The sequence below is a fragment of the Peromyscus eremicus genome, chromosome 10, assembly GCF_949786415.1.
Source record: "Peromyscus eremicus chromosome 10, PerEre_H2_v1, whole genome shotgun sequence".
In the NCBI taxonomy this organism is placed as follows: Eukaryota; Metazoa; Chordata; class Mammalia; order Rodentia; family Cricetidae; genus Peromyscus; species Peromyscus eremicus.
Genome location: NC_081426.1, coordinates 80,973,819 through 81,262,176, shown reverse-complemented (window position 1 = coordinate 81,262,176; position 288,358 = coordinate 80,973,819). Strand labels below are relative to the sequence as shown.

Sequence of the window (288,358 nt, the reverse complement as noted above, 5' to 3'; positions counted from 1 at the left end):
TGTTTGTGGCCCCTCACCAGATACATGCAGTTATTCCTTAATCAGTAAAATTAAAATGACAGTTACAACACTCTACACCAGCCCAGAGATGGCTCTTTGGCTCATGCTCAGTGTCACTTAAAACTATAAATACTCATGGGAAACATCACATTAGAAGTGTGACTGCAAGAATAGGGAAGAGAGATATCGTTGACAATCCTTTTACTAAATAGGAAAACTTTCATAGTCATATCTTTACATGTTTACTCATTAAATCATAATGCACATGTTTCAAATGTAGCTGTTTCTAATGTCCTTTGTTATCTACACACTATGAAATGACTATCAACTTACTCTTGTGTTGGAAGATGTTCTGCTTATAACCTAAAGTTTCTGGATTATGTTGTGTATTTTGTTAACTCAAACATATTTCTTAATCATAGCACTGAAATCTCTATCCACCTTGAATTATCTTCCACATGATCCTTACTGCCAAAAGTACTTATAATAGCATAACAACATTCCAATTCTAACTTCCTTTAAGACAGTTTTCACACAATCATGGACTCATGTGTTGTGAAAGTAGTTTTTAGTTAGGTAAAATGAATAGAATAGAATTGAATTAAATTGATAAAACATTTTGAGGATAGAGCATAGTCATAGATTACATACAAGGCCCTGAGTTCCATCCCCGTCATTACACACACACACGAGAGAGAGAGAGAGAGAGAGAGAGAGAGAGAGAGAGAGAGAGAGAGAGAGACAGAGACAGAGACAGAGACAGAGAGAGACAGAGAGAGAGAGAGAGAGAAAAGGAAAGAAACTAACTAAAATCCATTGCAGATAGGAGCATTGGTGCCATCTCTGAAAACTTTATTCTACTTGTCCATATTTGCTCATCACATAAAACCTTTTTTCTTGCTAATAGTCACTGTTAAAAATAAAATGGAGAGTCATCCCTTCTCGTGAAACCCACTTGACGTGAGCACAGAATGGCAGTGTATTCAGAACCAGCTGTTTACCATTCCCTCACACTCATCTAATTTTCTCTAAATTTACCTTTAGAAATATTTTATTTATCTAGGCAGTTGTGGCACATGCTTTTAATCCCAGCACCAGGGAGGCAGAGGCGGGTGGATCTCTGTGAGTTTGAGACCACCCTGGTCTACAGAGCGAGTTCCAAGACAGCCAGGTCTACAGAGAGAAATGCTGTCTCAGAAAAAAAAATTCATATTCACACATACATATAATGTGTTTTAATTCCCCATTCCCTCCCCTGCCCTTTCTTCTCTATCCCATCCCACTTCTCTCTCTGAACTTCATGTGTTTTCTCTCTCTCCCTCCCTCCCTTAAATACCGACTGAGTTCACTTAGTGCTTCCTATACGTGCATAGGTGTGGGACTATCTCCTGGAGCACGGAGAGCCTTTCGGCACCTGCATGCCCAAGCCTCCCTCCCTCAGCAGCTATCAGTTGCCAATAGATCTTCAGGTAGGGGTGAGGCTTCATGAGCCCTCCCCCACACATGTTGTCTTGACCTTGTGCAAGCCTTTGCATGCCGTCCCGTGAGTTCCCGTGTGCAGCTGCAGTCAAATCTGCTAAAGTCTACTCCCTCTGGCGCTTAGGCTCTTTCTGGCCCATCTTTCAAAGTGATCCCTGAGCATTGGGGGGGTGTTGGGGCACAAGGGGGGAAGAGGTATTTGGCTTATGATACCATAATTCTCCATGCCACCCATCTTCATAGCTTTGGAGTAACTTAATCTAAATATTTTGATCCATCGTATTCTTTCTAGTTAAATGGTGTTGATCCAACCTCTCACTTATCTTTATGCCCAGCACACTGGCCCTGCTGATTTAAGCTCTCACTTCCAAGTTCTCTCCATCGGTTCAGAAACAATGTCCACACCTCTAGTCCTCATCTACTCTGAAAAACTCCAAAAAAAAAATGCCACTTTTTAAATATGCTTGGATGATTCCCCATTACCCATGAAGTAAATGCCAAGGCTCTGTGCTTGGTACTCACAATGTCTGTGATCTGATTCCACTAATTGATGAAGTCCTAGAAAGCAGAGCTCTCTGTTCCTTGCTGCAGCACCCTGGTGGCTAGCACAGGGCTGACACATCGTGGATACTCAAAATGCCTATTGAATTGATGAGTACGTGGATGAAAAACAAATGAAGGAATGAGTTCTCTGGCATCATCCTTTATTTCTCTCACACATATAAATTCCATCATTAATCATAACTTTTTTTTGCAAGCCAACAAGATTATAAAATACCATATTAGGTAAGCAACATACAAGGTACACTAAGGTCGCCTCCCTTTCCCCCAGCTGGCATGTTCATTTCCAGACCACAAGCTCTGCTTATAGGACTACCTTCCCAAGTAGTCTATGTAAATCCTCTCATCTTTGAAGAGCATCTTTAGTTCTTCTTTCCTCTAGCCCTATATTATTATATTGTTATTATATTTATTATTTTCTTTTCATCCTTAGTTATGGCTCCTCAAGTTAAATGGTTTACTAAATTGTAACTATTTTGTACTTGTAAATATTGTCCTGTTCATACTATTAGTTTTGCATTTGGAAGAGGGCAAATGCCAACATTTCAGGTGCCTTCACATTCCGTGGGAAGCACAGTAACTCCACAGAACACTGAGTATGTATGGAGGGAAAAGATGCCAGGGATTGTCATGTATTTAACAAAAATTAATAAAATGTCTGACTGTGGCAGCTCTTGGTGGTATTTATGCATATTAGTGCACTTGTTCTCCCCTGAGGATTTTATTTCAGGACATCATTGTTGTCTTGTTTTATAAAACTCAGGTTAAAATAGAATGATAAAGATTAAATAACATGTCTAAGACCAAAACCAATGAACAGAGCAGATTATAAATTAGGGGACTGGAGTATATAGTTCAAGGGTAGAACATTTGTCTCTCATGCACGAGGCCCTAAATTCAACTCCTAGTATAGAAAAATCAACAGTATGGCTGCTCTCTGATAGACCTTCAAAACTATAGTACTGGCAAAGTTACATCCGTGGTTGTTGATGGTGAAGATTTCAGAGGAAAGGCCATGTGTTTCTTCTTCTGAAGTGGTGTGAAGATGAACTTTGTGCCTGGTGATTTGTTTATTCTTTGTCCTTGAAGTCTCTCTCATGGATGCTTTGCACCTTCTCAGTAAGAATCCCAGCAATAAAACAGGCAGCTGGTAGAGGACACAACACAATCTGAAGGAGGGAGAAAAAGACACTGGCTAGAGCCCAGAAAGCCAAGCAATAGTGGATCCACGGCTCTAAGGAACAGTGTTCAGCCAAAGAATGAAATCTTGTCTTTTGAGAAACCATGGGAGGGACGAGGGGTTTTGACGTTGAGGAAAATGAACCAGGCACAGGCAGACAAGTGCTCCATGACCTGTTCATGTGTGGATTCTGGAAACGTTGATCTCATAGAATAGAAAAGTGGTTATAGGAGATGGGGAGAGTTACAGAAAGGCAAGAACCAGGAAAGACAGATCAATGGCTGTTATGTTAAAGTTGGATAGGAGTGGGAAGTTCTGCTGTGCGATAACAAAGCACATTGACGTTAAAGAACAATAACATTGACAGACTTTTTTATTCAATTAAAATATAATTAGATCATTTCTTCATCCCGCCTCCTACCCATTCCATGTCCTCCAAACACCTAAATTCACAGCCCCTTCTTCTTGAACTATTGTTGTTATTTATACATATAAACAAATAAACAAATAAATACAATCTGCTTAGGAAAGATTTTTTTAAGATAAAAGAGGATTTTTAAAGTTTTCACCATAATAAAATGAAAAACATTTGAAGAAATGGATATATTTTAACTCAACTTCAACATTATACAATGTGTGGGGCTGGAGAGATGGCTCAGCAGTTAAGAGTATAAACTGCTCTTGCAGAGGGGCCAAATTTGGTTCCTAACACCAACATAGTCAGCTCACATAACTCCAGCTCCAGTGGGATCTAAACTTCTGGCCTTCATGGGCATCTGTCCTCACAGCACATACCCATATAAATACAAAAAATCTTAAATAATAAAAATATCAAATAAATAAAAAATGTGATTTTAAAATTATACAGTGTATACTCATATCAACATACCAGATGCTATCCGATTAATAAATATAATTGTTCTTTGCTATTTTGCTGTGCTGGGAATTGAACCCAGGGACTTGTGAATGCTATAAAAATGTTTGACCACTGAGCTACACCTTTAGTACAATTTCTATGTGTTTGAGTGTTAGGCAATAATGAATTTAATTTCTGTAAAGTTGCCATGGCTATTTTTTTTTTTTTTTTTGGTCTCACTGTGGATCCAAAATGGAATCTACTAGTTTTTATTACTCTACTCTTTCTAGAACAGTCGTAGGGAGATGGAGATAGCTCCATGGGTAAAGATGCCTGCTGCAAAGCCTAACAACCTGCACTCAACCCCTGGACTTACCTGACAGAGGGGAGAATTGACTCCCCACATTGTCCGGCAGCCTCCCATGGCACACATACTGGCACAAACACACACATGCACACATAGGTGCACATGAAATACTGTTTATTTTAGTTTTTAAAAAGAACCGTCGTAGGATACTTTGTGGTAAGTGTTTAATGTATTTTTTTCCTTTGTCGCATTGACATTGCTAATAGAGATACAGAAAGAATAAGCTTTCAAAATTGTAACCCCAGACGCCAAGCCCACGCACACTTGCTACACAAGCAGATTGAGTCTGAGCTTGTGTGAGCGCTAGTTGTACCGATGATTACCCTTCAAACTAAGCAAGCCAAGTGAAACATCTGTGGAATGTCTGAAGAGGGTGGCTGCTCAGATAGAGAACTACTGCCTCCCGCAGAAGCAGAGTGGCCTTGAATGGTAAATGCAATTCAAATCCCATGAAGGGAACGAGCAGGAGAAAAACAGGATGCCCAGCGCTGGGAGGTTGGGCTTCCATTCAGTAGTGATTGAGAGACTTCCTGGAGCAGGTGCAAGGCCACCCCACAGAGCTGCTGGGCACATTCTGTCTTTATTCACCCAGTTCATTCAAGTGGTGGTGCAAAACAACATTCACCGTACTTCCCACATATTCCCTTCCCTGTCGTCAATTCTGCCTGAGAACTCTTACTCATTTGTTAAGCACAGAGTTCACAAATGGAAAGGACTTCCCAAATCCAAACGCCAGCTCCACCACTCACTCACTATGTGGGAATCAGTAAATTGCTCTGTCACTGTGCTTTGGCTCTCTCCTGATTATTAGGGACAATTCTAATGGAATGTCTACAAGAATTCACTAGGTAATGATGCACATTGAGTGTGACGAATATCAGCATATGCTGATGCGAAAAGTTTTAAAAATAAAATATGTGCATATGAATGTAATACATATGTGTGTTATATGCACACATGTGTGTGTAGGTATGCATATCTGTGCATGCACTGCAGAGGCCCAGGAGCACACCAGATGGCCTGCTCTGTCATTCTTGACCTCATTCCCTTGAAACAGAGACTCTCACTAAACCTAGAGCTAGGCTGGCAGCCTGCAAACCTCAGTGATCCTCCCTTCTACCCCATCCCCAGTGCCGGGGATTTGAACTCAGGTTTTCATTCTTGCACAGCAAGGGATGTTACCTAAGATGCCATCTCCCCAGACTAAATACTGAGTACGTTTTAACCAATGCCATTATCACTGCCATTTCAAAAAGCAGACTAACACCAGTGTAGGGTCTTATTTCAAAAGTGTTCAGAGGAAATGTCAGTTGGGTATCTGTAACAAAGTAAGGCAGTACCTGACTGGCCACACTGTCTTACGGGTTATCCACACAGGGTATGAAGTTCTGAGGCTCTAAGTGATCAGAGACATGCTTCATCAAGGTCTCAGAAACTGAGTACAATTTTGACATTTTATTATTCTCATTATTCAGACCAATCCACATTTAAGAGAAGAGAGCAGAATTTTCCATTAGAAAACTCTTTAGAGATAATTGGCTTTGTGTCCTTTGTCCTTACAATGAAGTTATAAAACCAACACTTTTTGAAGATGTTTCAGCTTCTATGTGGGTGCTAGAAATTCAACATTGAGTAAAACTTGCATATTCTGTTACCCGACAGAGCTTGAGTAAGTAAATCAATAAACAACCAGTGACTTTCAGATGCTGAGTTGAAGACAGTAAAAATCAGCTGTTGGGTATGAGGGACTGCTGTGTTGGTTTCGGAAGCTTGTCTGAGGAAGAGACACTCCAGCTGAGGCCTGAGTGACAACAAGAGGACAGCCATGATGAGATTGAGAGTGGGGTGAATGATTGGGTTTCTCAGAGACACAGTAAATGACAACGCTCCAGGAGAGGGTTAGGAGGAAGTCAGAGCAGCTGTAGTGAAGTGCGGTGAGGTGAACAATGGGAGAGCAAGGGAGCTGAGGGCCAGGAAGAGGCAGAAGATGGAGTATGTAGGCTGCGGCAAGGAGGCCCAACTTTATGCTGGTATCTATGTCAAGATATAAGTCAATTCTTAAGCAGCATGAGAAGCTGTGACTGAAGCCTTGGGAAGGTCACTGTCTGGATGTAGAGGACTGCAGTGGGCTACACGGAATCCGGGAAACCAGCAGGCTGTGGCCCTGTCCCAGGCAGAAGACAATGATGGACCAGTCTAGGATGCCAGCAACAGAAATGGTTACTGGTGGTCAGATTCTGACTACAATTAGGGAGTAGAGCTGTCGTCAGTTACTGACAAACTATAAAACATAAGGAGCAAAACTGGACTCAATAATGGCTGTTAGGTGTTGCCCCATAGAACCAACAGTGGGAGAAGGGAATTAGGTACATGGGATAGGTGGCGAGATATATGCTATATTTAAGGAAGGCAATTAATATTTCTGCTTGGCCTGGTTATAAGAATATAACAATCCAGAATTCAGAGAAGTCTTCACTGTGGTGTTTTTTGTTTGTTTTGTTTTTTACTAATTAGTGTTTAAAGTCAAGAATTTAAATGAGATCATCTGATCACTCAGGAAAAGTGTACACACACTGAAGAGTCAAGTGCTGATGATAGAACCCTCAGTACCACGAGTTGGAGGACGTGGGGTGGAGGACATGCCTGCAGAACCCAAAGAAAAGAAGCCACTGTGAGATAATAAGAAAACTGCAAGAATGTGGGATGCAGATGGCGGGGAACGAAGATTGGATCCGTGTGTCATGAACTTGCTATGCAAAACAGATTAAGACCTCTATTATCTTATGTGGACCTTGAAGACATTAGAGGTTTTACATTATTTTATCACTTAAAGTACTCAATGGAGCCAACTATATTGAAACATTATGAGAACTCACTAAGGAATAATTAATTGGTTATACCTATTGTTCACACAATGAAAACCAAATTAACCCAGACAGGAAATCCTATTAGCTTCTTTTGTAGATCTTATGAGTTGCCAGAAGATAAATCTGCATATTATCAATCAATTACCCTAGCTAACAATTATTGGCAAGTCACTTCACACTAACCAAAAACATGATAACATATAGTATTTTTCATGACATGAAATCTATCTTGGTGACTGTGCCTACATAAATTGACCCTAGAAAGTAAACATCATGTGCAAAGAATAAGATTGATAGCTACAGTTGTTTGATTTGGGCAAAGAGTTAATCCAAAAACTGTTCTCCAGTTTGTGCTGTATAGAAACAGTTTTAAGCCTCTATGAAACACAACAATATATATAATGTTACATTAACTCATTTGAGGATTTTATCATTTAAAAGCAAAGATGAAGGAGAAAAAACATATACATACACACAGAACCTATAATGCAAGACAGGAGGAAATGAGTGCCAGTTACAAGCAATATACACTTCCATTCATTCAGTGTACTTCTAAGTTTTGATATTGTATAAAAATAGTCAACACTCTACACTTAAGAGTTATCTCTAATGGTTGTAAATGCCTCTAATGCATTAGAAGTTTCCAGTAGAAATCATTTGATGTATTAAAGAATGAATTCATTCAGACATTCTCAACACCAGCTTATTTACTGCCAAAGGCCACTGACCTGATAATTGCACTGTAATCCTTTACCACAGAAATTTGCAAAGTCCAAGCAGATGGCAAATACCCCCCCCCCCACAGCGCTCATTGACAAAGAGTGAACTATGTCCGCTGAAAAGTATACTTTGGGCAAATGAATTACAGAAAGTCCACACATGCGAATGCCTTCCAAGGACTAGCCTGGATTAGAGAGACCTGCTGAGTCCAGCAGTTGTGTATCAACTAGGAGATTGCACCTGGGGAGAGTCAACAATGAGTCCCCATCATTCTATAACGTGGGTGACAGTTTGTAGCTCTGGAAAGCTGCAATGATAATCTCAATAAAACAATCACTCACAAATACAAGACAGTGATAAATTTGGAGAATTAAGTATCAACTTCTGTATTAAGACAGAGAAGTGATCAGTGCTTGGGATGCAGTGTGATCTTCCTTCAACTATGAATGAGCTTTTGTCATTGGACAAGGCAACTTCTTTGTGCCCCAACTTCCTCAGCTATAAATTGAGGATATCACTTTCTTTGGTACATCTAAAAGTACTGAAAACATAGTAGGCATGTAACAAGATGAAACATCTCTATTCCAACAGGTTCAAAATAGAAATGAATATGTGTTATTAAAAAAAAAAATAAAGAACATGTTCAGAAACTAGACTGTTGATGTTCCTTTCATTATTATACTGGAAACCTAGCTCATACAATAAGAAAGGGGGAATGGAGTACAAATTGGAAAATAAATTAAAATATTTTTGTTTTCTTGGGAAATCTGAAAGAGTCAAAGAAAAAAATCTCTTCACACAATAAGCAATTACAGAAGGTTTTCACGATATAAGGTTAATATATAAGAATTCATTACTTTCCTACACGTCAACAGACAATAGAATTTAAAATTAAAGAGATAATATCATTTATATTAGCCTCCCCTCCAAAAAAGATATCTGTAGAAACAAATCTATAATAAGAATTTTTGCTTTAACTGGGCATGGTGGCACATTCCTTTAATTCCAGCACTTGGGAGGAAGAGGAAGGCAGATCTCTGTGACTTCAAGGCCAGTCTGGTCTACATAGTGAGTTCTAGGACAGCCAGTACTATACAATAAGACCTTAATAAGATGAGAGAGAGAGAGAGAGAGAGACAGAGACAGAGACAGAGACAGAGACAGACAGACAGACAGACAGGAAAGATTTTTTTTTAATTTTTTTGAGAACTTCATAAATGAACACTGCATCTACATCACTCACACTTCTCCCTCCATCCTCTCACCCCTCCTGTGCCTCCTCCCAAATTCATGGCCTCTTCTTCATTATTGGTGTGTGTGTGTGTGTGTGTGTGTGTGTGTGTGTGTGTGTGTGTACACCTACTGAGTTCATTTAGCATTGTCTGTATGTACATACATTCAGTGACTGAACAACCTGTGTGGGAATTTGTCCCTGGAGGAGACCGATTCTTTCTGAGCAGCCATTGGCTACCTATAGCTCTCCATTGAGGTGTGGGACCTTGTAGAATTTCTTCCGTTCCCATTATCATGTCAACTGGTGTTGTCATACTGATCTTATTCAGGCAACTGTGTTGTTGAGATGCCATACGTGCATACTCCATGTTATCTCTAGGGAATACTGCCTAGCAACAGGCATCCTGGTCCTCTGGCTCTTAAAGTCTTTTCTCTCCCCTCCATGATTTTTCCTGGGCCTTAGGCGTAAGGATGTACTGAATAAGAACCTTAACAAGAAATTTTCTATAACATTTATATAAGGAAAATTATAATATTTATTAAAGAAATCAGAAAGCTAACCAAATCCACAGATATTCCATGTTCATCCATAGAAAAACTTGGCATTGTCTTGATTTGGTTCTTTTCAAGGTGGTTAATAGAGTCAGGACAGTCATGAAAGATATTCGACCAAGTCATTTTGCAACAGTTGACAAGCTGACTCCAAAGTTTATGTGAAGAGGCAAAAGATCCACAATAACTAAAGGATACTGGACGAAGTCAGAGAACTGACACCACCCAACTCTAAGACTGACTAAAAGCTGCAGTGACTGGAACTGTGAAGCACAGCTGAAGAATATGCAGGTAGAGAAAAGTAACAGAACAGAGGCCTAAAGACAAAAAGCAACACAAAGAAGAAAAGGTGGTATTTTCAACACATTAACAAAAAATGAGTCTAGACAAAAACTACAAATTAACTTTAAGTGTATCCTAGATACGAATTGAAACACAAAACTATAGGACGCCTATTGGATAATATAACAGAAAAAAATCTAGATGTCTCCAGTTTGGTGATGACATTTTAGATATGACACAAAAGGCACAATCTAAAATAGAAGAAATTACGGGCTGAGTTTCAGGAAAAATCAACTTCTGGTCCTGAAAAGACACTGCCGAGAAAATAAAAGAACATGCCATATATTTGGAGAAGAAAAAAAGAAGAAACATAGAATTACTACTAAAACCAAGCAATCAGCCAGACATGGTGGTACATGCCTTTAATTCCAGCACTCAGGAGGCAGAAGTAGATGGATCTCTGTCAGTTTGAGACCATCCTAGTCTACATAATGAGTCCCAGGACAGCCAGGACTACGTTGCGAGACATTGCCCAGTAAAATAAACAACCAAAAATTGTGTAGCTGACTCTTAAGATTTAACAATAAGGAAACACCAACTTTATAAAATATAGGATGACAACCTTAACAGATACCTCATCAAAGATGTAATGATGACAAATAAGGAAGGAAAGAAGTCCCACATCACATGTAACCAAAGGCTAAAAGACCTTACCATATGGTCTGTAAGTCCCACCCCATGCTTATTACCCAAAAGAGACAGAAACTGAGTTCTATCCAAAAACCTTGTACAGATATTATAAAATATTTAGTCCTAAATGTCAAGCCTGAAAACAACTAAGATACTATTTGTTTATTTATGTAGTCTCACTCCCGTAGACTAGGAAAGTCAAACTCATAGCAATCTTCCAGCCTCTGTCTCCCAAATGCTGAGATTATATGCCCAGATCCAAGATGTCTTTTATTTTATTTTGTTTTTTTGTTTTTTTTTTTTTGGTTTTTTTTTTTTTGAGACAGGGTTTCTCTGTGTAGCTTTGCGCCTTTCCTGGGACTCACTTGGTAGTCCAGGCTGGCCTCGAACTCACAGAGATCCGCCTGGCTCTGCCTCCTGAGTGCTGGGATTAAAGGCGTGCGCCACCACCGCCCGGCAAGATGTCTTTTAATAGGAATATGGAAAAAAACTATAAAATATCCATGTCAGCACTAGAAACAGATGAGTTGTCATTCTATGAAAAGATGTGAAGAAAATTTAAATGCATATTATTAATCCTAAGAAGCCAATATGAAAAGGTTACATACAGCATAACACTCAGGAAAGGGAAAACATTATGGAGACAAAAACATCAACATTTGCCAGGGGTTAGGAAGGAAAGAAAAATAAACAGACAAAATTGACGGTTGTCAATACAATTTAGCTACTTCATATATCATAATGATGGATGCACATCATAAATCTACCCAAGCATATAGAATGTACAGTACTTAAGATGAACTCTTCTGGGCTTGGTGTTCAAGCCTGTAACTCAAACTGCTTGTAGGCTGAGACAGGAAGATCATGAGTTCCAGCCTTGCCAGGGATATAGAGTTAAAATACCAATATGGGGAACTTAGTAAGAGCCTGGATCTCACTTTGTTTGTGCTTGAATTCAAGTATGTGGGGGCATTTCAGGGTAATTATAGTGAATAAAAAATGTAAAGGGTAAGAAAATCACTCAAAGCCCTAAACTGATTTCCCAGTACTGAATAAAAGGGTATTGTACAAGTACAGGCAGGGGAACAGAGAAAATGTGGGAACCAGTTGTATTATGAACCTGAAATTCTCTCTTTAAAAAAAAGTCTATGACTAGAAAGGCAGAAAAGTAATAGAACTCTTGCCTTGTATGCACAAGACTTTATGTTTAATCACTGACAGCTCCAAATTTTATTTTTTTAATTTATTTTTTATATTCATTGTACATACCAACCACAGTTCCTCCCTCCTCCCACCCCCATCCACTCTTTAGAACCACCCCATCCATTCCTCAGAAAGGGTAAGGCCTCCCATGGGGAGTCAACAATGCCTGCAGTACCAAATTTTCTACCACTCAAATAATCAGAGAATGAGGCAAAGTCAAGATACCATATCATATCTAATTGGCTAGGACTAATCACAACAACCTTATTAGATATCATTTTAAAGATTAATATACACAAGATAATATACAGTGGGCCTTTAAAAAGTGACCGTTTGAACTCTGACAATTTAACTCTAAATTACTATGGTAACAAGTTAGTAGGATAAGCTAAAAAAAAAAAAAAAAAAAACAGAAGCCCCAAAATCAAAGTTGAAGCATATCAGAGGCTGAATACTCCTGCTAAGTAGTGAGCTCCTGGATAGTGAAGGTACAGCAAATATTTGACCAATGAAAAAAGAATGAGATATTAACTCGAATCCCATGCCAACATCCTCAATACGCCTCACAGACACTTATAAATTTGCATATGCAGAGATCATTACAGCTGCCAGGAATTACTTTTTCTTTATGTCTTTGTCTCTGAAACAGATCTTTGTCTGCCATTGCAAATATGTCCTTAAACAGGACAGTGACAAGGTACAATTATTGTCTAAAGATCAATAAGGAAATCAACCCCAACCCCAACAACAATAAAACCTAAGAAGTAACAAGAGCTTTATAGAAGAAAAATTGTTAATGTATTTATAAATATTTTCCCTAGAAATAAGTTTTCTTTACTTCAATATATGTATTAAAGTGTGTATGTATGTATGTAGATAGATAGATAGATAGATAGATAGATAGATAGATAGATAGATAGATAGATAGGTGCATATCTATAATATATATAGTCTTACTACAAATGTCTCCTCCAGAATGGTGGGCATGAGTTTTATCATGGTAAATTCAAAACAAGAAACTTGAGTTTTGCTTAAGCAAGGTTTTTCTTATCCCCTTTTGTAGCCTGGCTAAAGTCAAAGCTGTTGGATCCCAACTCATCTTGGTAAATTTTATAGTTAATCCAGTGTGGTTCAAACAATCCAGAGAGCCCACATAATCAAAAGTATTAAGCTAGACTGGATTTTCCTTCCCAATGCAGGATTGTCTAAAGTGATATTAGACAAGTACTTCAATTGTTTTTAACAAACCAATGAGTTCATTTGGTTAATATACAAAGCATGAGAGCAGATTACTTAGAGCAGTGATCCTCAACCCGTGAGTTTTGAATCCTTTAGGGATTGCTTATCAGATATCCTGCATATCAGGTATATACATTATAATTCATAACAATAACAAAATCACAGTTATGAAGGAGCACCAAAAATAATTTCGTGATTGGGGTCACCACAACATGAGGAACTGTATTAAACGGTCAGAGCATTAGGAAGGTTGAGAACCACTGACTTAGAGGAACATAGGGTACCCTAAAGGAGCTACAGCACCATCCCGTCATGAGTGACATCATGGAAGCTGCATCTTGGAGTACTACTTCCATTTAATTTTCTATATCTTTGTATGTTTTTGTTAGCATATTAATTATACATAATAATGGACTCCATTATGACATTTTCATGTGGATGTGATAAATATATTATAATATAGATGTAACTCAACTTTCTAGGGTCTTGATTTTCTCCTTGATCAAAGAAAGATCCTGGGCCAGATGATTCATCCAGTCTTCTCTATAATTTTGATTTCTATAAAATATTATAAAGTATAAATATTTTCCCCAGTGTCTAAACACTACCTAGTTCCTTAGAATTGGAACTGGGTGGAATATGGTGAGTGAAAAAAGCCTTTGCTTTAAAAAAAAAAAAAAGACCCTATATGGTATTTACTGGGACCTTGTCTAAGCACTTTACACATAGGCATATGTTTGAGCCTTATAATCAAAGTAGGCACTATTATTTTATTATGTACATTTAACCTGTGAGGAGCCTCAAGCACTGGATGAAGTGTTTAGTTAAAGGGTCCATAACTAGCAAGTAGTGGGGTTGCATATAAACTGACAATTTTTCTTCAAAATCAGCACTCTAAGCTGTTCCACTCTGCTGTGTGTCTAAGAGTCACACACCCTCTACCCTTATGACAAACACTGATTGTTTCAGCTTCCCTACATGTTAACCAAGAATGCAAGAGTCAGGCTGAATAAATGTGTGGTGTCAGAGGTGATTCAGGAAATGAGACAAACTCTTGACATTCATTTTGATTGACTTTGTGATTAAAATGTCACTGAAAAAATATTATAACCAAGAAATCCCATTGAACACTAAGATCATATTGTTGTATTTAGAAAATGAAAATCTCATAAATAATCAACATTCTTGGCCATTATTGCTACAGTCTAAATGTTCATCCTGCTTTTCAAAGGTCTCCAATGTACCTAACTGAAGATATTTCTTAATACTGGGATATTTCTCATGTTAGACTGCAGTCTTTGAAGATTAATACTTTACTTATCTTGATTCTAACTCTATTGCTATTGAGTAAATTATTAGGTATTTAATAAGTATTTGTTAAATGAATGAGACTGCTTGCTGAATTGACATAATTTTTTAAAGTTTCCTCTTCATAAAGCAATAAATTTTCTCCTCTTTTCTCTTCTTGTAACAAAATAAATACATTTAACAGACAACAATGTTATCGTAGAATTTTAGAAATCAACTTACTGATTTCAGAGTGAAATAGTATGTGACCCTTCTGTGTGAAAAATTGTTACCTGAATTTTCTGACCCACACTGATTTTTATTTAGTTTTACTCTTCAATATTTAGTTAAAAGTATGTTTAAGGATAGGGCATAACTCAGAGGTAGAACACTTGCCTAGCATGTAGAAAACTTTGAGTTCCATCCCAAGCATTGTGAGGGAAAAAAAAGAACTTAATTAAATATGACTCAATGTTATAGAGTTTAAAACTTCTCCTTTAAGTTCTCAAAGAAAAAGGAAATCAACTGTTTGAATGAGTATTAATTTTTGTTCAAAATGTGGTCATTATTAAATTAAATCAGTATTGACTAATCTTTTATTTCAAGATCTTTTAAAGATTTTGTAATAATGACATGTGGCTATATAACAAAATGACTTGTAGATTGCCAAGTAAAATTATTTTAACAGCACCGAAGTCCATGAGGAAAGCTTGAAAAGAACAAATATTTCCAAAATTAAAATATGGCTGAGTGGTTGTTTATGAAGTAGAAGTCTAGTGACCTTCCACTATCCTAGTATTCATTTGAAATCCTTAATAAGAAGGGGTATGATTGGAGAAAGAAGGAAGTAAGAGAGGATAATGGAGGAGAATATAATCAATGTACAAGGAATTGTAAAATAATATTTTGAAAATAAAATACTTAGATAATCTATGGACAAGCATGAAGATTTGCCAACTACTGCCCATACCTCCTAAAAATACACAGGCTGAGCATAGATGCCAAATAATTTATTTTTATGATATGTGGAAGGTAGAACACTTGCCTAGCATGTAGAGGGTGATGCTAGGCATCAGAGATGACAACAATTGGGATTACATGTTATAAAGTGGAAATGCAAATTGATCTTTCAGAAACCATAGAAGAATTCTGAGGGTTCATCACTGGAGAGGCCTGAAGGTGCTTCTTGAATATGTTCTTGCCCATCAGACACCTATTGAATGAATTGTGATGGGTTCAGCCTCAGCTGTCTCTCACGCTTTCTTGGGAACATAATTCTTTGATGACTAATTAATAATGAAGCATCTAGTTTACGTGATAAAATCAAGATCTATTTCTATTCCAGCAACTAAGAAATCAACCGAGAAGAGGCCTAACCTCAAGTTAAGCAATCATAGACCTAGACCTGTTTACAAAACCACTGATGATTCCTACCTATTGTTTTAGTCCATCTTATACCAAGTTGAATACGATAAATAAAATTAAGCTCTAAGAAAAAAAATTGATGGAGCATCAAGAAAAATCACACACCAGATCATCAGACAAAAAAAGCCAGCTTTACGAACCAAAGTAACCTGAAGTGGAATTGCATTACCTCCAGGCAAACATTGCTGCTAAAAACATGGAATGTGGGTCTCAGACTAATACACCTGTAATCCTGTTCAAGAGAGTCAAGGTTATCGCTGCTTCTCTAAGCAAACCCTGAAGCCCACGCATAGTGACACTTTAACAGATCATCACCAGAGCTGTGCTGATTGCTTCAGTTTACATACCACTGGTCAGGGAACTTTGAACCAGCCATCTTTGTTTAGAAAACTTGTAAGATGTTGGATCTCTTTAAGTTAAACAAACCCTTGGACGTACACATCTGCTGTTTGATGGACCTTGTGTTCTAACATGGAAGGTTTCGCAAGTGAGGGACTGAATGGAAAAGTACAGCCCACACCTAAGACCCCCAGGTTGCAAAGACTCTGCATCGCCAGTCTTCCCTGTCACCTACATTCCATACAAAAGGCATTTCTACCTTTCTGTTTTAACCTTCAAGAGAATGCTCCTATGTGATCTTGAGTCACAACTTTGTTAAATTTTGCTAATGCATAAAATTAAATATCACAAACTTCTGTTTCTTTGTTTGACAAGACCCTTACTGAAATGCAGCAGATATATTCCTAAACACCTTTCTCATAGCATAATTTTGTGTTCTATTGAATTGTTTTAACATACCATAGGTTTAAAAAAAAAACTGTAATTTGTTTGTTTGAGACAGGTCTTCAGGACCAGAAAACCCTGGCTGGCTGACCTCAAACTCTCTGGAATCCTCCTGCCTCCTGAGTGCCAGGATTAGAGATGTGTCCCATCATGTCCAGCAAAAATACAACTTCTTTATAAGTTAAGGTGACACAAATCTATAGTAGAAAAAGTTTAAATCACTTAAATGAATAAATTAAATTAATTATCCATAAATGTTGCTGATGATCTTCAGAATATTAAAATATTACTAGGCTGTGATCACTGTTTATCTTGGAATAAAGATACTAAACATATTCCAGAGGAAGTGAGCAGCCATATTAAATTCTAACAGTGTTTAGTGACTTCCTCCTTTAGGGAACACTGAAATGCACTGTTTTTACTTTGTGTTCTGGTTTGTTCTGCTGCTTCAGACTAGGTTAACACTCGGGAGAGCTTATAATAAAATAATAGTAACCATGCAAAAATAGCCTTTTGCAAAGTAGTAGGTAACAGAGCAGCCAGTAATAGTGACGATTCAAATGAATTAATATTGTCACTTTTCAGTTTCCTAATCTAGCTCAATCATGAACAGATGTGACATAAAACATCAAGTGTACCCCACCAATATGTTTGATATAGGCCAAGATATATGATGCAAGTTAAGACAAGGAAAGAGGAAATGCAGAAGGCCCCTTCCTGTAGCTTTCTATTTAAAACCCAGGAAGCAGAGGCAGATAGATCTCTGTGAGATCCAGGCCAGCCAGAGCTGCATAGTGAGACACTATATACAAAAGGAGAAGAGGAGAAAGAAGGGGAAGAGGAGGGGAGGAGGAGGAGCAAGACTTAAAAGAGAAGGGGGAGGAATTCTAATCTGCCTACCATTCAGTGAATCATGCATGCACTACCCGGGTCACCACAGAACCTTGCTCTCCTCAGTCCTACGGAGTTTCTAACTTCTATGGTAAACCGACATAGAGCCTAACCGAGCAGTAACAGCTTTGGGGAAATCTGTCACAACGAAGGGAAAGCTAGAACACAGGCACAACCATTCAGGAGAGTGTCATGAATTCTGGAGGTCAAACCTCACTGCTGCGCTGATAATGGAGTTGAGAACACCAGCTGAGAAAGTCCCCCAAAAGGGTGGCACGACACTGAGAGATGAGGTCCTGCGGCCTTCCTTTCCCTGCAAAGCACAAGAGAATCAACTTAAAGCTTGGTTCAGAACAAGAACTTCCAGCTCATCTTATACTGAGTTCCTTCCTAACTAAAAGTCTATTAGAACCGCAGCTCCAGCAGGCACAGCTGTCCATGTCCTTCTTCAGCTCCCCTCATCTAAGTACTAGCCCTACCATCGCTGAAGGGCCCCATTTCAAGTCACTGTACTCAGCCCCAACAAGAAAGAATTTGCTCCCTTTTACATGTCTATGAAAGGACACAGTCAGTGACATGTGATTGGCCTCTCCCATGTTGACCTCAATGAAATTATGTTATGCTTGCTGCCAATCATCTTCGTGAATCAATAGTTTACTTTCTTATTTGCTGACAACCTTTTTTATTTTAAAAAATTTCATATATTTTGTATGTTTTTCCCTACCTCAATTCCTCCCAGATCTTCCCTGCCTACCCAACTTTATGTGTTTTTTTCTCTCTTTCTCTTTAAAACAAAATAATAAAACAAAACCAAGAAACATACACACAAACCACAAAAAAACAGAAATCAAAATAAACAAGTAAAAGATTAATAAGACAAAAAATGCTCAAAGAAAAATGAGACCAAAAATCTACAAAAATACCATTGAGTTTGTTTTGTGTTGGCCAGCTATTCCTGGGCATGAGGACTACCCTGAAATGTGGCTAATATATCCAATGAAACTCCATTGGAGGAAACTGATACTGTTTTGCCAATGGGTATCAGTTGCTTAGAGCTTCTTGGTTAGGTGTGGGAGCCTGTGTCCATTTCCCCTCTCAGTGCTGAGGCCCCATCAGGCTTCAGTTCTTGCAATCTTTCTGTGTGCTGCCACGGTCTCCATGAATCACATGTGCATCAATCCTGTAGTCTCCTCAGACTCATTCATTCCCTCTGGATCTTACCGTCCCTCGGCCTCCTCTTCTGCACAGATTTCTGATAGCCACAGGCAGTGGTTGTCAGCCTGTGGGTCTTGACCCTGTTATAGAATATACAACACTTTCACAGGGGTCACCTAAGACCATCAGCAAACACAGACATTTACATTCACAACAGCAGAAAAATTACAAAGTAGCAACGAAAATACTTTTATTGTTGGGGTCACCACAACATGAGGAAGTGTGTTAAAGGGTCACAGTATTAGGAAGGTTGAGAACCACTGCTTTAGGGGAGGGCGTTTATGAAGACAATTCACCTAGGACTACGTGTTCCACTTTCTAACTCTGCACATTGGCCACCGAAAAAACCAAGCAGATGCCATAACAGGCTGCCTAGTCTTCTCTCAGAGATCAGGCCTCAATTTCAGTTTCCTGAGTCTTGAGCAAGCAGTTTCTGGAAGGGCTGTGAACAAAAGACATAGTCCTTGCAGTAGCTCCCTTTCTGCACGTACACATACTCTGACCGCTCAAGGTTCAGTCAATTGTTTACTGTCTGGGTCCCCTCACCAACTTAGCCACGTGCATGAGTCAAGGACAGAGCCTGGGCCACCCAGTCAGCCCCCACGGTCAGTACGTGCTAGGCTAGCCAGTCTCCATGACAGCTCAAGGACAGAGCCTGAGACTTGTCCAGGCCTGCCCAAAAATGATAACTGTAACCCCCAAGCAGTAAATTCAAAGGTTATATACCCTTACCCAATCATATGATGCAAAGGCTTATACCACCCTGCTTGTGGTTTTTCCCTTAAAAACCCCTCACCCTGAGAGCTCAGGGCCATCCTCCTCCACCCTCTGTGGTAGAGTGCTGGACACAGACCAAGCCTGGGCTTGCTTGTTATCAATTAACCCCTGTGTGTTTTGCATGGGCTATCAGCTCTGTGGTGGACTTGCTCAGGGGGTCTCGTGACACAGGCATAACAGCTACAGACTTTTTTAATCTTTTGACCAAGGAGTTCTTTGCTCCTTTTTAAATCAGTCATTTCAGTTTTAATTATTTCAACCTCTTTGTACTTTTTCCTCATCCTCTCTTTCTTCTGTTTTGTTATATTAATACATAAAGCATACATACATCAAATAAAGCCCCAATAGTAAACCCCCAATTTTTTCTGGAATACCGTGTATATTTGTTATATATGTTTATATTCACTAGGTATATTAATGACACTTCAGGGGAGTCCTCAGGCCTGGGAATAGTTGGCCAACACAAAGTAAACTCAATGGTATTTTTTGTCCCACTTAGCTTTGTTACCCTTCCTCCACTCAAAAATTAATAATGTCACAAAGATTGCACGTAGCCCAAGACCAGTCTGCAATCTGGTCTACACTGCAAGTTCCAGGCCAAACTGGATTACAGAACAAAATCATTTTTCAAATAATAATAATACACTATTTCCTGTAAAATAAATTCCAAATGCTTATAATATACTAGGCTCTTCAATAAAGGCCCTCAAAATCTGAATCAAATTCCTTCAGTTTGTGGATAACAAATGAGAACTTTTCTAAGTCAGTGAAAAGCTAAAAAATAATGGAACACAAAGTGTTAAAGAGAGGAGGTCTGTATAATTGGTGTTTAATAATGTTCATCAATGATCAAGAGAGCTAAGCTTTTAATTTTTTTTTTTTTTTTTTTTTTTTTTTTTTTTTTTTTTTGGAGACAGGGTTTCTCTGTGTAGTTTTGGTGCCTGTCCTGGCCACCTGGCTCTGCTTCCCGAGTGCTGAGATTAAAGGCATGCACCACCACCACCCAGCATGAGAGTCAGGTTTTTATTAGGCAAGGAGATATGTGAAAAAGAAGGAGGGGGGAGGAGGGAGGCAAAGAGCTGAGACAGGAAGAGGAGGAAGAGGAACAGAAAGAAGAAATAGGCATGGTATGGCATAGAAAGACTGAGGACCATCCATGCATTGGCAAATAGGAGGAAATGATTGTTTAGAGGTTGCATGAGCTGGATGAAGGTGAAGAACTAGACAGCAGGAAATTGGCGAGGGCGTTAGTGTGATCCCCAAGGATCTCCCGCTAGAGGAAGGGAGAGAGCATGAAGAGAGAGCACGTGGGTTTCTGCAGCACATGGCCCAGCCTCCAGCCAACTCACTGAAGACAGGAAGGAGAAGGAAGAGGCAGATAAACAGACATAGGCATAAACACACATGCACACCTTTAACAAGGACATCTTTGAAGTTTTTCTTTTTGAATTTCTTTTGCATTGACGTCTCCTTATTCAATGCTTTAAGGAAATTTTAAATTTTTACAGAAGGGATGCAAAAAGACAGAAATGTTAATACCCATCTATCATCATTACAGCGTTTCCAAGTGACACAATGGCTTTGACAGTTTGGCTGGAAAACATTTTACTGTTTCATCTTATTCATCTACCTACCGAAAGCAAAATTGGAATGCTCTCAATCTCTACTGCCTTTGACTTCTTTTCCAATCCTTAGATGTGGAAATTCTGATGTTTAATAAGGGACATTACATTCTACTTGAAAACAAAATGGAAATAATTTTCAGAGGTAGGAGAGGAGAAGGGCATGAGGAATGAGAATAGGATGAATACACTCTTAATGTCACTCAGACATATCAGCCACTAAAAGAAAAGCAAGAAGATGGGGATTCAGATAAACTGAAGAGAAAGCCCAAAGCAGTTTTCAATGCTTCTCACTTGAAACTCTTTGAAAATGATTCCATTAGGTCAAAATGGAGAGACCCTTGTATAACTCAAGTGATCACAATTATATAGCGTTGAGAAACTGGTATTGTTTCAGCAGACTCCTGAAGTTTAGTCCTTTACCTTCATTTAGTCCCTGTACCCTCTAAATCAATTGCTCCTCTTTGTTTGCCAATTAACATAATGTTAACATAATGTTAATTAACAATTAACATTGAATCTTCTCTGTGTGGGGGTGGCATATGCGTGTGTGTGTGTGTGTGTGTGTGTGTGTGTGTGTGTGTGTGTACAGGTACACATGAGAGAGAGGAAGACAGTGAGATATAGATAGAGCATGTGGAGGCCAGAAGACAACCAGAATGTCATCACTTTGGTTCCATATACTTTTCCACCTTTTGTTTGGAGAAACAGTCCTCACTAGCCTTGAGCTCACCAAGTAGCTAGGCTGACTGACCAGCTCTGCCTCCCCAGCGCTGAGATAACAAGTGTGAGCCATCAATACCAGATTTTTTGACGTGAATTCTAGGGGTCAAACTCAGATCCTTGTGCTTGCAAAAAGCAAGCACTGTACTAATGGAGCCATCTCCCAAGCCCCAATACTGAATCATAATTTTTCAGTTATGTCTGAAATGAATGAAAAAGAGGCCTGCACACTAAGTCCATGGACCTATGGATGGGCCTGAAGTAGTTGTTTTATAACTATGGTGATGTTGATTCATCTGTTATGACGTGTGAGGATAGCCAAATATGGTCCCTGCAAAGCTTTACCTTTGGTGTTAAGTGAAGAAGGCTAAACTACAGCATTTTCAGCTACAAAGGCTTTCAGATATCCTCAAAGGGTAATACACAGTCATAGATAGGATAGACCCTGATGGGACAGGGTCCTGTGGAATAGTAGAACTGCATTCAAGAACACTAAAGAAAAGACTTCAGTACTCTAGTGAAGTATATGATCTTCAGTATTTGGCAGATTTGGTAAGTTAAATCCTAATCATCCTTTATGTGAAGCCCTGGCCAATGCCGTCATCTTCATCATCATTAACTCATCGTGGTAACACTACCTTGAGATAAGAACATGGTGTTCAGAGCAGATCTCAGGCAGAATGGCACAACCATTTTAGAAGATAACAGTCCCCTTGGCAAGAGTTTATCAGTAAGTCCAATGTCAAATGGAAAACTCATCTAGAACATTCACAACATGTCTTATCCTGGAGAACCCACCCACGCATGTTTATCTACTGTGTGTTCTTCTACAAACCCAACCAGTTCTCTGCAAATTTGTTGACTCTGGCCATGAAATTCTAACCACAGGAATTAGAGGTCACTTAACACCAAATTAGAGCTCACACCACCCTAGAAGACAGGCAGGGAATGCGTCCCTTCCTTCTGCCTGTTTCCATTCTTGTCAATATTTTAGTATCATTTTCAATAACATCCCCATGTTGCCCTTATTTAAATAAACAAACAAAAAAATATCTGGCATTTATCACCAGCACAAGAGTTACCAACTTCCCTTCCCTTGTATGACTCTCCGTTTCTGGAGAGAATTTCTTTGATTGTCTGTTCACCTTCTCCTCACTTTCCTATTCAATCCAGTGGAATTTGGAACTATCTGGCTTTACAGAAGGGAATATAAAGGAGAAATAATCAGAAGTATTTGCCATTCCAAAGTCATTCTGATGAATGTGCTCCAAACGCACTCATGACTTCATTACTTGGAGAAAAATGTTTTAGCCTCTCGTGTATCCCAAGACATCAGCAGAGTAACAGGACAACCTTTAGTAAAGCATATTCTTCAATGCATCCCACACTGTTAATGATTTAATCTTAATTTTATTTTTATTTATTTATTGGTCTTTCGAGGCAGGATTTCACTGTGTAGCCTTGGCTGTCCTGGAACTCATTCTGTAGACCAGGCTGGCCTCAGACTCATAGAGATCTGCCTTAATGCTGGAATTAAAACAGTGCACCACCATGGCCCAGTTTATTAATCTTAATTTTAAAATGAGCTTCCAACTGCCTAAATGCCCTGAAAAGTGTGCCAACTCAAAAAAAATTTCTCTATATATAGAGAAAAAGAAAATGGCTTATGAATGTGTAAGACCTCTATAGACACAGAGGAGAGCCTATTACTCCCATTTTCCTAAATTAATATATTTTCTAACTATATTCTAAAGACGTATCCTTATACCCAACAAGAGATATGCTCTCATCATTCATTAAAGAAGTTTCAACTAACAGCAAATGAATGCTACACCATCTACTACATAGAGGCTACTCCATGATGTGTCTAAGAGATAAACTCTGGTTAAAATGCAGGGAATAAGTGATTGTGGAGTACCTAGCCCAAATGGATACATCTTCAATGCAACTCCAACACCTAAAGCTCAGGGAACAGCCCAGAGTAAGGGTACAGAAAGGTTGTAAGAGCCAGAGAACCAAGATGCCTGCTATGAGATAGTATCTTCTAGGCATGGTAGGAATGCTACATCCATGAAATCTAAAATCAAAAAATCATTGCATAAATAAGATCTTTCATAATGATAACACCAGTCAATGTGCCAGAATAGGGGAAATTTCACAAGGCCCTACCCTAAGGAAGAGCATAATTAATAAATGACTGAGGCAGGAGCACTCAGTTTTCTGAAGGGTCTGGTCTCCTGATGGGCTGTCAAATCCCAAGTGGTCAACCCTAAACACATGTACAAATGGAAAACACTGTAGCTGCTTTTGAAAAAAAAGAAAAAGGGGAAGTGCTGGGATGTCTTTCTGTATGCTGTGAATGTATTGCTCTGATTGATAGATAAATAAAACACCAGTAGCCAGGCAGGAAGTATAGTATAGGCAGGATAAGCAGAGAGGAGAATTCTGGGAACAGGAAGGCAGAGTCAGGAGTCACCAGCCAGAGACAGAAGAAGCATGATGTAAAAGTACCAGTAAGCCACAAGCCACGTGGCAACTTATAGATTGATAGAAATGGCTTAATTTAAGATATAAGAACTGGATAGCAAGGAGCCTGCCATGGCCAAACAGTTTATAAGTAATATAAGTCTCTGTGTGTTTACTTGGATCTGAGCAGCTACAGGCCTGGGTTGGATTTGAGAAAACTCCAGCTACACAGCACTAAATATATTCAGGGTGTATATGTAACAATAATAAAGAAGAAGAGGCATAAACTTGATAGGGAGGTACAAGAGTTATGTGATGAGGGGGACTGGAAATAACATAAATATAGTATTCATGTATGTAATTCTCAAAAATTAACAATTTTTTAAATGTCCTCTAAAGTATTTCATTGGGGATGGAGTTGTAGCTCAGTAGTAGAGTGTTTGCTCCATGCACACAATGCATTGAAAAGAGAGGTGAAGTAAGAACAGAGTATATAAGATGTCATACTATCACTTAGGGTAACAAAGAGTGTATATTGACGGGAATATATAATTTTTTTTAATAGTTGGATTTATTTATCTGTTCTATAATGTGATTATTTTATCTGCATGTGTATACGTGCACCATGTGCATGCTCGGTGCCTGCAGAGGTCAGAAGAAGGCATAGGATCTCCTGGAACTGGAGTTACTGATATTTGTGAGGCACCATATGAATGCTGGGGTTCAAACCTGATCTTCTGCAAGAGCAACAAGTGCTCTAAGCCATTGAGTCACCATCTCTCCAGTCCCATATAAACTCTTGATTAATTCATAATAAAACAATTTCTAGAAGGGTACACAAGAAAACGTAAGGATTAACTTAGCAGGGGAGTTGAAAGACTACAGAGCAGTTATGGGATGTATATAGGCACTGAATTTTCATGTATGCCTTTGTAAAATAGATAATGTTACTGCATTATCCACTCAAATAGTAATTGAGACTGTGACAATTGCCTAAGATCTACAGTAGTTATTTCTGACTCTAATGTCTGGTAAAGTTTAATCTACCATCATATCAGTCAGAAGAACGTACCTTAACTTTAGGAAAAAATGATACCATTACTTATGTCAGACACCATCTTATATAGTTGATGGGAAAACAGCCCAGTCTTCTGAAAAACACTGCTCTTGGACTTGACCCATTCTCTGACCAGTCTTGAGTGACACTGGTCATACTGAAAGGCTGCAAAGAGAAGCTTCCTCACCATTCCAAGAAATTATTTCTATATTTGAGCTTTTGAAATTCAACATTAAATTTCAACCTTTTGCATGACATTCTTTTGTAGTGAGATATTTGTACGCTGTGTGAAAATACATTGCTGTGATTGGTTTAATAAAGAGCTGAGTCAATGGTCAATAGCCAGGTAAGAGGTATAGGAGGGACTTCCGATCAGAGAGAGGAAGTAGGAGAAGATAATCAAGGTACAGAGGAGATGCCAAGACATGGAGGGAGTCGGACATAAAGATTGAAAGAAAGGTAAAAAGCCACATGGTAAAAATGTAGATTAATAGAAATAGGTTAATTTAAGTTATAGGAGCTAGTTAGGAACAAGCCTAAGCTATAGGCCAAGCTTTCATAATTAATAATAAGTCTGTGTCATTATTTGGAAGCTGGCTGGTGGGATAGAGAAAGACTCGTTACATATGGTGTCCAATGTGGAGGCTCGAATATCCAAATATAGGGCCTGAGAAACCTAAGAAAAATTCTGCACAAGGAGCGGGTGTGGATTCCTGCAGTCTCTTAAGCAAGCTACAGCCTACAGGGATGAGGCTCCTGGCCACTGCAAGCTGGAGCCTGCCACCAGGGCCATGCACTAAATTGTGCCACAAGGCAGCTAACATAGCAGTTTAAGATTTGTCTTATGTGGTCAGAGAACACTGTAGGAGCTTAGTAAAGCCAGATCCAGACACAGAAAACATCTAAAAAGGTATAGTATGTTTTAAAATGTGCTTAGATGCTAAAGAAAGAAAAGAAAATGGGTATAGACAGTTATAGAACAAAATAAATAGTTTAAAATAATAAAGTTTTTAAAGAGAGAGTAAAGTAATATAAAAAATAAGCCATGTAAAGATGAAAAAGACACAGGGTGTCTGTATTCTGTATGGTGCTTTGTTGACTTTGAATTTCTTAAATGCTAATGTACAAAAGACAGTAGCTGCAGAGAGACATTGGATTATGAAAACTGCTAAATTAATTCAACCTATAAATTTTAAGAATGTCTTAACTTCAAAATGGAAATCAGAAAATGTCTTGGAGGAAAGATTTATGCCTTTGTTTCCACAGGAAACAAAAAGTTATGGCTCTCTTCAAAATTAATAATGATCAGATTTGATTTAGGAAGACCTGAAAATCTTGGCTACAGACATGAAAAAAGAAACCAAGAAATACTACAGGATGAGGCAAATATATGCTGATCCCTCTACTGTAGGAATAGCTCTGAGACTGGATGAGACATGATAAATCTTGTTGATTACAGAATCCTCATGACATATTATTATGTGCCATCCTTTCTTAGGGATGGATAGAGATCACAACTTGGTTATGCAGTCCAAACAGACTCATACAATTGACAGATGCCTTCTACCTGCTCAAACATAGAACAAAAAAATCATCCTTGACTGACTTGTGCACACTGCATATTCCATGCTTGTGTTAACCTCTATGTGTGTGTGTGTGTGTGTGTTACCTTTAAAAGTTTGTATTTTCAAAGAAAAAAAAAGGACCAGACACCAATAAAGACAAGTAGCCCAAGTGATCCAGACTCTCAGAATGCTTCTAGAGCAGTTTCCTCAAAATTCTGCATTCAGAACAAGTTGAAAATTACTAGCTGAGATGGTCCAGCCTCACAGACTATCCAGTCAAGACTTCAGATAAGCTCTATACCTTCCAATAACACAGAGACTAAACAAAAAATAATACAGCTAGCTCTTCTAGGACTTGACTATTATCCCAATTTTCTCAGGGCCCCCTAAAGATCCCATCACCCCCAGAGAACAGGAAACAGTCTAGAGAATACAACACCCACATTTCCAAGATGTAGGATGGGTGGTATTTCGGCATTTGATGGGTTATGAATGTTTGTCATTGTTTAAGGTGGTTGGTTACAAATTGTTAACTGGTCATGGTAAGGGAAGAAACTGAGCAAGGGAAGTTGTATTCAGGATATCTTTCTGAAAAGAAAAAGGGGATATAGGAATGATAGAATAAAAGAGTAGATTATTATATCTACTTTTAACTAAAAAGCCAACTATCAATCTCAAATATTTTACACTGGTGTGGATTTTTGTACACTGATACAAACTTAAAGTTATTTTTGTTAAAACACACTCTATATGTTCCTACTCTTATTTAAGATATTTTTGTGTATGGATACAAATTTAAGGTTATTTTTGTTATACTGTATATATGTTTCTATTCTTGTTTAAGGTATTGTACCTATGCACCTCATTTTAAGATGTAATGTAAAGTTTTAGTCCTTAAAAACTATTTAGGATAATAAAAGAAATAAAGGTTAGTAGTTAATCATCTATAACAATCAAACTTGTACTCATGTTAGATATGTTTTCGAGGATAAACAGAGATATATTTTAAATAGATAGATGGTCTTCAAACACTTCAAAGACCTGCAAAATTTGGTATTTAAAATGGTTTTTTGTGGTTTTTTTTTTTTTTTTTCGAGACAGGGTTTCTCTGTGTAGCTTTGCGTCTTTCTTGGGACTCACTTGGTAGCCCAGGCTGGCCTTGAACTCACAGAGATCCACCTGGCTCTGCCTCCCAAGTGCTGGGATTAAAGGCGTGCGCCACCACCGCCCAGCAAATGTTTTAATAACATAAGACTTTTCATGATAGTGAGATGTGTCTGCTCCTGGCAGCACCAACTTACTTCAAAAAAGGATGATGGACAAAGAACCTTCACATGGAGTTTGCTTTCTTTGTGACAAAGCTAGTCATCTGGGTAAGAAACTGCCCTTACCTCTACTGCTAACAGTAAGCTGTCAAAACTGGACAAGCAGGACACAAAAGAAAGCCACTGTCAAACTTTGCCAAGACAAGGTAAACAGTTCTTTAAAATTCCTGCTTCACAGAAAAGTGTGTCAGATAGTCTAGGCCTCTAGGCCAAAGATAAGATACCCCAATGTTGCAGAGGAACCTTGGGTGACTGTCCAGGCAGCCAGCTGTTTCTGCCATTTCTATAATTTTGGAAGTTGCTTGCTTTGCACTTCTTGTTTACTCAGGTAACTGCTGTGGGATGGTCTGTATGTCAAGTGTGTTGCTGATTGGTCAGTAAATAAATCACTGATTGGCCATTGGCTAGGCAGAAAGTATAGGCGGGACAAGGAGGAGAATTCTGGGAAGTGGAAGGCTGAGTCAGGAGACACTGCCAGCCGCCATCAGGACAAGGAAGATGTAAAGTACCGGTAAGCCACAAGCCATATGGCAAGGTGTAGATTAATGGAAATGGATTAATTTAAGATATAAGAACAGTTAGCAAGAAGCCTGCCACGGCCATACAGTTTGTAACCAATATAAGTCTCTGTGTTTACTTGGTCGGGTCTGAGAAGCTGTGGGACTGGCGGGTGAGAGAGATTTGCCCTGACTGTGGGCCAGGCAGGAAAACTCAAGCTACAGGTAACATTACATCTTTCTTGGATCTCTAATGGAGTTGAAAATGAGATAGTTATAGTTACAGTTTTCCTTGTTACCAAATTGCAAAAATATAAAAACTCACAAAAAAGATATAAAGTGTATAAGGTTTTGAAAAGTGAAAATGTTTTCAGGGCCAAAAAGATAGTTTTAGGATGGTAATACAAGTTATAATAAAAAAATTCTTTAGGTATAAAACCTTAAATTCATCAAAATAAGATAGATAATATTTTTTTCAAATATGCCAAATACAAATGGACTGCACACTGTGAATGTAATTTTTTTTGAGACGGGGTTTCTCTATGTAGCTTTTAGAGTCTGTCCTGGAAAATCACTTTGTAGACCAGGCTGGCCTTGAACTCACAGAGATTCACCTGCCTCTGCCTCTTGAGTGCTAGGATTAAAGGCATGCACCACCACTGCACGGCATGAATATAATTCTTACCTGATAATTGTTCTTATGGTATATAGTTTTACCACAGAGTTAAAACCTTTCCTTTTTATTTAAACACAAAGGGGAAATGTTGTGGGATATTTGTACACTGTGTAAAGATATTTTGCTGTGATTGGTTTAATAAAGAGCTGAATGGCCAATAGCTATGCAGGAGGTATAGGTGGGACTTCCAGGCAGAGAGTGGAAGTAGGAGGAGATAATTGATGGGCAGGGGAGACACCAACAAGACATGGAAGGAGTCAGGCATACAAAATAAAAGAAAGTTAAAAAGTCATGGTAAAATGTAGATTAATAGAAATGGGCTAATTAAGTTATAAGAGCTAATTAGGAACAAGCCTAAGCTATAGGCTGAGCTTTCGTTATTAATAATAAGCCTCCATGTCATTATTTGGGAGCTGGCTGACAGGACAAAGAAATACTGGTTACAGTTTTTCATTCTTTTTTTAAACTTTTTCATTTATTTACTTTGTGCATGTGAATGTTTTGTCCACTTGCATGTACGTTCAACATGTATGCCTATTGTGTCCCCAGTAGGAATTGGGGTTACAGATGATTGTGATGGTTGTTACAGATGGCCATCATGTGGGTGCTGGGAGTTCAACCCAGTCCTTTGCAAGAGCAACAAGTGCTCTTCCCACTGAGCCACCTCTCCAGCCCCCAACATTTTCATGGAGAAAAGATGGTAGACATGACATTAACAGAGCAAGAAAAACAAAACAGAAATGTATTGTTTGCAGAAACAGTCATTTTACCAAAGTTGAAAACTACTCAGTAATCTTTATGGTTGTGCATTTTATTGAACAATTCCTCTAAGGTTGGTTCTGTGACTTTCTAGGGCCAACATTCATCCCCACCCCTAATATCCAGTACCTAGAACAGTATTTCTCAAATGATATCTATGGAACCCTGGGGTGCCCACAAACATCAGCAAATATTTTATTTACTTCTTTTAAATAAAAACAGTTTAAGCTCTGTGTTCCTTATATATGTGCATATACACATACGCATATATATCCATCACATGTACTATAAACTCTGAAAATGTATACATTACATATTTAATATAATGTGATATATCCAAATAGAAAAGTTGAGAAACAATAAATACAATAACTTCTATGGTGATAACAGTTTATTTTTATACAGAACTAGAATAATTCTCTGTACAGACATTTGAAGTTCCTGGAAATGGCAGTGTTTAGGAAAATTAAGCCTTTTTGTATTTGTGTTCTTCTAAAATTCAGAGCATGACATATCCAACTGTGTCAAATTCTCCTTAAAAGAATTCTGGTTCTAATATTCTGTTGCCCCAGCTGGGTAGGAAATTTCAGAATAATTGTATCTGCATGGGACACAGTGGCACATAACTGCAATCCCAACACCTAGGAGGCAAAAACAGGCAGATTTTTTTGTTTTGGTCTTTAGAGTGAGTTCCAAGCTAGCTTGGGCTACCACTACTATCAGTCTCAGATAGATAGATAGATAGATAGATAGATAGATAGATAGATAGATAGATAGATAGATAGATAGATAGATAGATAGATAGATGATAGATAGATAAAGCTTTTACTTATTTCCCAAGTTTTCAATATGTTATGTTATCCTTTCTTCCTCCTGAGCCAGAGTTCCTGATTCAATAACTTTATTAAATAAATCTTTAGTCTCTTTCAGTAGTCAGGGGAGGGTAGTTAACTTGGGTGCACAGAGAGCTTGAAGGGATATCTGAAGAACTAATCTGTATTCTAATTTCACTTAACCCTTTGGTTATTCATTCTTCTTTCATCTCTATCTTCAAAGTTACAGATTTCTCCTTTTATGCTTATATCTTAAGTTACATGGCATTTATCAATTACATTTTTGTTTCTGTATGCCATGCTAGTTTGCTAGGTATGCAATAGATGACTTAAAATAACTGACATTGACTCTTACGGTCTGGGGAAGTCAGAGTCTACAGTCAACATGCCAGTAAGGCAATTCTCTCTCCAAAGGTGTTCAGGAAGGATATGTTCCCCTGGATTCCAGCTTCTGGTGGCACTAATGTTTCTGTGCTTGGAGATACATTACTCCAACCCTTCGCCATCACATGGTTCCCATCATCTCCTCTTGGGGCATGCCTATCTCCATGTATAAACACACCCTTTCTATGAAGATACCAGTGAAATTAGATTAAAATCCATCCTAACAACCTCATCCAAATTTGGTTAAATCTGTGAGTATCCTATTTCTAAATTAAGCTATCTTCTGGCATGCTGGGAACTAGACTCTCAATGTATTTTAGCGTATCTTCTTTGGGAGATTGTATTGTTGTTCTTAATTTGTTTTCTTTTCCTTAAAAATAAAAAACAGCCGGGCGGTGGTGGCGCACGCCTTTAATCCCAGCACTCGGGAGGCAGAGCCAGGTGGATCTCTGTGAGTTCGAGGCCAGCCTGGTCTACAAAGTGAGTTCCAGGAAAGGCGCAAAACTACACAGAGAAACCCTGTCTCGAAAAAAACCAAAAAATAAAAATAAAAAATAAAAATAAAAAACAAAAACAAAAAACATGTGCTCAATGTGCTCACTAGATTGCCTAGACTGTCTTCCTGCCTTAGCCTCCCAGGTAGCTGAATGATATGAGTGTGTGTGTGTGTGTGTGTATGTGTGTGTGTGTGTGTGTGTGTGTGTGTGTGTGTGTGTGTGTGTGTGAGAGAGAGAGAGAGAGAGAGAGAGAGAGAGAGAGAGAGAGAGAGAGAGAAGGAGAGATGGAGGAACAGAGAGAGGGAGGGGGAATCTTAAGTGTGTAAAGTCATGAGCTGTGTAACATTGATATTCTGTCAATGACAGGTCACATCTCGCATATGAAAGTATTACACAGGGCCAGGTAGATGGTTTAGTGGCAAAGGAACTTGCCATCCTACAATGCAAACCTAATTACCCTAATTCAATTCCTATAACCCATATAATGTCAAAAGGAGAGAAATAACTCCACAAAGTTGTCCTCTGATCTTAACATATGGTACATGCAACCACACACATCATACACACACAACAAATAACATTTAAAGTACAGCACATAAATTCAAAACTGAATGATGACACTGAATAGTTATACTTCTTTATGCATTCACTGTGCTATCATTTGATCATTAAAAGTCAGGGGGAAATGGGCTTTTCCATTTTAAAGAATTAGCCCAGAGAAGGAACTCATTGTCATTTTTATTCACACCACTGTCTAAAAAGTCATTTCATAGGGAAATGTAATACCAAGAAGGCTTGGAAATGCAATTATTGACTCTGTGCCCAGCAAAAACTTGAGGCCTTTTATTAAAGAACATAGAAAGGGTGTTGGTGGGCAAACAATAGTCTTGTAAGATGAATAGTAGTTTCCAGGGAGGTAGGATACAACCCAAAAGGTGCCAGTTACAGAATCTTTTGCTGATTTGGTAAGCCAATTGTACTGTTTGTACTAATTACCCTATACATATATTAATGGAATAGTATTAAAAATGTATTCTCACTACGTTCAGATATACAGTTAAAATAGTCTCTCTTTTTTTTCCATAGCTAGTCACACATCTTCTCCCTACTGAGTAGTAAAGACAGGGATAAAAATTAATTTTTGAAATTAATTTTTCTGTTCTCCTAGTCTATTTGGGAACTCAATCTATGTTTTGTTTAGTTTCTTTAATTACTTCCACTCAGTCCTGCTACAGTAACTCTCCCTGTGTGGCCTGAAGCAATGTGAAAGGAGAGGACTCATGTGCTCTCCAGGTCTTGGGGAAATTGGGAGGACAACCCCAGATCTTACCTCTACATGTGCACTGATCCTGAATTCCAACTGGTAAAGAGCCATGGTTGATATTTTGTCATCTGTTCCCGGTTCTCCGGGAGGAGAATGACTGGGAGTGAAAATATCTCAGCCCGTTCACCTGATGTCACCCATTCTGCTCCATACCAGAACAAGACCTCTTCTCAGAATTGTTAATACCCCCCACAGCTATGAGGTGTGTGCCAACCCACACCTGTACACACACACACACACACACACACACATACACACACCAATGCCCCTCTACCCCCATCTCTTCTCCCTAAATGTGTACTCACCAGATGGGATGGAGAGTTTTAATAAACTATTTTGTTTGATTGGAATGATTGCCAAATACGCATACTTCTTATGGATGTAACATTAAAATATGTTCTTGTGTAGCTATGCATTCAACTGGCCTGATAATCACTTCTCCCCTCCAAGTCTTCAGCCTAGAGGGGAAGGTCCAGACTGAGAATAAGTGCCTTCTCGCTCTCCCCTTCAGTTTCCTGGGGATATACTACACAGATTCAATCTTTCTTCTTTCTTCAAGTCCAACATATCTTGGGAGTAGCTGGTGTCACGGTCTAGCCACAAAGCTGTAAAATTTAAAAGTTAGGAAGAAACTCGTTAATATAAGTTTAACAGACTGCTTCTTGATACGTTTAGGGGAGGCATATAATTCAGAAAATGTTGTTGTTGTTGTTGTTGTTGTTGTTGAATTTATCTGTGAAGCCTAGATTTCAAGACTTTGATAACAAACTTCTTTTTGGTTGTACCACTCTCTTCTTTATTAAAGAATTTCAAATTTACACATCAGTAGAGCAAGGAAGAAAGTGTATGTATCAAATTCAGAAATTGTCAACACTTAGCCATGTTGCTTCATCTACACACTTCCTCCTTCCGCTTAACTCTCAAAATCAGTTTCAGCAATAGAGGATTGTAGCCTAGCATGCACAGAGCCCTGAGAAGAAATCCCAGCACCACGCAAACAGAGCCTTGTGATACATGTCCAGCCCCCAGCACACAAGAAGTAGAGGCACTTCAGGGTCATCTGCAGCTACAATCTAGGAGAAAAGAAACCATGTCTCAAAAATAAATGAATAGATCAATTTCAGATGTCGTATTTTTCTCTCTTTTTGTATTTAAAACTGAATCCTACATAGAAATTGCTCAAAAAAAAAAAAGACAAAAAAAACCTAGTAGCTTAATTGGCAGCTTAAGCTGACTAGAAAAAAAGCCTGAGGATGGAGTTGCATAAGAGAAAAAAAAAAAACTTCCCTGGCAAACTGGTGAAATGTAAAATAAAAAAATCCATAGTAAACATAGTAAATACTATTGTATGTTTTTCACTTTAATCTGACAACTTACACTTTAGTCTTTTGTACTTAAAACATTGTCATTCTTTCTGTGACTAAGATTTATTGTTGACTCATAATAAAACAACATTAGAAATTTAACTGTTCCATTTGAATGTTCTTACTTTAAAGTTTAATGCCTATTTTCTTATTACAGTAAATAAAAGAAAGCCAGAATGGAAATTATATATTCACTGTGAATATAATCATGTTTCTAAAACATGGATTTTGGAGGGGAAGCATAAACCATAGGCATGCAATTGTAGAAAATTTGTAGAAGTTTCCCCCATTGAAGTTTCCAACTATTCTGTAACTCATTCACTTCTGTGGGAGAAAATTACATTTTAAAAACAGAAAAACTACAAATTCTTAGGATTTTCTTGATGTAATTTTATGATCTCTGGCTTTTTCTGGTTTCTTGGTTTTGAATTTTTTTTCACTCCAGTGTTCTTCTGAAACTGCAAATTATTTCCAATGTTTATCCAGTTATACAATATATACTGAGACTTCCAGATGGCTTCTTATAACGAAGTTAGAGCAATCTTGTTTCTATTAAACACACTCCATGAAAAATTTCCAAAGATAAATGATGCAAATACATTATGGCAGGGAGACCAAACACTTCAGAATGCATTAAGGTCTTCTTTTACTCTGGGGCACATAGAAAGTCTCTGTGATACTATTTAAACGCAGAGTACTCTGCTGAGCTTACAGGTGTCGGACACGGGAAAATGAGTCTCAGTTCTAATCTCTCTTCTGCTCTAACGTGCTCTGCTGTTTGATAACTCTAATTCATTTGAGCCTGTTGTCATATGCAAACAAGACAGAATATCATTCTCTCTCTCTTTCTTGCTCACTTGCTCACTCACTGTGTGTGTGAGAGAGAGAGAGAGAGAGTGTGTGTGTGTGTGTGTGTGTGTGTGTGAGAGAGAGAGAGAGAGAGAGAGAGAGATGGAGAGACAGAGAGACAGAGAGACAGAGAGAGACAGAGACAGAAAGAGTCATAGACCATGCAGGCAAGCACAGTTAAAGAGCACATTAATGTTATTTTAACATTACTGGCTTTGAATCTGTATCTAATGATCCAAAGAGAACTAGACAGTGATTATAGAAAGTGTCTTATTAGGGCAATATTAAAAAGCCTAATTGAATTCCATAAGCTTAATGGAAACCAGAGTTTGGAAGAAACACAGTGTGTTCAGAAACAAAGCAATAAAGGGGAGACTATAGGCTGAAAAAAAAATACCAGAGACTACACACACACACACACACACACACACACACACCACACACACACACACACACACACACAAAAGATGCTGTTTCAGAAACCTTAGCTTTAATAAATCAAAAAAGTTGGTAAATGATGCCAGTAAATCATGTGGTAAAATAAGCTTGCCTAGATAAACACCCAATAATTTACAATCTAAATTGCTAATTAGAATTTATGTATTCAAGGAACTCATCTTTTATAAAAGTTGTAATAATAATGCTTCAATTTTTTTCTTAGAATATCAGAGTACTATGAAAATTAAAATGTGTTGCTCTATAACCAGATTAGGAATAAGCTGTTTTTGGAGCCTAAACAGGCTTGTACATTATACTATAATTATTTTTATGATGTGTCAACACTAATAGTTACTTAAATGGATGTTCTGTGTTATCTTTCAAAGTAACATGAACATACAATCTCTTTTGTTTATGGACACCATCCTGTTAGACTCTAGGTGCTCAGATCATATTTGTGGAACCGAATTTAACTAACTAGACAGATTTTTTTGACTGCTATTGATCATTACAGGCTTCTTCAAAGAAAGCTACTCAAGCCTGATAGGGGCCAAGAGCCCCAGAAAACTGTCTCTGCTTCTTGCAGATGACCGTTTAAATACCCAGTGCACTTTTACTGGTCCATAAAGTATAAGGTAAGAAATGGCTCAGTACATGAAAGACAAATCAACTCACTCTGGAAAAGTCATTTCCTGTCTCTTCTAGAAATCAGCAATATGTTGGAGTGAGTAACATGTACATATACTTTATAAAAGTATATAATTTTCTTGATTCACGGAAGCCTCAAGAGAACTTGAGGATGAACACACTACACATGTAAAGAGAAGCTTCCTCGTTACCTTTGTGCACCATTAAGCAATCCAAATTATTCTTGTCAAACTGCCAGCATTTCAGCCAACTCTGGTTTTCTTGGTGTTCATCCAAATGTTTGTTTTTTCATGTCATGTTCAGTCCATGGCCATGGCCATTTTAAACATCAAGTTCTTCTACCTTTGGACTTAAGACCAATAGTAGGTGACAGGCATTTCAATGATGTTTTAGTTAAGTGGGGAAACATTCAATAGATGGAGAACATGCTAAAACATAGCATTTGTTAAACACTTACTATGTGTCAAGTAGGGGATTTTACAGGGTTTTCTTTTCCCAGGATAAGTCTCACAGGAAATGGGAAATTGATTTTCAGATAAGTTAGGTAACTTATTCAAGGCCAGAGAGCAAGTTAGAAAATAAGCCACAATTCCAACCCAAATCGGACTTAACCACTTAGTATTGATTATGTTGTTAATAGAAAAGCAAATCATTAAACTTAACAGCACATCCAGTATCCCAGGAACACAAGCCAGGGCACAGTGGCCATGCCTATAATCCCAGCACAAAGGAGCCTGAAGCAGGAGAATTGCCATGAATAAGAGGCCAGCCTTGGCTAAATACTGAAACCCTGTCTCAAAAACAAGGATGGAGAATGAAACCTTATCAGTTTTTCTATATCTGAAACCATTAATTTTTTTCTGTTCCTGAAGCCACAATTTAAGAAGGAAAAAGTGACAAAATAATTTATCTTTTAAAATATTAGTAAGTTTTTCACTCCTAATGATATTCTGCTATACTCAAAGATCAGTGCCTTATTCAGGCACCATTAGAGAAGCTTTCTCCTGCAGCAGATAGGAATAAATGAAGCGTTAATCTAATTAATCTTATCAATAAAAAATTGGGAGTCAGATATTGGGGTAAAAACCTAAAAGATCAGAGAGGCAGGGGAGCAGCCACATTGGCTTCCTCCCTCTCCTGTCTGACAAAGAAGTCTAAAGTGTATAAGGTTGGGAGACATCAAAAGATAGTATTTGGTTGGTAATACAAGTTAGGACAGAAAGTGAATTAGGTACAACACTTTGGACTCACCAAATTAGGATAGATAATGGAGCATTTTCTCTGAATTTGTTGAACGCAAATTGACTAGACACCATTAATGTAATTCTTGCCTGTATATATGTATGTATACATTTGTATATAGTTATTGTACTTACTGTATATAGTTTTTCTATGTTAGTTAAAACCTTCCCTTTTTATTTAGACAAAAAGAGGAAAATGGTGTGTGATATTTTGATTGTGTTCTGACAAATAAAGCTTGTTTGGAGTCAGAGGGTGGAGCCAGCCACTAGCTGATCAAAATTAACCATAGAGGTTTGGAGGACTGTAGACAGAGAGGAGACAGGAAGTGGTAAGGTGGAGCTGAGAGAGGATCTTGGCCTTTTTGGATGAAGGAACGGGAGAGGTAGGAAGTGACTGTGGCTGCTCCCCTGCTTCCCTGATCTTTCAGGTCTTTACTCGGATATCTGACTCCTAATTTTTCTATTGATAAGATTAATTAGAGCAACTCTTCAAACAAATATAGAGATTTGCAGCCATTCATTACACAGAGAGAGAGAGAGAGAGACCTTGAAACACTCAGCCCTAAATAGGATGTCTCCATAAAATCCCTACACAATAGGCTCAGGGAACTCCATGAAAGAGCAGGTAGAAAGAGTGTCAGAGTCAGAGGGAATGAAGGATGGACACACACACACACACACACACACACACACACACACACACACACACACACCATGAGCAAACCCCACATGAACTCAATAGAGACAGCAGCATGCATAAGACCTGCACAATCTGCACCAGGACCTCTGTGTTTATATTTTGTCTTCCAGATTCGAGTTTTTATGGCATTTCTGAGTGTGTGAATGAGTGGGTCTCTGGTTCTTGTGCCTTCTTTGGGGCTCCTTTCCTTCTTTTGGTTTGCCTTGTCCAATTTCAAAGTGATAGTTTTTGTTCTATCTTGCACTTTATTTTGTTATGTTTTATTATTATCTCTTAGAAGCCTTTTCTTTTCTAATGAGAGACAAAAAGGGAGTAGATCCAGATGGAAGGGGAAGTAGTGAGGAGCTGAGAGGAGTAGAGGGAGGGGGAAATGTTACCAGGATATATTATGTCAGAAAAGAATCTATTTCTAATAAAAGGGAGGAAATAAAAATAAAAATTTCTCAGCATTCTAAATAAAGTATGTATTGCCCATACACAAAGAATATTATGACTCTTTAAACTGTTTGGTGTAATTGATCAGGAAAAGAGGAAGAAAGCACAAAAACTCAAATTGAAAAAATACGTGATAGGATGACAATGGAGGTGGTAAAAATAGCAGATGTTTCTGCTTTCAGGGATGGGAGGCAGTGTGACCTAGCCGACCACCCAACACTTCTCACGTCCATGGGAAAGGATGAAAAACAAAGGAAAAACAGGGGTTTCTGCGTATATGACTCACAAACCTCTTAAAGATACAAAAATAGGATAAAGGAATGAGTTGTGAAGGTAGCCAGGGCTTGCTCATTCTTTCTTCAACAGAAGGATTTGGAGACATGTCCCCAAACTTATTCTCAGAGGGTCATGATGGGATTACATTCAACTGAATGTACTACTGTGTGCTGTGCAGTCTGAGTTTCCTTTCCTCTTGATGTGACCAAGAAATTGACCCTTGGTGTCGTGTCACTTACCCAAGAGTGGGTGTGGCTTGTTTAGAAGAGCTCTGATCTCTGATCTGGTCTCTTAAATAAAAGCTATCCTATATATTGAATGGCACAATTATTATGTCGTCAAAAAGAATGAGGAAATTTTGTCATAATCTTTTACAAGGGAGAAAATTAGGCTTGGGTTCTATTGACACAGAAAAGCCACATAGCCAGAATTAAATGTTATCAGTCTATATCCACAGGATGAGTTCAACGTTTTTCTTGTACGGGGACATTATTTTCAGTGCCTTGCTGTTTTCGGCAACTAGTTTCAGGTCTAGACACCACATCTTATGTACACATTGTCTGAGTCAGGGGCATGAATGAGTAACAAAGGAAAAATAAGGCACATGGTACAAGGAGGGACGCTAAAGCGTAGTAAGATTGATAACACTGTTTTTCTTTAAGGTCAATGAATTCTGAGCATGTTGAGTACATAGTGTGTTGGCAGAATGAGCACATAAGTAGTCTCAAAGCATATTCTTATTAACTTGATTACAGGTCAGGTGACAGTCTGATTTGTGAAGGTAAACTTAAACTAGAATTTCTCAGAAAATTAATTTCCTCACCACCCTGACTTCTTGAGTATTTATTTGCACAACCAACCATTTCTGTATAGAATATCTTTATCCTAGGTCCTAGTTAGTGAATTTCTAGCAACAAAGAAAGCATAGTAAGAATTTAAACAATGAAGTTGGAAACACGGAAAAAAAAAATTCAGACCATATAATCTACAATAGATATCTGAAAGGTTAAACAGAAGATTGATGGTTTTGAAAATAAAGAACTAATAAACTTCAAGAGGATTATGCTCCAGAAGGCCTTCCCAGAACACCTCTGAAGAAGTGCTGGAGAGGTGTCTCAGAGGTTAAGAGCACTGGATGCTCTTTCAGAAGACCTGAGCTCAATTTCCAGCTCACAATTACCTGTAATTCCAATTCCATGGAATCTCATGCCCCCTTCTGGCCTCCACTGACACTGCACTTAACATGGTGCACAGACATATAATGAGAGACAAGATTTTCATACCAAGAAACCTACCTGGCAGTGTTCTTAACCGCTGAGCCATCTCTCCAGCCCATAGCTGAGGAGCCCCCGTGGAACTGGACCAGGCCCTCTGGATAAGTGAGATAGTTGATTAGCTTGAACTGTTTAGGAGGCCCCCAGGCAGTGGAACCAGGACCTGTCCTTGGTGCATGAACTGGCTTTTTGGAACCTAGGGCCTATGCTGAGACACTTTGCTCAGCCTCGGTGTAGGTAGGAGGGGTCTGAACCTGCCTCAACTAAATCCACCAGGCTGGGCTGACTCCCCAGGGGAGACCTTGCCTTGGAGGAGGTGGGAATGGGGGGTGGATTGGGGGAGAGACCTGGGGGGAAGGGAGGAGGGAGGATAGGGGAATCTGTGGCTGATATGTAAAACTAAATAAATTATAAAATAAAAATATTTAAAATAAACTAAAAAAAGAATTAAGAAAAAGAAAAAAAACCTACCTAAGTCCCATATCCATAGATCCAATCACAAATACACATTCATGAATAATCAAAACAATACATCTTTGCCAAAATCAATACTCTTGTGTGATTGTCCACCAAGAGAAGTGTCTTAGATGATATCCAGAGCAATGGTTTCTTAACAGCAATGATAAATATGATCAAAGAACTCAGAGTATATGAGTAAATGTTGGAATGAAACCCAAGAAAAACACAAATAAAAAGTTAAATGAAACAACTCAATATATTAAAATGGAATTTAATAAGGAAACTCTCTAAAGAAAAATAAAACTTGAAATATAAAATTCAAGAATTCAAACAAAAAATACAGAGGAAAAAGGAAAGACTCACCAACATATTGGATCAAGTGGAGGGAGAATATAAGGTCTTGAAGAGAAACTGAGTGACTCAAAAATATATCAAATGAAAAAATTCCAATAATGGAGTGCACAGGAACTCTGGGACACTATTTGAAAAAAAAAAAAAAGACCATAACTACAAATAATAGGTATAGAAGGAGAAGATACATGAGTCAAAGGAACATTAAATATTTTCAATAAAATCATAGAAAACTTTCCTAATCTAAGAAGGATACCTATGAAAGTCTAAGAGGCATACAGGACATAAAATACACAAGACCAGAAAAGAAACTCCCTGCATCTTATAATAGTCAAAACACTAAATGTACAACATAAAGAAAAGATACTGAAAGAGACAAGGGAGAAAGATCAAGTTAAATTCAAAGGCAGACCCATGAGCATAAGAACAGATTTTTCAGTGGAGACTATGAACGCTAGAAAAATACTGAAGCAATGTTCTGTAAACCATGGAAGACCACAAAGGCCAGCCAAGACTACAATAGCCATAAAAACTATCAGTTGACATTGAGGGAGAAAGGAAAAATTTTCCACAACAAAAACAAATTTAAGGAATTTATGACTACTAAATCCCCTACAGAGGATACTTCATACTCTAGTCTGAAGAGGCAGTTTAAAAAAAAAAAAAATGCTTGCCGGGCAGTAGTGGCACATGCCTTTAATCCCAGCACTCGGGAGGCAGAGGCAGGCGGATCTCTGTGAGTTCGAGGCCAGCCTGGGCTACCAAGTGAGTTCCAGGAGAGGCGCAAAGCTACACAGAGAAACCCTGTCTCGAAAAACCAAAAAAAAAAAAAAAATGCTTGAAAAGGCAAAATAAACAAGCAATTTCAGAACACTGAATCGAAGGAGGACTAATAAAGCACCACAAAACAACAAAACCACAGGAATTAATATACAGTATTCTGGAATAACTCTGAATATTAATGGTCTCAACTCACCAATGAAGAGGCACAGACTAATAGACTGGATCAGAAAATAGGGTTCATTTATTTTCTGCTTTCAAGAAATACACCTCACCACCAATGACAGATGGCACCACCTTAGGGTTGAAGGAGGGAAAAAGGTCTTCAACACAAACAGAACCAAGAAACAAGCAGGAGTAGCTATTCTAATATTTGACAAAACAGACTTCAAAGCAAAACTAGTCAGAAAAGATAAAGAGGGACTCTCTGTACCCCTCAAAGGAAGAATCCAGCAGCAGGATATTACAATCCTAACAATTTATTTATCAAACAAAGGAGCACCCAATTTTATAAAGGAAACACTATTATGTTGAAAGCCACAGAGTAATACCAACACAGTGACAGTGGGCAATTTCAGTACCTCACTTTCACTTTCAATATCTAGACAGGTAATCTGAGGGGGAAAAAACTGAATAGAGAAGCTCTGGAGTTAAATGGCATCATAAACTACATGGACCCAACAGATATCTGTAGAACATTCTACCCAAACACTAGATGATCTTCTCAGCAGCAGGTGGGTCTTTCTCCAAAACAGACCATATATTAGGTCAGAAAATAAATCTCAACAAATGTAGAAAATTGAAATCACATTCTTCATTCTTTCATTCTATCTGATCACCATGAACTAAAGCTGGATATCAACAACAACAACAAATGACAGAAAGTACACAAATTAATGGAAACTAAGCAATACATTCATGAACCAAAAATAAATGATGGAATAATCAAGAAGAAAAAAATTAAACTCCTAAAACCAAATGAAAATGAAAACACAACACACCAAAATCTATAGTACAGAATGAAAGAGGAAAATTTATAACACTATGTGCCTATGTCAGAAAATTAAAGGGATCTCAAATTAATAACTTAATGTTGCACCAGAAGACCTTAGTAAGCAATAACCCCAAAAGGTAGGAATAAAAAGAGAGAAAATCGGGTCTGAAATTAATGAAATCAAAAATTAAAAGAAAAATACAAAGACTCACTGAAATGAAGAATTGGTTCTTTGAAAAGATTAGTGAGATTGACAAACATCATTACCAAACTAACCAAAATAAAGACATAGAGAAAGGATCCAAATCAATAAAATTAGAGATAAAAAAGGAGACATTACAACTGACACCGAGGAAATTCAGGGAATCATAAAAGCATACTTTTCAAAAATCAAAATCCCATCAAATTATAATATCTAAAAGAAATGGATGCATTTCTTTTATATATATATAAATATATAGCCTACCAAAATTAAATCAAGATGAAGTAAATAATTCAAAAAGACCCATAACATCTATTGAGATAGAAAAAGTAATTAAAAATCTAGTGAACAAAAAGGTCAGATGGATTCAGCACAGAATTCTACAAGAGCTTCCAAGAACTAATACTAATATTCCTCAAATTATTCCACAAAATAGAAAAAGAGGAACCTTTTCAAATTCTTTTTATGAAGCTAGTATTATCCTGATACCAAACCAGACAAAGATTAGACTAAAAAAGAAAATTTTATGCTAATGCATTTGATGGACATGTACATAACACTTCTCAATGAAGTACTTGAAAATTGAATTCAAGAACACATAGAAAAGATGATTCATCATAATCAACTTGGTTTTATGCCAGAGAATGAGGGATCATTCAGCATACATAAGTCAGTAAGTTGAATCCACCAAACAAATAGACTAAAGGATAGAAAGCACATGATCATCTTGTTAGATGAAGAAAAGGCCTTTGACAGAATCCAATATCCTTCATGATAAAAATCCTAGAAAAAATATAGACTCAGGGGCCATATCTCAATATACTAAAGATAGTACATTTATAACAAGCCTACAATCAATATCATTCTAAATGGTGATAAATTCAAAGCATTTATACTGAAATCAGAAACAAGACAAGGATGTCCACCATCCCCACTCCTGTTCAACATTACTTTACATCTTAGAGCAATTAAAAAAACAAAAACAAAGGATATGAAGGGGATACAAATAGAAAGAAACCAAACTATATTTAATTTTCAGATATGATTCTATATGTAAAAGACACTAAAGTCTATAGCAGAAAACTCCTACAGCTGATAATGCATTCAGCAAATAGCAAAGTACAAAAGTAATCCACAAAAATCAGTAACCTTCTTATATACAAATGTCAAACACATTGAAAAGTAAACAATACCATTCAAAATAGCCTAAAAATTGTGGAATAAATTAACTAAGAAAGTTAAAGCCTTGTATAATGAAAACTTTATGACACTGAAAAAAGAAATTGAAGATACCTCACAAGCTTATAGATTGGCAGGATGCTATTATGAAAACCATTCTACTACAGAATGCAATTCTCTCCAAAATTCCAATGCAATTGTTCACAAAAATTAGAAAAAGCAATGTTACTTTTTCCCATGAAAATACAAAACAGCCAGGATAGTCAAAACAGTCCTGAACAACAAAACTGCTTAAGGTATCACCATCCAAGATCTCAAGTTATGCTTTAGAGCTATAGTAATTAAAACAACATGGGACTGACAAAAAGCAGACTTATTGATTAATGGAACAGAATTAAGGACCCAAATGTTAGCCCACACTCTTATAATTGGATGATTTTTGACAAAGAAGCCAACAATATACATTGGGGGTGGGGATGACACTATCAATAGTATTGGTTAAACTGGAAATCTACATGCAGAAGAATGAAACTTGATCCTTATCTCTCACCCTTCACAAAACTCTACTCCAAATAGACCACAGACATCAACATATGCCTGAAGCCCTAAATCTGATAGAAGGTGAATTAGGAAATAACTTGAATTCATTGGCACAGGAAAGAAGTTTATGAACAGGGCCCCAGTAATGCAAGCATTAAGACCAACAATTAATAGATGGGACTTCATGAAACTATTCTGTAGAATTTCTGTAGAAAGAGCATCATCATTTGATTGAAGAGGCAGCCCATGACTGGGGAAAATGTTATTCAGCTATATATCTGACAAAGGGTTAGTATCTTGAATATAGTTAAAAATATTAAGCATTAAGAAACCAAACAATTCAATTTTTTTTTTAAATTTTTATTTTGCAATACAATTAAGTTCTACATACAGGCACAGATTCCCTTGTTCTCCCCCCTCCCGCCCCCCTCACCTTCCCCCCAGCCCGCCCCCCATTCCAATCTCCTCCAGGGCAAAGCCTTCCCCACAGACTGAGATCAACCTGGTGGACTCAGTCCAGGTAGGTCCAGTCCCCTCCTCCCAGGCCGAGCCAAGCGACCCTGCATAGGCCCCAGGTTTCAAACAGCCAACTCATGCAATGAGCACAGGACCCAGTGCCACTGCCTGGATGCCTCCCAAACAGATCAGGCCAATCAACTGTCTCACCCACTCAGAGGGCCTGATCCAGTTGGTGACCCCTCAGCCATTGGTTCATATTTCATGTGTTTCCATTTGTTTGGCTATTTGTCCCTGTGCTTTATCCAACCTTGGTCTCAACAATTCTCTCTCATATAAACCCTCCTCATTCTCGCTAATTGGACTCCCAGAGATCCACCTGGGGCCTAGTCATGGATCTCTGCATCCAGATCCCTCAGTAGTGGGATGAGGTTTCTAGCACGACAATTAGGGTGTTTGGCCATCCCATCACCAGAGTAGGTCAATTCGGACTGTCTCTCGACCATTGCCAGCAGTCTGTTGTGGGGGTATCTTTGTGGATTTCTGTGGGCCTCTCTAGCACTTTGTTTCTTCCTATTCTCATGTGGTCTTCATTTACCATGGTCTCCTATTCCTTGTTCTCCCTCTCTGTTGTTGATCCAGCTGGGATCTCCCACTCACTCAAGCTCTCTTTCCCTCCACCCTCGCCCTTCACTACCCCCACTCATGTCCAGGCTGTTCATGTAGATCTCATTCCATTTCTCTGTCATTGGGCGATCCCTGTGTCTTTCTTGGGGTCCTGGTTTCCAGGTAGCCTACCTGGTGATGTGAGTAGCAGTCCAGTCATCCTTGTTCCACATCTAGTATCCTGTTATGAGTGAGTACATACCATGTGTGTCTTTCTGAGTCTGGGATACCTCACTCAGGATGATTTTTTTCTAGATCCATCCATTTGTCTGCAAACCTCATGATGTCATTGTTTTTCTCTGCTGAGTAGTATTCCATTGTGTATATGTACCACATTTTGTTTATCCATTCTTCAGTTGAAGGGCATCTAGGTTGTTTCCATGTTCTGGCTATTACAAACAATGCTGATATGAACATAGCTGAACAAGTGCTCTTGTGGTGTGGTTGAGCATTCCTTGGGTATATGCCCAAGAGTGGTATAGCTGGATCTTGGGGGAGATGGATTCCCAATTTTCTAAGAAAGCGCCATATTGATTTCCAAAGTGGTTGTACAAGCTTGCATTCCCACCAGCAGTGGAGGAGAGATCCCCTAGCTCCACATCCTCTCCAGCATAAGGTGTCTTCAGTGTTTTTGATCTTAGCCATTCTGACAGGCGTAAGGTGGTATCTCAGAGTTGTTTTGATTTGCATTTCCCTGATGATTAGGGATGTTGAGCAATTCCTTAAATGTCTTTCAGCCATTTGAGTTTCCTCTGTTGAGAATTCTCTGTTTAGTTCTATAGCCCATTTCTTAATTGGACTGTTGGGCATTTTGATATCTAATTTCTTGAGTTCCTTATATATTCTGGATATCAGTCCTCTGTCAGATGTGGGATTGGTGAATATCTTTTCCCATTCTGTAGGCTGTCGCTTTGCTTTGTTGACCGTATCCTTTGCCCTACAAAAGCTTCTCAGTTTCAAGAGGTCCCATTGATTGATTGTTTCTCTCAGTGTCTGTGCTACTGGTGTTCTATTTAGAAAGTGGTCTCCTATGCCAATGTGTTCAAGACTACTTCCTACTTTCTCTTCTAGCAGGTTCAGAGTAGCTGGGTTTATGTTGAGGTCCTTGATCCACTTGGACTTAAGTTTTGTGCACGGTGATAGATATGGATCTATTTGTAGCCTTCTACATGTTGATATCCAGTTTTGCCAGCACCATTTGTTGAAGATGCTTTCTTTTTTCCATTGTGCACTTTTGGCTTCTTTGTCAAAAATTATTTGTTCATAGGTGTGCGGATTAATGTCAGGGTCTTCAATTCGATTCCATTGGTCCACATGTCGGTTTTTATGCCAGTACCAAGCTGTTTTTATTACTGTAGCTCTATAGTACAGCTTGAACTCAGGGATCGTGATGCCTCCAGAGTTTGTTTTATTGTACAGGATTCTTTTGGCTATCCTGGGTTTTTTGTTTTTCCATATGAAGTTGAGTATTATTCTTTCCAGGTCTGTGAAGAATTGTGTTGGTATTTTGATGGGGATTGCATTGAATCTGTAGATTGCTTTTGGTAAGATTGCCATTTTTACTATGTTAGTTCTGCCTATCCATGAGCATGGGAGATCTTTCCATTTTCTGACATCTTCTTCAATTTCTTTTTTCAGGGACTTAAAGTTCTTGTCATATAGATCCTTCACTTGCTTGGTTAGTGTTACCCCAAGGTATTTTATGTCATTTGTGGCTATAGTAAAGGGTGATGTATCTCTGATTTCCTTCTCCGCTTTTTTGTCCATTGTATATAGGAGGGCTACTGATTTTTTTGAGTTGATCTTGTATCCTGCTATGTTGCTGAAGGTGTTTATAAGTTGTATCAGTTCCTTGGTGGAATCTTTGGGGTTGCTCAAGTATACTATCATGTCATCTGCAAATAGGGAAAGCTTGACTTCTTCCTTTCCAATTTGTATCCCCTTAATCTCCTTATGTTGTCTTATTGCTCTGGCTAGAACTTCAAGTACTATATTGAATAAGTATGGGGAGAGCGGACAGCCTTGCCTCGTACCTGATTTTAGTGGAATTGCTTTGAGTTTCTCTCCATTTAATTTGATGTTGGCTGTTGGCTTGCTGTAAATTGCCTTTATTATGTTTAGGTATGTTCCCTGTATTCCTGATCGCTCCAAGACCTTTATCATGAAGGGGTGTTGGATTTTGTCAAATGCCTTTTCAGCATCTAGTGAGATGATCATGTGGTTTTTTTCTTTGAGTTTGTTTATATGGTGTATCACATTGACAGACTTTCGTATGTTGAACCATCCTTGCATCCCTGGAATGAATCCTACTTGATCATGGTGGATAATTGTTTTGATGTGGTCTTGGAGTCTGTTTGCCAGTATTTTATTGAGTATTTTTGCATCAATGTTCATGAGGGAGATCGGTCTGTAGTTCTCTTTCTTTGTTGTATCCTTGTTTGGTTTGGGAATCAGGGTAATTGTAGCCTCATAGAAGGAGTTTGGTAATGTTCCTTCTGTTTCTATTGTATGGAACAATTTAGAGAGTATTGGTATTAACTCTTCTTTGAAGATCTGGTAGAATTCTGCACTGAAACCATCTGGTCCTGGGCTTTTTTTGGTTGGGAGACTTTTAATGACTGTTTCTATTTCGTTAGGGGTTATTGGACTATTTAAATAGTTTATCTGGTCTTGATTTAATTTAGGTATGTGGTACCTATCCAGAAAATTATCCATTTCTTTTAGGTTTTCCAGTTTTGTGGAATAGAGGTTTTTGAAGTATGACCTGATGATTCTCTGGATTTCCTCAATGTCTGTTGTTATGTCCCCCTTTTCATTTCTGATTTTGTTGATTTGGATGCTCTCTCTCTGTCTTTTGGTTAGTTTGGATAAGGGCTTGTCTATCTTGTTGATTTTCTCAAAGAACCAACTCTTTGTTTCATTAATTTTTTGTATTGTTCTCTTTGTTTCTATTTTATTGATTTCAGCTCTCACTTTGATAATTTCCTGGCATCTATTTTTCCTGGGAGACTTTGCTTCTTCCTGTTCTAGAACTTTCAGGTGTGCTGTTAAGTCACTAGTGTGAGATTTCTCCAGCTTATTTATGTGGGCGTTTAGTGCTATGAATTTCCCTCTTAGTACTGCTTTCATAGTGTCCCATAGGTTTGGATAAGTGGTGTCTTCATTTTCGTTGATCTCTAGGAAGTCTTTAATTTCTTTCTTTATTTCTTCCTTAACCCATTGGTGATTCAGGTGGGTATTGTTCAGTTTCCATGAGATTGTAGGTTTTCTGTAATTTTTGTTGTTGTTGAAATCCAACTTTAGACCATAGTGGTCTGATAGAACACAGGAGGTTATTCCAATTGTTTTGTATCTGTTTAGATTTGTTTTGTGACCAAGTATGTGGTCGATTTTAGAGAAGGTTCCATGGGGTGCTGAGAAGAAGGTATATTCTTTTTTGTTAGGATGGAATGTTCTGTAGATATCGATTAAGTCCATTTGAGTCATGACATCAGTTAAGTCCTTTATTTCTCTGTTAAGTTTCGATTTGGGGGATCTGTCCAGTGGTGAAAGTGGGGTGTTGAGGTCTCCCACTATTAATGTGTGGGGTTTTATATGTGATTTAAGCTTTAATAATGTTTCTTTTACATATGTGGGTGCCCTTGTGTTTGGGGCATAAATGTTCAGAATTGAGACTTCATCTTGGTGGATCTTTCCTGTGATGAGTATGTAATGCCCTTCTTGATCTCTTTTGATTGATTTTAGTTTGAAGTCTATTTTGCTGGATATCAGGATGGCTACACCCGCTTGTTTCTTAAGACGGTTTGATTGGAAAGTCTTTTCCCAGCCTTTTATTTTTAGGTAGTGTCTATCTTTGAATTTGAGATGTGTTTCTTGTATGCAGCAGAAAGATGGGTCCTGCTTTCGTATCCATTCTGTAAGCCTATGTCTTTTTATAGGTGAATTAAGTCCATTGATATTGAGGGATATTAATGTCCAGTGATTGTTCATTCCTGTTATTTTTTGGTGGTGATGTGTGTGTACTTTTCTTCGTTGGGGTTTACTGCTGTGGCTTTATCTATTGCCTGCGTTTTCGAGGGTGTATCTGACTTCCTTAGGTTGGAATTTTCCTTCTAGTGCTTTCTGTAGGGCTGGGTTTGTGGATAAATATTGTTTAAATCTGGCTTTGTCATGGAATGTCTTGTTCACTCCATCTATGATGATTGAAAGTTTTGCTGGGTATATTAGTCTAGGCTGACATCCATGGTCTCTTAGTGTCTGCATTACATCTGTCCAGGACCTTCTGGCTTTCAAAGTCTCCATTGAGAAATCGGGTGTTATTCTGATAGGTTTGCCTTTATATGTCACTTGGCCTTTTTCCTTTGCTGCTCTTAATATTCTTTCTTTATTCTGTACGTTTAATTGTTTAATTATTATGTGGCGAGGGGACTTTTTTTGGGGGTCTAGTCTGTTTGGTGTTCTATAGGCTTCCTGTATCTTCATAGGCATTTCCTTCTTTAAGTTGGGAAAGTTTTCTTCTATGATCTTGTTGAATATATTTTCTGTGCCCTTGAGTTGGTATTCTTCTCCTTCTTCTACCCCTATTATTCGTAGGTTTGGTCTTTTCATGGTGTCCCAAATTTCTTGGACATTTTGGTTCATGACTTTGTTGACTTTAGTGTTTTCTTTGACTGATGAATCTATTTCTTCTATTGTATCTTCAACGCTAGAGATTCTCTCTTCCATCTCTTGCATTCTGTTGATTATACTTGCATCTGAAGTTCCCAATTGTTTTCTCAGATTTTCTATTTCCAGCATTCCCTCTGTTTGTGTCTTCTTCATTTTTTCTATTTCCCTTTTCAGGTCTTGGACTGTTTCCTTCATTTGTTTCATTGATTTTTCTTGATTTTCTTTCAGTATTTTATTGTTCTCTTCCAGGACTTTTTTGATTTCTTCTAATTTGTTTGCCCTTTCCTCTAGTTGTTTACAGCGTTCTTCACATTTTTTTGTCTTTTCCTCTACACGAGCCTCTAGCTTCTTCATGATGACATTCATAAGGCTATTTTCTTCTGCTTCTTCCAATTTCTGATGTTCAGGTCTAGGTGTTGGAGGAGGGCTAGGGCCTGGTGATGGTGTATTGCTATTCATTTTGTTGTATGTGTTTCTGCCTTGACGTCTGCCCATCTCCTTGTGGTTCGTTCTTGGCCTTATCTGCACACTTGGTTCAGACAGAGCTGACAGATTCAGGAAGTCTCTCTCTCTTGTCCAGATGGGAGCTCTCTGTGCTGTGCTGTGCTTCAGAAGGGAAGTCCGGGGCAAGATGGGAGCTGTGCTTCAGAAGGGAAGTCCGGGGCAAGATGGGAGCTGGGAGCTCCAAACAATTCAATTTTAAAATGGGGTCCAAAACTAAAGAGAGAGTTCTCAAAGGATGAAATATGAGCAGCTGAGAAATGTTTTTTTTAAATACTAAATATCCTTAGTCACCAGAGAAAAGCAAATTAAAACTACTTTGAGATTTCATTCCGAACCTAGTCAGAATAACAAAGGTCAACAAAACAAAATAAGACAAATTCTGTTGTGGATATAGGGAAAGTGGGACACTTATTCACTACTGGTGGGAGTGCACACTGTTGCAGCCACTGTGGAAGTCAGTGTGGAGTTCCACTAGAGGCTATAAATAGATCTAGCATGTGATTCACTTGTATCACTCTAGGGAATATATCCAAAGGATGCTATATTGTAGATGTAACAGTTTTATTAAATAAGAAACACAGAGCCGGGCGGTGGTGGCGCACGCCTTTAATCCCAGCACTCGGGAGGCAGAGCCAGGTGGATCGCTGTGAGTTCAAGGCCAGCCTGGGCTACCAAGTGAGTTCCAGGGAAGGCGCAAAGCTACACAGAGAAACCCTGTCTCGGAAAAAAAAAAAAAAAAAAAAAGAAACACAGTGCCAAATGCAGAGTTAAAAGCCCAAGAGGTCAGAGCAGTAGCTAAGAGCTGATACTTGTGGGGCATTTACCCACCAACCCCACAGTTCCCCAGAGTTTTCTTGAGTGCAAGCAGCAGGAAATATTAGATAGAAGGATTTATATTGTGGAGATAAACAGATAGAAAATAAAGGTTAGCTTCGAGAGGGCCTGGAACCTTTTCCAACAGGCCCCAACTGTCTCTGCCCCAGGGTATTTATAGAGACACCAAGGGGGTGGAGCAAAAGACCTCACCCCCAGCACAGCCAAGTGCAGACCATTTCAGACACCTGCACTCAGGCCCATGGCCCTAATCATCCTCTATGCGGACCTGCTGGGTAAAGCCACAGGGAACCTGAAAACGAGCTCCCACAGATACTAAAAACCCTTTCTTACCCTTTGCTGCCGTCCTTCCCCTCAGAAAGAGGCCTACTTCCTGTGTGTTTGTCTTTTTTGTAGACTTTCTGTTCTGCCTTCTCATTGGTTGTAAACCCAACCACATGACCTTCTCATCACTGCCTGTCTACACAGACCTCTTGGTCTCTATGGTTGGTATTGAGATTAAAGGTGTGTGTCTCCATGCTAGCTGTATCCTTGAACACACAGAGATCAGCCTCCCAAGTGCTGGAATTAAAGGCGTGTGCCACCACTGCCCAGCTTCTGCTATGGCTTGCTATTAGCTCTGACCTCCAGTCAACTTTATTTATTAACATACAAATAAAATCACATTTCAGCACAAATATCACTGTACCATATCCTACTCTAAAGATACCTGCTTACCTATGTTCATTGCTGCTCTATTCACAATAGCCAAGAAATGGAAACAGCCTAGATGTTCATCAGCAGATAATGGATAGTAAAAAGGTAGTATATTTACATAAATGGAATACTATTCATACTATTCAACTATTAAGAGAAATTATTAAATTTGTAAATAAATGGGTGGAACTGAAAACAATCATTCTGAGTGAAATAACCCAGACCCCAAAACACAAATGTGTGTTTTCTTTCATCTGTGAATGTTGGCTCTGAATCTTCATATATGTGTGTTTCATTTGGAATACCCACAAAGGTCAAGAAATTACTAAGAGGGACAGAAAGAGGCTTGCAAAGGAAGGGAAATAAAATGCACTAGTATAAAAGGTCAAACAGAAATAATGGAACAAGAAGGGTTAAAATGAGGTGTAGGGAGGGCAAGGTAGTGGAGAGACTTCCCATGTGGAAAAACTCTTGAAAAGTCATATGGAAACCTGCTAATGTAGAAGCTTCATAAAATGTGTGTGTATACATATATATACACACATACATAAAAGGAGTTAATATGTAGCTACTCAATAACAGGTCAATGAATGATGCCCATACTTGACACTACAGGCCAACAAATCAAAAGCCCAGTGCTAGGAATGGGTTATTTCTTGTGGAATCATTGGCCAGTGAAGTCTGAAATTTTCAAACATTACAGTCTATTGTAATTGCTTTCAGTTACCCTCCAGAACTCAATCATAAGACTTTATTGTTGGAGACACCACATTCTTGCGTCATAGAACATACAGAAATCAAGCTGGTACTGACCTAAAAGCTTCATCTCTACTGGCTAGTTTTCATAATGCCAGAAGGAGCTATGCACGCTATCAGAGAAGAAAAGAAAGCTTATGTCATACCCGGCTGTGAACCCTGAAAGCTACAGTAATAATTAGCCTGCAAGACATGGCCACTGATGTAAAAGGGACACAGATGCTGTGGGAGTAAACAACCACTTTCTGGTTGAATTTATATCTTACTTTGCATGATATCTCACCTGGCACCATTATCAGTCCAAGAACCTACGAGTAGACAAGACATGGGCCTTAGGGAAGAGCCTACTACTATTAGGCTGCTAAATGAACCTAGTATTTAACTGATTCCTAATGATTTACAGTTAAACACATCGATCCCTCAACCCTTAGCTGACAATTTTCTATTGCAGTGGATGGTGATTGACACAAAGATCCACAGCACTCTCGGAGAATAAGAGAATACAGAATGCAGAATGCTCATCCCTGAAATGGAACATATATATACCACACCTCTTCTCAAGGCTTGCTTGAGGATCACTGGAGAACAGAGGGCAAAAAGAGTGTAAAAGCCAAGCAAGGTGCATAACTACGAGGAAAGTGTCTTCTGGGTACAGCAGGGCATATGAACTTTCAGGGGCTGTGACAGAAAGCACAAAATCTGTTTAAGCCCACACCAAACCAAATCTCAGCATGGAGATAGGAGTTGAACACAAAATTCCACCCCTATTCATGGAGTTATTGGGAATTGTTAGCTGTTGGGAAAGGGATAGTTTTCTCTAAGAGTGTATCCTCTATAAGTCAACCATACTCCAGTGGAAGACTACAACCCAAGAATACTTGTCTTGATGGGTTATACAAAATTAGGTAGGTAGGGAAGAAGAGTGGGATCTAGAAAGATTTGAAGGAGTAAATATGTTTAGAACACTTTGTATGAAATTCTCAAAGAATTAATAAAAATATCAATGAATTGTTGTGGGAGAAAATCTTTCTGTACACTGTGAAGATGTGTCTCACCTTCTGATTGGTTTAATAAAGAGCTGAATGGCCAATAGCTAGGCAGAAGAGGATAGGCAGGACTTCCAGGAAGGAACTCTGGGAGGAAGAGAGGTGGAATTCGCCAGTTGGACTCAAAGAGTGTCTGACGTACGGTGTGGAGGAGAGGAAATGAGACACACGGCAGAACATAGATTAGTATACATGAGTTAATTTAAGGTTTAAGAGTTAGTTGAGAACAAGCCTAAGCTAAGGCCAAGCATCCACAATTAATAAGAGGTCTCTGAGTCATTATTCAGAAGCTGGTGGTCCAGAGAAAGTCTGACTACAATGGATTGAGTAAGTCAGATTGCTCTCCCTAATAAGAGCACTCTTCATCCAGTCAGTTGAAACCCCACATAGGACTAAAGACCACCCCTCTATTCCATAAGAAGGAATAATTCCTTCATGACTGCTTTGGGCTCTGATGTCAGTTTTGTCTTACTTTTGGACCCAAGCTGAAATGAGAAAAATTCCAAGTGTTGAGCTCACAGCCTTCAGCCTGGAGTGACACACTCAGCTCTCCTGCATGTCCAGTTCACTAATTACTGATCATAAGTCTTGTCAGCCTCTGTAATGACATGAACCAGTTACTTATGATCAATCTCTCTCTGTGCCTAAATATATTTTAATGGTTCTGTTTCTCTGGGTGCCCTTAACTTATCCAGGCCGTCACCCAGCATTTGGGGTGTGGCTGTCTGTACAGTGCTAGGCATGAGTTAAGTGTTACCACACATTTCTCAGGTCATCTAACAGCTCCTAGTGTTGGATGTCATCAGTAAGAAACTAAAGCTCAGAGAAGTAGGGATCTTTCCCAAGGCCACATGAATGAAAAGACATCGCTGAGATTTATAGGTTTTCTCTTGAATCAAACAATCAGGTTCATATTGGAGAAGGCTGGGAAAGCACATCTTTCTTTTTTAATTGGAATCCTAAGACACCACCCAGGTTAGGGTAACCCTATAGTTGTTCTTAATCACTCTAAAAGCTGAGTAATTTACAAAGGCATTTCTTTGGCAAAGCCAGAGGTTATTTGCAGCATTTCCAGTCAAATACAGTCAATTAATTTTTAACTCCACATGAGACTCTTCTCTTGTCCTCACCTTTCTCTTCCTCTCTCTCTCTCCTCTCTCTCTCTCTCTCTCTCTCTCTCTCTCTCTCTCTCTCTCTCTCTCTCTCTGTTTTAGTCTTAAACTTGCCCACTTTATTATTTCTGCTCATGAAGACAGTTTTAACTTCATGAAACTAATGAGTTTTATGTACCCACGTTCCTTTATTGGACTGATGATAGATCCTGTAAACTGAAATGGAATCAGGTCAGGAGTGAAAACAATCTGGGACTTTCTTACAGTCGTGGAGTTATGTGCATTTGTGAGTGACTTGCAGTGATACACTACCTGAAGTCTGGGACCATGAGACTTAAAAAGGGGAGCCAAGTGCCTCCAGGCTGAATCTACAAGACATACACAAATAAATACAAGAATGGAATGTTTATAGACTAAAATTATTGGACTTATATGAAAACAATAGATACCGTTTATTAGGTACCCATATGTACCACCTTCAAGTCTTACATACCTGCCTCTGGAAGTTGTCCACAGAGGCTTCTACAAGGTGATATCTTTTTGAGCCAGAAAGAATGAGCAGGAATCATCCATGAATATAAAAGACTACAGTTCTGGGTAGAATGTGTCCATCTGCACAATTACAGAGGCAAGGGAGAGGATGCAATGCAGAAACCATACACACTTCAGGACCGAATGAAGGCTAAAAGTTTTCTGAAGACAAATCAGGATCTTATTGGGAAGACCAAAGGAGACACCATTTGAACATAGAATTACCATCACATAATATTGTTCTGAGTGGAGCAGCAGCGTAAAGTTAACTGTGAATTACAAAGACAAAAATAAAGGTACATGATGGTGTACAACAAATCATAGTTCAGACGTCAGTTCTTGCTGTACATTACTACTGTGCCTTAGTAAGAAAAGGCCACTTATGTCTGAGTCTGTCTATTGAAGGAGCCTCAGACATGTTTGTGAATTACATCTTTGAAACTTCCAAGTCCTGTTTTTAATGCTGCACCAATCTCCACAGTGCTCCCTGGGACAAGACTGCCACCTCGTGTTTTATCCCTGGCTGTTCACAATCCTAGCTTGCTTCCTCTGCACTTGTGTTTAAGTCCCTTGAAGCTCTTTCCCATGAGTGATACGAGAGAGAACACTTTTGGCAGTGCTTTTTCCAGCTGCAACAGAAAGGAATCTGGACCTTCTGTCAGTGGAATATTAGTAGTAATGCCTGGGGTTAGCAGCTTGGCTGCGGTGTGCTGGAAAATGCTTGGCCTTTGTCTTATGAACTCCTGTAATTGCTGGGATAGACAGACAGACAGACAGACAGATAGACAGATAGATAAATTACAACTGTAATTATAATCTAGGAGCTGAAGTGGGTAAGCATAAACCTCCCTTGCTCTTTGTTGATTAATACTAAGTTCTTAGAAAGGCTTCCAGATTTTTTGAAAGTACATTCCTTGATGTCTGCAAAGGAGGCCGCAAGCCATTGCAGGCAGACCAACTATTTAAACTATTTTTTAAGAATAATGAAGAAAGCTATTTCTGTAAATTCTTAGAGAGGGCTATGCTTGGATTCTTCCTGCCTCCTGCTTCCCCATGACTCTGCAGGCTGGTGTTTTGTTTTGTTTTGTTTCTTTCCACCTTCTTTTGCCTTCGTTGTCCCAGTCACGTATGTTGGAGTGGGGTGGGCACAAGAAAACTTCCAAAGACATGACTACTTTCTTCACCAAAATAGAAGCCAGTCTTCTGTCATACTACACATCTAAAACTACCCCTGGACACTCATGATGAGTTTATAGTACAAACTGATATGACTCCCCCACCCCTTGCCCTGCAAAAAAAGGCATGGATAAACTTTTAAAACTTTGTGTTAGGGAAAGCAACTAATCACAAAGACCACATGCATGATTCCCATCTGCAATTTTTAAGAATGGGAACAAAAGAGAAAATAATTTTGCTTGGGGCAAGATGGCTAAGGGATGGATATAAAGTTTCTATATGGATAATAAAAAGTTCTAAAATTGTAGTGATGAAAGCATATGAATGTATCAAAAGCTCTTGAGTTGAACATTTAAATGGTGAATTACATGTGAATTCTATCTCAGTAATACTATTTGAAATATTAGTTATATATATAAAACAATCACTCAAAAATATTTTGCTTTATACAGAGCAGCCAACAGTTAGAGGGTGATATGTTGCAGAATATTTGACTACACTGTGAACCCCAAGATTGCATTATTTATTGAAAAACCTGTTTCTAGTTGTGATGTGGCTCAGCCTTAGCACACACCTTCAGACTAAGAGCATTCTGCTTGAATATTGCAAACAGGATTAAATAAAGTCAGTCATAGCTCAAGAGGCAGAACAAGCAACCAGCTGACAGAAAGTAAACATAAGATAATCCAGAAAAAAACAAAGAGAGTAAGAGGGAGTCAGGAGGACAGATAGAGAGACCCACAGGAAGTAAAAGAAAGAGACACTGAGTTTGAAGGTTTTGTTTGAGATGGCATAGGAGGAAAGGGACTTCAGTGATGTCAGTAGAACAGGAAGGTCAGCTGGGTGCTTTCTCTGCCTCTCTGAGCTAGCAGGCTTTCACCCCAGCATCTGGCTCCCTGGTCTTTATTTTGGTAAAATCGAATGATTGAGATTTTGTTAAAAACAACAGTGATACACTACCACAAGACAGACATGAATGTGGGTCTAGAGAGATGGTTCAGTAATTAAGAATGCTCAAAAAGGACCCAAGTTCTGTTTCCAGCACCCATGTTATGGCTCACAACCTCAGTGACTCCCATTCCATAGTATCTGGCACACATTTCTGGCTTCTATGGGCACCAGGCATGAGGTACACATACATACATGCACATAAAACACTCATATGGATAAAATGAAATAAGTCTTGGGAGAATAGAGTCTGTCCAGCCCACAGAAGGCAAAGGTAAGTGCATCCACCAGAGGCCCCCTGCTGTACAAAGAAGGTAAATGGCTAAAGGTGAAGACTGCCCTAGCAGACTGATGCATCTCCTATATACAGGCTCAGCAATAGCAAAGAGAAGGACAAGTTCAGCGGACACCCACCCCATGCAGGGAACAGATAGTCTTCAGTTCTTGCAAACCCCGAAAGAAACTGTCACAGTGTTTATTTGCCACATTGTGAATCCTTTTTTCTTTTCTACAGATTTAGCAGCACTTTTACTTCATTGTAGTTTATTTATTTTGTTATTATTTCTTATTCTCCATCAAACTCACCTGATTTTTTTTCTATGCATTCTTTTTCCATCTGGTGGTAATATTTTTAATTTCTTTCTTTTTTCACAGTTGTATCCCCCCTTCCTCATAGCTAGTAGTGCTGTGACTTTGCCTTACTGGTTCTTTTTCTTTAATGTTGTTACATTATTATTATTATTATTATTATTATTATTATTATTATTATCCTTCTTACATTCTGAATTTCTGTAGTTTTGTATTAGCTTTATCTAATTTTTATTTTTTCTAATCATTCGTCCTTTTACCTTCCCCTCCATAACGTATTTATTTATTCCCCTTCTTCCCTTTATTTAACTCTATTGCTCCTGTTCCTCTGAACCCTCCATCTCACTCACTTATTCTTTCTATGCTCGCCTTAAAGAGTTTTTAGCTCCACGGTACATCCCACAGTAGTTCTGCCTTCTCCCACATTACTGTCATTGGCAATGTACTAAATGTAGTTCTGTATCTTGAATGATGTGGTTATTGCTAATATAGCAGCCTTTCTTCTCATGGAGTGGTAGTAGGGACTGAGGCTTCAAAAGCAGGCTGCCTGGGACTGGGCAGCGATGGCGCATGCCTTCAATTCCAGCACTCGGGAGGCAGAGGCAGGCAGATCTCTGAGTTCCAGGCCAGCCTGGGCTACAAAGCGAGCTCCAGGACAGCCAGGGATATGCAGAGAAACGCTGTCTCAAAAAAAGAAAGGAAGAGTAAGCTGTCCAATAAGAGGATTCACCACCACCACCACCGGTGTAAAAAAAAAAAGTGTTTCTGAACCAACATCATACAAATCACCACACAAAAAACAGAAATGCATGAAAATGAAAACAACAAGACTCCTTTAAAGGTCATAACTCCTAAGCTACTGAATTCAAAGGTGTTGAAATAGGGAAAATAGCAGGAGAGAATTTCAAAAGTTTTCTGGTAAAAGAAATTATGGATGAGGTCAAAGAGGACACAAACAGGCAGGTGAACCTGACCCAGAACTTAGAAAATTAGCAACATGGAGGAGACAACTAAATGGACTAGAAAATCAGCAAGGTAGATGAAAAAGTCATCCACGTGGGATATGGAAGGAAAAGTCACAAGAAAATGAAGTTCATAGGACTATTATCAAATGTTTTATTTATTTATTATTTTATAGGCATGGGTGTTTTGAATGCTTGCATGTCTACATATATACATACATGCAGTACGCTACCTAGGTACTGTGCCCACAGACGGTATCAGATCCTCTGGAACTGAAGTAACATATGGTTGTAAGCTGCCACAGGGGTGCTTGGAGTCAACCCAGGTACTCTTAACCACTGAGCCATCTCTCCCACTCTGGAGCTAAAGTGTTTTATTGTTGTTGCTGTGGTTGTTTTTAATCAAAATATTAGAAGAAAAACTCAATAAATCAAAAGGCAACAGCAACAAAAAGTTCCCCACACATTACACTGGAAAGCATCACCAATACTTAACCAAGCAGAAGAAATATCAGTAAAGACTCCACCAAAAAACTCTTAGGCCCAATAAATATTTTCATAAAAATAAAATAAATTAATGAAATGGAGACAAAAAGTACATATCATCAAAGAAAATATTTTTGAAAAATATTCATCTTTACTTCAAAATAGAAATTACAAAGTAATATTTAATGTAAGTTCTACACCTATATTTTATTCTTAAGGTTGCTTTATAACTTATTTCTATACGTTATACAGTGTCCTAGTTAGGGTTTCTATTGCTGTGGTGAAACACCATGACCAAAAAGCAAGCTGGAGAAGAAAGGATTTATTTGGCTTAAGCCAAAGAAGTTCATTACTGAAGAAAGTCAGGACAGGACCTCAAAACAGGCCAAGAAAGTGGAGACAGGAGCTGATGCACAGACCATGGAGGGGTGCCATTTTACTGCTCCTCATAGCTTGCTCAGCCTGCTTTCCTATAGAACCCAGGACCACCAGCCCAGAGACGACACCACCCACAACGACTGGGCTCTCCCCCATCAATCACTAATTAAGAAAATGTCCTACATCTGGATCTTATGGAGGCATTTTCTCAACTGAGGCCTCCTTGTAGATAACTCTAGTTTGTGTGTCAAGTTAACATAAGACTAACCAGAACACAGGCTGGAAAAATAGCTAAGAGGTTAAAGACCACTGGCTGTTCTCCCAGATGGGCCTGGGGTTCAATTCCCAGCACCTACATGGCAGCTCACAACTGTCTGTTCATTCCAGTTCCAGAGGAGCCAACACCCTCACACAGACATACATGCAGGCAAAACACCAATGCACATTAAATTTAAAAAATAAATAAATTTTAAAAAGAAACTAAATACATTCTTTTAAAAACTAGCCAGAACATATAGAATATTTGTAGTTATATTTTCATATCCAAAAAAGATCTTTTTTTCCTTTGAGACAGTCTCTCTATGTAGTAGCCTAGCTTCAAACTCATCTGGCGTCCAACGTGGTGGCAAGAGTTTCCACCTAAAAACTGAGAAAAAAACATTCTAAAATGGAGCTAAAAACAGCTTCCTAATTGTCTCTCTCAAATGAGCGGCAGCTGTCGGTTTGAGCTACTGGAGGGTTCCTAGCGTGCTCGATCGACCTGCTGTATGGCGGGAATGAGGCCTCTGCAAGTGGCACATTAAGCTGTGTGGTGGATTTAGCCTTTTTAGTATAAAACCAAAAAAAAAGATGTTTCTGGGCTACATGCTGCTTGGATAAAAGCATAGACCCACGATAGCTCCCAGAGCCGGTGGTAAAGTACCACAGCCATGTTGGGAAGCTGAGGTGGGCGGAGCCAGCAGCCACAGCTGCTGCAGTTTAAGGCAAGAGATTCACAATAAGACAGATTCAGATGTAATAGTTTACAATGTGTGTAAAAGATACGTAGGCTTGAAAGAGACAAAAAAGGTGATATATAGAGTTATAGAAACAAATACATAGTTTAAAAAAATAAAGTCTTTAAAGAGACAGTAAAATTAATATAAAAAATAAGCCACATAAAGATGAATATTACACAGAGAATCTGGATTGTGTTGTCTTTGGGATTTTTAACTGCAGAAAAACATTTGATTGTAAAAGCTGTTGAGTTATGCCAAAATGTATATTTTAAAGATACCTTGACTTCAAAATTTGGATATAAGGATATGTTGCTTTGGAAAAGAGTCTCTTTTGTTTCCACAGAAAGCCAGAGGCTATGGATTTGTTCAAGATTAAGATACATCAGGTTTGACCAGCCAAGACCCTCTGAAAGGTCTCCAATGACACCACGGCCCAGATGATCCAACATCCAGAACGATTTGAAGGCAACTGACTCAGAGGATACACCCTCATGGACTATTCCATAATTCTAAAATTTTCTTTGTTTCCCCATGAGATACAGTGCCCCCCTCCAGCAGGAAGTAGTAAGAGAAGCTACGCCCAAATTCCCAAATTATATGTAATTTTACTTTGTTAAGGTTAAAACCTTCCTTTTTGAAAAAAAAAAAAGGGGGGGGGGAGTGCTGTGGGATGTTCTGTATGGCAAATGCGTTGCTAATTAGTCAATAAATAAAACACTGATTGGCCATTGGCTAGGCAAGAAGTGTAGGCGGGACAAGGAAGAGAATAAAGCTGGGAAGTGGAAGGCTGAGTCAGAGAGACACTGCCAGCCGCCACGATGACAAACAGCATGTGAAGATGCCGGTAAGCCATGAGCCAGGTGGCAAGGTATAGATTAATGGAAATGGATTAATTTAAGCTGTAAGAACAGTTAGCAAGAAGCCTGCCACACAACAGCCCACAGCAACAACAATTCGACGTGGACAATAATAACATCATTAAGCTGACAAACATCATCTACAGATCAGCTTTGAACTACAAAGTGCTCAGAGCAATTTTGAGAGAGCTAGCTGAGATGATCCAGTCTCAAAGACTACTTGAATAAGGATTTGAGATAAACTCTGAACTTTGGCAAGCAATTTCAAGAATACGACGCCCACATTCCTAAAGAGGTGGTGTGGGGCGGTTGGTTTTTTTGGTCTTTTAGGTCTTTTAATGGGTTTTGGGTCTGGGATAATTTTCATTGATTAGAAGGGTTGGTTACAAGTTGTTGTCAAGGGTGAGGAAAAGGGCTAAGCAAAGGAGATTAGATTTAAGGTTCTTATTTAAAAAAAAAAAAGAAAAGAAAGAAAGAAAGAAAAGAAAAATGTAAATACTTTACATTGGATTGGATTGTTTTATATTGTATACAAATTATATATATTGAAATTGATATTGTTAGAAAATGCTATATGTATATTTCTAATTGTACCGTTCATTTAACAATGTAATGCAATTTTCTAATCCTTGAATGTTGTTATTACCAACTATTAGGATATAAAGAAATGAAAGTTAGTAGTTAGACATTATAATAGAACTTGTAGTTATATTAGGTATGTTTTCAAGATTGAGTAGATATATTTTAGATAGACAGGTTATCTTCAAACCCTTCAGAGATCTACAGAATATGGCATTTAAAATGTTTTAATAACTTAGAAAATTTTTCTTTTTTGTTATGAGTATGAGACATGTCGACTCCTGACAGTACCAATCTACTTCAGAGAAAATATGGGCATTGAAAAAAATTGCAATTGGAGTTAACTTTCATTGTAGCAAAAGTTAGCCACTGGACAACAAAGTATCCTCGAATCAACTGCTGACAAACAGGACAGACAGGACACGAAACAAAGGACTACTGATTCTTGTCAAAACAAGTGTGGTTATGGCTTTATCAAAAGACATCTTCTGAGGCCAGGACAATATAGCACCATCCCTGAAGTGGCCTTCGCAATCCGGGAAAGGTACAATGCCCTTTTCTTTGAAGGCAGCTGAACAGGCAGTGGGCCGATGGCTTCTGATGTGCAATGGGGAGGTAGCTGAAACAGTTATTCTTGAAGAGTAATTAAGCTCACACTTCTCAACAGAAGAATGGCATTTAATAGAGGGATGTGGAGAAGAACGGGATGCTAAAATGAAGCCACATACACACATAGCCAAGAAGAATGGACAACTGAATTCAAAAAACATCAACAATTTCCAGAATTTAAAATCCTGAATCATGACATGACACTAGTGGAATTCAGGTATTTCTGGAATGTGAGGTTGAACTGTTGACCTTGTGTACATTCTACTTCACAAATGAGTCTGTCAGATACGCTAAGCCTATAGGCTGAAGATGATGCCCCAACACTGCGGAGAAACCTCAGATGATTGTCCAGGCAGCTGGCTGTTTCTGTCAACTCACAATTTTTTGGAAGTTGCTTGCATATACTTCCTGTTTTTATTTTATTTTTTTTTTTGTTAGTTAATACTATTTCCTTCTTGGGTCTCTGGGGGAGTTGAAGATTAGTTAGTTATAGTTGATGATTAATTAGGATAGAAAGTAAATTAGATACAATAGAATAGATAATGGAATTATTTTCTCTGAATTTGTCAAATACAAATGAACTAGACATTGTTTAGGTATTTATTACTTGTATATATTGTATATAGTTATTATACTTTTGTATATAGTTTTTCTTATGTTAGTTATAAGCTTTTTCTTTTTTCCTTTTTATTAAAATAGAAAAGGGGAAATATAGTGATATTTTATTTGTATTAAAATGTTGCCGGGCATTGGTGGCGCACGCCTTTAATCCCAGCACTCGGGAGGCAGAGCCAGGCGGATCTCTGTGAGTTCGAGGCCAGCCTGGGCTACCAAGTGAGTTCCAGGAAAAGGCGCAAAGCTACACAGAGAAACCCTGTCTCGAAAAAACCAAAACCAAAAAAAAAAAAAAAAAAATGTTATTTATATGTTAATAAATAAAGTTGCCTGGGGGTCAGAGCTATTAGCAAGCCATAGGAAAGCAGGGCAGTGGTGGTGTACACTTGTAATCCCAGCACTTGGTAGGCAGAGCTGGGTAAGTCTCTGTGTGTTCAGGGATACAGCCATTATTGGACACACATGCCTTTAATCTCAATACCAAGCAAGGAAAACCTGGAGGCCTATACAGACAGGCCGTGACGAGGCGGTCATGTGGTTGGGTTTACAACCAATGAGAAGGCAGAACAGGAACACTATATAAAGACTTTAACACAGGGGTAGTTAGTTCGGAGAGGTAGGACCACTGCAGGAGGAAGGGTAAGGTTTTAGCTCTTAGCTCTGACCTCTTGGCTTTCTTCTTTGCATTGGTTCTGTGTTTCTTATTTAATAAGAAGGTTGGTTACATCTACACTCATCACCCTCCTACACCAAATTTATACTAAATTGGAATTAGAAGTTAGTGCTTTAAATTTTGAAACATAAATTGATATTCAAATGTTGATTATAGATAATATTTTTGATAGCTTATGATACTGTAACAAAAGCCTTTTCTCTCAGGGAATTATAACAGCAGGCATGTTAGGTTTGGGGGGATTATCTCTGTGCTCCACTCTCTCTTCTCTTTACAATGAAGAAAGCAGTATCTTTGGGGAGCTCTGCCCCTGTTGCAGCACAGTAAAGGCGAAGGTTACTTGACTTTCAATGCTTCCAGCAGGAATGACACACCAGAGCTGTCATGATTACACACTTCAGGAGATTCCACAGGTCTCCCTGACTGTCCTGTTACTAAATTCTTACCCTTTGTACGTGCTTAAGTATGAGTGAGTGGTTGAAACTCAAATTAGCAAAACAATTAACCCAGATGCTCTCCAGCAGATGCTCATCAACAAATGGGGGCGATATGAAATAAGATATATATTTCACACTTCATATATGTGTGTATCATTCAGCCATAAAAATGAAAGAAATCCCATCATTCACAACAACATGTAGGAAATAGAATAGCAGATCATCACGTTAAACCAGACACAGAAAGACAAATGTCATACATTCACCCACTTGCTGAACTTATAAGTTAACCTTATGGAAGAACCGGATGGGACAGTGGTCACTACAGGCTAGGAAGGAAAGCACAAAGATAAGGCCATCAGGGCAACCAAAACACAGAGATGGCAAAATGACGTGTATTTCAAAATGACTTCAAGGGCTGAGGATACAATTCACTGGGTAAAGATGCCTGCCCCTGAGCCTGAGACCCTGAGATCAATCTCTGAGACCTACATGGTAGAAGCAGAGAGCTGGCTCCCACAGTTGTTTTCTGACTTCCACACGTGTGCATGCACACACACACACACACACACACACACACACACACACACACACACAACTATAATAAACAATTTTTATTTTCCCAACACATAATAATCGCCAATGGTGCCCTAATTTGGTTATATACACACGGTCTATGGGCTGAATTGCTGTAATGTATCTATAAGGAGGTGCAGATACTGTTGCAATTTACAAATTCAATTCAAATTGGCTTTATATTAAATTTAATCAAATGGCAAATAATTGAAAATGGATTTTCAGATTTTTCAAGAGTGTCAGGATAGAGAAGAAAGCGAGAAGCAGCAGAAGGGGAGGCCACAGAGAGCGGGGTCTTGGGAGAAGACAAAACTCATAGCCTTTGCGTCTCTGACCTGGAAACAAACTGTGGACTGAGATGCTTTGTGCCATAACTGCAGACATCACTCAGGTTTCGCGAAGTCTTTGCTGTCGTTGTTGCTTTGCACCGTTTTTTTAAAGCTGAGGATGTTTCCTAGAAATGTAATCATGTTGCCAAAGCGAATAGATAGATTTTAATTTTTTATTTCCAAATGAGAATCAGGTGCCTATTACTTTATTTCATAGTGTGGTGCATGGAAATAAGATATCACAATGTCTACAGTTTATTGTCTTTTCAGAATTAACTTACATAAATAACAGAATTCTTTAACTTCTTAAAACGAGCAATAAAAGTGACCCTGAGAGTTTCAACGAGAAAAAAAGTAAAGCGTAATATGCTGAAAACTGTGCTGTGAACTCAGAAGAAATCAGCAGGGAAATTAAAAGCTATCAGTGTATTTAAGGGGAGTTAGAGGAGGAAGGGAAAAATGAAATATGTCAAGTATACAAAGCAAAAGAGAGGACCAAAAGCCCAGCAAAGTTACCAAGAAGCTGCATCCAGAAAAAGAAGAAATAGCAAGAAAATGATAGATAATTTGAAAGCTGATTACTTAAAAAGATTCATAAAATAGTAAGAAGGAAAAAGAAAAAAAGAAGTCATAAAAACAAGCAATATTGCTGTGGAATCTAGCTCTAAATGTGTGTGTATAATGTGTTGTGGTGTGTGTGCATGTGTCTGTGTGTGTATATATGTTATATGTGTGTGTTGTATATAGTGTGGTGTGGTGTGTGTGTGTGTATGTGGTGTGTGTGTGGTGTATGTGGATTGTGTGCTGTGTTGTGTATGTATATGTGTGTGGTGTGTGTTTGTGATGTTTGTGTTTTGTGTATTGTTTTGTGGTGTATGTGTATGTGTGTATGTGTGGTGTATGTGATGTGTGTGGTATATGTGGATTGTGTGGTGTGTGTGGCGTAGTGTATATGTATGTGTGTGAGTGCGTGGTGTGTGTGTATAGTGTTTAGTATGTGTGTGTGGTGTTTAGTGTGTGAGTGTGTGTGTGTATGTGTGGTGTTTGTGTGTGTGTGTGTGTTGTTAGTGTGTGTGTGTGGTGTTTAGTGTGTGTGTGTGTGTTGTTAGTGTGTGTGTGGTGTTTAGTATGTGTGTGTGTGTGTATGTGTGGTGTCAGTGTGTGTGTGTAGTGTTTAGTGTGTGTGGTATTTAGTGTTTGTGTGTGTGTGTGTGTGTAGTGTGGTGTGTGTGTATAGTGTTTGGTGTGTGTGTGGTATTGTGTGTGTGTGGTGTTTAGTGTGTGTGTGTGGTGTTTAGTGTGTGTATGTGTGGTATTAGTGTATGTGTGTGTGGTGTTTAGTGTGTGTGTGTGGTATTTAGCATGTGTGTGTGTAGTGTTGTGTGTGTGTGTAGTGTTGTGTGTGTAGTGTTTGGTGTATGTGTGGTATTGTGTGTGTGTGGTATTTAGTGTGTGTATTTGTGTGTGTGTGGTGTTAGTGTGTGTATGTGTGTATGTGTGTGTGGTGTTTAGTGTGTGTGTGGTGTTTAGTGTGTGTGTATGTGTGTGTGTATAGTGTTTGGTGTGTGTGTATAGTGTTTGGTGTGTGTGTGTAGTGTTTGGTGTGTGTGTGTGTGTGGTGTGTGTGTGTATGTGTGTGTGGTGTTTAGTGTATGTGTGGTGTTTAGTGTGTGTGTGTGTATAGTGTTTGGTGTGTGTGTGTGTGTGTGTGTGTATGTGTGTGTGGTGTTAGTGTGTGTATGTGTGTGTGGTGTTTAGTGTATGTGTGGTGTTTAGTGTGTGTGTGTATAGTGTTTGGTGTGTGTGTGTGTGTGTGTGTGTGTAGGTGAATGTGCACTGATATGTGTAGGACAGGAACAGAGCAAGAACGTACGAGAGGAGGAAGTGTTCTAACAGGAGGGAAGAAGACAGAGGGTTAGTGAAGGTAGGTATCGTGAAACTGGGAGGTGGAGGGAGGGGTGACCAGGAAGAGCAACAGAGAAATTAAGGAGGAGAGTGTGGAGGGTGAATAATATCCAGTTATAATGATATATTTTGAAACTGTCATAATGAAATCAATTTATTTGTATGCTAACTAAAAATTTAATTAACAAATAATAATAAAAGTGGCACACAGCTTTAATCTCAGCACTTGGAAGGCAGATGCAGGCATTATCTGTAAGTTCCAGGTCAGCCAGGGCTACACAGGGAGATTCTGTCTCAAAACAACAACGACAATAATAAATGTATATATTAAACACATACCAGCAGTATTGAGAATGAAGAGTGGAGACTACGTATGAATAAGAAGAAAATTCTTTTTTGTCATTGATGGCTTTTTGGGTTTTGGTTTGGTTTGTTTTTTTGTTTTTTGTTTTTTGGGGTTTTTTTTTTTGGAGACAGGGCTTCTCTGTGTAGCCCTGGCTGTCCTGGAACTCACTCTGTAGATCAGGCTGGACTTGAACTCAAGGATCTGCCTGCCTCTGCCTCCCGAGTGATCAGATTAAAGGGTGTATCACCACATCTGGTAGAAAACTCTTAAAATAACAAAATAATAGTTTAAGTTTTGACTATACTCATGTTTTTGCATATTACATTTTTAAATTTTTAATACATAGTACGTATGTGTGGTTCTAAATTCAAAAATCTTCAAGTGTATATTGAAAAAAGTGTCTGTCCCACCAAGTCTCTCCACTGCCCAATGTCTCTCTAGTCTTTTCATTTACCTGTGACCGTTCCCACAAACATGTATCTTCAAGATAATACAAGTACGACTTACCTTATACCTTTTCTCGCACATAAGTGAAAATTAACTTAAAGAATTTTCCTAGAAGAAAAATGGCAAGCATGCTTCACAAATCCTTTGAGGAGCATAATCCTCTTTTACACATGCTTTGGATGTTAGAAAATGAGGGAGGATTGTCCCTAGCTTCCAGAGAGAACCGGCTCACACAGCTCTTGTCACGCTCTGTATAGCAGACAGTCATTTAAAACCTTGCATTTCCCAGACTCTCTTGCCCCAACACCAGATGTCACTTGGGCTCTACTGTTCAACTTCACTCCTGGAACTTTGATTTGGAAGCAACTCACAGGGAAGTGGACAAAGGGTCGAGCAGCCATGCTGCTGCAGTTAAACGTGACAAACTTCTTAAGATCCTGAGAAGCCGGGAGCTGAGGACAGTGTCCTGACTGTGGGCAGCTTCCTGGTGAGCCGAGGTGATAGGTTCTGAGCCTGCGCATCATTGAAGCCTCTATGTCTGACGGGCAGATCACGTGCTGACGTCGTGGCTTCCTGGTCATGACAGAACCACCAGTGCCATAATTTTCAAATGTTACATTGTGGCTCCCACTACGTCATTTTGGATGACCCGGTTTTGCAATAAGGATTTGGTCATAGTTCCTGGAACTCAAGTGAAAATGTCTTTTTTTTTTTTTTTTTTAAGCCCTTGAATTCTAAGTAATCCACTTACCAACTGTCAAGAGGCATTCAGAATATAGCTTCTTGAGGAGGCCATGCTTAGCATGTGTAAGCCCCTGGGCTCTAGCCCCAACACCATGTGCGCATAAAAATAATCCTATGGGAGCAGGGCATGGTAGAGCATGCTGTAATCCCAGTACTTGGAATATGGAGGCAGAAAAAGCAGGAATTCAGGATTATCTGTGCTGCATAGCATGCTCATGACCAGCCTGGTCTACATACATGACTCCATAGAAAAAATGTTGGCAAGATGACTCAGTGGGCAGGATGGCAAGGCTGACGACCTGAGTTCAATCCATGGGATCACATGAAGGTAAAAGGAAAGAACCACCTCCACAGAGTTCTCTGGCCTCTTCGTGTATGCTGTGGCTCAATTTTTTAAAATAGGGCTGGCAAGATGGGTCAGCAGGTAAGGACACTTGCTGCCGAGCTTAAGGACCTAAGTTGAATTTCCAGGATGCTAGAAAACTGACTCCTGTAGCTAGAGTTTTCCTGCCTGGCCCACAGTCAGGACAAATCTCTCTCACCTGCCAGTCCCACAGCCGCTCAGACCCAACCAAGTAAACACAGAGACTTATATTGCTTACAAACTGTATGGCCGTGGCAGGCTTCTTGCTGACTGTTCTTACAGCTTAAATTAATCCATTTCTATTAATCTATACCTTGCCACAAGTCTCATGGCTTACTGGCATCTTCACATGCTGTTTGTCATCGTGGCGGCTGGTAGTGTCTCTCTTCCACCTTCTTGTTCTCTCAATTCTCCTGTTAGTCCCGCCTATACTTCCTGCCTGGCCACTGGCCAATCAGTGATTTATTTATTGACCAATCAGCAACACATTTGACATACAGACCATACCACAGCAAATAGTTGTAAAAAATAAAATAAAAATAAATGAAACAAAAAATGAAGTAGAGACAGGGCTGGGGAGATGGCTCAGCCAGTAAAAGCACCTGCTTCCAGAGGATCTGGTTTTATTCCCAGCACCTACACAGTGGTTTACAACTCTAACTCCAGTTCCAGGCAATCTACTGCCCTCTTCTGGCCTTTATGGGCACTGCACACATATGATACACTTGCATCTATGCAGGCAAATATCCATACATACAAAATACTAAAATAAAATATAAGGATGATGGCAGTAAAGGGGAGGGGCTGGAGATGTGGCTCGCTGGTTAAGAGCACTTGCTATGCGGTCATGAGGACTTGCCGGGGATGGGATCCCAGCAGGTACATAGAGGCCAGGGATTGGTGTCAGGGATCTTCTTTGGTTGCTATCCACCTGATCTTTTGGGCAATAGTCACTCTCCAGACTCTGAACTCACCAACTGGACAGACTACCTGGCCAAGAAGCTCTGGGAATCTTTTTGTTCCTGCCTGCCTCCCATGCTAGGGATTCATACAGAATCCTGGATCTAAACTCAAGCTTGTACAACAGGCACTTTACAGTCTACACTGTCTCCCCAGCCATGGCAGTATCTGTTGTCATACAATTTAACATTGTGTCACCTAATGTAAACAGGTAATGTCCTCTAGGTACTAAATGATGTCTTTCAGATATTTACTTTTTTAAATTTCTATTTATTTATTTATTTATTTATTTTACGTATCCAGGTGTTCTGCCTGTGTGTGTGTCTGTGCAACATGTGCATGAAGTGACTTCAGTCCAGACCCTTGAACTGGAGTTACAGGCAGTTGTAGCTACCATGTGGGTGCTGGGAATTGAACCCAGGTCCTCTGGAAGAACAACCAGTACTCTTAACCACTGAGCTATCTCTCCAGCCCCAGATATTTACTTTTTAAGTATTCATATTTCTCAGATTAGACAACAAAATCAGCATTCTAAATATAAGATATTAAATGTAATATTAGATGTAATTTTGTGAACTACAACTTATGGTTATTTGCCTCCCAAATCTATGCGTTCTGATAATCAATAAAAACAGCCATAAAAACAGCCCTATAGCCTAGTTTCTGTCTCAGACCACAAAAATCTATTAGGAAGGACACGACCCTGATCTCCCAAGATAAGAGTTCCCTCTTGACACTGTGTTAGTCCTCAAGAGAACATGCTGACAATCTATGACCAAGTGATGAAGGGATCAATTGTAAAATCAATTGTTGGAGACAAAGCTTTGTAGGATATAATGACTATGAATATGATGCTTAGAAATTCCAAGAGATAGTGATGCTAGAAAAAGCATGGCTGGCAGAGAAATCCTCAATCATTTTTAGCTACATGTGCTTTACTTGCCAAATTTCATTTTATAGTTTTGTAGCAAAATGACTCTATGTATGGCTCTCCTAATCTGTCCTCATACTCTTTTATAATCTTCCCATATATGTCGTTAGGATCTATGACTTACTTCAAACCAACTGACTATGACAAAGATAATGGGATATCTCTCTTGTGATTATAGTATATGAGAATAGTGATAGACGGCAGACTTGTGATTACATGTTATTTTGTTTGCTTGCTTGTTTATTTGTTTGTTTGTTTTTGAGACAGTGTTTCTCTGTTTAGCCCTGGCCATCCTGGACCAGGCTGGCCTCTGCCTCCCAAGTGCTGGGATTAAAGGCATGCTTTACCACTGCCCAGCATGACATGTTATTTTTTTAAGTCTCTATCATAGACCAAAACTAGAAACCTTCCTTGAAGATAGGATTGGCTCCATATTTTGTAAAATCCAATATAAAAACAGCATACAAAGCCCTTTGTCCAAATGTTATTAGGAAATTAAAAACAAGCCAGGCATGGTGGTGCATGCCTTTGATCCCAGCACTCTGGAGGCAGAGGCAGAGACAGCAGAAGCAGAAGGATCTCTGTGAGTTTAAAGCCAGCCTGGTCTACATACCAAGGTCCAGGCTGGCCAGAGCTATATAGTGAGACCCTATCTTAAAACAAGAACAAAAAGAAATTTAAAACCACTGTGGTAAAACATAAAACCAAGCATAGGGCCTTCTAAGTGCAGAGCCTTTTGCTACAGCATAGATGCATGCCCATGAAGACAGCTCTGCTTGTGGGTATGGAGCATAAGTGGCCCATGTTCAAGAAGGCTATATGCCAAGACACCAGCCTTCAGAGAAGAGCTAACCTAAAAGAAGATCCCTCAGTCATCCAACTGACAATGTGACCAAGTTTAAAATTAGATTTGTCCCTAAGGGAGCCTTCAAGTGGTGTGGCAGTTGAATGAGAAATGCCCCCATAGTTCTGGGCACTTGGTCTCTGTTTGGTGGCACTTTGGGGAGGTATGGCCTTGCTGGAGGAAGTGTGTGATGAGGGGCCAACACTGAGAGTAAAACCCCACCCACGTCCAGTCGGCACTGTCGGCTTTGTGCTTGTGTTCAAAATGTTAATTCTCAGCTCCTTCTTCCTGCTGACATTTCTGCCACCTGCCGCCATGCTGTACCCACCATTAGGACTCTAGCACCCTGGAACCGTAAGCCAAAATAAACCTTTTCTTCTGTAAGTTGTCTTGGGAATGATGTTTTATCACAGTAACAGAAAAGTAACTAATATAGGAGAGAATACAATAATCAGACCAAAAGCTTGATAACAACCAATGAAACTCTAAGTACATGGTGAAAACATATACAGGCTTGTGATGAATGGAAACTCTGAGCCCTACTATAAAGTTCACCAAGCAGCAGTTGGTCTACAAAGGATGTTGAGAAAAACAAGTGTTTGATGTTTTGACTGTTTGCTAGGGGAAACCAAGTCTCTATATCATTCCTAACCTGCACTGTCTCTAGACCAATAATATGGGCCAAACCCTTGCTTAAATTTGTAGGAGGAAGGTGAAATTACAACCTCAGCTTTGGACTGATAAAAGCTTCTCATGTACACACTCATGGGAAGTTCGAAAAGCAGAGGAAGTCAAACTAGTTAATGAGCATCCAGACTAAATGGCACTTGTCATTCATTTTAAAACTGTATACCTTCTAATTCATAATTACTATCTTTAAAATGTCTAAAGACATCCTCACATAGGCACAAGACAGAAGCAAGGGCCTTTTAAAGCATTGAGTGATAGCAGATTCATGAAAGGAAGTCAAATGCTTTGGTAAAGGGTCAGATAGACAGGTAGGTAACATAATTCTCTACCCAGGCATTGAGAAGCCGTGGCGTCAGACATAATGCTAAGAACTATAGATTGTGACTACAGAGGACTGTAGAGAAGGTTCTATGTGTTATTCTGTAAAAGACTGCTTTGAAGTATCCCCAAAAGAGCAAACTTATATTAGACACGTGCATCACTAGGCATGTGTCATACAGCAAAGGATCAAAGGGACCATGTATGTAGTGTTAAGATGGGGCAGTTAAGATACTAACTGCCTACATTAGTGGGAGAGAGGCCAAAGAGAAAAAAAAAAGTCGTATATAGAAGTTAGGACTCACTGGGAAGGAGTGGCACATTCCAGACAGTACAAATTTTATTTGTAATTCCTAAAGCCTGTCATGACACAACATATTTCTGAAAAGTGCTGTTAACGTGTTTGCCATGCTTGATATTAAGCAAACAAGAAGTGCTTTGTAGCATAACTATGGCATGTGGGAAAATCTCCAGGAAGAAACTGAAAGTTTCGTAGAAACTCATCTTCAACCCCAAACTAAAGTCAGACAGAAGCCAAAGCAGCACCTACCACTCCAGGCTTGGTCCCACTAAAAATCTCAGCAGTTCTGGAAAAATCACCTATAAATAAAGCAATGTTAATCTAATCAATGAAAGATAAATAAATCACTCATAGAACACCAATCAATAATAAAATTTGTACCTTAATTTTAGAAATGTTGCTATCTAGTGGCTTTTCATTAAAAAAAAAAAAACAACTAATTAGTGATTCATTCAAACATGCCTTAGAAAATGTCCCCTTTGCAGTTCTCAACTATATAAATAGTACATATACATCTGTTTTGAGAGAAAACATCTGGATTTGGACTAAGGTATTTTGAAGTTTTGCTTCATCCTGCATTGTTTGGTTGTCCAGCAGAAAGGTGTTACTGTCTTTAACTCACATGCTCACTATTCAAAGTCAATAGGAAGTACCAAGAACATCCATATAAGGTTATTTAGAATAGCCTGGAGTCTATAGCATATACAGAAAGGTGACAAAAATTCTATGACTTAGTAAGGAAAGAGACGGAAAATAGCCTGGGCTCTCAATGGCACTGAAGTCGGAGTGAGACACCCCTTGACATGATGGCAGGTTTACCAGTAGTTCCAGTTTGACCACTGTGTTTTTAGGAATTTGTAGAGATAGCACAGAGGTACATGAGTGCTATTTAGATGACGCAGGTAATAAGTAGCATTTTCTAACTCTGAAAGTGTCTTGAATCAAACTGATTGTGATTTACCAGAACAATATTTATAAAGCCCAGTTAATACCTGGTTTGGTCTCTTATTTTCTACAAACAATATAAATCATTCTATGAAAACTTAAATGAAATGGTGGCGGTGGGTGGGGAGAGACTGCAATGCATTCCCTCATCCCTGAAACCATCTGTCATGAAGATATGGCGCTCTCCCTCTCTATTTAGAGCATCATTTAAGATGTAATGTTGCTATGTCACATTCGCTCTTCAAGATTGTCCTTGGGGCTTAGTTTAAATTGATTTCCCCCACCCGATGAGATAAAATGAGATGATTTTTAAAGTATGTTTGACAAGTGTCTCCTAAGATCTGCAAGGATAGGATGATAAAATGATATATGATACTCTGATGGGGAATTTACAGCTAGGCAATGATTAGTCAGTAGACTAGAGTCATCTGGGGGAACAGGGAGCATGCAACAAGATGGTCATAAATACCTTTCTTCATGGAATTTCTGGATGGAACAATGTTGTAGGTATCATTTAAGATGGCTCCAGTTACTCCTGGAGTTATTGACACTGTTCTGACATCCATATCTTTGTACAGCCTCCTCCCTTTGTGTGTGAAATGGAATGAGGAACTTGCTCTTAATCACTAGAGTGCAGCAAAAGTGAAGGGTCACTTGTGACATTGGGTTACAAAAAAAAAAAAAAACCCAGTGACTTCCATCCTACAAATTCTTTCTCACTAAATTGCTGTGAGGAAAGAGTGCAATCACCATGCTGTGAACTGTCCCACGGGACAAAGGACTGAGGGCAAGCCCTGATCAAACAGCTGGTGAAAAACTAAAGCCCTCAGTGCAACAGCCCAGTAGGAATCGAATCCCGCCAAGTCCCACCTGAGAATCTCTGAAGCACATCCTCCACCAAGCAGACCCCTGGAGGCTTTGATCTCACGGAAGATAACCCAAGGAAAGCAAGCTCTGGATTCTTGACTCACCGCGACTCTGAGGTGGCAAGTTTCCCAACTGAGAAATGGATTTGTGCAGCAGTAACTAATGTGGTTAGTGAGGTGGTTAAACTGCACGCTGTGGGCCATGTCTGGTATAAGGAGTTAAGACTTGCTTTTCACCACCACAAGTTTCTTTTTTAAATGGACTATTATTTATTCTTTGAGACTTACACATGCATACATACATTTTAATCATGTCGACGTCCTACTCTCCCTCCAACTCCTCCTTGCCACCTCCCCTCTCAAGTTCATAAACAAGAGCTTCTTAAGATTTATTTTATTCATGTATTTATGTATATGAGTGCTCTATTTGCATGTATACATGCATGACAGAAGAGGACATCAGGAGAGGGCATCAGATCCCATTATAGATAGTTGTGAGCCATCGTGTGGGTGCTGGGAATTGAACTCAGGACCTCTGAAAGGGCAGCCAGCACTCTTAACTGCTGAGCCATCTCTCCAGCCCAAGAATCTCTTTTAATGAAAAACACAACGAAAGTATATTTTTATTCCTTTATATTTACTTCAGATGTATTCTCAAATGGATACGGAGAAAGGAAAGGCAACTAAGAATATGCATATGTCTAAGTATGGAGGTGCAACATAATGTCTTTAAATAGCGTGTCCTATGTAGCTTCTTTAATAAGAATATGCATATGTCTAAGTATGGAGGTGCAACATAATGTCTTTAAGCAGTGTGTCCTATGTAGCTTCTTTAATCTCCTGAAAGTAGGTTGATCGATCTATGCATATGATATGCGCATTTGTATATCTACGATGTATGTAAGTGATATATGCCTACAATGTGTTCTAGATCTTTGAGGTAAAAGTCACTGCAAAATAAAAATGCAACTAAACAAACAAAAAGGGCTGAGGAGATGCTCCATCAGTTAAGTGTTTGTCACACAAGCACGAGGGCCTGAGTTCAGATGCCCAGACCCACGTGATACATGACTGGAGTCCCAGGGCTAAGAAGGCGGAGACAGAGAGGATAATCTGGGGCTTGCTGACAAGTTAGTCTGGCCCCACCATTGAAATCCAGGTTCATTATGACCCTGTGTCAAAAAAAGTAAGGTGGGGAGTGACTGAGGAATATATATCTGACATTGACCTTTGCCTCCATGTGCATATACATACACAATCATGTATGCACACATATACTACACACACATACACACGCATACATACACATACATACACACACATAGACACACACATACATACATACAGGTATACACACATGCACGTACAAAAATACACACACATACACACACATACATACACACATACAGGTATACACACATACATACACACATATGTGCATGCACACACACACACATACATACAGCAGATACTTTTGATTACCTCTAAGTTTGTATTTTTTCATGTTATGAGTGAGGCTTATAGAGACTACCCAAATATACTACACTTTATTTGGATTTAAGGTGTTTTGAGGACTGACATCAGATGATCACGTACCTGCAGACAAAATGAACTCTGTTCATTCCTTAATAGTCCAATCCACTCTCTCTTCATTTTCCCCAGAGGTACTTCAGCTTGTTTGAATTTTATGGGCCATGATTCCATGTTTTTGTTTCAGTCCCTGAGAAATTGTTCTAACTATGGCAACCAGTGACTGGTAAATTCACGCCAGTCAGAGGAAGACAAACAAGGCAATCCAGCAGGAAAGCCTTTGGTGACGAGCCTTAAGCTGTAGAACTGTGGAGACTGACAAAATCCCCGTGCAAAGACTATTTCTGCTTCCAAATGAGTGGAGAGTGACAGTGTCCATACTCTAGAGGGAGATGTAGACTTTCACTGAGCTGATCCAGTATGGGAAAAGGCAATAGAGCTGAGTCCATGAGGGGCCAGGACTGGAGTGAGCACACTTCCGTTAATACTTAAAACTCTGTTTGAAGACTACTAAATACTTCTTCTATTTTTGAGACAACGTCTCACTACATATTCTAGGCTGACCTTGAACTTGCTGTGTAGCCCAAGCTGACCTCAAATTGTGATTCTGCCTCAGTCTTCCAGACTCTTGGATTTCATATGTCACCACACCTTACTGATATTAAATACTTAAGGTTAAAATCTCAATCATCCTTCATTGTCATTATATCACTATATCACTCTCAGGATACCAAAATCTGTGGATATCCATTAGGTCCCCTAAATGAAACAGCATGGTACCTGCATGAAGCCTATGGACATCCTCCTGTGGACCTTACACCATCTCCCAATTATTTATAATACTCAGTGCAATGTGGATATTGTATAGCTTTTATTCTACAGTTTGTTATACAAACTGAACAGTAGTAAGTTTCAACAATGAACTCCACTGTGTATTAGTCAGACATCACAATCCTCTCTAAAAGCCTTTAACTGATGAAGACACACATAGAAGTCCCCATGGTGTTCTTTATGAGTGTCTGCATATAAAGACTATTTCTAACCAAGTTGAGTCTTGCTGCTCACTGCTAGTGACTTTAACAACTAAGTGAAAATGAGAGAAAAGCATCATGCCTGTAGATTGATCTGGTTATTAGAAAGGAAAAATCCAAAACTACATAGTTAGCTTTTGTATCTATTTGTGGCCAAGTAATTTATCAGGTGTTTGTTTGTTTGTTTGTTTGTTTGTTTGTTTGTAGCTAGGGTTTCTCTGTGTAGTCCTGCCTGTCCAGGAACTTGCTCTGTAAACAAGACTGGCCTCAAACTCAGAGATCCATGCTGTAGGATGATCCTTCTGTATGCTGTGACTATGCATTATCACTGGTTAATAATAAAAGCTGTTTGGCATAGAGCAAGGCAGGATAAAGTTAGGCAGGACAATCAAACTGAGAACTGGGATAAAGAAAGGCGGAGTTGAGAGAGATGCAAGTGAGCCACCCGAGAAGCAAGATGCCAGAGGAACAGTAGAGCCAAGGGGAGGGCCATGTGGCAATATATAGAGAAATAGAAATGGATTAATTTAAAAGAGCTAGTTGATAATAAGCTTGAGCTACTGGCTGAGTATTTTGTAATTAATATAAGCTTTTGTGTGTTGGTTTGGCACTGGGTGTCAGGACAGAAAAACTCTGCCTCCATTTACAGATCCACCTGCCTTTGCCTCCTAAGTACTGGAATTAAAGGCATGAGCCACCACCACCCAGTAATTTATCAGATCTTATTTGGAGTCATCGACACAGTTAAAAGATAGCTTTAAATGTTCAATATGTTTCCACTTTTCCAAAAATCAGAAAGTTTCATGTCTGAAAAATATTCATTGGGCTATGAGGTATATAGGTATGTGAGTGTTTCACTTTTTTTTGTTGCTGATTTGTTTGGTTTGGTTTTTGAGATAGGATCTTATAACATTGGCTGGCCTGGAACTCACAATACAAAGCAGGATGGCCTTGAACTTGAGATAATCCTCCTGCCTCAGCCTCCTGAATGCTGGCATTATAGGTGTGTAACACCAAGTCCAGCTTGTATTTTCATTTTGGATGTGAGTTTTCTTGGTTGCCATGTATAGATAAGATTGCTGGACCAATTAGAGATGAACATTTCTAAACACTATTACTTAATATATTTTAACATCTAATTAATAGTATTAGATATGCTATTTTATATTATTTTATATTAATAAATATATTTTAAGATGATAATTTTTAATGTTCTTAATTGAAATAGAATTATAACATTTTCCTCCTCCTTTCCTCTCTCAGACTCTCAGTGTCATTATTTTTATTTATTATTATTACATACATGCATATATATTTACATATGTATATATGTGAATGTACACACACACACACACACACACATATATAAATAAAGCCTACTAAGTCTATTTTTGTTGCTTGCGTACTTACGGTTTCAGGGCTGAATACTCTGCATTGGACAAAAAAGGAGGCTCATCTCTGGGAAAGACTAATTCTCCTCCCAGAAGCATTAGTTGCCTGTAGTTCTTTGTCTAGGAGTGGGACCCCATGAAATTTCCCCCTTCACACATTAATACGCCCATTAATATTGCCATTACTCTAGTCTTGTTTATGCAACCATTTCTAGGAGAGACTGTTTCACAGCAGACTTTCTGGTATCCCGGCTTTTAGAATCTCTCTGCCCCCTCTTCCATGAGGTTTCATAGATGCAGATGCTATATACCTTATTTGGAAACTTCAGATGCAAAACTTGCTTTTATTCTCCTTATTTTTATGAAGTAAACAAAAATTTGATAGAAACAGAAATATGATTGGCATGTCTGCCCCTCAATTGGTTGCTTCTTCTTTTTCCATGTCCCTTATTACTGTGTCCATATTTGTGTATATGTTAAAGTATATTTCATGGTGGACAAGGTATTATTTTTTAACCTTTTCATTAAAATAACATGAAAATGTTTTCATACTTACTACATGAATTCATAATTATCATCTCTAAACACAAAGATTTCATACAAGAGAAAGGATGTCACAGTTGGGAAACCAGAAAACTCTGGTTGACAACCAGAAGTCAACTGCCTCTGATTTTGGTCAGTTCTTTACCATTCCTTTATTTTTACAGCCTGGCATATAATTTGGTCTCTAGCCCTGAACTGACTGAATTCCAGGATGTCACTTCCTTCTAGTGAACCTCAAAAGGATGGACATATGGTGAAACTCCAACAATTCATTGATTTGCATTGAAAAGAATTACCATCAAGTTTACCTTTTCATGTTTGTTTTGCCCTATCACAGCCTCTGCTTCTATATAAGATATGTGAGGTGTCTGATGACAGGGGCATGGCTGGATTAATGCAGCCAGCTAACAAAAGCCATCCCATAATGTCAAGTACTTCTAGTGAGGTAAAATGGGATAATAGTGCTGAATGAGTGCAAATGCTTTGTCTTTGAGATTCCTCCCCATGCCACTTTTGTTTGCGTGTTTCTATTTTTGAGCAACCTTACTCTCAACTAATATATCCCTTCATTAAATGAACCAGTAATTCATTCCGGTTACACTTACATCTTTTAGACCTAAGAGTCATTCTCTATCTTCATTCCTGAATCATGATGCTTTGATTTTACTGCCTCACTCATAAATATATGTGTGCATGTGTGTGTATGTATATATATAGAGAGAAGATATGCATATGTGTATACATATATGTATACATATATGTATACATATATACATACATTTATACCTATACGTATAGTTGGTTGTTTTTCACGCTTTGACTTTTTGACTCTTTGGGGGCCCACCACCCAGCTCCCAAATAAATCACATGGAGTCTTAATATTACTTATAAACGCCCAGCCTTTGCTTGGCTTGTTTCTAGCCAGCTTTTCTTAACTTAAATTATCCCATTTATTTTTGCCACTGGGCTTTTTCTTTCTCTTTTTCTAAATACCTTTCTTTACTTCTTATTCCATGACTTGCTGTGTAGCTGGGTGGGTGGCCCCTTGCGTCCTCCTCTCCTCCTTTTCTCATTCCTTGATACTTCTTTCCCAAGATTTCTCTTCTTATTTATTCTCTCTGCCTGCCAACCCTGCCTATTCTTTCTCCTGCCTTGCTACTGGGTGTTCAGGTCTTTATTAGACCATCAGGCAAAGTAATACAGCTTCAGAGTTAAACAAATACAACATAAAAGAATGCAACACATCTTTGCATCATTAAACAAATGTTCCACAACATAAACAAATGTAACACATCTTAAAATAATATTCTACAGCATATATGTATGTATGTATGTATATATATATATATGTATGTATATATATACATACATACATATATATATATACACACACACACTTTTCCTTAATTTTAATTATTGGTTTCTTATGATTCCCAAATACCCCCTACAAATAGCAGGACAACAGTATTTCACTGAGTAATTACACCACAACGTATCTTCCAATCCTTGTATTCCTAAATATTATAAACAAGAACGTGCACTTTGGAGTTATGCTGCTCAGAGCAACAAAGAGAACCTTTCAGCTATGTGAAGGCAAGTCTTGTCCTGTTAGTCTTGACTTTTCTATGTCACTGAAACTCCTCTGCTTGTCTCTATGTTGCTACAATAATATAACACATATGAAGTATTTTATGGCAGTCTTTGGGAGGTTAGAGCAAGAGGATCATGGGTTTGGGCCCAAACTTGGCTACTTAGCAAGGCCTTGTCTCAAAAATCAAAACAAAACAAAAGATCTCAAACACATAAAATCTTAACAGTCAATTCCTTAATTTACCTGAAAATATATACTTTCTGCTTTTTAAAAATGTATATGTTCTTCCATTTAAAAATAACAAAAAACCCTAACCTTAAATTTTATGTATTAAGAGATCCTGTCTCAAAAATAAAATAAATTTTATGCATTAAATACATTATCTATTGAATATTTTAAGTGTTTAATGAATTATGATCTATATTTAGATATAATTTTTATGTGTGCCTTCTCAAAACTTCAAATAGTAAAATTTAATACCTATTATGAGATATTAAGAGAGTAGAAACCATCCAACAATGCTGTTTGGAGGTGCCATGTTTACTTTTTCCTATCAATGACCAAAGTACCTTACAGACAGTTCATGTGAAGAAAGATTCATTTTGGCTCACAGTGTCAGAGGATTCGACACATGGGAATCAGGACAGAACGTTCCAGTGGCAGGAACATGTGGCAGAAGAGCTTCTTCACCTTGTGTTGGACATACAGAGAGCATAAGAGTAATGCCAGAGGCAAGATACTCCCAACACTGTGTTCTCCAGTGATCCACATCCTAAAATGTTCACAACTTCCCCCAATAGTGCCATTATCTGGGGACCAATCATTCATAATGAGTGTGAGGAGGAAGGCTTTTCATATGTGAACCATAACAGGAGGTAAGGAGTATGTAAAGTCATTTTAGTGTGAACCCATGGTGGAATCCTGATGGCATTGTAAGGAGGGATGCTGTGAAAGACATGCTCATACATTCCTGTCTCTCACCACCCATGCCTTGGTATTCTGTCAACAAGAAGTTCATCATACGTGCAAGCTGTAAGCCTTTCACTTCCAGAAGCATGAGCCAAAACAGACCTGCTCTCTTTTTAATCCACCAATTCCATGGTATTGGGTTACTGGCATCAGAGAATGTAATGACATATGTGTATGTGTATATGCCTGTGACATGAAGGTTTAGAAAGAAGAAAAAGAGACTGAGGACAGAACAGGATAATGAGTGCAACTCTGGCCCAAGTATCTAATGTAATTGAATGAAAATATCATTATAAAATCCATTTCTTTGTACAACTGATATAAGCTAATAATTATTTTTAGTACCATAAAAGTAAGATGGACACAATGGTTATCAGGTCTATCATCTTAGCAGTCTGGAAGGCTGAGGCCTGGGAATTGCTGTGAGTTTGGGGCTATCCTGGGCTATACAGTAAGAACTTGTCTCCAAAACCACAGACAAAAAAAATCAACATCAAGCAAACAAACCACCACCCAAACCCCTCCCAAAGTCTGAAAGTAGAAGGGTGCCCACTGGGAGGCAGTGAGAAGTGCAAAAGTAGCAGAAGGTGAGACCCAGAGACTTCTTACTTTTCAAGAATAATAGATGATTATAGCCTGGCATAATGGCACATCCCTTTAATCACAGCACTTGGGAAGCAGATACAAATGGATTGCAAGGCCAGCTTTGTTTTCTTAGTGAGTTCTAGGTCAGCTGGGGACACACAGTAAAACCCTATCTCAAAAAAAGGAAGAGGAGAAAGAGGAGGAAAAGGAAGAGGAGGAGGAGGAAATAGAAGAGGAGGAAGAAGAAGAGGAGGAAAAGCAGCTGCCACAATAGGAGTGCCAGGGATATAGCTCAGTGACAGAGAGCTCCTGTTCATGGACAGACAGAATTAACATTGTGTAAATGGCCACATTACTCAAAGTGAGCTATAGGTTCAATATTACTCCATTAAAATTCTGATGGCATTTATCACTTTAAAGTATCATAAAAACACACGGGAGCATAAATGACTCTGAATAGCCAAAGCAATCCTGAACTAAAGAGTAATGCTGGAGGAATTGTAAAACGTGATTTAAAATTATACTGCAGAGCCATAATAAGAAAAACAGCATGATAAAGGGTACAAAATCAGACATGTAGACCAACGGAGTAGAAGTGGCCTAGAAACATGACTAATAACTACAGTCATTTGATTCTCAACAAAGACATCAAGCACATTGGGGAAAAAATGCATCCCCATTAACAAATAGGCCTGCAAAAACTGGATGTCCACATACGGGAGCAGAAGCTAGGTGCCCATGTCTCACTCTTTACAGAAACCAATTCAAAAGTATGTTAATGTAAGACCCAAAACTTTGAAATTATCAGAGTTAATTATTGGGGGGGGGACTTCAAAATATGTAATCAGAGGTGGCACTTTTCTGTCCCGACCACCTGGTCCCAAATAGCACACAGAAGCTTTTATTAATTACAGATACTTGGCCAATGGCTCAGGCTTATTATTAACTAACTCTTACATTTAACCCATTTCTTACATTAATCCATTTCTATTAATCTGTGTATTGCCACACGGCTGTGGCTTTACCGGTCCTCTGGCATCTTGCCTCTTGGGCAGCCGCCTCATGTCTCCCCTCGACTTTGCCCTTTTTCTCCCCAGTCCTCAGCTTGATTGTTCTGCCTAGCCTTATCCTGCCTTGCCATAGGTCGAAACAGCTTTATTATCAACCAGTGCGAGCAGCATACACTCACAGCGTATGGAGGGACCATCCCACAGCAAAAATATATGCATGGGCAGAGACCTTTAAAAGAATCATATGTGCACATATGTGCCAGGGTGAAGATCACATGTGAAGATGTAAAGACAACCTCAAGCTTCAATCTCCATCTTCCACCTTGTTTCAGACAGCGTCACTTGTTATTATTGGCCACTGTGTAATCCTGGCTGACTAGACAAGTTTCTGCCACAGAAGCACTGAAATGATGGATATTCACTACCATGGCTTTATGCAGGTCTGGGATCCAAATTCAGTTTCTTCCAGTTGCAGAAGTACTTCACCCACTAAGCCATCTCAACTCTAAGCGAAGACTTTCTGAATACGTCTCCAGCTGCTCAGGAAATAAGAGCAAGAATCAATGGATGAGACTACATCAAATTAAAACGCTTCTGTACAGCAAAGGCAACAATTAGCAAGGTAAGGGAGAAAGCCTGCTCGTGCAAGGAAATCTTTGTCAGCTACTGATCCGATGGGAGAGTAACATTCAGAACATACAAAGAACTAAAAATTTTAAATAGCAAAATAAATTTTTAATCAATAAATAGACCAATGAAGTGAGCAGGTAGTTCTCATAAAAAGAAATACAGCGAGCAATAAACACACGTGGGGGAAAGTTCAACATTGCATTTAGCTATCAGGCAAATGCAAATCGTAACTCTGCTGAGGTCCTATCTCATACCAACCAGAACACTCTCAACAAAAAATACAACAGATGCTGACAGTGATGAAGGACCTTCATGTATTGGTGGGAAATGTAACTGACTCCAGCTGCTGTGGGAATCAGCACAGAATTTGCTCAAAAGTAAAAGCAAAACTTCTAAATGCTCCAGCTATACATTTGTGAGTGTGTAGCTGACGGAACTGAAGTCAGCATGCCAACAGAGATAACCTGCATGCCCACATTAGCCAAGCTATGAAGTCAGCCTAGGAACCCACCAACAGATAAGTGAATAAAGAAGTGTAATGCTCATATGTAATGGAGTTTTCTTCAGCCATGAGACAGAACAAATCATATTATCTCAGGAAAATAGGTTGGACTGGAAATCTTCCTGTTAAGCCAAATAAGCCCGTGGAATCTAGACCTTGAAGGGGGAAAACACACACACACACACACACACACACACACACACACACACACACACACACAAAAGTAGAGGGGGAAGGGGAACTATTTGGAAAGAAGGGGACCATTGGGAAGGACAAGAGGGACACAGAGGATACTAAAAGAGGTTAATGTGGCCAATATACATATTATACATTTATGAAAATGTCACAATGAAACCCATTTTTTTGGTCAGGCCATGGAGATGGCTCAGCAGGTAAAGGCACTTGCCACCAAGCCTATTGACCTGAGTTCAATCTCCGAGACCCACGGGGTGGAAGGAAATAACTCCTGTCCTCTGACATCCACATGTGTAACATGGCACATACTGACACAATCAATCAATAACTGTAAAAAATTGTATGTTATGTATACATATATATGTGACATTTGTTTTATGCATTTATCTGTTGACAGACATCGAAACCTGTTCAATTTATTGGCTATTGTGAATTGAATAGTAATGAACATGACCCTGTGAGTATCTCTGTGGTGTGCTAATTTAGAGCCCTTTGGATGTACACCCAAGAGTGGCAAAGCTGGATCATATGGTAATTCTATTTTCATTCTCTCTCTCTCTCTCTCTCTCTCTCTCTCTCTCTCTCTCTCTCTCTCTCTCTCTCTCTCTCTCTCCCTGTTTGGAATTTCCCTACTGATTCCCATAGTGGCTGCATGAGTTGATATTATTCCCACCAGCAAAACGATAAATAATAATAATGATGATGATGATGATTCTTTGTCACCACATCCTTGCCAGTATTTGTTGTTATTTACTTTCTAAATGATACACATGCTAATTGGAATGCCATAGAATCTCAAAGCTGTTTTAATTTGCATTTTGCTGATGGCAAAGGATGTTGAACACTTTGTCAAGTATTTATTAGCCATTTGTGTTTCTTCTTTTAAGAACTCCAGTTTATTAGCATAATTATTGATTGCATAATACAGGAGGGTAATACTTAACTTCTATAGTTATTTTATATATCCTTGATATTAATCCCATGTTGGCAAAGACTGTTCTATTCTGCAAACTGTCTCTTCACTTGGCTGATTTTTTTCTGTATAAAGTCTTCTTTATTTAATGCAATCCCATCTGTTGGGGCTTGAGATTATTTCCGTGCTGGCGGATCCTTTTTCAGAAACTTCTTACTTATGCCTTTGTCTTGAAATGTTCTACCTTTGTTTTCCACTAGAAGTGTACAAGTTGTGGCTCTTACATTAGTCTTCTATCCACTGAGCTGACTTTGTGCAGAATTAGACATAGGTTTAGTGTCATTCATTCTTCTACGTGTTGAAGACCCAACCTGATCACTCATGTTTCCATCCCCACTTGCCTTCAGTCCACTCAGGAAATCTCTACCCCTTCCCAGGGAGGTCTGGATGTCCCCCCATCAACTCTCTTTGTTACCCTTTTTTCAGGAAATATAGATGAGATGACATTCCCATTGGTTATCCTCATGCACAGCACACCACTACCTTTACTCTAAGTCAAATCCTGGAGGAGATCCAAAATAACCCAAAGTAGACATGGACATCTCTTGATAAAAAGCGTCTACAGTTTTCATAACTGCCACCATCAGGTACCACACAAGTCTCCAATTTCTCTAGCAGCACGTGTAAACCTTCTACTACAGGAACAGCTGGTTTTTCTATCTATCCACAGGTCTAATCATTACCTCCTACTATCTGCTTTCCCTTAAAAATTTTTTTCCTGTGCTTTTCACCTATCTTGCCTTTGTATGACGAATTATATGCCATCTACCCCTCCTTATCACTCTCTTTCATTTCCTTCCTGCAGATCAACAGACCCCTCCTCTGTCTTTCAGACTTTAGTAAAGAGCTCAGAATGGCAGCCAAGTCTTTGGCAGACATTTCCCGTATACCTTTAGAAACCTGCCTGGGCTTGTCCCCTGTTCCTTCTTTAACTGTAGTCTCTCTCCCTTGAAAACACAACCTCCCCCCAGTCCCTTTTAAGTGCACATTTGTTGGCAGGTAATTAGGAAGTTGTTCTCTGATGACTTTCATTTTCTTAGCAAAGTTTGAGAGGAGATCATTTTTTTTTTTTAAACAGTGACTGGCTAGTTGGAACATCCATAATTAGAGCAGTGGCTTATTGTATTTCTAACCTATCCGCAAGCCTTATTAACTTCAACGTTGTACTTGAATCCCACCACTTGTAGTGACCTCCCCGGCTTACACAATGGTCTAAGACAGCATAGAATCTTTCTTGGATCTACTAAATCAGCCTCTGGCTGATTGCCATGCATCCTTTGGGTCACTTCCACAAGACAACTAATAAGATTTTCCAAAGCACAGCTCATAGTACACTCTGTAATAGACTTTATTACCTGTCTGCCTTTCTTTGAATCAAGACAGAAATCCTTATAATAACCCTCTATGGCTGTCTTTCTTTTAATTTATTTTAGGGTGTGTGTGTGTGTGTGTGTGTGTGTGTGTGTGTGTGTGTGTGTGTTGTACAAGCACGCATGTGCCCATGGAAGCCAGAAGAGGATGTTGGATTGCTTGGCGTTGTAGTTATAGGGGTTTATGAACCACATGACATAGGTCCTGGGATCTGAACTGTGTGATCCTCCGGCAGAACAATAAGTGCTCTAACTACTGAGCCATTCCTCGGGGCCCTGTGATTAGCTTTTTCTTGCTTCTTAGACCCATCTGGCAACATCCTTCCATAACTCTCTGAGGGAGTGGTGACAAGAACTCTTTTTCATCTGTTTGAAACCAGCATTATTTAAACTTGGTAATATCAGCGTCCACGTCTGATGTATTCACTGTTGTATCAAGTTCTAGTCCCATACTCAGTACAGACATGGTAGGTTCTCAATAAATGTGTTAAATAAATGAAAGTTTAGGGCACTAATCTTGAACATGAGGGAGATGATCCAGAGTAGACTCCATAACTCCACTCACACAAGCTACAGAGCATTCAGTACTATTTCTTAATCTAGACAATAATAAGTTTCTCGATCCATGAGACAGAAACCTTTCACTTTGAAGTTTATCATCTATATACCCAGACTTATTGGAATAGATCCTTGTGATCGTGGCTCTAGGTCTCCACGCAGAACCCAGTGCCTTTGCAACTCGCTCCAGTTGCTGGAGAGAAGAAGCCAAAATACACAGTAGGCAGTGATCTGGACTTTGCCATTGCAGCTTGCACGTCATCTGTGAGGATGATATTAGTAAAGTAACACGATATAAATAACCACTGATGTGAATCTTTCACGTGAGGTCCAGTGATGCTGGGTGAGTCAGTGGCTCATGAGCAGAAGTGGGTGCTGGGTCCTTGCAGAATAGTAAAAATAAAGTGCTTTGAAGTGAGAGTGGCCATTAGTACCTTTTTCTGAGCAAGCCAAGAATCAGAACTAGGAAAACAAATACAGCAGAGTCTAGTACAAAGGACAAGAGCACAACTATAAACTGGGACTGGAGCCAGAGTCAGAATTCAGATTGTTCAATGAGTGCAGATGTGAAACCGATAATCATTGTTGTGAGCAGCTCATAGTAGGCAGTGCCTGGGGACATGCCAGTTTGGGCTAATTTAAGGCACACAGGTGGAACACAAATTCCTCTTTCTGATTTCCTTTCTCATATATATTTTCTGGATATGAGAAAAAATATAATTTTTTATTTTTTCTGAATTATACATTCCCTATCTATTTAGACCTCTCTCTCTCTCTCTCTCTCTCTCTCTCTCAATTGTTTAAACTTTTTATTGATTCTTTGTGGGTTTCACATCACGCATCCTGATCCCATTCATCTCCCTTTATAATTGCCCTTTGCCCTTACAACACTCCCCCTTGACTTCTTCTTCTCTTCAACCCCTCCTAACATTTACAGATATTCAAGCCTAGACTCTGAATATTAGTAGAAAAGTGGGATTTGTCTTTCTGAGTTTAGCTTATTTTGCTTAGCATGATGATCTCTAGTTCTATACATTTTCCTAGAAAAGACGTAATTTCATCTTTATCTACTGAATAAATTTCCATTGTGTATATATACCTCATTTTCTTTATCCATTTATCTGTTGAAAGACGTCTAAAGACATCTAGGCTTATTTCATAACTTAGCTATTGTGACTAATGCAAAAATAAACAAATGTGTAACAGGAGAGAGATATATATTTTTTTCCCAAAGAGACTGTAAGATTGCCCTTGGAAAATCTAATTGTGTGGGGTCACAGGAAATTTTTTCTAGCCAGTTCCCTATAATTTGACCTCCCTCACATAGTCATCACATGATTTATGTGTAATTGTGGAGACCTTCTGGCCATCCAGCCTCCTCACTTGTAGAGCATTAAGTGCTCTGGACTGTTTATGGTCTTGTCCCTTGTCCTCATTACATGCTTGTATTGACTCAACACATGACTTCCCATTGTCTCCTGGCCTTTTCTCCAACACTGGCTCCTTGCATCTACAACGGCTCAGTTCCAACCATTTAATCTCTGTACTTTTTCTCCAGTCAATCATTTGTGACTAATTTTTCTTGTAGTTGTTCCAGATAATCAATTAACCTACCCTATTAATTACCTCCGGGTCCAGTAAACCTCATTGTCTGATATACTACCTAACTTGTCCCAAACCGTCCCATAGTAGCAAGAATGGAACTATAGAATACACAACTTGCAAGAATCTCAGAAATTATTCACTATACTCTATCATCTCAATATTAGTATTGATTTTAAAGTTTTTTTTGTTTTTTTTTGTTTTTTTTTTTTTTGGTTTTTCGAGACAGTCTATCTCTTTGTAGCTTTGCGCCTTTTCCTGGAACTCACTTGGTAGCCCAGGCTGGCCTCGAACTCACAGAGATCCGCCTGGCTCTGCTTCCCGAGTGCTGGGATTAAAGGCGTGTGCCACCACCGCCCGGCTTGATTTCAAAGTTTAGGGACAATTATAAAATCATCATGCTATGCTTTGGATATTGTTTGTGCTTGTCTGGAAAACGTTCATGTCTTGAGATACTGGTCTTAGTACCGCAATATTGGGAGGTGTGATTGTAAGGGGTGAGACCCAGGGAGAGATTCTTGGGTTAGTCCAAAGTCCTCAGAAAAGGCTGTGAGACCCCAGGCTCCTCTATGGCTTCTAGTTCTGTGATAGGATGTCTTGTTCCCACATGTGCTCCCACTATGATGCAATCAGCTATGATGTGTTATGGCCAAGAGGGCTCTCGTCGTAGGTTAAACTGTCTGGATAGTGGGGTTGTCTGCTCTTCCAAAGCTGTGAGCAATAAACCTCCTTCCTTTGAAAATTTAGCCTTCAGCCGGGCGGTGGTGGCCCACGCCTTTAATCCCAGCACTCGGGAGGCAGAGGCAGGCGGATCTCTGTGAGTTCGAGGCCAGCCTGGTATCCAAAGTGAGTTCCAGGAAAGGCGCAAAGCTACACAGAGAAACCCTGTCTCAAAAAAACCAAAAAAAAAAGAAAAGAAAAGAAAAAAGAAAATTTAGCCTTCATCAGGCATTCATCATAATAATGAAGTCTAACTCATATACACAATTTACTGGGGGAAATGATACTCAGGCAAACACTGAAGAATATAGATAAGGAACCATGTAAAAGGTAGAGGAGAGATGGAAGTGCCTGTTGAGTCTGAACAAATAAAAGGTGGCTGGTTTGACGGACGTAAAGAAAATGTGGCATGAGATAAGCAAGAAATCATTTGTTTTGATGACTTTCCTAAGAAATATGGACTCTATCCTAAGAACAGTGAGAAACGTTTTATGAGAAGCATAATATGGACTAGAGAGATGGCTCAGCCGTTAAAGATTAGGCACATAACCAAAAATATAAAAGAGGCATATTATAAGAAAATGTGTCCACTTTAATAACTCAATTGGACTTTTGCTTCTAGTCAAAACAAGTAAAAGGGGACTAGATTTGCTGTTCTTCCTGAAACAGCTGGAGGAAAACAGACCAAAGTTCAGAACAGTGACTTTCAGGACAAGGGGTATCAGACAGTGAAGGACAGTGATGCCCATCAGAAGAAGGAGGAGGAGAGGGAGAATACTGTGGATATCACTCTGTATAAATAAAATGCTGATTGGCCAGTAGCCAGGCAGAAAGTATAAGCCAGACAAGCAGAGAAGAGAATTCTGGGAACAGGAAGGCTGAGTCAGGAGACCCTGCCAGCCACTGCCATGAGTACCAACATGTAAGGTACTGGTAAACCAGGAGCCATGTGGCAAGGCATAGATTTATAGAAATGGGTTAATTTAAGATATAAGAACTAGATAGCTAAAAGCCTGAGCCATTAGGCCAAACAGTTATAAGTGTCTGTGTGTTTATTTGGTTGGGTCTGAGCAGCTGCGGGACTGGTGGGTGAGAGAAATTTGTCCTGACCGTGGGCCAGGCAGGACCAAGAAAACTCCAGCTACAGGAGAAGGAGGAGGAGGAGGAGGAGGAGGAGGAGGAGGGAGGAGGAGGAGGAGGAGGGGGAAGAGGAGGAGGAGAAGGAGGAGGAGGAGGGGGGAGGGGGAGGAGGAGGAGGAGGAGGAGGAGGAGGAGGAGAAGAAGAAGAAGAAGAAGAAGAAGAAGAAGAAGAAGAAGAAGAAGAAGAAGAAGAAGGAAAGAAAGAAAGAAAGAAAGAAAGAAAGAAAGAAAGAAAGAAAGAAAGAAAAGAAGTGAGACAAGCTACACTATCATGCCAACAAAGTATCTGCAATTTTTTCTCTAGAACATAGGGAAGAGAAATTGTGAGCGAGAAGTGACTGGGAGTCTAGGCAAGTTAGGAAGCCCAGAGTTGTTGGGGAAGCACCCCAGAAAAAGAAACTGCAGAGAAGAGCCTGCAAGATCTCAAGAGAATGGGCTCTCGAATGTCCAGGTGAATACTGTTGCTGTAAGGGCAGTATCCACAGGCATGAGGGACGAGTCATGAGGATTAGAGCAAACAACATTTGTAGGACTCATAAGGACTGGCTGAACACCTGCTCTCAGCAGCCAGAGGGAAAAGACTCAGCTTAGAGTCTAAACTTTAGAAGGTGACAGGGGCAACAGAGAAATCTTGCCTCAGCGGTAAGCTTTACCCCCAGAATAAGTATTGGTTTGGTCCTGTATAGTATTGCTTAACAGCAAAATTTCACTGAAATAGTGATAAAAAGAAAATTATATGCCACTCAAAGGAAAAAAAAGGTGTTTGATGTAAAGAACAAAGATGAGAATCAATTTATCAGAAGCAATTCAAGTTAGAGGACAATAATAATATAGTAAAAGTACTATAAATAATACCCCATCAATCTCAAATACTTTATTCATTGGAAATAGCCTTCAAAAGAAAAAGTGAAATGAAGACTTTTTCAGACATCCTTTAAAAGATCAAAGAACTCATCTTTCATGAATTCACCAGCAGACAATACACTAAAAGATATGATGGAGGAAGTCTTTTGGCAAAATTAACAATAATTAATAGTAATAATGCTAAATAGAATCCAAAATTGATATAAAGAAATGTAGAGCACCAGAAATGGCCATCACATGGATAAGTATGAAGATGTCTTTATTCAACTGTCTTTAAAGGGTAATAAAGATAATTACCTTTTTTTGAGGCAGTGTCTTTTTGGGAGGAGAGTGATTGGTAAATGCGTGTGTGTGTGTGTGTGTGTGTGTGTGTGTGTGTGTGTGTGTGTGTGTGCTTGCCATGTAGTTCGGCAGGTAAATAAGACACTTGCTGCCAAGCCTGACAACCTGAGTTTAATCCCCAAGACTCACATAGTGGACAGGAGAACTGACTCCTGCAAGTAAGTTGTCCTCTGATCTCTACACACAAGCCATGGCATGCATGCACACAAAAATAAATAATAAATAAATATAAATAAATGCAATTTAAAATTTTAATAAAATTATTATTCCAAATGAAAAGAAAGAAAAAGGGAAAATAAATGGGAACAAAGAATAACATTACATAATTAAGCCAATTATTCATAATTACATTAAATAGAAATGGTTTAATCTCTGTCATTTGAAATCCTCAAAATAAAGAATTCAATATAAAATCCAAAGATGGGAGAGATGGTTCACTGGTTAAGAACACGTACTGGTCTTCCTGAAGATCCTAGTTGACTCCTAGTTGACTCCACTTCAGGGTGACTCATAACTGCCTATAACTCCGGCTCCAGGTGATCTGATACCTCTGTCATCTGAGGCACCCATGGCTCATGTATACATACCCATACACCTAATAAAGATTTAATAGATGTGGTGGTTTGAAAGAAAATGGCCCCTGAAAGGTAGTGGCACTATTAGTAGGTGTGGCTTTGCTGGAGGAAGTGTGTCACTGTGGGGGCAGGCTTTGAGGTCTCATATATGCTCAACCATGCCCAATGTCTCAGACCGCTTTCTGTTGCCTGTGAGTCAAGATGTAGAACTCTCAGATCCTTCTCCAGCACCATGTCTGCGATCCTTCTCCAGCACCATGTCTGCTTGCATGCATCATGTTGCACCACAATGATGATGGACTAAACCTCTGAAAATGTAAGCCACCTCAATAAATGTTTTTCATTTATAAGAGTTTGCCATGGGGGGTTGGGATTTAGCTCAGTGGTAGAGTTCTTGCTAGCAAGCGCAAGGCCCTGGGTTCGGTCTGCAGCTCCGGGGGGGGGGGGGGGGGGGGGGGGTTGCCATGGTCATGGTGTCTCTTCACAGCAATAGAAACTCTAAGACAATAGATATGGTAAATTCTTAAAGAAAACAGAGCAATAATAATCAAAAGAAAGTTGGTATATTACATTACAATAAAATAATACATATTTCAAAGCATAATGATAGTATCAGAGATAAAAGACTTATACTAGATAAACTCCTTGAAAGACAACAATTACTTAAGCTTACTATAAAGTTAAGAGTAACATATGTAATTCCTTAGTTACTGAAGAATTTGAACTTATAATAAAAATTTCCCACAAAGAAAACTTTAGGTCCATACAGATTCACTGACGAGTTCAACAAAACAATGAAACAAGAAACAACACCAGTTCTACACAGCTTTCTAAAAATGGCTGAGAAAGAAGTTTTCTGGTTCATTCTTTAAGGACAGAATTAATACCCAAATCAAGCAATGACCTTATAAGAAAACTACAGACCAATAAATCTCATGAACACACATGCATGGATTCCTAACAAAATTTTAGCAAATTAAATGATAATATACAAATTGATGATACATCATGATTAAAAGGTATTTATCTCAGGAGTATAAACTTGATATCCAAATGTCAATCAATGTGATTTATCAGACTAAGAAAGAAAAATCATAAGATTATCTCAATAAATACAAAAAAATTATTAAAGACACAAAATTTCTGTTAGAAGGTCCCAGAAAACCAGGAACAAAAGGGAACATCGTCCTCTTTAGGACTATCATACTCTGCACATCATTTTCAGCTATGATTATTTAGGACCTAAAGGTGGAATAGTTGCTTTTTAGCCTTATTTTTAAAGAAACTCCTTAAATTTCTCTTCTTGCCTACAGATTCAGGGATTTCAATTTAAAATACTGAGTTTGTAGTGATCTTTATTTAAGCACCCATCCCTCCCTCCATGCTTCCTACTGTCCCTCCGTCCTCCCTCCCTCTTTCTCCCTTCCCTTTCTCTCTCCCTTCCTCCCCTCCCACTCTCTCTGGTACAGCCAAAAACAGTCCATCCCAAAAATCTGCATTCCCCATTCTCATTGTTGCTATGTGGTTTGCCCAAACCTTGTATTCAGTAGCCATCTCAGTCTTGACAGCCACAGTGATCATTTAAATAAAGATTTTTCACTGATGTTACAAGGATTTTTGCTTCCATGAATGCACAGAAATCAGATAAGCAATCACAGCTCCTAATTTTGATTTTATGTCTTTATTTATCAGATATGTGTGTGCTTATGCATTATCTCATGTAGGTCAGAGCACCACTTTCAGGAGTCTGTTCTCTCTCTGCCCACCATTTGAGTCCCGTGGACTGAACTCAGGTTGTCAGGCTTGGTGGCAAGTACCTTTACCTACTGGGCCATCACCCTGAGACTCCCGTCTCCTTGAGAGGTAGTTGTCAGTAGCCACGTGTAGTACACTCCATTGGGGAGGGTTAGGCCACAGGGAGAAGAAAGCATGCAAGTCTGAACAGAAAGGTATTATAAGATATTAAATGGTTGTAGGATTCCTGTGCTGGATAGATGGAATGGATTTCAGAGAATCTTCCAAAATTAAAAACTGAATCTCCACCTTAGAAGAGAACTACCAAGGGAGCACTGTCTGTGCCAAGATCAGGAAGGTGCTGCTAAATTTAGGCCATCTCCAAAGTGTGTCCGTAAGCTCTTCTACTTCCATTGCTAGAACTGTTGGGAAAGCAAACAAAAATTCAGGAAGCTTCCTGTCAAATCTAAGGTTCTTTGCCTTTTATGCCATGTCACTTTGCTGAAAGGTGACCATGGTATACTGAGTCAAAGGAACTATAGACATGCCATGGGAGGTGGGAGGAGCCATCTACAGTCTTGTGACCAAGTCTCTGGCTGTTGTTAGTGAGCCTGTAGCCAGACACTGTGAACTCTCACCATTTTATCCTAAATAACCCCTAGGCAGATATTTATTTCCCTCTACCATTCGAGGCAACTGGAGTTGTTTGCGTTAATGAAACCCAGCAAGTTAAGTCATTTCTCCTGAGGGCAGGACTCTGGTTTACCAGAATGCTCTGATGTGTTTCCAAAGTATGCCCCTCCCCAACCCCCAACAAGAAAAAAGGATTTTTTTCTCTCTGCTATCCTACATAGAAATGGGACTTGGTAGTGTTTAGAGAGGGCAAGTGTGCACCCTCTCCCCAGTGACTGTTCCCCTGGAGTATCCCCTGGAGTGTCTCCAGCAAGCTCACGGGTTACAGCTGGTTTTCCTAACCAAGCACTGGGTCCCACAGATATCTCTTCACTTAGAGTTCTCTGCATCTACCAGTCCATCTTGCCAATCTTGGGGCAATAGTTCTCCCTGAACTCATTCTTCTGGCCAATCTAAAAATAGCTGTTTTGTTTGGCCAGGCCTTTTCCTTGTTACCAGCATAAAGTGGCATCGTCTAAGCTTAATGTGTGCTATAGAAACTCTGCCTGCCTTTTAAAACTACTGTTATGTGTGAAGATGCAAAGGCTTGTATTTTATTTTCTTGGTTAAGTGGTATGATCTAAATGCTTGCTTATTTGGGGTTCCAGGAAGATATCTGGTTGGTTTCTTGTGTGAATTTCAGTGGGTGGACTCTTCCCTTAAAATTCCCTAGATTCTGGGACCAGAGAGATGGTTCAGAGGTTGAATCCACACTGCTCTTGCAGAGGATATAAGTTTGGTTCCCGGCACTCAATGCTTGGTGACTCACAGCTGCCTGCAATTCCAGCGCCAGCAGCCCTGAAGGCACCTGGACCCACACACACTCACACAACGCACATAAATTACACCCTCCAAATTCCCTAATTCTTCCCATCTCTACCACACTTCCCAAGTTTCCAATGGGCTTGTCTTGAGAAAGATACAAATTCACAATTGTTCCTCTGATAATTTTGTTAATATTCTGACTTGTTCTGAATCTCCACCCTGAAAACGTTTCTCTTGACATTCAGTTCAAAAGTTACAGCCGGGCGGTGGTGGAACACGCCTTTAATCCCAGCACTTGGGAGGTAGAGCCAGGCGGATCTCTGTGAGTTCAAGGCCAGCCTGGGCTACCGAGTGAGTTCCAGGAAAGGAACAAAGTTACATAGAGAGACCCTGTCTCAAAAAACCAAAAAAAAACAAGTTACGAAATTCAGGAACACATACCTCACTGGACAGAAGTCTATGCAATATCCACTTTAAGTCTTGCAAAGGACAGGCGTTGCTAACCCAACATAAAATGGAACACAAAATTTAACTGTAGGTAGCTCATTTACATAGTAAGCAAAACTTAATGCAGATTATTTTGTTGTTCATTATCCTTGGGATAGTTTCCTTTTCTTTCTGGATTATCCACTAATCTCAGCTTTTCCATCCCTTTATCTTTCCTTTATCCAACACAGGAGGACATGTAGAAAAGCAATACTGATTTTAATTTCAGTCTAAATAAAAATTTGTGTAAAAGAAAATTTAGCCTAAAATAATTTCGATACTAGATCTGAGCATGGTGGCATGTGCCTACCATCTCAACACTTGAGGAACTGAGGTCAGAGGATTGAGAGTTTGAGGCCAGCCTGGGCTACATAACAAATAACACTTATTATTTATGTAGCAATTCTACTATTCTAAAGTGCTCAGTAGTTAATCATGATTGTATTCTAGAACTAGACTGTCATTCCCTAGACCACAGCTTAAGGAATTTCACTTGTCAGCAGTTCTAGAACAGTGAACTAAGAAAATCATTACTTTTACAAAACAATGACCACTGGGGAAAAGGGGAGCACATAACCATGTCACATAAAGCATGAGTGACAAAAGAGAAGGATGCCATTTAAGAAAAAGATCACAGTCATTGATCAGTAAATTGGAGAGAGAAAGGAGAGGGAGAGTCCAGCTCCACACATAAGTTAAGATCCTTAGCACAAGGCCTGTATGACCTGTCTTCTCGCATCTTTCCAGACTCATCTTGTGAACAGTTTTCACTCACCTTCCATGCTTCTGACCTTCTGATATAGCTTAATATCAGTTATCTATCTATCTATCTATCTATCTATCTATCTATCTATCTATCTATCTATCAGCTCTGGTGCTAGAGTTCAATTTCAGTGCTTCTTGCATCTAGGTAAATACTTTACCACAGAGCCACACCCCCAAGCCAATACATCCTTTTCTCAATAAGTTTTTAATTAATGAGTGAATTTTGTGTGTGTGTGTGTGTGTGTGTGTGTGTGTGTGTGTGTGCCTGTGCATGCACACATGCTTGCTCACGCATGCATGGGAAGATACATGCCACAGCACATGGATACTGGTCAGGGACAACTTGTAGGAGTCAGTTCTCTCCTCTGTCTTGAGGATCCTTGAGATCGAACTCAAGTCTTCAGGGTTGGTGGTAACCAACTTGATGTTCACTGGCCCCATGCCTCCTTTTCAAAGAGATTTTTGCATAATGCTCCTTTGTCTAAATATATTCTTTGCACTCTCCTTCTCCCTCTTTCTCTCTCCTAAGTACTTCCTATGACAGATCTCTATTCAAAGCAGGATCTATTGCTGCATCTTGCAATCTCTTCAACCATCAAAGTTTGTGTGTCTGTTTTCCCTCTGTCCTGCCTCATCAAGTCCCACTTCCCCAAGAAGTTCCCAGGTCAGATTTTCAGTGTTTCATGCATGCCTCTCTCACGTCACCAGTACTTTCTTCAAGGTGTGAGGACTATGTCTGGTTTGCTAACCATTTTCTCATCTAATACAGTGCCTGGTACAAAGAGGGTATACTAAAAAAAAAAAAAAAATCCGTTATGTTGGGTAAAATATTCATTTCTAGCTCAGATGCTGTGGTAGTTTGCATGTAATTGGCTTCATAATCTCATAGAGAATGGCACTATTAGGAGGTGTGGCCTTGTTCAAGTAGGTGTAGTCTTGTTGGAGGAAGTGTGTCACTGTGGGGGCCAGGCTTTGAGGTCTCTTTTGCTCAAGCTTCCCTCAGTGTGACTTCTAGACAATTTCCTGTTGCCTGAAAGACGTAGAACTCTCAGCTATTTCTCCAGCACCATGTCTGCCATGCTCCCTGCCATGATGATAATGGACTGAACCTCTGAACTGTAATGGAGCCACTCCAATTAAACGTGTTCCTTTATAAGAGTTGCTGTGGTCATGATGTGTCTTCACAGCAATAGAAACTCGAAGACCACTGTCAAAATTTAAACAAAATTCACACACACACACACACCAAAAACAAAAAACAAAAACAAACAAACAAAAAACCCAACAAAGAACCAAAACAGTTGACATAAAGAAGTGAAAAAGACTAGATTAAACTGTGAGGACTTTATAAAGCATGCCTGTATAAAAAGCATCTAACAACCTTGAAATATCATCATGACAACATAGCATGGTCATCTGCCTGATCTGGCTATAAAGCAAAATTTGTCTGAAATAAACTGACATATGTATCACACATTCATTATATATTATAGATGACAGTTCCATAAAATGATTAAAAAATAGTTACATTCATTGTTGTTTTGGAATCCCACTAAATACAGCAGTGGACTTCATTGTTGTTCTTGTTGTTAAAAAACAGAAAAAAAAAACTATGCAAAGGCCTTTATGAAAATGTCAACAGTGGCTATATCTGATTGATATTCTTGTGTGCATGCCTTTTGTATTTTGTTTGTTTGGTTAGTTTGTTTTGTTTTTTGAGACAGGGTTTCTCTGTATAGCCCTGGCTGTCCTGGAACTCAGAGTCACCTGCCTCTGCCTCCCAAGTCCTGAGATTAAAGGCATGCACCACCACTACATGGCCACCTTTTATATTTCTTAACGTTCTATAATGAATATATGTTGTTTTTTTGTTGTTGTTCAGATTTGAATCATCCTTGCAAGGATGAGTCAGGTGGCAGTATGGAGGATACAGTGGAGTAGCACGGGCATTAGAAGCAGGAAGATTTGACAATGCTACAGTATAGGTGAAAAAGGAGGTAAAAAGTAGCCAAATTAAAGCAGTGGCTATAAGAAGAAAAAGGGTAATTAAATACAGGGTCTTGGTGGTCTTAGTTAAGATTACTATTGTTGTGTTGAAACACCACGACTGAAGAAACTTGGGGAGGAAAGCGTTTATTTGGCTTACACTGTCACAGCAAGATTCATCACTGAGGAAGTCAGGACAGGAACTCAGGCAGGGCAGAACCTGGAGGCAGGAACTGATGCAGAAGCCATGAAGGGCTGCTACTTACTGGCTTGCTTCCATAGCTTGCTCAGCCTGCTTTCTTAGAGAATCCAAGACCACTAGCTCAGGGATGATCCTACCCACCATGGGTTTGGCCATCCCCCATCAATCACTAATTAAGAAAATGCCCTACAGACTTGTCCTACAGGGTTTTTTATTTATTGATCCTTTGTGGATTTCACATTACACATCCCGATCCCACTTATCTTCCCATCCCTTTGCTTCAGCCCTCTGCCAAAGCAACCTCCCAACCCCAAAACAAAATTTAAAAACCAAAAACCAAACCAACCAAACAAAAAAAAAAAAAGGAGAAGAATTTCATCATGGAAGCTGTAGTGTGGCCTGAACGCTGAGACACACAGATTACCCTTTAGTCCATTCATCTTTACTTGTAAGTGCTCATTACTATGAGTCATTGGTCTGGTTTGAGGCCTCTGGCCTACACTATTGATAATGTGCTCTCTCTGGGCCTCCTCTTGGATATCCTGTTGTTGTCCGGTGTCCTGGAGATCCTGAAGTTTTGGATCAGCAGGTTCGTCCTTTTCACAGGCTCCAACAGTTCATAGATGCGGTGGACGTTGGGGTGGGCCAACTCATATTCCTAGTTCTGGGCCTGGGTAGTAACTGGATTGGTCAGCCTGCCAGCTTTCCCTCATCATCACTACCCGGGTGAGCTCTCCAGCACTGCCTCAGCTAGCTCACCCAATGCAGTCTGCAGCAAGGGGCGGGGCCAGTTCTCCTGCTCTCAGGTCCTCAGATCCAGGTCACTTACCCTCACACCACCAGGGCCAGCTCTACTACTTGTCCACCCCCCCCCCCCCAAATGCTGCAGAGGATATACGGGGGAGGTAGGGAGTCAGCTCTCCAGCTCTCATGCACTCAGGGTGCCCCAGCCCCCAGATCAGCTCTAGTGTGCTGTTCGGGGTGTGTGTGTGTGTGTGTGTGTGTGTGTGTGTGTGTGTGCAGGGCCCGCTCTCTTGTGTGCCTACAGCCAGATCTTATGAAGGCATTTTTTTCAGTTTAGGTTCCCTCCTTTCAGACGACTCTAAATTGTGTCAAGTTGACATAAAATGAGTCATGATAATTGACTACTTTTCAACTTGACACACATATCTACCTACCACTGTTAAGACATAATCATTCCGTTCTTGTTTATTCCTAAGAGCACCTACTAATATTAACATCACAACATGAAACGTTTTACAAACTTTAAAAGTTCCACAGTTTTTACAAATTCAGACACTTTAAAAATCCAAAGTTTCTTTTAAAACCTAAAAGTCTCTTTTAAAATTCAGTTTCTCAGCTCCTATAACATAAAAAAAAATACATACTTTTGTGCTTCAAGGGGGAAAAACCACATCACAGTCACAATGTGAACAAAGCAAAGCCAAACTCCAAAAGTGTAAACGACTCAACGTCCAGTTACCTGGGATTCACTGAGGATCTTCTGGACTCCTCCAAAGGGCTTGGGTCACTTCTCTGGCTCCGTCCTCTGCAGCACACACAGCTCATCTTCTAGGCTCCACTGCACTGCTGCTGTTCTGGGTTGTCACCCCACAGTACAGCTGGGGTCTTCTGCTGCAACTGGGCTACACTTTCACCAATAGTCTCTCATAGGCTCTCTTCATGGTGCCAAGCCTCAACTTGTCTGCATGACCCCTTCAATCCCAGCTCTTCAACTGCTACTGAGGCTGCGCCTTCACCAATGGCCTCTCACAGTGCCAGACCTCACCTGCTCTCCATGACCCCTTCATCCCTTCAAAACCAGTACCACCTGGGTGATTCTTACACTACCAAGTAAAGCTGCCAGTGTGAGGCACAACATTGGCTACCTCTGGAACACAGCTTCAGTGTGCTCTCAGGAAACACTTCCCAGAAGATTTCGCCTCAGTGATGCTGGTCTCTGCTTAATCACTGCTCACTTCTCAACCCCAGGCAACCAGCAAAACAAAGTTCTGCTTTAGTAGTTCTGGTCTCTTGTTAATGACAGCACATTCTTCAGCCCCAGCTAACCAGAACTGCAGATTCTTCACACAAAAAGTCCTGAGAGTCTTTGCATCCCTCTCAAACTTCACAAGCCAGGCCTCCTTTGTCTGCACTGCTCTCAACATTCTTATCTTTCAAGCTCGAACAGAACAGCTCACGGAGCTCTCTACACTCAATGACTTTTCTAGCCCCAAGTTCCAACGTCTGTTCACAATCCTCCCCCAAATCAACACGGTCAACTGTCACAACAATATCCCACTATTCTGATACCAACTTCTGTCTTAGTTGAGGTTATTGTTGCTGTGATAAACACCATGACCAAAGAAACTTGGGGAGGAGAGAGTTTATTTGGCTTACACTGCCACAGCAAGATTCATCATTGAAGGAAGTCAGGACAGGAACTCAAGCAGAAACCTGGAGGCTGGAGCTGATGCAGAAGCCATGGAGGGCTGCTACTTACTGGCTTGCTTCCATGGCTTGCTCAATCTGCTTTCTTGTAGAACCCAGGACTACCAGCCCAGGCCTGGTCACACTCACAATAGGCTTGGCCATTCCCCATCCATAACTAATTAAGAAAATGCCTTACAGGCAGATCTTATGAAGGCCTTTTCTCAATTGAGGTTCCCTCCTTTCAGATGACTCTAGTTTGTGTCAAGTTGATATAAAACTAACTAGGACAGGGGGATAGGACTTAGTAATCTTGAGTATATTTAGATTGGAGAAAAATTCAGGAAGTATTAGCTTACACATGCTAGTGTCCATTGGTAGTTCTGGATCTTAATGGGGTTAGGAATAAAGGCTGTAGAATCATTAGCCTTAAGCATGGTTGGGGGAACTGAAAATACAGGGAGAGGCAAAATAAAAATAGGGAAAAGGTCTGAACTTATGGGGAACTCCTGGTTTCAGAATCATGAAGAAGAAAGACCTATAAAACACTTAGTAAGAATGACTAGACAGATAAAATAATAGTTAAAAGTTTATGATGGGAAGTAAGAAAATGGTCAATGAAGCTGATGGGAAAAGAATCTTGTCTGCTTCCATTGATATTGCTCTCTGTAAAAGAATCACGATTCATGATTCATTCCTGATCTTCTCTACATGTGCGGAGGCCAGTGAGTAGTATAATTACTAAATCTGTGAAGAATGTGTGATTTAAGCTGTTTTCTAATCACATAATCAGGCTGTCCAGAGATCAAATTCTCTTTCAGTCCTTCATGCTGTCTTTCTCAAACATTGCTGGGAACTGTAGGTGTAAGTTTTTCTTATTCTGGGAGGCAACCTGCTTCATATATATATATATATATATATATATATATGATATATCATATATATGATTTGAGTGTTTTAAGATTTGTTTTATTTTATATTGTGTCTTTGTGTGTGTGTGTGTGTGTGTGTGTGTGTGTTACAAGTGTTTGTGTTTGATCCCCTGGAATTGTAAATACAGGTGGCTATGAGCCACCTGACATGGACACCTTGAATTTCATTCAGTTCCTCTGCAAGAGCAGGATGTGCTCTTTCCTTCTCCAGTCCTGTTTTCCTATTTCTATTAGTGATGAATAAGCAACATCAGGCAACTTGGCTACTATCACTAATATGGTGATATTTGGCCTTCATTTGCATTCCCTTTTTTTTTTTCTCTCCCCAAACCTTTTGGAAATTAGGCAACACAAAGGAAATTCTTACACTGGGACTCCCTTGGAAACTTTAATAATAGATGGCTAGTACCCAAAGCATCAGGTAAAGTTGGGGCTCAAAATGTAATCTAAAGCTGTGTGTGGTCGTGCATGTCTGGAATCCCAGCACTTGAGAAGCTGAAGTGGGAGGCTCAGTGTAAGCATTGTAGCTCCAGTGCGAAGGTATCCTCCGCAGTCTGGAGCCAAGGAATACCGCAAAGTCACCTTAAGTGTAGGAACTTACAGCCCTGCTCCAAGTAAAGGTTTCCCCAGTGCAAGTGTAACAATTCTGCTCCAGCAGAGGGGAGCAGGGTTCCCAGAGAAGTTGTTACAGCTCTGCTCCACTAGGGGAAAGTTTCCCCCAATGAAAGTGTGTTGCAGTTCTGCTCTGCTCTGCTAAAATTGTTACAGCTGGGCTCCACTCTGGTGAAAACGTCACACCGCACAACAAAAATCTCACTCAAGAGATTTACTGGGAAGGAAGAATGCAGAAGGATGACTGCCTTGGGTGAGAAACAGCAGCAAACTAAACAGGGTATAGACCTTATATAGGATTTCTTGGGCGGGGTTGGGGGTGGTGGTTTCTAGGATGGCTCGGGATTGGTGGAATTTTGTGGTCTGATTCCGGGGCAAGTTCAGGGATTGGTGGGATTCTGTGCTCAGGGACTGATGGATTTTCGTGCTCAGAGATCTCAGGAATTGGTGAGATTTTGTGCTCAGGGACTGGTGAAATTCTGCAGCCTGACTCTGGGACAAGCTCAGGGATTGGTGGGATTTCAATCCTTGATCCTGGGGTAAGTCAAGGTTAGGGTGCTTTTCCTTGGCCCAGGTCTCAGGTCTAGTCAGGTGCAGGGTGTTTTTCCCTTGGCCCATTTTTACCCTATAATCAGGTGCTCAAGGACAGCCTCCACTACATTGCAAATTTGAGGCCAGACTAGGCTACAAGACCCTGGCTCATAAAACAACCAAGCAACCCACCATCTTCCTTGATTAAATTAAGTATAGTTTCTCAAAGGAAGATGAAGTATCTTTGTGGTGGGATACTGTAGTTTGGTTATGAGTTGAGTATCTTTTAGAGTAACATGTGTTGGTGTGACATTTGAGTAGGCCCTAATAGGAGGTATATAGGTCAGTCAAAGTTCTACCTTTTGAAGGGACTAAGAACATTTTCACATGAGCAAGAGTAAACTGGACCAACTCCATGAATAGCTCTTTTGTTTGAAGAAGTGATATATCTTGCTCTCATGCTTACTCCAACCATGGTGCTGTTAAATATTGACCAGAGGCTCACCTAGTAAGAATACCCAGTCTTGGACTTTTCAGCTTCCAAATTGTAAGCTAAATAAACAGCTTTAAAAAAAAAAAAAAAGGCAGCCTGCCTCCAGTATTTTAAAATACTAGAGTAGTTTTATTTTATAAGAGTTGCTACAGTCATGATGTTTCTTTATAGCAATAGAAACCCTAGGACATTAACATTCTCTAAAATGAATCTATGCTCTCCAGAAAACTACATGAACCCAGGACGCTACAAATGAAGAGTTTATCTAGAGTAGCTTAGGTGAGGATGGTATAATAGCTGGGCAGAGAGGCAGACTTCGTGTTCACTTAAAAAAGGCAATGGGTTTTAAAGGACAGTATCTGGACTCTGACTCTATTACTCTTACCTGCTCCCAGTGTTTTCACTGCTGGGTACATGGGCTGACTCTGCACTGTTTCAAAGAGAGGGGCAATCCTTGTTAACTGTGGTAGTTTGAATGTAATTGGCCCCCATAATCTCATAGGGAGTGGCAATGTTAGGAGGTGTGGCCTTGTTGCAGTGGGTATGGCCTTGTTGGAGGATGTGTGTCACTGTGGGGGCAGGCTTTGCAGTTTCCTATGCTCAGGATATTGCCCAGTGTCTCAGTCGACTTCCTGTTGCCTGCAGGTGTAGGTATCTCAGCTACTACTCCAGCACCACATCTGCTTGCACATTGTCATGATGATAACGGACTGAACCTCTGAAACTGTAAGTGAGCCATCCCAATTAAATGTTTTATTTTATAAGAGTTGCTACAGTCATGATGTTTCTTTATAGCAATAGAAACCCTAGGACATTAACATTCTCTAAAATGAATCTATGCTCTCCAGAAAACTACATGAACCCAGGACGCTACAAATGAAGAGTTTATCTAGAGTAGCTTAGGTGAGGATGGTATAATAGCTGGGCAGAGAGGCAGACTTCGTGTTCACTTAAAAAAGGCAATGGGTTTTAAAGGACAGTATCTGGACTCTGACTCTATTACTCTTACCTGCTCCCAGTGTTTTCACTGCTGGGTACATGGGCTGACTCTGCACTGTTTCAAAGGTGACCAGCAGCAATGGCAACTTTAGCAAACATTTTACTGTTGACTTCCAAACTATGGTGTGGCTCCTATGCCTGTGTCTTTGTGGGAGGGAGACAAAAGAATCATAACTGACAGCCTCCTCAGGTAGACAAAAGGCATTTCCTGAAAAACTGGGTAAAAATTAAATAAAACCAACAACTGTTCACTAAATCTTAATCTTTGGATGTTCTTTTCTATACATAAAAATTTCAAAAATACCATAGTCCAAGACAACTGAAATACTGTCTTCTCAAATGAAAGACATACCAAAGTTTTGCTCAATTACTGCATCTTAAACCCTGGGGGGTTTGTGTGGTATGGGTTTCAAGGCTGAGGGCACACTGAACTAGTAGATCAGGTTCACAGTCCTTGTGTTAGTGGTCTTGTTTTCTCTCTGGAAAGCAATTTGTCCACAGAGTGTGTTAGAACTAAACAATCATAGGACTTTGGAAGATTCGGTATTTCAGTTAGCACAATTCTGGTGAAATTTTAGTTGGCAGCTGATCATTTTGACGTTTTGGTGAATGTGGTTTAGAAGCCAAAAGCAGAGATAATTTATTAATCTGATGCCTTGTGTTCCTACATGCATTGCATGTAGCCAGCTGTCTACCTGACTAAGTTAATAAGCTATTACCCTGGAATTGTATCTGGAAGTGTAGGGGTGGAGAGTTGAAAATAGGGGGAAAAAAAAGCATCACTGGAAAAGCCTGGCCCAATCATTTCATGCATCTCTTGATGAACATACACACACTGATAACAAAGTCTGACAAATAAGCTCTAGTGTGGAACCATCCACTGACATGAGATTTGAGGGTAAGGAGACAGATAACTCAGCTGCATTATCTCTAAATTTATTTCTTAGTTGAAAGTTTTGGAGGCAAAGGCCAAAACAGAAATACTTAGTTCTATGTTTGGCCGACTGAAGAGTAGACATTGCATTGCAACACATTGCTTGTCACTGACCAACCCAATACCTATCTAACATATTGTTTTCTTAGCAGTACTCCATTCCTGATACACATTTTCTGCATTATGGTTAATTTTAGTTCCTAATACATAAACATTCTCAAACCTCAAGTTTCTTTACTAGAAGTACAAAAAAGGGTGTTTCTAACTGGGGTGGCCCTCTTGTTACAATAGTGCTTCAGCTTCTCGAACTCTCTCTTCCGATTCTGAGATCAGCAGCAATATGGTTTCAAGGTTACACGCTCACTGGTATCAAGAGAGTGGAACATAAGCTCAGTAGGACTCAGTCAAGCCTGAAAATGAGCATATTGCTGCCATTCATACCTTTTCTAGAACTCGACCACTTGGACATAAGAACATGAAGAAAACGTGAGATTTAGTTTATCTGTGTGCCCAGGGAGAAATTAATGGCCAGCCGGTATTGCCTACACAGCTACCAAAAGGAGAAAATATAAATATAAATATAAATATAAATATAAATATATATATATATATATATATATATATATATATATATATATATAAAATACAAAAACTATTTAAAAATAGATAAAAGCCATGCCAGGGGACTTGAGTATTGTAATAGTTTGGCCTTATCTGACAAGTCCCAACAAGATCATCATCTCATTTCTAAACAATAAAGCAAGATTTTCTTCCCAAGTAATAAAACTGCATTAAAGATCAATTTTGATAGTAGGACAGATACAGCATACTACCAAGAGTTGATGAGTAAATTTTGATAGCAAAGTGGACACCAGATCTAATTATTTTTTAAAAGAAAATCCCCGTGAAAGAATGAAACTGAGTAAAAGTTACAAAAAAAAAGAGCCACAATTTGTGAAGGACTAAAATCAGGAAAAAGAGCATGGGGGACTGGAACTGGAATATAGTTGGAGAGTTGACCTTGCATAATGGCAAGGAGTTTTGCCGTTCTCTCAACACTGACAAAAGATCAGCACATTTCTAGCATCTGGAAAATGGAAGGAATTTGTAGTCAGTGGCCTTAGTCTTCTTGTGAAATGTGAAGTCAGTCATATCATGCAATGGGGCTGGGATTTAAAGATTGCAAAAGGTATTCAAGTGGAAAGTGAGGCAAAGGTGCTGCAGAATACATAAAATGGACAAGATCCAGCCCAAACCATACAACCTAAGGTTGTAAGAAACCTAATAGTTTTTTTTCCCCCTGCACCAGAATTGAACAAACAGTGGAAAGTAACAGGCAGATGGTTAGCATGTTGTATGTATATTTACACAACACCCACTATCCAGAGCAGCCCCTGGAAACAGAGTTTGATTTCACAGATTACGCACATAGTAGGCACATGATGAGTTTTTGCTTGAATGAATTGATTTAGTCATCCCCAATTCTTCTGTGGTACTCAGTAGAGTACTGGCAACTGCCCACATTTCATATGGTATGCTAGTGCTAAAAAGAAGAAAATGGAAAAAAAAAATCAGGCACTCAGCTAAACTTAGCAATCTTAAAATGGCAACTCTGTCAGTTGAGGCATTCATTTTTTATCTCGTGCCAGTACATCTGTCTTTGATGTTTGCTTCCTTTTTCTTATGCCACTACTCGTACTAGACCAGAAATGGCTAATTCCGAGTTCAATAAGCTACATAAACACGACATGGTGGGTGTACAGACCTATATCAACTCAGCACTTGGGAGGCAGAGTAAGGAAGAGCGCCAGGTCAAGGCTAGCCTGGGCTACACTGGAGCACGTTTCAAGAGGAAAGCTACTTTTCAAACGGTCTGCACGTTTTTTTTTTTTTCAGGTACTTAAAATGAACTCAGAATCCAGACCGAGAGATGCATACAATGCGGGCACAGCTCCCTCATTTACCTCTTCAGAACTCTATGGTCTTAAGACTCCGCTAAATTCCTATTACAAACGTGTAAACACTCAGGTTCAGGAAGTTTATGATCGAGACTAAACTCTGGCGAGGGAGCTGTATAAAGTGAGGACATGGCCGCTGCAAGATACAGCTGAGGGGAAGCTCAGTTTCTTTTTTGAACCCGAAAGGAGTCTCTCTCCTTACACGATCTCTGAAGATCCCAAGCCCTCTGAAGAAAATGGCCAGGCAGGAACGTCTGTCTGTCCAGGAGGTCCGGGGCGAGGTCCCACCTCCCGGATCTGGAAGCCGGGCCTCCCACTCAGCGTAGCAGCCCCGAGCTTCCGCGCTCGCCCCTCATTCCGCCGGGGCCCAGTTGCTCTCCATTCCGCAGCCTGGGCTTCCCTGAACCCACCCATCCCCCGACCCCCGCCCCAGCAAGGCTCGCGGGGGACCCCCCGACTCCGCGCCCGTCGAGTCCGCACTTTGGACCGGGAAGCCGCGGCCGGCGCGCGGCCGCCGCGGCGCGGGCTGATGGCGTCACGGGCGCTTCCGCCTGCGGCTGCGTTCTAATCAGAAGCCAGGAAGGAAGGAAGGAGGGAGGGGAGGGCTGCAGGGCTGTGTGTGTGGGGGAAGTAGCGAGGAGAAGACAAGCCATCCCGGCGCTCGCCCGCCCGCCCGCCCGCCCGCGGCCCCTGCCTGGCCGTCCCCGCTCAGACCCCGTTTCTTTCCCGGCGGGAAGCTACGCCAGACACACGTGCCCCGGCGGCTCCTTCGGGACGCTTGCTCGGCTTTCCCGGGGCACGGCGTTCGCGCTCCGCCTCGCCACCCCCTCCACCTCCACCCTCCCTCCCTCCCCCCCACCATATCGCCCTCCCGCTCTCCCGCTCGCTCGCTCTCTCCCTCCCTCTCTCTCTCCCTCCCTCCCATCGCCAAGCTCCCCGCCCTTAGTATCGCGAGACGAGGTGAGAGCTTGGCGGAGCGGCGGCGGCGGCGGCGGCAGTAGAGGTGACCGAGGCGGTGGTGGTGGTGGTGGTGGCGGCGGCGGCGGCGGCGGTGGCCCGGAGCGCTGTGTCGGCCCCGGCGCGGCCGAAGTCGCGGTAGAGCGGAGCCCCCCCCCCACGCCCCTCCCCCGTCCGCGCCCCCCCTTCCCCCTTCTTCCCGCGGGGATGGAGAAGGCGACGGTTCCGGCGGCGGCGGAGGGAGAAGGGAGCCCCCCGGCGGCGGCGGCGGCGGCGGTGGCGGCCCCCCCCACGGCGGCGGCGGCGGAGGTCGGCGGCGGGGCTCGCTCGGCCTCGTCTCCTCGTGGGATGGTGCGAGTCTGCGACCTGCTCCTGAAGAAGAAGCCACCGCAGCAGCAGCTGCAGCAGCTGCAGCAGCAGCAGCAACCACAGCAGCAGCAGCAGCAGCAGCAGCAGCAGCAGCACCACAAGGCCAAGCGGAACCGGACTTGCCGACCCCCCAGCAGCAGCGAGAGCAGCAGCGACAGCGACAACAGCGGCGGCGGCGGCGGCGGAGGAGGAGGAGGAGGAGGAGGAGGCGGCGGCGGCGGCGGCGGCACCAGCAGCAACAACAGCGAGGAAGAGGAGGACGACGACGACGAGGAAGAGGAGGTTTCTGAGGCAAGGGCCTGGTTTCACCTCGAGGAGGGGAGGAAGGGACCGTGAAGGGCCGAGGGTGGGAAGGGGGGGGGGCTGGCGGCGGGACCGAGTTCTCTCCGGGTTTCGATCTGTCTTGGGGGACCCGGGCTTTCGACGGCCCCCTTTCTTTGCTCGGCCTGAGTCGTGAGGTGTGGGAATGTGGGGGAGGGTAACTGACACGTGGGGGTGGGAGGACCACGGAGTGCAGTGAGTTGGTGAGGAGCTGGCTCTCCTAGGATGCTGCGCACGGGTTAGGGGCCGAGGGATTGCTGAGACTCCCGGGTGGCACGTTGGAGCAGGAGGGTGGTCTCTCTGGGGCCAGTAAGGCCACCTCATTCCCGGGGCGGGGGCGGAGCCAAGGCGGGAGGGGGAAGATAATAGGTAGGAGAGTCTCTGGGGGAACGACTGCGAGCTTGGTAGTTTTCTGTCAGTGTAAGGTGGAGGAGAGCAGTTCTGGAGGGGTGGTGAGGTTGTAATGGACTCGGAGCTAAGTATTTGTGTCTGGGAGAGACACGTGAGAAGCTGTACTTTTCCATACTGTTTTGCTGCAGGGCTTTTTTTTTTTTTTCCCCTTAATAAACTGTTGTGGCTTCTGAAGTAATCTTACCGTCCTCGATTTATGAAAGATTTTGGATGAACCGAACTTATATCCGTATGCATTTACAAATAACTTAGTACATAAAAATTCTGCTTGATGCTCTACGTGTATACGTAAATACATCATCAGGCTCTCCCTTAGTAAGAAATAATTAAACCAGATCCCGTTTTTTTCTTTTTTTCTTCCCTTTTTCCTTTCCAAATACAAGAGTAAGAAGCGACTGCTTTGCACCTAGGCTTGGTTGTAGTGATTGGGGAGGCCTTATGATTTGTCCTAGTGATCTGGTTTCGTAACTGTTAATAGTTTTTTCCTGGGTCTACAGACAGGCGGCGTTGTAGGATCTTGTTCCTCAAAGAAGGCCTTTTAACCCAAAGGCTTAGTGAACCGTACTGATAGCCAACTAAAACTTAGCAGTTATTAACTTTGAAACTAACCCTCTTGTCAGTGTGGAGGAAGGCAGCTGTAAGAGTTGATTAAAACTTAGTTCTAAGAGAGAAGACTAATTTAATTAACCAGAACTACTACCTGCCACTTCCTTCCTTTCCCAGACATGGAGTCTGGTAAGAGCCTGCTCTTGAGATAATTTTTTTCTTTCTTTTTTTCTTCCCATCTAGGTTCTGTTTAAATAGAGAAACACCTTGGAAAGGGAATGAGATTCACCTGTTAGCAATAAGACCAAAGATACTCACTTTTACCCTAGATGAAGCCACATGGTAGACTTCTAAGAGTAGGAATATATACACCAAAACTTCTCCCTTCTGTTATTTCTGTTTGGCCTGTTGTGGTAGGTTTGATTGGGTAGTTTGTACTGTAGGTAGTTTATTTAATAGGATGTTTTGGGATAGTATGTTGCCCAGGCTTCATTAAAAGCATCAGAGACCAACAAAACAAGAGAAAACCAAACATTAATATTGAAACAATGACGAGAAAGATGTGATGGAATCCTTTTCTGTTTTGAAGCTTAGAATTAACCAGTTTTATAAATTTCAGAAGTGGGAAGCATTTTCCCATACTTCTGCTCAGCCTTTTTATTAAAAAGAAATAAGGACAGTAAGGCTTAAAACTAGTTGTGTCTGATAGTTGCAAAAGTAGGAATCAGTGTTTTTAGAGACTCAGAACAGTACTTTGAAAGTGATTTATTTCCTTGTGTCTCCCTTCTGACCTATTTCAAAATCTGGTGCTGAATTTCAGGTTTAGCAGCTGTGAGCAAAATGCAATATGAAGATTTTAAGTTTTCTAACCTTAAGCTCTGATTTGGAACAAGGTCATATACTTAAGGGAATTTTCTGCTGCAAACTCTACATACCTAGGTAGTTTGGTCCACTGGAAGGAACTGGCCTAATAATTCCTTGAAAATGGCTCAAGCTGGTAGATATGTTAATTTTGTAGATTGGATTTTTTTCTTCTGAAAATAAGTATTATATGTATTAACTTTGACCAACTAAGATAGTGTTGATTCTTAATGTGTTTTGTAATGCCATCTGCACAAGCATAAGCAATAGGTTTGTCATTTGTTGAGTGAAATATGTGTCAAAGTTGAGCCATTAAAAATGTGTGCAACACATGATGAATAGGAAAGACAAAAAGGAGTAGTTTTTCTCTCCGCACTTGCCTCCATTCTTTGATCAAAGTGAAGAGAAACCTTAGGGTGCTGTACACTGTAAGTCAGATGGGTGAGTTGTGCAATGCTTCTTTCCACTTTCATTGTCCTGACATGGCATCAGAAGTTTAATTTTCAGGACTTTGGAAGTGTACTTGTTTACCCTTTTCTCCAAATTCATTGTTTTGGCTTACACAGTTTAAAAATGCAGATAACATGATTCTTGAACTAATTCTTCAATAAAAAAAAATCAGAAGATTAGAAGGGAATATGAAAGCTTATACTTTTGCAGTGTTGAACTTGAAAACATGATGGATGTGAAGGATGATTTAACATGACAAAAATACATTGGTGGTTTTGAAGAAATGTTAGCTGGATATTGTCTGTCTGTTGAAAGAGGAAAAATGGAAGAAAAGGAAAATGGATTTAAACAACAGCTTTAAATTAAGTACCTGGTTGCAATTCCTATTTATACATTACAGTAGGTATCCCTAAAGTGTTTGACAACAGGATGGTAATGCCCGATGTTTGCATAGCCTCAGCTGTACCTGGAAAGAACATACACGATTGAAAGCTCTCTCTGTCTTTCTTCCCTTCTGTTTGACACAAGACCTTAGGTTTAAGTTGAAAATGTAATCTTCTAAGCTGTCAATGGGCCACTGACTAGTAAAGAACAAAATATGTTTCCGAATAAAAAACCACATTGTATTTCTTTTGAAATTAGAGTGTTAAATTGAATATTACAAGAAAAAGGTGAAATTGCATAAGTTTATGCTTCATTTCAGAAATAGCATTGCATTCTATTGAACACACTTTTGATATGAGTGGAAGACAGCTTTTTTTAAAGCAGAATTCAGAGGGAGTAAATAAAAGAACTTTTAAGTTCAAGATTGCTATTTGTGTTGAAGAGGGAGGCAGAAAATATAAACATGGTAGAAGTCAATCAGAATTCTACCTATATGTGTAGGAAAGGTGTGGTTTTTACATTAAGAGATACACTTAATGAAGGAATTTAGACAGTGGGCCCAAGTGTAAACAAGTACTGAAAGGATGACTTTCAGCTATAAAAAAGGTAGAGTTGAGAAGGAGAGAGAAGGGAAAAATATTCAAGTTAAGACTCTTGAAAGTAATTTCTTCTTCTTCTTCTTTTAATTAAAAAATGTTAGTTTCCTCTATTGTAAATGCATGAAATCTCAGAATAGCCAAAAGAACGTGCCTGTACTGTTCCCAGTTCTGTTTCAACTGATATGGCATTATTTGTAAAATAGATGATCTTTGAAATATTATTGTCTTATCTTCTGTTTAAAGAGGACTTGATTAAAAACAGAACAAAAAAGGAACAGCATACAGACATGTTCAGTTAATTAGTACCAGTTCTAGGGAGAATCCAGAGTTCATTTAGGAAACCATGAGTTACTTCCTTTCTTGTAGCCAGAGCCTGTGAATAGCTGATGCTTGGATTTTAACATCTTTCAATTTCAATTTTTCTTTCTTTTCTTTCTCTCTCTCTCTCTCTCCTCTCCTCTCCTCTCCTCTCCTCTCCTCTCCTCTCTCTCCTCTCTCTCCTCTCTCTCTCCTCTCTCTCTCCTCTCCCTCCTCTCTCTCCTCTCTCTCAAGACATGGTCTCTATATATAACTCTGGCTATCTTGGAACTCACCCTGTAGACCAGACTGGCCTCAACAAGATCCTCCTGCCTCTTCCTCTCAAGTGCTGGGATTAAAGGCTTGTGCTACTATGCCCAGCAACATCTTTCAATTTCTTAATTACTCTCTTGAGTTATGAGACTTCCCTAACTTAAAATAATTGTCATTGACTGTTGAATGCCTGATAGGTGCTTTAAACCTCCTACTTACATTTATATTCTAACAACATAGTGAAAACTAGTACTTGAGTGCCCACTGTGTGAAGACTTAGCTAATGGTTATGAGCATGGACTATGTGTGGAGTTTGTATTCAGTTCTTTGATCTATCCCTTACGGGTTTTGTGGTCTTGGTCCAGTTACTTAACCTCTATGGCTCATTTTCTTATATGTAAATGGTGATAATAGACCCTACTTTATAGCATTGTTAAGAAAGTGAAAGGAGTTAATAAAGTTTTCATGTTTCTCATTTTATTTTCACTATAACCCTATGAAGTGGATGTCACATTTATTTCATTATTCAAACAAATGAGTACTTACTGTATGCTTAATATTCTGCATTGAATAAGCAATGGTAAGTAAAACTGTTTTAAGACATGTAAGCTAAAAATTTACCAGTGAGTAAACAGAGATTAATAAAATGTAAGAATGAGATTAAATTATATTTTATACACACACACACACACATATATGTGGTTAATTATATATTCTATTTAAGGAATGTGAATTTCAGAAGTACTGAAAATGTTGTGACAGCCAGTGAGATGGCTCAGAGGGTAAAGAGGTTTGCTGTCAAGCCTGATGACTTGAGTTTGATCCCAGGAAATCACATGGTGGAAGGAGGGAACTAACTCTCTGGTAGTCCTTTGACCTCCAGATATTAGCACCCCCCCTCCCATGTTTTTTTGAATGTTAGGACATTCATTTTACAGGCAAAGATACTAGTTTAAAATATATTTAAGTGACCTTGTGAGGGATATATATCTAATGTCAGAACAGGATTTGACATGGGTTTGTTTGATTCAAAACATTTGTTTATCACTCATTTATAAGTAGCCTGAAATTGCAAGATTTATTTATTTTAGGGTTTTTTTTTTCTATTTTTCCCCTTTTTTCCCCACATTGTAGCTATATGCAACTTTTTATTAGATACTCAGAAAGGTCTGTGAATCTGACATCCCTTTATTTGGATCTAACTTTTACAAAGTGCCTCTGAGAAAGTATGTGGTATCAGAGAAGGCCTGCTATGATAAGTAGTGCCTTTCTCCTTTCTTGTGAATCTTTACCTTGAATTGGTGGAGTAGTTGAGAGTGTAGGACTGTCAGGACTAAAGGCAGAAGCTTGCTGTTGCTCCTCATGTCTTCCACTATACAGTAATGTGTGTTGTGTTTTAGAGTCTTACACGTTTCAAGTATCAGTATTACATAAATAGTCCTTGTGGCTACTTACTTTGGAAAATGTTTGGAATTTCATGTCTTAAATTAAAAGAATTTATTTGTAGTTATTTATGTTGGACCCATGTAAGATACTTTAATTGGGTTTTAATTCTTAGGTTAATTGCCCCAAGCTTTATTGTCATCAGAAGTGTATGAGAATGTCCCAGATGTGATTTTCTTTGATATTTAATGATTTATTTAAAATAGTATTTGTATTTTCATAATGGTCAACATTGACTAAAGTTTTATGTTTTTGTTTGAATTTCCTCTTTCATCCCTTACATATTGTGCTTCTTTGTCTTGGTGATTTGTGTGTGCTATTTATATTTATGGGTATTCTTTATATTGTTCCACATACTCTCTTTATATTTTCACAATATGAAAAAGGATTTTGCTTAGTAAATTGTATTATTATTTTATGACTCATAAAACACTTCACACAGAGACCTTCCTTGATTCCATATGTGAAAGATTCTTACAACTTTTCTCTTGGTACTGTTTTGCTTTCCAGAGGTAACTTGGTGCTCCTTTTAGATGTAGGATTTGATTGTGTTCATTTCTTTCCTACTCTTTCCATAGCAGTTGACTAGCCCTGCTTCTTAAAAGAACTTCAGCCTTTCTTTGTTTCTTTTTCTCCTGTTCCTGTGTTTACTAGCTGTCTTTAGTTGATCATCTTGCTTCCCCTTCTCCACATCAGTGCACGTCCTACGAGTATTTACTTTACTGCTTTTTTTGTGGGTGTATTTGGAGTCTGATCTTAGGTGATTTTGTCTCTTCATCTGCTTTGTTATATTATCTATATGCCAGTCACCTTCTCAACTTTTGTTCTTGACAGTTGAGCTCAGGCTTCTGGCCATCCAACATTTGTATACACCTTTCTTCCCACACCTAATCTTTCCTTTAAGTAAATCAGTTCAAAACCCCACCCAGCTATTATATACAGCTTAAAGTAGACGTCACCAGGTCAGTACTCTGCAAGCAAAAAAAAAAAAAAAAAAAAAAAAAAAGAAAAGAAAAAAAGTCTCTGTTGCCTACCCCATTGTACAGTGGAGATTAGGAACAGAGTAACTGTGATCAGAGTTCTTTAGAGAAGAGAAGGAAGCACACAGCAGTCATTGGGCCATATTCATAATGAGTTCCTTCTGGGACAGCAGTTGTGAGAGCTGTATGCTGGCAACTGGGCAAGGTCCGTAGTTGGACTCATTTTTTTCCCCTTGGGAGGATTGTTTTTTCACTGTTGTCTGTGCCCTCGACTTTGTTTTTTTGGGTGACTTTTTCTTGACCATGTCTGAAACGTAGTGGGTACTGGAAAGTTATGACAACCCTAGGAACATCATTGCTTTGTAGCCCTGTGTATCATGTTTGTGTGTGTGTGGGGGGGGGGGAGTTGTTTTTTGTTTTTGTTGTCTCCCTTTCTCTGATACTGCAGGTATAGTCCTTGTAAACATCCATAGATCTAAGTTCAGATCACAGATCTAGTAGTTTTTACTGCTCTATCACCTCTTAAGTTGTGCTGCCTAGTAGACTCTGTGGCTGCTGAGCCCTTGAATGTGGTTAGTGGCATCTAAGAGTCTGAGTTTATAATCTTATTTAGTTTTTAAACAACTTTTAAGTAGTCATGTAGAGCCAGCCATTGGTTACCATATAAAATAGTGTAAATATAGAATATCTCTATCAGCATAGAACATTCTGATAGCTCTTTTACCTTGGAGTGTTGACTTGATCTGGAAAAAAAAATCTAATGTATATAGCTTACCAACCAAAATGACTATGCCCCAGATTACCAGGATTGAATTATATATCTCAGGCTATGTCTGCATTTAGTGATAAAGTCTTTAAAAGAGTAATTAAGATTAAATCAGGTCCTCTAGTCTGACTGGTTTCCCTATAAAAGGAAGTTTAATTACAGACACCAGATGTGCACACAGAAAAAAAGGCTAAGTAAAGATGAAGGAAGAAGGTGATCATCTGCAAGCAAGGCAAGGAGTCTCCTGAGAGACCAGATCTATTGATAGCCTGGTCTTAGACTTCTAACCTTCATAACTGGGAGAAAATGCTGTTTGAGCCACCCAATCTATGTTATTTTGTGCTAGTGAATTAATATGCATCCTTTGAGAAATAGGAAACAGAAGGATGGTTATGGATAGCTTCCTTTGAAGAATTGACCAAGGAATTGTAACTGTTTCTTTTCGTTTATATCCTATTGGTCAGAACTTAATTTAGTATTTAGTTCTTGCTATTTGACTGTGTGTCCAGATAAAGCTTGTGGGGGAACTGGCTTTATATTGCAAGAAGGACTGACTGGATTTGGGGGATAATTAATACCTTACAAAGTTTTAGGATCACCTTGTCCTTTTAGCTAATAAATACAAGAGAAAATGTCTCTACTGGTTTCCTGAATTAATTTTGTTGGCCTAGCTTGGTTCTTGGTTTCATCCTAGAAAAAGATGCGTCATTCAGGACCTGCAGTGTTTGCTACGTAGAAGGTGAGCCAGGGGAGTTTATTCTCACCCAGTCTCATGGAATGGTTTCCATTGCTAAAATGACATGGTAGGACAATGAAAAGGGAGAGCATAGAACTTCCTAACCATTGTGCGTTTGTTGCTACCATCCCATTAGGCTGGCTGTTATCGTACTTAGATTTCACAGTACCCTCCTCATTTGTTCTCCTACCTGGCAGGCACACTACCCTCTTTCCCCTCATCTCTCCTTTCCCCTTTCCATCTTTTCTCCCTCTATCTCATTCAGTCCTCATGTAACAAGTGGCTAATCTTGCTGAAATATAGGTCATTACTTGAATACTGTTCTTAGAATAAAATTGAAGCTTTTAATTTGGTCTGCAAGACTTTTTATGACTGCTTCCATTGTTGTAGTCTCATTTTGTATCCCTTTTAGCCCATTCTTATCTTTGTCATTCTGAGCTAGAAGGTCCTGTAGTGGGGGTCTTTTACCTAGGATATTCTTCCCTTGGCTCTTGACTTTTCTTTTTCTTTAAAAAATTTTATTACTTTATGCATATGGATGTTTTGCCTGTATGTGTGTCTATGCACCACTTGCATGCCTGTGGCTTGTGAAAGTCAGAAGAGGGTGTCAGATCCCCTGGAACTGGAGTTACAGGTAGTTGTGAACGACCATGTGGATTTTGGGGATTGAATCCAGGTCCTCTGAAAGAGCAGCCAGTGTGCTCTTAACCACTGAGCTGTCTGTGTAGCCCCTCTTGATTTTTCTTGATTTTACCCTTCAGGTTTCAAAGTAGATTCTTCAACTCTCTGGATTATTGAGGGAGACTTGCCCTTCTACATCTCTTCTACCTTTTCGTTTCTACCTCTAAGTTGACTAGGATGAGAAACAGAAGTCCTATATTGATTCTTCACTAGGCTTTAGCAGTAAGTATTTCAGTGGATTTTGAAGCCTGTTTGTTAACACTTTTAAAAGGTGTGTGTGTGTTTACTTGTTTACTATGCCCAAATATCAAAGTCTTTTATTCCCGTGTCCATGTCAGCTTTAATCGTCAGTTGACGCTTGTAAAATTGCTGAGGTTTGGTGAGGGGTGTGTGTGTATGTGTGTCTGTGTCTGTGTCTGTCTGGCTGTGCTGGTGACATGGACATGTGCTAGTGGAGGTTCAGGATCTATTCCTTGATTGCTCTCCCTACTGCATTATAAACCTGGGTCTGTTACTTGAACCTACAACTCACTGATTTAGCTAGTGTAGCTTGTTCTAGATATCTACCTCATTTCTGCCTCCTATATGTTACCAGATGACCAGGATTACCAGATGGGCTGCCATGCCTGCCCAGCTTTGACATGAGTGTTGGGGACCCAACTCTGTTCCTTATGCTTGCACAGGAAGTGCTTTTCCTACCGAGCCATCTCCTCATCCTCTAGAAATTGCTGTCTTTTTAATTGAAAAGTCCTAAGTGTCTGGTTTCATGTGATGAGGTGTAATACTCTAGGCTTCTTTAATGTCTTACAAGATAGTTGTCAGTCACTGATCTTGTTTGTCCAGAATTTGGATTCTAACCTGCCAGATACGCTCTAGAATTAATCTTTTGCAAATTGCCACAAATATTTTTATGTGTTTTGATAGGTTATGCATTATTCCATAATGTGTAACACTGTGAAAAGCCTAACCCATAAACACAATGTGCTTCTATTTTTCAGGCTCTTCATCTTTCTCTACTAAAGTTATGCAGTTATATAGTGTGTGGGGGTTTTTTTGTTTTGTTTTGTTTTTAAATACAATTTTATGTGCCTGCATGTATGTCTGTATAAGGGTGTGGAATCCCCTGGAACTGGAGTTACAAACAGTTGTGAGCTGTCATGTGTGTGCTGGGGATTGAACCCAGGTCCTCTGAAACTACAGCCAGTGTCTTAATTCCTGAGCCGACTTCAGCTCCAGGTTTCCTTATGTTGCCCTGCCTGTCCTGGAACTTCACTGTGTAGACCAGGCTGGCCTTGAACTCACAAGAATTCTACCTGTCTCTGTCTCCTCAGTGCTGAGATTAAATGTGTGCACCAGCGTGTCTGACAAGTTACTCAGTTTTTATACAGCTTTTACACACTTATTGTGGATTGTTTTATAGTTCTTATTACTGTCATGAATTGTATCTTTTCTTTCTTTATACCTTTTAGTTACTGTTGAAATATGGACATTTGATTTTGATACTTTTATCTTCTACATGACAGTTGAATTCTTAGTTTGTTCTCTTTAATTTTTAAATTGTCATGTTGATTCCAGTGTATTATTTCTGTCTTGTTTTCCAATTTTTATGCCAATTTTTTTTTCTCTCTCTTACTGTGTCAGTTTTAAGTGTCCCAAAGTGTCCATTATCAGAGCTAATGAGGCCTGTCCTTGTCTTCCCTTACTGTAATGGGGCTGTGTCACCATTAAGTATAGTGCTTTTTTTTTTTTTATAGCAATATAGTGTATCTTTCTGTTAGCTCATTTAAGTTTTGCCAGAAACAATAACATTTATCAAAATTTTTTATTAGGAATTTGCGTTTGTGGGGCTTGTCTGTTTATTGGTTTGAGATAGGGTCTAGTCATATTGTCCAGGCTTGCTTCAAACTCACAGTCTTCTTGCCTCAGTCTCCTTAATGCTGGTAATAAAGATGTGTGTTACCACACCCAACTGAAATGCATTTTGATGTGTATTAAAATGGTTATTAAGCTCTCTACTCCCCTGTTCACACGCAGTGATAGATGACCTAACACTAATCTGTGGTTAGAATACTTGGTATTATTTACTATTTACTATTTTAACACATTTTTGGATTTGATTTCAGAAACATTCTAACATCCATTTTGCCAATTGTCTATTTCACTTTAGATTTATTAAGTCTTCTAGGAAAAACTACTTTCTTCCTCACAACAGTCTTGTAAAGATTTATCTATTACAGATTCCTTTTATATTTGTTTTCTTTAAAAAACACTTTTAGATGTATGACAGTTTGCCTGCATTTATGTATATGTATCATGTATTTGCCTTGTACCCATGGAGGCCAGAAGAGGTCTTGAATCCCCTGGAATTGGAATTATGGATGGTTGTGAGCCACTGTGTGGGTTCTGGGAACTGACTGACACTCAAGAGTGCTTGAAATGAGTTTGATTACTATGCCTAGTAATTTTTTAAACTAATCCATGCCTCGTATAATAGCTAACTTTTTCTTAAATTATAAACAATGCTAAGTAAAATCTTACTGGTTTTAAAGTGTCAGTTCAGTAGTGTCAGGAAATTTTACATTGTTCTGCAACAGATCTCCAGAACTTTTTCATCTTGCAAAGTCGAAAGTGTACTGCACATCCATTGAAGAACTCTACATTGCCCTGCTAACATTTATGTAGACTCATGGAGGGAGCCTATATATATATATATATATATATATATATATATATATATATATATATATATATATATTTCCAAATAGTTAATGAATTGACTTAGGTATTGCAACGCTATCCCCTCCCATGTTTGAAGTGTTACCTTTCTTTCATGTTTGCACAGTAGAATAATGCATCAAATTGTATTTCCTCGGTGTGTTCATATTTAATATGTACCTCATTTGTATATGCTGAAGACCCCTCACACAAAATATTTAGGGGCTGTAAAAAACTGAGTATAACATACCTGTAATCCCAGTGCTGAGGATATGGAAGACTGGAGGGAGGGTCTCAATCTAGCTGAGCTCTAGGTTACGCGAGAGACTTTGCCTCAAAAAATAAGGAGAAGCAATTGAGACATATGTGTCTAGTTTACCTCTGGCCTGCATATTCATGCACACCCACACAAATGTGCACATGTACACATGAACATGTCTACACGCAGGAAAATTAGTTACTTACACTAATCAGTTTCACATGTTCTTTGATAAATAGGTAACATTTGTGAGCGGCTTATGGTTGACAAACTAATTTTATGTGTTTTTCATTTAACCCAGGTGTTTGCTTGGTTTGCTGTACAGGGCATTGAATGCAGGACCTAGTTCATGTTAAGTACCACCAGGTTAAATACTCATGTTTGTTTGTTTGTTTTGGGGGACAGGGTCTTGATATTAGCCCAGACTGGCTTCATTGTCAGAATTTTCCTGCCTCAGCCTCCAGGATTGATTATAGACAAGTACCACCATATCTGGCACATGGGGTGGTCTTTGGTTGCAATTTTTCTTCCTTCTGTGCAGGCCTGACTTCTTTCCTTCTTCCCTCTCTTTATAGATATATACATAGGTAGAGCTTTTATTAAGAAGAGCGGCAGCCACTTGTAGTGTCCTTTTTGTGATCTTCTAGATCAGTGGTTCTCAACCTTCCTAATGCTGCAACCCTTTAATATAGTTCCTCATGTTGTGGTGACCCCAACCATAAAATTATTTCATTGCTACTTCATAACTGTAATATTGCCACTATTATGAATCTTAATGTAAAATTGTGATTTGCAGGATATCTGATAAGCGACCCTAGAGGGGTTGAGAACTGCTGATGTAGATTTTCTTCGGACCTTTTACTTGACCTACTATACTCCATACAGTTAGTGCAGGATGGACAGACTGAAATTTTGTAGTTCTCTTCAGCTTTCGTTCTGGTCACTTTAAGTTTGTTTTGAAATTTTTTTATTTTAAAGTATTTCAATTTTATTTTACTTGAGTTTGATATTGAATCTAAAGGCAGTATGCATATTAGGCAAGCACTCTTAGCCCTGAACTAAGATATGTTTCATTCTGTTGAGAATAGGACAACATCCTTTAAGGAAAATCTTTGAGAAGTTTCTACGAATCACTACCATAAAATTGCTGGAAGTATTCAATTTAATGTTGTAATCTTAAAGGGACATTATGTTAATTTTCTTTGCTAAGTTACATAATAAATGCTGACTGAAAGCTTAAACAGTAGAGTAAGATGGAGAATAATAATTGAAAGTCTTTCTTATATATCAAGTATGTTCTTAAGCTTAATATTTTGGCTTTTCCTGTACATTTTCATACAGATACATAAATGCATATTTATAGAATCAAAGTTTGGTTATGCATAAATGAGAATATTTAAGAAATACTCCCTGAACCTTTCTTAATTAGTATCCTAGACTCTACATGTGAAAAACTCTGTGTGTGTGTGTGTGTGTGTGTGTGTGTGTGTGTGTGTGTGTAGTATTCCCTTGTTTTCCAGTTTGGAAATTTTGTTGTTTCTGATGTTTTGCCATTTTGATCATTTCTGTGAATATATATGTGCTTTTAGTATTATGGTACAACCTAATGTTAGTGGTGAAATTTCTACACCAGGTACATGGGGCTTTTAATAAAACATTGTTATTGTGTGTATGCGTGTTACCTGTTGCCATGCTGTCTGTTTGTGGAAAGAGGTCAGGACATTTTGGTGGAGTCTATTTTCTCTACCTTTATGTGGGATCAAACAGATTACCAGGCTTGCATGGAAAGCTCCTTTACCTCTGTTGAGCATCTTGTTGGTCCCAGGGGTCTGTTTTTTTATCTGTCATTTTATTATTCACGTCAACCCAGAATTTTGAAACCGTAGTGGCTCTTTGTTAGATGTCTGTGTACAAGATTGAAAGCCAGATTACAAGCCCTGTTCTAGTCATATGTATTAATTTGGGGAGAATTCCATTGACTGCTTCATCCACAAATATTACATCTCTGCATATTTAGTAATTGGAAATAACCCAAATTATATTTTAGTTAGTACTTACTAAGTACTGAACATAGTTTTGATTGCTTTATGTATATTCCATAATGGTAGGCCTCAACACTCCATTTTTTTTCGTTGGTCAAGACATGCAGATGACTTTCTGAAGGTAGGATAAGTGGTAGAGATGGAATATGGACAGTGTCCATTACAGTCAGCTTCCTTAGCAACGCCTTTGTTCTCATGCCCCCTTCCTATCCTTCTACAGCCTTTCTAGTAATTGCTCTACAAAATGGATTTTTGTATAAATTGTAGAGCCTAGCAGATTATTTCATTTCTCATTTGGGTCTTCTTTCAGATCTATAAGAATGATTTCTTAGTCTACTTTAGGTGTAAGATCTGCTCCTTAGCCTCAAAAGTGTCTTGTTAATTTTTTTCTGTTCTATTTCATCATGTTGGTTCCCTAACCTCCATCTTAAAAACATTCATGTGACTGATCTTGAGGTTGAATTTATAGGTTGTGAAAGGTGATCAGCAAATCATATACTGTCTTTTCACTATTACTAAACATCATAGAAAAATACATACCCTGTGGATAACCTGGTATTGTAAGTTCTCAAATGTGAATTGGGAAGAATGCCCATGCTGCCAGGTCAATATGACATGTAAACTGAAGCTTTCAGATCCTCAAAACAAAAGGAACCTTGTTAAACTTTTTTTTAGTACAATACAATCTGTTGTGTGACAGATTGTATATGAAATGGTTGTGAACTTATTAGGGTTTCCATAAATACTGTTGTTAGAATTGAAAGGTAAGGAATTTTAGAGAGCCTTGTGAAAATGTAATTATTTTTAAAGTAACGTTTATTTGTGTGTGCTTGCCATGGCATACAGGTGGGAGTGAGGGACAGTTTGCAGGCACCACTTCCCTCCTTTTACCCTGTGGATTCTGGGGATTGAGCTCAGGCTACCAGGCTTGGTGTTTGATCCACTGAGCCACATTGATTGGTAGCCTTTGACTAATTTTTTTCTTTGTAAGTTTAGAAAGAACTCTTACTTATTTCTCTTTCCAATTTTATTTAATGTCATTATTTTACTGAATTTATATATTGTCAGTAAAATGAATGTGCATTATTTTAAGTGGCTATGATATCACAGGCTAAGAACTTGCGTGGGTTCTATAATAAGGAGTTCACAAAATGTTGATTATTTGGTTTAGACAGGATTGTGTTCTGGATTTACTAGGTCTTTAGAATTTAAATAGAATACATTTTTAACTTCCTTTAGAACTTTAAAATTTTAATAATTCATTATATTGTTAATTTTCTGTGGCTAATAAATTAGCGAATTTATTCTTATGAGTTCTTTGCTATAGGCTTAGCAAGTAAGGCTAGGGTTTGGGATAAAATGGCCAAGTATCAAAACAAAGATATGAACATGATACTTTATTTAAAATTATGTTTATGTATGTATGTATTTATTTTGTATGCCTAGCTAACTCTGTTAGGCTTGGTACTAAGTAAGCCATCTCACTGGCCCTGCATATGCTGTTTTCTTAACCTCAGACCCTTTAACACATAGTCCTCACTTTGTGGACTCTTCTCTCTTACTTTTACTTTAATCTGCCTCCACACAACTACTTTACAGTTCAGGATCCCCTTTACCACTCAGCTTAGCTTTCTGTCTCCAGGAGTATCTGAATTCTCTTAGTAATGCAGTTGAAGTTGTGAATGTGCCTTACTTAGTATCATGAAGTTCTTATCCATGTTAGCCTTAGCCTGGCTCTCTTTTATACCAAGACCTAAATACAGACTTGGTATTGCAGTGCTTTTGTCTTATATATGAGAATGCTAGTTTTTTATTCTGTGGAGCCCAGAAAAACAGTCTTGCTTAAGAAAACGAGCAATGTTTAGGTTTGTGTGTCGTAGTGAAATAATAATATTGACCTCAATACTGTAACAAGTTTTTTTAAAAAATATTTTTATTTTATATGTATATGATGTTTTGCTTGCATATGTGTCTATGTAACACTTGTGTGCCTGTGGAGGCCAGAAGAGGACATCAGATCCCTTGGAACTGGACTTACAGAAGGCCATGTGGGTATAGGTCGTCTGGAAGAAGCCAGAACTCTTAACCACTGAGGTCCCCCCCCCTCCCCCCTAAATCTTTACGAAGATTTTAATCAAAGATAGTAAGAAGAGCAGTCATTCTAATATCTTTAAAACCAGGCATGTACAAATATTGTGCTATACTTGAAGTTGCATTTAATTTTGAAATAACCCATTGTGTTTGCGTTTCTGCTCTAGAATTATTTCTCCTGGAAAGGATATGAAATTGAGCTAGTATCTTATTTTACAATCCTTCTTTAGTATTTCCTGATTGGGGCAAGTTATTATTTAGTCTCAGTTTCTTCATATTTGATCTAATGAACTTTTTAACAAGGTTTCTCTAAATCAGGATTTTTTAATTTTTCAACTCGGGACCCTTTTCCCTTGAATTTTCACATCTTCTGGATATATATACTTAGGTGCATAAAATAGGTATACAAATAAAACATTTATTGATTCCTTTGGTATACATATAATTTTATCATTTATTAAAGATGAAGGCTAATTTACATACTAGTAAGGTAGATCTGCTTATTTTTACAAAGGGGATTGAATCTTGGCTAACTATTTGATATTGCAGCACACAACATTTTCTACATTCTATAGAATTCATTGATGGCATTGATTTTATAGTCATCAGTGCTGAGAAAGCTGCTTTGTATAAATGAAGAGCACAGAGTGGCAAAAATATGTCTAGGGCCACCTCAGAAATCTTTGAAAGTTCTGCTCTAATCCAGAGTGAAAACCTTATTTATTGTTTTTTTTTTTTTCTTTTTTTTTTTTTTGAGACAAGGTTTTTCTGTGTAGCTTTGGAGCCCTTCCTGGAACTCACTCTGTAGACCAGGCTGGCCTCAAACTCACAGAGATCTGCCTGCCTCTGCCTCCCGAGTGCTGGGATTAAAGGTGTGTGCTACCACCGCCCCGCCATTAAATTTTTTTTTTTTATGATACCTTGGACAATTCATACAGTATTCTTAAAGATCAAATATTATAATGCAGTATTACCTAAAAGACACTAATTTAATACATGCTGAAAAATGATGATAGGAAAATATTATGTCTTTGTTTTCCATATATAAATATGTTTTTATGAGTCCATAAAACTTTGTAAGTACAGTAAGAAACACTTTTAATTCAAAGTGTATCTATCTGATAGTCCTTAGTTAGGCATTTAATCTTTGTTGGTTGCAGTTGAATGTTGTATTCAGAACCAAGGGCTGCAGTGCAGTTGTGTCAGGCAACGTGGTTGAAAGCTGCCAGAAACATACTGGATTCATTCAGTATTTGTTTTTAAATCTTGCTTGTTGTGCATTTAGAACTTTGTTCTTTTGAGACAGCATCTTATCCTATAATACAGGCTGCCTTGGAACTGGCTTCAGTAGACCTGGCTGGCCTCAAACTTAACAAAGCTCCACTGGACTGCCTCCCAAATACTTATATTAAAGGATTGTAGCCTATGCCTATTTTTTTCTTGGTTTTTGTTTGTTTGTTTGTTTTCCAGAAACTGTTGTGTTGCCTTTTTTTTTTTTCAATCCACACATTCAGTTACATGACCTGTAGGGTTGTGACCCACAGATTAAGAAGCTGGACTTTATAAAGAATGAAGATATTTTTGAAGATATTAAATGAAGTTAATTTAATACATGGTTTTACATGTTACTTGGTAACTTATTTTCACTTTAATCCATATATAAAATTCTGGAACAAAGTTGGAATTGTTCTTTTTTATTCAGAAACAATTCTCTTTACCTTTTTAAGGTTGTGGTCAGCTGTTTCCTTTCCTCTGCCCCTAGTAATTATGTAAGTTACCTACAGAAATTCCCATAGGAGGGCTATCAGGAAACCTTTGAGAGTCTATAGCTGGTTAGAATGCTTTATTTATGTGTGTGTATATGTGTGCATGCTGTGTGAGTGCACGCCTGCCATGGTATGGGTGTAGATGTCAGAGGACAACTGGGAAATGGATTCTCCGCTGTTACATGACTTCCTTGGATAGAACTCAAGTCATGAGATGTGCCCAGCAAGCCATCTTACCAGAGCCAATGAGTCAATTTTAGTTTTACTTTCATTTACTGTTTTAAGACTTATTTTATTTAGTTGTTTGTGTGTATTTGTATGTGCACATGTATACATGCAGGTGCCCATGGAGGCCAGAAGAAGGATGTCAGATCCCCTGGAGCTGGAGTTACTGGCATTTGTCACCTACCCAATGTGGGTGCTGAGATCTGAACTCTGGTCCCATGATTGAGCAGTAAACACTTTTAACCACTGAGCCATCTCTCTACCTTCTGATAAAAAAACTTGTAAGTTATCATCAACCATCCTTTGTTTTTCTTTCATCAGTGAGGGGAAAAAAAACTCCTAAGAGATTTTTATATCTGCTTTCCCCTCCCTGGATAGGTGAAGATTTGCATGGAAAGCTGAGTTATGATTAATAAAGTACACAGCTATTGCCTTATATGCTTAGCCACCTATGAAGCTATAACTCCATTTTATCTATATTGATGGAAATTTTCTTTGAAATGGATGAACTTACATAGATGATCCACCATATTCTTTTAACTGTCTTTCTCACAGTGTTTGATTAATGATGTTTGTCTTGGTCACTGCTCCATTGCTGTGAAGAGACACCATGACCAAGGAAGCTCTTATAGAAGAAAGCATGTAATTGTGGGCTTGCTCACAGTTTCAGAGGTTTAGCCCATTATCATGGCAGGGATCATTGTGGCATGCCTGGTGCTGGAGCAGTACCCGAGAGCTACATCCTGATCAAGAGCACTGGCTGCTTTTGTAGAAGATTGATTTGATTCTCAGCATCCACATGGCACCTCATCACCACCTATGCTCCAGTCTTAAGGGATCTGATGACCTCTTCTGGCCTTTTTGAGTACAAGGCATGCACATGGTACACAGACATACATGTAGGCAAAACTCAACATACATAAAACAAAAGAATCATTCTCTTGAAAATATAGGCCAGGGGTTCAGTTGGGTGTAGCGTGAATTTTAAAAGGTCTTATTAATAAAATCAAACCTGAAGCCAGGTATTGGGGCGAATGCTGGAAAATCAGAGAGACAGAACAAGCCACAGCTTCCTCACCTTGCATATTCCTCAGCTGATCCTGTTTCCTCAGACTGGAAGCCTCTCAGTCCTTATCCGGAATGAATCTCAGCTGAACTGCTGCCTAAAAGCTTAACCAGACTCTAGTTCCTGGTCCTCATGCCTTATATACCTTTCTGCTTCCTGCCATCATTTCCTGGGATTAAAGGCGTGTGTCACCATGCCTGGTTGTTTCCAGTGTGACATTGAACTAACTCACAGAGATCCAAATGGATCTCTGCCTTCGGAATTTTAGAATTAAAGGTGTGTGTGCCACCATTTTCTGGCCTCTATATCTAGTGGCTATTCTGTTCTCTGACCCTAGATAAGTTTATTAGGGTGCACAATAATTTGGGGAACACAATTATCACCACAGTTGGTGTGTACTGAGAAGTTGTGCACTAATGGAGATGTAGAAACACTAAAGCGGATTTTTCTTTATGTGAAACACTAAAGCGGATTTTTCTTTATGTGACAACTCTAGTGATTTTCTGTCTAGGGTCACAATTTGACTAGTAGAAAAGGGGATAGTGCCCCATTTTGTAGTTTGTAGCCTAGCCCTAGAGATAACTGAATGTAATATATTTCTTAATGCATTGAATTATGAGTTTGGAAAGGATAGTAATTGAAATAATTACTTGCAGGTCAGCCATTCAAAGTTTGTTAAGATAGATTAAGCTAGAATTAGCATAATGGTAGCATATCTTGACACCATACTAATTGGACATTGATATCAGAGAACCCAGGTCACCAAGGAATTAGAAGAGACCTAGTGACAGCAATAGAGTTCCTTGGCGCATCTTGGTAGTTTTTACATTCTAGTATTTCATGCCTCTGGCTTTAAGATTTTTTTCATATGATTTAAGTGTATATTCCCAGGTCACCTCCAACTTTGTGTGTGTGTGTGTGTGTGTGTGTGTGTGTGTGTGATTTCTCTTTGTTAATAGTTGCTTTGGAGCAGGAGATAGTTAATATGTTGCTAGCTGTAATAAAAGTACTATACCATCAGTAGATTTAGCTTATTTAAAAATAAAACATTGAAATAAGTAATTTTTATTATGCCTCTGCTTGTTTTTGTTTTTTATTCTTATACAGTACTTATAAGTTTGAAAGATGGATGGGACTTAAAAATAATACATACTTTGTCAGTTTAATATACACAGATCCTATTGTGAACACTAGAAAAATACTGACTTCACAGTGTGACCAACCTGTCATGGGGAGAGGTAACAAATGAGTGTCAGCAGACCCAGCTATTACTTCAGCTCTGCTGGGAGGTACCAGCTGCCTTCGCTACTTTGTTTACTGTTGCTTAAGCTTGGATAAGGCTTCTTAAATCATTCCGTATACAGGACACATCTAGTTTGAAATATTTTCTTGTTAAATGTAGTGATTCTCTTCTGTGCTGGTCTAAGTTGAATTTTATATTTTATTTATTAGTTGGATTTGGGGAGAATAGAAAGGGACTATAAATGAGAAAATAAAAATGGTGAAGATTTTAGACAGATGGTAAACTTGGCCAAGAATCTTGATGGGGTTCATGTAGATTATGAACTTTTAAAGTAGACTTTTTTTTTTAAATCATTCTGTGTCCAGGATGTAGTATAGACCTTAACACCTGGTAAGTACTCAGTAAATATATAAATGAATATGCAAACTGTTAAAGATGATCTTTAAAAAGAAAGTTACTAGGTTTAAGGACAGCCAGGCTACATAGACCCAGCTTCAAAAAAAGAGTTACTTGTGCTTTGGCTTTGGGGTTTTTATATGAGCCTAAGAATAATCTCATTTACACAATAAAATTAAGTCTTTTAAAAATAACTAATATAGGCAGAACATAGCCTTTGTCGTATTTAGAACATACTCTCATGTCAGATGTATGTTAGAAAACTGGGGTAGAAATTACATGGTGCTCTATGTTAGTTAATAAAGCTCTTTAATTTTTGGGATTGGTAGCGATACCATGCAGTAGTCCAGCCCTCTGGTGAGATGAAAGCGGGAGTGTCAGCACTTTCTCGGCCACATTAACAGTTTGTATGCCAGCCTGTGCTGTGAGACTCTGTCTCACAAATATTAAAAACAGAAGACTCAAGTGCTCTTTAATGTTGCCCATTCTTTGTCTTAGCATACGTGGAAAGATTACATTAAAATTTCTTCTTTTTTTTTCTGGTTTTTCGAGACAGGGTTTCTCTGTGTAGCTTTGCGCCTTTCCTGGAACTCACTTGGTAGCCCAGGCTGGCCTCAAACTCACAGAGATTCGCCTGGCTCTGCCTCCCAAGTGCTGGGATTAAAGGCTTGAGCCACCACCGCCCGGCCCTAAAATTTCTTCTTTGAAAATGGCTTTTTTGGAGTCCATTACCTATGGTGGGACACCTTGTATAGCCTTGATGCAGGGGGAGGGGCTTGGACCTGCCTCAACTGAATGTACCAGGCTCTGCTGACTCCCCATGGGAGGCTTTACCTTTTTGGAGGAGGGAATGGAGGGTGAGTTGGGGTGGGGTGAGGGGGAGAGACTGGAAGGGGAAGGGTGGGAGGAGGGAAGAGAGGGGGAATCTGTGGTTGGCATGTAAAATAAGTAAAAAATTTCTTAATTAAAAAAGAAAGAAAGAAAATGTATAATTTGGCTGGGTATGGTGATGGATGCCAGTAACCCCAGTACTTGAGAAGCTGAGGCAAGAAGATCATGAATTCAGATTAGATTGGGCCACATATCAAGTTCTCTGACATCCTGAACTTTGTCTCTGAAAACAAAAATCCCCACAATAATTAGAAAGTAAACTAGAAGACAAGTTAATTCATTTAACCATGTTTTATTTAATAGGAATATACCCAAATATTTCCTGATGATTCTGGGTGTTTAGTATATTAAATTCTTGCAGAGACATGTGTTCACAGTTGACTTCAAGTTCAAAACAAAACACCAGCACCAAACCTTGCATGGAATTTGTATTTTAACAGAAGTAGATTACATTTTTTCAGGCCAGAATATCTTATCCCATTCTTCTCTTCTCCAAATATATGCATTTTGAAAGACTCAGTGTTGTAACATTTTAAACAGTAACTAATTGAGATTAATTTAGCAAAAATCATTTTTTAATAAAGCGAAAGAGTTAAATGCAAAATGGTGAAACTTCTGAGCTTTTCCTTATAAAGTGAAAATGTTGAGGAATTAAGTATAAGCCTAAATACCTTTATGCTGATTTCAGATTTAGGATTTGCAATAGATTTGTGTCAAAATACTTTGTAGAAAACAGTAATCAATCAGGTTTAATGCAAAAGCATGTTTGGAAAGTTACTATATGGCTATATTCTGGTATATACAGAGTATGTATAATGAAGAGTGTTAATTATAGTGTTACGGACTGTATAAATAAATGTCTATCAGTAGTGGACTGATGAAATATGTCACAGAACTGTTTTTATTAGAAATTATAGCAGTTGTCAAAAATAGATTTTACATGTACTAGTCGGAGCATATGTTGTAGAGTACTTCATTTAAACAGTAAGGGTGCTTAACATATAGTTTCCATACACAGTCCAGCTCTGTTTGGGGAACTGGAGCCAAAATACTGTAGCCCCTTATATAGGCGTATAACCTTTGTGCAGCTTCCTGTATGTGTTCTAAAAGGTTAAAGGCAGCTTCATTAGGAAAAGGAAAGTGACAGTATGTGTATGCTAACCTGAACAACTGAACTGTAGGAGAAAGATCTGAAAATTCTGTTGCTGTCTTTCAAAATTTGGACTCCATTATGTGTATCTTTTTCTTATCCCAGACAAAGGGGGGAAAAATTAGCTACCTGTGATTCAGCAAGTGATGATTCTTCCCTTTCCATGTACAAAAACTGATGTTCCCTCAGACAGTCCTTCTGGATCCTACTTTACTTTTTGTCCCCACCTCCTACCTACTTAACTCATCTCTAGATTACGTAGACACAGTACAGTGTGTGTGTATGCTATGTAAATAGTTGTACAGGTGCCAATTTTTTTGTATTTTCATTTTTACAGAGGCTAGAATCCGTTGTACAGATGGAAACAGGGACAACTATGCATAACAAACTTCCATTTGTGTAAATAGTTTTATACTAAGGTGTATATGAAAAATGTGAGCTGTAAAATTGATCGTACCTCTTAAGAATGATAAGAGTTTGCTTTCCTGTTTTTAATTGTATCTATTTTTGTGGAGGTTTGCTTTTCTGTTTTTAATTGTACCTATTTTTGTGGAGGTTTGCTTTTCTGTTTTTAATTTTATCTATTTTTGTGGTGCTGACGATCAAACTCAGGACCTTGTATATGTATGGTCAGTGCTGCATCCTCAGTCCTGTGTATGTATTATGTTTTATGCTGTTAGTGTTCTCCATGTATATGGATTACTTTACAGGTAAAAGATGTAGTTAGTAAAAGAAAATAAGCTTAATAGTAAGGAAAAGAATATTGCTATAATAAACTAGAAATACATCTATAATCGTTAGTCATTTTATAGTATAACTAGGTTAGGAGAGATAGGTAAAACGTAGATATGCACTGCTGTTTTATAGTGTCCTTTCAAAAATCTTGTATTTTATAAACACTTTCACTAAATTGTCTTTTAAGTCTTTAAGACATTTCGTTATGTGTGGCTAGGCTATTGTGCAATTGCGGGGTTTTTTTGTTTTGTTTTGTTTTGTTTTTTCTTCTAAACTATCTTACACTGTATTGGAAAAACTCATAAATATATACGTTTTGAGAAGTGCATGTTTTCTTTTCTTAGTATTGTCCTTTTGTTTGAAAAATTTGAATTTTGAAATCTCACCAGGTTTGATTGCCACCACCAAAAGTAAACAAAATCTAGGGAAATACCAATGCAGAATAGAGTTCTAGCTTGACAATACATTGTGTATACTTTCTGTCTTGCTTGCTTTTTCCTTGTTTAGACCACTTTTGGATTCTGGCTGTTTTCTCCTTTTTAATGTGAAACTTCACTGAACACTTGAATCTTTTTTTTTTTTTTTTTTTTTTTTTTTTGGTATTTTGAGACAGGGTTTCTCTGTGTAGCTCTGCGCCTTTCCTGGATCTCACTCTGTAGACCAGACTGGCATTGAACTCACAGAGATCCTCCTGCCTCTGCCTCCCAAGTGCTGGGATTAAAGGTGTGTGCCTCCACCGCCCGGCGACATTTGAATCTTACTTCAGAGAATATTTAAAAAAAATAGTTTGTTGTATAAATTATTTTTATATATTTATATGTGTCTCTTAGCATGTTATTATTGCCATTAGAAAAAAGTGGTCTCTTGTCATTGAAATCAGTTTTGGACAGCTAACAAGGGATTTTTTTCCCTATAAAATAAAGTTGAGGTGATGACTCTTTTTTTTTTTTGGTTTTTCCGAGACTGGGTTTCTCTGTGTAGCTTTGCATCTTTCCTGGAACTCACTCTGTAGACCAGGCTGGCCTTGAACTCACAGAGATCTGCCTGGCTCTGCCTCCAGTGTGCTGGGATTAAAGGCGTGTGCCAGCATTGCCCGGCCTTGAGTTGATGACTCTTAAAAACAATGAATCTTAAGACAGATGTGTATGCATCTCCTTTCATACTATTCTGCTTCCTTTAATATTGAGTCATTGTATTAGCCAGGTAGCTTAGAAAAGTTAATGGGAAAATCACTATTTTCATGTATAACAAAATTATTACAGAACATTTGAACTGTGTATTGTATTCATACTGACAGTTTTGTGCAGTGGAATTTCTCCTTCCCTCTTTATGTGGGCTCTAGGGTTAGGCTTGTGCCCCAAGCCCTTTACCAATGAGCTTTGTTGCTAGCCCCAAAGTCACTATTTGGTTTGAGGTTGGGGGGTACCTTTTTTTTTGTTTTTTTTTTTTTAGCAAAATTGAGAAGCCCTTCTTTTGGCTTATGAGAAAAAAGAGTGACTCTTCTAGCATGTGAGTTCTTAGAGTCATACCTGCCTTTGCTTATTTATGAAGTTCTTAGCCTAGAGATGAAGTTTGTTTGAAGCTTAAAGTTAGTTGACTTTGAAGGTAGGAGATAAAATTTAGTTTGCTGGTTTCACTTTGTGCTAGGTTTCAGCAGGGAGATTATTTGGAGAAACTGCCAAGTAGACATTACCACACCTAAATGTAGACGCGAGGGGTGGGCCCAGGGCAGTAGCTTTTATGATATTACTTGTTTACCATTAACTTCATTGAGTCCCACAGTTCTAGATTGAATGTGGCTTTGGTTTTGTTATGTAACTCTGTGCCCAATCTGAGTCGTTGTTTCATTATCCATGAAATGTAAGTAATACTGCCTGGAGAAAGACTGTAGTAGATGATTCTGAGAATAAAATCCAGAGCAGGCTACCTAGATTCACCAGTTTTAGTCCCTCAACCAAATCAGTTTAGCTGAGAAGAATTGGACAAGAAGATTCATGCTGTCTGGTTTCCACATCTTTAATGTGGATATCATACAGCATCCTTTAAGACTGAAAATTCAGTGAGTTAATAGACACAAAAGCATTTCGAAGGCATATAGTAAACCCACTAAGCTTATTAGTACTATTTTAAGTTACTGTCACATAGCTGAGTTATTATGAAGGCTAACTAACATGCTTTTGTTGTTTTTTTAAACATAAAACAAAACTCATACATTGCCTGCCACAGTAAAACTGTCTGTTACTATACAGTAGATACTTTACCTTGCTTTATCTCATATGAACTTGTTAGGAAGAAACCTCATCTTGGCTACTCTTAAAATACTTTCTGTTGGGGTTGGGGATTTAGCTCAGTGGTAGAGCGCTTGCCTAGCAAGCACAAGGCCCTGGGTTCAGTCCTCAGCTCCAGAAAATTAAAACAAAAAACAAAACAAAAAAAAACCCCTTTCTGTTATACAATAGTTATGCCAAATGTCTTACAATATTTATGTTAATAGAAAAAATACACTATTGTAGTTAATAAATGAAGTTAAAGGCATTACCAGAAAATGAATATACTGTAGTATATAGTAGATGTTCATTTGGTACTTACAGGGTTTTACAAACAGTTGAGTTTATAGGAAAGCAGTTTACCATTTTAAAAGTCTGCATTAAGCCAGCTACAGGAGTTAGGTATATTATATAACACATTTGCTAGGATGTTCCACATTCCTAGCTTGGCATTATCGTGCCTCCTCCTCCTGCATGTTTAATACAACAATCTCATTGTAAGACTTTACTAAGGATACATTGCTATGAAACCCACTTGAACCTCTTTTGTTCAACCAGGAAACTAAAATGTTAAGTAGCTTTAAAAAATACATACACACACATATATGTATTCTTTTAGGAAAATTTGGGATTTCATAATTAGTAATGGTAAAGTAGGAGATTTTATCTATTGAAATTACTTGGCAGAAGTTTGCTTTGAAATAGAGCCTCTGTGTCTTTAAAGAATACGCAGTGAGTCACCCCCTGCTCTTTTGGTAGATGCCTGGCTGGTGAAGAGCTAAGCTGCTTTAGGCATGTAATAGAACATTCCATTTCCTGTTCCCTTGCTGACACAGAGGAGTGTTCCTGCTGGCAATGATCTAATCATAGTGCAGTAGAAACATGGCAGTTTGAGAAACCATGGTGGAGACAGCGGCTGAAATGGAAGCGTATGTGCTAGAAGACATTCTGGAGGTAGGCTTAGGGCTGGACATGAAATGAAAGTGGAAATTTGAACAAAGAAATCTTATCTGCTAGAATTATTTTACAGATGAATAGATTAGAGGAGAGAGGCAGAGCATAAAAGCAAGACACGGACAGACCTTATTTCCTGTGAGAATGTGTCAGTCAGTTCACATGATTATTAAACTATAGACTTACTTGGTTTAAACCTCATGTTTTATAAATTGTAGATATATTTGGTAGGAAAAAAGGGAGAGAGGGTTCGGACTTGATTAAAAGCCTTGTGCTCGTGGTGACCTTTAGATTAACTCATTAGAAGGTGGGGTCTGCAAAGCAGCTTGAAGTAGGTTTAGTATCATATGTCTTAGAATTCATTTACATATCTAAGCCTAAAGCTGTGCTTGCAATTAATTGTAAAAACTGCTGGTTATTTTAGCTTGAGAATCTAATTGCTTAATGTAAGTGGTACACTCTGATCTAGATTTTTTCATGTGACTTTATTGTAAAATAAATTAGAAATTTAATTTAAAATCCCCTAAATTTGGATTCTGATGCTAGAATGCTATCAATAAAATTCTGTGATTTAAGTCATGAGTATTTTAAATTACACTTTTTTTTAACTGATTTTATCAATTTTAAATGACACTATTTGAATAGAAAGCAACTCAAGGAAATAGGTGTCAAAGTGAAACTGATTGATTATGGCCTTGGTTATAGCATGCTACCAAAAATTTGTATTTAGTTAAATCTCATTTCTTTCTCTGTGAGGATGCAGGGCTTTTATTGTGGTGGTTACTGTTTTGTTTCTTTTCTTTTCTTTTTTTTTTTTCTCGTCTTTAAGAAAGGGAATAAAAAGCCTGGCTATTCGGGTATAGAGGCTTTATGGTAGTGTGAGGATAATTGTTACCGTTTCACTGTCTTCAAGAGAGATTTCATTGTGGGGAGAGGGCTTGGGAGCTGCTGCAAAGGGAAGCTAGGCGGGGCCAAGAGGAGAAAAAAAGCCTATGCGCATTATAAAGTGCTGCATGATCAATGAGCATTTTCTGGAGTCTTTCAGTGTGTGCCTGGAGCTGACATTGCAGCAAGTCTCAGGGTTCTGCAGAATGAAAACTGATTCCATTGTATTATCTACTTCCTTGCAGACACCTGCCCAACATCCCCCCCCCAAACGTTATTGTGTAAGTTGAATTGTGTGGTTAATTTCCATTCTTTTCCTCCCCATCCTCCCAGCTCTGACACTATTAGTAAGTTTCCCTTAAAATGTGGTGAAATTATTTACTTGGAAACAGTGGTATATACATTGATTAAGAGACTTCTGTAATTACAAGCAGTCACATGACTTCGTTGGCAGTACAGTTTAAAGAGACCTAATTAGATTTTAAAGCTCTGGGTAGTCCTTTTTAAATTTCTTCTTTAAAACATTTGCTTGGATTTTATAGAAGTATGAATCATGGAGTTTTAAATCTATTTGACAGTTTTCGTAGAACATTTAAATTTAAGATTATAAAAGGTTTTAAGTGTCTTCATTTTCTGATGATAAAACCTCTAAGCATAGTTTTGTTCTCTAAGTACAGATTCTTTACATCTGTGGTAACAGTTGCTTGGCATTATTTCCATTAAAATTGCCAGATTTGGATGTTGCATTGCCTAATTTATTCATTGTTACCAGTTATTAAAATCACTGCAATTTTGTTTGTCCTAATTTTCCACCTATTTTGATTCGATTTCTTTATACCTGTTGCATTAAACTGTATTGAGTAGTTTTCTGTTTAAAATACTAAATTCAGTTTAGTTGGCAGAATAGATGTGAAAAATTTGCCAGTATTAAGAGGATTACTTTCCAGAAGTGAAAGTAATTAGAGTGGTGCAATGGAGAATAGAAGTGCAAAGATGTGTTTTCCAGCTTTGACCTTTCGAAAGTGCATCCTATTGTAAGTAGAGAACTTATATAACGAGCTTTCCTAAAAAATATCCTTTGACTTCTAAGAGCTTACTTGTTAGAAAGGTTGATGATGGGTAATGAAGGGCATCTGTACACCAGTGTCAGTCTTAGTATTGTAAGGAACTTTAAGCCACTTGAAGTGTATTATTGTAGTTTTTGCCTTTGTCATTTTATTTATTAAACATATAGAACCTTTGGATTTTTTATTTATATTAAATTGACATCGACTCCTTTTTTTCTGGTTTGTAACTTGACCCTTTGAATCATACAAGTTTTGGTTCTCTTATTAAATCTTAGTAAAAGAACTTAAAACCAGGAAATGCAGACATATCCTTATAGTACTATGATTTTGTTTTTTAATTTTAAAAATTAAAATTTCTTCTGGTTTACTTTATAAACCACATTTTAACATCTTAAACACTTTAAATAGAACCACAAATATATGTGTGTGTGTGTATATATATATGTCTGTGTGTATATATGTATGTATATATACACACACACACATGCATGAAGTATAGTTGAAGCTTTGAATCTTTAAAATCGTAAATATATTTCTGAAATTTATAATAAAACCAGAAGAGGTTGATTATAATTTATATTATTTCTTTTTAACTGCCCAGTTTGTTGAATGAGAATAATTTGGTTAACTAAGCACTATTTTTCTTTCCAAACTAAAGTAGTCAAATGCTTCTGTTCCTTCTGCTACACTTCTGTAAAAGGAATCAATAATACTCAAGAAATTAGAAAATCACACTTGATAGGAATAGGGCTTTCGTCCAGTGTATAAATACTTCTTTTAATATAATGTTTGCTGTTTTGTATAGACATGGCTTTAATTTCAGAATGTCATGGTTTTCTTGTCAGTAATATGTAGTAGACAATATCCATAGTCATCAAGAGAACTCACAGGAAGAAAAGCACTCAGTTCTGTGAGAGGTGAGGGGTAGCCTGAATTTGAATGACTAAGAGCATTGTGTGGAAAAAACTTGAGGTGTATATAGAGGTTTTGGATACGATAACATGAAATACAGGAAATCATTTATCTTTAATTTTAATTAAATTCTAAATTCTTTAAAGTGTATCTTTGATTTTTATTTTTTCTTTTGAAACAAATTTATGAAAATAGGAATGGTCCTAGTACTGAGTATAATTCTCATGCTCAGTCTTTTCTTTGTCAACTAAAGCTAGGATTATAGATTTATGCTTGATATTACAGGTCACGGTATCTATAAGGTAAAAAGCCCTGACTCCATGATTGAACATTTGACTGTACTCTTTTAAGTTGAAACTGGAATAATATTATTGAAGCTGAGTAAACAGGTTTATCATATAACCCCTTCTTACTGTATAATCTTACTTTGATATCCCATGGTTTTCGTTTGTTTTTAAACTAAGATTGAAAAAGCCATAGAGCAGTTACTATTTTTCATTTGTCAAGAGATGGGCAGTGGTAAATTCTACTTGTGGTTCAAATAGGGAAAGTCTGCTGTCTACTATTGTTTTTTGTAAAGTAGTTCTAAATCTCCATGTAAGTAGCCTCTTTTCACAGGTACTGGCTGTATTTCTTTTTATATTCTAAAACATACCAGCATATTTAACACATATCATTCATATACTATGCCAGTAAATTTCACAGTATATAGTTAAATTTTGTGTCATCATAGTGGCAATTTCTGTTGGGCAGAACTGGACTAACTAACCCGTAGGTCTCAAGTGTAAGTTGTTCTGCTGGAAATAAGTTTAACAAAATATGTAAATTGTTTCAGTTGATAACTAATTTCAATTGAGTAAAAGGTTTTAGAATTAAGATATGAGACATGTTGGATGACTAAATATCTGTTTACTCACTTTTGTTTTTTGTTTTTTGTTTTTTTTTTTAAGCAAATGCAGTATAGGTGGATGGATATAGGAAATTCAGTAGTTAGCCCAGCTCATTTTGTTTCAAGAGGTTAAATTTTAAGAGTACAGAGGAAAGAAATGTTTGCCATTAATACTTTAAACAGTTTAAAATTGAGAACCTGTATGCATCCCAATCTGTTTACTAACATTTTTCTTCATTGTTTCTATCTAAACAATTTGAGGTCTATTTTCAGAAATATCTTTAGAAACCTGACATGGTTAATATTGTCTTGATTTTTCATTAATCTGATTCTTCTGGGTGGGAGACATGGTCTCACTGTCTAGTAATACTGGTGGCTTTGAATTTGAAGAGTTCTCCTGGGCCTCTTATGTACCTGTGCATTCTAAATGTACCACCACCATTCTTGCTTAAATTGTCAGTTTTAAGTTTTTATTGTCTGGATTTCATTATAATGTTTTCATAGGTTGCCCTTTTATGTATATGGCTTTTGTGTGTGTGTGTGTGTGTGTGTGTGTGTGTGTGTGTGTGTGTGTGGCTGTCAATATCCTATACTGCTTTTATTTTTTATTCTTGCCATTTAAAGCCATGTATGTATATATATGATACACATATAGGTGCTTACACATACTACACACACATATTATTTTGGCTGGTTTTGGTAGTGTAGGTGATCTGTTTTTAGTCTAGTTTGTCTTGGAATGGTGGGCAGAAATTGCAACATTACTTTTGTACCAACTTTGGGAGAGCAGTAAATCTCTAAAGGGTAAGTTTATAGTAGTAATCCCTTTAACATTTTAGAGACACTTTAATGGCGTATAGAAGCTCCAGACAGTTTACACAAAGATAGAAGTATGTAAATAAAAATCAGTTACTTTCATAGGAGAATATATGATTCAAATGAGGCTCTACAGTGAGCCTCTAATTGCACACTGACCCATTGTAATCTAGTGGTCAGTGCATTGTGTGGAGCATGACCTAGAACAGTCTGCATGGTGCAGTATCTGCATGCATGCAACAACTTTGAAATCTTCCTCATTCTGAATTGTTGAGAGATTTGTTGAGAAGCTCATTCTGATGTAAAATAAACTTGATCATTGCTAAGTTGATGAGCATCAGAGATGTGCTTTATTATTGGTTTCAATGTGCAGGCTTGTGAGATGATGACTTTTGGTTTCATGAGTGATTGGATTAATATTGACTATTAATAATTGGCTTTTAGATGAAGCTGGATGTCCAGTAATTGGGTAGGGGTTGTAAGTATGAGTTGTATGATGAGCCATATTAGCTATTATTTATTTTTTGGATATTGAGATTATTATCAAAGGGAGACTAATATACCAAGCCCTTCATAAGATCCTTATTCCTCTAGTGAATCTAAATGATTCTGTGTGGAAGTAGAGACCTACTTCATAAAAGGAAAAATGAAGTAACCTATATAAACATTGATCACAGTAGTTAGCACATAGTTGACACTTAATTGCTAGATTTTCTTTTAAAGTAGCAGTAACCTTCATGTACCATGTTTATGCTTATCATCCTCCATTTGACAGATGAAAAATTGAGCCTGAGAGATTATTCAAATAATCTTTATAGTCTTAGCATTCATTCAGATAATCTTTATAGTCTTAGCATTCAAACTGCATAAAAGTTAAGGGCTCAAAAGAGTTTTTGATTTTGAGAGTATCAGTATTTTTACTAAAGATGATCAGTATTTATTGTATTAGAAATTAAAATGTAGAAAACTTAAACATTTCCCTACTCATGTAAATACTAAACCTATTGCTTATACATATATTCAAAAATAAGCTATTTTTTAAAGGAAGTACAGAGAAGAGTGTTGATGCTTTATATTTCTTTTTTTTTTTTTTTTGGTTTTTCAAGACAGGGTTTCTCTGTGTAGCTTTGCACCTTTCCTGGGACTCACTTGGTAGCCCAGGCTGGCCTCGAACAGAGATCCGCCTGGCTCTGCCTCCCGAGTGCTGGGATTAAAGGCGTGCGCCACCACCGCCCGGCGATGCTTTATATTTCTATAGAGAACTTTCAAGTCTTACTTAGTAGAAGAGAATTAAACTGTCATCTGCTTTTATATTCACTGTTTAATATATTATTTTGGTGAAGTCTAAGAAGAAATTCAGGTGCACAGTGATACAGGTTTGGAAAGCATGCTAATAACTGATCATTGTAGGTAGTCTTAATACCTCTCAGAACCTGTTCATGTGGTAGTTCTTTGTAAATTTGTTTTACATTTACTGTGTATGTGTAGGTGTGTGTGCTTATGTGAATGTGTTTGGACCCTTGAATCCAATCCGTGAGTGGAGACTATAGGACAACTTACAGGCGTCTGTTCTCCCCATTTGGGTTCTAGGGATCAAAATCTGGTTGTTAGGCTTGGCAACAAACACCAATAACTGCTGTGTCACAAACAGTAGTTTCTTTAACATGGAATCTGAGAAATTACCTTTATATTTTGTGAGGTATCTTAAACTGGTGTACTTTGTTTTTGTTTGTTTGTTTTTGAAGACAGGTTTTCTCTGGGTAGCTTTGGCTGTCCTGGAACTTGTTCTGTAGACCAGGCTGGCCTCGTCTTCTGAGTGCTGCCTTCTGCCGCCTTCTGAGTGCTGGGACTAAAGGCGTGTGCCACCACCACTCTAAACTGGTGTACCTTGAATATGTCTAAAGCACACATTATTTTATAACATACTAGTCATTTAGAAGATACTGTGGGGTTTTGTTGGTGTGATGTTTGTTTAAATTCTACAGTTAAAAACACTCAGGTCCCAGGAGATGACTCAGCCTATGAAGGGAAATGGCTGCCAAAACTGACAGTCTGAATTTGATCCTTGGGACCTGCTTGATGGAAGGACAGGATTGACTCCCACCAGCAGTCTTCTGATCTCTTCTTCACTTGTGTGCCATGGGTGCATTCAAGTATGTGTGCACATAAACTTCAGATATGGGTGCATTCAAGTATGTGTGCACATAAACTTCAGATACAGAAACTAACATATAAATGTAATTTAAATTTAAAGAATCATATTATATGTGTTACTATTCTCTAAAAACTGAAAATTAGCAAGTTGCATTATGTTATAGTATCTGATACGGTTTTCAGAATCTAATTTTACCTGAAAGCCTGAATTTAATAATTAACAAAGAATGTGAATAGTCTTTCTTGAAATGATATTCTTGTTTTATTCATTTTGAGAGAATGTCTGCCACGAAATCTGAATAAAAAATATTTTAAGAAATGACTTGTTCACTTTCGCAGGTTTTTCTTGGGGTAACTTACCATATACATTCAGCAGAAATGCTTTCAAATTTATCATATAGAATTTTTTAAGAGTAATATACTCATGGTTTAAAAGTTAGAAATTGCTGTGTCATAGTGGCGCACCATATCTGCAATCCTTGCTGAGGTAGGGGAACTGTGAGCTCAAGGATAGGACAAAATCTGGGGAGAGTTCTGACCAGCCTGGGCTTCCAAAAGAAACCTGGACTAAATAAACAAATGCATGGGGCGGGGGGATTGTTTTTTGCAAACTTTTTTTTAGCATTCAAACTGCATAAAAGTTAAGGGCTCAAAAGAGTTTTTGATTTTGAGAGTATCAGTATTTGTACTGAAGACAATCAATATTTGTACTATTAGAAATTAAATTTAGAAAACTTAAATATTTCCATGTTCATGTAAATGCTAAACCTATTGCTTATACATATAAAAGAAACTGACTTTGTTTCTTTGCCCTCTTATCTGTGCATTTATAGTAGAAAATGTGCCTACTGCTAGCTACTATAGATTTGTGGAATGGTTTTCATTTGTACTATTAATATATTAAGTGGTAGCAAATTTTTGGACCATTACTTTTGTATTGGTGTATGATCTGCATGATGAAATAGGCAAACAACAACCTTAGTATTACAAAGGTAAGTGTGTGTGTGTGTGTGTGTGTGTGTGTGTGTGTGTGTGTGTGTGTGTCTGGTATTACATGCCAGGTTTTGTGTAGTGCTTAGAGTCTACCATAATGCTTTGTGCGCACCATGCAAGAAGGCTGCTAACTGAGCCCATCTCCTAAAAGTAATTTTGACCTCACTGTACTTCTGGAATCTTTGGTATCTGTGGAGAGGTAAATACCTACTTCTCAGAGGGTAGATCCCAGTTATGACACTTGATCTACCAGCTACTTGTATATCACCCAACCGTTAAGAGGAACAAAAACTAGTATTTAGATTTTAGACACAAGTAATCTTGATTCAAATGTATTGCTTTATCATTTTATTGAATTTATTAAGTCACTACAAACTTCTCTAATGTGTTTTGACAATCCCTTCTGGGTCAGTATACCCTCCGTTACAGTATAGCCAAATTTAGGAAGTGGAGGAAAACTGGTGGTTTGAGTGTGAGTTCTGTCTTCATCACTCAGGATTCTTAGAAGTGAGGAATTTGAGGGCTCTAGTGAAATGAAATAGTGAGAGGATAAACTACAAATCAGTAGAAAAGGAGTTGTTTTTCTTTAAAGAATTTCCAATTAATTTATTATGTGTATGTTTGAGTGCCTGCACGTATATGTGTGTGTGTGCACCATGTGTGCCTGGTGTCCATGGAGTTCCTGAAGAGGATGTCAGATCCCTTGGAACTGTAGTTGTAGATGGTTTTGAGCTACTATGTGGGTGTGGGGAACTGAACCCAGGACCTCTAGAATAGCAAATACTCTGAACTGCTGAGCTGTCACTCTAGTATCATGTTGTACTGCTAGAGATATTTAAAAACTGAAATGACTTTATGAATTCTGTCATTTACTTGAGTCTGAATAGGGATGATTTGTAAGTTGTGGATTGTTTGATCATACATTCTGGGAAGTGAGAGAGACACATGAGGACTGTGCTGGTGCACACCTTTAATCCCAACACTTGGGAGGCGGAGGCAGGTGGAGCTCTGTGAGTTAAAGGCTAACCTGGTCTACGGAGTGAGGTTCTAGGGCAGCAAGGGGTATAGAGAGACCTCGTCTCTTAAAAAAATAAAACAAAAAAATAGATGAAACAGTTTTTCAAATTTGAACAATTTTTCCTTGAAGGCTATAGAGATAATCTTTTCATCCTCCTGTCCTCACACAGACGCTGCTTTGGTTTTTATTCAGTTAAGAGTTTTTTTTCCTCAGAGACTGCTTAGTTTATGTATTTAGAAAAGTGAAAAATAAGTTAAAGCAAAATGGCTTGTGAAATGACTTTGGTAAACATATTTGCTACCAAGTCTAAATAGCAGAATTGAGTTCCCAGAACCACATGGTGAAAGGAGAGAACCAGTTTCTGCATCTTGTCCTTTGACCTCCATTTTTGTCTTGTGGTTATGTGTGCATGCACACAAGTAAATAAATAAATATAAAGAATATTTTCAGGTTATATGTGCCTTCATTCATTAAAAAACTAGCTGAGAGCAGAAAGTGCTTGTTACACAAGACTGAATGTCTGAGTTTGGATCTCTGGCACTCCAGTAAATATATTACCTGGACATTGTTTCTTGATTCTTTTATCTTATTGAAGATGTTCACTCTTATTCATAGCTTGCTAGGAGTTTTTAATCCTAGCAGGGTATTGAATTTTCCTGCTTTTATGTTAGTATTTGTATATCTTTTGTGTACTGAGACTTACCTTCTTTGTTACTGTGTGGTCTGTATTGACTTTGGGATTTTAGCCAACTTTGTAGTCTTGGGATAAACTTCACTTGGTCATAATATATGACCCTTACTTTATATGGCTAGACTTGTTTACTTACACCTGTAAAGCATTATTTTCCTTGCAAGGTATATTGGTTTTTATTTTCTTGTAATACCGCTAACTTCTTTTTGTATGATGGGAAATATAGCCTTCTTTTCTGCAGATAGAGATTAAAACTCTTTCAATATTTCATTTTCAAACATCCCTGTAAAAAACAATTCTCATGAAATGTTTCCTTAATAATAATAAGCAAACAAGTCACTATTAACATAAACAGTTAATATTTAATGTTTTCAAGTTTTATAGAAGACAGTAAATTGATGGAAATTTTTATTGCAACAGTAGAACATGAAGCTGTGCATCTGTTCTTATACAGTTTTTGGGGTAAAAAAAAAATATGGGAGGCCTGGAAATGTCTTGGAATCTCCAGCTAACGGCCTTGTCAAAGTTAAGTGTCTTTAGTGAGGTTATACTTGTTCAACAAATTGCCTTCTAGGGTTCCTGTATTGTTTGTTGCTTGAACAACAGCAAGAAGTCAGATGAAATTCTTGCTTTCATGAAGTTTAACTTTTGTTTGGCAAGACTGACAATACACAGCTAGATAAGCGAATACCACTTAATATATTAATAGTATTAGTATAATTTACTGTTCTGTGACCTACTATAAATCTAAAGCTTGAGCAAACTGAACAAAGGGGAAGTGTTGTTCATAGGAATTTAGTGGCAGATTAAACAGATACTTGAATGTTGAGATGATCATAGAGAGTTCTAGCACAGGAAACTAATTATAAAGATCTGTGGAAAGCCCCTACAATTGATATTTTGAAGTGGGGAGGTATTGCGAAGTGGTAGACATAATGGTAATTTCTATAAAGTAATCAGCAATGAGACAGTTTTCTCAGTTATACAGAAAATTGCTGTGAGGTTTATGAAGGGAGGAGGAACTTGACTTGATGCCTTTCTGGAATCCTTCCTCTCCTATTCCTTCTCTCAGTTTCTAAACATGCAGTGCACTTACTTATACACACACACACACACACACACACACACACACACACACACAGAGAGAGAGAGAGAGAGAGAGAGAGAGAGAGAGAGAGAGAGAGAGAGAGAGAGAGAACACCAAGCTAGCCTGTGTTGTTTTGGGGACATCTGGAGCCTCTCTGATAAATAAAAAGTGTAGGGAGGTATCTCATGCTTGACACTAAGATTGACAGTTAATAACCCATGTCTTCTGAGAGTAGCATTGTTGACCTATGCAGGATACCTTTGTTCAAACTCCTTTTTTTTTTTGTTGTTTTAAATTATATTTTGTAATTAACTTACAAACAAATGTGTTTCCATAAGACTTTTTTTTACATCCATGTTTTATTAAGCTCACTTCTTATCTGTCTCCATACCCAAAACTCAGTGCCTTGGTTTCTGTAATGTAAATTGTATTCATCCATATGATTAGGAATATAAACTGTGCTGTAATAACATAATAATTTGCTTTCCCGTTTTCTATCACAGGACCCTGAGTAGCTGAGAGCTATGCCCACCTAAGATGTCTAACTATTTCAGAGTTACTCAGCTTGTGTAGTTGGCAGGAAATTGGCTTAAAGGGTAGAACTTAATATTTATTTGGTTCTGAATAGCCATAGACAAATAGAACATTGGGTAAATAGAAAATGCTGTCGATCTGTTAAAATTGAGTGTGTTAATTTTTCATATATTTTAAGTGTAAGAAATAATTGGTGGTACTTTAAGTTGCATTTTATGTGTGATGTGAAGAATTCTGGTAGAAATAGAAATCAGTATGATAACAAGCCCGCCCCAACAACTGGAAGTTACATTTCTTAATACCCATGTCCATATTAAGCTGAACAATATGTTTAGGTAACCTAAGAGGATTCTTTTGATAATACAAATGATCATTGTTAATTTTTGTATTTTGAGCTATTCTTTGTATTTTGAGCTATTCTGATGTTACATTTGCTTAGGACAGTTGAAAAAATAGTCCCATTTTTAGGATGAAGGCAGAACTTTGATGTAAACACTCAGTGGCTCAAACTCTGTGTGCCCGCTGCTACTTGGCTGTCAGCTTACCACATTAGCTTTACTGGAAAAACTAAGACAACACACTTGGATTAATGAATTCTTTTTTAAGCATGGATTTTCATGATTTTAACTCCCATCTTTCTAGTCTAGGAAAAATATTTTAAAGTAAGAATTACTGTATGTAATAAATACTGTATAAAGTTAGGATTATTGCAAGTTGATTCAGCAGGTAAAGGCACTCAGCTTGGAGACGTGAATTTGATACCTGGAACTGGCATAAAAGTGGAAGGAGAGAACCAACTCTACAAGTATAGATTTCATCAAAACCTTGCATGTGTGTTGTTATGTACAGCTTGCATTCATTTATTCATTCATTCTCTTTCTCTAACACACATACACACACACACACACACACACACACACACACACACACACACACAAAATACTTTTTCAAAGTAAGGAAAAACAAACTTGAGTTACTGATACTTTGTAAAATATAGTACACATCCCAAAGCCAGACATGGTGGCACACACCTTTCATCCCAGCCCTTGGAAGCAGTTACAAGCAGAGCCAGTTTGGTATTTACATAGGGAGAGAGCTCCAGGCCAGCCAAGACTACATAGTGAGATCTTATCTCACAGCACACTGCAGCCCTCTTCCCCCCAATTACAATTTCTAGGGCTTATGTTATTAATTTGAAAGCCTTTTTATTAGGTTATGCCAAAAAGTGGCCAATGAATAGCAAAACCCCTTTAGTTATAGAAAGCTACTAATATTTCAGTCATGTGAAATGGTTCTTGATGAAAGTATTAAACATGGAAGCCATCATATTCCTTATTTAAAATGTGTATTTTAGAACCTAAAAACTATTTAAATGTCTGTTTTATAAAGTAGTTAAGAAATACTATTAGTCTTGTGTTTTATGAAACAATTTTATTCAAAATCTCCAGTTGTTATGGCTTTTAATAATATTAGTTGCTTTTTTGATTTAGTTTTATTTTATGTGTATGAGTATTGTGCCTTCTATATGTAAGCAGTGTCCACAGAGACCAAAAGGGGGCATTGGATCACCCAGAACTGGAGTTTCCGACTGTTGTGAGGTGCTGTGTAGGTTCTGGGGACTGCATATGCTCTCTGCCAATGTAGCAAGCGCTCGTAACTGCTGTGTCTCGCCAGCCCCTGAATTACCTTTTTAGGTCGTTTGGCACAGGTTCCAAGGATTATCTAAAAACGATTTAAGATCTTCCAGGTAAAACACTTTCAAATAGATACAATGCTGCATTTCCAGCCACAAATCCATATTTTTATAAGTGTAAGGTATTTGGGGCTTTCCATTTTCCTCTATTTATCTTTTTCTGATCACTATAATGAAGACACTGTATAGTTTAAATTTTAATATTTAAAAGGTTTACAGTGATAGTAATAGAATTGATGATGACTGTACTTCCCTAAATAATTTCTTTGTTGTTGTTTTTTGAGACAGGGTCTCACTGTGCAGCCCTGGCTGACCTGAAATTCCCAATGTAGTCCATGCTGTCCTTGAACTTAACAGATCTCCTGCCTCTGCAGGCTGGAATTAGTGGCAAGTGTTACCTTACCATACCATACCTATCTCAGGAATAAATTTCTGTTAATTTTGTTAAATTTAGTTACTTAATATCTTTTTCTGCTTTTCTTACCCTTTTCATAAACCACATGTGTTACTTTGGACGAGTGTATCTTGTCTAAACAAAGCAAGCACAGATAGTTGTCATTCTTCTAATGATGAGGAACATTGCATCATGTTTGGGTGTTTATGATTCTTGGTATCTGTATGCACAGTTTTTAAAACTATTCTGAACAAAAATTGCAGTTTATTTTAAATTTAGGATTTCTCATTCTAATTGTGTCTAAATTCATGCCAATATAAATATTCAAAAGCCTTACCGTAGAAGTGGCTAACTAACTGCTCCTTAGTTTTAATACTTTGGAATTGAATAGTTAAACAAGCAAGCATAACATATATTTTTCAGCATGGCATTAAGTACTTTGTTTTATATACCTTTGGATTCGTACAAAACAACTTAAATGGCAAGGCAAAATGCTAGTTAAAATTGATGTCTTTGGTTTGGGGAGTAATTACTGAAGTATATTAAATACTTATTTCTTTGGTTGATGTGGTGTGCCACTGTGCACATGTGGAGGGCAGAGGACAACTGGAGGGATTTGACTCTCATTTCCACCACGTGGGTCCTGGGGATGGAACTCGGATTGGTGGGCTTGACAGCAAGTGACTACTTCAGTGTACCATCTCAGGAGTCGGGAAATTAGTGTTTTCAACAACTTTTGCTTTAGCTTTTGAGAATTGCTTAGGCTGGTTTTGAACTTCCTTTCTAGCCAAGGCTGCTCTGGAAATTGGGATCCTCTTGAGTGCTGGGATTACACTGGTGAGATATCATGTGTGTACTATTTTATTGACTACCTGTAGTGTTCTTGGCACACAGGACAATAGCAGCTTGGGTTATGTTTAATTGTTTAGTAATATGTCCAAGAGAAGGTAATCTAGCAATTTAGTTAATACAGAGCTGGAGCTCAGCTAAGAACTTAGAGAGAGAGAGAGAGAGAGAGAGAGAGAGAGAGAGAGAGAGACACATACTCCAAAGTTGCTGGTGAAGTAGGTCATTGTTAAAATATGGATTTGTTGATGAAATTACCCTGCTGTACAATTTAACAAACAAAAAAGGAACAAGATGGCATAAGGGACATGTTTACATAAGCTGGACAAGGAATAGAAACTAATTAAAATTATTTGGAGGGGCTGGCCAACAGGGAATTTTGAGTGGTGGGGACTGGTCATTGTGAACTGGCCTGGAAGGAAATGATCCCAAAGAGGACATATCAGTAATCTAAAAATTCTGTGTTAAGAAACCAGAAAAAGAGCAAATTAAACAGAAGCCCTGAATACAAGAAATGGTGAAGATAAAAGCAGAATCTATGATTAGTTGGCACTTTGAAGGAATGATTAAAATTGATATGAGAGGAAGAGAGAGATTGAAAGGATACATACTGTGTTGATTGTGAAAAACATTATGTTATCAGGAAACCTATCCATATCTATTAAAAAGCTAATAAAAGGGCCAGTGAGGTATCTCAGTAAATAATAGTGTTTGCTGCCAAGCCTGGTGGCTTGAAGTTTGATCCTCAGGACCCGTGTGGTAGAAAGAGAGAGAACCAACTTCTACAAATTTTCCTCTGACCTCCACATGTATACTGTGGCACATACAGGCCTACACGTGCACAAATAAACAAGTATGATTTTGAAAAGTTATATCTCAGTAGTAGAGTACTTTGCTAATGTGTGAGGCCCTGAATTTGATTCCCAACATTGATAAAATAATAATACTAGCAAAGGACTGTTTATGCCCATAAAATTAAATTAGATGAAATGAGCAAATTCTAGGAAAACCGCTGACAACCAAATCTCACTCAAGAATCAATACCCTGAAAAATCTATTAGAGAAATTATATTTATGATTTACAATGTTCCCACATAGACAGCTTACTGTCCAGATGGCTTCATGTACAAACAGTGTGAGGCATTCAAGGGAAATACACTAATTGTATATTTTGGTGGAAAACAGACACTGAGAGATCACATTCCCCGTGTCTGAGGTTAACATCACTTTGATAACAATACAATACAGTTCCAAGGAGCTCATGAGATGCCTATGCAGATGGAAGCGCCTTTTCCCAAGTCTGACTACCTGAGTTCACTCTCCAGAACCCAAGTGATAGAAAGGGAGCCAAGTCCTGCACACTGTCCTCTTACCTGGCCATGTGTGCACACATACACAGAGTAAACAAATGTAATTTTAATAGTTGGAAACCATTATACATCAGATCGTTGTAGCTTGAGTTTTCCTGCCTGGCCCACAGTCAGGACAAATCTCTCTCACCTGCCAGTCCCACAGCCACTCAGACCCGACCAAGTAAACACAGAGACTTATATTGCTTACAAACTGTATGGCCGTGGCAGGCTTCTTGCTAACTGTTCTTACAGCTTAAATTAATCCATTTCCTTTAATCTATACCTTGCCACCTGGCTCGTGGCTTACCAGCATCTTCACAAGCTGTTTCTCATCGTGGCGGCTGGCAGTGACTCAGCCTTCCACTTCCCAGCTTTTATTCTCCTCCTTGTCCCGCCTACACTTCCTGCCTAGCCAATGGCCAATCAGTGCTTTATTTATTGACTAATCATCAACACATTTGCCATACAGAACATCCCACAGCAGATCGTAGAAACAAAATCTTAGTAAAATAGTAGCTAACATCCAAGCAGTATAGTGTGTCAAACTAATGATGTATATTTAAGTATGTAAATTTGGTTGAACATTAGTTGACTAATGTAATTCATGGTGTCAACACATGTAAAGGAAAAATTTGGTTGTCTCAGGTACAGAAAAGATCAAACTTGATACCCACTGATTAAAACAAATTCTTGATAAACTGATTGTAAGAATCTGACCTGAGGGGGCTGGAGAGGTAGGTAGCTCAGCAGTGAAGGGCACTGGCTACTCTTCCAGAGGTCCTGAGTTCAATTCCCAGCAACCACATGGTGGCTCACAACCATTCATAATGAGGTAATGAGATCTGATGCCCTTTTCTGGACTGCAGGTGTACATGCAGACAGAACACTGTATACATAGAAAATAAATATTTTTTAAAAAAAAAAAGGAAAGAAAAGAATCTGACCTGATAAGAATCAGAGAAAGCCTTGTAGGCAATGTAGCACTTAGTGATGGTACTGGATGACTTCTTTGTAAGATTGTCCACTCTTGGTACTTGAGATCTTAGCCTAATAAATCAGAATTTAAAGAACAAAATAACTTCCCCAAGCACCCATAAAGACTTGAAGAAAACAAAATGTATGTAGATAGCATAGTTGTCAATGTACAAAATTTCATTGATTTTTTTTTCTTTTTCTTTTTTTTAACCTTCCCCCCCCCCAAAAAAAAAGTACTAGAAAAATAAATTTGGCAGTCTTGTGCTAGTATAAACTATCTCTTGGAAAGAGAAAACATTTTAAAGTGTCAATTGTAATCCCACTAGAAAATATTGAACAATTAGGAAGCAAATTTAATAAACTATATAGTTTTCATTTTGAAAACTAAAAATATTTCAGAGAACATGAAGGTGGCCTAAATACATGAAGACACAAATGGATTGTAAAACCTAACACTGTTAAAGATGTCTGTTTCCTTCATGGTGGTGTATATATTGAACACAATTTCAGTCAAAATTCACTAAGCTTTTTGGTGGGGTGGGATATTTGGGTTTGAAAGAAACAGATATTTTAATATCTGTATAGGAAAAAACTAGAATATCCAAAACACCTGAAAAATAAGGAGAAATTTAAAGTTTACTAGAAATAAAACTATTAACCAAGATGGATTATAAAGCTTTTACTTTAAGATGGTTTGTTACATTATTGATAAAAGAAGAAAGCGGTGGTTTTAATGAATTAGTTTGTTCTGTTATTGAAAGAAGATAGTGGTGGTTTTAATGAATTAGTTTAAGATTCTATAGAAGATTCAGAACACTTGGGAGTTAATTTTTGACAGAGGTGCCAGGGTGGTTCAATAAGTAGTTTTCTTTATCAATTGTGCCAAAATGTTCAGATATCTTTTTTTATAGAAAGGAAAGATACTCAAATCTTGTATGTGCAAAAATTCACCAGTGAATTGTAAATGTAGCTGTAAAAGCCAGAACATTATAATTCTATAAAAAATGTGAGAGAAAATTTTTATGACCTTGGACTAGTAAGTATATTTTATACAGGACACTGTACAAACTTAAGAGAAAGTGAGGGATTTGGACTTTAACAAAATAAAAAACCTGTTCTTCAGAAGCTACTAAGAAAATGCCTAAAAGAGGACCCACCAGTTAAAAAATGCATGGCAAACCATGTGTCTGAGACAGAGCTTGTACTCAGAATATTCAGAATTCCTACAAGGTAGTAATGGAAAAAAATTGAGAAAAATATAACACACATTCTACTCTATAATAAATATTTACAAAATATTTGTTGAATATAGAGGGAGAAATAATATGAATAGAGAGCATAATGCTTAATTTTTTTTTTTAAGCCACCACTTGAGAATATCATTGATTGAACAGGTCTTTTTTTTTTTTTTTTTTTTTTTTTGGTTTTTCGAGACAGGGTTTCTCTGTGTAGCTTTGCGCCTTTCCTGGAACTCACTTGGTAGCCCAGGCTGGCCTCGAACTCACAGAGATCCGCCTGGCTCTGCCTCCCGAGTGCTGGGATTAAAGGCGTGCGCCACCACCGCCCGGCGATTGAACAGGTCTTAACAGTACCAACACTTCCTTCATTTAAAATTAATTAGGAGGCTGGGTGTGGTGGCACGTGCCTTTAATCCCAGCCCCTTGGGAGGAGCATCTCTGTGCATGGTCTGCATAGTGAGATCCAGGGCAGCCAAAACTGCATAGAGAGACCATTTCTCAAAATAATATTTATTAGGAAGCTCCATGTGGTGGTGCACATTTGTAATCCCAACATTTGGAAGGTGGTGGTTGAAGGATCAGGAGTTGAAGGCCATTAGTGCTGTATACTGAGTCCAAGGCCAACCTGGACTACCTGAAACCCTATCAAAAACATAAAAGCAAGCAAACAAAAGTTACATATATATACCTACATGCTTTTAAGTGAATGATATGTACCAGGAAGTTGAAAGTTAGCCTTATATATTTGAAATAATATAAGCTGTCAAACTAGCTGTTGATATTTTTCCCTAATCTATAGAAATGGTTAGATAATTCTTAATTGGGAGTTAAGAGGTTGGAGGTGATGGTGAGATGTCTCCGTGTAATTCAGTCAGGCCTGAAGCTATCGGTTCCTAAATGCTAGGATGCAGGCATATGTGGCTCAGGTCTACTTTGATTCTCTAGTGCCCAAACTCTAAAGAAGTTGGTTTTTATTCCTTACTTGCTGAAACCACCCAATAGAAGACGATATGGTCATTTTTGTTTGTTTATTTAAATGCTTTATTGTTTTATATGCAGTAGTTTTATGCCTAAATGTATGTAAGTGCATCACATGCATGTATTGTCCAGGGAGGCCAGAGGAGGGCATCAGATCCCCTGGAATTGGAATCAAAGATGATTGTGAGAGGCCACATGGGTTCTGGGAACTGAACTTGGGGCCTTTGGAAGAACAGTAAGTGCTCCTAACTGCTAGCCCCTAATTTATTGTTAAGGTAAGAAATACAGAAGAGTATGGATAACTAAAAGGCAGAATTTCCTTTATGCCTTATGCTTAGTGTTCAGGCTCTAGTCTGATGCAAGGAAATAGGGTTTCTGTTGTATTCAAGTGAGAGGAGGCCATTAGAAGTGGAAGGAGCCATTCCTGTTAGTTTATGAAGATAACTGTTGCAGGCTAAAGAGATGAAGTGGTAGCAGGTATGTTGAGAGTTAGAAGGATGAGCCTTGAGGATGCTAGGTAAGTATCCTACCTCAGCTCCATCCAGAGCACTTCTTCCTTCAGTTTGAATTTCTTTAGCCATTGTTGTACTGATGTATGTGAAGGTAATTTGTAGCCTTTTGTTTCTGTAAGATTAATATTGCAGTCAACAACCATGTACACATATATATGCAAATATTTTAGTAGATAAAATTCCTAGAAAGAAAAATTTAATTCTAATTGTTGAATTTTTATATTCTACCATCCACCCCAACTTTTAGATATTATTTGCCAGTGGATATAAAATTATACCTTATTTTAATTTGTATTAAACTGTTTCCCAATAAAGTTGAGCATATATACTGGAATTTTATATTTCTGTTAAAAATTACTCATGAAATTTTGTCCATTTTATCCTTAGAAAGAATTTTAAAATTTCTTTATGATTCTCTTACTAACCTATTTGTTATAATTTGTGATATTTTTACCTACCTTTTCAAGTTTCTTATTTTGTAGCATTTTTATATTTATTTTTTTATGCTGTCAAAACTTTCCCAGTGTTCTCATGTGTCTTAAAGTCTTCTTACCAACAGTATCAGAGCACTTTAGTTTCTTATTTTTCTTCTGCAATGCAGTTTTATTTATGTCTCTAATTGATTTTAATTCATCTGAATTTTCTTTTAATAATCATGGTAAGGGCCTAGTTAATTTTTCCAGCTTCCTAATCATTTCTCCGAGAATAAATCATTGAGTGATACATTCTTTTCTCCCACTAACATGAAAATCACCTTGATCATATTTTAAGTCCCAATACATGTGCTCTGGATTCAGTATTCTACAGTTTTGATTATTTTCATTTCATATTATATTTGACAGCTGATAGGGCACCCCTCCCCATTGTCTTTTTCCAAAAAATTTTTGGGCAATTTTTGTGTATTTTCTCTTCCAGATGAACTTTAGAGTCAACATGTCAAGTTCCATTAAAAATCCCTTTGGGATTTTGATTGGAAGTGCATTGAATTTACAGATTAATTTGGGGAGAATTGACATCTTTACACTATTGAGTCTTCCCACCCAGGACCATGGTATGCCTCTCCATTTCTCTAGGTGTTCTTTTATGTCTACATACAGTTTGATAGATTCTTTAAAATTTATTTTCGTAGGTCTTACACACTTTTTTGGTTAGGTATTTTTCTGAGTATCTTGAGCTTTTGTTACTGTGAATAGCATCTTTACAAAAATATTTTCTAATAAGCTGTTGCTGTTGTGTAGGAAGGCTGTTAATTTTTTTATGTATATTTTGGTCTTACCATTTATTTAGTTTTCTGTTAAAATTCTGGAAGAATAATGTTTTCTGTAAATTATGTTTTTCCTTTTTTCAGTAATTGTGCTTAACAGCATTTTGTTACATTTTCTGGTCTTAACATTGGGTAGGTTTTTCAGAACTGCCGCTGTTCTTTCTTATTCGAGTGTCTTGTTCTTGTTTTAAATTAAATGTTTTTCATTTTAAGGTTGTGTATATTCTAGATTTTTATTATAAAAGAAAGCAAATTACTTTTCTGACTTACTGGGTACTTTTTATGGTCGGGGGTACTTTATTTTTATGAGAAAAGTCTCATCATGTAGTCTGGGCACCAATCTCTTGCCTCCTTAGTGCTGGGATTAAAAGTGTGCCGCCATGCCCAGCAGTAGATACTTAATTTAACCATACAATTTTGTTGATGATTCATGTTTTTCTACCTGTAATATTTAATGTGATGTGTTATATGTTTACAGTTGTTGATCATAATTTAGTTTATTTTAAATATTCCTTCAAGGAAATATTTAGGTAGTGCCAGAAACTGTGCTATGAGTTAGCAGTAGTACACTTACCACCATAGTGTCAATTCATGTGAGTCTGCAAAAGTTTCCTGTCTTCTGTGGAGAAAAGAAACAATAAGCAAGTAGGAGAGAAGGTGGTGATTTCCAGCTGTGACTATTAAGAGTTGGGGTGGTATGGTAGGGAGTGGAGGAGAGCACCCCCTTGTGTGATTGAAGGAAATGTAATACGAGCGAGGACCTGAAGAATGCAAGTTCAGGAAGAAGCAGTCCACACTTGAAGAAAACAAAAAGTCAGTGCTTCCATAGAACTTTTTATATCTTCCTTCTTATAAATCCCCTTTTCTCTTTGTACCACTAACATAATTTGTCAGTATATTTGATTTATTTAGATGTTAAGAGTAGCTCTAACCTTGTCTGTAAGGAAGAAAATATGATCAAATCCTGTAGGAAATAATGTCCTTTTTTAGATTTTTATTTCCTCTATTATTAATTAGTGAAGTTTTTTAAATTTCAAGTAGATTATCTACTATTAATATTTAATATTCCATTTTTTTTTAGCACCAAGAACATAACCTTGTATATATAAATTATAAATTTATCTCTTTGAAATTGGTTGTTTTCTTTTCTTCCTAACGTATGGTCAGATGTTTGTTTAATTTAAAAAGCTCCATTTTCTCTGCCATGTATTTTTCTTTAAATATTATAGTAATTTTATTTCTGACTCTGTCATTGCATAGTGTGCATATTCATCATTTTCTTAGAGAAATATATGGAAATTTTCTCATTTGGTTTGATTTTTTTTTTTTTTAAGCTCCATATACTTTAGGTTTGTTGTTGTATATTTATGGTTGACCCACCCTGGATGTGTCCACTGCTCTCTAGCATTACAAAGTATTCTTTCTATGTAATGTTTTTTGTCTTAGATTATTTTCTAGCTGATAAAAATAACCTTTGATTGTGGTTGCCTTTTCATTCCTCTATTTTCAATCCTTTTTCTTTAAACATTTTTTATTATCTTAAGTTGTGCATGTGTGTACGTATGTGTATGTGCATGCATGCACACATCTTTATATGTATATGCAGTGAATACAGGTGCTGGCAGAGGTCATGGATCCCTAAGACCTTCAGTTACAGGCATAGTAAACCACCCAATGTGTATGCTGGGAACTGAACTCCAGTCCTCTGGAAGAGCAGTATGTACTCTTAACTGCTGAGCCCTTATCTCCAACTCCTTTGTGACTTTAAATAATATTTAGCTGTCTCTTTCAACGAAAACATATAATTGACTTTTTCTTTTATTTTCTTTAAAAAACTTCCTAATATTGCCCCAGTTGATTTTATTACTTTTCTGATTTCTCATTTCTTTCTTGTCTTTCACTGAGTTTGCTGTTTTCCTTTTCCTTCTCATTATTCCACTTCTTATATCAGCATTAAATTGAGTCAACCAGCAGTTGCAAAGATGACACTCTTCCCCTAGAATAAGCTTTTGATATTGTTTTACTTTGGCCTGACTTCCATTTTTTTAAATAATCAGAAATTTTAGAGATACTTGTGTGATAGCATACTTTTCTAACTTGAAGGAATTGTTTGTTAACAGTTATGTAACATATTAAACATATGCTGTGTTTCACTGGTTTTTGTACTATCTTTTTGGTCCTGTGGTTCCAAGGATGTGCCCTTCTTGGATTTGTGTATCTTCTTAAACAAGTATGTGTATTTTATATGGTAATTCTGAAGTAAAAATACTTCTAATTATTGATTGCACACTTTTCTTAAAGTATCTAGTATTTTATATAAGAAATCCAATATGTCTGATTTTTAAACTTTTTTAGCAAGTCCATCATGAACATCAACCCTCCTCCCCCATTGTCTTTGTACATTTTATAGCCTCAGGACTCTAAAATTACAGCAGTTTCATGATGGATTTGGTAATGGCGTGCATCCTTGTGTGTGTGTGTGTGTGTGTGTGTGTGTGTGTGTGTGTGTGTGTGGTTTAAATAGTAAGTATGTCATGGAAAAATATTATTTGTAAATTCTAGACCATAAAAAACAACTTTATCTTATTTTAAATATAATTAGTTTACGTAATTTATGAAGTTCATAGTTAAGAAAATTTTAAGGCTAGATCATATTAGTGGTTTTGATATTGAGTTGTGGACAGATGAGCACCTTGAAGCTTAAAAATAGAAGTCATGTTTTGTGTGTGTTCTATCAAAAAGGCTGTGTTAATTCTATTACTGATTAGTGGATCTTAGTAATTGTGTAACTCATATTTATAACATAGATAAATTTTAATGTAAAAATACAGGACTAGATTAGTAATGATTTGTACCCTTACTTTTGAAATCTAAATTATTTTAATTATGTTCACTTTCATTTTGCTAACATATCTCCGTACTATGAGTCATACTAATCATTAGCTTCTAAAAAAATTTTTTTTGAGATCTACCACTTTTTTTTTTTTTAAATTGTGTGTGTGTGTGTGTGTGTGTGTGTGTGTGTGTGTGTGTGTATGTATGTGGTGTGGGTATGCCTATAGAAGCCAGGAGCATTCTGGATTTTCTGGACCTGAAGTTATAGGTGGTTGTGAACTGCAAATAGTGGGATGTAGGGAACTGATCTTGGGTCCTCTGGAAGAGCAGTCTGTGCTTTTAGTTGCTCAGCCAGATCTGTAGCTCCAGTGTCTCTCACTGGTCCTCAGGATTTGTTTGTTTTGCTTTTTATGAGATACATTTGGGCTGAGAGTTAATGGTGTTAACCAGTTCTTTGAATATCAGGCCTCGTAGTATAACAGGGACTTAGGAATCCACAACTGCTTTCTGGAATCCAACACTTTTGAGTAGTATACACACATACTCCGAAGTGTTTGAGATGTGAGGCTGGGCCATGTCTATCCACCATACACTGTGACTGTTGTCAATAGACACATCACCAAAAAACCTATACTCAGACCTCAAAAATGTTAGCATTTAATAAACTTGCCTGTGTGGCTTCAAGCCACCAGGCTACAGGCATCTCCAACATCCAACATCCTTAATTTTCTTCTCAGCCCTTCTGCTGATGAATTTGGCTTTTGCAGTGATAGGCTGCTTGGGGAGAGCCTTCCCCTCACCAGAACTTTGTAGTAGCCCTTAGTCCCACGTTGGTGGTGGGAACAGTTACAGTCTTGTTTTTTACAGCATGTACTTGAGTCTCTTTCCTGGTCACTGTCCACAGTTTGGGAAGGTTGGCAGTTGGGCAGAAGTTCTGGCTCCTAAGATAAATCCTCATACCAATTTTGCCAGAGTAACCTGGATGATGGTTGTTGAAGTTGGTCCAGTGGTGATCTGTGCCTCCAGGATCCCCATCATCCCAGGTGCTGTGGTGCTTTCCTTGGCTGCTCTGGCAGACTTGGCTTATGCAGCAGTGGCTCTTGAGGCCCTGGAGTTTCCAGGTCTTCCTCTGTCTGGATGGCATGGTGAAAGGAAAGAGAGCACCTCTTTAAGAGAAGAAGGGGGTTGGGGGGCACACATGTGCATGTGCTTGCTCATATGGGTGTGATGTATGTGGGACACTAGTGTTCCGTCATGTATTTGGAAGTCAGAAGGCAACTGACTTTGTGCAGTTGTTTTTCTTCTCCCTTTATGTAGGTTCTGGGGGTTGAACTCAAGTTGTTAGATTCATCCTTCAATTTTATATCTACCATTTCATGCTGATTTTTAGTATCTTTTACTTGCAAAAGACATTTTCTTGATGATAAATTCTATCAATATTCAGAAACATGTTGTCTTAAATTATGTTTATTTACCCTGTCGTTTGAATATCACTAGATGGGGAAATCTGAACTTAGGGAATTCAGTTCATGATCACAGTTTCAAATAACTGGAGCATTTGTGTTTTGTAGGTATTATATAAATATATAGTTATTAGAGGTTCTGTATATGTAAATATACCATTTTTCCATTGAAATTATCAAATTGATTGTAAGAATCAAATGCTGATACTACTAAAAGTAAGATTCATAAAAATAAAAAAAATCAGACATTTATATGGAGGGATTAAGTGTGACTAACTTTAAATTGCAGAGACCTTATTGTTGTGGAGCATATATGGAATCATTTGCTGTTCTATAGGACCTTTGTAGCTGGGTATGGTGGCAGCAGGATATACCAGCAGGATATGCCTCAGTGCAGAGGAGCTAGAGGCAAGAGCCAGATAGAGGTCTAGTCTAGACCAACATTGGTTACAAGATCCTCAAAACCAACCCAAAGGAAGGAAACTTAAATGGACTTTTTGTCACACTGTACGTTTGTCTAAAGTGCAGGTGTTTGCCTTGGTAAATGTCAGGATAGTGTACAGAGGAACAGAAACAGCCATCATTGGTGGCTGTGGTGGCAGAATGAGTGCATGCAGAATGTTGAATTCCAGGGAGTCCCATCTTAAATATGCTGTACTCAGTCTGAGCTTCCCTTCTGCTAGAACCTCACATCGTTTTTATTTGGTATATTGAAATAAATTCTTAATAGGTTTCATCTTTGAAGTCACATGTATCCAAAACAACTGTTTGCATGGGCTCTTATTTATGTTTCTGAAACACTTTGTTTAAAGGAAGCCTTTCAATAGGTTTTATAAATGGTGAAAATTTCAGAACTGTACTAACGTACCCTATTCCTTAAGCATTGCTCTTTTTTACTATGCTTATAGAGAACTGTCTTCTTTCTGCATATCATCACTATCACTGTCTTCCTCTTTAGTGTTCTTTTTGTTTTTCAAATATATTTGATACTTGTTTGCACTTAGCAATGTCTTTCTAGATTGTATGTTGATGGACGGCAATGATCATAATAATCATTTTTGTGTTTCTGTTGCTAATAGCTAGCTAGCTACTTTGAGAACAAGGTATAAAGATGTTTCTTTAGTGGAGTTGGTATATATGATGGCCAGTTAATCAAAGTACACTATTTCCTTATCCTTTGGATTTAGCTATGAGGTTAATGACTGTATTTTGAGAAAAAGTGTTAATTTAAATTGCTGATGTTCACAGCTGGTCTAAATTGTTTTGTAGTTTCAAATGGCCAAAAAACTTCCTGTCTTTCTGTTTTGAGTATAGAACGATTTGGAAATATCACTACTGGTATAAACATGTATTTGGATTTTACCATTATAAAAAGACCTTGGCTTTTATTTAACTGTATCTGCTATGTTTGTTTTATATTGAGGAGAATGTGATAAAATTATTTTACTTTGTAATATAAACATTATTACTGAATATAGGTAATATTTGCTTTAAAAAAACAAAGCAAAACTGAATCAGTCTGCAGTGAAGCCACTACAAAGCTAAGACGTTAACAAACATACAAAGAGACCAGTCCAAAAATTGCTTTATATATTGTTCAGAATTTCCTAGAGCCGGAGACATGGCTTATTTGGTGGAGTGCATGCTTGGCATGCATAAAGCTCTGGATTTGATCCTCAGTATTGCATAAAACTGGGCTTGGTGATGCACATCTGTAATCTTGGCGCTTAGGAGGTAGATATAGGAGTATCCAACGTTCAAGATACTCTTGGCTGCATAGTGAGTTTGAGACCATGCAGAGATACATGAGACTATCTCAGAAAAGCAAAGTGTATTTTCTTACATAGCCAAACTAATGCTTTTATGCTTCCAAAGTATATAGTCCTATTTCTTTTTGTCTCAAATGCCCTCTTTCCCCAGTTGGCTTGCTTAAGCCAGGTTTCAGATAGGATCAGTATTATGATTTATTGTTGCTCAAGTCCTGTTAACTTAGAGCAGTTCTTTTATCTTTGCTGCTATTCTGCTTAGTGGGAGAAATGGTTTTACTGTAAACTTTCACATTTTAGATTTATATGTTTGCTTCTGCTTAACTCAGAGGTTCTCAACTTACTTCCCATGTGAGTTGTTTTGTTTTGTTTTGTTTTTAAGGGGTTGTGGGCATTGAGATGGGAGTTTTTCTTTACTCTTCCAAGGAGACGTTTGATTGTGTCTGGGTATGTTCTTGGTTGTCAAACGAGAAAGGGTTATTTATTTCATCCAGAATGCCTCTGGTGCCTAGGTTAAGAAAAAAGATTCATCTTCTGGCTTGCCTTATTACTATTTTCAAAACTGAGTTATTTCTAAAGGCCTGTTAGATTATTATTTATTGGGAATGGGGTAGTGTCAAGAACACCTCATAGGAAGGCTGGTGAGATAACTCGGTGGATTAAAGGCATTTGCAGCCAAGCCTGATGACCTGAGTTTGAGCCCAGGAACCCACATGATAGAAAGAGACAACTGGCCCCTGCAAGTTGACCTTTAACCTATACACATACACTGTGACATGTGGATACCCAAAGACAAATGAACACAATTTATTAAAAGAACAATACATAATAGGAGATACTTAACATTTTATGTTGTATGAGGGACCTAAAATGTTTATTTGAACTACTTTTAGTCATTCGTAGTGAATTTACTCAGTAATCTTGATTTCAAAATAAAAAAAAAGTTAGACTTTGTAGAGCTCTATGAACATACAGTTTCTTATTACTCTAACATGCACTTTTTTGGTAGATAGCATTGAATGAGTGGGTCTGAGGTTACCTGGGTCTCTGTGCTGCATATTTAGAAACCTGCCATTTAAATAAGGATCTTTGTATGTCTCTTAACTGTAATAATGAGTTAGGCCTGTGATTTTTATTTCTCAGGCTCTTAGATTTCCTTTCCAGTTTTCTGTCTTTATATTGGACAAGAGTTTAATAATACAGGGAAAATCACTCTCTTCCACAGACAAGCTCCCAGTTATTTTGTCCAATCCCAAGTGATCAGCCTTGGGCATATGTATATATGAGCAAAGCTAAATGGTCTCAGTAGGTTGTGTAACCACATGTTTGCATATATATGTGTGTGTGTGTGTGTATGTACATGTAATAGTAATAGTTAAAGATGAAATCATGAATTTTTGGAAGATGGACACTGGAGGAGTTGAAGGTTGGACAGTGAGAGATGAGAGTGATGCAGATACAGTGCTCATGTATGTTCTCAAAAAGTTAGTAAACAATAAAAATGAGTGATGCATAATCATTTTTGTGGAATACCCAATTCTAACAATACATCTACAATACTTTAAATGTAACTTACACTTGTCAAACTTAAATATTCATTAACTTTGATACTTTTTTAGTGATAAACTACTAACAACATTTAAAACATGAAAAGGAGGTATATATGCTTAATATAGTTTAAATTTGAATAAGAGGCTATTTTGCATATTTATAAGAGTGAATTTCTTGTGTCATTCTATCTGTATTTATTGAGAATAGAACACAAAATCCACTTTAAAAAAGAATATTGAATATTTCTTTTTACAGCTCTTGGGATTGAACCCAGGACTTGGTGCATGCTGGGTAAGCTCTATACCATAAGGCTACATTTACAGCCTCCAGGTGAGGGAAGGGTTAATGACGTTAAAGGAAAGTTTCTTGCTTTTTCTCTAATTGCGTGTAGCCCTTTACACCACCACTACCCCCACAGTACATTATATTCCTTTACTTGTATTATTGGCCACTTGTACACAATCATTTTAAAAAAGTTCCTAAATAACAAGATTGGTTTTTATACATTGATGTATAAATGCAGTAGTAAACACTTTTGAATATAGAATGTCTGTAATGTGTGTTTAATCAATGAAAAGAACATTTTGTTCCCTTCTCCATTTAAGATTTTATAATTAGCTTTCCTTTCTCCAAATATACTCTAACCCTTTTAGAATCAAAAAGGAAAGAATATCAGGATCATCTGGTAATTTAAATTCTTTCCAAAAAGTTACATTTATGTATTTGTGTATGTGTAAGAGAGGATAGATAGGTACACGTATCACAGTGGGCCTGTGGGGGTGAGTGGACAACTATGTAGTTCCCAGGGTTTGAACTCAGTTGTCAAGCTTGGCTTGCTTGCACTTTTACCTGCTGAGCCCTCCCATCAGCCCAAATTTCTAATTCTTTGAAGTTTTTCACCCTCCAAAAGTTTCTTGATTTCTGAACATAGATTACCTACTTGTTGGGTGTGCATGTAAGTTAAACAGTGTTCCTTTTCAAAGAGCATAGAAACTGTGCGGACATATACCATACATGCAATAAATTATTGATACAGGGGTGGGGAAACGTGCCATGATGAACATAAGGTGGTCAGAGGACAGCTTATGGGAGTTTGTTCTCCTCCCAACATGTGGGTTTTGGTAATGGAACTCCAGTTTTTAGGCTTGGCTGCAAACTCCTTTACTTAGGGTCTCATAGGCCTTGCACAGCTATTTTTTTCAACTATATTTATCCTAGTAAGTTTTCACTAGGCTTAGTAATAATACATTGTAACATAAGCCACCTTCCCCTAACTTATAAGTTGAACTTTCTTGCTGTGAACTGTCGTGTTCCATCAGAGTGAAATTGTGTGTGTATCTGCCAGTGCCACAAATAACTTTTCCTCTCTCATCTTAAACAGATTAGTTATTTTGGTCAAAATTATTTTTTTCTGCTTAACAATACTTTTGGAGAGATTTGGCACCTGTCATTTTTGCCTTTGAATTGAGTCCGTTTACTTTCTAAAGCTAACTTAAAATCTTTACTTACTCATCTGTTCATTTCATTTGTGTTCATACTTATATATTTTCCTTTTTCATTACATTGAAGTTGTTATAGATATTTTAGCAGACGCTATTTTGTCATTGCTTGGGCACAGCCTTTTCTTTAGAAAGAATCATCTTTTGAACCGGGTTACAGAATGCAAAGGCGTTTGTGAATCATAACACACCCAAAAATGCACTTAGGAAAGTAGAAGTTGTACTTTATTCAGTAATGTCCCTTCACTTGAACACTTGGTTAGACTGTGTTGCCCTCGCTTTAGCATGCCTTTGCTGCCCCTTTACGAACAGAATTGTAATCCCAGCAACCTGGTCTACAGAGCGAGTTTCAGGACAGCCAAGGCTACACAGAGAAACCCTGTCTTGAAAAAAAAAAAAAAAAAAGAAAGAAAGAAAAAAGAAAAAAAACGAAATGGTATAGCCCTGGCATGTTAACATTTGTTTGAATTTAATATCCTCAGAATTTTATGAAAAAATTTAGGCAATTACATTAGTTTCCGAGTGTTCTATGCTCATTTGTCTTTGAAATATTAGAAGTGTCATTTATGAGCTGATGAGATGGCTCTGGTGTAAATTAAAGGTGCTTTCCACTGAATCTAGTGACCTGAATTTGATCCCTGGGATCATAAGCTGAAAGGGGAAGTGAATTCCTGCAACTTTCTGTTGATCACCCATGCACTGTGTGATACATACGTGTGTGTGTGTGTGTGTGTGTGTGTGTGTGTGTGTGTGTGTGTGTGTGTGTGAGAGAGAGAGAGAGAGAGAGAGAGAGAGAGAGAGAGAGAGAGAGAACAAAAACTTTATAATTTACCACTAAGTGTGTGCTGATTAAAAATAGCAGTGGTAAGCTGGGTGTGGTGGTGCATAGGTAGGTGGATCTCGAAGTTCAAGGCCAGCCTAGTTTACACAGTGAGTGCCAAGGCAGGCTGGACTATACAAAGTGAGACACTGTCTCTGAAAAGAATGGGGGGTGGAGAGATGGCTCAGTGGTTAAGAGAGCCCCCTGTCTCCTTGCTCCTGCAGAGGACTTAAGTTCCATTCCCAGCACCCATATCAAGCTGTTCAAAGCTACCTGTAACTATAGCACCAAGGGATCTGATGCCTTAGGCCTCCGAGAGTACCAGCACTTGGGTCCATATACTCCCATCAGAGAGACAGCCATTTTAAAGTGATGACATTTGAGGATGGAAAAAAATGTCACTGTCAGTATGAAAATGCTTTTCTTTTGACTGTTTTTCTTTCTTTTGTACTTTTAGATACTAGGCCTGAGCATGCTGTGCTCTAGATATTTATTATTTTGTGTATGTTCTTTATATTTTATGTGTATGAGTGTTTTGCCTACTTGTATGTCTGTAGACTCCTTGCATGCCTGATGCCTTCAGAGGCTAGAAGAAGATGTCTGATCCCCATTCATTTGTGAGCCACTGTGTGGATACTGGGAATCAAACTCAGGTTCTCTGAAGAACATCTAGTGTACTTAACCTACTAAGCCATCTCTCTAGCCTCCTATTACTTTAGGTTTTTTATTGTAGTTTTTGCAGTGCTGTGTAAAAGCACCTTAAGATTTTTGTTGGGTGTGGTCTTGTCTGCCTAGGTTCCCAGTACTTCTCAGTATGATCTCTTTGAGTCCAGGATTTTGATGCTGGACCAGGCAGCATAGCCAAACTCTCAAATCAACAACAAAACGAGCTGTGGTGGATAGGTTTTGGTTTCCTTAAATTTCTTTCATTTTACTCTTATTTATAGTGAGTGTATCTAAACATATGGTCTATAAACTTTTGGAGGTCTAGGAGATCATTTCAGGGTATCAGGAGGTCAGAATTATTGTCCTCATAATACTAAGGCATTTGTTGTTTCTACTGTGTAGTATATATGTAGACATTTTCACTGGTAGTATAAAGCAGTAGTGAGTAAATGTTTCACATTCTTAAGGTTGTAGAACCAAAGTATACAAGTATTGTTCATTGCTATATGCTTGTAGTTAAAGGAAATGCTTCAGGGCCGGGCGGTGGTGGCGCATGCCTTTAATCCTACCACTTGGGAGGCAGAGGTAGGCGGATCTGTGAGTTCAAGGCCAGTCTGGTCTACAGAAGAAGATCCAGGAAAGGTGCAAAACTACACAGAGGGGAAAAAAAAAAAAAAGAAAAGAAAATACTTCAGATCTCACTTTTCACTAGTTTTTAAAAGATGTATTATCTTTTGAAATTATAGGTATGTGTGTATATATGGATATGTGCACATGAGTATGGATTTGTAGGCGTTTGTAAATCCTCCAGCTTGGGTGCTGGGAACTGAACTTGGATTCTCAGGAAGAGCAGTATACATGCTTTTAACTGCTGAGTCACCTCTCCAGCTCTCTTTCCACAAATTTTTGAGACCTAAGAAAACTTAGCCACTTTTTTTCATGAAATGCTATTTTTTTGCTGCAGAGTACAACTGGCAAACGATGTCTATTAAACTTGGATTTTTGACAGACATCCCCAAAAGTGATTATTAAAATGAACCTGCCGTTTTAATTGACAGTATTTGTTGTAATGCAAAATTTGAGCTTTTAAGCATTAACTGTAATTTTAAAATTCTAAGTGCAAAAACTAAGGAAAGCCAAGTGTTCAAAATGACTACCTAAAGAGCTGGTAGAGGGAAGGATCCAGGATTTATGTTTACAAGCTTAGGCGTATCTTATGCACACATTAAAACTGGAAAGAATGCATATGATTTCAGTAAATAAAAAGATTGCAGTTGAAGAATGAGTTCTCAAAATCTTCAACTTTTAATTTTCTGTTAGTTTAAGCAATGGGTGTTAGCTGTTTGAATTTATTTAGAATTACTACTATACTTACCATTGGTAATTATGCTAAATATATTTTTCTCCCTCTGATCTTATTTTGTTTTTGTCCTCTTCTCCTCTTTCCTGTCTTCTTTTTCTGTTCTAGGTGGAGTCTTTCATTTTGGACCAGGATGATTTGGAGAATCCAATGCTGGAAACAGCTTCCAAGTTGCTCTTATCAGGCACTGCTGACGGTGCAGACCTCAGGACGGTAGATCCAGAGACACAGGCTAGACTGGAAGCTTTACTAGAAGCTGCAGGTGTGTATGTCTTGTGCTCTTGATAGTCATGTCTTCCTTGTTATTCATACCATATCTCTTGCTACTGTAGTGTGTGCTCCTTTATTTCTTTGAAAAAACACATTAGGTAAGATTCATTGAAGTTTAATTACAGTGTTGTTGACTGAATTTATTGCTAATGAATAAACTATTGCTATCTTTAATGCATAACACACATGAAACTAGGTTATATATTAATGGAATATTCTAACCACGGCTTGCAGTAGTTCTTCTTTGTCCTAGCAGCAGTGATTTAGTTCTCAGTTGCAGTTTGTAGCAACTTTATGATAATAATTGAATGCTTCGATCCCCCAGTGTGCAATACAGGCTGTGTACCTATATAAGTAAAGCAAATTGTTTTATTTTCTCTGTAAGAACATAATTTCAATTGAAGGATTATATAAATATTTTTTTCTTCCTCATTCTTTCATTTCTCTCCCTTATTCTTTTCTAATAAAAAATTTCACACAAAAGCTTGAAATAGCATAACAAACTCCAATTGTGATTTTTCAACTTTAATAAGCATCAGTACATGGGTAGACTTATTCTTTTTCATTTTTTATTCATCTTTTATTCATTACTACTCTGGTGACATCCCCATGTCTTTAAATACAGATATGAACTTCGTTATTTCATTTATGATTTCTTGCATATATATCTCAAGGATTCCTTTAAAAATGGGGCCATAAAGACAGTCAAAGGGGGAAAAAAGAAATTTACTTTTAACGACTCTAAATATCCTGTCTGTTCTGAGAATTGATGAGTTTTTTCATAGTCTAGGTTTTGCTTGATTAGATAGAGTAACCAGTGCTCTTTAACTGTTGAGCCATCTCTCTAGCCCTAGAACACCTTTCTCAAGAAAGATGTATGAATGTGTGAGGTTTTTGTTGTTGTTAATAGTTTTGCTTTATTTTCCCTCATTTTGCTTGTGAGGGGCAAAATTTTCTGAGATCTCATGTGAAAATGTCTTACTGTGTTCATGCTTAATAGTTTCTGCATTAAAGTTTAGTTGAAAAATAATTTCCTGCAGATTTTTGAAATTATTGCCCTATTGTCTTCTGCTCTTGGGTGTTGCAGTTGTGAATGGTTTCATTTTCTGCACCACTAGTTCCTAGTCTCTCCCAGAACTTGGTGACATTTGAAAATTGGTTTTGTTTTTATTGCCTTGGGTTGTCTTTCTGGATTATCAAATTGTCTTTGACTGTGGTGATCCCTGAGTTCTGTTCATAGCCAATAGCAATGACATAAAAAGCTAAATTGGAAAGTGTACACATCTCTTTTGCCAACTGATACATTTCACTGTGAAGCATTCCTGGTTTCCTATTACATCGTATTTATTTTTTATACAGCCACAAGAAATTACACTCAAATGCCTTGTGATTTGTGTATCAGACACTAGAACATAGTGTGGCTGAATTCTCTTGCATTAAGATCTTGTAAACTGAAGTCACCTGTGTTACGTTTGTACCTATCTGCTGTTGGGGAAGGTTTACTTCCAAGCTCTTTGTGGACAATCAGTTGGGTCTTCTCTTGCTTCCACATTCCTTGATGAACAGCTCCTCTCCATCTTTAAGCCAGTAAGGGCACATTAAAATCTTTTATTTCTTGAATCCCCTATCTTTGTTATCCCCAGGCAAAGAATTCTCTCTGCTTTTCCTGAGTTTCTGATTGGGTTGGACCCACCAAGATAATCTGTTTGATATACTTTAACTTCACAGTGACAGTAAATTTCATCCTAAGTGAAGTCTTAAGAGATGAGTAAATAGGGACTGTAAAAGTGGAGTCAGTGACCAAGAGCACCTGTTGCTCTTGGAAATGACCAGGGTTTAGTTCCTAGCACTTAAGAAATGCCTCACAACCACTGTTAACTCCTGTTCCAGGGGACCTGATCCTATTTTTTGACCTCTTGTCATCATGCATGCACTTGATACATATACATGCACACAGTAGAACACTTACAAATACACATAACAATAAATAAACTGACCGAAGAATAATACTTATGCCAGTGTTATCTAATTTGTTAGGAACATTTTAGTTTCCCTACCTGTGATTACATACAGAAGTTTTTATTTCTTTGGGATTACCTAACATATTACTATGTAGGTCTTTCCTCTCAAATCTGTTGAATTTCTTGAGAGACATGTCTGCAGGTTTTAGTCTTGTGAATAACAAGCCTGGCTTCTAACACTCTCTGTCTCTTAGGAGCAGAAAGGAAGGAAGCTGAGGATTGAGTATGCAGCATATTGGTGTTCACCTTCTCACCATCCATTTAGTACTCCTCCTTTCTGTCTCCCCTGTTCCTTGGTGCCAAGTTGAGGTCCTATCCCATTTGATTTTAGAGAGTATATGGAGACTTGTATTTAATTGATTAGGTTCAGCTAGTGTCCCAGTTTCATGACCAAAGCCTTACACTCGTTTCTTTATCTAATTCTCAAGTCCTTACTTTATGATCGTCTTGTTTCTCTTTGATAGCTGTTTCTGCGAAGTCTATTCTGTTTACCTTCCCAATAGAACCTTAGATTTAAAGAGGTATCTTTTCTTCTTCTTCTTCTTCTTCTTCTTCTTCTTCTTCTTCTTCTTCTTCTTCTTCTTCTTCTTCCTTCCTCCTCCTCCTCCTCCTCCTCCTCCTCCTCCTCCTCCTCCTCTTAAATTTGAGCACCCATGTAAATTATGCTTTCAGCCTTGGATAGGTTCGTAAGCTTGCCCAGAGTGAGACCACTGTTGAAGGACAAAGGTCTGAGTGAGTGTTTTAATGCAGCCAACACTCCTGTTCTGTGGAGTCTCTGCTGACACCTCGGGGCTCCAGCTCTGGAGAGCAGGGCGGCACTGCTCACGGATACCCAAGAGTCTGTCTGTGCATGACAGGCTCATACATTGATTTAGAACTCTGGGATTTTTTCCTTTTTGGGTTGGTTTGTTTTCCTTCTCCCCCTCCGTTCCCCCCCCCCCCCTTCTGTAAAGGCAGTTTATCTAACCCAGCAAGGACCCTTCAGTTAGATAAATTTGTTTCATGAAACTTTGTGGCTCCCGTCCATATTTTTTCCCTACTCTTCGAATTGGTACACAAACTGAAGAGCTCTTGCATTGGCAGGCTGGGGGGACCTGGACTTGGACGTAGTGTCTTGGTTTCACTTGTTTTATTTTATTTTATTTTTTAACTAAAGTTATATAAAGCTTGTGGATTAAACAGAATAAATTTCTAAATTTAAAAAAAAAAGAGGTATCTTAGTTTTATCAAGGGCGGAATTCCTAAATTGCATTCTGCTAATTTTTATTAAGTTTCAAAAGGAAAGGGAGGGGGAAAAATGATTTACCCTTATCTTCAAATGAAACCTAGATGTTGTAATGCATTCTCTATGTATGTCCTGTGATTAAATGTCTGAAGTTGGAAAGATTAATCTGGTTACACTATACTCTTTCTCTTTTTGGTTATTGCTGCTTGACATAAGATCACCATAATCTACCAGGGACTATTTATTTTGTATTAATGTTTTTGTTGCATCCTGATTATCCACTAAAATTGCTTTTGTGGGCATACATGGTGGTGGGTCCCTGCAGTCCTAGCAGTCTAACATTCAGGTGGCTGAGGCTGAACAAAGATCAAAAGAACTTTGGAGCTATGAGAAGTTCATAGATCAAAATTAACATTTTCTTCTGTTTTCATTTTTAAGTAATGACCGTTCTCTGCTTGTTTGACTAGAATTTGTTATAGAGTTGACAACAGCCTGAGAAATGGTAGCTAATTCTCATTTGGAAATACACCAAATAGATCTCAATTGTGCTCCAATAGACTTCCGATTATAATTTGACTTTGAACATTAATGACATCAGTTGGACAGTAGGTTTTGATCTTAGCAGTGTTGTATTTAAAAAACAGCATGTGGTGGCGTTGGTGGGTTTGAGCCAAGGTGCCCCACGGCGGGTGAGGGAGACACACCATGCAGACATGGTTGGCTGTGCCCAAGGGGGGCCACGGTGGAAAGTCACTTACACCATACCATGGCACTCATGTGGAGAGTTTTGTTATTAAAGGGGGAAGGAGAGAGGGAGGAGAGGAGAGAAGAGGGAGGATTTTTTTTTTTTTTTTTAAGGCACTTTACATAGGATGATGTTGTCAGGACACTGGGAGGGCCAAGGGCGGGTCTGATTGTTAACAATCAGACCATGACAGCCTTTATCATTTGGACATCTTGATTAGCAGAAATGAATTTTGGTGACTGAGAATTTCTTATTATTGGTGAAATCATAGTTGCTTCTCAAATATACCTTTAGTTTTGTACAATAGTTGATAGAAGTTTTTGACAGAAGAGCTAGCAAGTATAAACTTTCATAAGACTATGTAAGTATAGTGCCTTTCCCACTTTTATAAAATACTGTTATTTTACAGAAATGTTTATTATTACCAAGTGCATGATCTTTGATCTCAATTAGTTCTACAGTTTATAATGCGTTTCCTTGCTAAATTTTAGTTTCTGTCTGAATTACTTGTCTGAAATATCTTTGGGCTTGAGATACTGTGTGTGTGTGTGTGTGTGTGTGTGTGTGTGTGTGTGTGTGTGTGTGTGTGTGTGTGTGATGAGTGCAAGTGCCATAGAGGTCAGAAGAGGGTGTCAGATTCCCTAAAGCTGGAGTTACAGGTGTTCGTGACCTGCCCCATAGCTGCTAACAAAATCATGTCCTGGAAAAGTATCAGGTGCTCTTAATCACTGAGCCATCTTTCCAATCCCAGCACCCATGTCTTTAATAAGCACCACAGGTGATGCAGATGGATAATCTGGAATAAATTAATAATGAATATTAATCATGGTAAGCTTGCTTTATTAGAAATATATGGAAAAGTAACTTATGTTCATTTAGATGTTTACTATTTTTACTTTTGTATTTCTTTTGCTATTCTGAATAATTTTAGATGATTCTAAGTATATGTGATAAGTATATGTAGTGAATTTTTAAGAGGTAGTTATATGTAGATTATCTTTTTTATGCAGTCTGTATTCTACTCATCCATTTTCTTAAAGCAAAAGTAGACATTTACCAAAAATAGAGTGATGTTGCTGACACTTGTGGCGTCAGTGAGTCAAAAATAATTTTTCTACAATTCTTTTTCTTTTTCTTTGTTTTGCTGTATATTGACTTTATTTTTGGAAGTCTTTCTGCCTGTGGTGATAAAAGTGACTAAATAGCTTATGACTCAATACCTACAGCTCAATAACCTCTGAACATAGGTTCTTCTCCCAAAGACAGGACATGTTTCAGAGAAGTCTCCTATCTGTCCAGCATAGGCTAAAGACCCACATCTGACACCATAGCGTGTCAGATCATGAATCCAGGGATTATGTGGTGTGGATAAAGTTTTTAGATTCGAGAAGAGTAATTGACCTCAAGATTATAGACAGATGTGGCTATTATAGTATATGAAGCTCATGTTAACATGCAGATTTTAGTAACCCGAGTTTTGCTTTGTTTTCCTTTTGGGTATTGACATATTGGTGTGAAAATAATACAATAGGAATAGGCAAGTTATCCACGGCTGATGGTAAAGCCTTTGCAGACCCTGAAGTGCTCCGGAGGTTGACATCGTCTGTCAGCTGTGCGTTGGATGAAGCTGCTGCTGCACTTACGCGAATGAGAGCTGAAAGCACAGCAAATGCAGGGCAGTCGGACAAGTGAGTGCTTTTGTGTTGTGAGCAGTATAACAGGGGTTTTCCTGAGAGTGAAATAGTTGATGTTTATGTAGCTTTTTTGTGCCTCATACTATAGCCACTTAACACATACCTTTTTTGTACATAAAAAAACAAACCTTTTAAGTTGTAGATTTTTTTTTTTTTCTTAATGTCAGTTGCGTAAGCAAACTGGGAGATGAATAGCTTAATGAAGCTCAAGAAGATGAAGTGAACACCATTGTCTTAGGACCAATGCTGAAAGCCGTTGAGGACTGGAGTGATAGCTCTTTGTTAAGACAGCTTGCTCCCCCCCTCCCCCAACGCCTAGTTGAGTTCCCAGAAACCTATAGCTTAAAACTCAGAAAAAAACCCTTTCACTTATTTATGTTGCTTTTCTTTTGTATTAGTGACAAAGAAGTCAGTGCTATTCTATCAATTGTATTTTTTTCAGTTCATATGTATGGTTTAGAAGATGAGGATTTTGTTTCCTGAAGTTTTAAAAAAATCATAAATCTTGTTTACAAAATGTGAATGTTAGACCAAGAGACTTTATTTTTTGTCTCTCATAGTTCTTGTATATATGATTTTAGTATTAATAAGGATTCGATGTATTATAAGTAATATTTTAGATTTTTCTGGTTCTATATAATGAAAGTCTTATTTTTATATATAAAGTCTGGAGTGTGAACAGAGCATGTGAAGAAGTATCATTACTATGTTAGAGTTTTAGTCCTTACTGACTTCTTCCTTCTTCCTCTGATTGAAAATAAAGCTATGTGGGGAGATGGCACAGTGGGTAAAGTTGTTGCTGAGTAAAGATGAGGATGTGGGCCGGGCGGTGGTGGCGCACGCCTTTAATCCCAGCACTCGGGAGGCAGAGCCAGGCGGATCTCTGTGAGTTCGAGGCCAGCCTGGGCTACCAAGTGAGTTCCAGGAAAGGCGCAAAGCTACACAGAGAAACCCTGTCTCAAAAAAACAAAAAAAAACAAAAAAAAAACAAAAAAAAAGATGAGGATGTGAGTATGAGCACCCTGGACACAGGAAGTGGTGGAGACAAGAGACACTATCCTGTCTTACAGATAGGAACAACACCTTGTCTGAACAAGGTAGAAGGGCAGGACGGACACCAGTTACTCTATTGTTAACATTACATGCTCCCATCTTGTGTCTGATATTCTTTTACTTGATGGAAGAACTCAGATAGGCTTTCATAATTAGTAGGTGTCTTACCTATTTTATATTTTCTTAATGTCATAGAATTTCTAGCAATTGAACAAAAGCTTAATCTATTACATTTATGTTTGAATTTTTATAATTTCACTATTTACTGTGAATTAGTTGTACATATCTGAAAACATTTTAGAATACTGGTTAATTTTAATTTAGAATGACATGAAAACAATACTTACATGATGCAGATTTTTATATCATCCTCTGAGATGACTGTTCTTCTTGCCATAGCCGCAGTTTGGCAGAGGCCTGTTCAGAAGGAGATGTAAATGCTGTGCGGAAATTACTCATTGAAGGTCGAAGTGTAAATGAACATACCGAGGAAGGGGAGAGCCTACTTTGTTTAGCTTGTTCTGCTGGATACTATGAGCTTGCACAGGTTTGTGTTTTAGAAATAAGCCTTTCAAACTACCATTTATTAGGAAAAGAATAAACTCTTTTGCCTATTGAGCTAATTTCAATACAGACTTGTAGCATACAGCTTGTATAGTTTTGGATTCCTAGGAATCTTATGAGTATGGAGGTTTTATATAAATATATTGAAAATTTTCAGAGTACTTTCTTAATACTCTGTAAACTATTTTCTTCTTTCTCCAGGTTTTGTTGGCAATGCATGCAAATGTGGAAGACAGGGGAATCAAAGGTGACATTACCCCTTTAATGGCTGCTGCTAATGGAGGACATGTCAAAATCGTGAAACTGCTGCTAGCTCACAAAGCAGATGTCAATGCACAGTCTTCAACAGGTTGTGCATGCTTCCTTTCAGTTTCACTAGCTAGTAGCTTCCGTTTTAATAATTGTTTCTCATGAAGGTGTTCACTTAAGTGTAGTTTGTTGTTTTTTCCTCTGAACTCTTCGTTCTTTTGGGGGCCCACCACCCAGCTCCAAAATAAAACACATGCAGACTTACTATTTCTTATGAGTGCCTGGCCTTAGCATGGCTTTTTTCAGGCCAGCTTTATTTTTTTTTTCTTTATTAAGAAATTCTCTATTAATTTTACATACCAACCACAGATCCCCCTCTCTTCCCTCCTCCCGCCCTTCCCCCTCCAGTCCCCCCCCCCCCCCCCCCAAACTCAACCTCCATTCCATCCTCCAAAAAGGTAAGACCTCCCATGGGGAGTCAGTAGAGCCTGGTACATTCAGTTGAGGCAGGTCCAAGCCCCTCCCCCTGAATCAATCTAGCCAGTTTTTCTTAAATTATCCCATCTACCTTGTGCCTCTGGGCTTTTATCTTTCTCTGTTTCTTGTATACCTTTCTTTACTTACTACTCCATAGCTTGCTGTGTAGCTGGATGGCAGCCCCCTGGAGTTCTCCTCTCCTCCTTTTCTGGCTCTCCATCTCCCTTCACAAATTTCTCCTCCTATTTATTCTCTCTGCGTGCCAGCCCCACCTATTCTTTCTCTGCTCAGCCATTGGCCATTCATCTCGTTATTATACCAATCAGGTGTTTTAGACAGGCAAAATAACATAGCTTCAGAGTTAAACAAATGTAACATAAAAGAATGCAACACATTTTTGCATCATTAAAACAATGTTCTACAGCAAAAACAAATGTAAAACATCTTAAAATAGTATTCCACAACACTTAAGTGGTACATATTTGCCCAAGTCTCTATGAGGTTTAAAATAATATTTAAAAGAATGTTTCCTGTTAGGTTTATGAGACATTCTTGGCTTCTTTTTTAAACTATGTTTAGCACTCAGTTTGAAAGACTACCCCGCAGATGTGGAGAAGTATGGCTTACACTTCTCAAACCCTGGCTTCCTTTTCACTATTAATGCAAGATGTAGGGAGAACTGGATGGGCAACAAGGACTAGACCATGATCCTCTAATTTTGCTAAATTGTGGCCCAGGAAAAGGAATTATGAAAACATGTCCAATGGGGCATTAGTTTAGGCTAAACTGATTTCTTTTTTTGGAGGTAGGGTCAGATCTGGGTCTAACATTGTATTGTATTTTGTAAGTTTTCTTCAGATTAAAAAAAAATCAAATGCAGTTGTGTTTTAAAAAGAAGTCTATATAAAAAAATTTATCAAGTTGGGTTTTCTTTTAACATAGGAAGTTTTTAATCACGAAGAAGGGATCCTTTTGCTCATTGTCTTGGCTCATACCTGTAATTCTTGCCTTTGGGAGGCTGAGTCAGGAGGATTGCTATATATTGAGGCCAGTGGAACTGCATAACATGTTCCAAGAACAAAAATAAGAATCTATTTTCAATTATTTGACATTGGTCATTTAGTGTGTGGCTTATATATGATAGGTTTGGGGTATGATGTATGATGACATTTATTAAAAATAATTCTTTATGAAACATTTTTTGTATTAAAGCTAACTATAACTTTTATCTCATTTGTGAAGGAAAAAGTTCAGGAAAGAATTGCACAGTTCATTACAGTTCTCCAAAGTTTTTTGTTTTTTGTTTTTTTTTTTAATTTTAAAGTATAAATACATTACTTCCATGTTCCCCTGTCTTCCTCCATCACCTCCCATTTTTCTTTCAAACCCTCCCATGTCCCTCCATTCATCCCCCACCCCTCCTGTCATTCTCTCTCAAATTGCAGGCCTCTTTACTATTTGTTGTTACACACACACACACACACACACACACACACACACACACACACATAAATACGGCCTACTGAGTCCTTTTTGTGTGGGTTGTGTGTATATGATTTTTAGGGCTGGTCACTTGTTATTAGATGACTAATTGTAGGGGGCTTACTTCTGGGAAACGCTGACTCTCCTCCTACTAGCAGTCATTATTTGCCTGTAGTTCTTTGTCTAGGGCTGGGACTCTGTGAGATTTCTTCTTTTGATGTTAATATGTCTATAGAAATTATTGTTCAGGTCTTGTTTAGATAGCCATTTTGTTGATATGTCCTGGGTGTGGCTTCCCTGTCCAATCTTAATTCTCTAGTCTTGATAAGTGTATATGATTTTTCTATAATCTGACATGTATTTTTGTTGTTGTTTGGCAGTACAAGTGATTGTCTCCAGAATCTTGCACATGCTAGACAAGCATTTCCCAAATGAGCTAAGATCCAAGGCCTTTTACTTTGTATTTTAAGGCAGACTCATAAGAAGTTGTTTAGACTCACTCTGGAGCACAGGCTGGGCTTGAATTTCTAATTCTTTTGCTTTAGCCTTCTAGTAGTTGAGATGATAACCCGTACCACCAGGCACAGGACAATACTGTTTTTAAATAAAAAGGGAGGACATGAAGTTGATTTCAGAAAGAGAAAGTGCAGTTAAGTACTACAATTATATGTGTCTATTACTAAATATTTATTATAGACATAGTTTTCTATTTCAGCTTCTTAAACGTAAATTTGATATTTCATTTTTTAAAAAGTTTTACATTTATTTTTATTTATGTGTGTGTGCATGCACATATATGCCATGGTGCACTTAGGGAAATCAAAGGACATCTTGCTGGAGTCAGTTCTCGCTTCCTGGATATAGGCCCCAGGGATCAAAGTCAGGTCACGTGACTTGATATGTGCATTTATGCACTGAAGCATCTCATTGGGTTGAGATGTTCATTCATTTGTGTTTGTGTGCATGTGAGTGATGCTAATGTCTTTTCTTTGTTTTCTTACCTAAATAGGCAACACAGCCCTTACTTATGCTTGTGCTGGAGGCTATGTAGATGTTGTAAAGGTGCTCTTGGAATCCGGTGCTAGTATTGAGGACCATAATGAAAATGGTCATACTCCTCTTATGGAAGCTGGGAGTGCTGGACACGTGGAAGTAGCCAGATTGCTGCTAGAAAATGGAGCTGGCATCAATACGCATTCCAATGAATTTAAAGAGAGTGCCCTTACATTAGCTTGTTATAAAGGTATAGTATAAATTGTTCTTGAAATAAAATAATGAAATTAAAATCAATTTTAAATTAACAATAAAACATAATAGTGTATAGTGTCATTAAATGTAAATAAGTTTGTTTAAAGTGTTTTAAAAATTAATACTGTATAGTCTCAAAATTGTAAATATTGTCAATAAAATTGACAGCCTTATCAGAGGAAGCTTATAATTTTAATGTGATCACACTTTATGATGGTTTGGCATATTGGAAATGCTTTACCTTGTGAGAAGGTACATGATAATTAAATGCCAACTAGTCAGAATTTTATTTTATTTTATTTTATTTTTTTGAGGCAGGGTTTCTCTTTTAACAACTCTGGTTGTCCTGGAACTCATTTTGTAGGCCAAGGTGGTGCTGAACTGAGAGAGATCTGCCTCCCTGTGCTGGGATTAAAGGCATACACCACCACGCCTGACTCAGAATTTGGACTCTTAGGTGGGCCAGATATGCCCACCTATATGTAATCAGTAGTAGAGATTTTTTAAAAGAGCCAGAGAGTCACATTTTTCATATCCAAGGGTATGACAGATGTGTGGCTATAAATTGAGAGGTTTTTTGTTTTCGTTTTTTGTTTTTTCTTCTTTGTTTTTAACTTTTAAGGAACTTAAAAAATAAGCCATGCAACTGTGTCTGTATCTATATCCAGGCCACATTTAGTTCATAAAACACTGTTTAGTATTGATCTGAGATATTAAGAAAAAGGTTATGCAAGTGCAGATACAAAATTTAAGGAGGCACTCACCCTCAGGTTGGCTCCTCATTTGCTTAAGTTTATAAATGAGTGCCTGCTGAAAATTTCCACTCTGGTCTTTCCTCAGCCTAGTCCTTTCCCTTGCCATTGCTTTGCTCTACTATGTTTAAGAGTGGTCAAGATCTTGTATTGTCTTTAGAACTGATTTTCTTTAAAAGAATGAGACAATAATACTTAGATATGTAAATAGCTAAAATTTTAAGTTGTTTAATTTTGAGTGTCTGATGTTAGCAGATTTTCGAGTAGAAAACACAGTTGAAGTCAGTTAACTTCTCTGTTCCTGTTTGACAATTAGGCACAGGGGCTGGTCTTTATTAAGCACTGGTGGAGTTAAGCTTTGGGAAGTTTTTATTGGATGGCCTTATATACTTTTTACAAACACTTTGACCCCAAAACTGGTTCCATTACATTACTTTTCCCAGCTTGCCAGAGAGCTTTGTGATGAGACTACATGTGACAACTCTGGTCTTTCACCCTTTGTCTGCTCTGCTTTCTAGAGGTGGTATCTAAGGTTGGGCTTGCAAACTTTTTTTTTTTTTTTTTTTTTTTGATTTTTCGAGACAGGGTTTCTCTGTGTAGCTTTGCGCCTTTCCTGGGACTCACTTGGTAGTCCAGGCTGGCCTCGAACTCACAGAGATCCGCCTGGCTCTGCCTCCCGAGTGCTGGGATTAAAGGCATGCGCCACCACCGCCCGGCTTGGGCTTGCAAACTTTAATTAGAAGGTAGTTAGAGAATTAAGCTAATGGAGTACATCTTGAATACTTAAAGGAGTTAATTAACTCTGTTACCTTCTTCTGTTTCTAGTGGGATTTCCTGGGAGTTAGTTTGACAACAATATGGAAAAGGTCTAGAAGTCAGACAGATTGAGCATTGATGCAGATACTTGAAGGGAAACCAAGGTGTAGTCAATGTCTTGTTTGAGCTCTCCATCTAGGACTATACTTTATCTTCTGGTCCAATTCCAGTTGATTATAATTGGTTATAACTCATTTCATATTGCTTTCTTACATAGTATCCAAAGTCCTATTTAAGTATAATTGGCCTTCTACTTTTTAGTAACTTACTGAACTGAAACAGAAGGCTTATTTAAAACTGTTTCTATCATATGTTTTATCTCCAAGTAAAGGAATGCATATATATTAAATGATGTTTTAAGAATATTTTCATACATGTGGTTTACAATTCCTCCTAAAAAGTTTGTGTGTTGATTATTGTCATTTTAAGTACTTGAACTCATAGATGGAATAGCTTGAATGATTTTCATCCTGGGCTACTAGCCTTTGAAAATAAATGGGGGGGTGGGGTGGCAATGAGATGTCTAGGTTTTCCAAGGACCTGAATTCATTTTGCAAGCACCCACATGGAAGCTCTCAAGTTCAGCTCTAGGGGATCTGATAGCCTCTTTGGGTGTCTATGGGCACTGCACTCACATGTCTAGAGACATAATTAAAAATAACAAAAATCTAAAAACAAAAAAAAAATCAAGTATAATGTGCTGAATGAGGTTCATAAAAAGTTACATACAGACTATTTGTTTACCTGTGCACCTGTTGTTTTTAACAAAACTTCAATCATTCTATTTTACCAATAAGGACTCTTCTTCATAATCCTATGTTCACTTCCTGTTAGCTGGTTGCTTGCTCTGCCTCTTGACCTGAGGTTGACTATTTAATCCTGTTTAAAATAGTCAAGAAGAAGGTTCTTGGATTAAAGGTGTGTGCTAGGGCTGAGCCACACCATGAGTAGAAACAGGTTTTTCCAGTAAATAATGCAATCTCAGGGTTCACAGTGATCAAATATTCTACAACATGCACCATAAATTATATATCACTGATTTTAAAAATAGTTTTGAAAATAGCCGGGCAGTAGTGGCACACACCTTTAATCCCAGCACTGGGAGGCAGAGGCAGGAGGATCTCTGTGAGTTTGAGGCCAGCCTGGTCTCTAAAGTGAGTTCTAGGAAAGGTGCAAAGCTACACAGAGAAACTCTGTCTCGAAAAACCAAAAAAAAAAAGTTTTGAAAATAAATGTAAGTAATCCAATGCACTTTTGATTTAGGACATCTGGAGATGGTGCGATTTCTTTTGGAAGCAGGCGCCGATCAAGAGCATAAAACAGATGAAATGCACACCGCTCTAATGGAGGCTTGCATGGTAAGATGGGTGAATGAATATACGAAATATATTTCCATACTAGGTGGGGAGAAGTAGAGCTACTGTAAAATAAAGAGCCTTTTTCCTTGGATGTAAAAGCTCTATTTTTCTTTACTTTATTGTAGAACAGAACCTTAGCTGAACTATTATTTTTAAGCTGCACTTGGTGGTGATCACATGTAATCCCAGCATTTGGGCGGTTGAAATAGGAGGATTGCTATTAGTTTGAGGCACAGTTGTGTTATATAGTGAGTACTGGCTCAACCATGGCTACATAGCAAGACCCTGTCAAAATATAAGGAGCTGCCAGACAAGATAATGAATGCATGCCTTTAATCTCAGGACTAGGGAGGCAGAGACAGTGAGTCTCTATGAGTTTCAGGACAGCCTGGTCTACAAAATGAGTCAGGACAGCCAGGATATGTAGAGAGACCCTGTCTCAAAAAAATCAGATGTGTGTATGTGCGTGTGCACTCACACACGGCTGTGCACTTGGTCCCAGCGCTCACATGGTAGAGTTTGCCACTGCTTGTGACTATAGCTCCAAAGGGATCCGACCCTTTTCTTCTGGCCTCTGTGGGTATCTGCATGCACATGGTACACTTAAAAGCAGAGAAAGCACTCAGACACATAACACACAAAAATCTATAAAAACAAAATATAAAAAAGAATTGTATTTTAGAGTTTGTTCTTGAAAGTTATATTAGTACTCTTAAGTTTTTGTTTTTTAATTTATAATCTACAAAAAGGAGGTATCTGAAAAAACTGGGAAAGATTTATGAGAAATGGTAGATGATCATCATTTACTACTTGAATTATATATTGCTTTCTTTATTGTCATCCCTGTGTTTGTTTTACTAAAAGTTTCTCTTTGAACGTATATACTCTTTGAATGTGTATACATTTCTTTGGAGCTTTTGAGTTCCTTGTCTGTAAAATGATTTTTGTTTGTTTGTTTGTTCCTGTGTTCTCATGAGGATTAGATGAGATCCTTGAACAGCAATAGTATTGACCAATTCAGCAATCTCTCTGATAAAGGAAATTTAGTCACTGTTTCTACCTTGTGCTATGAAAATAACCTGTATTTAGACAGATAAATTAAGGAGGAATATTCGATAGACCTAATCCATATGCATTAGAAATGTTATAAATAAATGCAAATAGCTGGGCATGGAGATCTATGCCCGGACCCCAGTACTCAGTCTAAATAAATAAATGATTGATTGATTGATAGGTAGGTAGGTAGATAGACAGATCGACCTTTAATCACAATACTTGGTTTCAATTTATAATAAATAGATGGGTAGATGGATGGATAGTTAGATGTAAATAAAAGGTATATGAATAGAGGCCAGGCACTTAGGAGGTCTTGCTAAAATGTTGAAGCTCTTAATTGGACTTTGATTTTACTTAATCGGGAAGCATTTCAAAACGGCAAAAATAACAATGTAACCATGAACATAAGACATTCAGAGCAAGATGCAGCATGTGTGGGGGAAGTACATGAAGGGTTAAAAGAAACTATTTCTTGAAAGGAAGACAGAATGGAGATTGTTGAGTAGTTGCAGTAATAAGATAGCTCCTGTCTTTGTCTTTTCAGTGGGGCTTACACGAACAACAAAGAAAGTATCATGTATTCATTTTGTTCCTTTAACACAGGAGTCTTTTTCTCCATGGCATCTAGTTTCCTGCTAGATCAAAAGTTTGCTCACTCTTAAGATGTTAAAAAAAGTTTGCTTTCTCAGTACCTGAGCTTTGTCACTTGTCAGTCTAATGTCCACCATGCTCTGCTGATTCTCTGTGGCCTTAGGTTTGTCTCCCGTTCTTTTCCTTCCACTTCTCTTTTGGTGGCTGATAAGCTTCTTGATTAGAGAGAATATTTTTCATCTCTTTGCTTTAAATCCTCGAACTTCTGTAGGATAAAGAGTACGGACAACACATGGCATGCTTTACCAAGCTGTCAGGTGTATGTTTGTTCTCCTGAGTAAAGGTCAGCAACTGTCATCGTGTGCTAATTGGGAAGTTTTGTTTTTGTTTTAAGTTTTTATGGTGCTGATTGAATTTTTTTAATTACTTGTGAATAGGATGGCCATGTTGAAGTAGCTAGGTTGCTTCTGGACAGTGGTGCTCAAGTGAACATGCCAGCTGATTCATTTGAGTCACCATTGACTTTGGCTGCGTGTGGGGGCCATGTGGAACTTGCAGCCTTACTTATTGAAAGAGGAGCTAGCCTGGAAGAGGTCAATGATGAAGGCTATACACCTCTGATGGAAGCAGCCCGTGAAGGACATGAAGAAATGGTGGCATTACTTCTAGGCCAAGGTAAGCACTTGTAGTAAATACTAAACCATAAATTGGTAGAACAGAAGTCTTTGTTAAGGCTGAATTTCAGCACATCACCTCCTCAGTGTATTTACACTGAGCTGTTGCTCCCAAACTTCTGCGTTGTCTGTGGTAAAATGGCTCAGTAGAATTTTCTTCAATGTAGTACTTTTAAACTCATATTCTGTGAGAAAATAAAACAACAAACAAAAACAAAATCAAGATTCATGTCAACATTTGTCATGAGGGAATATGAGGTACCACAATTCTTCAAGCCGTATACAGTGAGGGAATTCTTTGCAGTTAGAACATTTACTCGTGAATATAAGTGTGTAATGGAACAACATGGGAAACATTTCTGTGAAACTTAGCTTGAAAGTATGCAGCAGGCCAAGTAGGGACTAGACACTTGTAATCACAGTGCTTAGGAGGCTGAGGCCATCCATTCCTACATGTGGAGACACTGTCTGAGGAAAACAAAAGAGCACTCAAGACCAACAAAACTAGTTGCATATACATCAGAAACTGTTGAGCTCCGGCCAGAACAGAAGGAATTTCTGGAAAAGGTGAAATGACATAGTAGTTTAAATATCTACATTTAGATAATAATCTCTCATTACATTTATAGTGCTATTTTGTTTAACAAATTTAACACAAGTTTAACATTTAACACAAGTGGCACATTTACTTGTTTTTATGTAGAGGTTCTATTGACTGGAACTTTAAATGTACAGGTTTTGAAGTAGTTTTTTTGTTTTTGTTTTGTTTTGTTTTTTTGAGACAGGGTCTCCCTGTGTGTGGCTCTGTCTGTCCTGGAACTAGCTTTATAGATCAGGCTGGCCTTGAACTCACAAAGATCTAACTGCCTCTGCTTCCAAAGTGCTACAATTAAAGGTGTGTGCCACCACAGCCTGGCAGACTTTTTGAAATGTGAATCATTTACACTGCATGACAGTTTTGTTTCTAGTGGTAGGGAGGGGTGGAAGCTACTGCAGTGGTCAATCAGCCATGGTGAAGGTAATAGTAATGGTGGTAATGTTGCTAGGGCAAGTGAATTAAATGAATTAGCCTCGGCTTGTTCAGCTTTATGTAAAATGGTGCTGAAAATAATACAACATAAGGCCTTAGAATTATGCTGCTCAGTGGTAGGGTATTTACTCAGTGTTTCCAAGGACTTGGGTTTGATCTCTATCCAGCACCACACAATCACCTAATCTGGTAGGCCATGGATGGTTCGTTCTCCAGCATTGCCCCTCCCTTAAATTCTGATTGAGTACATAAATGTACCTAACCAATCTGGACTGTTAATACTGCCTGGGAAATAGTAACAGCTTATTAAATGTTAGCTAATGTCATTAGTACATTTATCCTCCATTTTGAATCTTTATAGTCAGGAATTAGGTGATTTTATGACTCCTTTTAATCATAACTAGTACCTTCTTTTTAAACACTCTACCTACATATAGTAGATACCCACTTAAGAATGTAGGTTTTTTTCCCATTTACTTTTGACTGCCAAGAATAGGGAAGAGATACTTCTGTTCACTTTAGATATAGTTCATTAAAAAAAATTGTGTTTTGTTTGTGTCTGAATAAATTCCTGAACTTCCTTTAAATAGAATCTTTCTTTTAGGAGCAAATATCAATGCACAGACAGAAGAAACTCAAGAAACTGCCTTGACCCTGGCTTGCTGTGGAGGCTTTCTGGAAGTGGCAGACTTTCTGATTAAGGCTGGAGCTGACATAGAACTTGGGTGTTCTACCCCTCTAATGGAAGCTGCTCAAGAGGGCCACCTGGAGTTAGTTAAATACTTACTAGCTGCAGGTATGCCTTTTTGCATTTGAGAATATATTGCATGATATAAAGATCACAGTACAAGTATTTTTTATGTTGTTATGGCACACAGAATATGTGGTGAAAAGATAGGATATACTTTGTGTGTGTTCTGAATAATTTAGCTGTCACAGTAAGTATATGCAATTTTAACTTCAAGTACATTTATTCATATTTTTCTTTCAAAAATTTGTGTATGTGTGCATGCAAACATGCCACAGTGCATGTGTTCACAGGCAGAGGACAACTTGTAGAAGTCCATTTTCTCTTTCTACCATGTGGTCCTGGGGACTGAACTTGGGTAGTCAGGCTTGATGGTAGTTACCTTTATGTCCTGAGCAGTTCTTGCAGACTTTTCCCTCTTTTAAAGATGTTGTCAATGTACTCATTCTAGAAATGGATATGGATATTTTGTCTGATTTAGGAGATGTGGGCTATCTTGAAGAAACAGGTTTATGTTGATTTTATAAAATGGTTTTAACAGTGATAATTTTTAACTGTTACAGGAGCTAATGTCCATGCCACGACAGCAACAGGAGATACAGCTTTAACGTACGCCTGTGAAAATGGCCATACGGATGTAGCAGATGTCTTACTTCAGGCAGGTGCAGATCTGGTAAGCTGTATCACTTAAATATTTATAAAAAGAAGATGAATTATGAATTTTAGCACACGCTTGTGCACCTGGGAGGCTGAGGCAGAAAGGTGCCTAAGAGTTTAAGGCCACCCTAGGCTACTTGAGTCCAGAGTCCCAAGGCCTTCCTGGACTCCATGGTGAGACCCTGCCTTTGCAAACAAAGGCAGAAAATTAATAATTAAATCAAAGGCATATCTTCTCACTTTGTTGGTGTTTTTTTTTTTTTTCTCCTTTTATTAAAAGTCACATAGGTTTGGTTTTGTTGTTGTTGTTGTTTTGTTTTGTTGGTTTTTTTTTACATTATTTACTTTTTCTTATTTTTGTAATATTCAGTTCACTAATCCCATGCACTTACAAAGAAATGTTTTCTGCTTAGAGATGGTATTACAAATTAAGTTTTCCTTCCTTAGTTGTTTACTTAAGGTAAATGTGGTTTAAAAGCATTTCTTTGTAGGTTGGGGGAAAAATTGCCTACTATGTTTTGAGCATTATTAATTAAAGTGTTAAAACATAAGTATTTAATAATTTTGTCCCGTGGGTAGTACATAAAGTAGTAAAGAGGGTAAAATGGATTGTAAGTGCATTCAGTGCAGGGTATTAAGAGAGGTCACAGGGAATGTACAGAGAGTGATAAAGGTCAAAAGATGTAACTAGTCATTTGAGATACTAGTTCATTGGCTGGATGGGGTTTGGAAAGGGAGGCCTGGTCAGAAGAGCTATATAATTGAAATTGTAGGAGTTGTCTGAGTGCTTGGAGGAAGGTGTGAAGTATCTGTGTGGAGGGAAGATCTAGTCTCACCGTAGTACTCAGGAGACTGGGAGTTCAAATGGAACTGGGAGTACACGACAGAGTGAGTTTTGAGGCTAACCTGTGCTACATGAGACTCTTTCAGAAAATGGTCGTATAGATTATAATCCTATCATTCAGAAGACTGAAGTGGGAGGATCACTGTTGTATGTGAGTCTGAGATATTGTAGCAGGATCTCACCATTAAAAAGGGTGAGCAGATTGACTATCCAATGTTCGAGTTCTACAATCATTTTTATAGAGAAAGGACATTTTCCAGCTTGAATTAGATGAAGTGTCATTTCAATGCTCTTCTGAAGCCTGGGTGCCAGCATGCCAGGCTTGTATCTATTGCTGCAGCTTCTGGTAACTAGAAGTACAGGTGTGTACTACTAATCCCCTACTTCAGGTTTCAGATTATTACAATAAAGTGCAAATCTTTTTTTTAATTGAAAGTATATTTTCTTAATTTGCTCATTACATGATATTTAATATGCTTGGGTTCAGAATTAAGTTTACTTTTCCTTTTTTTTTAATGAAAAGATTAAGTATTCCCTTGCAATTAAATATGAGTTACACAACAGTGAGGTTTTTTTGTTTCTTGTTTTGTTTTAAAACAGGAACATGAATCTGAAGGTGGAAGAACTCCTTTAATGAAAGCTGCCAGAGCTGGTCATGTCTGCACAGTTCAGTTCTTAATTAGTAAAGGTAATCTTATGGAGAAGTTTTTTTTTTGTTTTTTTTTTGTTTTTTTGTTTTTTTTTTCTTAACTATCTACCCAGAACTATGCTAAGGCATTTTGACCTTTGAAGGGTAAAGAACATTTTGTGGTTATTACATGATGTGGAGAAGGGATGCTCCTAACATTAGTAATAAACATCTCATAATATTTATAATAGCTGTGAGCTACAAAAGACTATTACACCAAGTAGCACTCTTGAGAAGAAACACAAAGAAAATTTCTTCTGTGTAAACTAGTGTATGTTTAAATCCTATTCTGTTTGTGTACTACTGCATTGTTTTCCAACATGGGTTTTTGTTTGTTCCCCTGATGAACTTGGGGCAAGTACCTTTCCTATCTTATGTTGTCCTCTTTTTAAAAGATAGTGGGATAATTTTAAATTGAATGAAGAAAGTATTCAGAATTAAAATGTGATATGTATCAAGGTACATGAAGATTTTTATTCATACTCAGCAATTATCCTTTTCAATTCTTTACTGACCAAATAAACACGAAACTTTAAATTATTTCTTCAGTATTTACTGTATAATCTGTTAAATCTTTTTTCAAGAATTAGTTTTATTCTTCATAGCAGATTAAAAATACTACTTCTAAAGCAAAGAATCGGACAGAAGTGATTGATAAGTGAAGGGCCATATGCACCTTGGAAATGTTTACTCTTTGTTCAGTAGTCTTCAAACTTCTTATAGATTAAAAAATCAGAAATAAATTTTTGAACAAATTATTCCAGGATAAGTTGGTACAGATTGGTGAAATATGCATGATGGTGACACACTTCAAGACTGGATTTATGTCCATAATTACTGCCCTCCCTCCCCACCCCCTCTTTTTTTTTTTTCTGAGACAGGGTTTCTCTGTGTAGCACTGGCTATTCTAAAACTAGCTCTGTAGACCAGGCTGGCCTCAAACTCACAGAGATCCACCTGCCTTTGCCTTCCGTGTGCTGGGGTGAAAGGCATACACCACCACTGCCCTGCCTTTTCTTTGGTTGAATTAATTAGATTCCACTTTCTGTAACATGAATTGTAAAGGGTCTTATTAATAAAAAAAAACGGAGCCAGACATCGTGGTGAAAGCTGAAAGGTCAGAGAGCAGAACAAGGCACAGCCAACCTTACCTCACTAACTCCTCAGCCGATCCTGTTTCCATGAATCATCGGACTGAAAGCCTCTGAGTCCTCACTCCTGAGGGTCTCATTTGAACTGCTGCCTAATTCCTGTCTCCATCCAGCCATGTCGCTTCCTGGGATTAAAGGCGTGTGTGCTTTTCAAGCCGGGGCATGAGATCTCAAGTGCTGGGATTAAAGGCGTGTGCCACCACTGTCTGACTCTGTTCCAGTGTGGCCTTGAACTCACAAAGATCCAGACTGGATCTCTGCCTTCCAAGTGGTAGGATTAAGGGTGTGTGCCGCCACTGTCTGTCCTCTATGTTTAATCTAGTGGCTGGCTCTGTCCTCTGATCCCCAGATAAGTTTATTAGGGTACACAATATATCACCACAACTTTCTTCCTGCAATTTCCAGTTGATACTTAATCCAGTACAGTAATCCAAGTCAGGGGTACAGCTGAGGGAGAAAGTATACCTGCCCTCTTCCCTCTGATAGGAGGGGTTGGGGGGAGAAACACTAGATTTTTCTATTCCTTGTAATTTTTTTTAAATTTAATGTATTTAAATGTATTTATTTAATGTAATTATTAATGTATTAAATGTATTTCAACCTTAGAAGACACCATTGCATGCATGCAGTGCCCACAGATGCCAGAAGGGGGCATCAGATCCCCTGGAACAAGTGGTACCCGTGCTTGTGAGATCTGTGTGGGTGTTGGGAACCAAACTTGGATTGCCTCCGAAGAGTTTCAAATATTCTTAGCCATTGAGTTAACCATCTATCTTCCCCTGTATTTTACTTTATTAATACAATAGTTGCCTTAGGTATGATACAACCTTGTATTATCTTTACTGATATATACTAAAGTATTTATGAGAAAAATAGATCATATTTCTGTGGGATTTGCTTTAGAATAATTCTGTATAGGAGAGAATTTTCATGAAAATGAGGATTTTTGTGAAACGAGAGGCTGTTTATAATCAGTGGAACTGGATAATGAGTATGTGAAGTTTCATTGCACTGTTGGCTTTACTCTTTATTATTTTTAAGTTTTCCATAATTTTGAGCCAATGAAATGAGTCAGTGAGTATCACTGGGTAAAGATACTTTCTGCTTAGCCTGATGACCTGAGTTTAAGGCTTAGAACTCACATGGTAGAAGGAGAAAACCTTTGACCTCCACGTGCATACCATGTTACATATGCACCCCTATATATATGCTTGTGTACATAAACACTAAATGATTTGTAGAATTTTGCCATAACTGGGGCTGGGAAATGGATCAGTGGTTAAGAACACTTGCCGTTCTTCCAGAAGACCTGGGTTCAGTTCACAGCATCCACATCAGATAGTCCACAGCCTTCTGTAACTCGAGTTCCTGGGGATCCAATGTCTGGCCTCCAAGGGCATCTACACGTACATGGGGCATAAACTCACACAGGTCTGCACATATACATATAAATTAAAAATGAATAAATCTTAAATTTTTTTAATCACTCTACTAATATATTTTTTCTATGTCTGTTTTAGGAGCAAATGTGAATCGAACCACAGCTAATAATGACCATACTGTACTGTCCCTGGCTTGTGCAGGAGGTCATCTGGCAGTGGTAGAACTGCTTTTGGCTCACGGGGCAGACCCTACTCACCGTTTAAAAGTAGGTAACTCGAATGGTTAAGGCAGCATTATGAATTCCTCATCTTGAACATTATAAAATTGCCACATATAAGTTGTATTTGTAATGATATTCTGAGTATTAGTTGTCTGACTTTAATATAAAAAAAAATTTCCTATTAGATACTTAACTTGAATGTATCTGAGACCTAATAGCTTTCTTAGTGTACTAACTTTTTTCCCCTTCTATATTCGTTCTTTTAGGATGGCTCAACCATGTTGATAGAAGCAGCAAAAGGTGGCCATACAAGTGTTGTTTGCTATCTTTTAGACTATCCTAATAATCTACTTTCAGCCCCTCCACCAGATGTCACTCAGCTAACGCCCCCATCCCACGATTTAAATAGGGTAAGATTCAAAGTTAAAGCATTTTATATTTCTTTTTAGCTGTAATTTTCATTTAAATGAGATTATCTTTGTTAAGATGAAGCTCTATATAATTATGCCAAGGCCATTGTTATTTGGTATAACATTTATGTTCTAGATTGATGGAATTATGATTTCCTTTTTTAAAATTATGGTCAGAATAACTGGAATTCATAGCCACTTTTAAAATAATTTGATATAAATATGTCACTGTCTGAAATTGGTTATTAAATATACATAGCAACTCTGCAAGTTATTCGCGTGATGATGACATGTGTACTGAAGAGGAAATGACTGTTATCACCCTCTTCCTTAGGCCCCTCGTGTACCAGTTCAAGCACTGCCCATGGTTGTCCCACCCCAAGAGCCTGACAAACCCCCTGCCAACGTTGCTGCCACTCTGCCCGTTAGGAACAAAGGTCAGTTATACTTCTAAAGACTTTCTTACATGTCCAGGTCAAATTAGAATACAAAAACTAGCCCTTCAAAGTTATTTTTCACCAACAATGAATTTACTAAGTTGGTATCATTAAAGCTTTTTTGTTTGTTTGTTGTTTGTTTTAAACTAATGAAAAAGCAACTTTCTGGGAGAGAAGACAGGGACTGAGAGACTCAGAAGAGACTCAGGTGCTCTTTCTGATGGAATTCTGATATCCACAATTTCCTCCAATGAGTAGTCATTTTTATTCATGTTAAGCTGGATACAGTTGCATGACAATTCCGATCATTTTTATTTACTATTCCTAAGTCTGTAGTGACACGAGGCATAAAGATTAAGAAGTTGGATCAAATATTAAAATTCAATTTAAAGAAGTGGTTTAACATAGATTTATATCTAGGACACTTTTTCCTCAACTAATAATTCAAAGATACATAAGATACACTTTCTTAGAATTCCAAGGTCCATTTTTTGACTTGTGTATGTCATACCATGCCTGTTAAGTATGTCCCCAAACATGACACCTACCAGTTTGAATCACTTTTTCTTTTGAAAAGTTTTTAAAGAAACTGTGATTTTGGCATCTTGGTTTTGGCTACCTGTATTCTTTTAGCAACAAGTATGCTAAGCATTCCCAGCAGTTGTTTCCGGTCACCACCACCAGCCTGTTGTCTTGGCATCCTTTTCAGTTGGTTGCTAAACCCGTTGGCCAGAGCAGTCTGTTTACCTGGCTGTCAGAAGATACAGAGGGTGGCATAGGCCAGCATCTTTCTTTCAAGGAAACTAAATCCCAGTTCTCTATTGGCCGCGTAGCTGTGTGACTATGTGAATTCTATCTCTTTCCTTTGTCAGTCTTGAAGATGGTAGGTCCTAACAAAGACATACATTTTAGTTGGATTTTAATTTCTTGGTGCATCTCAGTGGTTTGGGCACTCTCTGTGTGTTTGTGTGTGTGTTTATCAAAGGCACAGACATTTATGACGTGTGGAAAATCTTGATACAGACATCTAAATTTTCTCTACACCTTAATAATTTAGCTGAATTTTTCTGCTCTTATGATGAGTTTTTACATTCTGACCATATGAAATACCTACACATAGCCTTAGACTTGACTTTAACTGGACCACTTAAGTGTCACCAGCTTTCATCCCTAATTTTTAAATTAGATATTTATAAATTCTAAACTCTACTTTCAGAGATGACTCTATGCACATAAAATACATACATTTTGTATTTGTGATAGAGAAGGTGGACTTATGTTTAACTCCTTAGAAGTATATTTCACCTTCATGGATATGATACCTTGGTGCATAACTGTGGGCACTAAACCTCCCAACAGTAACTCTGTAATGAGGATGCCATTCATGTGCACTTCTGAGGGGGTTTCTTTTTCACACAGCTGCTTCTAAACAAAAGTCCAACAGCCATTTGCCAGCAAACAGCCAGGATGTACAGGGTTACATCACCAATCAGTCTCCAGAGAGCATTGTAGAAGAGGCTCAGGGAAAGTTAACAGAACTGGAACAGAGGATAAAAGAAGCCATAGAAAAAAATGCACAGCTGCAGTCCTTGGAGCTGGCTCATGCCGACCAACTTACCAAGGAGAAGATCGAGGAGCTGAACAAAACAAGGGAGGAGCAAATTCAGAAGAAACAAAAGATTCTGGAGGAACTACAGAAAGTAGAGCGAGAGTTACAGCTGAAAACTCAGCAACAGCTGAAAAAACAGTATCTAGAAGTTAAAGCTCAAAGAATTCAACTTCAGCAGCAACAGCAGCAGTCTTGCCAACACCTGGGACTTCTTACTCCTGTTGGGGTTGGAGAGCAGCTTTCCGAGGGAGACTATGCACGCTTACAACAAGTGGATCCTGTTTTGCTTAAAGATGAACCCCAGCAGACTGCTGCTCAGATGGGTTTTGCACCAATCCAGCCTCTGGCGATGCCTCAAGCTTTGCCTCTGGCAGCGGGTCCCTTGCCTCCAGGGTCCATCGCAAATCTTACAGAACTTCAAGGAGTGATAGTTGGACAGCCAGTACTGGGCCAAGCACAGTTGGCAGGGCTGGGGCAAGGAATTCTCACTGAAACACAACAAGGGTTAATGGTAGCCAGCCCTGCTCAGACCCTCAATGACACGCTGGATGACATCATGGCAGGTGGGTTTATATTGTTATGAGCAGGTATCAAATATGATTTGCTTAAGGCCAGTAAGAGTGTGCCAGAATTTTTTTTTTTAACCATTACTCAACTTGAGAACTATTTTTGGACTCTTGACCCATTATGTCTTTAGAAATATTAGTGTTAAGAAGTTCTCAGATGGCTACAGGTCAAATTAAAGATTAGTTTATACAAGACAAATGACCAGATCTGTCTGTCTTAGATCAGTAGGCTGGGAATCCAGGCTTTTCAGTAGTGGATTGAGTCTTGGGTTTTTACTTTTGGTTATCTTTTTCACTTTTAAGTTCAGAACACTGGGGTTGGATTTTTGGCATTTTTGCTTCTGTATTCACACCAATAAAAGAAAAATTGATAAAAGTTGAAGTACAAAGGTATTAGGGTATATTAGGAAGTCTAATTGTGATAAAAAGAAATACTTAACTTACTAATGTACCAAACTTGATGATGGCTATTTAAAAACAAGCAAACAACAATCAAAACAAACACCTTTACAACATTAATAAAGTACCAACCGATTAGAGTCCGATTCTACTGTATGTCAGTGTTTTTATCCCCTGTGAATGCTAATGTATAGTCTGTTTCTGACTGTATTATGGAAAGGTGTGTTACCCTGACAGTATGGGAAGTAACATGTTTTAAATGTGGAGCCAGAGAGTTTGTCTTCTATTCTAATGAGGATTGCAACTTGAGAACAGTTTTAATGCTGCTTATTTGGGACTAATTTTGTGAATTGTGTAACAGTAGAATGAGATTTCATAGCGTTATAGGTCATAAAGAATGCTCTGCTACCTAAAATAATTTTCCTTCTTCAGGAAGGAAACTTGATAAGGAAGGGAAGGGGGAGAATAAAGGAAATAAATAGTTGTTGAATTTTGATAATTTTCTTCTGATTTCTTCCCACTTTTTATTTGTCTTTACCTGGATAATTTACTATTTCTAATTTAAAACTATTTGAGAAACATTTATTATGATGAAGTCATACATTAATATAAGGTTTATTTTTTTAAAGGAAAATATGCTTTGTAGCGTTTAGATATTTAGGTTGAGATAGTACAGAAACCGAAACAGGTAATGAGGTAGATTTTGCATTTCAAAAATTGGTATAGTTTCCCAGACCTTTTTTTTTTTAAATCGTCTCAGCAATATGTGCTATGAAAACCTCTGCTAATCTTAAGAGTAATATAAACCTATATCAGGATAATTGTTAGTAGTAACTAATAATAAGAATTGTAACAATCTTAATGTAAGTATAGATTTTTAAGACCTAAATCCCTATTAATCATCACTAACTGGTTATGATACCTAATAAACTTTAAAGACTTTAACATTGTATGACAATTAACTTACAGTAGTTATAAATCCAAAATTTATACCATGTTCATGGCCATTAACTTAGATCATAATTCTCTATTGTATCAGTTTACCGAAGGATTATAGAGTTAAGTGTTACTTATTAATGAAATGAAGATTTGGGACGTTCTATACCAATGACTGTTGGAAAGTGGGTTTTGGTGCACTATTAGAGTTTACCTGATGTACTTGAGCATAGTTGTCAACAATTTGCTGATTGTAAAATTTTTTAATTCTGATGAGAATTATTAGATGTTTGTAAAATAGCTTTTTTAATTAATTCATTTATTCCCAAAATTTCTGTGTGTTCAAGGTTGTTCCTCATAAAAAATTTTTTTGCTTTTTTTTTCTTTTTCTTTTTTCTTTTCAATGAACGTAAGATTTTAGGGATTATGACCAATTTGCTATTTTCTAAAATGGCATCTGTATCATGCTCTTCATGTGGGTAAAGAGACATACCCAAGCGGAAAAAGAACAGAATTAAAAATAATCTTACTGTCTACCTACAGATGATCCCTACCTAGTATCTCAATCATATTCACATGTCTGTGCATATATGTGCACGTACAGGCACACAACTTTTTCCTGTATTCTCCTTGTTTGAATAACTTCTGATCATACTTGTCCTTTCAGCTGACTAAGGATCATTTCCATTCCTTATTTTGGGCTTCTTGAGTAACACAACCTCGTTTGGCCTTCTTTCCCTAAGCACTGTTCCCCTCTCTTTCTTAGTTCTCACTTGTTAGGTTTTTCCTAGGATGTTCTCCTTCTGGTGCTGAGCTGGCCAAGTCTTCAACCTTCCTTATTCCTCATACTCACCAAATCAAAACTAGGCACTTGTTTAACCTCTCTTAACATGTGCCCCTGTTTTGTCTTGATGACACTGTTCCATTTCTGTTGTTAAAACCTTTCAAGCATGCAGTTTTCCCCTCTCTAAATTGAATTTTAAAATGTAAAGAAAAAGTCTTAGAATTTAAGATTTTTCCTCTTATCTGTGTAGTAAATGGTTGAATGATGAATAGTTAACTTACTCTTACTTGATAAAACAATTTGAAGGGAAATGAGGCTTCTTTCTTATCATGAGATGAGATGATGAGAAGATGAGATGAGAAGATGAAAGCAAACAATTTGAAACAGCCCACAACAAGAAAACTAGGTTTAGTAGGTTCTTTAAAATATTATTTTAGTTGGAATGGGGATTAAAATTTAGACATTTAACCCATTTAAATTAATAGAATAAAAATCAGTGAGGTCTAAGGATATCTAGCTTAGTTGATGTAGAGCTTGAATAGCATCCATGAAGCACCCTGGGTTTGATCCCTAGCACTCCATAAAACCAGTGGTGCACTTCTATAATCCCAACACTTAGTAGGGCGGAGGTAGCAATAGCAGAAATTCAAGGTCATCTTAAACATGGAACCTATCTTAAGAGCTGTAGATTTTATGTGATTTTGAAATTTATGTATAGGATAGGAACTTTCAATGAAATTATTTGATTCTTAAATCTGTGCATGCTCGTGAGCCTGTAATCTTAGCAGTCTGAAGTAGACTCAGGAGATCAGGATTGCAAGGTTGAAACATTATCTATAAAGGAATCAATAAGACTATCAAAAGTATCAGAGTCATTAGCACATGCTCCTTCCTTTTGATCTGGTTCCTTAATGATTCAGATGTTTTGTTGTTTGTTTTTTTTGTTTTGTTTTGTTTTTTTGTTCTTTGTTTTTCTTTTGACTTTTAAGTGGACTAAAAATGTAAAATTATAGAATGTGTGTTGCTATAATGTACAGTGTATGTTTGTGCCTGACCTAAAGATTTTATGTAAAGTAGATTTCTTAATTGATAGTCATGTTTATAACTGTTACAAGATCAATTTCACTATTATTCTTGGCAAGATAAATTCTTTTGCCTGGTTTCAGACTCAGCTGTGACTCTCTGTTTTGTGTCTGATGGAGTTGACAATACTTGGGAACACACATCTGCACTCTGTTCAGAGATTACTATTCACGATTTAATACCAGTGCAGCAGCATTCTTACTGTGGGTGAAGAGGAAGATGTTCACACATGAACTACAGAATTGAGTTGTTGAGAGAACAAAGTCCCTTAAGCTAATTTTCAGTTTATTCTCTGCCTCTGTCTTTAGCATTATTCTCCCACCCCAAGTACAGATCTAACTAGACATTATTTAAATCATATATGTGGGTGAAATAAGATTACAGCGGAATCCTACATAGAAGAACAAGAATCCATATTGGGAGGATGATTGTGTAAATATACTTATTTCTAGCCTAATCTTAATTTTGTCCTAAGTCAGTGTGATTGCCAGGTGGGATATTTTATTCCTCTCAGAATGATTTTTAATGTGAGAAAATACATAGTTGAAAACATGCTTGAAAAAACCGTCACACCAGGGCCTTCAAAGTTACCATTGCCCTGTAGTGGTTAGTAAATATGTGGTATTTTAAATAGTTTGACTTCTAGGATCTTCCATTCCAACGGTGAAGTAACTTTTATTTGCTCTACAATACAAGGTGTGAAGTTTGGAAGTTTAAAAAAAAAAATCACCTTTCTTTTTTTTATTCTTGACTATTATCATTTATTCCTTTTCTGTGCAATTTTAGTACGCAAAATATTGTTTTCAGGATTATTTTGAATTAAGATTTTTATGGTTACTTTCATTTAAAAAAGAATGTGTCTTTCAGGAGGATTATTGAATGGGAAGTGTATCATTCAATATACGTTCTAATTTGGGGCTGTCCACCAATCAAAAATCATCAGAAAATTAGTTATTAATGTTATAATAATCTCTTATAGACATTTTTAAAGAAGTATTTCTTACTCTTTCCTAACAATGTTTCGTCCTTATTAAGTGCAGTTATTTTGTTCAACAGCAGTCAGTGGAAGAGCATCTGCAATGTCAAACACTCCTACCCACAGTATCGCTGCTTCTATTTCCCAACCTCAGACTCCAACTCCAAGTCCTATCATCTCTCCTTCAGCCATGCTACCTATCTACCCTGCCATTGATATTGATGCACAGGTAAGCTCCACAGTAGGAGAGATGGTTTCCCTGGAATTACACCACCTTTAAATGTTAACTGTCAATGATCTTAACACCTTATGAAGACGGCAGATACAATTAAAAATTAAAATCCATTTTTAAAAAATTATAATTCAGGCATGGAGGCTCACACCCAATCCTAGCATTTAGAAGGCTATGGCAGAATTATGTGAGTTTAAGGCCAGCCTGGGCCTTCATAGTTAATGCCAGGCCTCGCTGAGCTAAAGATTAAATTTAGTTTAGAAATTACTAGAATGTAAAAGAAGTAGTTTATGTAAGATTAAAGTGAAACCACAACTGTGATCCCAGCCGTTGGGAAGTAGGGTCCAGAGGGTCATGAGTTCCAATGAGGTTAGCCTCAGCTGTGTAACACTGTGAAGTTAGTCTAGGCTGCATGACCTCCTGTGTCAGTAGAACAAAAATTAGGATCATGTGTATTTTCCTAAATAGATAATGGATTGTTTACAAAAGAAAATGCTGGGAGTATAGAGAACTTATGGAGTACTTAAAAGTCCTGGGTTGAGTCCCTAGCCTCACCAAAAGGTGATACTGTAACTTCATGAACTGTATTTTTCTATACATTATATATTCTTAGTTGCATTTTATAACTTTTCCCCTTGAGATAGGGTCTCCCTATAGCCTAGGCTGGCCTCAATCCTGGCAACCCTCCTGCTTAAGCCTCCTCAGTGCTGGAGTTACAGGCATGAATCACCATGCTGTGGGATATCTTTCTATACACTGTGAATATGTGTTGCTCTGGTGGGCTAATAAGTAAGCTACATTGGCCTATGGCAAGGCAGCTTAGAGGCAGGCAAGAAATCCAAGCAGAGATACAGGAAAGAGAAAGGTGGGATGGGAGAGACACCAAACTGCCATCCAAGGAGCAACATGTAATGGGACACAGGTAAAGCCATGGAACACATGGTGATACATAGATTAATAGAAATGGGTTAATTTAAGATGAAAGAGCTAGCTAGCAAGAAGCCTGCCATAACCATACAGTAATTACTATAAACTTCTGAGTGATTATGTTATAAGTGGCTTTGGGACCTCAGGTCTGTGCAGGACACAGGAAACCTTCCAGCAACATACCATACCTGACTTTATATTGCTTTTAAAGATTATGATGGAATTATGTATGGTGTGAGGAAGTACATATTTTACGCAATTTTAGCTGGTAACAGATTGCATGGAGGAGATAGAAACACTTTATTTCTTGGGATTATCTGAAGGAATATGTGTATGAGTGAAGAACGATACTGTTATGGTTTAGAAAGCTTGAGATCTGTTAGGTAAGCAGCTCTATTAAAAATTAGTTGATTCCCACTCAGGAGGCAGAGGCAGGTGAATTTCTGTGAGTTTGAGGCCAATGAGAGCTTCACAGTGAGACTCTGTCTCAATAAATAAATAAAGAAAATTTAGTTGATGCAGGACGACAAGGTTCCTCATTACAAGATTTCTGTAACTCACATACTGGAAGAAGAAAAGCACCTCCTACCAGCTATCCCCTGACCTATATGTGTGCTATATCATATGTTCCCACACAACACACATACATTTTAAGATGAGCATGAAATCCCAGAGCAAGATGGGATTGGCAAATTTAGCTTGTTTTATCTTGAAAAAGGCCAAAAGGCGGCAGGCATGATGTCACAAAGTCTGAAATCCCAGCCCTTGCAGAGTAAAGGCAAGAGGACCAAGGGTTCCTTTTCCGCTACATAATAATGAATGAAGTGAAATTAAAAAGTATAAGTTAGGAGAAACTATTGAAAAAGTTAAGAATAAGGAAATGTTTGCAGGGTATATTTGTAGTATTTTGATTAATGCCTGGGGTAAGGGAAGTATATGCTATTAAAACTTCCATCCAGATTTTTATAAATTTTAATTTCAAGAAACAGGTCTATACCGTTAAAACCATGTACTTCCAAGCTATGAGAGTTCCTTTTTTATTAAAATGTTTCATAATTGTTTTATATGTGGGTTTGTGTTGTTTTTGTTTTTGCTCTTTTGTGGGGCCTGCCACCGAGCTCCCAAATAAATCTCACACAGAGGCTTATTCTTACTTATAAATGCCCAACCTTATCTTGGCTTGTTTGCCAGCTTTCCTTAACTTAAAAATATTGTGTTTGTTTTTTGCCTCTGGGCTTTTCCCTTTCTTCTGTAACCTTACTTCCTTACTCCATTGCTGGTTGTGTAGATGGTGACTGACCCCTGATGTCCTCCTTTTCTCCCTCCTAGATCTCCTCTTCCCAGATTTCTCCTTCTATCTATTCTCTCTGCCTGACAGCCCCAGGTATCCTTTCTCCTGCCTTGTTATTGGCATTTCAGCTATTAGACCATTGGGTGTTTTAAACAGGCAAAGTAGCACAGCTTCACAGAGTTAAACAAAAAAGTAACACACCTTAAAATAATATTCCCCAATGGGTTTGTTTATCCTTAGAGAGGGTCTCACTCTGTAGACTAAGCTGCACTGAACTACAGAGATCCCCTGCCTCTGCCTCTTGAGTGCTGGGATTAAAGGTGTGTACTATCATGCTCAGGCTTGTTTTATGTGTGAGTGTTTGAATTGCGTGGTTGTGTGTGTATACCACAAGTGTGCCTGGTCTCTGTGGAGGCCACAAGAGGGCATTTGAATTCCTTGGAACAGACAGCCATGAGCTGCCATCTGGGTGCTGGGAATTGAACCAAGGTTTTCTACAAGAGCAGCAAGTTCACTTAATCACTGAATCCTCTTTCTAGCCCTAAAAAAATTGCTGGGGAATATTTTAAAGAAATTACCTAATCCTCAGATCAAGTCACTGCCATTACTGTCCTGAAATGAGATTAATCGTTTTGTTTATTTGTCATATTGCTTGGCTAAGGAGGAGGAAGGCTAGGAGCCAGACTCATAGCTGTAATTGTTGTTTGTTTTATGTGTTTGATAGCTATGAGTCTTGCCCTAGCTTGCTTCTTGGACTCATGTCTTCTGGGTAGGTAGAATTACAAGTGTGCAGCACTATTGCATTCAACAAGATACCAGTCATGCTGCTTAGCCTATTTTAAAACTGAAAACCACATTCATGTATATTTATTGTTGATCAAACTGTGGAATTCAATAAAACTTGGCATTAGATATGTATTATTTCCTTTGAGATTTTATCTTGAGACTATTGCATTTGACAAGAAGTATGTTTTGATTTTTAGGGGACCAAGAATGAGCCCTTATACAAAGTTAACTCATGTTTTCAAAGCATTTTCAAATAAAATGGGTCTAAAACTATGTGCCCAAGTGTGACTGTGATTTTACTGAATTAAGTTACTGATGATGAAATTTCACTCATGTTACTGTTTAACCAACAGTCGTGTAAGTTAACTGAGAATTTACATAAATTAAAATAAACTTTCGTTTACATATAAAGATTTGACTATGGCTCCTTAAAAATATGGCTCAGCAGTTAAGAACACCTGCTGCTCTTACAAGGGTTGAGTTCTTAGCACCCACATGGTGGTTGACAACTATCCTTAACTCTAGTTCCAGGTGATCCAGCTCTCCTTTGGCTTCTAAGGGCACCAGGCATGCATGTGGTGCACATAAATGTAGGCAAAGCAAAGCACTGAGGCCTAAAATACATGAATATAAAAAAATTATTATCTGGTTCCTATTTTGAGACTTTTTAAAACTTCTGTTGCATTTTTGCCTAACAGAAGTTAAGTTTGAGTGCTTATCTAGATACAGAAAAATTTTTTGAATCTGGAGGGAAAAAACCAGCCAAAATTATAATTATGACACTTCTTCCTGACTTAATTATTGAAGTTAATTTAAGAAATTTGCTTCTTTGTCAAGCAGATACTTCAATAAAATTTTTTAAGAATCCTTTTCTCTTTTTTTGGCACATCCTTCTAAAATATTTGATACTAAAATAAAAATCCCATGGACTCTGATGTCGTGAATATTTTTGTTTGTATGACCAGACTTTGCTGGAACACACAAATGAAATACTGAAAAGTCTCAAAAATCCAAAAAAAACAAACAAACAAAAAAAACTGAAAAATAGAGTGCTAAGCTCCTGTGAGAGATTAAACACTTTCTAATGGGATAGAGAGTCTGATTCTGTTGATGCTATTCAGAGGTGAAGCGGGTATATTTGATTCCTAGCATAAACTGAGCAAAAGGTTTCATGAAGCAGTAAATAAGATGGAGATTAAACTTGGGTACCCCTGAATTAATTTTTTTTGATTTTATGAAATTTGATTGAGTCTCATAAGCACTAAGTAACTATAGGAAAGGACTAGTTGTTTTGTTTATGGTGTTTTAACACTTGTTTAAGCCTTTTAGCTTTGTTATTCTCAAACTGTTATGAGCTTTTCTCCAATTAGAAGTAGTAATGTGAGAAAAACGAATAAAAAGTTATTATACCTTATTTCCATCCCTTATTATCTATCCAAAGTTGTAGGTGTGGGCTGGGAATGTGGCTCAATTGGTAGTGTGCTTGCATATAGTATGCACAGAATCTTGGGTATGATTCCCCAGCACCATATAAAACCTGATATGTTTGTTTGTACCTCTAATTCCAGCATACCGGTTGAGTGAGGAAAATTAAAAGTTCAATGTCATCCATTGGTACATAGCATATTTGAGGCCAGCCTGGGTTACATGAGCTATTAAGTTTAACTTCTCATGCATCAAGACTTAAATTATAGCTAAATGTAAATTATAGTTGGGCATAACAACTCATTCCTGTGAGCCTAAAACTTGGAAGGTTGAAATAGGAGGAGAATTATCTTAAGTGGAGTACAGAGTGAGACTGCCTGAATACTGCCTCCCCAACTCCTAAAAAAGTAAAACAAAATTGTGAAGTATGTGAAATTGTGTTTTACCTTCAATCGTTAGTTAGATGTTTTTTCTATATTCTTATCAGTTTTAGAGTCTAGAGAAAAGTTTCACTGTAATGATATAACAAATAATTGAGGAAGTGAAGAGGAAATTATGTGTAATATACATGAAGGCCTGCTACTATGTTCTGGGTATGTTCATGCGCCTATAATCCCAGAATTTGGAAGTCTGAGGCTGGAGGGCTGGGAGTTGGAAGCTAACTAGCCTGGCATGTATAACAAGACCCTGCCTCAAAATAAAAAGCAGTTTCCTTTAAAATTGTAGCTTAGAGCAGTTATAGAGATGGCTCAGAGTTTAAGATGGTTTCCAGCACCCACATGGCCCTCACAAACTGCCTCTAACTCAGGTTCCAGGAGAATTCATACCTTTTTGTGACCTCTCAGCACTCAAGACAGGGAGGTCCTGAGGGCAGCCTACATTCATAATGACACTGTCTCATAGAAAAGTGATATGCATTCAACTGCTACTTCATATGAACTACTTTTAGAAAACTTACTAAGTTTAATTTTACTGATTATTTTCATTTATTTGATATCCTGAAATGTTAGTTTACTCCTTAAACTTACACATAATCTGGCAGTATAAAAAGATGAAATATTTGAAATTGTAAAGATTTTTTTTGTAGGTATATAAAAATGTTGAGCTATTTCAGTCTTTCCTGGTTTTAAACATAATTAATGTAATAATAACAAGTGTACTTCCTATAAGAGTTTTTCAGCCTGTATAATAATTAGCTATTAAAGGAGGTTTCATTTTTGTACAGCACTCTCACATATTTTTTGATCCTTTGAATTACGTCACATGTATGGCCATAATGTTACCTGCACATGTCTTCTTAGGAATTATGTAAATAATTCATAAGGTATTTGTTTTATTGATTGTTTTTGAGACAATTTCTCACTGTGTAACCTTGGCTGTCCTGGGACTCACTATGTAGACAGGCTGGCCTCAAACTCAGAGATTCACCCCATACTCACCTTCAATCTGAGTGTTGCCACCCTGCCGTTTTATAAATCATACATACATACGTACATACATACATGCTTTTTTTTTTTTTTACACACACCCATTCCTCCCAACCCCCTTTTCTTTCCATGTTTGAGACTTTGCTTTGGTTGCTTGATAAGGAAGAAAGTAACTGCTTGGCCAGTGTGTGATGTTAAGTCCTTAAAGGATCCTTCCTGTACTTTTCCCTCTCTGACACTTATTTATTTCTGTTCACTGTTAGTCATTGTTAATATTAAACTATTTCAGTTATTTTTACTGATGGGTTGTAAAGCAGGGTACTATCAGTTTGGAATTATGTTAATGTTTGGGGGATAGAAGCAATCTTTCAGAACTTTTAAGTTCTCATGTTATCTTAAAAATATTTGTTGCAAGCCAGGCGGTGGTGGCACATGCCTTTAATCCCAGCACTCTAGAGGCAAAGCCTCTCTGTGAGTTCCAGGCCAGCCTGTGCTACAAAGTGAGTTCCAGGACAGGCGCAAAGCTACACAGAGAAACCCTGTCTCAAAAAACCAAAAAATAAAAATAAAAATAAATAACAACAACAAAAATTTGTTGCTTCCCGTTCTTCATAATATGAAAATGGAGTGGACCTTCTCATTTTTGTAACTAACTTTAGTTCCTTAAAGAATTTAACATCTCAGTCGGGCGGTGGTGGCGCACGCCTTTAATCCCAGCACTCGGGAGGCAGAGCCAGGTGGATCTCTGTGAGTTCGAGGCCAGCCTGGACTACCAAGTGAGTTCCAGGAAAGGCGCAATGCTACACAGAGAAACCCTGTCTCGAAAAACCAAAAAAAAAAAAAAAAAAAAAAAAAAAGAATTTAACATCTCTCTTTGCTCAGCTTTAAATTTTTTTCATTTGTCAAAATGTATAGTTTAATGAGCTTTTTAAAAATAGTTTGAACTTAATTTCAAATCGACTCTGTACAGTATTTAACTAGATCCTGTAGAATGACCCATATTTACTTTGTAAACCTGAGATTCTGGAATAGAGCACTTGGGAAAAATGATGCTTAAAATTAATATTAGCTTAATTTATGCTTTATAATGAGGGAAACTATATATTATTGATCACTTGAAATTTTTTCATTGTTGTCCTTTTCAAATTTGTATATTTTTGTGTCTTTCAGTTAGACATGAATATTATAATTTACTCTTTAGTCTCAAAGAATTTTTAAAACTTTTAAACCTAAATCTATTGGTGGACTACATACAATTACCAGAGAGGACACAGGACATGGGTGTTTAACAGTCTCACGCAGACTATGTTAGATAGGCTTTGGGATGTAGTTGGAGGAGTTTGCTGTCTGAAGTGTCCTTCTTGGTCTTTGAAAGCCCTCTCTAGTAGTTACCAGTTTAGTGTGCCCATCAGAAAGTTGTTTCTCTGAGCATTGGTTGCCTTTTCTCTAAAATCAGACAAGGTTTCTTTTCTTTCCTTTTTCAAAATATAAAACTTGAAATGAAGATCATATGTTGAAGCACAGAACTGTCACTCATTGAAGTTTCATGTCCTTCTCCATTGTTGTAGTTGGTGCATCTCTCCCTTGTGGCCATCCCTGATCTCTGCAGTCAGTGGCTCTTCTGCAGAGCAGCTAGTGCGGCTCCCTCTCCATCACTGACTAGTAGGCTTTTTCTCATTTCTTGACTCTTGATCAGTTTCACTTTTTGTCTTGATTTTAGTTTTTTGTAATGGAGTTTGGCTTTTACAGTTATTGGGAGGGTATGACTTGTATTATGTAAATATTACTGTATAAGAACACTGTAAATATTTAAGCCTGTTAATAGTCTTTGAATATGTGAAGTTTTACAGCTGTTGTCATTCATTCAACATTCAGTTAATGTATTCTGGACAAAATATTACATGGTAGGTTGAGAATGAAAATATAGTACATGTTCATTAGATTTTCAAAAGTTTAGTGGGCTGGCCATGGTGCAACAAATATTTCATCTCAGTGCTTGAGAGGCAGAGGCACGTGGACCTCTGAGTTCAAGGCCCACCTGGTCTTATATAGTATGAGCCTATCTCAAAAAACAAAGATTTTTTTTTTAAGTCTTCTGAAGACAAAGAAAATGGTGTGGTAATAGAGATATAAACGTATTATCAAAGAGAGCAATGGAGTTTGCCCGATACTTGTACGCTCTGTAAGTTCAGGTGGGATTGAGTTTCCAGGCCAGCCCCAGCTACATAGTGAGACAGATTTCAAAACAAACCACTAAGGAAAAATAGAGGCATGTTTTAGAACAGTTTTAGTTACCACATTAAAAAGTAAAAAGAGCAGAGTGTGATGGCACACTCCTTTAATCTCAGTACTCAGGAGGCAGGTGGACCTCTGTGGTCTACATAGGAAGTTCTAGGGTAGTCAAGGCTTCAGAGTGAGACCTCCCCCTACCCCAAAGAAGGAAACTCACCCTAATGCTTGCAGAGTCAGGGGCAGAGGCGGGTGGATCTCTGTTAATTCAAGGCCAGCTTGGTCTACATAGAGAGCTCCAAGACAGGACTGCAGAGACCCAGGCTCAAAATCAAAGAAAAAAGAAAGCAAGGAACCCCACTATAAAAAGGAATGAGTCATAAAGCTGTTTTTTTTTTTTCCTGAAATTTTATGTCATAGGTTAAGTCTTGAAAATTGGTGTGTATGTTGAGTTTGTAGTTAATAGTGATCCCATCGTTTTGCTTTAACTGAGAATGGTTTTAGTATTGAAAGTCCCTCTTTAGAGTGGCTTTTCCCACAGAGTTCTGTCAGCCTGTTTGGTACAGTGCTTCTCAATTTTAATATGAATTTATATTGGAAATACTTTTATTTATATTTAAATTTAGCTACATAGTTGAAAAGCACATTCACATGTTCATTTTCTCAGACTACCTATTTATTAACTTAAAAATAATTTAAAAATGGAGGCGGGCAGATTTCTGAGTTTGAAGCCAACCTGGACTACATAAAGTGCTTCAGGTCAGCCAGAGCTGTGTAGTGAGAGTCTGTCTCAAAAGCCAGGCAGGGCGGCGTTTTCATGCATTCCCAGTATCCATAACTATCTGAAGGAGTGAGAGACCCACCCTCCTGAGCTTTATAGTGGGACCCCCTCTCCAAAAGAAGCACCCCACTAGCCATGCTAGTCACACGTTACTCGAGAAGTTCAGCTCTGCAGCATCATATCATAATTACAATCTTGAGTAGTTTTCAAAACATAGTGTATCCCACGTGTTTTAGTCCTTAAAAGAATTTGGGGCCTTTATTTTTAAAAACAGCTAAGTTACTGAAAACAATGGTTTATTATTTGTTTTCAGGGTTTTTTGTTTGTTTGTTTGTTTGTTTGTTTGTTTGTTTGAGGCCGGGTTTCTCTGTGTAGCCCTGGCTGCCCTGGAACTGGCTTTGTAGACCAGGCTGGCCAAAAACTCAGAGATCCTCCTGCCTCTGCCTCCTGAGTGCTGGGATTAAGGGTTTTCGAAACTATGCTCAGCACAATTTTTAAATTTTAAGGCTAAATAAAAAAATTTCAGCGTGATTTTTATGGGTCCAACACAACTAATTTGGTCTGTATACAGAAGATTCTGTTGATTTCCTGCATGTTGTAAACGTTTTCTGCTCTAGCTAGTAGGACCTGTATCCCTGGCCCTGTGTTCCTGCTCTTGGTGTTGTACCTGGTCTATTTCCTGCCCTCTGATAATTTCCTCATGTACATGGGCTGGTGAGCATCAGCTGAAGACACCAGAGGGATTCTCTGCTCATCTCCAGAACACTCTGTATAGTCCTTCCTCTTTAAACTCTCCTCAGCTAGGCTGGGCACCTGCTATTCCTACATTTGTATTCCTACATTCCTATGTTTTTGTCCTTAGGAATCACTGTTCTGTCAACACACATTTTCAGAGAGAGAGAGAGAGAGAGAGAGAGAGAGAGAGAGAGAGAGAGAGAGAGAGAGCGAGCGAGCACGCGTGTATGTGTTAGGTCAGGCATGGTGACACATGCTTATAATAGCAATAGAAGGGGCTGGGGAGATGGCTCAGAGGTTAAGAGGACTGACTGCTCTTCCAGAGGACCTGAGTTCAATTCCCAGCAACCACATAGTGGCTCACAACCATCTGTAATGAGATCTGGTGCCCTCTTCTGGCATGCAGGCAGGCAGAACACTACATAATAATAAATAAATCTTAAAAAGAGAGAGAGAGAGAGAGAGAGAGAGAGAGAGAGAGAGAGAGAGAGAGAAAGATCTTGTCTCTCAAAAAAAAAAAAGGGCAATAGAGGTAGAGGCTGAGGGAACAATACAAGTTCAAGGCCAACCTGGGGTACAGTGAGGTTCTATCTCAAAAATGTAAACAAAAAGTTATTTGAAATAGAAACATATCTAATCTGTTACTCTGTTAATATGTGGCAGCAAAATTGAATTCACACTATTTATCAATTTTATACTTGAAATTAGCATATGATAGAAACCCATTCTTTTATCCTTTGGTGCCATTAATAATTGCTTATAAAGTTTGAGTATTATTTGTAACCCTAGCCTAGAAAGGTCACTGAAGCTAGGCATATGGAACAGGCTTGTGATTTCAGTCCTCCAGTGGTATGGCAATGAGGAACAAACAGTTCAAGGTCATCCTCAGCGAGGGCAGACCTAAGCTAGCAAGTTTCAGAACCACCACCACCAAAAAAAGACAAAGGAAAAAACAAACTATGAATTGGCTTCTTATTGTTGTAAGGGTCGGCAGTAAACCATATTCCATACAAATGCTTCTTGTAAGCCTGGTGGCATGCACTTAAACCCCAGTACTCAGGAAGGAGGCCTGAGGCAGGAAGATGGTACATTCTAGCTAAGCTTGGGCCACATAGCTTGGTGTCTTGATGTAATAGAGGAGCACATATGTATCTGTTTTTGCCATTAACACTGGAAAGTTATTTAAATAAACTAATTAAACTAATGGCTTCTTTTTCCTTCTCTTCACAGACCGAGAGTAATCATGATACTGCACTAACGCTTGCCTGTGCTGGTGGCCATGAGGAACTGGTACAAACACTACTGGAAAGAGGAGCTAGTATTGAACACCGAGACAAGAAAGGTAGCCCTTATTTTTGTTGGTTTTATTTCATGAAAGGTTTGTGGGAAGTATGACTTTAGAAATAATGAGTTTATAGCCACATATTGGTGTTTGGTATATTGGACAGCAATTGTTACTGTTTCTTTGCTTAGCATGTTGTAAGCAGATTTTTTTCCCCCTAGGTTTTACTCCACTCATCTTGGCTGCTACAGCTGGTCATGTTGGGGTTGTAGAAATATTGCTGGATAATGGTGCAGACATTGAAGCCCAATCAGAAAGAACCAAGGACACACCACTGTCCTTGGCATGTTCGGGGGGCAGACAGGAGGTAACATTTCCTCTTAGTGTAATTTCTTTTTCTGTTATGTACTCATGTATTTGTTTTCCATATATGAACATTTTGCCCATTAGATTTATCAAAGTAACTCACATTACTACAAATTAGCAAGAATAGGGTTAGTATAATATTCCAACAAAAGTCATATAATGTATACAGTCCTGTTAATCTGAAAATAGTTCCTGCCGTAGGAATCCTGTGTATTGCATTTGTGTTAAGAGAAAGATTAAGCATTCCAGATGAGATGTGCAGTGCTTATGTCTCCTCATCCTTCCTCTTCTAGAACTTCAGACAGACCAAATGATAGGAGTTGATCATATAGGCACAAGAAAGTGGAACCGTGCAATCGATTTTGTGTCTGATAGCATTTAATGGCTAGCAGTTAGCCTAGTTTTAGAAGTCACTCTGTCATCTATGTTAGTTTCCTGTTCAGCTTAGAAAGGGCTTGTTGAACAAGCCTAACAACTCAGGATCTCCACATGGAATGAGGGAAAGGACTTTGTAAAGTAGTCGTTTGATCTCCACATGTTCACTGTGGTACATGCTCCCATATTTGGTCCCATACAACACACAATGAAAATCAAAACAGCTTAAAAATTTGTCTTTTTCCCTATCCCTTCCTTCTAACTAATCAGATAAGCTCACTAGGTTTTTCAAAACAAACTAGTAAAAGAAATTTTTAGAATTCCTATCCAAGAGTGAGAAATGTAGTAAAAAATGGCACAAATACATAAAAGGTAGTACTCTTTTATATTATAGATTAAAAATAAAGCATGATACACACATGGAGTGTTTTTTGTTTTTTGTTTTTTGTGGCGTTTTTTTTGGGTAGCTTTTTATTTAGGCTACTTCTATGGCTTCTTCCCCTTGCTAATAGAGTATATACAAAGGCTCATGCTTGTGATGATAGCACAGCCCCTGTTCTGGTGTATTGCTTCTTCTGGGTTTCATTTGTAATTCACAGTGGAGGTGGAGAGGGTCTTAAAAAATTAGCAGGGTGTGTTAGCCCATGCTTTTAATCTCTGCATTCTGTAGGCAGAGGCAGATGGATCTCTCTCTTAGTTGGAGACCAGCTTGCTCTTCATAGAGAGCTCCAGTCCAGCCAGGGAGACAGTGCCCTCAACAAAAAAAACAAAAACAAAAACAAAAATCTTTCTTAATCACTGTTCTATTGCTGTGAAGAGACATCATGACCACAGCAGCTCTTATAAAAGAAAGCATTTAATTGTAGGCTTACTTACAGTTTCAGAAATTTAGTTCATTATGGTCACAGCAGGATCATAATGGCGTGCAGGCAGACCTAGTGCTAGAGAGGCAGCAAGAAGAAAGAGAGATTCTGGGCTTCTGAAACCTCAAAGCCCACCCCCAGGGACACACTTTCTCCAACAAGGCCACACCTCCTAATCCCTCTCAAATAACACCACTCCATCATGGCCAAGCATTAAAATATATGAGCCTATTGGGGACCATTCTGTTAAAATCACATTAGATTCCTACTGATTCCAGATTAAAACTTGATGACAGAAATTTTGAGAAATACAATTTTAAATTCCTAATCATGGGCCTGAAGAGATGGCTCAAAGGTTAAGAGCACTGGCTGCTCTTACAGAGGTCCTAAGCTCAATTCCCAGCAACCACATGGTGGCTCACAGTCATCTGTAATGAGAGCTGCTGCCCTCTTCTGGCCTGCAGGCATGCATGCAGGCAGAACATTGTATACATAATAAATAAATCTTAAAAAAAAAAAATTCCTAGTCATGAGTTAGGTTGAAATATTTCTTTCACACATTCACAAATATTTTAGTTTTAAATCAAAGAAATAAAGTAACATCCTTATTTAAAAACACTAAGTCCCACTTTTGTGAGTTATTCATAACTAAAAATAGGTGGGCTGGAGATAATAGTCATTTGTAAATATGATTGTCGAGCATATTTTAAGGGTTTCGTCATCCTTAACACCACAAGAAACTAACCAAGCCGTGACAACTTAAGATTTTCCTTTCTACTACAAAACTTTACCTATAAACACTTTCATTTGGTGTCATTAAAACAGGTATTGAGAAATAATTGATATGATTGGGAAAATCAATTCAACATAAAATTACATAATAAAATTTAGAAAAAAATGAAATTTGTACGCATTTATTTTTACTTTATTGTGTGACAGATGCTATAAAACACTCAAGCCATTTAAAACAGATATGCTAGCTCATGCCTGTTACTGGCTTGTGCCTATGCCCCCTGTACTTGGGAGTCAAAGGCATATATCAAGGTCAGTCATGGCTGTATAGTAAGACACTGCCATTCAACAAAACAATACAAAATAGGCCAACAGATGGCCCAACATGTAGAGATAATTGTGCCACCCAGCCTGACAGTCTGACTTTGATTTTTCTACACACATACTAATTAATAAATGTAAGAAGAAGAAAAAAACAAGTAAGGTAGGTGGCTCCTTGTGTCAAAGTACACAAGAGACCCTGCCTTGGTGAGGTGGATGGTGATAGCCAACTTGTGAACGTTGTCCTCTACCTGCCACCGCATTTCATATGGGCCTGCGTGCATACAGATTTACAATAGATTAAAAAGTAAAGCCACTTAGTCTGGCTAGCTTTAATGAAGTAATCTATAGCTTTATCTAAACAAATAAGGAGTTTTAACTGGTTTGTCTCTGAATGGCCAAAAAGCACTTAATGCGCAGTAATTTAGCTCTCAGAGAAATGGTATTGAGACCCAGAAGTAGAATCAGCCAGAACTCCTGCATTGTTGGTGAGGTATAACTAGTACAGCTGTTCTTTGGATCAGTCTCATAGTGTCTAAAAAGTTATGCACCCAAGATTCTATTACTAGGTAAGACTTAATGCTGTGCTCACAGGCACAAAATATTATTAAGGTTGTTAAGGTAGTCAAAACATGGGAAAAAATTTCAACTCTTCTGTTAGTTTAATAGCAAAAAAATACTGATTGCCAGATGTTGTAGCACACACCATTAATCCCAGTGCCTTGGGAGGGGAGGCAGTCAAATCTTGGATTTTGCCACCAGCCTTATTTACGTATTTGAGACCCTGTCTTGGGGGCGGGGGGTGATTGAAGATTTTAAAATTTTAATGCATTCATGATGAGACAGTTGTGTAGCTTGATCTGCTGGGGGGGGGGGGGGCGCCCTGGCAGTAGAATCAGAATCTCTCTCTGGTGCATGAGCAGACTTTTTTTGAGCCCACTACCTATGATGGGACACCTCCAGCAGCCTTGAGGCAGGGAGGGGGGCTTGGACTTGCCTCTACTGGATGTGCCTCCCCATGGGAGGCCTTGCCTTCTTGTGGGGAGGAATGGGGGGGTAGGATGGGAGGAGGGAAGAGGGAGATCTTTGATTGGTGTGTAAAATGGGTGGAAAATTTTTCTTAATAAAAATAAAAAAATAAAATTTTAATGCATTCATATGTACATATAAAATAAATTTTATCTAATGCTTTCCTTCATAACTATATGGTAAAAGTAATAAAAAAATTCATTTCTAAATGCCTACCATAACATCTGAGGTCTGAATCTTCTGTGAACATTCATTAGATTTCTAAGCTTTCTTTTTTCAGCTTGAGAGCTCTCTGTTGACTTAAAAGAACTTTATTGTCTAAAGCTGTAAAGATGAAAGAACTTTCTCATTTTGTTACATACCAGAAAAAAATCAGAAATACACCTTTGAAATTGTCTTGGCTTTAGAAAGCATATTTCTTACCTTTTTTTTTTTCTTATCAGGTGGTGGAGTTGTTGTTAGCTCGGGGTGCAAATAAAGAACACAGGAACGTTTCTGATTACACACCTCTAAGCCTGGCTGCTTCTGGTGGCTATGTGAACATCATCAAAATACTGCTAAATGCAGGAGCTGAGATCAATTCGAGGCAAGTTTTACTCTTTGTCTGTAGACATGTTATTAAGAATATTGTGCTGTAGATATTTGGAAATGTTATTTTAGTGTTAGAAAAACTTGTATTAAATTTAAAAACTTTAAGTTATTCAAGAATTTAAAATGTTTTATGTAACTGAAAAATGCACACTGCTGTTTCTTAGGGAACTAATGGCAATATCTTTCTTAGTGTTTATTAAATAGTCAAATATTTGCTTCATCATAGGATGGAGAATTCACACCCTAGCTTGTTGTAGGTCTCTAAGAAAGTTTTAGTAGTATCTCAAAAGATTCAAGGTCTGAGAAATGTAGTTAAAATTTTAAATAATTCGACAGAAACAAAGAGTTTTAGCCAGACTTGGTAGGTGGTCTACTGCTATAATTGAAGTGCTTGGGAGGTTGATTATGAATTCAGGATCATTCTTAGCTACCATAGCCAGTTAGAAGCAAGCCTGGACTACAGGATACTCTTTTCTCAAAAAACAGAGAGAATTTTGTATTCAAAGTTTCTTTTAATCATTGCTGTATCTCTGCGGTGATAAGTTATGTTTGCTTTTGTTCCCCATATTTTCACCCTCAGAACTGGTAGCAAATTGGGCATTTCTCCACTGATGTTAGCAGCTATGAATGGGCACACAGCTGCAGTTAAGCTCCTCTTAGACATGGGCTCTGACATAAATGCTCAAATAGAAACCAATCGAAACACTGCCCTTACCTTAGCCTGCTTCCAAGGAAGAACTGAAGTGGTTAGTCTTCTACTTGATCGAAAAGCAAACGTTGAACATAGAGCTAAGGTAAGGAAGATGCTGGAACTTATCATTTGTCAGCTCTTTGTTACGATGACAAAATACCTGAGAAATCATTTTAGAAATGGAAAAACAGGTTTATTGTAGAAGTTATGGTTTTATTACTTTATTACATTAGTCTACTATATATAGTTAAAATTCTTTACCACTTATGAAAATACTTGGGCATATATTTTTATAATCATTATTGATAGGTTAATTAGCTGAAAACAATGCAATTTTGAAAGGACAGGAAACATGTAGTGTCATTCATATCAGTGGACTTGGATTTTATTCCAATCCTTTTTCCCATACTGATTTTAGGTAAAATTAATTTTTAATTAAATATAACTCAAACAACTGTCAGTACAAATTTATGTATCTGTAGAAACTATATCATATTGCTCCCTCAGATTGTTAACATTTTGGCTATTTCTGGTCTCTTCCATAGTTTTTTTTTTTTTTATTGTTTTTTTTTTTCATTTATTTATTTTCCATTAAACCTAGACTGGCCTCACACCACTAATGGAAGCGGCCTCTGGTGGGTATGCAGAGGTGGGCCGAGTTCTTTTGGATAAAGGTGCTGATGTTAATGCCCCTCCAGTGCCCTCCTCAAGAGATACAGCTTTAACCATAGCCGCAGATAAAGGGCATTATAAATTTTGTGAACTTCTCATTGGCAGGTATGTTATGAACGTATCCTATGTAAGTGTTAGAGTTCTCTGGGCAGTGTCACTGTGTAAACAATCAAATGTAATTATTTCTGTAACTTGCGTTTTCCTCACTCTTAACACTGCTTTAGTTGACAGTAACTATTCAGTCTCAGGGTGAGGGGGGAGTTGCTAGAAGCTTCCTGCCTGATTTCAAGAAAAATGCTTGTCAAAGACCAGCTAGCTATAGTGGCACACACCTTTAATCCCAGCTCTTGGGAGACAGAGGCAGGTGGATCTCTGATTTAGAGGCTGGCCTGGTCTACATAGTGAATTCCAGGACAGCCAGGGTTATGTAGAGACCCTATCTTAATAAACAAAATAAAATAAAATCTTAAAGACCTTTGTGTGACACTCTACATATTTGGTTCTGAGTACTCTTAACTGTTATTAACAGTACCATGAGTCTTACCTACCTTGATGTTAGCAGGACCCTAAAGTTGTTTTGCTTTGTTTTTTCCTCTATGTACTGTAAATACATGGATACAAATAATCTGAGATGGGTACTGCCTCATAGGATACTGTTTGTCTCCAAGATACTATTTATTTATTTGCAGAATTCAGAGTTATATAGTCATTTTTAAAATAAGGGAAGCATATATTGAACATGTGGGTACTTAATTCTTAAAAAAAAATCCATTCATCCTTGAGTATTTATTTTCCTCTTTAAATTTTCACAGTTGATTTTTTTTTTTTTTTTTTTACTGCTATCCCTATCATTCCATCTCATGTAAGAAAGTGCTGTCTGTCATTCATTTCCAGGGGAGCTCATATCGATGTGCGTAACAAGAAGGGGAACACTCCGCTGTGGCTAGCAGCAAATGGTGGACACCTAGATGTGGTTCAGCTATTGGTGCAAGCAGGTGCAGATGTAGATGCAGCAGATAACCGCAAGATAACACCTCTCATGGCTGCATTTAGAAAGGTAGCACATCTCATCCTCATTCACTTGCATTGCACATGGTGGGCTGTGCTAGGGAGAGCTTGGATAGTGATTGTTCTAGACTTGTTTTTATGATGTAATAGCTTTGATGAAAGCAGTAATACTATGTGCAAATGAAATGCTCTACTGGCAAACCAAATAGGTCTAGTATTTCAGAAATGCTGTGAATGTGATTCATACTGGACATCAAAACTAAGGATACTTGTAAGAAGATAATCTAGGCTGGCCAGCTAGATGACCCAGTGGGTAAAGATGCCTGACATGCAAGCCTGGCAACTTGCGAGTGAATCCTGGAACTTACATAATGGTAAAAAGAGAACCAACTCCACAAAGTTGTCCTCTAACCTCTACATGCATGCCCTGACATAGGCACCCACATTCGTAAGTCATGGGTATATGCATACTTAGTAATAAGTAAAACAAAGAGAGTTTCTTAGGGTTTCTATTGCTGTGAAGAGACACTGTGACCATGGCAACTCTTATAAAGGAAAACATTTAATTAGCTTGCTTACAGTTCAGAGGTTTAGTCCATAATCATCGTGGTGGAACATGATGGCATGTAGGCAGGCATGGTGCTGGGAGAAGGAGCTGAGAATTCTGCATCTTTATCTGCAGGCAACAGGAAGTGAACTGTGACACTGGGTATGGCTTGAGCATATATGAAACCTCAAAGCCCACCTCCAAGGTGACACACTTCCTAATAGTGCCACTCCCTATGGGTTTATGGGGACCCATTACATTCAAACTGCCACAGATATTCTAAGTTGCACATTCAAAATCTAGTTATAATGTTAATATTTAGATGCTTTTTTACATTATCATTGTAAAATAAACTAAGTTTTATTTTATCATTGATTTCATTTATTTGTTTATTGGGGTTGTTTGGTTGTTGCTTGGTTTCGGTGTCTTGTATTTTAGTTTGGCTTTGAGACAGGATCTCACTATGTAGCTTTGAACTGGCTCTTATACCAGTTTGGCCTTGAACTCATAGGCTTGCCTCTGCCTCTAGAGTACTAGGACTAAAGGTGTACACAATGAGCATGGCCTTAATTGTTGGTTTTAAATATTAGGGGGGGGGAAATCACTGAAAACCTCACTATCAATAGAAGCAGCGTTTTCTCTATGTAGTGCTATTGCACAGAGCTGTGTGTGTTTTGATTAAATCATTTGCTTTAAAATATACCACTGATAACTTAATGTAGTTTTAGCCCAATTCGTTTCTTAGAAAAACAAGATCATTATTTCAGGAACTACATTTGTTTACTTTGAGATAGAATTTTTTGGCCTAAGCTGGCTTGAATCTTACTATATAAGATAGTGCTTGGGGGGCTGGAGAGATGGCTCAGTGGATAAGAGCACCGACTGCTCTTCTGAAGGACCCGGGTTCAATTGCCTGCACCCACATGGCAGCTCACAACTGTCTGTAACTCCAAGATCTGATACCCTCACATAGACATGCATGGAGGCAAAATAAATAAAAATAAAAAGTAATTTTTACAAAATAGAGTTTAAGATAGGGCTTGAACTTTAGACACTCTTGCTTCAGCCTTTCTGGTGGAGACACATCTATATAAGTAGTATTTTTAAAAACTGATTTGAAGCATTTTAGATTGTATTACTTTTTAAAAAATCCCTTATTTGGGATATAGCTTAACAAGAGAGTACTTGTCTGGTGTGCATGATGCTGTGGACTTAATTTTAACACCACAAAAACCTAGCATTCATAAAAGTACTTTGTAGATACTAAAGCATGGACTATTTTTAGTATATAAGTTATAAGACATCATCTTTCTCTCATTCTTTCTGATTCTTGATCTTACTTTGTCATTGATGATGGTTGGGGTTTAGCTTTTTTTTTTTTTTCTTTTTTTTTTTTTTTTGGATTTTTCGAGACAGGGTTTCTCTGCTCTGTGTAGTTTTGGTGCCTGTCCTGGATCTCACTCTGTACCCGAGGCTCACCTCGAACTCATAGAGATCCGCCTGCCTCTGCCTCCCGAGTGCTGGGATTAAAGGCGTGCGCCACTGAGGCCCGGCCACTTTGCTGATTCTTATGGACTACACAGCCACTTGCTTTTTCCCTTTCGAATTCAAATCTACTCTTTCCTAGTGTCTTCTTCTCTAAGCATATTGGCTGAATCATCAAGTTAACCTTCCTTCCCTCTCCACTGTAACATGAATTGCTAAACGGTCTTGTTAATGGAAAAAATCCAGAGCCAGACATCGTGGTGAAAGCTGAAAGATCAGAGAAGCAGAACAAGGCACAGCCAACCTTACCTCACTAACTCCTCAGCCGATCCTGTTTCCATGAATCCTCAGACTGAAAGCCTCTGAGTCCTCACCCCTGAGGGTCTCAGTTGAACTGCTGCTTAGTTCCTGTCTCCTCATACCTTATATTTTGTTCTCCGCCCAGCCATGTCGCTTCCTGGGATTAAAGGAGTGTGCCACCACTATCTAACTCTGTTCCCAGTGTGAACTCACCAAGATCCAGAGCATCTCTGCCTTCCAAGTGATAGGATTAAGGGTGTGTGCCACCACTGTCTGGCCTCTGTGTCTAATCTAGTGGCTGGATCTGTCCCACATAAGTTTATTAGGGTTCACAATATATCACCACACTCCACTGTGTTAGTATTCTCTTGACGGTTTGCTCTTCAAAGCCACCACAATATACTGTCTGTAGATCTCACCTTCCATTGTGAATCCCTAATGGAAGAGTCATGTCGTTGCTTGATCTTTGTCTTGCCTCCTATCTGCTGACCTCTGTCATCAACTAGAATGCTCATGTCCCTCCTCCTTTCTTTTCTAGTTATTCTTTTTTTGGGTAGTTTAAATCTCGCCTTCCCAAGCTGTTTTCATTTTGTTAGATTTCATATAGAGATTTTAGAAGTTCTATAATCCTCCTGCAGTCCTTTCTTATTTTTGTCATTTTTTTGTTTGTTTTTTACAAGTATCAGAGTTACAGGAATAGATTACCAAGTCCAACAGCTTGCCTACCTATATTCCTTCTCTCCCTCTTTCTTTCTTTCTTTTAAATGAGTGCAAATGGGGAGGGTGCTATATGAATTGTGGCATAGAAGTATTTTACGGACTGTAAGTATTCATTTAAAGCCTTTAAAAGATAAAACAGATAAATGCAGATTAAAGGTAAAGAGCCCAATTTTCTCACACCTGTAATTCCAGCATTTTGGAGGCTGGGGTAGTGCCTCACAGAACATGTTCAATACTAGCCTCAACATAGTGAGTACCTTAATTTCAGCATTGAGGAGAAAGAAGCTTGCAGAGATGAGCTAGAAGGCAGACTGGTCTATCTGTAGTGACTTCCAAAACAGTCAGGACTACAAAATGAGATGCTGTCTCAAAAAAGAGGGGAGATAAGGAAATACCTCAAAGGCAGCTTGGGCAAAATGGCTTAGCAGGTAAAGGTACTTGCCATGCAAGACTGGCAACTTGAGTTTAGTTCCCCAACCCCACATAGAGGTGGAAGAAGATAACTGAATCTACGCATGACAGAAATATATGCACGTGGGTATAGAAGTATGCACATATATACATACATGTGCAAACTTCTATACAAAGACTTTACTGTCTATCCCTATTATCTAAAAGGATAGCAAGCAGCTCATAATCATAAACAACAGTATTGTGTGTGTTTGATTGTGTGTATGTGGTTTCTCTCTGTGTAGTCTAGGCTATCTTGGACCTTTTGTACTGGGATTATAGGTATGGGCCATCATCTCTTTGGAAATAGTTTTTACCTTTTTCTTTCCTTTTTTTTTTTTTTTTCTTTTCTTTTTTGAGACAGTGGCATACTCTGTAGTCTTGGCTGTCCTAGACTTGATATGGTAGCCAGACTGGCCTTGAACTCAGAGTGGTCCCCCTGCCTCTCTGCTGGGGATTAAAGGCATGTGACACCAAGCCTGGCAATTATTTTTACTTGAGAGCAGGGAAAAGGCGGACGTTTGTAGACTATTTTCTCATTGGATGTCTCTCACTTTTCTTCATGCTGATACTTATTCATTTATTTAGAATTTTAGGCCACATTGTTCTGTATTTTGTGAGAAGGTGAAATGAACAATGTAGTTGTAACTCGTTAGAAGAAAAAGCTCTGCTTTTCCTTTTAGTATAAATACACAGTTAGGGCTTTACTTTGTGCCAGTAATATTAACTAGTGTTAATGTTCTTTCAGACAGTGTATAGATTTATTGAACTCTGTTGGCGTATGTTTTTGATTGATCTGACAGTGATATCTGTTTTTAGGGTCATGTGAAGGTAGTACGCTACTTGGTCAAAGAAGTCAATCAATTTCCATCAGATTCTGAATGCATGCGGTATATAGCAACCATCACTGATAAGGTAAAGTATTATTTAAATTCACCTTATGTATGAGCTGGAATTACTTTTGGTTAATACAGCTTTCGTGCCAGTAAACTCATTGTGAGCAATAAAATATACTATATAGCAGTTTCGTTTCTGTAATATTTATGAACTTTTAAAGGATTTACCTAGATTTATAATGTATTCTGAGAACAAGAATACCTTGAAGCCTTGAATACCAAGAAGTTGGGGTATGGCAGTTCACATTATTGAATATTAGGTTTTTTTGTTGGGAGTTGAGATAAACTAAAATTTATTTTGTTTTATTTTGGATTTTCAAGACAGGGTTTCTCTGTATAGGACTTAATGTTCTGTAACTCACTCTGTACACTGGGCTGGTCTTGAACTCAGAAATCTGCCTGCCTCTGCCTCCTGAGTGCTGGAATTAAAGGCATTGTACTACCACACCTGGAGTAAATAGATATTTTGAAAATTTTGTTTGTTTTTTTTGTTTTTCAAGACAGAGTTTCTCTGTATATTCCTGGCTGTTCTCAAACTTAGAGATCTGCCTGCATCTGCCTCCTGAGTGCTGGAATTAAGGTGTCCGGTGCCATGCCCGGCTAATGTTTTTACTGATAGTAATATGAGGAATGTTCCTTTGTTGTTGTTAAGTTTGTTTTGAGAATGAAATCACTAAGTTACTAAGTTAATGCTCCTGTACATGCTTTACATATGTTTGTTGTTTACATTGACCCCATTTGTAGGAAAACTTATCATTGTTATGGTATATATATATATTTTTTTAGATTTTTATATTATTCATGAGTGGCTTGCTTACATGTATTTATGTACACTGTATACTGTGTGCATATGTAATATGTTTGATTTTTTTTTTTTTTTTTAACTCAAAGTATAGGCCTAAGTTAGTTTCTGGGTGTGTATTTTGAAAATAGGAACCTCTTTCTTGTGGTTGTTTTGGAAATGTATAGTTTGGTATCTACACATCACTCCCTCCCCAACAACCCTCACTCCCATCCCCGGCCTAATGTTCATTTTTAAGTACTGTAATGAAGGTCATGTTTTTAGGAATCGACTAAATGTGAATTGTCCTTTAAGGCTGGAAATGTCTCCAATGTTTCATTGCAGGAGATGCTGAAGAAGTGTCATCTTTGCATGGAGTCAATAGTACAAGCCAAAGACAGACAGGCTGCTGAAGCAAATAAGAATGCCAGCATACTGCTGGAGGAACTGGACCTGGAAAAGGTACATGGAGACCATCCTTTATCATTTGCTGTCTGTTCTCTAAACTTAGTCTGTCCATGATGTTTAACTTTGTTCTCTGTCAATGTGTATTGTTTATGATAGTGATCGAGCACTTCACCAAATTTGATTTCAAGTACCACAGGGGCAGTAGACATTGTCTTTTGTAATCTTAATAAAATTTTATTACAGGGATCATGTGGATCTGAAAGGAAGCATGCATTCTATCTAGAATTTAGTGTTGTTTCAGTTAAAGTTCTCTTAATCCTCAACCACAGCCCTAGAGTTTATTACCAATAATAAATTTATCAGAGATACCACATCTACTGCAAGGCACAATTGACTAGTGAAACACAGTCTCACTCAGAGCATTTGATGTGTATGTGTTGGATTTGGAGTAATTGGGCGGTTGATGATTTTGTTTTTGTTTCTAAGACAAGGTGTGGATCCCAGGCCAGCCTTGAACTTGGTATATATGTATCCTAGGCTGATTTCAAACTATAGATTATCCTGATTCAGCCTCCACTGTCTCAGAATTACAGACATGCTAACTTGTTCATCAAGTTGTTTAAGTGACAAACTTACCTTACATGTTTCTTTTTTAAACAGTAAACTACTTGGGCAGTCCCTGGCTCTTTCTGTGCTCTCCCTTTCAACAGCTCATCTTCACTACCTTATAACCAGGATGTCTCAGAGATAGTCATTGTAGCAGGAAAATAATTAGTTTGGGGTCTAAATTCTGCTATTCTTTTTAGTTTTTAAGATTTACTTTCCTGGCCAGGCAGTGGTAGTGCACGCCTTTAATCCCGGCACTTGGGAGGCAGAAGCAGGCGGATCTCTGTGAGTTTGAGGCTAGCCTAGTCTACAGAGCTAGTTCCAGGACAGGCACCAAAACTACACAGAAACCCTGTCTCGAAAAACCAAAATCAAAAACAAAAAGCCGGGTGGTGATGGTGCATGCCTTTAATCCCAGCACTCGGGAGGCAGAGGCAGGCGGATCTTTGTGAGTTCAGGAAAGGCGCAAAGCTACACAGAGAAACCCTGTCTCGAAAAAACAAACAAACAAACAAACAAAATCTCCCTTATCTTTCTGTTTTGCCTCAGTCTCACTAGTAGGATACTGCGACTTTTTTTTCTTTTATATACTAAGTGCCATTGTTTTCAAAAATGAGAATGCTTATGGGCAGGAAACAAGACTATCTGTGCATGGGGTTGGGGGATGCCTGTGTGTTAGTATCTGGGAAGGCTGAAGGTGTTGGATCCCCCTGGAGCTCAAGTTAGAGGTGATTGAACCACCAAACAAGGGTCCTTGGAACAAATTTCAGGTCTTTTGCTAGAGCAGTAAAAGCTCTCACCCACTGAACTTTCTACAACCCTAATTTAAAAATTATAAATGATTATAGAAATCATGTGTCTTTATCATTTACTCATTAAAATAAGATAAGCTTTTCTTTAGTTTTTTATGATAATAGGGATTGAATTTGGGGCCTTGTGCATGGTAGGTGAGTATTCCATCACTGAGCTATGTCCTAGGCTTTTCTTTTGAGACAGGACTTGTGGTGTAGCCTATACCAGCATCAGACTCACTCTGTAACCTTAGCAATCCTTGAATTCAAGATCTTACTACCTCAGCATGCTGAATGTTGACATTAGAGTATACATAATCAGTCATATCTAGCTTAAAAATAAGTTAGGTGTGGTGGTGCATATCTTCAATTCTGACACTCAAGAAGCAGAGAAACAGGTGGATCTTTCTGAGTTTAAGGCCTTTTTGGTCTACATATAATGAGTTCTAGCCAAGCCAAGGCTACTTAGTGAGATGCTGTTTCAAAAAAAAAAAAATGTTTTATTTACAAAATAGTCATGCAGGGGTTTTTTTTTGTCGTCCCCCCCCCCCTTGAAGTCCGAACTCAGGGCCTCTAGCGCTCTACCACTGAGCTAAATTCTCAACCCCTCTTTTTTGTTTTTTTGTCTTTTTTTTTTTAAGTCATGAAGTTTTATACATGTAAATAATAATGTACTTGAGTTGTGGTTCTCTAATCCCTATTCATTACCCTCTTCTAATTCCTCTCTCCAAATCCTTCTATTTTTGCATTTAAGAAAAAAACTTGATTGCAGCTTAATATTTTTAAAAATGTCCTACAGCTAACAGTTACTGTCCTACCTGTGTCTACCACTTTGCACAAATTAGTGTCTTAAGTGTAGTTGCGGTATCATCTAGCATCAGCAATAAGTTGAATCCAACTACTTTGAATTTTAAGATTTCTTAATTGCTTTGTAATAAGTGGCATTATATGCCCACTTTTATTCAAAGTAAGCTCTAGTGTTGTGGTTTTGTTTTGTTTTGTTTTGTTTTTAAACAGTTAAGGGAAGAAAGTCGAAGGCTGGCTTTGGCTGCCAAAAGAGAAAAGCGAAAAGAGAAGAGAAGGAAGAAAAAGGAAGAACAAAGAAGAAAATTAGAAGAAATTGAAGCCAAAAATAAGGAGAACTTTGAACTCCAAGCCGCCCAAGAAAAAGAAAAACTTAAAGTTGAAGGTATTTTTTTCCAGACAAGCATCCAGTTTGAGACTGCAGTCAAAATCATATACTTAGCTGCACCTAGTAGCTGTAATTCCAGTTGCTTAGTAGGCTGAAGTAAAAGGATTGCAAAATCAAGACATGTGGATTATACAGTGAGTTCAAGGCCAGAATCTAGGGCTTGGTCACATTGTCTCAAGAGTTTAAAAGAGTGCCAGGCAGGTAGCTCTGCAAACATATGTCTACCATGTGCTGAGTCCTTTGTACTAAAAATAATAATAATAATAATATTAATAATAATAATAATAAAAATATTAGCTTAGGATAGGCATGGAGGTGTACCATGGTAATCCCAGCATTTGGGAAGTGGAAAGCAGAAGGGTCAGCAAGCACTTCAGGGTCGTCCTGGCTACAGAGTCAGTCAAAGGCTAACTAGGCTGCAGAAAACCCTGTTTCAGAAAGCGGAATACTACTACTCCTGCTAATTGTAAACGTGACTAGATTTTACTTTTAAGTTGGATGTCATGGCACATATTTATAATCCTAGCATTCAGAGACTGAGGTAGGTCAGTTACTAAAAAGTCAAGGTTATCCTTGACTGTATAGTAAAACCCTGTCTCATGTCTTGTTTTTATTTAAATACCAGTCAGTCAACTTAGAAATGGTTTTAACTATTTGAGGACCAAAGGTGATAAGTGGCTATTTGATTTAATGATTCATTCCCCACCTCACTGTTTAGATTTGTGGTTTGGTTTTGGGTTTTGTATTGTTTTGTAGTTCTTTCTTTGATTTTGAGATACTTTTGCTGTTTAGCTCATGCTAGCCTTACACACTACATCCTCCTACCACAACCTTTCAGGTGGCTTAGATTATGGACATTTTCTTCCATTCTTGATTTTTAAAACTTTTGGGTACATTTGCTTTGTCTTTCTCCTTTTTTTTTTCTTTTTTTTTTTTAGAAGTTTACATGTAAATGTATACATTATGTGTAATGACATAATTACTTGTATTTTCTCAGAAGGTTACATTATTTTATATATCCATAGTAGCATTATTGTACTGAAATTAGTGATTTTATAAAATTTAATACATGATTCATGTGCCTATTTTCCAGGCTGTTCCCAAATCCTCCTTCCGTTGTCTGTTGTATCTGTCTTCTCAGTGAATGACTAACTCACTGTTGCTACCTTTACAGAAGAACCTGAAGTCTTGACAGAGCCTCCAAGTGCCACTACCACCACTACCATAGGAATCTCTGCTACCTGGACTACTCTGGCAGGTTCCCATGGTAAAAGAAATAATACCATAACTACAACCAGTTCAAAGAGGAAAAACAGGAAAAATAAAATTACTCCAGAAAATGTCCAAATTATATTTGATGATCCACTACCAATTTCATACAGTCAGCCAGAGAAGGTGAACGGAGAGTCCAAGAGCAGCAGTACCAGCGAGAGTGGGGACAGTGACAACATGAGGATCTCCAGCTGCAGTGATGAGAGTAGTAACAGCAACAGCAGCAGGAAGAGTGACGGTCATTCGCCAGCTGTGGTCACCACCACTGTGACCAGCAAGAAACAGCCTTCTGTTCTTGTTACCTTTCCAAAGGAGGAGAGAAAGTCCGTTTCTGGCAAGGCTTCTATAAAGTTAGTTCCAAGTTCTACTTTTGCTGGTGTCATGTGAAACACCTTGTTGCTAATTTTCTGTCTATCCTCTTCTTTTTTTTTTTTTTGAAACAAGTAATTTAACTATTAAATATTTTTGTATGCTAAAAAGACTAAGCTGTTGTTTAGATTTTCTGCTGAGAAAATAAATTATTTTTACTATGTAATTTTTTGTGATTGTTAAAATTAGCTTGTGGAAAGTATTGATAAATGAATCAGGGCATGGTGATACGTACCTGTAATTTCAGCATTTGGGAGGCTGAATGAAGCAAGAGAATCACAGGTTCAAAACCAGGTTGTGCTACATGTTGACTTGAGTGTAGGCTGAACGATGTTGCAAAACCCTGTCTCACAAAAAGAAAAAAGTATTGATGTGTAGTTTCACAGCATTAGGATTCTACTCCGCTAAATTTACCCGTGTGTTGTTTGTTCTTAAAACTGGCTCTTTGTTACTCTATGTGGACTAGTAGAGAAAGTAGTAGGAACAGATTCCTCATGTGTTCTCTTTAATTGGTCTTACACAATAAGCTATGTCACTTATAACCTTTATCATTAATTTTCTGCATCTGTTCATTATTAATATGCTTTCCCTCCTTTGTTAAAGATTGTCAGAGACTGTCAATGAAGGGACCAGTAATTCTCTGTCAACTTGTACAAAATCTGGTCCATCTCCTCTTTCTTCTCCAAATGGGAAGTTAACAGTAGCAAGTCCTAAGCGTGGGCAAAAGAGGGAAGAAGGATGGAAGGAAGTTGTAAGGAGGTGAGTGATTCTTGGGTTACAGTTAAAGTCCTCCCACCATTCTCAAGGTTGCAGACAAACTCATGTCCTAAAACTAAATCTGGTCAAGAGACAGCCTTGCTGTACCTCATATGCCCCAAAAGTCATTGTTTTAAAAGGAGAAGTGAGGTGGTTTTAGATGACTCTAATTCCAGTGTAATTCTCTGTGTAGCCCTGGCTGGCCTAGAACTCATTATTGTAGACCAAGCTGGCCTCGAACTCAGAGTTCTTCCTGCCTCTGCCTCCCAAGTGCTGGGAACCCTTCATCAATGTGAAGATTTAAAATTAAAATGTGCCAGCCCTGGTGGCACTTGCCTGTAATCCCAGCACTAGGGAAGTACCAGCAAGAGGAGCAGGAGCTTAATGTTACCCAGTGAGTTTAAAGCCGGCCTGGGCTGTCTGAGGTCCCCATTTGTTCATAACAACCAAGTCAAATCAAATTCACACTGCTTGCTACTCTTCCAAGGGACCTGAATTCAGTTGCCAGCACCTACACAGGACAGCTCTCGACTTTAAGAAACCCTAGCTTGAGGGGATTGGACACCTGCACACAATATGGCATACAATCATGTAGATACACATAAACTGAACCAGCTTTTCCTAGTTGTCCTGTGACCTCCACATGTACTCCCTGACACATGTATGCACACACCCCAATATAATGTAAGAATCTTTGTAATTTTGCAAGTGGGGTGTAATAGTTCATGCCTGTAATCCAAGTACTTGAGAGGCAGGAAGATTGTTTGATTTGGAAGCCAACCTAGGCTGTAGAATGAGACTCTGTCCTTGAATAAGTACTGATCTTCCTGCCACCAACTCCCTGCACCTGGCAGGCTACCCTAGGTGATTTTTTTTTTTTAATTGTAGTAGTCTTTTTGTTTTTGTTTTTATTTTTGTTTTTGTTTTTCGAGACAAGGTTTCTCTGTGTAGCTTTGCGCCTTTCCTGGATCTCGCTCTGTAGACCAGGCTGGCCTCGAACTCACAAAGATCCTCCTGCCTCTGTCTCCCGAGTGCTGGGATTAAAGGCGTGCGCCACCACTGCCTGGCGTAGTCTTTTCTTTTTCCTCACGTGACTTTGAATTTTTGTATGTCTAGATAATCAATTAAATGCTTCTAAAAAATTCAGAGAAACAAAGAATTTTCATATCATTCTTTGAGATAATACATTAGACATCAGTTAAACTGAAAGGTGCCTAAAAGAAGCCTTCCTTGGACCTTTAAGCTAAATGAGATCCTTTAACTTTCCCTGTTAATTTCCAGCCCCAGGATTTGCAGTGGCACAGTGCACGTCTACCTAGTGAATGCTGCAGGGATAGAATAGGCTAGTAGTCAGGAAAGCAAACTAGATGAAAAGTTAGGCTAAGACAGCATCTCACTGTGTTGACCAGGCTAGCCTGGAGCTCAGAGAGATCCACCTGCTTCTGCCTTCAGAGTGATGTATTAAAGGGGCCTTTTGTTTGTTTGTCTGGATTAAGAATAAATAAAAAGCTGGGTGTGGTGGTGCACTTTGGAGACAGGCCAAGATTGCCTTTTTCAGCTAGCCCAAAGCTATATAGTGAGATCTTGTATTTACTGTTTCTTTAATATATAAATATATATATATATATATATATATATATATATATATATATATATATATAGCTTATTTAGCAAGTCTATTCTCCATTTATAATAAAAACACTTATAATTTCTTATTTCATTATAACTACTGATAATGATTTGTCTTAATTTATTTATCTTTCAACTTTTAAACAGGTCAAAGAAAGTATCTGTTCCATCAACTGTGATATCTAGAGTGATTGGAAGAGGTGGCTGTAATATCAATGCTATTCGGGAATTTACTGGTGCACACATAGATATTGATAAGCAGAAGGACAAGACTGGAGATCGGATAATAACTATAAGGCAAAGCTTTATTTTCGAATTTTCTTTTTCTGTTGTATTGTAACTCAATGAAATGGAACCATTTGAGTAGCATTTTGTGTTTGATTTTGTGTGTGTGTGTGTGTGTGTGTTAGGGTTTTCCTTGCTATGAGGAGACACCATGACCAAGGCAACTCTTGTGAAGGAAAACATTTAATTGGGGTGGCTCACTTACAGTTCAGAGGTTTAGACATGGCGGGATGTGGCAGCATGCAGGCAGGCATAGTGCTGGAGAAGGAGCTGCAGGTCTGACACCTTGCAGGCAATAGGAAGTCAACAGAGACTGGGTGGTATCCTGAGCATAGGGTTTCCATACATAAGCTTAATCATATTTTTTCTGAAGAGCCAACATTACAGTTTGCTGTCATTGTTGACATTACTGAGATTCCTTGCTCATTTTGAGAGTACTTCCCCAAGGGATTATAATACTAATAATAGAGAAGATATTTGGGAATTTGTAGTAAACTGTGTTATCTCAGATACCAGGATTAAAAAGAAAATCCTCTTTGCTTGCTCAGTTGTAAAAATTTTCCATGTTTACTTACATCCAACTTCTTATATTGGTTTAGTATTGTTTTTTGAGACAGGGTCTCTTTATGTAGCCCCAGCTATCCTGGAACTCACTGTACCAGGCTGGCTTTGAACTTGCAAGGTACCCCCCTCCCTACAGACTCTACCTCCTAACTATTTAGATTAAAGGCTTGGATTCCACTAAAATCAAGAACAGACAAGGCTGTCCACTCTCCCCATATTTATTCAATAAACTACTTGAAGTTCTAGCTAGAGCAATAAGGAGATCAAGGGGATATAAATTGGAAAGCAAGAAGTCAAACTTTCACTATTTGCAGAAGATATGATAGTATATATAAGTGACCCCAAAAATTCTACCAGGGAACTCCTATAGCTGATAAACTCCTTCAGTAAAGTGGCAGGATACAAGATCAACTCAAAATAATCAGTAGCCCTCCTATACACAAATGATCAAAGGGCTGAGAAAGAAATCAGAGAAACATCACCCTTTACAATAGCCACAAATAATATAAAATACCTTGGGGTAACTCTAACTAAAGGCTTGTACCACTGTTCTATGCTTACCTTTTTCTCTAAAACCAGATCTCAGTATGTAGCTTAGGCTGGCCTTGAACTTGCAGAGATCATCTGTCTGCTGGTACTAAAGTCATTGACTACCACTCCTAGTTGTTGACCTCCTATTTAACTTTATAATCTTGTATGCTGTGCAAGCTTTTGTCTATAATGGATTTTCTAACAATAAAATATTTTACAATGGGAAAGTGAAGTTTTCATTAAAAAAGGCAGAGGGGGTGGGGCTGGAGCAGTGACTCAGCAGTCACTGCAGTAGACCTGGGTTCAGTTCCTAGCACCACCCATAGTGGCTTACAGCCGTCTAAACACTTATGCACATAAACATAAATAAGTCTGTTTTAGGGAAGTCAGTCTAAACACTTATGCACATAAACATGAATAAGTCTGTTTTAGGGAAGTCAGTGAAGATGGGTAGTATAGGTTAGTGGTAGGGAACTTAGCGAGCTTGTGAAAGCCTGCCAACACCTTCCACATGCATACCAAAAAAAGATAAAAATTGCTCGTCTTCTGAAGCTTAGCATTAATTCAAGGTAATTTATTGTTTCTAGAATACCTCAAAATTGATGAGAAAACTGCCCTTGGACACCTGGGTTTGTCTGGGGTGTGTGTGTATGTGTGTGCCACTATCTGCACACAAGTGATTATATTGCTGGAGAGTACTGAACTTGAGGCTAACTCTCGGCATTTGTTTTTGTTTATTGTTATCATACAGGGGTGGCACTGAATCAACAAGACAAGCAACTCAGTTGATCAATGCTTTGATCAAGGATCCAGACAAAGAAATCGATGAACTTATTCCAAAGAATCGTTTGAAAAGCTCCTCAGCAAATTCCAAAATAGGGTCCTCAGCACCTACCACCACTGCTGCTAATAGTTCCTTAATGGGAATTAAAGTGACGACTGTAGCTCTGTCATCGACATCTCAAACTGCCACAGCACTCACTGTGCCTGCTATCTCTTCTGCATCCACTCACAAAACCATTAAGAACCCAGTGAATAATGTGAGGCCTGGTTTTCCAGTTTCTCTTCCATTAGCATATCCCCCTCCACAGTTTGCACATGCTCTGCTTGCTGCTCAGACTTTCCAGCAGATCCGTCCACCAAGGTTGCCCATGACCCACTTTGGAGGTACTTTTCCACCAGCTCAGTCCACTTGGGGTCCTTTTCCTGTCAGGCCTTTGAGCCCTGCCAGAGCTACTAACTCGCCTAAGCCTCACATGGTGCCTCGCCATAGCAATCAGAATAGCAGTGGTTCTCAGGTGAATTCAGCAGGTTCTTTAACTTCAAGTCCAACAACTACAACCAGTTCATCGGCGTCAGCGGTGCCTGGTACATCTTCAAATGGCAGTCCAAGTTCTCCTTCAGTCAGAAGGCAGCTTTTTGTCACAGTTGTGAAGACATCCAATGCCACAACCACGACAGTCACAACTACAGCAAGCAACAACAGCACTGCACCCACAAATGCCACATACCCTATGCCTACTGCCAAAGAACACTACCCAGTATCCTCCCCATCTTCCCCATCACCGCCAGCCCAGCCAGGAGGGGTTTCTAGAAATAGCCCTTTGGATTGTGGCTCAGCATCCCCAAATAAAGGAGCATCTTCTTCCGAACAGGAAGCAGGTAGTCCACCAGTAGTAGAACCCTCAAACAATAGGCCTCCACATAGCAGCAGTTCTTCTGGGAGCTCGTCAGGTCATTCCACTCAGCAGCAGCCTCCGGGATCTGTTTCTCAGGAGCCAAGACCCCCTCTTCAGCAGTCTCAGGTTCCTTCCCCGGATGTGAGAATGACTGTTCCTCCTCCAGCAACAAGTTCTGCTCCAGCGGTGGTGCCTTCTACTGCGCCTGTGACATACCCTATGCCTCAAACACAAATGGGATGTGCCCAGCCTCCTCAGATGGAAACCCCTGCTATTAGACCACCTTCTCATGGCACAGCTGCCCCTCACAAGAATCCAGCTCCAGTGCAGAATTCATCTGTTGCAGTCCTCAATGTCAATCACATTAAAAGACCTCATAGTGTTCCCTCTTCTGTCCAGCTACCTTCGACCTTAAGTACACAAAGTGCTTGTCAGAATTCAGTACATCCAGCAAATAAGCCTGTTGCTCCCAACTTCAGTGCCCCTTTACCATTTGGGCCCTTTAGCACATTGTTTGAAAACAACCCTACGAATGCTCATGCCTTCTGGGGAGGATCTGTTGTTTCATCTCAGTCAACACCAGAATCCATGCTGTCTGGAAAATCCTCATATTTGCCAAATTCAGATCCTTTACATCAGTCTGATACTTCCAAAGCACCAGGTTTTAGGCCGCCATTACAGAGACCTGCTCCAAGTCCCTCAGGTGAGTTTGTGTTAATGACTGACATTCTATGGTAACTACTTCACAGAGATGATATGAAAATTCTTGGCTATGCTATGATGTATTTGCTCTGTAAGTAGGCTACATGGATGAGGAGGGGGTTTTGTTGCACTGCTGCTGTTTTTGAAACGGTTTTGCTACATAGCCCTGGCTAGCATGGAATTCACTATGTAGACCAGACTGGCCTTTTTAATTCAAGCCTCTGCTTCCTGAGCACTAGAATTAAAGGTATGAGTTATGGTGACCACTGCTACAGGGTTTTATTTTTGTGGGGCTAGGAGTTAAACCCATTGGTTTATACATGCTAGAACCACTTTCTTTACCAGTGAGCTACACCCCAAGCCCAAGATCGTTCTGGTCCCTTAATACACCGTTGTATCATGTGCATTTAGTGTGTTATTTTTATTTTACAATCTTTTAAAGGCTGTAGTAAATTTTATCTTGAATTTCCCATAAATAAGTTAATAGGTCTCATCTCCCCCTCACACCTCTTTGAAAGAGAAAGGTTTGTGGGATGTGTCCGAGAATGGAACATTATGAGAGGCTGAAGAAGAGTAGCTTGAGTTTGAGACTAGTCTTCATTATACCCTGTCTTGGAAAAAAATAACGAAGGGAGGGCATGGTGATGCATGCATGTAGCCCCAGCATGTGATAAGTCATTTCCAGCTGCATACTGATCTTGACTGCCTTAGCTACAGGAGATCCTGTCTCAAAAGAAAGAAAAGGGGGAAAATAGGTTTTTTTACATTAATAAAGAAGTGCCAGCAAATACCAAATAGCTATCAGTTTTATTAAATTTGAATTCATTTCTGTTTTTTTGAACATCTTTCTTATTTCAAACAATACACTATCTAATGTGGTAGCCATTAGGTATCTCTATTTCTATTTAACTCAGTGAAAATTCACCAAGTATGGTGATGAACACCTTTAATCCCAGCCTTGGGAGGCAGAGGCAGTATGAGTTCCAGGCCATCCAGGGCTACATAATGTGACCCTGTCTCAAAATAACAATACTTTGTCATCTTAGTCAAGCTGTAAGTATTGTGGACTAATGGCTGCCATGTTGGACAGCAAAATTATATAATATTTCTATTTCAAGGGAAGTTCTTTTGGACAACACTGGTATTTATAGGGGATGTAAAGATATTCTAATTATGTTACTGTTTTTTTAACTTTTCGCTTATTTTTAGATTTATAAAACAAAAATTCTTAGGTTTATGAAACAAGAATGCTTCTTGTGTAAATATCTTAGGTGACTGACATATATACCAAAAAGAAATTAATATTGGGTAACTGGCTATAGATTTTTCAGTATTCAGATAACTACTTTTCCTGTTTTAGGATCTGATGCAGGATGCCAAATTGCATTTAGAACTGTTGTACTTTTTAAACAGCGTGGTAGTCCTTGCTCTTGTATCTCCAGCACTTTGGGTTCAGTATGATCTTTGACTAAATGTGGAGTTCATTTTTATTGTGGAATATAAAGAAACTCCATCTATTCAAAATGGTTTCTCTTGTGTATCCCTGGCTGTCTGGGTACTCACTCTGTAATCCAGGCTGACACTGAACTCAGATCTACCTGCCTCTGTCTCCCAAGTGCTGGTATTAAAAATATGCACCACTGGGCTGGATCGATGACTCAGGTTAAGAGCACTGGCTGCTCCTGCATTTAATTTCCAGCAACCATGATGGCTCACAACTATCTAAAATGAGATCTGATGCCCTCTTTTGGTGTACAGACATCACACTGTATACATAATAAATAATAAATCTTTTAAAAAAAAAAGTGCACCAACATTGCTCAGCAGAGATCCTGTCTTTTAAAAAAGAAGAGAAGAAATTCTTGTGGATTAGCCTGAGCAGTTAAAGTAATTGAGAAAATCCATGTGAGAGATGGGCATACTATGGCCTGTGGTCCACATGACCTGATCTATTTTTAAAGAATATTTTGTTTTATTTGGGGTTGAATTTTGTTTTTTGTGACAAGGCCTCTATAGGCTAGACTGGCCTGGAGTTTACCATATAGGCCATGCTTGTCTCAGACTTCCCAGTGACCATTGAACTCAGTCAGCAGCAGGCTAAGAAGTAATACAGTTCTCCTTGGCCTCAGTGCTACAGTTAAAGGCACGAACCACCCGAGGCTGACTTTGTTTATTTATTTGTTGTTGGTTTTTGTTTTTTTAAGGACATTTATACTTTATAGACCTGGCTGACCTAAACTCACTAATTATAGACTTTTTCCTGCATGAATATATGTGTACCAATGTGTGCCTAATGCCTAGAGAGGTCAGAAGAGGTATTGGCCCCCATGGAGCTGGGGTTACAGATAGTTGTTGAGTTACCGTGTGAGTGCTGAGACCCAATCCCAGGTCCTCTGCAAGAATAACAAGTGCTTCTTAACTGCTGAGCCACCTGCAGCTCCCCAGCCTACACACTATAAAAACAATCTTTTCAAAGAACATCAGACTGCAACCCACAGAACCAGGGAGGCTATATGGCAGGGGGGACCCTAGGATGACTGTAGCTTAGAATAAGTTTTGGTTTTACTCAAAAAAAAAAAACAAAACAAAAAAAAACCAACAACAAAAACAAACAAACAAAAAACAATCTTTTCAGAAAAGTGGTGGTGACACATGCCTGTAATCCCATCAGAGAAACAGAGGCAGGTGCAGATCTTTGTGAGTTCAAGGCCAGCCTGGTCTATATATTAAGTTCCAGGACAGCCAAAACTAAATAGACTCTGTCTCAAAAATAAATAAATACATAAATAGATAAATGAAAAATTTTTAAATTAAGAATAAAATGCCAAACAATAAATACTCCCTCATTCATATTATTCACTTGTTCATATCTTTTTTTTTTTTTTAAGATTTATTTATTTATTTATTATGTACACAATGTTCTGTCTTCATGTATCCCTGCAGGCCAGAAGAGGGCACCAGATCTCATTACAGATGGTTGTGAGCCACCATGTGGTTGCTGGGAATTGAACTCAGGACCTCTGGAAGAGCAGCCAGTGCTCTTAACCTCTGAGCCACCTCTCCAGCCCCTTGTTCCTATCTTTTAATGAGGGAGTGGTTTTGAGAAAGGATCTTCCTTTAGCCTAGACTGCCCTTTAACTTGTCATGTGGCAATTCTCCACCTCAGGATGTCTATGACCATGTAAGATTTGGTGTGTGTGGACAGAGAGAGACAGAGACAGATTGTCTCTCTTACATTCTAGGCTGGCCTTGAATTTATTATATAGCCAAAGATGACCTTAATCTGACCCTGTTGACTCTCTCCCAGATGCCGGCATTACTGGTATTTGCCACCACACCAGCTAAGAATTTTTTTTTAAATGATCTCTTCTGGGGTAATTAGTAAATAATGGTGGTCTTCTACATTACAGGTATTGTCAACATGGACTCACCATATGGTTCTGTAACACCTTCTTCTACACATTTGGGAAACTTTGCCTCAAGTCTTTCAGGAGGTCAGATGTATGGGCCTGGAGCACCTCTTGGGGGAGCACCTGCAGCTGCTAACTTTAACAGACAGCATTTTTCCCCACTTAGTTTATTGACTCCATGTTCATCAGCATCGAATGGTGAGTGATCGTATCCTAGAAGAAAAAGTTACTTTCTTGTAAACAGAGGGATTCGAGCTCTTCAAGTATAGGATATTTGCTTGAGACAGGCTAGCCTTAAATGACCATGTAGTCAAGGATGACCTTGAATCTGATCATTCTGCTTCCAATTCCCACAGCTGGAATTATAGGCATATTCTACTGTTCCTCACTCCATGTTTGGGATTTTTAACTTCACCATTATTTTAATGCTGTTAAAAAAATATAATTTCTGACTCTTGACAGTTTATGTAATGTCAATAAAATTTGAAGATTCATTGGGCCAGGCAGTGGTGGTGCACACTTTTAATCTCTGCAGATGCAGGCAGATCTATGTGAGTTCAAGGCCATCCTGGTCTATAGAGTGAGTTCCCGGACAGCCAGGGCTGTTACACAGAGGAAACCCTGTGGTGGTATTGTGTTCCCCAAATAAGATTCATGCTACAAAACCCTGCCTCAAAAAACACCAAAAAAGAAAAACAATTAGGAAAACTATTGGGACTGGAGAGATGGAGCACTTGCTGCTCTTGGAGGAGCCAGCTTTCATTCCCAGCACCCATGTGATAACCATCTATAATTCCAGTTCCAGGACATTTCACCCTTCTGACCTTCAGGGGCACCAGGCACACACATGATGTACACACATACATAAAGGCAAAACATTATACACGTAAAATAAAACTTCTAAAACTGCTTTTAAAACCTACCCACTTAATCGTCCATGGTGATGAAACCAGAGTATTTTGCATGTGTTCTTCTATGACCACATCCATACCTCAGTGTTATTCACTGTTAATGTATTTACTCTTTAAATACAACTAGTGAGCAGAAAGATTGCTAGCTTTATAAAAAGTGTGCCTGTTGAGCCTAGCATGATGAGACTTAGTCATAATTCTAACTACTTGGAAGACTGAGGCAGGAGAATTTGTGTTTCAGACCAGCCTCAACTATATAGCGAATTCCAAAGCAGCCTGGGCAGTAATGTGAAAACTCTCAAATACATATACAAACACTTGCTGTATTTTTTTTTAAGATTTTTTTTTTTTTATATATATATTTTTTATATATGCAGTATTCTCTCTGCGTGTATGCCTGCACGCCAGAAGAGGGCACCAGGTCTCATTAGGTGGTTGTGAGCCACCATGTACCACATACCTTTTTTCCACCTTTAAATCTTTTTTTTTCCTTAAAGATCTATTTAAACTATTTTATATACAGTGTCCTGCCTGCATGTATTCATGCAGGCCAGAAGAGGGCACCAGACCTCATTACAGATGGTTGTGAGCTGCTGTGTGGTTGCTGGGAATTGATCTCAGGACCATCTAGAAGAGCAATCTGTTAATTACACCCCTATAAAACAAAAAACCAAATTACTCACAACATTAAATGGCAGAGAATATACATTACCATTCCAAAAGGAAGGAAGGGGACAATAGTGAGGAAATACTAGACCAAACTGAGACCAAAATCCAGCAGGGCAAATTCCAAATCTTCTGACTCTTGTCTATTGTCAAAGAGCTTAGATGGCTCATCCCTTCCAGCCTTGCTGACTGCTACATACGTCTCTCATTTGAGCTGGTTACACTCCCTGTCCACACCACTGCTTTCAGTGCTCTGCTTAACTTAAATGGAGGAAGAGTCCACAACTCCTGTATCTTAATAACTTTAAAGCCAGAACCACAAGGTCATGCTGTCAAATTCCTCTGTTTGCTTGGGGGAGAAGCTGGCCCCTCCTTGAATTACAGTTGCATGAGAGTTGATTAGTTGCCTTCGGTGTGGCACAGGCTTTCCTGTAATTTCTTACCATTTGCTTGTTAAGTTGGAGGTTTAGCTGGGTGGGGTCTGACCCTGAGGACACACTCCTTTCATTTCGTTCTGCATAAAGCCTCTCCTAATCTCCTTCGCATTAGCCTTGAGTCCACCATGAAACTTCCTGGTGCCCTTTTTCTCCTTTGATGGTACATTTACATTTCCCTTTGCCCAACTTTCTCTTTTTCATTGTAGAGCTGCCTAAGAATGATTCCTAAAAACCAAGTGATAAAGTCAAGTACTAGGCTGTCTTCAAATCTCTTCAGCCAATTAAAATAGTCCAAAACTTATCAGTCTCGGGCAGATTCTTAGGACAAGTGCAGTCTTTGTCACAATGTCACATGAATGGTCTCCACTCAAGTTGCTAGTATTCTTCCCCTCTGAAACTTCTTGAACGTGGCCTCCAGTCAACATAGCTCTCAGCACTACTAATATGGCCCATTGCCTCTTAGAGTGTTCAATCACTTTCCTAAAGTCCCAGAGTCTTCCAGAAAAGGACCATGGTTTGGCCTGTTGTAGCAATGGCCCATCCCCAGGTACCACCTTTTTTCTGCTTTAGTTTATTTTGTTTGGTTTTGTTTTTGTTTTTTGAGACAGGGTTTCTCTGTGTAGCTTTGCGCCTTTCCTGAAACTCACTCTGTAGTCCAGGCTGGCCTCGAACTCAGAGATCCACCTGGCTCTGCCTCCCGAGTGCTGGGATTAAAGGCGTCCGCCACCACTGCCCAGCTTACTTTTTTATTTTTGTGATGAGACACCGTGATCAAGGCAACTGAAGAATTGTCTTGCTGAGTAAGAATACTTGCTGTGTAAACAGAAGGACCTGAGTTCAGATCCCAGCACCCAAGTAAACAGCAAGCCAGAGAGACCTGTATTCTTGCCTGTAACCCCAGAACTTAAGTTGGAGCCAGGAAAGGAGTCCCTAGAGCTTGCTGCCTGCCAGCCTAGCTCTAGCTCCACTGAGGGAACCTGTCTCAAAGGCAGAATAATAAAGCAGGATACCTAACACCCTTCTGTGGCATGCACACCTGCACAGGAACAAGTGCATATACCACATTCAGACATACAGAACATTCAAGATTACTCTTAAGTCATATAGGGTGTTCAGTATCAGCCTGTGCTAAGTGGGCACACACTTAATTTAAACATTGTTCTTTCCATTGCTTCGGTTTTATATTTTGGCAGCAAGTATTGACTTAATTATTAATTAAGCTAGTGATTTATTAAATGAGTAATTGACCACTTTGTAGCATTGAGATACTTATAGTCTACCATAAAGTCCTTGGTTTTTTACAAAATTGTGTGTGTGTGTGTGTGTGTGTGTGTGTGTGTGTATTATTGAGGGTTGAGCCCAGGGCCTCATGAATGCCAAGCAAGCACTGTATCAATTGTATCATTGAACTAAATTACTATTCCTAACCAGGTTTTAATGTCCACATACATATTGCTTTTTAAAGACAGAGTCTCATCATGTAGCTTAGGCTGGCCTTGAACTTGTAGTCATCTATTTAGTTTTGTTTGAGACAGCATCTCACTATGTAGCCTTGGCTGTCCTGGAACTAGATATGTAGACCAGTCTACTCTTGAACTCACAGAGACCCTCCTGTCTCTGCCTCCAGAGTACTAGGATTAAAGGTGTATACCACCACACCTGCTGCAGTTAATCTTGGTTGAACCTCTGGAGCGCTGTGATTACAGATGTGTACCGTCATGCTCAGCTTCAACATTCTTAAAGCAGAAGAGGAAATTATTTCAAAGGAAGAAAGGGACTAGCAAGGAGGGAGAAGAAGGATAAGAAAGTGATGGGAGTAAAATAAAGTGTAATTGTGGATATATGTGAAACAACTCAGAACTTCATTTTTTTTGGATACAAATCATAAACTAAGTATTCTTATATCTCAGCTTTTCTTAGAAAATGTATATTTTAAGATTTCTTCAAAATGTGAGATTTGGTTTTACAAAATTAAATATTCTACAGAGTACCTGTATTTTATTTCAAAATGCCTTTTTCCAGAGTCTCCTGCACAGTCGGTATCCTCTGGCGTTCGTGCACCATCTCCTGCCCCATCATCAGTACCTTTAGGGTCCGAAAAGCCCAGCAATGTCTCTCAGGACAGAAAAGTTCCAGTCCCTATTGGAACTGAACGTTCTGCACGTATCAGGCAAACTGGAACTTCAGCTCCATCCGTTATTGGGAGTAATTTGTCTACATCCGTAGGACATAGTGGCATCTGGTCCTTTGAAGGGATTGGTGGCAATCAAGGTATGATATACTGTCATATTACTGGAAATTACGTTTATTTGTTTAGCTGTAATACTTTAATCAATTTCACATTATTTTAATTTTTTGAGATTTTATTTACACTTAGATGCGTGGGTGTTTTCTGTGCATGTATGTCTGTGCAACATAGGTGTACCTGGTGCCTGAAAAGGCCAGATTCGAGCATTGGATTCCCTGAAACTGGACTTAAATCCAGTTGTGAGCTGCCATCTGGGTGCTAGGGATCAAACCGAGTTCCTCTGGAAGAGCAGCCAGTGCTCTTAACCACTGAGCCATCTCTCCAGCCCTCATCGTTCCTTTAAAGGAATTGGCGTGTCTCTTCAGTTAGACTAACCAGCTTCTTTTAGTTCTGGTTTCAAGTGGTCTTTCCCATTGCACTTACTCATCTCTGAAAATAATGCAATACACTTAAAGAATTTGGGTTTTTTTTGTTTTTGGTTTTTTTTTTTTTTTTTTTTTGAGAGTCTCTTGTATGCTAGGCTGGCCTTGAACTTCCTGTGTAACAGACTAACCTCACAGTACTTCCAGGACAGTTGTCCGCCATCTTGCCCTACTTGTATTTCCTTTTACCATATTAAGATGTTGGGATTTCCTTTGAGATCTTTTGGTTCTTAGCTTTTACTTACTTTTGTAGTGTTTTGTTGTTGCTACTGTTGCTGCTGTTGCTATGTAAGTGAATAAATGTTTATTTAAGGGATTTCTCTCGTGAATCCTTCACCATCCATCAAGGTCAAGATTTTTCAAGCTTGCTCTTTCTCAAATGACTGATACATCCAGTTGCACTGTCAGCCTACTTACCACAATTATTACAATAAGTGAAAATAGAAATTATAAAGTGTTCCTTTTAAATTGTATATTGATTTTGAAAGTTACCAACTCTTGTTTGTTTTGTTTTTTTTTTTTCCTCTCAGACAAAGTGGACTGGTGTAACCCTGGGATGGGAAATCCTATGATTCACAGGCCAATGTCTGACCCAGGAGTGTTTTCACAGCATCAAGCAATGGAGCGAGATAGTACAGGAATTGTAACTCCTTCTGGTACATTCCATCAGCATGTTCCTGCAGGATACATGGACTTTCCTAAAGTTGGGGTAATTTAAATAAGCATTTTCATTATTACAAAATATTTTTCTTACTCCTAGTCATCTCTCATTTCCAAATATAGGCACCTGTGAAGTCCTGCTCGGGCTTTACAAGTCAAGTGGATAAAATAGAAATAATTAGTTTTCCTTGTCATTTAGGGGAGTTATGTTTTAGGAGTCTTTGGTTTGTTTGTTTTGGTTGGGGTATATCGTTCCTTTTTTTACATTTTTAGTTTTAATTATGTGTATATATGGGTATGTATGTGCACGTAAATCATATGCTCACTGGGGTAAAAAGAGGGTATTGGATCTCTTAGGGCTAGAATTACAGGAAATCATGAGCCAAGAACTGAATTCAGGCATTCTGCAAGAGCGGCAAACTGTTTTAACTGTGGAGCTGTCTCTCCAGCCCATTTAGAACTCTTAAAGAACTGGGGTGACCTTAGCTTCTGGTCTTCTGTACCATCTCCCATGTGCTGGGATTACAGGCGTGCACTACCATGTCTACCTTTAGTGGAATACTTTTTGGAAATTTGAATATGGTATTCTCCTTTATACTATGTGTTTGTTTTTTATTTTGTTCATGAGACAGGTTCTGGTTGGTCTGGAACTCACTTTATAGACCATGTTGGCCTCAAACTCAGAGATCTACCTGCTTCTACCTCCTGGGTGCTGAGATGAAAGACCTGGGCCACCATGCCCAGCTATACTCTGCTAAATGAATTCATGTCAGAATAATTTTTAGGCTCTGTGAATAACTTAAACATTCATAAAGTCAGTTGAGGTGTTAAAAACAGTTTTAGAGCTTTTGACTCCTCGGTTGGTGTGTTTGATTGTTTTTGTTTCATTTCTGTTCTGTGACAGAGTACGAACGTATCCCTAGTTGGCCTGAAACTTACTCTAAACCTTTGCCTCCCAAGTGCCTCTTTTTGCTTTCTGTGACAAGTTCTCTCCACATAGTCCTTGCAGGATTGTGTATCAGAGGTGGGGAGGGACAAAGAAAAAGAAGGTAATGACTTGGATGCTAATCTCTTTCTTCCTCTCCCCCTTTGTTGAAGGGTATGCCTTTTTCTGTGTATGGGAATGCAATGATTCCTCCAGTAGCACCTATCCCTGATGGTACTGGAGGACCCATATTCAACGGTCCTCATGCTGCAGACCCTTCTTGGAATTCACTGATAAAGATGGTTTCAAGTTCCACAGAAAATAATGGTCCTCAAACGGTAAGGCTGATAATTCAGTAAGCAGTCACTTAGGTGTTACCAAATACAAGACAAATAGAATTTAGGTATAGAGCAATAGAGCACAGTGAATATAGGCATGAGAAGAAATTTACTATAGCTGCAATGCATTGGAAACCTTTGTAAAATGATAGTTTTGTAAACTATTACAGAAAAGCATTTTATAGATTATATTCTGTAGCAGATGGTATATATAAGACTTTAAATTATAGAGCTGGACATGGTAGGGCACACCTTTAATCCCAGCACTCAGCAGGTGGATCTCTGGGAGTTGGGGTTAGCCTGGTTTACGTAGAGAGTCGTAGGCCATGTAGGGCTACATAGTAAGACCCCATTTGAGAAACAAAAAATAGCATGTTGCAAAGTGATCTTCATGTAAAATAACTTTATACTCACATTAAAATTCATTAATATGTAAAGAGTTATACAGTCTTATATTTTAAGTGTTATGCCAAAACTGCATATAACTGAAAACTTAGGGAAATGCCTATACACTCGGGTGGGGGGGTCTTGCTCTGTTTGGTCTGGCACTCACTAGCTAGCCCGGGCTGATCCTGCTCAGTCTCCCATGTGCTAGGATCATAGGTATAAGCAACCATACTTGACTCATGCTTAAGTTACTTGGTTATATGTTCAGTATCGCTGAACAATTGTTCTTTCACAGTAATCTTTATGTTGTCAAGTAGCTAGTTTTAAAATTGCTTGGATATCACTTCTTGTTAGTTTTCAAAAGAGAAAAGAGAAGCAAAGAAAAGAGGGTTGAGTTATAGTGACAGAGCACGTGCTTAGCATTCTCAAGGCCCCAGTCAGGGGCGGGGACATTGCTGTTTTTTCTGTTGTTTGCTAATAATGTTGCAGATTTTTAAGTGATTTTTTTTCTTTTAATTTGTGTGTATGGATGTTTTGCCTGCATGTATATCTACATCACATGAATGCCTTGTGCCCTTGAGGATCCTAGAACTAAAATTATAGACAGTTGAAAGCTGCCATGTAGGTCCTGGTAATCAAACACAAGTCCTGTGTAGGAGCATCTGTGCTTTTTTTTTTTTCTTTTTTTTTTTTCTTTTTCTTTTTCTTTTTTTTCAAGAGACAGGGTTTCTCTGTGTAGTTTTGGTGCCTGTCCTGGATCTCACTCTGTAGACCAGGCTGGCCTTGAACTCACAGAGATCCGCCTGGCTCTGCCTCCCGAGTGCTGGGATTAAAGGTGTGCGCCACCACTGCCCAGCTCATCTGGGCTCTTAACTATTGAGCCATCCTCCAGTTCCCTGTGCTCCTCCCCCAGCCTCTCAGTTTTGACCCAAGGTCTCAGGTAGCCCAGGCTGCTGTCCTTAAGACATACTCTGCAGATGAGGATGACCTTGAACTCCCAAGTATTTCCTTTTCCTTCCACATACCTGACTATATGTTACAGACTGAATGAAATTAGTTCATAGATACATGACTGTTTTTTTGAGTATTATTTTAACCTAAATATCAGTTTAATTTGTATTTGGTGAAATGCATGCTCTATATTTGTAGGTGTGGACCGGACCCTGGGCACCTCACATGAACAGTGTGCACATGAACCAGCTTGGCTGATGAGGATAAGCCTGTTAGCCTGCAGATTCCTTTCATTCAGAGGAAATCACAAGTGGCCGAGAATTTTTTATGCTCCCAAATCATTCTACTGATGTGCTCGACTGAAGTGTGTAGGCTTTTTGCAGAAGAACTTACTAACTGACCTATTTTCTGTGAACATTTGTGACTGCCCATTCTCCATCGTCATCCGTTTTTATCTTAGTTAGCATTTTTCTTATCATTTTCTTCTTTCTCCCCTCTTCTCCTTTGGACATAACTTTCTGTTGAAGCTGTTCTTTGGCTGGTTGGTTTTAGTACTGTAAACTGCTTCTGAGCAAACACGGAGATTTAGCAAAATTATGTAAACTTGATCCTGAAGTTTTAGAATGGCAAATAAATGTACAATTGTTTACATAACAGCAAAGGCTAAGCAGAAAGTACATTTCAGTATGTCAGGATAGATGCTCTACTTTATGTAGACTTCAATGAATGTGAGATATGTACCTTCATATTCAGAAATCTGGATGTTTCCTTCATACATTAAACTATTAATAAGCATAACTTTTCTACTTGTGTAATTTAAGCATTAAAGTAAAATGATGGGATTATCGGTGGATGTTTCCCTGTGTTAGCTCTTAAAACATCCATCTTGCTCCCTTTTGGGTTTGTTTGTAGCAAGGCATATAGAAGGAATTTCTGATTTTTCCATGTCTTTATTACATTTGTCACACTTTCAAACTAATACACATCTCTCTTCAGTTTTGACTCTGTCTTTGCCACTGTTACTAGTAAGATTCTCTTGCTCAATAGTGAAAACACCCTGTAAAGCTTTTACCATAGCAGCTGCTACACAGAGGTGGAGATCTTCAGTGACTCAGTGGTTTCTTCTAACCAGAAAACTTGAGACTTTGGAGAAATTAAAAGCCACCACAGTTCTCAGTCAGCATATACTGTTTATTTTTAAACAATTTGGCATATTTTATATTGGATAATACTGATTCTTAACATTGGTTTCCTAGTCATAAAGAGTCAACATAAAATTTTCCTTTTTCAAGCATCTTATGTCTTAGGTTGAAAGGCTCCTTGCTCTCTGCACTTGTTGGTAGCAATGAAAAGGATGAACAGCTAACTTGGGCCAAGTCGAAAAAGGAGTATTTGGGTTTGTTATTAAGACAATTTTTATGGTCTATACACGAATACAAGAATTATAAAGACTACATTTAACCTGTTTATATGTGATTCAGGGCCACACTAAACTACTCAGTGGGAATTATATATTCCATCCACTTGAAACAATAAACAATAATGTATACAAGAAGAATATGTGTCCTACCCTGTCTCCTATGGAAAAATGGCTTATGTGGTTGAAATATAAAACAATGCATTCATGAGAAATACTGTATATATCAGTTTGATTTTTAATTAGATACAAATTTCACACTGTAAAACACGAACTAAAGCTTAGATATACCAACTAAAGTTGATAATAACATTCCTTGGTTGTCAAAGTACATAAGAGGATCTCTTGCCTCTAGTGACCTTAGTAGAGAGTATAAGGTTGGTTTCTCACACCTACCCAGCAGTTTGTAAATGGTGCACTTGTCTTGACTTCAGTTAGGAGATGTTAAATATAGACATTTGGTTTTCCACCTATGATAAATACACCCAAATTAGGAGAACAGCCTACAGATATAGCCATGAGATTAAAAAACAGCACTTTACTAAAACAAAACCACCTGTGTGATGTTAGCTAACCTTTTGTATTGAATTTTGCACGGGTCTGTCTTCTCTACCCCCACAGTTGTTTTATGTGATAACGAGGGTTATTTTCTACCTGAAATAGTCCCAATGGAGAACAGACATTACTCAGCATGTATTGTGCATGTGGGTGGTGCTGTTCAGTAAGGAAGAAGGGTGAAAAACTGGCTATTTTCTTGAATTTAAAAGGTGGAACATGAGATTAGATTGGAGCCCTCCATCTCTACACTTAGAGATCAGGCTTGTGAAGGACAGTGCCATGGTACTAGAAGTTTGTACTAGGAACATTTTCCAAATACATTTTTATACTTCAGATGTAATAAAGAACATTTTTATTTAAACAATAAAAAAACAATTTTTGAGACCATGCAGGTCTTTTTTTTTTTCCTTTTGAAGTATGTGATTATCTCTGCAGACTACATAGTGTGCTTCTCTTTCAGAAGTGAGTTACCTTTTCAGAACTATCACTTTTCCATTTCCAAATAGCTGATATCCCCAATTATTGTGTGATGTGTATTCCAGCTATTTCACTTTAGAAATACCTTGTTGGTTAGGCGTAGCGGCTCATGCTCACACCTTTAATCTCAGTACTGGGGATCCAGAGGCAGGTGGAGATCAGTGAGTTGGAGGCCAGCCTGGTCTACATAGTTCTAGGACTGCCCGGACTATATAGACCTTCACACCCACCCCTGAAAAAAAGATCTTGTTAACTGTTTCTGACAAAGTCCTCATTCTTGTCTTTCAGCATATTTTAATAGCATTGAGAACTGATTTTAGCATTTCTCTGAGAAAATCCCTCCTGTGGCCTATTACTATAAAATAGTTTTTATTAGTAAATAATACATTTGTTCTCTGGGAAAACAACAAAAGTAGTATATTAAATAACCCTGTCTCATCTGCTCACAAAAATATTTTTTCTCAAGTTACCTAAACATGTACTTGATAAAAATGATTTTGTGCACTGTTATTATTCACTGGGGTTCTCAGAATCACAGTCCTTTCAGGACCTCTGACTCAGTCTTTCACTGATAATTCTTAAGAACACTCATTCCCACAGATCTAATGTACAGAACATTTACAGTGTTTCAGAGTCTTCTGAGTAACAAAATTTAAGAGTCAGGATGATTTTGAAATGATTAAGATAATCACTTTATTTTTACTTTTTGTAAATTCATCTGTCCAGGTGTCTTAGACTGTTAATGTTAATGCTTTCTGTACTTCGGCTTGGGTGCTCCTGGATTGATTGGGAAGTACACAATTCACTGATGACTGCTTAACAGTTGCAGCACTGGGCTCGGCTGCCTTCAGATGAGAGCATCTTAACTTATAACTTCTTTTATTATACATCCTGAATGCAAAAATACCATCACCTAAGTTGGGGTAAGTACATAGAGAGCAGCACTTTGCTGGCCCAGACAGAATTCCTTTACAATGGGACCAAGTCTCATACAAAGTTTTAATACTGTGTTGTCAGAGCCTCATGTTATACTTCTATCTTAAATGAATTCACACTTTTTACAAATAAAAACCACCCTGTGATGAGAAAAAAGAAGCTGGGTGGTGGTGGCACACACCTTTGATCCCAGCACTAGGGAGACGGAGGCAGGCGGATCTCTGTGAGTTGGAAACCAGCCTGGTTGGTCTACAGAGTGAGGTCCAGTACAGGCTCCAAAGCTACACAGAGAAACTTTGTCTCAAAAAAACAAAAAACAAAAAAAGAAAAAGAAAAGAAATGGGTTCCAGGCCACTCTGGACTGGAACATATGACACAGTGTTTGATACAGAGATAGAAGATACTAATTTACATTAGGGAACTTTCCTGTTAAAGGTTTTAAGAAGCCAGATGTGGGTGGCAGCTGTGAGGCAGAGACAGGAGAATCCCTGAGTTTTAGGCTAACCTGGTGTACATAGTTCCAGGCTACATGTCTTAACATCCCCTTCCCCCCAAAAGAAAAAAAAATATGCCTAAATCAGATACTAAGGGGTTACTTTTAAGTTTCTCACAAGAATAATTTATGTTTTAAAAAATTCCCCTTCCCAAACATTTTAGAACTGCAGGTAGTGAATACATACACATACACATGCAGGCAAAATAGACATAAAATATTAAAATCTTTAAAACAATTGCAAAAAGAAAATGTGCTTTATTTGTTGCAATGATTTGTGGGGGAGTTAACCGCAAGTAGTGGCCCCTCACTGTTGCCGTTTCAGGTCCTTTGAAAAAGCATCTCTTGTGAAACCTGACCTTGAATTGTAATCCTGCTTTTTAACCTCTTAGCACTAGTGCATCAGGTTGCCTAGAGCACAAAGTCAGCCTGGGTTATATAGTGAGTTCCATGATGGTCTGGGCTACATCGAGGAAATGCACCTCAAGAGGTTAAAAAAAAAAAAAAAGCATAAAGTTAAAGCCATGTCTGACAACCTGAGACCAATCCTTAGGACTCACAAAGAGAGAACCAGCTCCTTCAAGTTGTCCCTCTGATCCCACATTGCACGTGAACATGCGATAAACATGAGTTTAAAAAGCTTTAAAAATAAATATGGTCTGAAAGATGGTTCAGGGTACAAATGTGGTGACCTGGGTAAAAGTGGATGGAGAGGACTGACTACCAAGTTCTCCGACTTCCACAAGCCATATGCAGACTTAGCAGAAATTAAATACTAATTAATTCAATCATGTTACAATGTATGAGGTTTTTTAAAATTGGTCTATTTCTATTATATTTACTTACATGTATGCAGGTGCTCACAGAGGTCAAAAGAGGGTGTCAGATCCCTGGAGCTGAAGTTATGAACAGTTGTAATAAAAGTGTTAAAGATTTTAATAACTGCTTGAAATTCTTCGATTACAGATTTACTTATTTTCCCAGTGTTAGAATTGATTCTAGGTCCTCACATAGTAACCTTGGAGTTTGGCAGAATTGTGTAGTTGTAAGAAATTTTCCCTCTATACCTTAAGGCTACTTTGGAAGTGCCAACTCAATGTTGCCAGTTCTCTGGAAGGAGGATGGGGAAACAGTTCACTTCACCCTTCTTACACATACCTGACATAACTTGATTTTCACTTTAAATCAGTAGACAGTAACAGCTGGCTTTTTTTGTTTGTTTTTTCTGTTTTTGTTTGGAAACAGCTGGCTTCTTAGCAAGAGGTAGGTAAGCTGTTTTAGAAAAGGGGATTTTGGTACAGGAGCTTAAACTTCTAAATTCTTTTATATGAATTTATGGATAATTTTGAAGGCAGGTGACCCGAACTCCAGAAAATAAGTTATCTGATACCTTGGGTAGGTGTGCAGTAAAGTAGAGGACAGTATCTACCGTTTGTCTTTACCAAACATGGGAAAGGTTTCTAAAAACTCACAATTTACTTTGGATTACTCTAGGGCTGGGTGCCTCTGTAAGAAAATATCATGTCATTCCAATTATTTTGCTGTAGCCAGGAACTCAAAACTGGAAAAACGAAGTCATGTATGCCCTGTGCATTCCATTTTGCTATTTTTCCTGCTTTTAATTATGATGATGGTGGTGGTGATTTTTTTGAGACAGTGTCTCCTGGGCAGCTTTGGCTTCTTTAGAGCTCACTATGTGGACTGGCCTCGAACGCACAAGACATCCTCCTACTTCTTCCCCCAAAGTGATAGGATTAAGGGCGTGCTCCACCTTGCCCGGCATCTTGCATTCTCCTGCTTTATAAAGAAGTAGTAGAATGTTGACTGGAACAGATAAAGAATTAAATCTTGTATCAGGTAGGATTACGCCGAGGGGATAAAGGACGCAGACTAACACGCTACACAAACCAGAAATACTCATTACTGTCAAAGTAGGTGTTCCTACGCGTGCCCTCAACGGAAGCCGGCGGGTCACAAAACGAACACAAGTGACAATCCTCTTCGGTGGAAACCGAAACTCAACAGCTAGGCGGTTTGCTTGCCCCGCCTACCCTTGCAGTTCCGGTTCCGAGGCTTGGAGCTCCACCCTAGCAAGGGAAGGAATCCCGTGAGTGCCGCTAGCCGCCCAGTGCCGCGTGGGAGAGGCGGGGCTTGATGGCGTCATCTTTAGCGCGACGCTAGACGTCACCGCCTTGGCTGGGAAGGTGAGGCGTGGCCGCGGGCCGGCGCATGCGTACATCCTCCTGAGGCGCGCGGGCCCCCTGGGCCGCCCTTCTGTCCCACGCTCGCAGTGGTGTTACCATGCTGTGCTGCCCGGGTGCCGGGTGGCTCCGGACACTGCCCGCCTTGCGGCTCCGGGCACGAGGACTGCAGCCTGGCTGGAGTAGCCCGCGGCTCCCGGCCCTCCCGGTATGGGCGGCCGCGTCGGTGTCGGCGGCCGCTCCGGGCGGATGGTACGAGGCCCTGGCAGCGTCGGCGCCCGTGCGCGCGGCGGAGGAAGTGCTGCTAGCCTCGCAGGCCGCCACGGGACTCCCCTGGTGGGGCAGCATCTTGCTCAGCACCGTGGCCCTGCGCGGGGCTGTCACGTTGCCCCTGGCCGCCTATCAGCACTACATCCTGGCTAAGGTGAGGGGCGTCGGTCCCCTTGCTGCCTTCCTGCTAGTGTTAACCATCGAGGCTACTGCTTTGCTAAAATTATTAGTATTGCATATGTTAAATGATGGTTGGTGACTCGAGTACCTTCCAGTTCGTCCGACCTATCAGGTCTATATTTGAAATACAAGTGCTTCCTGTGTTTTTGATTGAGACCAGTTTGCGGAAGAAATGGCACGGCGGAACCTGTAAAATTAGGAACGTAAACGTTTTAACAGAGTGTCTGCGGCATTATTTGCCCCTAACTATTCTTACTGCTCTTTATTATTAGAAAGGATTCACGAAGTTAGCAATTTGCAGACTTGGATTGTCACTCTGGACCTACAATCTGCGACCCTGTGTCTGATGAGTTGTAACCTTGACTTGGCTTCTTTTTTTTTTTTTTTTTTTAATGTGGAATCGGTATAGAATTATCTTTCCTTTCCTTGGCTGCTTCGTGGTATGAGATGAAATCAGCACGAGTTACTTTGAGAAGGTGAAATTTCACAGAAGATTGCCAGGAAAGGAAGCTGCAGCAGCACTGAGGCAGAAAGTAGTCGCAGTGGGAATCCTTGGGATTTTCACTTAATGAGTGACGTCTTCTCTACTGCTGGCTTATCTAAGGCTGGAACAGTAAAATCCGGCATGCAGTTTTCATTTACTTCTCAAAATCCTATGAGGCAGGTGCCATTTCAGAAGTTATGCACAGCCAGAAAATAGGAAACGTCACCAAGCACCCCTTAACCAAGAGGTTGCAGTTAGTGCAAATCAGTTTGGCTGACCAGATAGGTGTACAAACTGGAATTTAAGTTTGTGACTAAAGATATTTAAAGCAATCTAATAGTATCTTCTGCTTAAAATTTTTCTGATTGCAAATGTGATCAGGAAACAACGCTTGTTAATAGTTCAGGGGACAGAGACTATGTATGAGTTCCATTGATTGTGCTACTATGGTAGGACACTGACCCGGTGAAGGATGGGGGAGGAACAGGAATACTTCCAGGTTAGAGTCCATTATGGAGGGATAACAGGACGGGAAGCAGAAACCGTGGTGGGAAACTGCTTTCTGGCTTTTCTTTTCTCTTTTTTCTTTTCTTTTTTTTTGGAGCTGAGGATCGAACCCAGGGCCTTGTGCTTGCTAGGCAAGCGCTCTACCACTGAGCTAAATCTCCAACCTCGCTTTCTGGCTTTTCTGTATAGCCCAGGCCCACATGGCAGCGATAGTGGCCCACGGTGGACTGCGTTCTTCGATGTCAAGTAGCAATCAAAAAACACCCCGTAGGCTAATCTGATGGATGAAATTTCTTTGACCTCTTCTCTCCCGGATGTGCCAAGTTGACAACTGAAGCTAACTATAGTAGTCGTTACCAATAAAGATCCTTTATGTGCTCATAAAAACAACTTTTTCTTCAGTTAGGTGGAAAACTTGCAACCAGAAATGAAAGACATCGCCAAGCGCCTTAACCAGGAAGTTGCAGTTTGTGCACATCGGTTTGGTTGGTCCAAGAGAGTTGCCAGGTATGCAGTTTTATCCCTGTAATCATGAAGTACATTAATACAGGTTCAGGTAGTCTCTTGATTGATTCATTCATATTAAATAAGTCACTGTGAAGCATGGTTGTTTTATGTATTGGAATGAAAGCATATAAATGAAGAAAGAGACTTTACCCTAACTCCTGAGGAGCTGAATGGTCCCATCTCAGCCTCCCAGAACTTGAACTCCTCATCCTTCTCTGCCCTCTTCACCCCCCGAAAATGCTTGTATTACAGATGTGTGCTGCCACATCTGGCTTCTATTCTGTAGGACCCACTGTAAGAGAGCCATGATCAGATAAAGATGGAGGTGAATTCAATATTGTATTAAAATTTGATGTAAGTCATATGAAAGTCAAGGGAGTTATGCTGTGCATGTAAGTAGGTATAAAATTGCTGTATGGTCCTGTCCTGTCCCATATTGTCCATCTGTATCCCTCCAACCTCTGCCTGTTTTGATTCTTGTGAAATTGTGTAGTTGAGGCTGGCCTTGCACTAGCAGGTTACCCGCCTTTGAGGTGGTATCACTATAGTAATGTGCCACCATGCCTGGCAAACTATATTTAATACGAGCTCTGTCATAAAACTTGACATTAGAAGAGTTGGCTCACCAGTTAAGAGCAGTTGTTTTAAATCCAAGACAGAGTTTCTCTTTGTAGCCCTGACTGTCCCAGAACTCACTGTGTAGACCAGGCTGGCCTCAAACTCAGAGATCTGCCTGCTCAGTGCTGGGGTTAAAGGCATGCGCCACTATCCGTGGCTTAAAGAACACTTACTACTTTTATTACTGTGTAGACCAGGCTGAACTTGAGCTTGCCAAGATCTGCAAGCTTCTGCCTTCTGAGCACTGGGATTCCCAGCATTCACATGGTGGCTCACTGCTGTCTGTAGTTTTGGTGCCTGTCCTGGATCTTGTTCTGTAGACCAGGCTGTCCTTGAACTCACAGAGATCTGCCTGGCTCTGCTGGGATTAAAGGCATGCTCCAACGCCACCCAGTACCAACACCCTCTTCTAACCTCAGGACACCAGATGTGCATGTGGTACAATTAAATGCGTGCAAGCAAAGCATCATACATAAAACAATAAGATGGGTGTTTTGTTTTGTTTTGTTTTGTGGGGTTTTTTTTTTGTGGGTTTTTTTTTTTTTTTTTTTTGGTTTTTTGAGGCAGGGTTTCTCTGTGTAGCTTTGGTGCCTGTCCTGGATCTCGCTCTGTAGACCAGGCTGGCCTTGAACTCACAGAGATCCGCCTGCCTCTGCCTCCTGAGTGCTGAGACTAAAGGCGTGCACCACCACCGCCTAGCTGATAAATCTTAACAATACAGAAAACTTGAAATTTAGGGAAACCTTGTAGCCAGACTGATGAGACAAGCCTTTAATCTCAGCACTGGAGGCAGAGGCCGGTTTATCTCTTGTGTTCAAGGCTAGTCTATGTTTACATGAGTTCCAGGCCATCCAGGCTGCAGACCGAGACCCTGTCTCAGAAAGAGAGGAAGTATATGTATTATTAATGCATGAAACAAAGTTATATTTGTTAAATGTAGATAAGCCGAAGCCTGTAGTAGTTTTGATACTTAATAAAGAGGAAGCTGAGAGCTCCAGCCGTGGGCCAGAAGGACAGGTGAATAGCTGTTTATCTGGGTTGTAGATGGCTTGGTAAGGTGAGATTTATCGTGCCTTACCTGTGCTACCCTGGGGCCACAACCGTCTAGAAATTTCTTGTTCAGATAGGTCGTTCACATCCACAAATGTGCTGATGTGGAGCTCTATTTTGTTGGACGACCTAAAAGTTTCCAGGACCAAAATGTGCAGGTATATGTAGAAAAATAAAGTACAGATAAAATTAGAATTTAAGAGCCTAGAATGTATGTGTGTACTGTCCAGCCCAGCACACTACAAATTGATTAAATCCATTATAGCCATTAAAGAAAGGCCTACCTTGTACTAAATGTGTGTGATATAAGAGATTTAAAGATGAATAGGAAACCTGAGCAAGGCTAGTGGTCGCACACAGAAGAGGCTTGTGACTTGGAGGCCAGCCAGAGCTAGAAATGCCTTCCTTGCTCAGGGGAAAAAAAAAAAAAACAACCCAGTAATTGTCCCTCAAGATCATGGTCTAGAAAGTAAGACTTATGAGCAGAAGGATGGTCAGGTGTGATGGCACAAGCCTGTAATCCTGGTACTTCGGAGGTGGAGGTAGGGGTACCAGAGGCTCAAAGTTAACCTTGGCTACATACCAAGTTCATGGTCAGGTTGGACTGTCTGAGGCCATGTCTCAAAGAAACAAAGGAAGTAACTGAGCTGGATATGGTGATGAGTGCTATTAACCCCAGCACTTAGGCAGCCGAGGCAGGCGAATCTGAATTGGAGACTAGCCTAGTACATAGTGAGCGTCAGGCCAGTCAGGGCTACACAGTAAACCTTTTAAAAAAGAGAAACTGGTATGGTGAACAGATTAACATAACCTTTGTTGGAAAGTTGATTGAAAAATGGGGGCCACTTTGACAGTCTAAGAATATAAACTGCACAGACCCACAAGATACTTTGGGACAGATCAGATACTTTGGAAGGTCAAATGACTATGTTTGCCTGGACTACAGAGTTAAGTAAAATATGCTTTTACTATAATATTTGTAGTTATAATGTGTTATACTTTGTTGGTCTTGAAATCCCACTCTCCATTGTGGTTTTGTTGAATTTTGAGACAGGAGTTCACGAAGTAGCACAGGTTTCCCATACTTACTGAACTTTGTAACTGGAGCCTGGCTTCAAGCTTTCAATCCTCCAACCTCCATCTCCCAAATGCTGGGATTGTGGCTATGTGCTACCTCAGCTGGTAAAATTTCACCCTTGAAATCTTAATTGGCAGGAGTTAGAGAGATGGCTCAGTGGTTAACCTGTATCGTTCATGCACACATAAATCAGAGAATATGATAAATAAAATGTTTTTTAAAGATCTTATTGGCCAGAGATCATTAGAGGCTAAGTGTGTGGTCTGACAGCGTCTTTAGTAGAAGGCTGTGTGCCTTTTGTTTAGTGGCTGCCCCCTTAACTGCTTGTGATAGTTGAAACCCCTGTTCAGCCCTTCAGCATCCCTACAGAAGGGGTCTGTGTGCCATAGGGTGAAGCTCTTGCCAGTGGTCAGATGATGTTTTCTCTTTCTTCCCTTACCTTAGGCTCACGTATCTAAAGAATATGCGGAGGCTTGTTTCAGAGCTGTATGTCCGTGACAACTGCCATCCTTTCAAAGCCACCGTGTTAGTCTGGGTCCAGCTTCCAATGTGGATCTTCATATCCATTGCCCTCCGGAACTTCAGCACAGGGGCAGCACATTCAGAAGGTAACTATTACAGAAATCCTCATCTCTCAAATTCTTTAATGCTGTATTCCAATAGAAAAAATAATTCCAGTTTTTATTTATTTATTTACACTCATGATATTCATTAATTACACTCATGATATTAATAATTCTAGTTTTCATAACTACCATTTACCTTCTGCCTTACATTACAGAGTTTAGACTCTTAAGCATAAACAGTCAGTCTATGTTGAGAGCAATACCTTGAGAAAATGAAAAATACCTTGACAATAATTGCAGCTATAAATAGCTTGAATAAGCATTGCTGGTCTTCAGGGTGAGGCGCTCGTTGGGAGTTGTTGGGCTGCTTGTGTTTGTGGCTTCTCTCTCAGCTGTCCTCAGGAATCTGTTGTTTTGTGTTTAAACTGTTTCAGCGGGTGTTTCTGTTCAGGAACAACTGGCTGCTGGCGGGGCCCTGTGGTTTCCTGACCTCACTGCAGTGGATTCCACTTGGATTCTGCCTGTCTCCGTTGGTGTCGTCAATTTACTGATAGTCGAGGTCAGTGGTTTACATTGGGGGTAGTTGACCACCTACGGCATTGGGGTTGCTGCTGCTGCTGCTCTTCTGATGTCACATCAGCCCATGACCTGGGCCAGTTCCTTTGTGTCTCTAAGTGGCAGAGTCCTTATTATTAAAGGAAGAAGAGCCCAGGCTACCAAGTGAGTTCTAGGACAGGTGCAAAGCTACACAGAGAAACCATGTCTCGAAAAAAACAGAAAGAAACACGTACATGAAAAATAGGATTTTTCAGTTGCCTCCTCTGTTACCCATACTGCTTCACTCAACAGTGCACAGAGAGCATGCTTGCAATTTTGTACAGAGCTCGGACTTTGAGGTGAAAGCTCACAAACCTCACGCCAAATGAGCGCTGTCTGGGAGTTCCAATGTACATCTTGTTTGTAGCAGACACCGCCTATTTTCTTAACGCCGTGGAGCTGGGAATGCAGTTCAGTTGGTGGGATGCTTGCCTAGCGTTTATGAAGCCCGCGGACCTCTGCCCCAGCCTTGGATGCACTGGACATACTAGGGCCTGGCTGTAAGAGCAATCATAAGTTCAAGGTCATCTTCAACTCCACAGCAAGTTCCGTGCTACCCTAGGATATGTGTGTCCCTGTTTAAAACAGAAAAGATGGGGCTAGAAAGATAGTTTGGTGGCTAGCAACATCAGGGTTGCTCTTTGCAGACACACACACACACACACACACACACACACACACACACACACAGCCTTACTGTTCCTAGCCTTGGAGCTAGATGATCAGTTACGTAAGTTCACTGGTGTTGAAATTGGTGTGTTAAGTGCTGGATATGGAGGCCATGGCCTTGTACACACAGGGTCAAGTGCTCTGCCATTGAACCACAGTGCCAGTCCTTCAAGGTATTGGTGGAGGCTGGCCACAAATCAGCTTTTAGCAAGGTGTGGTGGTACATCTGTAATCCCAGCAGAGGCCGGCCTAATCTACAGAATATGTGTTCCAGGCGGGCTACATAGTGTAACCCTATCTTTAAAAAAAAAAAAAAAAATTGGCCAGGCGGTGGTGGCACACACCTTTAATCCCAGCACTTGGGAGGCGGAGGCAGGCGGATCTCTGTGAGTTCGAGGCCAGCCTGGGCTACAGAGTGAGTTCCAGGAAAGGCGCAAAGCTACACAGAGAAACCCTGTCTCGAAAAACCCAAAAAATAAAAAATAATAAATAAATAAATAAAAATAAATAATAAATTGTTTTGGTTTTGGTTTTGTTTGTTTGGTTTTTTTTTTTTTTTTTTTTGAGACAGTGTCTCATGTAGCCTACCTTACAAATCTAAAAGCCAAAGATGACCTTGAGTTGCTATTCCAGTGCAAATACTAGGATTTTAAGAGTGTGCCACAAAGCCTGGGCTTCAGCTTGTGTTTTAAAGCTCATCTGATGGAATGTGCATTTTAGTAATTATGGTTTGTGTGTTCTACTTCAGATTTTCGCTCTACAAAAACTTGGAATGTCTCGGTTTCAAATGTACGTAACACACTTTGTCCGTGCTGTGTCCGTGTTGATGATCCCGATTGCCGCAACAGTACCTTCTGTGAGTACCAGTAGCCTTGCATGTGGCCGGTGCTCAGCTTCCACAGCCTGGCATGCTGCTGCTTTCAGGCTCCCTCTGCCCACCGTCCTTGCTGTTGAGAATGCTTGTGTAACTGTTGTCTGTGTCGTCGATTGACACTTGAGCATTGCCTGGGTGGATTGATTGATCTTCCTCCTGCATGTGCCCAGCTCTCCCGTGAAACGCCTTACTCCTCTTCCTCTATTTCAGTCTGACAGAGCACCTTGAATACTCTAGTACTTACCTATTTGACTAGCTAGTCCAGTGAACAACTTCCGTGTTCACGAGTACTACTTAACCCTCTGCTGTGGGTTTGGTTCACTTGTCCCTGTTGATACCTAAGTAAGCTCTGTAAGAAATAAAAGAACAAACAATTGTTACAATTACTTCAGTCATTCGTATATTTTTCACAGATAACTTTAGAAGTTGTCAAAAGCTGTGTTATGTACATTTTCATCTTTACTCAGGGCCAACATGAAGCCATTAAGTAGAATTCAGTTGCTACTAGTTAAGATTAGATGAGCAGTTACAAAGCTCTCACAGTCCTTAGGATCTGAGGCAATGTGCTGTTGGTACAAAAGTGAAGGTCTAAGCTGGTACTTGGGTGAATGTCTTTTACCTGTTCAAAATAAGTTTCTGCATCTCTGAAGTAGACCTGATGTCTGTGAGCATGAAATGGTGTGTATTATAGTACTTTCCCGTGGGGGAGTATTGCTGTAAGACCCTGTGTGGCCTCAGCAGTACAGTGGAAGAAACCTCCATGAAATAAGAGCAGTGTGATGTCAAGGATTGGGCTGAGTTAGTAGCAAATCTGAAAAGGTGTATTACAGACCCAAGCTTACCTCCCACAGGGAGTCCAGATGGGTCCAGTTTAGGGACAGTGTGCCAACTCCCTGAAGACAGCTGTGCTGTCTTTCTGCGTTGTCACACACAGCCTCTGATGTTTTCCTCATGGTCACAGTGGTCCTGATGCTGCCAGAGCAGGTTACACTGCGGAAACGGTAGAGGGTGCTTCAAGTGCACATGGTCCTTTAAAGGACCATTGCTAGGGGCCCCACCGGTACATGTGCTTGTGTCTTACGTATTTGGTCACATCTAGCAGTTTCAGAATCTAGGAAGTATGTACAGCTTTTTTTTTCTTTTTTTTTTTTTTTAGCTACAATATAGACAGGCAGATTTTTCTGTCCTACCAACCAGCTCCCAAATCACGACATGGAGACTTTTTATTATTTATAAAAGCTCGACCGATAGCTTAGGCTTGTTTCTAATTAGCTCTTATAACTTAAATTAGCCCGTTTCTTTTCCTCTATGTTCTTTTATGTGGCTCTGTTACCTTTACTTTGTATCGCCCATGCTGCCTCCTCTATGTCTGATTGACAACCCTTCTTCCCAGTGTTTTCTCTGTCTCAAAAATCCTGCCAGCTATTGACTGTTCGGCTTTTTTATTAAACCAATCACAGTGACATAGTTCACACAATGTAAAGGAATATTCCACAGCAAGTATACCCAGCTAAAAATTAGGATTGTTCCTTAGCAAGGAAAGGAATTGTTACGTAGAAGGCAGCTCATGGTTCTGTCTGTATGCGTTGTAAAAAGTGTGGGAAGATAAAAGGCTTCGAAATCCTTGTGTAAGCGTAGGGTACTACATGTCCTTCATCCCAGCTACTCAGGAAGCTGAACGGAAAGATCCCATGACCCTGGATGCACCAGCCTGATACTCAGGCACCCTGATTTTATGCCAGGCACTTGCACGTGTCAGGGTGTACATGTGGAAGTCACAGGACAGCCTCCTGGAGTCAGTTCTCCTTCTACTGTGTAGTTCCAGGGATTCAACTCATACCATCTGGTTTGGTGGCCAGCACCATTACCAGCTGGCCCATCTTGCCAGCACTAGGCACTCTTAATGAGGCAAGCACTGTTACAGTCTTTCATTTTAATGGGCTGGACTGTGGTGGCGCGCACCTTTAATCCCAGCACTCGGGGAGGCAGAGGCAGGAGGATCTCTGAGTTTGAGGTCAGCCTGGTCTATAGAGTAAGTTTCAGAGCAGCCATGGCTACAATGAGAAACTCTGTCTTGAAAACAAACAAAACAACAACAACAGAACAACCTCCCGCTTTAGTGGTGAGGAGCCTGAAGTATGGGAAGTTAAACGGCTGGTTCTGTTCTGTGAACTACTCAGGTAGTCTCCCATTTCCAGGTAGATCAGCTGTTGTTTGTAGCTGCTGCCTAATCTGCCTTTGATGCATTCTTCTGTCCTTGAGGTCTCACTTTAAACAACTGCAGAGACTCACTGTGGGTCACATACTTGGCTTAACCATTCTGTACAAATGCTCTCATAAGCCCTCCTAGGTGGGTACAGTTTCTGTCCCGTTTTACAGATAGGAAACTGAAGCAAGAGAAATAACCAATACAAAGCCAAATAATAGTGAACAGGATTCAGACCTGGAGATCTTCATCCCAGGCAGGACTCACCAGCCACATGGTTTTGCTTCTGAGACCTGACTGCTTTCTGATGCCCACACAAAGCTTGAGACACATGTATGTGTAGGAAACACACGTATGTACAGAAAGGCTGCAGGGCTGAGTTTAAAGCACCAGCCTCGGTTGTATCACAAAAGAAAGTTGATGATAAGTTGCTCTGATGATAAGAAATGCATCCTAGATGATAGGGAGAAAATAGTTACTGGGGAATCGTGAAAGACTGTCTAGTAAGGTTGCCATGGGAAGCCACCACATCCCCAGGCTCCCACCATCCATCTGTACAATCAGCCTGTCAGCACCTGTGGTGGGAACAAAATCCCAGTAGTCAAAGAAGGGAGGGTGCTTTCCTGGCCCTGCTGGCACCTGCTGTCTGTCCTGTCTGCTGTAAACGCCTCGCTCTGCTTTCTGGTCTTCTCAGCCTTTCTTGCCTGTCTTGTAACCTGCTCAGAATGCTGGTGTTTTTTTTACCGACTGCTTGTGCGAACGTTGCACATACAGGAGCAGATGCTAACTGTCATATACTCTCTCTAGTCTCTTGTTCTCTACTGGCTATGCTCCAGCCTCATGGGCCTCTCCCAGAATCTGCTGCTGCGCTCCCCTGGATTCCGCCAGCTTTGCCGGATACCACCAACCAAGTCGGATTCAGAGACCCCTTACAAAGACCTCTCTGCCGCCTTTTATGCCAAGTTCCTTTCAAGAAAGTGACGACAGTACGCTTCAGTAACTTTGAAATTATTAGAAATGTCATTGTCCGTTTCATGTATTGAATTTAGATGACTAGGGTAGCATTTAAATTGCCTTTAACTATCATGAAGCCCTGTGGGAAAGATGTAATTCAGATGTATTTGACAATAATAGTTAAAGCTTTTGCATGTTAGAAATAAATGTTCAATTGTAAAGTGTAAAGATAAGCCCAGATGCCTGGCCTTGTTCATAAAATCATACTTTGCTGAGAACAGGCTTAGATCCTGTGTGATCTGTGCCTGACGGTCCACACAATAAAGTTTTGTAAATCAAAGGCTCTGGTGAGATAATTCCTTCAAAAAAGACTTTATATAAATTATGTATGTGTGTCTTTGAGGGGGAGGGGTATGTTCACCTGTATGCAAGTGTTCACAGAGGCCTGAAGTGTGATCCTAATTAGTCTTATCAATAAAATCCTAGAGTCAAATATTGGGATAATAACCTGAAAGATCAGAGAAGCAGAGGAGCAGCCACTAGTGACTTCTTATCTCTCTGGATCCTCAGAGCAAAAGGGGGCCACGATCCTGTATCTACTCACCTTATATTTCTGTCTACATCTCCAGAGTGCTGGGATTAAAGGTGTGTGCCACCACAGCCTGACCTCTATGGTTAACTAGTGGCTAGCTCTGCGCTCTGATCTCCAGGAAAGCTTTGTCAGAACACAAATAAAGTATCATACAGTTCCCCCTTTTTGTCTAATACAATATGTACAATAACTATAGGCAAGAATTATATTAACAATGTCTACTCTATTTGCATTTGACAAATTCAGAGAAAATACTCCATCTGTCCTATCTTGGTAAGTCCAAAGTGTTGTACCTAATTCACTTTCTATCCTAACTTGTATTACCACATTTCTATAGAGGCCAACAGCACCAGATCCCTCTGGAGTGAGAAGTAATGCAATATGGGTGCTGGGAACTGAACTAACTGAACTCGGGGCATCTAAAGAGCAGTGTATACTCACCACTGAGCCATCACCTAGCCCTCCAGTGAGGTTACTCTTAACCACTGAGCCAGTTAGCCGTCTCCCCAGCCCAAGAGAGATAGTTACTAACACTTTGAGTTGGAGGATGATTGTAGGTCTGTTTGCATATTTAAAAACAGTCGGGTTGGGGATTTAGCTCAGTGGTAGAGCGCTTGCCTAGCAAGCACAAGGCCCTGGGTTCAATCCTCAGCTCCAAAAAGAAAAAGAAAAGAAAAAAAAATATACAGTTTGTTTTTGTTTTTTTGTTTTGTTTTTCAGAGCTGAGGACCGAACCCAGGGCCTTGCGCTTGCTAGGCAAGTGCTCTACCACTAGGTAAATCCCCAACCCCATCTATACAGTTTTGTCATAAAAGTTATGGGACTTGGGCTGGAGAAATGGCTCAGAGGTTAAGAGCACTGTCTACTCTTCCAGAGGTCCTGAGTTCAATTCCCAGCAACCACATGGTGGCTCACAGCCATTTATAATGCCCTCTTCTGGCGTGCAGCCGTACATGGAGGCAGAATGTTGTATACATAATAAAATAAATAAAAGTTTTGGGACTCAGTGTCCTTTTGGCAAGTTCTAGTTAAGTAATTTAGTGGGGTACTGGAGAGGTGGCTCAGTGGTTAAGAGCACTTGCTACTCACAGAGGATCTACACACCAGGTGTCACTTGAAGTGTGTATGCAACCCGAAAGGCCTCTATGTTGTGAGATAATTTTTAACTTTTTCCTTTGGGAGGACTGAATGCTCTCTTGGATTAATGCAGGAAGAGTTCATGGTGATATAAATGGTGGCTTCAGCTCTGCTTGTTTCATTCAGAAAGGTGACAGTTGTGACTGATGTATTCAGGAATAAATTCGGCAGGCAATTAGAATTTCTCTTTTGTTAGAATTAGGGACCTGGTTGTAAGATCCCTGAGACCTCAGGTGGTGGGTGGTTGCAGCCCGGTACCTTCCCTGGTGTCTCAGTACTGCTCTGCAGCTGCCTAGTTATAAAACGGTGAGGAGATTGATAGATACATTCAGCCCTGACGTTTTGTAGACTGTTGTATTTAGAAACCTGCCTGCATCTAAAATGTATTCATGTCCCCAAATCAACATTCATAGTACTTTTTTTAAAATAAAATATTTATTTTTATTTTATGTGCATTAGTGTTTTGCTTGCATGTATGTCTGTGTGAGGGTGTCAGATCTTGGAGTTACAGACAGTTGTGAGCTGCCATGTGGGGTGCTAGGGATTGAACCCAGGTCCTCTGGAAGAGCAGTCAGTGCTCTTAACCACTGAGCCATCTCTGCAGCCCCATTAAAGCAGCAAGTACTTTTTTTTTGGTTTTTCGAGACAAGGTTTCTCTGTGTAGCTTTGCACCTTTCCTGGAACTCACTTTGTAGCCCAGGCTGGGCTCGAATTCACAGAAATCCCCCTGCCTCTGCCTCCCAAGTGCTGGGACTAAAGGCGTGCATCACCACCGCCCGGCATTCATAGTACTTTTAAGGTCACTGGTGAAAAAAATTTAGTCGCTTGATAAATTAGTGGAATTTTTTTTGGGGGGGGGTGTTTTTGTTTTTTTGAGACAGGGTTTCTCTGTGTAGCCCTGGCTGTCCTGGAACTTGCTCTGTAGAGCAGACTGGCCTCAAACTCCCAGAGATCTGCCTGGCTCTGCTTTCCGAATGAATTAATGAAATTCAAACTAGCGGGTGCTCAAGCACAGTCCTGACCATGCTTCCTTCACAGTTGTGATACTGTGCTTTTCTTACTTCTGTGTACCCCACTTCCCTTTTTAAAATTACTTGGTGTGTGCATGCGTATACACTAGTGATATGTGTGCCACAGCAAGCATGTGGAGGTCAAAAGACACCTTGTAGTAGTAGGTGGTGCTCTCCTTTCCTCTTGTGGTTCCCTGGAATCTAACTCCAGTTGTAAGACTTTGCCCACTGAGCCTTTTCTATCTAAAATGGCCACTAAGTGGCCCGTGGAAGTGTTCATCCAATGCTTCAAAGAATAAGGAACATGCAGTAAGGAGAAGGGTATGTGCACAGATTAGTGTTGGCAGAGGGCTCCGAGTTACTGAACCAGCAGTGTGTTTATCTGTGGACAGAGATACCAGGCGCTTGCAGGAACCTAACCCTGCATGCTCCCTAGGAACAGTGATTCAGTATTTAGTAATTCGGTTTGTTGAGTTGAATAAAGAGAAGAAACTACTTGGCTATACAGATGCATCTTCATTTGCGATGTCACACATTTTCTTTTTTGATATTACATCTTGACAAACTCGTACCTTTTTTTTAGCACAGCATACTCATCTTGCTTCTCTCCATGTCTCCTGGCGACTCCAAAGACTATACCCTTCTCAGTCTGGCTGTCCTGCCTAACCTCTTCCTGCCTAGCTATTGGCCAGACAGTTCTTTATTAACAATGAGAGCAACACCTCGTCACAGTGTACAGAAGAATTATTCCCCAGCACAGGATTGTCACAAATCCAAGGCCAACTTGACCTAGAGAGTATGTAGAAAAACTTAAAACACACACACACTCACACACACACACACAAACTGGCTTCCTTTCCTAGGAAAACTGTTAAATTAAAAACCCCAAATACAGTTTTTGTGTAACAAAATTGGAAAATCAGGTGCTGAATTATTATAAACTAGCAGCTGTCTGTGTTTGCATGCAATCAAGGAAACAGAAATATGTGCAATGTGTAGTAAAGAGCCGAGGAAGTTTCAGAACACTCTGGGCTGCTGCCAGAGTCTCAGCAACAGTTTTGTCCTTGCTGTGATATCACTAGGTCCTGGTTCTGTCATTTTTCTCAGGATGAGGGAAATCGACCCTTTCTCTACTTGTAACTTTCCAAAGTGCAAAACCTGAAGGAAAGACTGAATTCAAGGCCAGGTAAGTCATAACCTTAACACCTTAACAAAACCAGCAAAAAACCAACACCCCTTTTAGCCCTTTTAAGCAAACAGCCACATAAAGGTGGTCTGCTTCCTGAGACATGGCACATACCCCAAAGTAAAACTATGTGAACTTTATAAAAACTAACTTATACTCTGATTGTTCTTAAAGTCCACAAATCCCAAGCATTTAATTTTTTAAAAAGCTTTTCTTGGGGTCAAAGAGATGGCTCAGTGGTTAAGAGCACTTGTGGCTCTTGCAGAGGACCTGAATTCCAGTTCCCAGCATCCACGTGGTGGCTCACAACTCTGTGACCTGCAGTTCCAGGTGATCCACCATGTAACTCCTGGAGGTTGAACTCAGGTCATGTGCCTTGGCAACAGGTGCCTTTACCAACTCAGCCATCTCACTGATCCAGAAGCAAGTTCTTAAGACATCCAGGCCTTCTGTGGTGCTTTATTATATTATACCAAAATTCTTATCTGTAGATCATAAATGTTCTTGTTGACATTCTGGTTGAGCCCAAGGACTGACTGAATTTTTTTGTGGGGGGAGGGTAACAAAAACTGGGGCAAAGCTGGGCAGCGGTGGTGCATTCCTTTAATCCCAGCACTCGGGAGGCAGAGGCAGGCAGATCTCTGAGTTCGAGGCCAGCCTGGTCTATAGAGCAAGATCCAGGAAAGGCGCAAAGCTACACAGAGAAAGAGAGAAATCCTGTCTCAAAAACAAACAAACAAACAAACAACAAACAAACACAACTGGGGCAAGGTAGATGTCTCCCGGTAGAGACAGCATGTAGAGGCTTCAAGCTATAGACCAAAACTGGGTGCTTGCTGGTGAGGTATTTTATCTAGGTGAATTCTGAGTAGGAAGAAACATCACAAATTAACCACAAGCCATGTGGTGGCCACACTTGTCATTGCCACACTTGGGAGATGGAGGCAAGGGGCAGCAGAGTCTCAAGGCTAGCCTCAGCCATGGAGCAAGTTCGAGGTCAGCCAGAGATATATGAGACCCTCAAAAGAAATAGAAGTAGGGGCTGGAGAAATGGTTCAATAATTAAAGAGTACTTGTTGCTTTTCCAGGGGATCTGACACATACAAACATGCAATAAGCAAAAACTCATATACAGATTATATATATATATTTACACACACACACAGTTAACCCAAAACTGAGATGAGTGTGGTAGGTAGTGCACATCTGTCCTAGCACTGGGAAGGCAGAGCCAGGCAAATCTCTTGAGTTTGGAACCAGTCTGGTATACATAGCAAGTTCTAGGCCAAGCCAGTCAGGGCTACATAATGAGACCCTGTCTCAAACAACCAATGGCCAGGCAATGGTGGCACACGTCTTTAAATCCGAGCAGGCAGATCTTGTCTTGATGTCATAGAGATCAGGCTAAAGAAGTCGAGGTTTCTTGCCCTGCCTGTGTTCTAGGGATGGCGCCGGAGGAAAAGGATTTAATCCCACTAGAGGGTCCTTCTATGTGGTCTGTAATTCCAGGCTCAGAAACCCTACTGCTGTGGGATGTTCTGTATGGCAAATGTGTTGCTAATTAATCAATAAATAAAACACTGATTGGCCATTGGCTAGGCAGGAAGTGTAGGCGGGACAAGGAGGAGAATAAAGCTGGGAAGTGGAAGGCTGAGTGAAAGAGACACTGCCAGCCACCACGATGAGAAACAGCTTGTGAAGATGCCGGTAAGCCACGAGCCACGTGGCAAGGTATAGATTAATGGAAATGGATTGATTTAAGCTGTAAGAACAGTTAGCAAGAAGCCTGCCACGGCCATACAGTTTGTAAGCAATATAAGTCTCTGTGTTTACTTGGTCGGGTCTGAGGCTGTGGGACTGGCAGGTGAGAGAGATTTGTCCTGACTGTGGGCCAGGCAGGAAAACTCTAGCTACACCCTACTGTTTATATCTGTTGCTTTCTGCTATCCCAGTCAAGAACTATATATAAAAGCCCTTTGATCGTGATGACTGATAGCCCCAAACAGTATAAAAATCTGTGTACACTTTTTTTTTTTCCAGACAGAGTGGCCGTGTAAACCTAAGTGTTAGCAATCACCTATGTTACACTAAAGAAGCCATTTCCTCCACCTGCCTCACCTACTGCTCAAAACACTAACTTTGTGCTTGGCTATGACTTGGATGTGAGGCTCCGTTGACATAGTGGCCTAAGAGAACAGCAACTGACTGTTGCATGCAGTCTCTGTGTGCCGTCTTGACAGTCCGGTGAGTTCTTCAACCCCACTCTGCCTTTGATGACTTAGGCCTAGGCTGCTGGTCTTGTGTCAGAAAAGCAGGACTTCTGGGTGTTTGGGAACAAAAACATTGGCAGAAAACATGAAATAAAATTGAAAGTAGGCAGAGGCAGGCAGGTGGTGGTGGCCGAAACACAGTTGCAATAAAGACCAGAAACTGAGCTTATTACCTGCTGAAGAGTTAGTGAAAACAAGCTCTTAATCAAGAGCTTGGAACAGGGAAGTCTTTAATCCCAACACCCGGGGAAGGAGCTATCTCTGTGGGACAGAACAGATCTGAACACTCTGTCTGAGGCCAACCCAGGGCCCAGCTGCTGATCCTGCGAAACCAGACAACTTGGAGGTGTTGGTGAGACTACCCTGCTCAGCTGAGATCCATCCAGGAGAGGATTCAGAATTCTACAGTCTGCAGTCTGAGAAAACAAGATCAGCTGAGGAGTTGACGAATGAGCAAAACGTGACCTGAGAACACAGAAGAAGGCGCCGCCCAGCCACCGAACCAGATCACCAGAATGGTAAGTATATACTTCACCGACTGAGAACAGGTAAGCTCCCATCTCCTGACCGACAGATCAGGTCTCTAGCCCCTAGACCCTACCCATTGGAGTCCCAGAGATCAGACAGCTACCTTTCCCTGCTCCCCCACCAAAAAAAACCAAAACCAAAAACAAAACAAACAAAAAACCCACTAACCCCTACAAGCCTAACAACCACTGAAACCATAAGCACACTCTGAACCAACTGGGAACAACTGCTCCCAGAGACAGAACCCATTAACACTGATTTGACTAAGCTGCTCCCGAAGAAACAGCCCAACAGCACCAATTTAACCAAGAACTCTTAGTGAACCAAGACTAAAAATTAGAACAAGAGAGGCACCTTCAGACACAGACTCTGCCTGCACCAAGCAGAGGAAGAGATGAGTAGACGCCAGTGCAAAAATACAGGAAACAACATAAAGACCTATATGACAACATTAGAACCTAGTGATTCTACACCTGCAAGACCTGAACATACCAAGACAGAAGAAACAGAAGAAATCAATCCTAAAAATGACTTTAAGAAGATGATAGAGGCCCTTAAAGAAGAAATAAAAAATTCCCTTAAAGAGGAAGTAAAAAATTCCCTTAAAGAGGAAATGAAAAACTCCATTAAAGAGGAAATAAAAAATTCCCTTAAAGAAATGGAAGAAAAAACGAACAAAAAATTGGAAGAAATCAAAGAAAGCCAAGAAAAAGTAATTAAACAGATGAAAGAAACATTCTAAGATCTGAAAAATGAATTTGAGACAATAAAGAAAACACAAGCTGAGGGAATGCTGGAAATAGAAATCCTGACTAAACGAACAGGAACTACAGAAACAAGCATAACCAATCAAATGCAAGAGATGGAATAGAGAATCTCTGACACTGAAGACACAATAGAGAAAATAGATTCGTCAGTCAAAGAAAACACTAAAGACAAAAAAGTCGTAACACAAAATGTCCAAGAAATTTGGGACACCATGAAAAGACCAAACCTAAGAATAATAGGGATAGAAGAAGGAGAAGAATACCAACTCAAAGGCACAGAAAATATATTCAACAAAATCATAGAAGAAAACTTTCCTAACCTAAAGAAAGAAATACCTATGAAGATACAAGAAGCTTACAGAACACCAAATAGGCTGGATCCAAAAAAAAGTCCCCTCGCCACATAATAATCAAAACACTAAACACACACCAACAAAGAAAAAATATTAAGAGCCACAAAGGAAAAACATCAAATAACATATAAAGGCAAACCCATCAGAACAACACCAGACTTCTCAATAGAGACTATGAAAGCTAGAAGGTCCTGGACAAATGTTATGCAGACACTAAGAGACTATGGATGCCAACCCAGACTATTATACCCAGCAAAACTCTCAATCACCATAGGCGGAGTAAACAAAATATTCCATGATAAAACCAAATTTAATCAATACCTGTCCACAAACCCAGCCCTACAAAAAGCACTAGAAGGGAAAATCCAACCCAAAGAAGCTAAACACATCCATGAAAACTCAGGCAATAGATAATCCCACACCAACATACACCAAAGAAGGACAACACAACACAACCACAAAAAATAACAGGAATTAACAATCACTGGTCATTAATATCCATCAATATCAATGGTCTCAACTCACCTTATGAAAAGACACAGGCTAACAGAATGGATAAGAAAACAGGATCCATCCATCTGCTGCATACAAGAAACACACCTTAACTTCAAAGACAGACACTACCTCAGAGTAAAGGGCTGGGAAAAGGCTTTCCAAGGAAATGGACCTAAGAAACAAGCTGGTATAGCTATCCTAATATCTAATAAAATAGACTTCAAACTAAAATCAATCAAAAGAGATCAGGATGGACATTACATATTTATCACAGGAAAAATCCACCAAGAGGAAATCTCGATTTTGAACATTTATGCCCCAAATACAAAAGCACCCACATTCATAAAAGAAACACTACTACAACTTAAAACGCACATCAAACCTCACACATTAGTAGTGGGAGATTTCAACACACCACTCTCAACAAAAGACAGATCTACCAGACTGAAACTTAACAAAGAAATAAAGGACCTAACAGATGTTATGACTCAAGTGGACTTAATAGATACCTACAGAACATTCCATCCTAACACAAAAGAATATACCTTCTTCTCAGCACCCCATGGAACCTTCTCAAAAATTGACCACATGCTTGCCCACAAAACAAATCTCAACAGATACAAAAAAAAATTGGAATAACCTGTATCTTATCAGACCACCATGCCTTAAAGTTAGACTTCAACAACAATTATAGAAAATTATAGAAAGCCTACAAACTCATGGAAACTGAATAATGCCCACCTGAAACATCAATGGGTCAAGGAAGAAATAAAGAAAGAAATTAACGATTTCCTAGAATTCAATGAAAATGAAAGTACAACATACCCAGACTTATGGGACACTATGAAAGCAGTGCTAAGAGGAAAATTCATAGCTCTAAATGCACACATAAAGAAGATGGAGCAATCCCATACCAATGAATTAACAGCACAACTGAAAGCTCTAGAACAAAAAGAAACAAACTCACCCAGGAGAAATAGATGCCAGGAAATAATCAAATTGAGGGCTGAAATCAACAAAATAGAAAACAAGAGAACAATACAAAAAATCAATGAAACAAAGAGTTGGTTCTTTGAAAAAATCAACAAGATAGACAAACCCCTAGCCAAATTAACCAAAAGGCAAAGAGAAAGCACCCAAATTAACAAAATCAGAAATGAAAAGGGAGACATAACAACAGACAACGAGGAAATCCAGAGAATCATCAGATCATACTTCAAAAACCTGTACTCCCCAAAAATGGAAAATCAGGAAGAAATGGACAATTTTCTGGATAAATACCACATACCAAAATTAAATCAAGACCAGATAAACCATTTAAATAGACCAATAACCCCTAAAGAAATATAAACAGTCATCAAAAGTCTCCCAACCAAAAAAAGCCCAGGACCAGATGGTTTCAGTGCAGAATTCTACCAGACTTTCAAAGAAGAACTAATACCAATACTCTTCAAATTGTTCCACACAATAGAAACAGAAGGAACACTACCAAACTCTTTTTATGAGGCTACAATTACCCTGATACCCAAACCACACAAAGATGCAACAAAGAAAGAGAATTACAGACCAATCTCCCTCATGAACATTGATGCAAAAATACTCAACAAAATATTGGCAAACCGAATCCAAGAATACATCAAAAAAATTATCCATCACGACCAAGTAGGATTCATCCCAGGGATGCAAGGATGGTTCAACATACAAAAATCTGTCAATGTAATACACCATATAAACAAACTGAAAGAAAAAAAACCCACATGATCATCTAATTAGATGCTGAAAAAGCCTTTGACAAAATCCAACACCCCTTCATGATAAAGGTTTTAGAAAGATCAGGAATACAAGGAACATTCTGAAACATAATAAAGGCAATTTATAGCAAGCCAACAGCCAACATCAAATTAAATGGAGAGAAACTCAAAGCGATACCACTAAAATCAGGAACAAGACAAGGCTGTCCACTCTCCCTGTATGTATTCAATATAGTACTAGAAGTTCTAGCTAGAGCAGTAAGACAACAAAAGGAGATAAAAGGGATACAAATTGGAAAGGAAGAAGTCAAACTTTCACTATTTGCAGATGATATGATAGTATACATAAGTGACCCCCAAAATTCTACCAGGGAACTCCTACAGCTGATAAACTTCTTCAGTAAAGTGGCAGGATACAAGATCAACTCCTATACACAAATGATTAAAGGGCTGAGAAAGAAGTCAAAGAAACATCACCCTTTACCATAGCCACAAATAATATAAAATACCTTGGGATAACACTAACTAAACAAGTGAAGGACCTTTTTGATAAGAACTTTAAATCTCTAAAGAAAGAAATTGAAGAAGATATCAGAAAATGGAAGGATCTCCCATGCTCATGGATAGGTAGGATTAACATAGTAAAAATGGCAATCTTACCAAAAGCAATCTACAGATTCAATGCAATCCCCATCAAAATCCCAACACAATTCTTCACAGACTTGGAAAGAAAAATATTAACTTCATATGGAAAAACAAAAGACCCAGGATAGCTAAAAGAATCCTATATGATAAAACAACCATTGGAGACATCACCACCCCTAACCTCAAGCTCTACTATAGAGCTATAGTAATAAAAACAGCTTGGTACTGGTATAAAAACCGACATACAGACCAATGGAATCGAATTGAAGACCCTGACATTAATCCATGCACATATGAACACCTGATTTTTGACAAAGAAGCCAAAACTATACAATGGAAAAAAGAAAGTATCTTCAACAAATGGTGCTGGCATAACTGGATGTCAATATATAAAAGATTACAAATAGATCCATATCTGTCACCATGCATAAAACTCAAGTCCAAGTGGATCAAAGACCTCAACATAAATCCAGTTACACTGAACTTAATAGAAAAGACAGTAGGAAGTACTCTTGAACGCATTGGCACTGGAGACCACTTCCTAAATATAATATCAACAGCACAGACCCTGAGCACAACAATTAATAAATGGGACCTCTTGAAACTGAGAAGCTTTTGCAGAGTGAAAGACACGGTCAATAAGACAAAAAGACGGCCAACAGAATGGGAAAAGATCTTCACCAACCCCACATCTGACAGAGGATTGATCTCCACAGTATATAAAGAACTCAAGAAACTAGACATCAAAATACTAAACAATCCAATTAAAAAATGGGCTAAAGAGCTAAACAGAAAATTCTCAAAAGAAGAATCACAAATGGCTGAAAGACATTGAAAGAAATGCTCAACATCCTTAATCATCAGAGAAATGCAAATCAAAACGACTCTGAGATACCACCTTACACCTGTCAGAATGGCTATGATCAAAGACACTAATGACAGTCAATGTTGGAGAGGATGTGGAGCAAAAGGAACACTCCTCCACTGATGATGGGAATGCAAGCTTATACAACCACTATGGAAATCAGTATGGCAGTTTCTCAGAAAATTAGGAATCGAACTACCTCAAGACCCAGCCATACCACTTTTGGACATATACCCAAGGAATGCTGATTCATACCACAAAGATACATGCTCAACTATGTTCATAGCAGCACTATTTGTAATAGCCAGAACCTGGAAACAACCTAGATGCCCATCAACTGAAGAATGGATTAAGAAAATGTGGTACATATACACAATGGAGTACTACTCAGCAGAGAAAAACAATGAAAGCATGAAATTTCAGGCAAATGGGTGGAACTAGAAAAAGTCATCCTGAGTGAGGTAACCCAAACCCGGAAAGACAAACATGGTATGTACTCACTCATAAGTGGATTCTAGATATAAAATAAAGAAAAATCAGACTACAACCCACAGAACCATGGAGGCTATATATATAGCATGGGGGTCCCTAGGACGACTGTGGCTTATAATACATTTTGGTTTTATTCAATTACTGAGCATGCCTCAATGAAACATTTCACTATTAAGATAAGAATACATAGTATATCAAGCTGATAATAGAAAAATAAATAAACTTTAAAAAATAATAAATAAAAAGAAAAGAAAAATTTGAACTATTGAAACAAACAAACATATTTTACTAAAGTAAAAAAGGGGAACTAGGGGCTCATCATTCCTCTCCACATTCTATTCTTTCCCTTGTTTTATATATTTTAAATTTTTTATCGGTGGATTCTGCTGGAGTATCCGCTGCAGATAAGCACTGGAGGGCTCCTCTTGCAAATCACCCTCTGGAGTGATGGAAGGATCTTCCTACTAGCACTTAGAGGAGACCCGATCTAGTGTTGGTGTGGGCCCGGGGTTCTGTTTATGTCTTTCCTCAGGACAATGAGGTTCCTCTTTGGATTCCTGAGCTCTGAATGCACCCTGTGGAGTGCTGCTGAGCCCAACATGACAAAGACCTATTGGGTCTTCATGAAAAACTCTACCCTTCTGATGCCAATGGTGATTGAGAGCCCGATATGGCCAGCTTTAGCATTAATGTAAGCCTAGGAACTGTAGCCATAAGGTTGGATTCTCCAGAAGAGCTGCCAGTTTAAGTCACGCTGGGATCAAGAAAAATGGGCATTGGCGGTTCGTGTTACTGAAGTTGTATCCATGCCAGTGGATGTCCACATGCTCCAGAAGAGAATTTGACATTGCTGCTGCCATTGTTGTTGTTATAGCAATGGCGGCTACCGCTGCTACTGTTTCTGGGATTGCCATTTCATAATTGCTTACTACAGCTAGCACAGTGGAGACCCTGGCAGCAAAAGTAGCTACCACAGTTAGTTAATCTTTCATTCTATTGGGCATGATAAATTTAATTCAATAGTTATATACATTTCGATTGGCTTTGAAAATTATAAATTTATGAACTCAAGTTCCATTTGCTTTTGGGATACCATCTTACAAGGACTCCAATTTGCAGTAAGGCTAGTTAAGGAAGGGAATGGCTCAGTTGCCTTTAGCCTACTGGCTATGGGTGGGATAGGACCTCTGTTGGTCTTTTCTGTGTCAAACACACAGATTACAAGCCCAGTGCCACTTTGAGATCTTTGGCAGCAGTTAACTCTGCAGCTCACACACAATTGAGCCTGTATGATAATGAGTATTCAGAGACAGGTAATACCTGGGGGGCGCTCACCAACCTAAGACAGAGCACCTGTGTGGCCTGGGCAGGCGTCTCCATGATGGGTAAGGTGACCTGCAGACGTCCCACTCAAACCTAAGTCAGAAGCTCATTTTCTAGTAAAAGGGGGACCTGTAGGTCCCTGGACCCCGTTTTGGGTAACTGTTGCCTTGCTTGCTGACCTTGACCTTGATATCCTCCCTATGCTAATTTCCTGCCATGTTCCACCCTCCCGAATGCTTAAGGGAAGTTCCTTGTCTGTGTATCCTGCATAATGGGCATTAACAGCTTAGATGCAAGATTGTAAAACATCGGTAGTGAACTTCTGCCCTCTGGGGTTCTCCCATTGTGCTGTAAGCCTGTATTTAAGACCTCTTCCCTCCTTCAATAAACAGCATTTGGAAAAAAAAATTGAAAGTAAATGTTCCAAGGAAGTAACCAACTCCTATTGTTTTATTGAATGAAAAAACAAAGAGGTTTGTGTCATTGCTAGACTTCAAAGGGCCAAAAATATCCTTTAAGACAGGTTACTATGGAAAAATGCCTAATTTCAGTGTTTAGAGATATCACAGGCATGCTTTTGTTCTGTGTCTCTGATAAGGAAATTACGATTGTTTTTGCCTTAGACAGAAACTCAGAAGGCAATGTTGCATTTAATTTGGCTTTAGTTTTCTCTTCTTTACAAACTATATAATCTTAAAATGTAACACAAAGTATACTAAGTACATATTCCTGCATGTTCTGACTTTTGTACAATTAAAACTTTAACATGTTTATTCTCATCATAACCCCAAGCTTTCTTGAACATCTGTGAATAATGGATGCTTCTGAGGATGAGAATATTAAAAACAAAATCTGTGAATACCGGGGGACTTTGTAGCTTATTTCACAATGTTTAAAATCTATCCCATTGCCTGGTGAGATGACTCTGCAGGTAAAGGTGTTTGTCACCAAGCCTGATCCCTGGAACCCACATGGCAGAAGAAGGCTCCTACCACCACATACATGCCATGGCATGAATATGCTTCCCTCCCATGTGCACACTACTCACGCACTAAAACGAAATAGTAAAATAAAGTGCATCAAAAATCAAATCTACCCGAGTGGTTGAGAGAAATCCTTTTCTGTCTGTGGCTTGAGAAACATAATCTTCTTGTTCATTGCCCTTACTTTGCACACCTCCCTCATGGCAACCACTTTGTGCTCTGGCAAATACCTTCAGCTACACCATTAACAAGCACCCAATCTAGGCAGTGTCAGGGGTGGGCTCCCTCTCATGGTATGGGTTTCAAGCTGGACCAGTCATTGATTGGCCACTCTCACAATTTCTGCGCTACCTCTATCCTAATACATCTTGGAGGTTTTTTTTGTTGTTGTTTGTTTGTTTGTTTTTTGTTTTTTGTTTTTTGAGACAGGGTTTCTCTTTGTAGTTTTGGTGCCTGTCCTGGATCTCTGTCTATAGACCAGGCTGGCCTCGAACTCACAAAGATCCACCTGCCTCTGCCTCCCGAGTGCTGGGATTAAAGGCATGTGCCACCACCGCCCGGCCCTAATACATCTTGTAGGCAGGGCAAATTGTAGATTGAAGGGTTTGTGCCTGGGGTGGGTCCCAATCCCTCCACTGGAAGTCTTGCCTGGTTACCAGAGATGGCCGGTTCAGGCTCCGTATTCCCCATTGCCAAGAGTCTTAGCTAGGGTCGTCTTCATAGATTCCTGGGAGTTTCTGTTGCTCTAGGTTGCTAGCTTTTTCCTGAGATGCTCTTGATTCCAGTGGTCTCTCCCAGTACTCTCCCTCCATCCTCCCCCATCCCTTCTCTTCCCGTTCCCACACCTCCATCCAAACACCCCCCATCGGCAATGTCTATTCTATTTCCCCTTCACAGTGAGATTCATGTGTTCCCCTGAACTCTCCTTGTTACCTAGTCTCCCTGGGCCTGTGCATTGTAGCATGGTTATATCCTTTATTTTACAGCTAATATCCACCCTTGAGTGTGGATTTTAGTGGATATGAGTGGGTCTGGGTTACCTCACTCAGGATGATTTTTTTCTAGTCCCATCCATTTGCCTGCAAATTTCATGATGTCATTGTTTTTAACAGCTGAGTAGTACTCCATTGTGTAAGTGTACCTACCACCTTTTCTTTTCTTAACCCCTAAACTGCTTCCTCCTGGAGCTATGTTTCCTAGTGCTGTTTTGTTGTCCTGTTTCTTGGGAGGGTCTCACTATGCAGTCTTGGCTGACCTTGAACTCATAGAAATCTTCCTGCCTCTGCCTCTCAGTGCCAGGATTGAAGGTGTACACTACCACGCCCAGTTTAACTTCTTTCTTTGTTTCGAGACAGGGTTTCTCTGTGTAACAGTCCTGGCTATCCTGGAACTCACTTTGTAGACCAGGCTGGCCTCGAACTCAGTGAGATCCACCTGCCTCTGCCTCCCAAGTGCTGGGATTAAAGGTGTGTGCCACCCGGCTCAGTTTAACCTACTTTTAACAATTGCAGGTTTTAGAGACTATACAAGATAATTTAAATAATGAATTGATGATTGAACTAAAAATGGAATCACTGAGAATAGGATCAGAATATGACATCAGTGAAAACAGAGCAAGACTGAACCTTGAGCCTTTTATTCTTTCAATGTTGCCGGGTCTCACTGGTGAGAGAGTCTTGCGGTACACTTGGGCAAATGAGTCCAGGAAATCTCAGCGCTTCAGCCTTCATGCCGGTTGTTTTAGACAAGTAGCCCAACACTGCCCTCTGGTGGTTGGTAGAAACAAGCCATCAATCAGTATTCGCTTTTCAGTTAACAAAGGACAGGTTTGTTTTTTGTTGTTGTTGTTGTTGTTGGTTCCCTTAAACACACAGGTGTTTCTTGTGGATCTTATTATACTTCGTTACTTTCAAATTGCGATTTTTATGTTTGTGGCAATTTGTTATTAATAATCGGCTGCTCTTTAAGTTATAAAGTTGTAAACTCTGATAATTTAAATAAGTAGCCTTAGATCCCTAGTTAGATAGTGATAAATAAAGGACAGGAAGCTGGGAATACAGTCTCTAGCCACACTGAGCTGTCGTCTAAATTCAGCTGCTTGCAGCCCAGAAGTCTAAGGCTTTCGTCAGCCCTAGTCCTGAGTTGTGGACTCAGTTGTGCCCAGGAAGCTCAGAGCTACTTTGTGTTTTCAACTCACCCTTGACTTTCCATGGACATTTGTAGCATGAATCTTAAAAGTTCTTATTAATAAAATCAAACCTGAGCCAGGTATTGGGGTGAACTGGAAGATCAGAGAAGTAGAACAAGCCACAGCTTCCTCACCTCACCGGATCCTCAGCTGATCCTGTTTCCTCAGACTGGAGGCCTCTGAGTCCTCATCCAGAATGGGTCTCAGCTGAACTGCTGCTTAGAAACCTGAAAGCTTAACCAGCCAAGTGCTTAACCAGGCCAAAAGCTTCTAGTTTCTGGTCTCCACGCCTTATATACCTTTCTGCTTTCTACCACCACTCCCTGGGATTAAAGGCTCGCTTTCTGGGATTAAAGGCGTGAGTCACCATGCCTGGCCTTTCCAATGTGGCCTTGAACTCACAGAAATCCAGAGGGATTTGTACCTCTGGAGTGCTAGGATTAAAGGTGTGAGTGCCACCATTTTCTAGCCTTTGTATCTAGTGGCTGTTCTGTCTCTGACCCCAGATAAGTTTATTAGGGTGCACAATATTTTGGGGAACACAATACAACCACAGACATTATCTTAAGTAAACACATTATCTTAAGTGAACCCTGGGACTCCATTTACTCCAGGTAATGCTACAAGAACAAGATGTGTGATTAAACATCATCCAGATATTTTGTTACTGATGTTGATATAAAGCTCAGCACACAAAGGAAGAACTTTCTGGAAATGCATTCTCTGTCCCTAGCTGGCAGCAACTGTAGCCAGCAGGATCTGACCTCATGTGTGGCAGTTGCATGTGCGGTGTTCAAAGCACATGGCCTTATTTTCATCAAGGCTTGCTGGGATTACTTTCATCCACTTTGATGGTTGCTGATAGCCCAGCAGTAAAAATGTGTCCTTTGTCTTTACACTGTTCTTATTGTGTACATGAAGCCAGAATATGGAAACATGGGAGAGGGGGAGACAGGTTAGCCCAGAGGGCTGGCAGGCCATTCGTACATCTCCTTTTCATTTATTTTACTGTGTCATCTTGAAAGCTTTAGCAGGGCTGGAGAGATGGCTCAGTGGTCAAGAGCACTGCTGCTCGTACAGAGGACCCAGGTTTGGTTCCCAGTCCCGGTGTGATGGCTCCGAACCATCCACATATGTGGGTATGCGCATAAAAGCAGAAAAACACTCATACACATACAACAAAAGAGCGAGAGAGAAAGAAAGGGAGGGAGGGGGAGAGACAGAGAGAGAGAGAGAGAGAGAGAGAGAGAGAGAGAGAGAGAGAGAGAGAGAGAGAGAAACATTCAGTAATGTTTTCTAGTCTGCACTAAGGAAGCAGTGGGATTTTGAACTAACCCTTGCCAGCCAACTAAGATGAGACCCAGGATTATGGTTCAGAGCCTCCAGGGGTACCCGTGACCTATGAATGGATTTGGCAACTCTGTCAGATGCAGAGGTAAGAGGTAGAGAACAGCCCACTTTTTGTGTTTTCCATTTCCCAGCATCTGTGGGGAGAGGCAATGCTAAGACCAAATGTGAACATAGGAACTTCATGTTTTCTTCATTTCTTTTGTTTTCTCTTCCTTGGGTATAGATTCCATAAAGTTGATATTAATAAGACGGTAAAACTATTGAGGGGATATTGGGATTTCGACAACTGACAACTGGGCTGGAGAGAAAGCTCAGTGGTTAGGAGCATTTGCTGTACCTCTGGAGGAGTGGAGTTTGGTTCCCAGCATGCATGTGTGGTGGCTCCCAAACTCCAACCTCAAGGGCACCCTTTCCTGGCGTCTGGGGGTACCCATACACACACGGCATTGAAATACACGCCCGTGAGCGCGCGCACACACACACACACACACACACACACACACACACACGCGCACCAAACTAAATCTTTAACAACAACAAAAACCCTCATTACTAAGCCAGGCGTGGAGGTACACATCTGTAATCTCAGTGCCGAAGAATCAGTCCCAGACACGTGTAGCTCTCACTCCTCATCAGAGAAGCTGGGTTTTGCAGCAGGAGACCATTACGGCAAGCCACAACTGGGGAGAATTCGAGAACAGCTGATTGTGGAGTACTGTGCCCCACTGATGCATCTATAACTTCTTGGAAGTGTAGCAGGAATCTTAAAAGTTCTTATTAATGAAATCAAACCTGAGCCAGGTATTGGGGTAAACACTGGAAGATCAGAGATACAGAACAAGCCACAGCTAACCTCACCTGGCCAACTTCTCAGCTGATCTTGTTTCCTCAGACTAGAAGCCTCTGAGTCCTCATCCAGAATGGGTCTCAGCTGAACTGCTGCTCGAAAGCCTGAAAGCTTAACCAGCTAAAAGCTTAACCAGCCAAATGCTTCTAGTTTCTAGTCCTCATGCCTTATATATCTTTCTGCTTTCTGCCTCACTCCCTGGGATTAAAGGCTCGCTTTCTGGGATTAAAGGCATGAGTGACCATGCTTGGCTATATCCTTGAACACATGGATTTCTGCCTCTGAAATGCTAGGATTAAAGGCGTGTGCTACCACTGCCTATCCTCTATGTTTAATATTGTGGCTGTTCTGTCTCTGACCTCAGATAAGTTTATTAGGGTGCACAATATTTCAGGGAACACAATACCACCTCATGGAAGAATGGAGAGAAAGATCGTAAGAAGCAGAGGATCCGGGTGTCTGCTGAGTAAGTAAGTATGTACTATGAGGAAGCTGCTTCATGAAATCTCAACCAAATGGCTGCCTAAGCAAAACTTGGACAGTGATAACACCAGTTTACATGTCAACATGGGTAGGAGACATCTCACTAGATCCCACCCCTAGATGAAGAGCTATAGACAAGTAATGGCGGCTGAGAGTAGAGTCAATCTTCTCCAGGAATGAGCTCCCTGGTAGGTTATACAATCCAAGGGATCAGCCCTAATATGTACACACAAGCAACACTGAAGGTTGTATATGTATGTGTATATGTATATGTAACACTAATAGCTAAAGAATAAGAGGCCATGCATTTGCCAGGGAATTCATGGGACATGGGAGGGGCTGGAGAGAGAAGAGGAAGGGGGAAATGATGTAAACACAGTACTCTCATGTTTGGGATTTTCAAAAAACAAATAACTAAAAAGTATATTAAAAAAGAATTCACTTGTCAGCCTAGGCTGCGTTTGAGACCTCTCAAAAACCAAACCAAACCAGTCCAAACTAAACCAAAACAAAACTGGCAATTAGCAGTGTTTGTTTGTGATAGGATGTCTTTCTTGTGTGTGTGAACATATGCTATTTGTGGAGTGGGCACGTACAGAAGCCTTCTGTTAGACACCTGTAACTTTCTCTGGTTGCATATACACTGCCAACCTTATGCTTGCCCTTTGAATTTCATCTCCAGAGGATAGAGAAACAACAGTTTTGTTAGGTTTACCTTATCATTTGAGGGTTTGTTTTTTTTTTCCGTTTAGTGGCACAGTGAAATGAAGTCTTAGTTTAGACTGGAAGGGTAAGGACCGTTAAGCATTTAAACCAGTATCAGATGGACACAGTGGTGCATGCTGGGAATCCCAGCTTTCGAAGTGAAGGAAAGAAGATGAGGAGTTCAAGAACAGTCTCAGCTACACAGGGAGTTTGAGGCCACTCTGGGCTGCATGAGAACCCACCCTTTAAAAAAAACAACAACAAAGAAACAACCAGCAAACAAAAATGAGTGTATATTGAGCTGGGTGTGGTGGTTCATGCTTGCAATCTCAGGACACTCAGGAGGGGGAGGCAGGAGGATGGTGAATTTGAGTCCAGCCTAGGCTGTATAGTAGAATCCTGACCCAAAAAAAGCCAGAAGGAAAAAATAGTGTTTAGTAGTTACCCAAAACAACAGATGTCATTATAACACTGTCACACTTATACATGATGTATTTTGGTTACGTTCACAGCCTAGTCCCCTCTCTGAAGTCTACTTTAGTCATCCCCCTTCTTTCCTACCTTAAACTCTGCTTACTGAGTGTGAGAGAAAATGTGCTGTTTGTCCTCCTGACTCCAGTTCATTTCCTCCAGATGACCTTCTCCGGTCCCATCTACCTGTTCACACATTACACTATTTTGTTCTTTATGGTTGCGCATATAGACACCACGTTTCCTTTATCCGTTCCTCCAGTGATGGACACCCAGGCTGTGTTCCATAATCTGACTGTTGTGAGTAGCGCTGGGAGGAGCATGTGTATTCAAGCATCCCCATGACAGGCTGGTGTTGGTTCTTTGTGGTACAGGCCTGGATAGGATATAGTTAGAGCATCTATAAGTTCCATTTCTAGCTCCTTTGGAGTGCTCCCAAACTAGTTGTCAGAATGGCTGTGCCGATCTCCATTCTTAGAACTCGGCTACGGCCAGTACCCCTGCCCTGCTCTCGTGAGCATCGCTGTTTTGTGATGATGGCCATTCTGGCTAGGCTAAGGTAGAATCTTGCAGTTTCGATTTGCATGGACCCAGTGCAGCACCCACCCTCTGTAGTTATTGATCACTTGGGCTTTTCTCTGTTCAGTTCATCTGGCCATATATTGATTGGATTGTTTGTTCTATTGATATTTAATTTCTTTGTGTATTCTGGGTATTAACCCCCTGACTGATGAACAAATATTCGCTCCCATTTTGTCTGTCCTCTCTTCACTCTGGTAATTGTTTCCATTGCTGTGCAGAACTTTTTAATTTGATGAAATCCCATCTGTCAGTTCTTCCTGGCACTTTAAGTTTTTTTTTTATTTTTGAAAAGATCCATGTATTTATTATTTATTTATTTATTTATTTATTTATTTATTTATTTATTGTTTTTTCGAGACAGGGTTTCTCTGTGTAGTTTTGCGCCTTTCCTAGAACTCACTTGGTAGCCCAGGCTGGCCTCGAACTCACCGAGATCCACCTGGCTCTGCCTCCCGAGTGCTGGGATTAAAGGCGTGCGCCACCACTGCCCGGCAGATCCATGTATTTATTTTTATGTGTATGAATTTTTGCATGTATGTGTGGCTCATATGTGTCTGGTGCCTAAGGAGCTCAGACGAGGACATTGAATAACCTAGAACTAGAGTCACCGACAGTTGTGAGCTGCCATGAGGGTGCTGGAAGTTGAACCTGGGTCCCCATCAAGAGAAGTAAGTGCTCTTATCCACTAAGCCTTCACTCCAGTCCGCAGGGATTTTTATTTATTTATTTAATTGATTCATTTTTTAGATTTATTTATCCCGTATGTATATGTGTTTCGCCTACATGTACATATGCAACATGCGCAGGCCTGGTTTCACAGAGGCCAGAAGAAGAGGTTGCATCCCTAGTACTGGAGCCACGGATGGCTATAAGCTACCATATGGGTGCTGGGAATCGAACCTGGGTCCTCTGCTAGAGCAACAATGGCTTTAAACTGCGGAGCCATCTCTCCAGCTCCGCCTTAAAAAAATACAGGGTCTCGTTATGTAGTCCAAGTTGGTTTTGAACTTGGGATCCTCCTGCCTTAGCCTCTTGAGTACTGGAACTCCAAGTGTACACCACCATGCTGTGTCCATCTGGGAGGGCCTTGAGAGACCAGCAGGGACAGGAGTGTTCAGACCTTGGGGTTTTGTGGTCAGGGACCTCACAAGCACTGATGCAGACTGACTAAGCATAGCATGCGAGATCGCCTGGAGCGTAGTGACGCCCAGTCCACACATTCCAGGTTCCAGCTTGCTACTACTATCGACTTTTTCAGCAGAAGGGCTGTTTTATCTGTAGGTAAAAGAGGTCTAGTGTTAGACTAACTTGACAACTCAATTTAGTCTCTTAATTCTAAGTTCAGCTCTACATTGCCCATTTCACTGTGAGCCAATGAAACTCTCTTAGGTTGCTCCTTGACAAATGGATGATTATTTCAGAGTAGCTGGTCTTTATCAAAATGACCAGCAGAGGGCAGCCAACACTGTCAGATCACGATCTCTCTGCAGCCTGCAGAATTACAGCCTCTCAAGGCTTTTGAAATCAATTACAGTTTTTCTCTGTCCATTCTGCTTCAGAAAGAAAACAAAAAAAATGATTTGGGGTTCTTTAATGTGTCTATACTAACACTTAAATACTATTCTAAGATGGGTGTGGTAGTGTCTGCCTTTAATTCCAGCACTCAGTAGGCCAAACAGGTGGATCTCTGTGAGTTCCAGGGCAGCCTGGTCTACATAGGAGTTCCAGGACAGCCAGGGCTACATAGAGAGAGACACTGTCAAAACAAAACAAAACAGAACAAAAACCAAACCAAAACAAACAACAAAAAACAAAATCCCCAAAACACAAAATTATAGTCTATGACCTTATAGCATATAGAGACTGTCAATGCTATACATACAGCTTTGAACTTGTTGGTAGCTTGACTATGGCATTTAAGACAATTTTTTAAAATCTTCCATGGAGATTAGTTTGGGTTTCTATTGCTGTAATAAAACACCAAAGCATCTTGGGGAGAAAGGTTTACGCTTCTATGCCATAGTCCATCACTGAAGGAAGTCAGGGCAGGAACTTGAGGCAGGAACCTGGAGGCAGGAACTGAAGCAACGCCATAGAGAAGTGCTGCTTACTGGCTTGCTTCTCATGGCTACCTCAGCCTGCTTTCTTATAACACCCAGGATCCCCACCCCAGGGGTGGCACTGCCCACAGTGGGTTGGGTCCTCCCACATCCATCAAGAAAATGTCCCGGCCGGGCGGTGATGGTGCACCCTTTTAATCCCAGCACTCAGGAGGGAGGCAGAGCCAGGCAGATCTCTGTGAGTTCGAGGCCAGCCTGGTCTACAAAGTGAGTTCCAGGAAAGGTGCAAAGCTATACAGAGAAACCCTGTCTTGAAAACAACAACAACAACAACAACATCAACAACAAAAACAAAAAAAAGAAAAAAAATAAAAGAAAGAAAATGTCCCACAGCTTTACCCACAGGCCAATCTGATGGAGGCATTTCCCCCTCTCAGATTACTCTCACTGTGTCAACTTGACAATAACTAGCCAGGACAGAGAGGATGCTGTGGGATGGGCAGGCACGGGACCCACCCTGGTCTCTGTCTCCAGTTCTCTTACTTTATTCAGCCCGGGTTTAGCTTTCATAGCCAAACTGAAATTCCTCTTCCCATAATAAGGTAATTTCCTCCTCCTTGGTTGTCAGGGAACATGCTATGCTCTCACATTCTTGGGTGTAATTCCTAAGTCTCAGAGTGATTCTGTGCTGCCTGGCACCATTACTTACATAACTCCTGCTCTAATTCCTCTGTCCTGCAGAGAGAGCTAGCTAGCTTTTTTCTTTTCTTTTCTTTTATTGATATACAAAGTAAATCCAAGAACTTTTGTAATGCAGAAATGTTTTCTGTGTGCATGCTTAGATGAGCATATGTGTGCTTATCATATGGATGTCTGTGTGATGTGTTGGCTGAAAATGATTTTATCAAATGATCTATTACTGTGCAATTGAAAAAAATCTTACCTTTGTAACAGGCTGTGTCTTTGAAACATAAACCTATCTGTTAAACATCCACATAGTGACAGGACTGTAAGCTATCGGAGGGCAGATAGTCAGGATTTTGTCTAGGTTCTCTCCATGGTCACCTACATACACACCTACATCCTTCTGTTGTCTACCAGTGACTTCTTTCTGATTGGCACCACAGACCCTGGAGTTCTAGGCTGTATCTCCTGCCCCTGGAGAGTTCTGCCTGTGGACTCAGGTACCTTGGATACTTTCATCACTGTGCAGTCATAACAGATCCTCTGGAACTGGAGTTTCAGATGCTTGTGAGCTGCCTGATGTGTCTGCTAGGAATAGAACTCATCCTCTGCTAGAGCAATACAGGCTCTTAACTACTGAAACCATCTCTCTAGTCCCTTTAAAAATTTTACGTTGAGAATTTCACACATGCATAGAATGTGTTTTGATCAAATCCACCCCTTCTCTGCAATTGCTCCTTTAATCCTCTCCCCTTTGTCCCTCCAAACTTCATTTTATTTATTTATTTTTTAATTTATACTGAGCCCACTGAGTGCTATCTGTGTGTGCTTAGATGTAGGGCCATCTCCTGGAGCATGGGTAGATGATCAGGGGCCACTTCCCTGACTAAAACTTGACTCTCACTTCCCCAGCAGCTGTTAACTGCCAATAGTTTCTCGGCTAAGGGTGGGACTTGATGAGCCCTTCCATCATCCTTGCTGAGATTTTGTGCAGGTCTTATGCATGCAGTTACAGTTTGTGAGAGTTCATGTGTACGACAGCCCTGTCATGGGCAGCAAATAATGGTTCTCTACAGATATCCACTATTTCTGGCTCTTACAGTCTTTTGCCCCTCTTCTTCCACAATAATCTCTGAGCCTTACATTGCTTTGTTCTCTTCACATTGACCATCCATGAGTCTCTGTGTTAATTGCCACCTACGACATAAAGAAGCTTCTCTGATGAAAGATGAAGGACATACCAATCTATGGGTATAATGATAAGAACACAGAGGGCAGGTTATTATCACATCCTTTCAGCAGAATAATAGTCTTAACTTTTCTCCTAGGGCCTATGACCTATTCAGTCATAGGGTTTGGGCTCTGTCAGTTCCAGGCATGAGTCCCTCTCTTGTGAAGCAAGCTTTTAAAAGAGTGATCAGTTAGTCAGAAAGTTGTTAGTTATCCCCTTAACATCCATGCCACCATTGAACTAGTAGTCACAGTTAGTCAGGCAAATCTTATTTTAGCTCCCAGGATTCTCAGCTGGGCAAAATTAGTTAATATTTTTTTTCTCTCTCAGTAGCGTAAATAGAACCTTCCAGGACTATGAAAGCTACCCAATAGTGATGAAGCTTCTAGGTCAGTTCCAGGTTAGTGTCTGCAGGTGCTATGACTGAAGCAAGTGGCATGTTCAGCAGTAGGGTCTCACCATCAAGTTCGAGAGGGTTACAAGAGTAACAGCAATAGCCTGTCATGTTTTGAGGGGTCTGGGTGACCTTACCGACTCTTACCGAATAAGAGGTAACTTATTCCTGGCACTGGACTTTTTATTTGATGTAGTGTCTGAGAGAGATGCTGTCCCCAAGTCCTACTTGTTTTTGTATTTGCTCTTGGTAAAATCCCTGTGTACCGGCACTTGAGGTGTGCAGGAGGAAGCTTGCCACAGCATATTATTTGGAGTCCCACCTCCAAACTACCTAATTTCATGTTGACAATTTCTTTTTTATTGCTTGGCATTTCCATACATGTATATCTTGAATTCTAGTTGTTTTTAATCCCCTCTTCTCACCTCTCCTCCCACTTCCTCTACTGCTGGAGCCTTTCTTCTCAGCAAGTCCCCTCCCTAATTTCACATCTTCTATTTGTGTGTGGCCTGTTGCGGTTAGAGTTTCCTGCATGAGCATAGGTAGGGGGTAGTTTCTGGAGCAAGGGCAAATTATCAGTGACTACACCACTAAAGAAAATGGCACACCCCTCAACGACTTTTAACTTCCAGTAGTCCTTCAGGAAGAGGTGAGGCGTCATCCCTTATTGATGATGGAATGGTGACAGGCCTGATGTTGACAGACCCGACATTGTGCAGGTCTGTCTGGTGCAAGATTTTTATTTTTGTTTTTGAAGTGAGGTTTCATGTAGCCTATTCTGTGACCTCACCTTGGACTTTTCTCATCCCCTGCATCTAGTACCCAAAGCTCTGTGATTATAGACATGCAACACTATGCCCAATTCTATGCCTTAGGGGTGGGAACCAGGGCTTTGTGCATAATAGGCAAGCCCTCTACCAACTGAGCTACAACCTCAGTGTTCATGTAGATGGAAGTTTCTCTAGTCCCACCCAGCCCGGAGGTCCTGTAGCTGCTTATAAAATGATCACTCAGAGGCTTAATATTAATTACAAACTGTATGGCCTATGGCTCCTGCACATTATTAGCCAACTCTTATAACTTAATCCA

General features: G+C 39.0%; 2 protein-coding genes, 1 long non-coding RNA gene and 2 other non-coding genes across 9 annotated transcripts; 3 read left to right on the top strand and 2 right to left on the bottom strand.

Annotated features, from left to right (window-relative positions):
- Nucleotides 1–110,990: 110,990 nt before the first annotated feature.
- Nucleotides 110,991–246,033, top strand: Ankrd17 (ankyrin repeat domain 17). Of its 4 annotated transcripts, none has more exons than XM_059274648.1 (34): nt 110,991–111,443; nt 170,067–170,220; nt 175,751–175,907; nt 177,366–177,513; nt 177,732–177,879; nt 180,748–180,981; nt 183,818–183,912; nt 185,997–186,234; nt 187,868–188,059; nt 188,575–188,684; nt 190,113–190,200; nt 192,872–192,999; nt 193,221–193,364; nt 193,699–193,801; nt 195,221–195,973; nt 200,238–200,383; nt 211,218–211,329; nt 211,491–211,636; nt 215,399–215,541; nt 216,127–216,340; nt 216,839–217,014; nt 217,804–217,966; nt 222,239–222,334; nt 223,442–223,558; nt 225,919–226,090; nt 227,268–227,715; nt 228,338–228,493; nt 230,267–230,416; nt 232,251–233,881; nt 237,291–237,488; nt 241,327–241,575; nt 242,505–242,683; nt 243,733–243,897; nt 245,434–246,033. In XM_059274648.1, the coding sequence occupies exons 1-34, from the start codon at nt 110,991–110,993 to the stop codon at nt 245,491–245,493; spliced, it is 7,866 nt and encodes a 2,621-aa protein (XP_059130631.1). In that variant the 3' UTR covers nt 245,494–246,033. The 4 variants fall into 4 exon arrangements, with proteins under 4 accessions (XP_059130631.1, XP_059130630.1, XP_059130633.1 ...); XM_059274647.1 differs by having other exon boundaries at nt 200,235–200,383; XM_059274650.1 differs by lacking the exon at nt 195,221–195,973.
- On the bottom strand, nt 158,573–172,722 carry LOC131920323 (uncharacterized). The gene is made up of 3 exons (XR_009381612.1): nt 172,685–172,722; nt 169,974–170,307; nt 158,573–158,617 (listed from the first exon to the last, which is right to left on the bottom strand). It is a non-coding gene; the product is annotated as an uncharacterized LOC131920323 (long non-coding RNA).
- A 5,348-nt stretch (nt 246,034–251,381) lies between the features above and the next one.
- On the top strand, nt 251,382–262,217 carry LOC131920320 (cytochrome c oxidase assembly protein COX18, mitochondrial). Of its 2 annotated transcripts, none has more exons than XM_059274645.1 (6): nt 251,382–251,741; nt 253,165–253,265; nt 256,456–256,619; nt 257,012–257,136; nt 258,592–258,699; nt 261,731–262,217. In XM_059274645.1, the coding sequence occupies exons 1-6, from the start codon at nt 251,418–251,420 to the stop codon at nt 261,902–261,904; spliced, it is 996 nt and encodes a 331-aa protein (XP_059130628.1). In that variant the 5' UTR covers nt 251,382–251,417; the 3' UTR covers nt 261,905–262,217. The 2 variants fall into 2 exon arrangements, with proteins under 2 accessions (XP_059130628.1, XP_059130629.1); XM_059274646.1 differs by having other exon boundaries at nt 251,634–251,741; nt 253,161–253,265.
- Nucleotides 252,849–252,921, bottom strand: Trnaa-agc (transfer RNA alanine (anticodon AGC)). The gene has a single exon. It is a non-coding gene; the product is annotated as a tRNA-Ala (tRNA).
- Nucleotides 262,218–263,055: 838 nt separating the features above from the next.
- Trnaa-agc (transfer RNA alanine (anticodon AGC)) lies at nt 263,056–263,128 on the top strand. The gene has a single exon. It is a non-coding gene; the product is annotated as a tRNA-Ala (tRNA).
- The last annotated feature ends 25,230 nt before the right edge of the window (nt 263,129–288,358 follow it).

Coding starts and splice junctions, on each gene's coding strand:
- Ankrd17 (XM_059274647.1), top strand. CDS start 110,991: ATGGAGAAGGCGACGGTTCCGGCGGCGGCGGAGGGAGAAGGGAGCCCC. Junction 188,685..190,112: donor TTCAGGCAGGTGCAGATCTG/GTAAGCTGTATC, acceptor GTTTTAAAACAG/GAACATGAATCTGAAGGTGG. Junction 200,384..211,217: donor CCATTGATATTGATGCACAG/GTAAGCTCCACA, acceptor TTCTCTTCACAG/ACCGAGAGTAATCATGATAC.
- LOC131920320 (XM_059274645.1), top strand. CDS start 251,418: ATGCTGTGCTGCCCGGGTGCCGGGTGGCTCCGGACACTGCCCGCCTTG. Junction 251,742..253,164: donor AGCACTACATCCTGGCTAAG/GTGAGGGGCGTC, acceptor TTCTTCAGTTAG/GTGGAAAACTTGCAACCAGA. Junction 257,137..258,591: donor TCAATTTACTGATAGTCGAG/GTCAGTGGTTTA, acceptor GTTCTACTTCAG/ATTTTCGCTCTACAAAAACT.